A 281764-nucleotide genomic window follows, 5' to 3' on the forward strand; every position below is an offset into this window, starting at 1 on the left:
GCATGCTGTCTGCATGTAATAAGAACGTGTTTTATTGTCTGATAATCAGGAAGTACGTAAATTCAGCGCAGTGAATAATTAGGATGTTCGGATCCATAAGGTAAGTGAGGAATAACTTTGGACCACTGCAATCCAGTGAATACCATCTAGGTCTGTTTTTCAAGTTAGTAAAAACATGTACAGCACCTTTAAAGTCATGGTAAAGGCAATTAAAAAAATGCAACTATGAGAAAGGTGAGACAATGAGGGAACACCATTATAATCATTAAAGTTGACTTTGTGTAGACACTGAACTACACTTGAATTATGAGAGCATAAATTTTCTGCTCTGGAAATATAAAAGGACAAAATTTTAAATAGGTAAACACTAACCCAGGTACATTTTTAAAGAAGACATTTTGTGCCTTTGTCTGCTAAATAGTTCTTCGTGGTTTATAGATAATCTATAACCCACGTGGATCATAATGTTATATTTTGGACATTCTAAATTGCAAAATTTATCTAAAAAATGAAACAATCTAAAAGAAACAAGTCAGCTGATTTCCAAGTTGGGAACTAATTCCCGCCTGCCCTTTTAAAGTATGTCACAGCAAACATCATCACAATAAAGATCCATGCAGCAGGTGGCTCCTCATATGGATAACTACACGTCACGCTACCAAGTGCTGGACTTTTATCATTTGTGTCAAAGTGGCTACGTAATGCTGCCGAATCCTGTATGAATCACTGATTAAGAAAATAATATTTGAGAACAAATTTCAGACCTTCATGTTTCCAGGGCCAAAAACTCAGACCTGCTTCATTGTAAATAGAAAAGAACAAAGGAAAACCACTGGGGTTACTTCTAACTGTCTCAATTTGAAGGCCTGTTCTGGGATGATTTTTTTTACTCTCATGCACCAAAGACTCAGAAGGACAGCTATAAAGGCCAGTCAGGGTCAGGTGTTAACAGATTTCCATTCTCACCCCACAGCAAGAAGATCCTTACTTCAGTAGTTACATGCCACCGCTGTCCACACCCAACTTGCTCCTGATAGGCCTGATGAATCAATCACACAAGATAACCTCGGGGCTGTTCAATAAACAACATCATTATGAGCTTACAAACCAATTATATTAGTTTGAACAACGTCATTTCCCACACAGCCTCAGAATGTTGGCTGTATAGTATTTTTATGTTTATTTAGTGCAGCCCATAATCACTTCCTATTTGGAACTCAGTGGCTTGCAGGTTAGCTATGGTCCACACATGACAAAAACATTCATGGTCAGTGAAACACAAAATGTAGTCATATTAATAAAATTAGATCATGATAAAATCACTCAGAGCAGGCAGATTAAAGACAAAAGACAAAAAAATCACAAACTCACAACAATACAGAGACTAAAGCTATGGATGGAGGTCGTGTTCTTTAGTTCTGTGGTCACCAGATTCCAGGAATGTGCGCCACGGACTGAAAAGGCAGACTGTCTTACTAAATGGGATTCTGCTCGATTATTAAGAGTTTGTATTTAAATGTAACTGTATGAACTCTTTTAATGGGGGTGGAACAAGATAATGGAGGGTTTCATGGACGAGGATAATGTCTTAGTATATAATTAAGTTTTGCCAAATTATTGGCATTTTAATTTTACATTGATGATCCAAGTTGGATTTTTCAGAGTTTTTTCCATAGGCTGCACTGTGGTCTTGTATGATGTGAAATATTTATGATGTTGTGCTTAAATGGACATCCAAACATACTTTGTTTTGTGGCCCTTCATTAGACATTAAACTATGCAGCAGAAAGACCAGAAGAGTACTTCTGCAGTGAAAAGGTCATATACTTGTATTATTATACTACATTATATTAATGCAGGGTGAGCCTAAGACTGTCCTGTTGAAGATTACAGGGTTTGCTCAAATAAATTATCTTGAATATGTGTACATTATTTTTTTTTCAAAAATTATTATTTTGATTATTCAAACAGGTGCCATCTAAGTTTGATTATTTTCTTACTGGATAAAGATTGACGCCGCATTCCTAATGGTACAGATTGTAGTTGATCAGGTACCAGAATTGTAATTGCAAGAATTGCAAAACCATCTTGTTTTATTACTGAGCAATGAGTGACTCTTAGACTTCAGGAAGTAGTTTCCACAAAATCAGACAAATGACTGCAGCACAGTAATGATCGTGCCTCTGTTGTCAGTGCTGTCATTTCATATAAACATGGGCATGTGTGGACCTGAAGCAGTCTGTATTCAAATGAAGCACATGCTGCATCCGGCCTGTTAGAGCTGAGAATGGTTATGCATCATGGATAGGCTATACTGCTAACAACAATAGGGTGGAATTTAAAAAATCCTCCAAAATTCCTTATTTATTTTATAACATTTTTAAAGAGTGATGGAGCTTGGAGTCTTAGGGGGTACACGACTACAAAATAGTTGTGAACCACTGATATAAGGTACACTCTTCATTTGACACATCCCTGGGACCACCTGTCAAGACTGGGGGAACTGCATGTAAAGGCCCCACTCATGAATCAAACCAGAGAGTATAGCTATAGAGCCATTTTTATTTTACTCACACATCATGTGACAGTAGGACAATACATTGTTCAGACAATAGCGTAAATACAGTCTATGATCATTTCTATTTAAACATTCTTGTTCTCATGAGAGTCATGTTACAAACATGTTGTTATTTGTTACACAGTAATGTAGTGATTAAAGAAGGGATTTGGGTGTGTCACAAGTTCAACGACCACAGCCAAAGAAACCAGCTCAGTAACTCAGGATTTCATGACACAAGATTCTCCCCCAAGTACACTTCTGTAAATACCACTGGCAACTGTGACTCCAGCACCTCCCATGTGATCATGAAACAGTTTGATGCATATATACAGATATAGCAATACTAATCAGCTGTTTGACCTCATAATTTGCATGGTTCTTATGGTTAAAGTTAAATCAGAGTCGACTTTAATGAAACTCTAATGTTTTGAATAGGAAGTTGGACCTTTTTCTATTATTAACTAATTTTAGATGAATATTATGGTTTACAATGAACAGGGACAATGCCTCTGCATTGGTAGACTGGGGTGGTGGTCCCTCTGTTTAAGAAGAGGGACCAGAAAGCGTGCTCCAATTACAAGGCCTATGCCAGGGTTCTGGAGAGGAGAGTACCTTGGATTTAGCAGCAGTGTGGTTTTCACGCCTGTAGGAGAACACAGGACCAGCTCTATAATCTCCATCAGGTTTTCAAGGATTCAAGGGAGCTTGCCCAACAAGTCCACATGTACTTTATGGATCTAGTAAATGTGCTTGACTGTGTCCCTTGTGATGTCCTTTGGGGTCTGGGGCCCTTTGCTAATGCTAAGGGCTATATGGACAGAATTTGTAGGCACAGTCAGGGGCCGCAAAGTGTCCAATTTGGAGAGCACAGGATCTAATCTCTGCTGTTTGCAGATGATGTTATCCTGATGGCTTCATTGAACCAGGACCTTCGACACTGGGGTGCTGGAGTGGTTTGCAACCCAGTCTGATGCGGTTGGGACAAAAATCAGCACTTCCGAATTCAAGGTCATTGCTCTGGAATGGAAAAAGTTAGCCCTCTTTGGGTTATATGGACAGCCAGAACGGAGCTTTCTCACGCCCTACAATTCAACTAGGCAAGGCAAGGCAAGTTTATTTGTATAACATAATTCATACACAAGGTAATTCAAAGTGCTTTACAGAATTAAAAAAAAATAATTAATTAATTAAATAAAAAAATCACAATATAACAAATCGAAACATAAATAATCATCATAAGATTAACATTAAAGGAGAAAAGTGTAGAATAAAATCCTTTCAGTCATATGTGCAGCTAAAAAGAACTGTTTTGAGCCTGGATTTAAACATTGTCAAAGTAGAGGCCTGTCTCACATTTTCAGGAAGATTGTTTTAGGTTTTAGCTGCATAAAACTGAAATGCTGATTCCCTATGTTTATTCCTGACTCTGGGCACCAGCAGGAGGCCTTCTTGGTTCTAGTCAGGACCCGATGAGCAGCATTCTAGATGTACTGCAGCTTTGTTAAGGCTCATTTGGAGAAGCCAGTGAGCAGGCCGTTACAGTAGTCTAACCTACTGGAGACAAATGCCTAGATAAGTCTCTCCAAGTCTGGTTTTGACATTATACCTTTGATTTTTGCAATGTTTTTAGATGGTAATAAGCTGCAGATGTTATTGATTTGATGTGGCTGTTAAAGTTCAAGTCTGAGTCCATTATTATCTGTAGATTTCTAGCCTGATTTGAAGGCTTTAGAGAGAGAGACTGGAGGTGACTGCTAACACTTTTTCTATGTTTCTGTGAGTCAAAGATGATGACTTCAGTCTTGTCTGAATTTAGCTGGAGAAAGTTGTTTTGCATCCACACACTGATCTGTTGGATGCAGTGGCAGAGTGAATCCACTGGTCCAAATTCACCTGCTGCCGTGAGACATAGATCTGAGTGTCATCTGCATAGTTATGGTAGGACACATCATTGCTGCGTATTGACTGACCTAACAGCAGCATATAGCGATTGAACAACAGCAATTCCAGGATTGACCCCTGGGGCGCACCCCACAGGCCAGGGAAATTTTATCTGAGACACATTTTCCAATTTCAACAAAAAACTCCCTGTTTTCTAGATAGGACTTGAAACAGTTTAGTGCAGTGATCGACCATGTCAAAGACAGCACTCAGATCTAACAGGATCAAGACCGAGACTTTGCCTGCATCAGTGTTCAGGCGGATGTCATTCGTCACCTTGATAAGAGCAGTCTCAGTGCTGTGGTGGGGTCTAAAACCTGACTGGAAAACATCAAAGGTGTTCATTTGGAGAAATTTAATTGGCTGTTGGTAAACAACTTTTTCGAGGACTTTGCCTAAAAACAGCAGATTTTAGATTGGTCAGTAATTGTTCAGTATTGTGGCATCAAGACTGCTCTTCTTTAGGAGAGGCTTTTTAAACACAGTTTTCAAAGCGCTTGGGAATGTTCCATATTGTATCCATATACATGTTAACTTTGCGAGTGAGTGGTGACAGAAAACTGCTGAGCACAGACTTTAGAAGTTTAGTTTAAGTTGGGTAACACATTGAGGCAGCATGTAGATGAACTCAGACTGGTGACAATCTCTTGGCCAGTTTTGTCAGTTACAGATACAAAGTGAGTCAGCTCAGAGTGTCTAGGTGGATGCTGGGTTGTTATTTGCTTTGTCGAATTGATGACATTTTTAATGCCCTGAACCTTGTCATTAAAGAATACAACAAACTCATTGCACTTATATGTGGAAATGAGTTCTAACGGCATTGGAGCTGGGGGATTTGTTAATCTGTTTACTGTTGCAAACAGGATACAAGAGTTGTTACTGCAACTTCCAATAATGTCTGGAAAATTCCTCTCCCTTGTTCTACATAAACTGTGGTTGTACATGTGCATCTTTTCTCTGTAAATCTCATAATGAACCTGGAGCTTTGACTTGCACCATTCCCGCTCTGCCCTCCGGCACTCCCTTTTTTGTGCCCTGAGTTATCATTCCCCCCTCCCCGAACCGCCACCTTAACGTGGTGGAGGGGTTTGAGCACCCGAATGATCCTGGGAGCTATGTTGTCGGGGGCTTCATGCCCCTGGTAGGGTCACCCATGGCAAACAGGTCCTGGGAGAGGGGTCTGACTAAGAGCGGTTCAAAAGCCCATCATGAAGAGAAATCCAACAAGGCCAGTTACGTCGCCCGGACTGGCGTTACCGGGGCCCCACCCTGGAGCCAGGCCTGGGGTGGGTGCTCGGCAGCGAGCGCCTGGTGGCCAGGCCTTTCCCCACGGGGCCCGGTCGGGCCCAGCCCGAAGGAACGACGTGGGGCCGTCCTCCCGTGGACCCACCACCTGTGGGAGGAGCCATGCGGGGCGGGTGCAGAGAGATCCGGCGGCAGTCGAAGGCAGGGACCTCGATGACCGGATCTCCGGACATGGAGACCTCGCTGGGGGGGAAGGAGCCTGAGCATGTGCGGGAGGTTGAGCGTTACCGGCTAGATATAGTCGGCCTCACCTCCACGCACAGCTTGGGCTCTGGAACCCAACTTCTTGAGAGGGGTTGGACTCTCCATTTCTCTGGCGTTGCCCGCGGGGAGCGGCGGCGAGCTGGTGTGGGCTTGCTCATTGCCCCACAGCTCAGCCGCTGCATGTTGGGGTTCACTCCGGTGAACGAGAGGGTCGCGTCCCTGTGCCTTCGGGTCGGGGACAGGTTTCTCACTGTTGTGTCGGCCTACGGGCCAAACAGCAGTGCAGAGTACCCGGCCTTCTTGGAGTCCCTGGGAGGGGTACTAGACAGTGCACCAACCGCGGACTCCGTTGTTCTCCTGGGGGACTTCAACGCCCATGTGGGTAACGACAGTGACACTTGGAGGGGCGTGATTGGGAGGAACGGCCTCCCCGATCTGAACCCGAGCGGTGTTTTGTTATTGGACTTCTGTGCTAGTCACAGTTTGTCCATAACAAACACCATGTTCGAGCACAAGGGTGTCCATCGGTGCACGTGGCACCAGGACACTCTAGGTCGGAGGACGATGATCGACTTTGTTGTCGTGTCATCTGACCTCCGACCGCGTGTCTTGGACACTCGGGTGAAGAGAGGGGCTGAGCTGTCAACTGATCACCACCTGGTGGTGAGTTGGATCCACTGGCGGAGGAGGAAGCCGGACAGACCTGGCAGGCCCAAGCGCATTGTGAGGGTCTGCTGGGAACGTCTGGCGGAGCCCTCTGTCAGGGGGGTCTTCAACTCCCACCTCCGGGAGAGCTTCTCCCTGATCCCGGGGGAGGTTGGAGACATGGACTCCGAGTGGGCCATGTTCTCCACCTCTATTGTCGAAGCGGCTGCTCGTAGCTGTGGTCGTAAGGTCTGTGGTGCTTGTCGCGGCGGCAATCCCCGAACCCGGTGGTGGACACCGGAAGTAAGGGATGTCCCTCGTGGTGTCCTTTGGGAAGGTGCTCTGGGAGTATGGGGTCCGGGGCTCTTTGCTAAGGGCTGTCCGGTCCCTGTATGACCGGAGCAGGAGCTGTGTTCGCATTGCCGGCAGTAAGTCAGACCTGTTCCTGGTGCATGTTGGACTCCGCCAGGGCTGCCCTTTGTCACCGGTTCTGTTCATTATATTTATGGACAGAATTTCTAGGCGCAGCTAGGGGCCAGAGGGGTTCCTGGTTTGGGAACCACAGGATTTCATCTCTGCTGTTTGCAGATGATGTTGTCCTGATGGCTTCTTCAAGCCAGGACCTGCAGCAGGCACTGGGACGGTTTGCAGCTGAGTGTGAAGCGGCTGGGATGAGAATCAGCTCCTCCAAATCCGAGGCCATGGTTCTCGACCGGAAAAAGGTGGTTTGCTCTCTCCGGGTGGGTGGTGAGTCTCTGCCCCAAGTGGAGGAGTTCAAGTATCTCGGGGTCTTGTTCACGAGTGAGGGAAGGATGGAGCGGGAGATTGACAGGCGGATCGGTGCAGCGTCTGCAGTGATGCGGTCGCTGTATCGGTCCATTGTGGTAAAGAAGGAGCTGAGCCGGAAGGCGAAGCTCTCGATTTACCGGTCAATCTACGTTCCTACCCTCACCTATGGTCATGAGCTCTGGGTAATGACCGAAAGGACAATATCGCGGATACAAGTGGCCGAAATGGGCTTCCTCCACAGAGTGGCCGGGCGCACCCTTAGGGATAGGGTGAGGAGCTCGGTCACACGGGAGGAGCTCGGAGTAGAGCCGCTGCTCCTACACGTTGAGAGGAACCAGCTGAGGTGGCTCGGGCATCTGCTCAGGATGCCTCCTGGACGCCTCCCTAGGGAGGTGTTCTGGGCATGTCCCACCGGGAGGAGGCCCCGGGGAAGACCCAGGACATGCTGGAGGGACTATGTCTCTCGGCTGGCCTGGGAACGCCTTGGGGTCCCACCGGAGGAGCTGGAGGACGTGTCCGGGGTGAGGGAAGTCTGGGAGTCCCTGCTTAGACTGCTGCCCCCGCGACCCGGCCCCGGATAAGCGGAAGAAAATGGATGGATGGATGGAGTTATCATTCCTCCATAGCGCTTTCTGCTTATCTTTAACCATTTTAACCTTCATCGGGGCAATGGTGTCCAGAAACACTCGAAGTCAGAGTTCAACAAATCATCAACATTAGAACATCAGGCATTTCCAGAGTGTATCATTTCTATGAACAGTGCACCTGTGTTATCATTTATGTGTCTCTGTAATCGCCCGGATAGCAACTTTAGCGGTTAAAAGAGGAACAGAGCAGAGCTGAGCCATTTAGTCCAGTGCAGACCCAAGTGCGTTTTATTTCCACCACAACTATTTACAAAAAACAAGGAAAAAGTTTAAAAGAATCATCATTTGCAGTACCTGTTACATACAGCACCTTCTCACGTAGCCACTGAGATTTTTCCTTTTATAGAGCCTCTCCTTAATTGGGTGAGCCCATTCTGTATAACAGGTAATTCTTTTCTCAGATCCAGTTCTCTTGTTAAAATTCAGCTCCAATCTATCAATGTACGAATTTATTCAATTAAATTGTCAATTAAAATAGAGCTCCATTTAAATTCAATTATTTTAACAGTGGAAAATAATCACATTACCAACAAGCTAAAATATATAACACCCCTCCTTGTTAACCCCCAATGGTCTGCCCCGGAACCTTCTTAAGGTGCTTCGGCTCCCCGGGGACTCATTTGGCCGAAACACCTAAGGCAGACAACATGGGTAAGTTAAAAATTCTCACAATTCAATTACAATCAAGTCAGTGCAACACATTTATCAATAAAACATTTTAAACATTTGTGTATGTCCTTTTCTTCCTGTTAGCCTCCATGATAGTAATGGACTAGCTACATTACAGTCTCCTTCGAACAACTGCAGGACCAGCCGCTGGTTTGGGAATAACAGAAAGGTCAAAAAAGACACAGAAATGATCAGACAGAGCAACATCCACTACATTGACATTTGAAATATTTACTCCTTTTGTAATGAGCAGGTCCAGAGTGTGTCCTCTGTTGTGGGTGGGCTCGCTGACATGCTGAGTCAGAACAAGGTTTCAAGGACAGAACTGAGCTCTTTAGCATTTCTATCAAACACATTATCCACATGTACATTAAAATCACCTGTAATGACTAAACCATCAAAGTCAGTGCATACGAAAGCATTTCAGTAAAATCATTAATAAAACTCAGTGCTGGGGAGGTTTGTATATGACTAAGTAGAGTATGGAGGGTGATTGTGTTAGCTCCATTTTAAAGGAAACATACTCAAAAGATGAAAACACCCCAAATGACAACCTGTGAGTGACCAAATAATAATAATAATAATAATAATAATAATAATAATAATAATAATAATAATAATAATAATAATTATTATTATTATTATTATTATTATTATTATTATTATTATTATTATTATTATTATTATTATTATTATTAAATGTGCACACACCTCCACTCTTTTGATTCCACTAGAATTGCATTACCTGTGTTTTTGTTGAGCCATGTTTCAGTTAAGATAAAGTCAGGATTAAAAGAAGAAATAAAATCATTAATTAAAAATTACTTGTTACATAAAGATCTGACATTGAGCACAGCAAGTTTCAGATTAGTTTCAGTTGGGCTGGATGTTATCTTCTTACAGGGAATGTGAACTAAATGTCTCTGATTGGACAGTCTAACTGTCCTTCTGTTAATCAGTCTACATGGTGTAACTGCAGATATAGCTCCATCACAGGGTCTCAGTATGATATCATCTTTATCATGACTGTATGTCCTGGGACAGCGGAGACCCTGCATGTCCAAGCTCAATTACAGACCCCTCTGGATTCAAGCTGAATATAGAAGGGACTTGCTGGTTGGGCAACTCTTCAGGTGGGTGGGGAGTATCTTGGGGTCTTGTGCATGAGTGAGGAAAGGATGGAACATGAGGTTTACAGGTAGACTGGTGCAATGCCTGCAGTTCTTTCTCAGTATAATCAACAAAGCAAATGGAAACTCAAAACTGATATGGGATCAACAAAGAAAATAACAGGACAGTGCATAAAAGAGAATAAAAACATGGAAATTAAAATAAATGACCGTCTTACAATTGACCCCCCCTATTATAGCCGAAGCCTTTAATTCTTACTTTATTGAATCTGTAGCCAACATAGCTAAATGTTTTATGACTGCAAATCCAAAGACACACACAGTGGACTCCAACTCACCAGTTCTCTGTTTAAAACCCATCACAGAAAAAGATGTATCTCGGACTATCAATGCACTCAGACCATGCAGATGTAAAGACGTTTTTGGCATGAATGCAGTTATGCTCAAGGACATATCCTCACCCCTCACACAACCTGCCACCAAACTCATCAATCTATCCATCTCCCAGTGTAGTTTTCCTAGCTTGTGGAAATCCTCAGTTGTAATTCCCACATTCAAAAGTGGAGATCCGCAGTCCATGGCCAACTACAGGCCCATCAGTATTCTGCCAACAGTTTCAAAAATTGCGGGAAAACTAGTAGCAAATCAAATCACCACACATCTGAACACCACACAATATACTCTCCATTCCATGCAGTTTGGCTTCAGAACCAATCACTCGACCGAAACAGCAACTTGCTATTTTACTGAAACCATCAGAGCACTGCTAGATCGGGGTGGGGTAGTGGGGGCTGTATTTTTAGATCTTAAAAAGGCCTCTGACACTGTAAACCACGAGATATTGATGTCTAAACTCTGTACATTTAACTTCTCTCCAGATACACTGAAATGGATCTAATCTTACCTGGCCAACAGCTCTCAACATGTCCGCATTCAGTCTCAACAATCTTAAGCACTGACTTTGTCCACCAGTCTACCCCAAGGGTCCACATTAGCACCACTGTTATATTCACTATACATTAATGATCTTCCCTCCGTTTGCAATGATGTCCACATACTAATGTACGCTGATGACACAGTTATACACACATGGCAATAACATCTCCCAGGTCGCGGACAAACTCACTCCATGGCTCAAATCTCATCTTGGCTAAATCACTCCTGTCTTAAATTGAATACATCCAAAACAGTAGCAATGATTTTCAGTAAATCCAACAACACCAACAACACTTCCCATACAGTTCCAAACATCCTTGTCTCAGATTGTCCGACAATACAAATATCTCGGAATTCTAATAGACTCAAAATTATCATTCAAATCCCACATTAATAAAATAAGTAATCATATAAAATTCAGTATTCGCAACTTCAAACACATTCTGCATCAAATGTCCACCCAAGCAGCTAAAATGTTCATGCACTCGCTGATTCTCTCTCACATTACATACTGTTTACCCGTCTGGTCCCTGGCAAATACCACAACACTGAAACCTCTGCAATCACTCTACAAGCGAACTGCTAAAATTCTGGATAAAAACCAAACCATTTTCACCACTGTCCAATACTCCAAAAACACCATTTACTCAGCCTGGATAACATGATCAAATACTCTAATCTCTGCCTAATCTATAAAATCATTCACGGTCTATCATCTCCACCACTCAGTCAGTTTATCTCCATCAGAACCACCAGCTACAGTAGAAGTAGAGGAGCAGCACGAGGAGGCTGCATCATCCCCCTCAGGAAAAGTTCCTTTGGGCAAACAGCTTTTTCTGTTCGTGCTGCCTCAGACTGGAACCTCACACCCACAACCATCAGATCCGCTAACACTTACCACACCTTTAAAATACAGTTAAAACAATGGCTAATTGCAAGCCAGATCTGTGAACATTGACTTTATCCACTGTCGCTGCCCCCTGCTGGCCTCTTGCCCTGTATCTGTGTGCGATTGTCATGTGTGTATGTATGTGCTTTCTTTATGAGTGGTGGTGTGTAGTTGAATGATTGTTGTGAGTGTTGTAAGAGTGTGTCTGGGGTGAGGGAAGTTTGGGAGTCCCTGCTTAGACTGCTGCCCCCGCGACCCGGCTCCGGATAAGCGGAAGAAAATGGATGGATGGATGTATATATTTCTCACTGTTTTCTATGTATTTATTGTATTGTAATTTCTACTCTTGTTTTTAGGTGGACAGTATCTGCTGTCAAGGGACGACGGATGAAAAATATACTTTGGCTAATTCTGGCATATTTACAGAAATGTCGATTAATATGCACTGTCCCTGAAATAAATAAATAAATGATGCAGTGACTATATTGGACTGTTGTGGTGAAGAAGGACTCGAATCAAAAGCCAAAGCTGAGTCGGTTTACGGGTCAATCTTTGTTCCTACTCTCACCCAGGGCTGGCCCAGCTTATAAGCGGACTAAGCGGCCACTTAGGGCCCCGAGGCCACAAGAGCTTCCCCAATCTGGCAACCCCCATAATATACATTGCATGTAGTACGTGTGCAGTTGCGCTTCTGACGCATCTCTGCTGTAGCACAGTAAGCACACTCTATAATGCACACAGGATGTATTTGTATTGACAATATGGCAACCAATTGTATGATGCTGCACCTGATCTCGCGATGTTTGGCCATCTTCTCTGTTAGCGGACACGAGCAGTGCGGAATAAACAAATGCATAATGTAACAGTATTGTGCCCAACTGTTTGTGGTCATCTTCATTTTCTTCACATCATGTTGAAATGAATCTACCCGTTGAGTGCAGAGAAACGTAAAAGAAGGAAACAGATGAAGAGAAGAAACAGCAATCTCGAGGTAATGTTGAGTGAATCTTACAAAGAGGTTAGTGCAATTGTTATTGTGACAAGTTATGTTATTGTTGTCACTTTAATTCACAGTGTTGCTACCACACCCACCGCTATCTCGAGTATGTCAACATGTTATTAGCACTTAGCATAGTGTCGCAGCAGGTGTACTAGCAGGTGACAGGGCCCACGGCCCAGCCCAGGCCCTGCCCAGAGCAGGGTGCTATTGTGTTTGTGACCAACCGCACATCCTTCTTCCCTAGTAGTGAAAGTCATGTGTCATTATGAAACATAACATTTTCATGACCGTGTTATCTGCCTGTTAATTATATATGTGTTTGAATTATATATGTGTGTAGTATATTATTGTTAGCCAGTTAACGGGAAATCTATTGTTCTGCAGCTCTTAACATTAAATCAAGGCTAACGCCCGCGTTGCTATCAGTGCTGTCTTGCTGTCTCTGCGGTGTTTGGTTCTACATTGCTCAGCTGAATTATCGAGAGAGTCTGGGGCATTGATGGAGCTAACGGAAGGCCGGTCTTTCACATTTGTAGGAGAGCTGAGCAGTGCCACCATAATAAAGCCAAGTCCATGGTTAGTGACAGTCTTATTCAATGTACTCTTCCATTTATAAACTATATATAATTATTATATAACTATAATCCCTATCCCTGAACATTTCACATTTTACTTCAAAACTAATGCAGAGATTCATAGATATAATACTCGTCAAAATTGTAATTTACATGTTCCAAACTATGTCACATTAAGAGCTCAGTTTTGCCTATGATCCAGAGGCTATAAAGTGTGGAGCAAATTTTCACATCTGGTTTGCGATGCAGATCAGAAATGTAATTTAAAAAGAGCTTAAGGAAATGTTTGATATTTCTGAGTAATGTTTAATAACCTTTCAATTGTTGGATGTTTTATTGAAATTTAATCCATGTTTGAATTCACTTTTTAAGTTGCATAAATGCAATGTTTTGTCCAATGCAATGCACCAATGTTCAATTATATGTATTCATAAGGCATAGGCTTTAATATAAGCCCTTTTTATATGTTGTGTAGTCTAAACAACCAGTTTTTGTTAAAATATCAGTATCATAAATCATTGTATAGATTTTACAACCTGTAAGTATATTCTCACTTTAGCCAACAACCTATTTTGATACCGTTACTGTGTCTGACTTAAGATTCTATACATAAGTCTATACAAAAGCTGAGATCACATCTTTATGTATGGTGTGTTATTTATGTTGCCTGTAATCTGTAGAGGTCTGTAGAGTATGTGCAGTATCAAGATGCAATGTAGGATTTGTGCCATCAGTAGTTGAGCTCGGTTGGTGTTGCTGATGTGGTGAGGGCCCCTAAAGCAAATTCTGCTTAGGGCCCACGAAAGGCTAGGGCCGGTCCTGCTCTCACCTATGCTCATGAGCTCAACATGTAACTCTATGTATCTATGTCAGTTTACCCTGGGGATTATTGTAGTTTCTTATCAAATAGTACAACAACTTTGACTTGGACTATGAAAACAAATTCTTTGATAATAACACATTAGTCCTTCAATGCCTCAGAGATAAGTGAGAGCACTCAGATAATGACTGTAGAATGTGCTAAAGGTTTGATTTTAATTTCCTTAAATGACACATCAGTACACACACCCTGTGGTGTGGCTCTTTTGTCTGTCACACAGGAATTTCTCACAATATGCAAATGCACCATGTACCACACCTTTTCATATCTTTTTTTTTTTTTTTTTAGTCCTCCAGGGAAACATCTGAATGATCTGATTTGTGCTATTCTACAGATCTAACACACAATATGCAAATACAGTGTACCACACCTTTTATGTGTTTTTTTTACTCTTCCACAGAAACATATCTGAATGATTAGATGTGTGCTATTCTACAGAACCAACTACAACCATGCAGATAATCCAGTTTATGCCTCATATACCTTATGAGAAGCAGAGAGTTTAGAAATGAAAGAAACACATTCTAACGTTGTAAAGCATATTTTACAAATAAAATCCATTTTCAAGTTAACCTAACTGCACTTATAATTAGGAAAACACTATACACCACAGGAAAAAAAGAGAAAAAGATCAAACATAGCCTGTTAGAACCAGACTACTTACTGACTCATATGCAGAATACACAGAGCACTTCAGTCTGGAAAAAACAATTAAAAAAAGGGGGATGCATCGGATCAGAGGTTTTAAAAATGTTTAAAGAATAGTTAAGAATTCTGTAGAACCAATGAACATATGGGCCTAATTGTACATTTTATGCACTGTGGGCTAACAAAAAATAATTGAAACAAAACTAAATGTTTAATTAACATTTAATGCATTTTTCTTCGAAGGCTTGTCCTGTTAACAGTCTGTATGACCCACGCAAATTACAAGAAAACACAGTAGTGACCATAAATAAAAATGTCCTTGTTACTCCACCAGAGGGCAGTGTAGACAAGGGAATCTCACCCTGACGATCTCGAACCTCATGGATGCTTCAAATGTAGTGGTAAATATAATTATTCTTGTTTGACGGCCTACCAGATGAATGCATTTATAGCAGTTTATTCTGAAATTAAAGTAAAATTTGACTACTAAGCTTGGCTACTTTTTCTACTTTTTGGGTCAAACATGCCAACAGTTGCTATAACTGAAAAAAGTTGTCACTGGTCCATTACTATATTACATTTTTTAAGTATTACTATACTACGTACTATGGTAAATGCAAATGAATTTTATACATGATATATTGCCTGTAGCGTGCCTGTTTATCCTGAAATAAAAATATGAAATTACTGACTGATTCAGTAAAATAAATTAACATTAAAATAAATAAATAAATAATTCCCATGTATTTGAGCAAATGTTGTCTTGCCCCAGTACAGATATACTGTATAAGCAGTTTGCATCTAATAATAAATCATTTTATTGTCCAATCTCTCTAATTCTCTAATTTTGGCCTCAGTGTTTTTAAAAATCCAGTTTAGACAAAACCATTATTATATTTTTACTCCCAAATGTAATTCTTTGTTATTACGTGGCCTATTTATCAGACTAACTTGGTCGACTGCTCTCATTTCTATGAGTGCTCTCATTTCTCATTGTCTATCTAGCTGTAATAAAAAGAATTATACTATATAAGAATTATATTCTGTCAACTGGATAAAAAGTTATTTTTTATTTTATTTTATTTTTTATTTTTTTTGTCCAGGTAGCAGAACTGAATTTTTCTTTTACTATGGATTATATCTCGATGACTGAGGGATTACACAGACATTTGAATAACTGATTAACTTACACATGCTTATTATCTATTTCTACCTGCACATTTTGTCTGACAATGTTGACTTACCGCTCTTTCACCACCTTTTATTAGTTTATATAAGACAGCTGTCTTTTGGGGCTCTTTCTTCAAACAACACGTCCCCCCTCTCTCCCCTCTCTGTCCCCCCATTACTCACCCTACTCTCCACGCTGTGTTGCATAAGGGTCCACTGTTCCAAGGCCTCAGTGCTGTCAGTGATCACAGCCCAGATACTACACTGCTCCTACTACAGTATACTGGAGGAGCTCCCTCAGTACAGGCCGACACAGGGACAATTTCACTTCCCTATCTCCACCACTGCTTTCAAATCATCTGTCAAGAAGATTACTCCATTTATGACATATGTGTATTACACATTAGTCATTCATTAATCAGTGCTAGTCCAGCCTCTGTAGCTCGGTGAGTGAATTCTGGAGGTTCTGAGCAGTAGTAGAAGAAATACTCAATTTTGTTACTTACTAAAAGTAAAAGTACAGATACTGTGTTATCAAGCTATTTTTATTTGTATATTATGTCTGTGTAGACCCTCAGTCGTCCAGGTCTGATCCATAGCAAATAACGAAGTTAAATCTGTCAACTGAGCAAATGTTGTCGTAAATGTTATGCCCTTCGAGACAACTGTTGTTGTGATTTTGGGCGTTACAAAAATAAATGAATTGAATTGAACTGCATTCAGAGAATCTTCAGACAGTATGAGATTCCTGTCTTTTTCAAACCCACAAACACTTTAAGGCAAAAATTGGTTCACCCTAAGAACAAAACCCCGAGCCACAAAGTAATGTAGTCTACTCCATTCAGTGTAGTGAAGAGTGCAGTGAGCATTACATTGGAGAAACTACACAGCTGCTCCATAAGAGGATGTACCAACACCAGTGGAAGAGCTCCTCTGGACCCCAGTCCGCCGTGCAATTCCATCTCAAAGCCACTAATCTCTCCTTTGAAGATAGTGAAGTTCAGATCTTAGCCAGAGAAAAGAAATGGTTTGAGAGAGGAGTTAAAGAAGCTATTTTTGTTAGGAAAGAGAATCCTTCCTTAAACAGAAATGGGGGCCTGAGACATAATCTCTCCCCCATCTACAACTCCATCCTCAGACCCAGAACAATGAGAACAATAGCAGGGTTGTTAAGGGCTGAATAGGTTAGTCAATGGCTGTTTACAGTTTCAGTGTAGTTAGCCCCTCCCCTCAGATAGATTTAAAGGCAGTGGCCACCAGCATTCTGACCAGAACTGAAGAAGCGGCTTGGATGAGCAGCGAAACGTCTTCACTCCTACAAGATTTGTCCAGTTGACAGATTTAACTTCGTTGTTTGCTATTTGTATATTATGTTTGCTCAGATTATGAACGTGTTAAAAAATAAACTCTCAGCCTTTTCAGCAGGTCTCATACAATAATAAAAAATTTAAAAAAACTTTTACTTTTGAGTCCAATTAAAAATGTACTGGAGTAAGTACAGATACCATCTCTCAAATGTAGTGAAGTAAAATTAAAAAGCATTTAAATCTACTTAAATAAAGTGCAGATACCTAAAATTTGCACTTAAGTACAGTTCTTTACTACTTTTTCTTCATTAAGTTCCACCACTGGTTCTGAGCTTACACATGAGGCATACCCTGCCCACATACTGAGAATGAGAACACAATGTGTATGTGTCTCTTCAATCTGCACATTAAGGTGTTGGCAACGCACATTCAGTTGTGATTGTTAAACCTTTACAGTAACAGCACAGCCTGCAGTTCCTTTGAGGAATTTCTGGACTTTGTCCTTCCAGTTGGGTAATAAAGAGTCTGAAGCAGGTTTTACTTGAGTTCATTTTTTGCTATAATCCTAACTCTGAGAATGCCTATGTATCAAAATAATCAATTATCAGTAGGCAAAAAGTGAATTTAGGTCAAATCCAGGGCCATATCCCTGCCCCATCTGGTCTTGACCTCCAGCAAGAGTCTTCAGGACATTTGACTTATCCTCTGTCTCTTCTCAGACGGGTTAGGGTGCCAGGACTTTCCCCCGGGACACACATTTCCTCCTCCACATCTGGGCCTCAGCTTTACTCATCTCGCTCTTCCTTCTTTTCTCTCTCTCTCTCTGCCTTTCTTTTCTCTCTCTCTTCCTCCTTCTTTCTGACAATCCCCCGTCTCTCTCTGTATCTCTTTCTCCCTCTCTCTTCTCTCTCCTTTTTTTCCCTCTTTTTTTCCTCTCTTTCTGTCTCCCCATCTCTCTTCCTCTCTTTTCTACTTCTCTCCGCTGCCCTCTGTCTCCATCTCTCCATCTCTCTTCTCTCACCCTCTCTTCCTCCTGCTCTCTTATTCTCTGCCCCTCTCTTTTTCTCTTTCTTCTGCTGAGCTCCGCCCTCTTCACATCACTCCTGTCTCTGGTCCATATTTCACCTGTCTGCCTCTGATCTATATTTCACCTGTCTGTCTGTCTTTCCATTTTTGGGCAGACAGCCACAGCCCAGATGTGCAGCAGAGTCTGGGGAGGAGCAGGTGTCTGGAGGAGGCTGGGACTGCGCCATGGACCAATGCAGACATAAAACCTTATTATGCAATGGATTTATAATGGAAAATTGTACTCAAGTTGCTATGATAGTAACAGCACTGTGGCAAAATTGGTTGCTTCTGCACTGAAGAATGGGTCAAATGCAAAAAATCCCCTATAATATGTATTTTATGACAGGGTTTTCAAAAGTATTGAAAATTACATACTATCTGATGTCTATGTAGTGCCGATACTAAAACTAGTATCGACACTACTTATTTGAGCAAGTATCAAAACTAAAAAAGTCACAACACAAAAGAACCTTTTCTGAATATTTTTAGAAAGATCTAGAGCTGTATCAGAATCACTTAGACTAGTATATGCATGGGAATATCAAAGTCTTATGATTTAACCCTGGAGAACCCAAGAAGCCTTTTCTTCTTTGGAAAATTATGAACAATGCATTAAATTATGGCTATAAGTTCAATGAACACTGAAACATCCACTTTTTCAATTTTAACCCTTTATTGCCTAATTTAGGATCAGGGCCAAATTTATCCCTTAAAGAGTATAATTTATTCAAAAATAATATAAAACGTACTTCTAGACATTCTGCAAGCTGTTACTAAAAAAAATAAAAATAAAATACACAATTTTACCAACCGCTGGTTTGCTGAGATTTTGTTTGGGTAGTTTTCCAGCTCAACAAAACAGCATGAGGTCAGCCATCTCATCACTACCACTCTGGCTCATTTTAGTTCAATATTCTACTAGGTGTCTCTGTGCAGGGGCCAGAAGTAGCACTCTGGGCTTTTGAAATTAAATTTGGCTTTTTTTTCTCTCTCTCTCATTTTGGCTAGCAGCAATTAACTGCGGCCAAATTTGACCCTGTGGGTTCTCCAGGGTTTTAATGTTGAAAATGACATTCTATTATCTGAATAAATAGATTGTTTTATCATCGTGGTATCGGAATCAGTATTGAGTATCAAGTCTATTCCTTAGTATCATTCCTTAGTTTGAAAATTTAGTATCATGACAATAGTAATGTGGAGAAGCTGGCCCGATGTGGCTGAAGTAGGAAGCAGAAAAATTCCCAATTATTAAAATGTATTCAGCTCACCAAATTATAAAATAATACTTATTTACAAAAAATAACCATGCCCAACATAAACAAAATGCAACAGAAATCCGAGGAAAACACTCCACATATACCTGGCTACAATGGGGTCTCCCCGAAAGACTGGCTTGCCCTGCTTTTATACCCTCTCAACCCAGAAGCATCATCCCCCAAGTAAACACCCTTTACTTCTCAGGTACGGCAGGTACAACTTTTGCAGGATCTCATGCTATACTGCTTTACTGATTAGGGCCTAAATCCCTTCACCTCAAAAGTGTTTAAAAATAAAACTATAAACACGTAAACATTACAAAATACAAAAAGACATTGAAACAAAAAGAAAAAGAACTTAACTCAGTTTTCCCCTCCACATGGTCCACCACACAGCCACTCCCAAACCTTTAAATATGGCTGCCATAGGGCACGCCCCTCTGTGTCTGGACCATGTGGAGATTCAGGTCAGAGCAGATGGATGTATTAAACTGAACTGACAAAACATACCCAAATAAAAATATTTTTTAAAGTAACAGGTCTGTGTAGTGATGGGTATATGAGGCCTCCTAAAGCATTTTGGCACATTCCCCAAACTGTATTGATACTGTGCCGGCTCTATACTGACACCTGTTGGGTCTTAAGGCATAAGTCATTGCAGACAACTTAGTTGAGACTCGCAAGACACACTGATTCAATGACCTAGTCATACTTGTATACAGAATATGATTTAAGTTATTGTATTTCCTATGGTATTAATTTATATCTTATGTGAAAATTGAAGTGAAAGTGTTGTGAATGCTTTTTACCTATTTAAATCTCATTGACTCAGGGAGTTTTTGTATTCAAAAAAGTTGTTCCAATGTATTTGCATTCAGTCGATTGCGTTTTTGTTTTGTTTTTTTGACACATTTCCCTAGCTTTTGAAAATACACGCTCACAGGGCACAGATGAAGCTGGGGTACATAAAAATTGCAAAGAAGACTAGCTAGAGGCTTGATGTTCAAAAACAATAAAATAATAAAACATATTAATAATTCATTCTGAGTGTATTTGTCTATAATGTCTTAGCATTGAGGAGGTGCATTTAACCTGCATAAAATGAAATAAATAATTTATACTGAGAGTCACATTGCTGTTTTTTTTTTTTGTTTTTTTTTATTCTGATAGATCAATTGGAAAAAAGGAAAAACAGTTGTTATTTGTTGTTAGAAGATCAAAATGATCCCACTCAGCAGATTTTTTATTATTATTATTATTATTATTATTATTATTATTATTAATTTTTATCACTGGCTCCATTTTGTTGATGTAGAAGGGTAAAGTCTTTTTTCATCTTTGGAAGTGTAATTTTCTTCTTTTAACAGTGATTCATCTCGGTGACAGATGCGTTACCTTTTAAGCACAGTATGGGCGAAACAGCAGCAGTATCGGTCACGTGACTTTTTCTTATAGCGGCACACGCATTGATACGGGGCTTTGCTCTATAATCTTGACACATGTGCCATTGTCATGTGCCATTGCCATTGTTAAAAAAAAGTCTGGGTATGTTTTTGATTAGGAAACATTAGCGTAAAATAGCATAATGTGGGCCCTTTAAAAATAAATCCTGCACTGTACCTTCAACTGTCTTTGTACAACTTAGGCCAATACTTTCTTATTTGCTTTTATATAGCCACAGTGTTATAATGCTATTTTACTTCACTACAGAAAACCTAAAACACTCCGTAGGCTCTGTCTTCCAGCCTAGCAACTGGCTGAAGATGTGGACCTAGCTGGGTCAAATGATCCTAGAAGATCAATAAAGTCTAACAATGCAACAATTCTCTGCAGCCTAAATTAATAGAAATAATTATAGTAATAAAGTATAAAAATGAAATAGGCTACAAGATTAAACGTTTTTGTAATTCAAACCAGATATTAAACTCTCTTTTGCTTAACTCAATAACTGGTTGTGAGTGGGTCGGATGTGTTTTTGCAGTAAACTGCAGTTAATGATACCAAGCTTACTTATGCGGTACACATATGCGGTACACATATGTGGTACACATATGTGAATAGACCGTATTCCCTCTCCCCCTTCTCTCCTCAAATCATTAAACTACAAAATGTGTTCCATGCACTGCCCACATCTCTTCAAACATGCTTACAGCGACACTTAGACTCTTGGCATGCCTTTCCACACTTTATTTTGGTTCAAATCTTTATCATCAGAGTGAAGGGGCGTGTGGTCTTATCAAAGCCAAATCCCGGGTAGAGAGAAAGAAGTGAATAGGCCTGCTGTTATTAAAGTGAGTTGCATGGAATAAGTGTGGAAAGTCTACATAAAAGTAGCATTACCAAAAGTACTTGAATAGAACAAAAAAAAAAAAAAAACATTCAAAAGATTTTTAATTTGCAATTGTAATTTTGATGTGCTAATTTGCTGCTAATGTTATGCTTGGATGGTATTTCTTATTAACCTATGTATTCAAATGATAGGTTGAGTTAAACAGCCTATTAAATATGCTACGTTTCATCTTTCTTTATGTTGATCCAGAGTAGATTTTATTTACTTAAAGCAACACTATGTAACTTTCTGGGGTGGCAGGTCATCAGCATGATTCCGTGGAAATACAAAGTTAAAACCATTCTTCATATAATTCTCCATGGAGATAGATACTGTAAGTTTGGAAGATTATAACCAAACAAACAACATTTCCATGGAAAGGATGAGTCCTTCCTCTAGGCCAAGTAAGAGTCAGGTTTGTGGAAATGCAAGCAGGTGCAGACTAAGGATCATAAGCTGTATATGTAAATGGACATAGCTAACCTACCAGACACTGTGTTCCAAATAGGAAGTGAGCATCTGTATACTTCCAGCTCCATTGTCTCTGGCTACAGTTCACTTTGTATTGAAAAACTCACTTCTGTTTCAGGCACCTTCTTTCTTCTTCCTGCTCACGTTTGCAACAGATTTGACAGCGTTAGTAAGCGCCTGCACTTCTGGTTTAGCACAGAGTGGGCACAAAGGGGAAGAGTTGTTATCTTCAACAGCCTCGCTCCACATTGGCTCATTGGTTGCTATGATACTTCGAAGGTATTCCAAATATGGAACTTTGGCTTTGATAACTGCCAGCCTCCATGAGCTTTATTTGGCTGGGGCGAATGTTATGGATGACGTCACACTCACTCAGTTCACTTTTTATACAGTCAGTGGTAAGGGTGCATGTTTTTAGTATAATAAACTCAACCAAAAAGAAAAAAAAATAATAATAATTTTGTCAAATTATTGGCTAAAAAGTTATGTACTGTGGCTTTAAATATACTTTCAATTTCCACACAATATTTAGATGAAAAGAGATGTCATAATAGGCATTTGATGTTGTCACAGAACATCTTATATAGTTTTAATATTTGTCTTTGGCATGGTGACACTAAATGCCATCGGGGCAGGCACACACTTTACAAAGGTTAGTGTCCCCTTGCAACAGCTTGTCATTGTCACTAGACCATAAGATAAGATATAAAACAAAATACTTCGAAAAGCTAAATTATTCTTGACTTTAAAAAGATATTATCAGTTTCAAATCTTCATGGTGTAGAGTTATTCATTAACCTATGTGAATTACTTTATTGTGATACTAAATCCAACAATCCCACAACCACATTTCAAACTGAGCAACTAACTTGGGAAGTACCAAGGGGACTAAAGAAAACAGAGAGGGCAGAAGAGGGGCGGGGTCTGGACATACAGAGAGAACACCATTCCAAAATGTAGGACCTCTTTCACTAAACTGTCTTTCTATATTGTTGCTATCAGTTTGTCAGTTTGTGCCCATTAGTGAATACTGTATGTAGGAAAGAAAGAGTCTTTGTATATCTGAAATTGAGTGATTGTGTGTGTGAATAAATTCGTATGGTTGTGTATGTGTGTATGAACTGACTGTTTTAGAAATTACATATTTGAGGGGTGAGTATTAGATGTATGTACCATATTTTTGCAGGTCTTTCATCCACCTACACCAAACTGTTATTCTTACTTAACACAGCCTGTCCAGGGACTACAAGTGGAAATTTGTATTTTTGCTATAACCTGGCACCATACATGTTTCCTCTTTTTTAAGGTCAGTGTATTTTTGTGCACTGTCCCTGTCCAAATAAAAGCACACTATACTTCAAACTGGACCCCTGCAGCCAGGTGTATGTCATCAGAAACACTTGGCTGTAATCGGGCCAGTCCTGTGTGATCTCATTGTACTTGAAACTGCTGTGGCCACCAGAGGCAGCACACACTGAGTTTTGAGCTACAAATTTACCTCATTTGCACTAAAGTAGTCAAAATGAGGAATATTACACTAACACTATTAAAACCTATATACGCAGTTTAGTAGCAAAAAAAGATGATGTGGTATTTAGTTCCACTTTAAGCAGAGATTCCAATTCAGAGGCCATGGAGTACTGCGTATGAGAGCCAGATGTTTTCAGGTTGAGGTGAGGACAGAAGAGGTTTTAAATACAGGAAGTGACATCACTACAGTCACATGTGTGCTGCTGTGGGCGCGCTGTAAACAGGAAACAGATTAAAGCTTAAATGGACCACAACAATTCAGTTAATAATTGTGGCCGGCTCAGAGGCACCAGGGGAGAGGGGCTGTAGGGCTCTGAGCATGTAGTCTACCTGGAGTAATGACATTTTTCACTGTTAAATTCCAAATACACGCCAAGGAATTACAAATCACTCTTTCATGCTTTGTTTGTTTAAGTAACATTAATGTTGCAGTTGTACATATTAAAGGGCCCATATTACACTATTTTCTGATCTATGTTATAATGTTATTTCCTCATCACAAACAGACTTGTCCTCGTGTTTTGTTTCACTAGCAATGTCATGTGGTAATACAGAAAGTGCTCCACTGTGTTTTTAAACTCCATACACCTTTACTAGATTTAGATTTGGATAATTTCAGCTCTGGAATTGCCAATCTGTACTGAACTAAAGGTAAAAAGTAGATGTTAACTTGAAAACTACTGCTTAATGGCATCACAAGGTGGAACAGAGCATTTTGAGCTTTGGAGATGTAGACAGACCAATAATAAAGTGTTACTCAAACTTGTGAATGAAACAAAACACAACTCTGGGTATGTTTCTTATGAGGCAACAACATTATAACATGGCTAAAATCTCACAGGAGTCCATTTTTCATAGTATAGGACCTTTAACAAGAGTTAAATCAGCTGGTGAGTTTTTGAAGGATCAATTGTCTTCCCCCGCTAACTTTTCTGGTGTTTCTATGGAGATGTTATTTCTTTGCCTGAAATGAAATGTTCAGTATTATGGCATTAATATGTATATAACTTGCACCATTATATAACTTATATCATTATTACAGGTGTTACTGTAGGCAGGCTCGCCTGTCTACAGACCTGACCTGTAATCTGACCTGGTGACGGAACCTGCTCTTCGCCATTTATGTTGATAGATAAATTTTATGCTATTCTGAGGAAGAACATTCCAAGCAGGCTGTAATTTTAATTAATTTAAAAAATAATTTACTAAGGTTTTTGACACTCCTGTTTTGTTTATTGACTCACAAAGATGTTTGTGTAATTCCTCAGTTGTCCAGATATGATCAATAGCAAAAGAAAAATTCTGTCAATTGGACAAAAGTTTAAGAGCGAGGAATGTTCACCACTCATCCATTTCTTCAGTTCTGGTCAGATTGCTGCTGGACACTGCCTTACATCTGTCTGATGGGAGGAGCTAACTACACAGAAAATAAAACACCTCTTGTTTACAGTTTCTTTTTGTTAGCTAGGTCTGTTGAGTCACACTAAGTCTGAACTGTGCCTGAGTTATATTTCTGTGTTGGATTGCCACAGTAAGACGCCCTTCTTCTCACAACCAGCACACCACTGTTTTGGAAGTATTATCTTAATTTAAGTTTTCATTTTTTTATGTAAAACCAACTTTTTGTAAAACATTGCACATTTTATATATTTTTACTTCATTGACTTTATATCAAAACATTCATGAAAAAATTCTGCATTCATTTTTGCAATGTGGCACTGTAATAGTACTCCAACTTGATGTGGCCCAATGACTGAAAGAGCACAGCAACAGAAAAAGTTTATCTTTCAACTTTCAGGCTGGACTGTTCCCTGCATTTCCTCTTTGTTTTAGCCTTGACTCTGCCCTTCCCTCCTGATAGTACTCAGCCTTGAGCCAGTCTGTGTTTCTGTCTCACATGGGTCCTTACTTGTGAGTGCTGAAGGCTGCTCCATAGGTGTCCCTTTTGGCTCTAATGTATAGGCATCGCACACATAACTTACACACACACGAGAGGGACATGGTTTTGAGTTAAAAGTCAGAGCTTTGAACATTATTTAGGTTTACATTACATTTAGGTTTTTAAATGTCTATATGATATATAGTCATATTTCCAATTAACATTATTACTTCAGCTGCTGCAGTAGCTAGTATTACCACTATCTGAATCATGTAAATAAGCTACTTTTGCAAGACAGAACAAGAAACACTGCCCCCTTGTGGAGGTACTGATGCAATTGATCAAAAGTTCAGTTATTGTAGATATTGTCCACATTTAAAACTCAATATCTTTGAGTATATTTTCTTTTTGCATGTGAGATTTTGTGGAATAAATATCACAATACAACATAGTGTTTTGAGCTCTGAATATAAAGATTAGATTAGAAAATCCTCAAACATGCAAATGAAACATGCAAATGAAAACAAACTTTGAAAAGGGGACATTATAATATGACTATACATAACAAAATCAAAATAAAAAGTCAGGCAATAATCATACAGGACCTTTAAAGGAAACTGTGTATTCTATACAGAATTACAGCATCAATCAAAATTAAAGCCGCAAGCGGCATCGAACGGCCCTCACGGGCCGTGCTTCGCACTCGGCCGACCCCGCACTCCCTGTGGGTGGCGCTAACGTGCCACTTGTCCCTTTTATATTGCGGCTTTGGGCTGCACTTGTCACCAAACAAGTCAAAACGCATTGGAAGTGCTGATGCACAAAATGCAAAAAGCATATGGCAGACACCCCACCAAAAGTTACACAGTGCACCTTTAAAAGCACATAAAAGTCAATTTTACATGATAGGTGAAATATTTTGAATATTTTCTCCTTTTCTTCCTTATAGTTTATAGCAGTGTGGAGTGTGGTACAGATGGCCGATACATTACTGGATCAACCCAATCTGTGCTCCTCAGACTGACCCAGAATGATTTACTCACTGAGGTGTTCTACATCCCACACAGGGCTCTCATTACAGTGAAGGACACACACTGCTCCGAGCCTAATAATGTCCACACTCCTCCAGCGAAAGTCCAGACCACATGTGCTGGCCCTGAACGCCTCACAGGTGTGCTATAGCTGAAGACCACGTGCTGCATTCACAGGGCGTCAGACATAATCCAGTTAATGTGACAGATAGATCATAAGGGGTTTGTTCAGACAACTTGTCAGGTGTCACGCTGTCTCCATTTGTCCTGCACTTTCCGGAGTCATTAAATGTCTCGCAGCTGCAGCTTAGAAATGCGCAGCTCGGGACAGTGACAGCAAAGTAAACAGAAGCATACAATGAAGGGTTTGAAAGGGCAGCCATATATGGTGGAGAGGAGTAGGCTGCAGAGGACAGGGCAGTGTGCAGTGTGACACTTGATAGTCACTGGTGAGTGTGTGTGAGATTCCTCCTTCTTCAGTTAGTGATAAATAACTGCAAAAGTTAATCAATTACAAATGTTGTGACAAACCTAAAGCAGATTCATTCCTCTGTCGCGTTTTTATGTCATAATATAATGCAGCTCAACATGAAAGTAAGGATTCTGATTGGACCATGTAAATGATGAGTTGATTACAGAAAACATTTTCAAGTGGGACTAAACACCTAAACTCCATCCATAATCACATTTCAAACAGAGATGCTTAACCGGACAACACCTGTAGGACTAAAAAAAAAGAGAGGAGAGCTGTAAAGAACACTGCAATTCAAACTCCGCCCCTGCAGCCAGATGTTTTGTAATCAGAAACAGCTGGCTGTAATCAAGGCAGTTTTGCATGATGTCACCAACTACTGGAAATTGTAGAGGCCACTGAAGGCAACACACACCAAGATTTAGGTATTTTTGACCAGAAAGATGCAAATGTACCTAGTTTGCACTAAAATTACAAAGCAGACTTGAAGCAGTAGATAATGCAATAAAAAACAAAGTGGATTTGATGTTTAGTTCCACTTTTATGCAAATATTTATAAGAAAGAAATGCATTCTTCTCATTAAAGACTGTCAATCAGTTTCATAGCACTAATATAACAGCTCAATATTTATATATATATATATATATATATATATATATATATATATATATATATATATATATATATATATATATATATATATATATATATATATATATATATATATATATATATATATATATATATAGTGATGTGTGAGAATACAATGAAAAATAAAGTAATACTATATATATATATATATATATATATATATATATATATATATATATATATATATATATATATATATATATATATATATATATATATATATATATATATATATATATATATATATATCTCACACATCACCACTAGATGTTATCTACATTACTGCAGTCTGATAGTGTGGCAGTATTTTCAAATTTTCCTATAGAAGAGTGGTGGTCCTGGTTTAGTCCTGCTTCAGTCCTGGTTTAGTCCTGGTTTAGTCCTAATTTAGTCCTGGTTTTAGTGCTGGGTTGGTCCTGGTTCAGTCCTGGTTTAGTCCTGGTTTAGTCCTAGTTTAGTCCTGGTTCAGTCCTGGTTTAGTCCTGGTTCAGTCCTGGTTCAGTCCTGGTTTAGTCCTGGTTCAGTCCTGGTTTAGTCCTGGTTTAGTAATGGTTTAGTCCTGGGTTAGTCCTGGTTCAGTCCTAGTTTAGTCGTGGGTTAGTCCTGGTTCAGTCCTGGTTTAGTCCTGGTTCAGTCCTGGTTTAGTCCTGGTTTAGTCCTGCTTCAGTCCTGGTTTAGTCCAGGTTTAGTCCTGGTTCAGTCCTGGTTTAGTCGTGGGTTAGTCCGGGTTTAGTCCTGGTTTAGTCCTGGTTTAGTCCTGGTTTAGTCCTGGTTCAGTCCTGGTTTAGTCCTGGTATAGTCCTAATTTAGTCCTGGTTTTAGTCCTGGGTTGGTCCTGGTTTAGTCCTGGTTTAGTCCTGGTTTAGTCTTGGTTCAGTCCTGGTTTAGTCCTGGTTCAGTCCTGGTTCAGTCCTGGTTTAGTCCTGGTTCAGTCCTGGTTTAGTCCTGGTTTAGTCCTGGTTTAGTCCTGGGTTAGTCCTGGTTTAGTCCTGGTTCAGTCCTGGTTTAGTCGTGGGTTAGTCCTGGTTCAGTCCTGGTTTAGTCCTGGTTCAGTCCTGGTTTAGTCCTGGTTTAGTCCTGCTTCAGTCCTGGTTTAGTCCAGTTTTAGTCCTGGTTCAGTCCTGGTTTAGTCGTGGGTTAGTCCTGGTTTAGTCCTGGTTTAGTCCTGGTTCAGTCCTGGTTCAGTCCTGGTTTACTCCTGCTTCAGTCCTGGTTTAGTCCAGGTTTAGTCCTGGTTCAGTCCTGGTTTAGTCGTGGGTTAGTCCTGGTTTAGTCCTGGTTCAGTCCTGGTTCAGTCCTGGTTTAGTCCTGGTTTAGTCCTGGGTTAATCCTGGTTTAGACCTGGTTCAGTCCTGGTTTAGTCCTGGTTCAGTCCTGGTTCATTCCTGGTTTAGTCCTGGGTTAATCCTGGTTTAGTCCTAATTTAGTCCTGGTTTTAGTCCTGGGTTGGTCCTGGTTCAGTCCTGGTTTAGTCCTGGTTTAGTCCTAGTTTAGTCCTGGTTCAGTCCTGGTTTAGTCCTGGTTCAGTCCTGGTTCAGTCCTGGTTTAGTCCTGGTTCAGTCCTGGTTTAGTCCTGGTTTAGTAATGGTTTAGTCCTGGGTTAGTCCTGGTTTAGTCCTGGTTCAGTCCTGGTTTAGTCGTGGGTTAGTCCTGGTTTAGTCCTGGGTTAGTCCTGGTTTAGTCCTGGTTCAGTCCTGGTTTAGTCGTGGGTTAGTCCTGGTTCAGTCCTGGTTCAGTCCTGGTTCAGTCCTGGTTCAGTCCTGGTTTAGTCCTGGGTTTGTCCTGGTTTAGACCTAGTCTAGTCCTGGTTCAGTCCTGGTTCAGTCCTGGTTCAGTCCTGGTTTAGTCCTGGGTTTGTCCTGGTTTAGACCTGGTTCAGTCCTGGTTCAGTCCTGGTTTCGTCCTGGGTTAGTCCTGGTTTAGACCTAGTCTAGTCCTGGTTCAGTCCTGGTTGAACACTGGCCTTAATGTATGTATGGATGCTATAGCTAATAAAAGGGGCAGACTTCTGCACAGCACAACTTAAATCTCAAAACGTGTCTTCCATTTTACCACAGAATTCAGCTCAGGTAGCTCGTCCATGCTTGAACTGTGTGGGAGTGGATTTAAAGGTAAGAAGACTCCTGCTCCAGCTGTGCAGAGCCATGTGCAAAAGTCTGTTTTGAACATAAATTCAGTCTGTTCTTTTATTGTAGTCACGTGCAGAGTCTAGACCAGTTCAAAACAAGGCCCATGTTTGGTCCTTGGTGAAGTGGTGCCAGTCATCACCAAAAATTTCCACACTTTTGTCCTTGACTCTAAAATTGCTGTAAAAAAGATTCGTCCTACATGGTAACTGAAAGGCACATAGAGTTAAAGGGCCTCATTGAAACATCTTAGCTTCTATGTACATGTGCCACAGCTGATGACCTACAGTGAGGTCACATTATTGGATTGATTTCATTTCCAAACCACTAGAGTTCACTGGGGATGTATTTTCAGTGTATGGCTTTATAATAATACAATGCAATAACTGAAATGAAAGTCTTTGAGCTTTTTATAGTTTCATTTTTACATTTTACTGTGTCATTAGCTCACAGCTGGAGGTCAGAAAAGTATATGATGATGAAACATTAAGTGTCCCTTGGTGAAACTGCATCTGTCCAACTGGTCAAAGAGCGCTAAAATTCTAAAATTCTAACGTGTCCATTTTTAATCATTTGGGACTGTGGGATGTGAAATTTCATAAACTAAGCGTGTCCCCAGTTACTGATAACAATTTTCAAGCTAATTGTATAATGTCATCAGTCGTACAGTGGAACAAGGTGTAAACTACTGTATATAAGTAAAACATTTAGGTATCTTTACTTAAGTACATTTTAAAGTGTATACTTATTACTTTTACTTTACTACATTTGAGAGCAATATCTGTACTTTCTACTACACGACATTTTGTAGCGGACTGAAAAGTAAAAGTTTTTTATGATTAGGCAAACAAAAAACAGCTAGAACAAAAAAAACAATGATACATTTGCTTCTTTTGAACAAAATTCAGCACAAATCTTTGTCAAAATCACTACATCTGAAGCCATGTTAGAGCTGAAAATTTATATGAAATACGTTTTACTCTTTAATTTCATGTTCAAACAGTTGTACATGAGTAGAAAAGTGATACTTTTGAGTATTTTTTGCTCCATTATCTGTACTTTTACCTAAGTAATAAAATTGAGTACTTTTTCCACCACTGAATGTGATAAATGACTAGTCCCAGTGTAAAGAATGTGTTTTTGGCTGAGTTGTACCCTGTCATAGTATTTTGTGTACCTCTCTCCCTTCTCATCTGGCCCGTGCTCAGAGTGGATCAGCTGGGACGTCCCGGGCACTGTATCAACATCCCCACCCCCTTCTGCTCTGCGCTGACGGGACATGTGACGGGACATGTGACGGGACATGTGGGAGCTGTTAGGCCCCGCTGTCTTACCTGTTTGGTTTGGGAGCACTGTTGAACTCTGAGTGGAAAAGCAAATGGAGAGAGAAAGAGAGAGAAAGAAAGAGAGAGAGAAAGAAAGAAAGAGAGGAAAAGGGTGGAGAGAGAGGGGGAGAAAGAAAGAAAGAAAGAAAGAAAGAAAGAGAGAGAGAGAGAGAGAAAGAAATAAAGAGAGGGAGAAAGGGTGAGAAAGAAAGAGAGGGAAAAGAGAGAGGGAGAGAAAGAGATGGGACAGAGAAAGAAGAAAGAAAGAAAGAAAGAAAGAGAGGGAGAGAGAGAGAGAAAGAGAGAGCGAGAAAGAATGAAAGAAAGAGAGGGGTGAAAGAAAGAGGGTTAGAAGAGAGAGAGAGGGGGGGAGAGGGAGAGAGAGACAGGGAGAGACAATGAGAGAAGGGGACAGAGAGAGAAGAAAAAAGAAAGAAAGAGAGGGAGAGAAAGAAAGAGAGAGCGAGAGAGAATGAAAGAAAGAAAGGGGGTGAAAGAAAGAGAGGGAGAAGAGAGAGGGGGGAGAGAAAGAGAGAGGGGGACAGAAAGAGAAGAAAAAAGAAAGAAAGAAAGAAAAGGAGAGAGAGGGAGAGAGAAAGAAAGAGGGAGAGAGAGAGAAATAGAGAGGGAGAGAAAGAGAAAGAGATGGGGACAGAGAGAGAAGAAAGAAAGAAAGAAAGAAAGAGGGAGAGAGAGAGAGAAAGAAAGAAAGAAAGAAAGAGAGCGAGAAAGAATGAAAGAAAGAGAGGGGTGAAAAAAGAGAGGGAGGAGAGAGAGGGGGGGGAGATGGATAGAGAGACAGGGAGAGAGAAAGAGAGGGGGACAGAAAGAGAAGAAAAAAGAAAGAAAGAAAGAGAGAGAGAGAAAGAGAGGGAGAGAGAGAAAGAAAGAAAGAAAAAAGAAAGAAAGAGAAAGAATGAAAGAAAGAGAGGGGGTGAAAGAAAGAGAGGGAGAAGAGAGGGGGGGAAGAGAGAGGGGGAGAGAGAGAAGAAGAAAGAAAGACAGAAAGAAAGAAAGGGAGAGAGAGGGAGAAAGAGAGAAAGAAAGAAAGAAAGAAAGAGAAAGAAAGGGAGAGAGAGAGAAAGAGAAGGAGAGAAAGAGAGAGAGGGAGAGAGAAAGAAAGAAAGAAAGAAAGAAAGAAAGAAAGAAAGAAAGAAAGAAAGAAAGAAAGAAAGAGAAAGAAACAGACTGAGTCTTATCTATCAAAGATATATTTATTTTAACAGAAATACAAGCCATTAGCCAGGTCAAGAAGAGAGATAAAGAGGAGGAGCAGGGTTAGGTATGGGGAGGGAGAGGAGAGAGAGATTGTGTGAAAAGAAGGATGCAAAAAAAGCAACGAAATGAGAGAGAGCAGAGGCTGAGAGAGTGTGATAAAGAAGAGAGAGTGGAGACAGAGAGAGATAGAGTTTGAGTGAGGAATAGAAGAGAGAGGGAGTGAGAAATAAAAAGAAGGAGAGAGAGCAGGGTAGGGAAGAAAGGGAAAAGGAGCAAAGACAGAGAGAATGAGAAATAGAACAGAGAGAGGGTGAGAGAGAAAGGGAAAAAGAGAGTGCTTAGTGAGGAATAGAAGAGACAGGGTGAGAAAAAATCAAAGAGAGAGAGCAGAGATGGAGAGGGGGGATTGTGGAATAGATGAGCAGAGAGATAGAACAGAGAGAGGGGGCAAAAGAAAAGGAAAGAGAGAGTAGAGACAGAGAGAGGGAGTGAAAAAAGTAAAGGGGAGTGAGGAAGAGATGAGAGAGAAATGAGAGAGAGAGAGAAAGAGAGAGAGATACAGAGAGAGAGGTTAGAGAAGAGAAAGGGAGGGGGTTGGACAAGGTTATTGACGTACAGTTACCAGAATCGAAGGCAAGATTTTTTTAAATAAAAGGAAAGAGAGAGAGCAGAGAGATAGAACAGAGAGAGGGGGCAAAAGAAAAGGAAAGAGAGAGTAGAGACAGAGAGAGGGAGTGAAAAAAGTAAAGGGGAGTGAGGAAGAGATGAGAGAGAAATGAGAGAGAGAGATACAGAGAGAGAGGTGAGAGAAAAGAAAGGGAGGGGCTTGGACAAGGTTATTGACGTACAGTTACCAGAAATCGAAGGCGCGCCCATGTGCCCAGAAGTGTGTCTCTGTGCCTACATTTATCATGCACATGTTCTGAGGGAGGGCCAGGCTGGTCCTGTGTTTGTGTGGATCTGTGAGGTTCTGATGCCAAATGCCACAAAACCTCTCAGGATAATATTGACCTATGCCTAATATAACACAATTGTACAGGCCCATTTATGGAGACAATTATTCATTTGAAATACTTAAAACATAACCTTTTTGTTTTGCAGTGGATCAATGCAAACAGACAGCTACAAAATATGCCTTAACACTTGGTAACACTTAACACTTCATAAAGCCTGAACCTCATAATGAACAAATAGTTTGTTTTGTGATTGATGTTGTAATGTTATTTCCTCATCACAAACAGACCTGGAGCTCAGGAATTTCTTATCCCTACTGAACTAAAGAAAAAATGTTGCAGCTAACTTTAAAACTGCCACTTTATATCATCACACAGTGAAACAGAGGATTTTGAGGTTTGGATATGTAGAAAGACAAATAATAAAGAGTTAGTCAAACACAGAGAGAGAGAGAGTGGGGAGAGAAGAGAGGGAGGAAGAGGTAAGAGAGAAGAGAGGAGGAAGGCAAGGCAAGGCAAGTTTATTTGTATAGCACAATTCGTACACAAGGTAATTCAAAGTGCTTTACAGAATAAGAAAGACATTAAAATCACACAAATCAAACATAAATAATCACAAATAATCATCATAAAATCAACATTAAAAGAGAAGAGTGCAGAATAAAAACCTGTCAGTCATATGCACAGCTAAACAGAACTGGAAGACACGAGAGAGAAGAGAGCAAGGAAGATGCAAGAGAGAAGAGAGGAAGGAAGATGCGAGAAAGACGAGAGAGAAAAGAGGAGGAAGACATGAGAGAGAAGAGAGGGAGGAAGATGCAAGAGAGAAGAGAGGAGGAAGACGCAAGAGAGAAGAGAGGGAGGAAGATGTGTGTGTGTGAGAGAGAAGGCAAGGAGAAGAGAGGGAGGAAGACGCAAGAGAGAAGAGAGGAAGGAAGATGCGAGAGAAGAGAGAGAGGAGAGAGAGAGGAAACTGCGAGAGAGAGAGAGAGAGAGAGAAGATAGGGAGGAAGTTGTAAGAGAGAAGAGAGAGACGAGAGAGAAGAGAGGGAGGAAGATTTGTGTGTGTGTGTGTGTGTGCGTGTGGGTGGGTGTGTGTGTGTGTGTGTGTGAGAGAGAGAGAGAGGGAACAGAGAGAGGGAGGAAGACGAGAGAGAAGAAAGGGAGGAAGATGCAAGAAGAAGGAGAGAGGGAGGAAGATGCATGAGAGAAGAGAGAGAAAGATGTGTGTGTGGTGCGTGTGTGAGAGAGAGACAGAGAGAAAGAGGGAGGGAGAGAGAGAGAGGAGGGAAAACTTTATATGCATTTCCTTGTTGGACTGATAGAACATGTGTTTGAATGTTTGTAGATTGATATCACTTGCGATGACCCCAGTGAAGTCCATATATTGTCCCATCTGTGTGTTATTATGGTGTGTTCCATTGTGAGGAGGCTCCAGAGTGTATAGAGCAGTCTGCAGGGACAGTCCTGTGCTGCACACTGGTCTGCTTGTGTTGGCCTTGTGCCAGCTCCACACAAGCTCATGAAAACAAACTGCACCAGCCACACAGGGTTAGCACATTAACACTGTCATAAAATCTAACATAATGAAGTCAAAGTAAAAATAATATCTACAGACACTATACCTTTGGAATTTTAGTTGGAGTTTGAGTGGAATTTTGAGTTTGAAAATGACCTATTACATTGGTTGCCTGACTCTTTTTTTTTAATTAATATTATTTTATTGTTTTGATTTGTTGTTTTTACTTAAATCTTAATCTTTAATCTTAATCTTTTAATTCTATGGGGTATTCACTGCTAACATATTTAACTCACCATGATACCTTTTATTACAGGAAAACAAGGTATTAACAACATTATAACATTATATAAACATAAGATTCAAGATTAATTCATAAGATACATTTTTGATGCTCTGAGTCTCGCCTCCCTTTGCTCCTTACGCTATGTCACTCCCCCTTCAGAGCATTATCACAGCACAATAAGCATGCAATGAAAGTACTGCACATCACATTAGGTTTATCAAGTTCCTGTCTACAGGTTTTGAATCATGTTTTTGTATATTTATGGAAAATTGTCATGTGGGAGTATGGATGACGTAGGCTTGTGGATGGAGCATGGGTGACGTAGGCTTGTGGGCGGAGCCTTGTACAGAATGTTACAGCTAACAGTAAGTAGGGTACGAACAGGGCCCAGGAGAGATCGATAAATTACAAAAAAAATCCATGGATGACATCTAAAAGCTCTTCAGACATGTTTTTGATGAGGAAACAATGAAAATAGTGTTTCTGCTGGAGACACTTAAATCAAGTATATTTGTTTTATTTAATTGAAATTTTACAGAACACGTAATATCCTAAATTGACTTATTTGAGCTTTTAACCATGTTATGGCATTGTTCCCTGGAGTTGTTTTTTTTTTTTTGTTTTTTTTTTTTTTTGTTTTTTCTTTGCTTTAGTCATGATTGCTTGACGAATCCTTGTTTAATAAGTCTGCTCCCTCTAAGCACCATAAAACACACAATTTTGAAATTCCCAGTTTTGTGATGTAAGAGGTAAAAGTCCAGAGATCTCCTGTGCTGGTTTTATTAAGTCCATAACTTGCTTTTACTGCCAGTAGATGGCATATAATCCAGTTCTATTGTAAACTTCCTTCCTAAATTCTTATATTTCTAACTAACTGCTTTTCATAGAGTGAATATTAAGGTTCAGAGACATTGTCTGTATTTTTGTGATTTGTTAAATACAGTTAACTAATACCTTTATTTATTTATAATTTTGCAGAGACTGGGTTGACAGACCTAACCATAAACCCTAAACTTACCTGTTCCTAAATTTAACCGTGATCCTAACCCTAACCTTAACCTGATTGTGAAAAACCTCTATTAACAAAAATCAACATTTGTGAGTATAACCACTAACACAAATTGGCTGTTGTTTGGCAGAACTGTGTTTGGGGAAAAATGGTGCTACCCAGATTCATCAACAGAAAGTAAAAGAAGAGCTTTGTTACAATTTTAAATCTAAATTTGCTTTGTCTTGTCGAAAAGTCAGTTTGTTAGACTTGGGAGCTCAGGCGAATAAGGTTGCCATGGTTGCAATCCAATCTTTAGTACTGCCCTGGATGACAAGGGGTGTTTGTCAGAAGATATAGCCTTTAGTTTAAATTCGAAACCATGAAATGCCAATGACTTCCTGGTTAAATAAAGGTAAAATAAATGTTTAAAAAATTTTTTGGAGATTCCATGACAGTAGTTCAAAATTTTTAGTGGTCCAATCCCCGCTCAGCCCAGTGCATATACTATAGTTGAGTCCTTGGGCAAGACACTTTACCCAGGTCTCCTCCAGTGTCCTGACTGAAACAGGACGCTGGAGGTTGTGGTTGGAGTTTGTTTGCTTTTAGAACATGTGTACAGCTCCCAACCACAGCGGAGGAAATGAAGAGAGAGGAGGAGGGTTAAGAGGAAGAGGAGGAGTACAGGGGAGAGAGAAGAGTAAGGGAGAGAGGAAGAGGAGGAATACAGAGGAGAGAGGAGGAGAGTAAGGGAGAGGGGAAGAGTACAGGGGAGAGAGGAGGAGAGTAAGGGAGAGAGGAAGAGTACAGGGGAGAGAGGAGGAGAGTAAGGGAGAGGGGAAGAGGAGGAGTACAGGGGAGAGAGGAGGAGAGTAAGGGAGAGAGGAAGAGGAGGAGTACAGGGGAGAGAGGAGGAGAGTAAGGGAGCGAGGAAATGGAGGAGTACAGGGGAGAGAGGAGAGTAAAGGAGAGAGGAAAAGGAGTACAGGGAGAGAGGAAGAGTACAGGGGAGAGAGGAGGAGAGTAAGGGAGAGATGAAGAGGATGAGTACAGGGGAAAGAGGAGGAGAGTAAGGGAGAGAGAGAAAGAGGAGGAATACAGGGGAGAGAGGAGGAGAGTAAGGGAGAGTGGAAGAGTACAGAGGAGAGAGGAGGAGAGTAAGGGAGAGTGGAAGAGGAGGAGTACAGGTAAGAGAGGAAGAGGGGTGAGATGAAGAGGAGGAGAGGAGGGAAAGAGGCCCAATCCGAAATCCTTCCTTGTTCTCCCTTCTCCTTGCTTCTCCTTTGCCTTGACCTTTGGAAGAGGGTGAGAAGACGGGAGAGATGAAGAGAAGGGGAAAGAGGAAGAGGAGGAGGGGGAAGACGAATGGGAGGAGAGTATTCAGTTCAACAGTTGTTTTTATATATATATATATGTATGTATATATATATATATATATATATATATATATATATATATATATATATATATATATATATATATATATATATATATATATATATATATATATATATATATATATATATATATATATATATATATATATATATATATATATATATATATATATATATATATATATATATATATATATATATATATATATATATATATATATATATATATATATATATATATATATAGCACATTTAAATACAAATTAAGCTGTCCAAAGTGCTTTATACAAGTCAACAAAACAGATACACAGATAATATGACACACAGGCAGCTCCAAAGGGGTGAGTGGAACACAAAGGAACACAAAAAACTAAACATTTTTTTACTTACATATATTTATTTATCTTTTTACAATTTTATTTTATGTCATTATTATTACCTTTCTTGTATTTATTTATTTATTTTTCCCCAATTTCCATTCTCTTCTTTTTTCACTTTCAAATGACTAGTACTAGCACTCTCCTCTGCCCCCCTCCACAATGTAAATAGCTGTTACATCTACAATCCATGTTAGGTCTTGGTATGTATAGTGCTATTATATATATAGTATTTACTTTTATTTATTCATGTCAGATGTCCTTCTGTGAGCAACCCTCTAAATGTATATTAATTCAGTACTAGCTCAGAGAAAATTTGAGCAGCTGAACTACACCAGCAGAGCTCCATAGTAACGTCACGTCTCCACTTCTCCTCATGTTGGCTGCTCTTATAAAACCTCTGCTTTTCGCTGAATTGCAAATGATGTTTTGATTGTGGCACACGAGCGTTGAGTGTGTGTTTTCAGAGACATTTGAGGCTCTTGTGCCTTTCTCTGGCAGTAGCTGCAGTTTCCAACTCAAGTACTAAAGAAAAAGTGAAATGACGGCACTGAATAAAAAGTTTTACCTAGAGCACTCCACCGCAGAGAGGAAGAGGAGGAGAGGAGTGGAAAGAGGAAGAGGAAGAGAAGAGGGAGAGAGGAAGAAGAGGAGCAGAGTGAGGGAGGAAGAGGAGGAAAGGAGGGGAGAGAGCAAGAAGAGAAGAGAGGAGAGAGGAAGAGGAGGAGGGGAGAGAGGAAGAAGAGCAGAAGAGGGAGAAAGAAGGAGAGGAGGGGAGAGAGGAAGAGGAGAAGAGGGGAGAAAGGAAGAGGAGGAGGGGGGAGAGGAAGAGGAAGAGAAGAGGGATAGCGAGAAAGAGAAGAGAGGAAAGTGGAAGAGAAGAGGGGACAGAGGAAGAGGAGGAGAAGAGGGAGAGTAGAAAAAGAGGAGAGGAAGGGAGAGGAAGGGGAGGGGAGAAGGGGAGAGAAGAGGAAGAAGAGGAGAAGAGGAAGAAGAGGAGAAGAGGAAGAAGAGGAGGAGGACAGAGAGGAAGAGGAGGAGGGGAGTGGAGAGAGGAAGAGGAAGAGAAGAGGGAGAGAGGAAGAAGAGGAGCAGAGTGAGAGAGGAAGAGGAGGAAAGGAGGGGAGCGAGCAAGAAGAGAAGAGAGGAGAGAGGAAGAGGAGGAGGGGAGAGAGGAAGAGGAGGAAAGGAAGAAGAGGAGAAGAGGGGACAGAGGAAGAGGAGGGGAGAGAGGAAGAGGAGGAGAAGAGGGAGATTAGAAAAGGAGGAGAGGAGAGGAAAGAAGAAGATGAGAAGAGGGGAGAGGAAGAGGAGGAGAGAAGGGAAAAGAGGAGGGGAGAGAGGAAGAGGAAGAGAAAAGGAAGAAGAGGAGAAGAGTAAGAGAGAAGGACAGAGAGGAATAGTAGGAGAAGAGGGAGAGAGAAAGAGGAGGAGAGGAAGAAGAGGAGAAGAGGGGAAGAGGAGGGGAGAGAGGAACAGAAGGATAAGAGGGGGAGTAGAAGAGAGGAGGAGGAGGAGAAAGAAGAAGAAGAGAAGGGAGGAGAGGAAGAGGAGGAGAGAAGGGGAGAAAGGAAGAGGGGTAGAAACAGTGGCAGTCGTTGCAGTTTCCAGCTCAAGTAGTAAAGAAAAAAAGTGAAATTACAACACCATGATGAAAGTTGTATCTGGAGCACTTTTCCACCACAGAACGGCTCAGTCTAATGCTCTGCTCCGCTTTGGGTTTCCTCCTGATCATGAAGGAGCTCCCAGTCAAACTTCAGACCACAGTGCTCTGAAACATCAGCTGGAAACACTGACACAGCGTTTTATAGCAACACAAAAAGTTACAGTGTTTTGATTTGTTAAATTACATTTATTTCAACTGAGAATATCTGATCCTGTAGAAGTTTTGAATTGTTAACAAAATGTCTTCAAAAGAATTATGCTGATTGCAGTACTGGCTTTGATATAGTGCCTAGACATAGCTTGGCTTGCATTTCTTTTTCTTTTTTTCTTAAGCAGCCCTATTATGCAAAATTGACTTTTTAGAGCTTTTAACTTTTAGCTTTGTTGTTAAAAGTTAGTTGTTGTACCCGATTAAAAAATTGTTTCCCCTTCTCATTTACCCAGATTTTTGCAAATTTGACCAGTGCAGCGTCTGCAGTGATGTGATTGATGTATCGGTCTGTTGTCGTGAAGAAGGAGCTGAGTCGAAAGGCAAAGCTTTCGATTTACCGGTCAATCTACATTGCTACCCTCACCTATGGTCATGAGCTCTGGGTAATGACCGAAAGGACAAAATCGCAGATACAAGTGGGTGAAATGGGTTTCCTCCACAGGGTGGGTGGGTGTCCTTTAGAGATAGTGTGAGGAGCTCAGTCACATGGAAGGAGCTCGGAGTAGAGCCACTGCTCCTACACATCGAGAGGAGCCAGCTGAGGTGGCTTGGGCATCTGCTCAGGGAAGTCTGGGAGTCCCTGCTTAGACAGCTCTGGCGAGAAAATGAAGAAAATGGATGCATGGACAAAAATTTCTGCTACCCGCTGGTGTGACCTGCAGCTGTCCATCGGACGCCTCCATGACTCTTTGTTGTGATGACGTTTACATCAGCTCCCACTGGGCACTGCAGTTTGCTAATGCCGAAGTGAGCGGATTTATTTCTTTTATTAAGTTGTTTTAGCTGAAATTTGCTATTTAAAATGTGCAGTTCATAACATGATGATCCACAGGTGTCAAAAAAATAAAAAATAAAAAATAAAATAAATAAATAAATAAAATTAACAGTTTAAGTACATGTAAGATTTAGATTTTAAATTCCCTAAATGTGACCCCAGATATGAGCTGGATATCTTTAAATCAAATATAGCTTTTACTGATAACAATTGTAATGCGGATTTAATGTTGATTACAAAAAACGTTGGACATGATGGCCACGGTGTTTTTGTTATAATTAGATATTTTGTGAGTCTCTCATTTGGGTTGCCAGTTTCATTGCTGAAATCTAGTTCTCCAAAACTCTCCCTGATCTGAATCATACACCCCAGCACCTAGAGCCAGCCATTTATCAGTGCTAGCACATCATACTGTCCAAATACTGAGAATGAGAAAAACTTGCATGAGTCCTGTATGTGCAGGTTTAGGCACTGACACATTTAAAAACTTGAAAACAGAATCAATGTATTTAAAATTATTTGCAGGGGTCGAAATTTTTCCATATTCCCCTAATGTAGTACCAGCACCCTAATAATTCACCACTACTTGTTGGTTCACAGACGATAAAACACTTTAATGCAGACAAATTTCACTTAATTACATGAACAAAATGGGTACAGCTCCTTTAACACCTGGCTTTCAATAAACAATTTGTACAGTGACGACCACCTCAGTGCATCAGGTAACAACCCTCTTTGACAAAAAAAAAAAAGTTCCACAGAATCAAACAATCCGATTTGAGCCCTGTTCTTAATTAATGTAACCTCTAGACTTCCCCTGACCTCCTCTGCAGCCAGCTTTGGGGCCTCTATATAAAACACTATTTGTCCAGTGTCACTGTCAGACCCACCTGTAACAGGGAGCTAATGGTGAAGTGTTAAGAGTCATAGAGTGAGGGGAGAAAGGAGGAGGAGGGGAGGGAGAAAAAGAAGGTAATGGAGACAGGAAAAGGAGGAGAGAGGCAGATGTGAAGAGGGGAAAGAGGAGGAAATGGGGAGAAGAGAAAGAAGAGAAGAGAGATGAAGAGAATGAGAAGGAATAGATGAAGAAGAGGAGAAGAGAGGAGAGAGGAAGAGGAGAAGATGAGGAGACAGGAGGAGAGGGGAAAAGGAATATATGAATATGGTGAAAAATACATTAGTTAGGAGCCCCACACCAAAGACAAAAGGGGAATTTTTTATTTAGACCAAGTCAGTGAGTGAGTCAGGATTTGGACCACATAGAAATGTGATCATACAGTTTAATGGGGTAAGATAATTAATACCTCTGGGTTATATACAAAGAATTAACTGTTTAATATATGAATATTTTTAAAATAGAACTAGATGACAGATAGCTTCAGGTTGTGATGATAAAAAGTGCTGTTTAATGTTTAGGAACTTGGAAGTCCAACTCAACATATGTTCTTTGTATGACATCACTTTTTCCCCCTTATGGTTTTATTTTAAAAAGTTGCTTGTGTCTTAATCTGATAGAGGACACATACAAGTTTGTCTAATTCTCTGTATATGGACAGGCCATGCCTCAGGTGACAGATCAGAACCTCCAGAATTCACTTACTGAGCTGCAGAGGCCGCACTGATTCATGATTGGCTGCTGGTGCTGGGGGTTTTAGTTGTAATTTAGGATAAAATGTATATTTGAGTGGTGATGAACATCTTTACCTTGGATCAGTGAACACAGACAGAGATATGTAGATAGATATAGTGTTTTGTTTTTTAATTTTTGGACTTTTTGGACTACTTTTTATTTCACACATGACAGCCTGTCTGTCTTTTGTACACCACAGTTAAATATGGAGAGTTGGAGAATTTTAGACCTGCTTGCCTCAGTCTCTATGGGTAGGTACGTCACTATACATTTTCAACTCTGAAATATGTTAGTTAAGGCAATATATTAATTTGTTGGTTTTGTTAAAATAGATTAGCCTCATTTTCTTACTTAGGCATTTTTTCATTTTATTCCAGTGTGCAAACTGTCCAGAGAACTCTGGATACTCTATCTGCTCTACTTTATTATATTACTAAAGTGAAGAAACACAAATTCAGTAGGCCAATATACTAATGTAGACTGACTTGTGTGGTTTATATTTTAATTTTATTTTGTTAATTTAGGGCTAGCAAAAATGTGCTCCTCCTCCCCTCTCTCCCAGAGCCTGTGGGAGCAGGCTGTACACACAACTGACTCACAGACAGACACAGCCCACAAGAGGGAGAGAGACATGGAGAACAGGCAGGAACAAACATTTAAATTCTTTCCTTGTCAATATGAACTATCCCTCATTTGGCTTCATTAAATGGTATTTCAAAATCTAGTCCTAGCTTTTAGCACCTTATAGCTGTGAAAAGCTAACTTTCTGTTTGTGCTTATATATATGTATATATGTATATGTATGTATGAATGCACCACCACTTTCTGTGACAAAAAAAAACAACAAAACATTGTTTGGTTGTTTTGTTTTGTTTTTTGTTACAGAAAGTGGTGGTGCATTCAACTCCAAATGATTCAAAAGTTGTCATTTGAAAGGACTTTAAGCCATAAGATTAATACGGAAAGTCTGTGAAGCCAATTACTGACAAATAATAGTACGGGTTGCACATTTCTTTCAAAAACAGTTAAGCTCCCATAGAGTTCCATAGATCCGGCCCTCCATCCAAAATTATGAAATCATCAACTTCAAGAACCTATATGCAGGAATATTAAAGATATAAGTAAATGAGGTATTGTAGGACTTATACTGTGATCTCACTGTTGTTGACCTCATGCTATCATCAGCAACACTCTACACCCCTGTCCCGTCTGAGGATATAGTACATTTGAAGTGCTCCTCACTCGGGCCCCCTCTCACTGGCCTCTGTCCTATTTGTCTCAGAAGATAACCACAGCCATGTTCTCGCACTGCGGTCTCCTGGGAGCTTTAATCAAAAGCATGGACACGTTTTAGGCTCTAATGCCTCCCCTCTCCTCAGCCGTCCTGTCTCCACCCCCCGTCCCATTAGCCTGGTTCCATATGCTCTGTATCAGACTCTGAACTCACCCCGCCTGGTCTTGAGCCACAGTTCACACTTCATTACTGCAGCTTATTGATGCAAACCAGGCGGTAGACGTTAACAGGATGAATATCTTTCTTATACTTTATTATAATATAATTATATGGAATAATTCACTTGTCACTTTATCTGACCCTAAACGATCATTTTATGGACCTATTGTTTTTATAGTAATAATCATGACCAAGATCATCAAAAAGTAGATCAAATTGTAGATTTGCATATTACTTTTAACAGTTGCCTTAAAGGTACAGTATGTAACTTTGTAACTTTCTGGAAATGGTAGGTCACCTGCATGGTTCCGTGGAAATAGTTATGTTATGTTTTATGTTATTCATTTCATATTATGATTCTTGATAATGTTCCCTCCTGACAAAAAAAAATGCATCAGTTTGGCTAACTATGTGAAAGGTTAATGATTTGATTTCAACATGAGTGACATTTTATTCTTTGGTATGCCACTAGAGCCACTCTGACCAGATGAATGTGCTATACTAGTGTCAAATGGGCTGACGATTAATGGTTAGAAATTTTTACTTGCAAAAAAATAAATAAATAAATAAATAAAATCCTTATATCTAACTAAACCAGGTTGCAAAAAGTTATTACCTATTAGTATTGCACCACCAAATTAATAATAAACAATTGAAAAGATAATAACAAAAGAACAAAAGAATATAACTGGTAAGAACTATTACTTACATTTAATATGCAAAATGAGTATACAAATATACAAATGTACAATACCGGCTTTATAAAAAAAACAAAAAAACAACAACTCATGCTTTGTGATCTGAATATAAAAAAAAAATATATATATATAAAATATCATTCACTCAGACACATTCGGACACACATGAGGTAGTCAAAATCAGCTGTTGTCATCTAAGAATTGCTACTATAGAAATGTATGCAAAATGGCAATATAATGGTAACAGCATGATATGAATTCAGAAGGGGGTGTGGACTTCCCAGAATGCAGCAGGAGTGGACTAAAGTATCTCAGTAATGATGTATTTTTGTATAGAAGATGCTTGTAACCACAGTCAATAAGAGAGACCACGAAGAATGCAAACAGACCACACAGAAATCACAATGAGTGACCACAGCACTGGTTCTCAAAATGTTGGGTGGGTACCATCATTGGGTATTATGTATTATTATTCGTATCAATTTTATTCATATTTTGGCAGTCTTGATTTAGACCTGATGAAGTTCTTGGTTAGTCCTTAATGATGTGGATCACACCTTGTATAGTCCTAGTTTATACCTGTTTAATTACTAGATGTTATTATAATTATTAGATGTTATTGTATTAGAACTGTTTTAGTTCAGGTCTGGTTTAGCTTTAGATTGGTCCTAACTGGATTTTTCCTTGTTTTGTCCAGTTTTAGCCCAAAATCTATTCTGTTCCTAGATTATTACTGATCGTTTTCAATTATATTTAAAGACTCTGTACCCGATTCCATTATACTGTATTGTCATTTAATCAGAAAGTGTGTGCTAGCATGCTAGTTGTTAGCTTTACTGCAATGGCAAAACTGTGCACTGGCCTCCGAGAGTTGTGAAAAGCAACTAATTAGGATTAGGATGTTTCGTAATCCTTAAGGTAAGTGAGGAATATGTTTGGGCCGCTGCTAACTGTTTAAAATGAACCAGTTCTGTCACATTTTTAAGACCTTTAAAGTGAACCATGATAGAAAAAACATTGTTCAGTTTCAACCGTTAGCCCCTCCCACTTCATTCTCACTCAAATGTTGCACCTTGACAAAGAGAAACAACTGTCTGGGATAGTCCCAGGTAGTTACTTACACATGGTTCTCATCTAACAGCTCATTTAAGTGACTGAAGTAGGTAGTCACATTTTGTCGTTACTTGTTGTTAATACAGTGTACCCAATGATATATATCGCTAATAAATACGTGAATCAGTCTAGTTTAATTTGACAAATATCTGCTTTTATAGCAAAGAAGGCCTTAAAGTCATAAGTTGGAATTAGTCACTATTATTCACTCATTCCGTAATGCTGATGCTAGTCTTGGTTCTGTGACAGCCATATATTCTCTGACCTGGTCACTGCCGTACATGCTGTAATATAAGAAACACTAGACATGAACATACTGAGCGATTAGTCCACATATACTTGCATCCTGGTGGAGTGTGCACTGCTGAAATAGGAGCTATGCTAACACAGAGCCATGTGATGGGGTCTGGCACAGAGCTTGACAAAACAAACAAAAGTGCCTCTCACTCTCTGACTGACTGTTTCTAATAGAATTCAATAAAACCATTCGGAGAGAGTTATTGAAAGCAGTTAAGTTTCCAGAAACACAATAAACAGACTCTTGGACCGACTCTCTCTTTCCCTTTTCGAAAATAAAGCAAACTTAGTCCAATGTCTAATCACACTTTTGGCTGAAACCACACTCAACAATAGAATTAAATTACTGATCATTCTTGGAGAGGAAAATGAAATCTCTTTAAATTGAAGTCTAATGGGAGCTTGATAATTAGTCAGCATTACAGTGAGGTCAAACATATATTACATCATTAAAGGCCCTGTACCATGTATTTGAGCAAACTATGTCTTGCCCCAGTACATATATATTGTATAAGCAGGTTTTGAAGTCAAAATATCTTTGCTGTGTGCTGTCTGAATCTAATTATGAAGTCTTTTATTGTCCAATAATCAGGTGCATTGGCATACTAGTTGTTGTTAGCTTTACTGTGATGGCAAACTCCACTCTGGTCTCTAAAAGTTGTGAAAAGTGCTTATAAACTCATCACAGTGAATAGTTAAGATGCTCGGAATGCACAAGGTAAGCGAGAAATAAAATGAACTAGATCTGTTTTTGATGTTTTTAAGATGGTAAAAATCAGGTACAGCGCCTTTAACTTGGGCAACACAAGACTGAAATGAAGCTTAAATGGTCAGCTATAATCGTTACATATGTATACTTAGAAAAACAGTTCTATGAAGAAAATAGAGGTACTTCCTTTTTTGTTGCATAGAAATTGGAATCTGCTTAAAATTCACATGCCATAGAAAGTGTTTTAGACGAAGCCATTACAAAACTTTTAATTTCAAATCTCCAATCTTCAAACCACACACGGTATACACACATCCATACACACATACTACATTAATAGATTCCTCTTATATTCCAAAATATATTTTATAAACAAATATAAATCTATGCTCTTTTTCCCTCTGTAAAAAGTTTTATACAAGTGTACACACAATATAAAAAAAAAAAAAAAAAGTTTAGTATACTTTACATTCTGTCCCTCTGTGAGTTTGTGGCTGCAAAATATTGAATATAACATTCATGACTGTAACACGGTGGTGAACCAAAATACAAAATCAAAGAGGCCATGTCCACACCAATACATTCACTTAAAGCAATTCCTTATTTTTCGTAAATTAAAAAAGTTAATTATTTAAGTTCATTATTTATTTAATTAGTAGCACTGTCTTGTTAATAGATAATAACAGATGCTACATATGTTACTACTGCCTCATAGTGCCTTAAAAGTGCACTAAGTAACTTCTGGAGGAGGGTCTGCAACCTGTTAAACTTAAATATCTCCATGGAGACAAACAGGTGATATGACCACACAAAATCAGAGGTCAGATCTATGGAAAGGAGAGTAAGCGTAACCATTTTAATGCCATACGGTGAACCTTTCCAGTATGGCAAAACAATATAAGCTACATGGAGGCACGTACGTGGCAGGACCTCCACCAGAAAAGTGACATAGCTTATCTTTAAATGTGTTAATGCATTGCGTGAACATAGCCTTAGCTTCATAAGTCATGATAAAGACAACAATAAGCATTGTCCTTGTTGTTTTATGTACATGTACAAAACACACTTTATGGCCACATTATTATTTTGGTATTTACAGTATTCACAAGTATGTACATTTTTTGAGGAATAGTTCAACATTTTGGTGTTAAGCTTAAGTTAACTTGATCTTATAGGGAAGAGAAACGTTAAAATAGAGGGCCTACTTACAGTCAGTATTGGCATTTAATTTGCTATAACAGACTAGAGAGACAAAAAATCTTACATTTACTACCACCACCACAGCAAAGAAACACCATCTCTTGAAGCTGCTTTAAATGGTATTGTGTACTGTCGTTCCTCCAGTGACCACTGCAACTTTAAGTTCTAGGTGACATCACACAGGACTTCCCTGATTAAAACCAGGTATTTCTGATTACAAGCTAGCAACTTGATTTGAAATGTGGTTGTGGAAGGAGTTTAGATATTGAGTGCCCCTGTTTGTTCTTGGTCGCAGCTTGTTTGTGCTCCTGTCTCAGGTAGCGTATCTCCCCCAATAAGTCGAGCTCTCCCTGAGGCGGCTCACTACTCTACAAGTCCACCTCCAGCTTTGCCCCACAAACATCTTCACTAATTTATTTCATCTTTGTACACTTTTTCTTTTTCCCACTCTGTCGTGTTTTCATCAATTTGGCTTGGTTTGTTCTCTTTAATCACATTTAAGAAACCTTTATGGTTGGTTTTAGTGAAGCAATTTTTCTTACTGCATGTTACCACCGCAAGCGAAAGTTGTGCCACTTTAAGTACTTAAAAACTCAGTGTTTAAGGAAATTCAGAGCACTAACAAAGTTTGATACCATTTCAAAAAAAGATTTTACATATTTTTGGATCGAGCAAACCCCAACATGTTGAACTTTTCCTTTACCAACTATTAAAATTACAGAGACTACTAGAGCTATTAGCTACTAGACGCCACTGCTACCTCTATCTCAATATAACAATACCACAGTAACCTTTACAGCAATGTGGATCTAAAATACTTCATATATATATATATATATATATATATATATATATATATATATATATATATATATATATATATATATATATATATATATATATATATATATATATATATATATATATATACACATATTTTTTACTTTATAACAGCTAAATTCATGGCATTTCAGCATCTATTTCACATTTAGCATTCACATTTGGCATACATTCAGTTCCTACACTCTCCTCTTGTGTTAAGTTGTTAATAATGGTTGCATGTGTTGATGTAATGTATTTAGTACATGCCAAGACATTATTGTTTCTTTGGATCACCTCTGCCTGTTTAGAAGCTTGTATGTGTGTCCATGTAAGGGCAAAAAACAGCATTTGGATTTGAGGAGTGTAGATTCTTGTAGTTTTATGTCAGTCAGAAGAAATGTCGACTGTTCAGTCTCCTGCTGTGAAAATTACCCCAAGATTTGATGAGGTTTTGGTTTTAAATACTGTTTTAGACCTTATTTAGTCCTGGATTTGTACTGTTTTAGACCAGGTTGTACAATTTTAGGCCAGGTTTGGGTGGCACCAGGTTCAGTCCAAATCTTTAAAGGGATAATATAATACTTACATTTCCAATTCATTGTGAATAAATAATTTTAAATGACAAGAATTATAAATGAGTGACATGAGATGTCTTTTTACTGTTGGTGCAATATTATAAGTCAAATTATACAAAAATGGGGATGAACTCTGATTGGTCGCTTCCTAGAAACTCTCCTGCTGCCATTCAAGACCTGGTTTCTGTTTTAGTATTAGATAGTCTGCTTTAGTATTAGATAAGTCAAATTTTAGTACTAGCCATGTCCTAGTTAAGTTCTACTTAAATTCTGATTAAATCTTGGTCTCATCCAATATTGGTTATAAATTAGCATTTGCCTTAGTATAAAATTAATTTTGTCCTAGTTTAGTCCTACAACATTGGTCCAATAATGATGTACTGGTTGAGTCCTAGTCTTTTATAACCTGTATCTAGTCATTATTTTCATGAAGTCATTTGAAGACTTGTCATTTTTGTCTCCTGTTTTTGGTCTTGTGCGATCCCTTGGGTGCTGGGATATGGTGGATATGTGCTGGGATAGGGTGGTGATTGCTATGCGTTGCTGCTGCTTGAACACGGGGTGCTCTGGGTACTGCCGATGCTGGGGGCCGCGCTGCTGTTTTCTGAGACTGGAGGCTGGGGCTTCTGTACAGACTGTTGACCACCACTGCTCTCCCCTGGACAACAGAGACAACAGAATAGGCGTTATAATCACAGCTTCAAACGGTTTGGTTACCACTTTTTACTTGTTTAACAATTTATAGAATATTAAATTGTGAATTAGAAAGTTTTTGAATTGTTACATTTAGTTTTATCTATGTATACGCATCACATATTCAGGTTTATCTAAACAGACATTTTGTGCATGGGTTTTAAAAATAATTCTCTCAAGGAATGGGCACACTACTACTACCACTACTAATACTAATGCATTCGTCTTATATAGAGATTTTTAGACACTCAAAGTGCCTTATAATTTGATGCATAATTCATTCACTCCATACTAGATGGTGGTATGTAGTCACAGCTGCAGTGGGGTAGACTGACAGAAGGGGGGGGGGACTGCCAGTTTGCACCATCGGCCCCTCCAACTAGTATCAATCACTCATTCACACATCATATTTATGCTAGACAAGGTGGGTGAAGTGTCTTTTCTAATGACACAACAACAGTTTGCACTAGGTTAGAGCTACTGGCGCCGCACTCTGACACCTGGTATTCCCGGTGGTCTCCCATCCAAGTACTAATCAGGCCCAAGTCTGCTTAGCTTCCAGTGTTAGACAGGATTGAGCATTGACAAGGCAGTGTAGTAATATAGGTTTACTTTTCAGTTTCACATCAGCTAAACACAAGGCATCATCTGGGCTTGGCTTTGGAGGTGAAAACACTTACTTTCACATTTTAAAGGGGCACTGCACAACTTTTCTGGTAGAAAGTATATGCCATGTCACCATTAATTTTATGTGACTGTAACTGTACACCCACTGTTTATTTAGTCTTGAATGTTGTTGTGTTTGTGTCTTTTTATATATGTCAAGTAAAATTCTTGAAAAATAAAATAAAAAAGATGGTATATGCCATTTCCCGGGCTCCAAGGAGATGTTATTACTTGGTCTAGAACAGGGGTGGGCAAACTTTTCGACACACGGGCCACAATGGGATCTAAAATTTCACGTGCATTAGACATTTGGCCTGTAAGCCAGCTCACAGCAAGACTGCATTTTGTATCAAGGGCATTTTTGAGCAACAAAAACATGTTAAGTAAGTAAATTCTATATAGATCCATTTAATGTCATACTGTGGAACAATAAAGGCAAATAATAAAACATTTGTTTTAATCAGGTGGTGTACACTCCACTAGAAAAGTTACGCAGTGCACCTTTAAAGACATCAATCTGTTTAAATTGAGTAAGTCACTGTTTTGTTAACACAAAGATCTACAGCAGACCAACACCCCTGCTCTTTTGGAGGTTCACACATTGTCTCCAGCTGCAAGCATCTGTACATTTGACCTTATTGCCACGGTAACACAGCCGCGTCACCTCAAAGCGGAGACATGGGAACCCCTTTGTTTTGATAGAGTTCATTTGTGCCGTTATCTGTTTTCAATCATCTGGCTTTACACTCTGAGTTGGTCCGCTCTGACTTAGACTTCAACTCTGATGCGTTTATTGTTCTTGTGTCTAAATAAGCTTTTCATTTGAGAGGGACTTTAGGGGCCAAAGGAAAAGCACTGGTTTGTTTGCGAAAAAACATCTGCCACACAATAGAAGGAGCAACGCCAACAGCCTCTGGGGATGATTACAGTAGGCTATACTGCAACTGGGATATACAACAAGAAGTTATGTGTTAGCAATGCAAGTGGATTTTACAAAAATAAATGTGTATGCAAAAATGCTGCTCATAGTCTGACTAGGGCTGAGCATTGCAATCAAATTTTATTCTGATTAGAATTAGTAAAGAAAACTATTGCAAAAATTGTGTACTCAGAAACCAAATTTATTAACTTCTAATTAATATGAGCATTCATTCAGGCCAACAAACCTAGGAAAAGTACTACAGTTTTAAAATCTGTATCCCAAAACAAAGATCTCATCAGATCTCAGAAGCTAAGCAAGGTTGGGATTGGTTAGTACTTGGATGAGATACCGCTGGGAATACAGGTGCCACAGTGAGGCAGCAGTGGCTCTTGTGTCCTTAGACAAGACATTTCACCCACATTGCTTAGTATAAGGTGTGTGAGTGAGTGGTGGTTCGAGGAACAGATTGCACCATCTCTCTGAAGCAGCCTCCGGAAAAGTGCTATATATAACCAGTGCATTGCTATTACTTTTTTTACACTTTTGGTCGTATACAAGTTAATTGTGGTTTGAAATGTAAGGTGATATGTTAATGAATAAATAAATATACAAATGTTGAAGTTGTAACACTAAGGACAATGTAAGGAGATGAGGTTTAACAATAAGTTAAACTGTCTGCATATATATATATATATATATATATATATATATATATATATATATATATATATATATATATATATATATATATATATATATGCAGATTATTGTATTATTGTTCTTACTTTACACTTAAAAAAGACAGTGAGTGATAAAAGGTGTGTGTGTGTGTGTGTATATATATATATATATATATATATATATATATATATATATATATATATATATGTGTATATATATATATATATATGTATATATATATATATATATATATATACACACACATACACACATACATACATATATATATATATATATATATATATATATATATATATATACATATATATATATATATATATATATATATATATATATATATATATATATATATATATATATATATATACACACACACACACACCTTTTATCACTCACTGTCTTTTTTAAGTGTAAAGTAAGAACAATAATTCAACAAAGCCAATCTCAAATCAGCCCATATTACTCAGGCTTTGTTCAGACAGCTTTAATTTATTTGTTCTCTGATTAGTAAAATATTTGAGTCAAGCTTACAGTTGATCTTTTGGCAGGTGGTTCCAGCTCCCAACACAAGCCAAACAAATGTACCAAGATAATAATCCAAATGTCCAATAATATACTATGTGGCTGATTTATACATTATCCATACTCCCACTGGCCATATAAGGAAATAAACTCAGAAAAGACAGCCTGTCATGTTAAAGAAAGAGAAGCAATAATAGGTTGGTCCATTGTGTTACAGATCTTAAAGGAACTGTTTGTAGACTGTGCTCTTGCTGTTTTTTAAAAAGGTACTACAGTCACAACTGATCCTGAGTTGCCAGTGCCTAACGTGAAAGCTCAGAACCTCCAGAATTCACTCAGGCTGCACTAGCACTGATTAATGATTGTCTGCAACGGATGGGTTTATGTAATAAGGAGTCACATCAGAGGGAGTAACTTTAGTTTTAAACCAACTGATTTTCAGCATTGAAACTAGGAACCCAAATGAGAGACACATGTGAGGCTTATTTTGTTTTCTGATTGGAAAGTTGTCTTGACAAACCAAAACACCAAATTATTAAGTAAATACATGGGACATCATGCTCAGTGTTTTAGTAATGAAAAATACATTAGCATTAGAATTTTATCGGTAAATCTAAATTTGATTTGAACATTAAAATCAAAATTGTGCATACAGTTCTATTAACATTTTTTGGGGTTTTGTATTTAAGTGTAAGGCCACAGCAGTATATACTCAGCTGGTATGTCTTCAATAGAAGACAAGTTACATGTAGTTCTTATCATCGTAATCAAATAAAGTACAGCACTGATGATAACAGCAAGAAAGTATTTGTACTCATGATAGTAAAGTTGCACTATTTAACATTACTTGGTCTCCTTGTCTCCTTGGCGAAATATTACTTTGCCCAGAATGCTCCACAGTATGGCATTAAATGTATCTATCTTGGTTTGGTATTTCATTTCTTAAATGAAAACATGCATTCTCACTGTGAGCTGAGTCGCCTCTACACTGATCTGACAAGTAACTTGGCTTGGTAGTATATCACTATGGAGATTGATATGTTTAATGTGATAGTAGTAAATAGTATATATCTGTCACTATACCTCTAAAAATATCATTCAAAATACATTCAGAGTTTTAGGTATTTTGATGGTGTTTTACTTTCTGTTGCACTGGCCTAGGAAACACCTTCTTATAACAAAATGGGCTTCTAAAGCAAAGCCAACACTAATATTGTTTTAGAGATAAAGCCTCTCAATCTCACTGTGTATGCATGCCAAAAACTATATTCTCACTGTACTACTACTACTACAAATTACACTATTATTACCACCACTGCAACTACTACTACTACAATATCATCATCACTACTGCATTCAATACTACTTCTATTACTACCACCACGGTAACATCACCACCACCACTACTACTACTACTACTACTACTACTACTACTACTACTACTACTACTACTACTACTACTACTACTACTACTACTACTACTACTACTACTACTACTACTACTACTAGTATTACTACTTGTAATATCATCATCACTACTGCATTCAATACTACTTCTATTACTACCGCCACTGTAACATCATCACTACTACTACTACTACTACTACTACTACTACTACTACTACTACTACTACTACTACTACTACTACTACTACTACTACTACTACTACTACTACTACTACTACTACTACTACTACTACTACTACTACTACTACTACTACTATTCCCAATGACACTCTTTGTACTGCTACCACCAATACTATCACTAATACCACCAGGAAAAATACTACTTCTAATAATTCTATCCTGACCACAAACACTACAACCACAATCATCACTACATTAGAACAATACCTATACAATTTAACAATATAATCTGATTTCCAACTAAAAACAGCTTCTCTCCTTAATGTTGACAAGTTAGTAAATAGTCCATAAATCTAACTTCTTGCAGGTCACCTCTTCCTGTGAACCCCAACAAGGGATTTTCCATCTTCACATTGTATTGGGAATATGGACCGACTAACCCCCACCAGGCCTCCCAAATATTCAAAGACAGGAAGCACCGCGTATATGTTTACACTGAACGTGCAGCGGTGTTTTTACGGACTGTGTGCAGGATGTTTAGCGGGTTTCTGGCACTGAAATCGGATATGGTTGCGGTCTTATCGGTGTATTAAAAGGGCAGAGGTCATGGTGTAAGGGGAAGGGAGGTGAATAGAGGAGTTGGGACCAACCTGTGTGGGAGTAGATGAACCATAGAGCACCGGTCAAAAGAGCCCCGATCACAAACGCGGCGAAGGCAATGCCCACCACTGTTGGAGTGTCCAGCACATACACGGAATCTGGGAGAGAACAAATCATAAACATTTTATTTTAAAATGTTTAGTATAGGAATTTGGTAGATCTATCTTACACAAGCTAAACCTTGACTAGTTTATTTTTCCTTCCAATGTGATACGATATTACAAAAATAGTTATTCCATTTGCCAATGTATGCATTAAGAAGTCAAAACTATTTAAATCAAGGTAATTACACTTTATATAAGTAACCATCACTTTGTGAAATATTATGTTTTAGCAGTGAATAGTACATTGGTGTCAGCTGTACCTTTGAAATTAGCATGCATCTAACTGGCTCACAATTAAATGTTTACAGTTGCAATACACACTAGCCCCCTAATATTTTCGAACACTGTAATACTGTAAATTGAGAGACTTTCCAAAACAGACGAGAATAAATGTGTGGAGATTTACTCCCAGGTCAACAGTAGTTGATGCCAACTGTTAATTTGTCAAAAGTCAACTAAAATATTCTGTGTAGTGTTGATATATTTCCCATTTATAAGACGGACAGACTTATTAACAATTTAGTCTGAAATGAGTTAGAGTGTTCATGGACATACTTTCATTGTCTGAGTGTGGGGGGCTTGGCGTCCGAGAGGAAAGAACTGCAAAACAAAATGAGTACAAAAAAAGCATGTTATTCGTGGTACTGTGCATTATTTTTTAGTGTCTAAAAACATGAAAGACAGAACTAGTTTATTTTAAATGTTTTGCAGTGGTCCAAAGTTATTCCTCAGTCACCTTATGCATTCCGAGCATCCTAATTACTCACCACAAGTTTATAAGCACTTTTCACAACTTTCAAAAGCTAGAGGTGATTTTGCAGTCATGGTGATGCTAACAACAACTTGCATGCTAACAGTGCACGTCTTGATTCTCGGTCAATAAAAACATAACAATTAAGTGATGACAGCACAAAGCAGTCACATTTCAACCCTAAGGGCTGCTTTTACAATATATCAGTGCTGGGGCAAGACCAATTTTACGCAACTACAAGGAAAGAAATTTGGTGCAGCCACTTGGGTGGAGTGCCCGACATTATGTCCTTGCATTAAAGCCCACACAATGGCCGCTGTGAACTGAGTGAGCTGTGAGTTTGCTGGCAGCCGAAGCCCTCACAAACATGGCCCCGTGCTGATATTATACTGTGATGATAAGAGGGTCCTCAGGAATGCAGAGAAGTGAAAATATTCAAAAGGCAGCTGTAGGGGCAATGAACCCAGTGCCTTGGACCACATTTTGCATAGATATGTATGTAAGATTTTGATTTTATATTTCATAAACTTGACTTAAGCATGTTCTAATAAAATTTAGCGTTTACTGATAACAATTGTAATGTTAAATTTAATAACAAAAACATTGGACATTATGGCCAAGTTGTTTCTGTTATAATTTGGTATTATTATCCAATCAGAAAACACAGAATGAACCTCGCATGAGGCTCTCACTCAGGTTCAGTTGTGATTGTTGTAATTGTTGTACCTTTTTTAAACCAGTATAGAGGGCATGTTACATACAGTTCCTTTAAATATAGAATTTTTTTCAAAAACATAAACAAAAAGAAAAATGTACTTTTAAAATGTACTTTTTAAGATTTTCATAATCCTGGCAAAATCCTGGCTCACTGTTACTAGTAGGGGGGTCTCCTACCTGCTTGTTTCTACAGAGATGCTTATTTCTGTGCTTGCAATGTTTCACAATATGGCATAAACTAAACTCTGTTGCATTTATTCAATTGTATGCGTTTTGAGATGAGTGAGTTATTCCATGGAATGGAAATGAAACATTTCAGGCCGAGCATTAACATCTCCACAGAGACAAGTAGGTGACAGACCCTTCACCAGAAAGTAGAAAAAAATTATATTGAAAATCCACATTTTAACATATTGTTGGCTATATCTTGTAGTGTAGATGAGACCATCCTTTCTTGCAGACTTGATGCCTATAGTTACATTATTATTGCAATCTTCCAAGCATATCACAAGTTTTTCGCGCATCTCTATACAAAAGCATATTATCCAACAAAGCAAGAGAGATATGAACACAATAAATGGACTGTTCCATTATGTTTAGTAGCTTATCGTATCCAGTGCTATTGTCCCTTGTACGTGTTCAGCCATGCCTGTCTCGTGGGGCAGATAAGGCTGGCAGGACGTCCTCTAACCTCGCTCCGGCTCAAATGAACGTCCCCTCGGACGGCCTGTCATCGCCCATTATGTGCGCACCCAGGGGCCCAAAGGTGCTGCTCCCAGAATAGTCCTCATTGTAGCAGAGTCTTGGATAGGGACCAGGGACCAGAGCCCTCAGCCCTGGACAGTGCAGGCTTTGTGCGGTTTGGTAAGGGTTCATTATGAGCTAATTTGACTTTTGAACAGCATCCAGGGGGATAATAAATGGCTAAACATTAGTGGTCCGAGGCACTGGGTTCATCCTCACACAACACAACATATGAAAAGGGTTACTGTACTGTCTGAGCTATTTCGATATACAGATTTGACCAATATTGATCACTATTAAATGTTACAAGATATATGCAAGATCTTAATAGTATGTACTTCAAATAATGTACAATAAATCAATATGCACACCTATACAGTTAGGTCACAGAGTAAAATGTTTGCGATACCACCAAGAGAAAAGTAAGTGATGCCACCAGGACAACTTACAGGCCACATCTGTGGAGTGGCAAGCCTGCTTACAGTCGGAATGCATGTTTTACAAGGCTTCTTTGACAATAAAAGCACCTGTGATTATATAAAGGCAAGATTTGTTTGATGCCATACCAAACTTTTTGGGGATAGCAATATCATCCATGAAAACAAGCAGCCAGGAGACTCCCCAACTAGAAAAGTTACATAACGAAAATGTAATAAACTTAATTAAAGGTACAATATGAGACATAGAAAATGTGAATTTCACTTTTTTTCATGGAGCCTGGTGATATGGGTATAAATTCCAACATTTATATATTATTATAATTGCTGTATATTTGCCATAAACTGTACAGTCGTCTCTGACACATGTGTTATCTCTTAACCTAAAAGCTGTTTAAACAGAACACTTGTAATAACTGTAATCATCATTTGTTTATTTAAGGTCAAGGAGTACTTTTGTGTAATGACATATTTGTTTTACACTCTGGCCCTACCTATCTCCCTGTAGAATAAAAGATCTATCTATCTATATCTATCTATCTATCTATCTATCTATCTATCTATATATATATATATATATATATATACATATATATATATATATATATATATATATATATATATATATAGAGAGAGAGAGAGAGAGAGAGAGAGATGTATAAAGAGAGAGAGAGATGTATAAAGAGAGAGAGAGAGATGTATAAAGAGAGAGAGAGAGAGAGAGAGAGATGTATAAAGAGAGAGAGAGAGAGAGAGAGAGAGAGAGAGAGAGATGTATAAAGAGAGAGAGAGAGAGTCATAATCTAATCTATTTTTTGTAAAATGTACTCATCAAATTCAAACCAGACTTTGGCTCTGATCTTGATATTAACACACATAATTTAATCTAATTTCCATATTACACATTGTATGATGCTATTAAACATTTAAAAGACATGACTTTCATTGAGGTAACTGCTGGCAGATCTCCCAATATTAAAGTACTTGATAGCATTAGTAATATTTGTACCATGATAACCATTACCAGATGTATAAAGTGATAACTTTTTATAGTTTTAGTGAGGCAGTAACTCTTTTTGATCACCCAGGCTGTGAAGTTGTGATGTTTTTCCTTTCGCCCGGCTGGCCACAAGTGACCCTCTTTGATTTAGGATCAAGCTGAGCGCGGGCTGCTGTCCAGAGCTAGCTAGTGCCGTGCTCTTGAAAGGGGGCTTGTTTTGTTTGCCAGGGCGGTCCATGAGAGATGTATCAGTATTTGAAAACATGGGCTTTGAAATACAAGATTTTTTATGATGTTTATGCCACATATCTGTGTTTACCTAATCCAGGCCATGGAAAATGACTGCACTAAGTACCAAGGCCGTCACTATGGCTAGTTACATTGTTAGTTTTTTTGTACTGCCGTTACTCAAAGTAACGGCAGTACAAATATACGTACTCTACTGACTGAACCACAAATTAACCATTAATTAATTGTTACTATGGGCAGTTTAGTTTAGATGTTTAATATGTACATTTACATCAGTGAAATTGCATGAGTATGTTTAAACTATGTCAAATGTTTATTGTTTTGATAAAAGTGAGGTTCCACAAATTCTTTGTAACAGATTGACATGATGACCTGCTTGTATCCATGGAAAAGTTACATAGTGCACTTTTAAAATGAGTAGATTTTTAGTAACTGTGTATTTAAGGTACAGTATGTAACTTTTTGGGGGTGGTACGTCACTGGTGTGTTTTCATGGAGACAGAAGCAGAAGCAGGCTCTCCTTCGAATAAGAGTCAGGTTTGTGGAGCTGCAAGCCTGCTGACAGTAAGGACCAAGGTTTTTGTAAGTTTTTCAGTGCAATAAAAATATGTTTTAATTTTATTAATTTTATTGTTTTCTTTTTATCTAAAAAGTTACATACTATGGCTTTAATGAACATTATATTGCTGTTATAAATAGCTGGCCTATTAAAATTCTAATTTGTACAAGGTTAAATAGTTATAATTTTCAACAGCATACTTACAATGAAGGTTGAAATTGGATTACTCCTGTCTACATATATGTGTGTTTTCTCTGGCTTCAGACAACATGAATTTAAGAAAGAACTTGCATTGACCACAGCTGAGGTCATTGGTCCGAGGGGATCCTGTTGATTTACAAGTAAGTTTGGACTTTTGTGAAATCACCCCTTCTCGAATTAAGTCATAATTACTAATTTTCTACATCTCCGTGGTTACCTCAACCTCCTCTGACCGCTTGCACTGCTTCAGAGATAGAGCCAGTGATGGTAGAAAGGATATGATTTGGCGTCATTTCAAAAATAGACAGTTTTTTTTGCACGTATACTGTAAGTTCCTCCCCCTTTGGAGTGGAAAAGGAGGCCATGGAGAGCCCCTAAGTGAAAACAACTGGAACTGAAGAGGTTTTTCCACCGGCCTCTTCAAATTGGCCCTCAGCTTTAGTCAACCACAGCTAGTGAACTGTACATGCACATACATAATAAAGACTATTGTGAGCAGATGGTATAGGAAAATAAGGAGGGGGATGACAACTTGGAGCCAAGTTAAGTTATGAATTCAGCAAAACATGTTTTATTGTGGTGTTTTTGCTGCTGCTGTTTGGTGAAATATTAAAGGTACAGTATGTAACTTTCTGGAGTTGGCACATCATCTCTCATTCTCATTTATTTTATTTATACAGAGAGAGCCCAATTAGACTACCAGACTCTACTGTTAAAATACAATTCACAATAAACAAAAACAAAACATTAAAGTACTTAAACTATACTTCTGCAATTTCTGTATTGGACCAAGGATTGTTAGTTTTTCATTAATTTGTTTTCTTTTAGGTGGATGTCAGTCTGCAATTTCATTAAGTGTATTAATAAAAAAGTTGTATGTTATCACTGTAATACAGGTCAGAGATGAAGGCTTGCTCATTGAAATGTTTATATCATCTTCTCACCTTTACACATAGATTTCAAATACACCCAATTGGACAATGGTCGCTAAAATTCAGAGAGAACCCACCATTTGTCTTACAATTATGGGGTTTGTTTGTTAAGATTACATCTATGTGTGTGTCTTTATTTAAATTTCTAGGGTTAGGTCTAGTCAGAATAGAAGTTGTGAGATTGCATGAGACCTGCATTATTCCATGGAAATAGAAAGTTAAAACCATGCTTCTGAACTTTCTCAATGGATATATGTATGTTTTATACCATAGTGTGGAAGATTATAGTGAAAGGAACCTTTCCATGAAAACAAGAGTCAGGTTTGTGGAGATGCAAGCCCGCTCACAGTAAGGACACGCGTTTTTTTTTTCTTTCTTTTTTTTCTGTGCAATAAAAACAACCAAACTGAAAAAAATAATAAAAATAAATATGCCATATTCTATTTTTGACGAAAAAGGTGTGTACTGTGACTTTTAACTCCCACAACTCTTAATTTCTCCTGTGGCTCAATATACTTTCTCTAAACTATATTTAACACTTTTTTAACTGGACAATATGTATATTTTTTTTTATTATTCTGTATTCTGTTTCCATCTGGCCCAACAAAGGAAAGAACTTACAAGAGCTATAACTGCTGAGTTTCACTGAGTGGGTTACAGTTACAGCACTACTGGAAATGAGCATTTTTTGGTTTGAAAATGGACATTGTCACTAATATAAATGATTAGGTTTAAAATTTGCACTGACAATTAAAATTTTAATAATGAACCAAGGAGAAAATTTTGGATTCTAATGCTTAAACAACCATAAAAGAAACTGGATGTAACTCCTCCTCTCTCCGCCTCTCTGGTCTTTCCTCCTCTCTCCTAATAGTGTCATTTGGCAGAGGTTTGCAGTCAGCAACATACCCACATGCTAATTATACCGTACATTATTACCTAGACCAATAGCGTAATTCAACCAACACTGAGCTAACCATAATGGCACGCTCCCCATAGCTTTGAATGAGACCATTGCAGTGCATTCTCCTGCTGTTTTCTATCATAAATTCACAGTTACAGTATATGTGTCTTATTTGACAATGGGAATTACTGTGCTTTTTCCATATGTCTCTTAAAAGTTGGCTGCAGCATTAGCCAGCCACACGCTAACTTATTAAAAAAACTATTGTGTAGAGGCATAAATGTAAACAGACGTATAAGCACCAGCAATGCTAACCTATAGAGAGCAACTAATGAGAAACACATGTGGGAAAGATGTGTTGTTATTAGTGGTTTTGGTCTCATTCGCAGACTCCATCATAACTATCTTGAATTGTATGACTGTAATGTAGCATTTATATCAGTAGTTCTCAAACTTTCCACATCTAAGAAAAGATTTGGCTTTCCAAGTACTGCCAGATCTAAACCTGGTAGGGTTGTCAAAAGTATCAAAAATCAGATACTAACTGATATTAAAACTAGCACTGAAACTAAATACTCTCTTGAGCAAGTATCGAAAGAGTGTTTTTATTATCATTTTGGAATCAGAATCGGGATTGAGTCAAGTCTATTCCTTAGTATTGAAATCAAGGTTGAAATTTTGATACTGTAATAACACTAAAACCTGGTCTATAATGAGGAAATTGCAGCTGTAAACAAAGGCAAAACCAGGCATAAAATTGGTCTACATCATTACTATAGTACTTCATGCCAATAAATCACCCAGAGGACAAAAACGTGGATAAAAGTGACTAAATTAAGCCAATATAAGAACTGTGAAGGAGCTTGATTACCAGTGAGCTTGTCAGTGGTACCAAAATTTGGGAAATACCAATCTATATATCTAATAGATTTTTAAAATTAATGTATTTATTGTTAAGCAACTGATAATCCATGGCTCCTTGTTATTGCTGACCCCTTCAAATACTAATATACAAGAACCTAAATACAAGGCAGTAATGTTATACTTATCCATGTCATAGATACTTGCTGAAGCAAAAAAATTATAATTATGAGATTTCAAATGACTTGCTCATGAATTCACCCAAACCTGTGCAAATTGTTTATTCTTGTAACTGGGCCAGTTTGGATCAGGTTCAGAGATTGTGAAAAGAAAAAAAGAAATTTACTGAGTATACTGGGCAAATATATCCATATTGCAATACAAACTTATGATATATGCCTTATTACTTGGAATGCTAGTATAATGTGTAACTTGCCAGTGATATCGGGTTCAGTGGATCCGTCCAACACCACTAAAGGCTTGGTAGCAGTCTTGGTGTTCATCATCATCACCATGATCTTATCCACTGACAGAGAATCACAGGTTTCACCGGGCTGTAAGCACTGAGAGGGAGGAAGGAACAATTAAAGAAGATTCAAATCATTCAAGTCACCAAACTAACAAATAGGGAATTAGCTATGTAAAGCATTGTGCTGTATATGAGAAGCTACATTTTACTTTATTATTACTAAGAAAAAATACTTTACTTGCATATAGTTTACTATATGTAAAAGATATGTATTTGGATAATGTAGCAAAATGGATGTAAAAAAAAAATTAATTAAAAAAAAGAAAGATATTATATAATGTTTCAATCAATTTTGTTCCAATCTACAATAACACCATTTTTGTTTATAGACCCCAGGGGCATAAAACATAAACACTACTATTGAAATCTTTGTACTTGACAGCTTATGGCTCAATAACTTGGGGATTTGCATTGTCTGGCCTCCCCTATGGTGTGTTACATGGAGATTGTCTGCACAGGGTCTCTCTAACACCCCTGACACACTGTAATAAAAGTAGTGCTGTAAATTTCTGGGCTTCTCACCGCTGGCAACGATCCTGAAGATTTTTTAGAGCATAGCGACATCTCACAGTGCAGGAAAAGCAGAGATGCATTGAACTTTGAGTTGAAGTTGAAACTGAAGGTCTTCTTTTCGCTCTGGAGGTTCAGGTTGGGGTAGAATTTGACAGAGTCGTCCGTGGGGCAGACGGTTTCAATGAGGAGGTAGTCGGAGAAGCTGCGGGGGTTGGAGTTGGGGGAGATAAGGCATGAGATGATGGTGAAGCTCAGGTCCGGGTCAGAGGTGCTGGAGGTGATCTGATGAAGAACATGAAGGAGTGGGAAGAATTATCAGTCTCTGTGCAGATAATAGTTTTGGTGACATTTTTTTGTTTGAGTAAAGGTGAGGGGTCAATGCTAAACATTGCTGAGTTTGAGATGATATTATAGCTTACTAGGTTTGTCAAAAATATCAATAATCAGATACTCATTGTATGTATCGATATCAAAAACGTCCGATTCACAGGACTGAAATGAACCTTTCCAGAACAGAACTAGTATATGCCTATGGATTTTATGGAAGCATCCTAGGTGACTGAGAGATTACACAGATATAAGACCACACAGTAAGTAGTACAATTTAATGTTGAAAATTACATTATATATCAAGTATCAAGAATCAAGTCTATTCCTTAGTAATGAAATCTAATTTGAAATTTTGGTATTGTGATAAAACTATAGCCTACAGCGGCTACTGTTACATCCACAAACAAAATCTTATTACAATTATGAGATTTTTGGAGTTTTATGGTTATTAAAATGACAGCCAAATCTGATGCAGCTAAACAGATTTCTTTCTGATCATGGTCACTCAGGTCCATCATATCAGACTGATGCATTTTGCATGGTATTTGGATCATCTTAAAGGTCCAGAAATCAGATAATAATCACATTTTTGTGTGCATGTAAACAGCGTCATTATTTAACTGATAAAACGACAAGCCAGTTATTCTAATAGTGTTATAATACTGATTTTTGTTTGGATAAAAGGCGAAAAAGATTTGTAAACATTTATAGATTCAACCTGATAATGTAGCCACAATTTGTATCCAGACACACCACATTAACTGCATATTAAAACTGTGATGACTGAATGTTGTGACCTGAAACCAGTCATCAAAATATGTCTTATATTGTAATATGATATGATACGGCCCCTGCCTTCAAAGATACAAAAATTATTATTAGATCAGGAGATGTTTCTGTCACTTTTGAAAAACAAAATGATTTTGCACATAATAAGACCCATACAACTCCACAATACAGAAAATAAAAACATCCCAAAGAGGCACACAGTAACTGAAAAACCAGTGCATGATTTGTAGTTTTGTAGTAAAATGACATTTGACAAAATAATGAGGGGCTACAATGACTGCTTTCAGAGAGGGCTGCACAGAGTGACTAGAATTAAGTACTTTGGCTTCTAAATGCAATGTAGAAAAAAGAAAAAAGAAACAATGGAATTGTTTATGGAGGAGTTGTATTAATTTAAACCTGGTGGATCCAACATACTGTTTACATTTCTTTGAAAATGATGTTGCCAGTAAAGACAGATATTGGCCCTGCTCGAAAACCTAATGCCAGACTGTGAAAAGCATGTTTCCACTCTGAACCACAGAGCAGCCCCTCTAGTCATTATCCATCCTATTTTCCCCTTAGATTTTCAGCAGACCTGCTTCCTAATGATGACTCTATCTTAGACTAAACGGGTCATGCTATCTATTGAATAAAATATATTCAACCAATACTGACAATATTCTATACAAAACTGAATCATAAGACAAATAAATATATGTTTAATGTATTTGTAATAATCTTTAAAAAATTAACAAAAATATGGTACATGGACTACCAACATGTACAAACAGTTAAATACAGCAATGTTTTGTGCACCAAATTGTTTGTAAGTGGTTGTGATACTTCAAATGCCATCCACAAAGAAATAACAGTTTTAAACGTCACAAGATTTAATATAGACATGAGATGAACATTTGTATTGATTTGTGTAGCAACTGAACTGATAAATCAGTTTTGATATTGACACATGCAACATAAAATTCAATGCAATATTGCAATATTTTCCAGGATCCACTTAAACAAAAGGCCATTCTGCAGTGCTGGCTCCAGTTCAGACTCAGCTCTCAGCTCAGCGTGAGATCTGGACAGTAAAGTTTTTGTAACTCTCTGCTCTGTGTCCATACTGTCACTGAGGATAAAACAATTATTCAAAACACTTTTTTCTCCAAAGTTATCATGTAAATGTGACAGAATAAGTGAGAAGATATGCAGGCGGCTTTGGTAGAACTGTGGAGGTATGTGCGCAAACCAAGCCAAAACACCATCCATGTGATTATGAGAAGAATTAAAACTCCAGACTAAATAAACACAGCATATATACCCCATTCATCCAGTCTCAATATAAATATGCTGTAGGCTTATTTAGATTTAAGTATATTTCACAGGAGGTCACATACACAAAAATAATAACAGAAACATTATTTACTCAGGTTGTAGTTTTCTTTAGAATAACACACAATTTTGAGATTACAGAATATCATTATGGCTGAATAAATAGGCACTCATTTGGATTCTGAGGTATGTTATTCATGGATTTACACCCTACTATTTTTACGGTGTATATTGTTGTCAGCTACCAGGGCTGACTAGAGACATTCTATAAACTCAGACAAAATAACAAGGGAGAAAGTTTGGATGATCTATTAGCAGTGCACTGTGTAATCACTGCTTGCTTGTCTCCATGGAGATGTTATTGCTTGGCAATATAGAACAGACCTGAGCATTTTAAGCCAACCCCCTACTACTTATTATATTTAAATGATCATGTTGGTGCAACCCTCCACCACATACCTCGATTTGAATATGGCCATTTTGAAAAATAAATGCCATTCATTTAGAATGTTCCACAGTATGACAATAAACTTGTCTGACCCCTTTGAATTGCTATACATGCAGTCTTTGCTTGCAAGAACTAATACTACTTTCATTTGTTTTCTGTATTATATATTGGCACATAACTGTAAAGTTAATTAAGGCTAAGGCTAAGGCTAAGATTACTGTCCACGTAGAGAATTTTGTCCTCTGCACTTGACCAATCGTTCAATGCTTCAGTGTCAATTAATACTGTATTCCTCTGGTTGAGAGTACTGACCTCTGTAAATAAAGCTGCATTATAAATTCAAGATGACTGTACTTCCTACCTTTCCGCTTTCCCCTGTCATGACTGTCATTGTCAACCAATTACAGCCTGCTGCCTTTGACTCCCAATTGTCTAAACCCATTTTAGATCCATAGCTTGGCCTCTTAGTCTCCTCGTTTGACAACAGCAAAACGGTATAGTGTATTACCTGGACATAGACTTGCAGGTTTTGTGACACTGTGTAGAAGGACTGTCGTGAGGGGTCACTGAATGGTTGAGTGTTGTACAGTTCTATGCTGAAGGACACGTTGACTGGCTTAGGCCTCTGTAGTTCGGGCATTATCCTGGGTGGGATTTCTGAAGAGTCTGGCTTTGTTGAGTAGCTGCAGTTGAACTAGAATATAAGAATAATACAATGAGTAATATGGAGACAGTAACAGCACATAACTATGACAGCTGTGAAGACGTGTTTTGTGAGATATGTTTTTACTGTAATTGGTCAATGTTGTCTTAGTTCAGCAATTTTTTTTATTAGTGGAGTAATGATCTTTTTTTTGTGTGTGATTCTAATAATAATTATAAAAACAGACCCCCTTAATTGTGGTTTGAAACTGAAAGATTCTGGTTGGACAGGTTATGTAAGCAGTAAAAAAAAAAAAAAAAAGTCTTGATCTCATATGGAAAAAGGTACAATGCTAAAGCCACTACTATGCAATACTAGCACCAAGGGACTCTGGGAAATGTAGTTCTCTTCCAACTGCATACATATAAAACCTCTCTTCCTTTCTCTCCCCCTCTCTCACCATGATGACAGAAAGGGGATCTGTGCGGTCCGGGGCAGCCTCTCTGGGAAACAGACGGTCTTCAGAGTCCGGATCCTGATCGAACTCCAAGGGGCCACCGCTCCCATCTTTGGACTCAACATGACTAACAAAAACCTGAGGGGCAAAGAGAGGCAGAGACATTAGAAAATCCAAACTTGGGCAAAATGTTTCCTGGAATATAGAGGTTTTTCTGGTCTTTATAAAGCAATATCTAAGAGGTTGGTTAAAGTTCATGTTGTTGTAATACTGGTGGGGTAATACTTTTTATATTATCATAGTTACTTATATAGTAGTTTTAGTATATATAGTATAATTTATTGTAGTTTTATGTCAGTTAAGAGGAGGTTTGTGGCCAAAATTGGAGAAGAACAGTACAAAAATACAGGAAGAGGCAGTACATTCTAACGCGGAATACCTGTGTCATCAATACCAAAAATTCCATCCAAAATGCAAGGACAATTTATGTGGAAGGAAGGCCTTTTTTCTGGCAATTTAAACCTACATTTAACAAAATAAAGGTGTTGTCATTGGATCAGACATTGGGTTTCAAATATCAGTTCAACCAATATCCTGTTGGACATATAAATTGATATTGAAGACTATTTACAGGTCATACTTGCCCCAAAAAGTAATAATTTAATTTTTTTATTTTCTCTAACTCCTAGCTGTTCAAAACGTACTTATGGGAAAAATACCAACTACATAAGACATTTGGATAAGTTTTGTCTTATTTTACTATTGTTTACAGAAAAGAAATGCTATTTTCGGTCTTGGTACAGGTATCGGCTGATATCAGGTATTGGTAGATACTTTAACCCACACTATTGGAATTGACATTGTAACCGAAGAACTTAGATCAGCTGCCACGAATAATTTCAAAAATAAAGATTTTTTGGTAACATTTTAAGATATAATCATCAGAAATGCGAAGGTAACATGAATACAGCAAAGAGACTTATGGGTGTGTCTGAGTTCTCAACAGATCTAAGACAGGAAATAGTGCATGAACTAGATCTAAACCAGGACTTTCATTCATTGAAATTATGCAGTTGGATGCGTGGATGCGTTTGGAAGTGTCCAAAAATAATAACACATCAAATGTGTTTCTGATTTCAGACCAGACCATGGGAGAGCTTTTCTTCAACTATGAAGCAAGATATCAGGAATAGAAGGATAGATTGAAGTTAATAGAAAGTAATAATACATACGTTTTATATAGCACTTTCAGGCAAGTAATGTATGTTTTGTGGCTAACTTGCCCTTAACATGTGTCACCAATAAATTAGATTACACTGAGAGAATCCCATGACTTCACCACAGGGACTCACCAAGGGACAAAAAATCATGTTTTGAATTTCTCAACAGTGAGGCTGTATCAGTCTCTCAAAGTTTTCACTGGCTTTAAGAAAAATGACACAGCAGGCTTCATAACACCTCATATTTTACTGCATTATTGCTTAAAATCAAGTCTTAAACAATGCCAGGAACGATTACTTCACTATATTACTTTTCTGGTGGAGGGTTGCTCTCTTGCCTGTCTACTTGGAGCTGTTATTGCTTTGCCCGGAAAGTTACATTATCTAACATTAAATTTCTTCATGGAGACGAGTAAGGCCTACAGTCTACAGGTCAGATCTGTGGAGAGGACAACAATAAAAACAACTGATGATAGATAAGTTTAATAATACACTGAAACATTCCAAGTAGTAACATCTCTGTTTTGGACCCCTCAACAGAAAAGCTACCCTTAAAGAACACATATTATGCAAAATTCAGTTTTTATAAGCTGTAGTAATGTAATGGGAAGTCTGGGAGTCCCTGCTTAGACTGCTGCCCCCGCGACCCGGTCCCGGATAAGCGGAAGAAAATGGATGGATGGATGTTGTAATGCTGTCCCCTCCCCCCATCAAAACCATATCTGGAGTTGGATTTTTTGCCTAATTCATACTTTAATTAATCCATTAATGCAAAGTCATCTTCTCTGAGCCACAAAAAAAATAAAAGCTCAGTTCACAATTTGCCTGTTTTGTTGCATCACAGATAAAGATCTTTTCTGCTGTAGTTTTTAAGCTAATCAACCAACTCTGGGTTCATTCTGCGATCAAAATGTGTTCACCACGAACAAATGGAAACTGAGGTGAAGTGTAGAAAGTATATTTTCCAAATGCAGACATTATAAGTTGACAATGTGAAATACTAATCCCAAAGTGACCTAAAGCATGTTTAAAGGGAAATTAAAGCCAGAAGAATACATAATATTTTTTTCTTTAAAAGGTGATTAAAAAGGAAATAAACATTTTAGTGGATTCTGGTGTCCAAAGTTTGCACAACAGCTGACCTTGGACACAGGCCGAGCTCTGAACAGCAAAAGTGTTGTTTGAATGTGATTACAACAGAGGAAGTGATTCATCTGAGCCTGTCTGAACAAAGACACTCACAGAATTCCACAATAATGAGGCTAACTGGTAACTTGTCAATCCAATTTCAGCAGATAAGGCCATCAAAATCATCTTAGTGCTGAGGTTAACCACATGTAAGCGTTCAACAATGTAATTTTAGTGTAAATGTCTGTAATGGAAGTATCGGTAGAGCAAACATGTTCCTGAAAATCCAGTGTTTTGGTTGTGCGCTGGCATAGATTCAATGTTTATTTTTCTTCCCATCAGATTATTTTCCTTCAAATCAAATTACTTTACAACAGATTTGAAAGGTAGAGAAGGTACTTATTTTACCCATGCTTGCATTTAAATAAGCATCTTTGGGAAGTCCCTCAAACTTAAAGCCCTATTATCTAACATTTTAGCCAAAACTCCATGCAGAATGTTCAGAAGTATGGTTTTAACTTTTCATGGAATCATGTAGGTTAACATGCCAGCCCAAAAAAGTTACATAGTGTTGCTTTACCTAAGAGTTCTAAATAAATGCGAAAAGTTCTTAGTTCTTTGGTTATATTCTATCATGCATAAATTAAGTCGAGATGTTGGATTTTTCTATGCCAGCTACTTTAAGCCAGAAGTAGAGAAAAAGTTGATGAGATATTAATCAACATTTGCTTTAAAAGTACTAATTCTGTCATAGAATTTTGGTATATAAAAGATTAGACTTATAATTAGACTAAAATATAGTTTTAAAAAACAGCTGATTTTTTTAAATTTTTTATAATTTTGTATGAAGTTTATAATTTTTACTTCCTGGTTAAACACAGCAGAAATGGCATACATAGAAATAATTCCATAACTGTTACCTAGCAACCATGTTAACAAGGACCACAATAGGTGTGCTTAGACAAATTAAATGTAAATTAATCTTTAAATAGCCAGAAAATGCCTTCCTTGTGCTTAAATTGTTTGTTTGAATTTTCAGTGTTGATGGCATTGGTCTGTGTGTCTTAAAAACTCGGAGTTGGACGGCCTCAAAGAGATTCTGGCAAACCATCCGATGCTTCAAGAGGAGGAAGCAGTGCTTCACCAACACTGTTTATAGTGCGGGTGGAGAGCTGCTGACCTCACCTGGGGATGTTGTTGGGTGGTGGAAGGAATACTTTGAGGATCTCCACAATCCCACCGTCACATCTTCCGAGGAGGAAGCAGAGACTGGGGATCCGGAGGCGGACTCATCCATCCCCTGGCTGATGTCACTGAGGTGGCAAGCTCCTCGGTGACAAGGCTCGCCACAAGGAGCTTGCCACGAGATCCTTTTCGAGTTTCTCAAGTCTCTGGATGTTGTGGGGCTGTCTTGGCTGACATATCTCTGCAGCATCGCATGGTGGTTGAGGACAGTGCCTGTGGAGTGGCAGACAGGGGTGGTGGTCCCTCTGTTTAAGAAGGGGGGACGGAGGGTCACTCCTTAGCCTTCCCGGTAAGGTCTACTCCAGAATACTGGAGAAGAGAATCTGACCGATAGTTAAACATCGGATCAAAGAGGAGCAGCGTGATTTTCGTCCCAGTCATGGAACACTGGACCAGCTCTATACTCTCCATCGGGTCCTTGAGGGTTCATGGGAGTTTGCCCAACCAGTCCACACGTGTTTTGTGGATCTGAAGAAGGCATTCGACCATGTCCCTCATGGTGTCTTTTGGGTGGTTGTATGGGAGTATGGGGTCTGGGGCTCTTTGCTAAGGGCTGTCCGATCCATTTTTGACCGGAGCAGGAGCTGTGTTCATTGCCGGCAGTCAGACCTGTTCCCGGTGTATGTTGGACTCCGCCGGGGCTGCCCTTTGTCACCGGTTCTGTTCATTGTTTTTATGGACAGAATTTCTAGGCGCAGCCAGGGGCTGGAGGAGGTCCAGTTCAGGAACAACAGGATCTCATCTTTGCTGTTTGCAGATGATGTTGCCCTGATGGAGCCAGGACCTGCAGCAGTGTGAAGAGTCTGGAATGAGAAGCAGCTCCACCAAATTCAAAGCCATGGTTCTTGACCAGAAAAAGGTGGCTTGCCCTCTCAGAGGGCAAAGGGTGGGTGGTGAGTTCTTGCCTCAAGCGTGCATGTCCCACTGGGAGGAGGTCCCGGGGAAGACCCTGGAGGGACTACCGGTGGAACTGGAGGACATGTCTGGGGTGGGGGGAGTCTGGGAGTCCCTGCTTAAACTGCTGCCCTGGCGACCCAGCCACAGATAAGTGGAAGAAAATGGATGGATGAATGACATTGGTAGAGGTACATTTTACAACTCAGCGCCACTTCCTATATATACTTTTCTTATCAAGTTTTTTTTCTCACAAACTGCCTTATAACTGATGTAAAACTATGATAAATATTTCACACCAAACCAAGTAAAAATTAGAAAAAATTTAAAACATGTCATATGAACTTTAAACAGTAAGTCACTTAATGAGAAAACAAGCTGAAAACAAGTAAAGTTAGCTTTGCTAACCTATTAGCTTGTCAAATATACTAAAATCAGTTGCTATAATTACTAAAACAATACCAAACCATCTCTAATACATACAGAGTTGATGTGTAGTTTAGTGGAGCTGCCCTGTATGGGATAAACAGCGGTCAAGCACCCATCCAGAGGGGTCTCCAACCTATAGTGTGTTGCATTCACTGTCGCTTTGCATTCTGGGTCTTGAAGAGTGATGCTGGCGTTGGTAAATCCGTTTGCCTGAGAAGAGAGAAAATGTGTGGCTAAATAAAATAAAGATCAAACAGTGAATTTTATGAGGTCATTTGGAGAATTGTTAAAGGGCAGCGAGCTCTCTGGAATAAACAAGGCCCATAAGGTGGTCTAATCTCAGATCCAGGTTTTTCTAATTACAGCCAGTGCCAGTTTCCAGTCTGTGATGTGGGCTAATACATTCACACTCCAAATGTTGTGAAATGTTGTGAAATGTCTCCTTCTTTGACGTCAGCAAAGTTTTATTTATCAGTAAATAAGGCCAATGATTCAGCCAGTAGTCAACCTCCTGATAGAGAATGTTTTTTTTTATTTTATTTCATTGAAGCTCTGTTTGTAAATCCCTGTATACATACATACATAAACATATACATACATACATACTCAATAAACTTTATTTTTGACAGTGACACGCTACATTAAGAAGGTTTTTAAGTCTTATAAATAACGTTTAAAATGCAATGGATAAGTAAATGAAGCTTATAATAATTGTCAATTATCTAGCAAATAATCAATCAGTTGTTTAAATTGCAAAAGGCCCATAAATTTTTTTTTTTTTTACTCAATTTAACCAAGAGCCACATTCCCCCATTGATTGCATTGTATTTTGCCATGAAATATTCAAAAAGTAAATGCACACAGCTGATGATTTATATTAGTGACTGGAGTGACCAAGAACTATATCACCTAAGACCAAGAACTATATCACCTGAAACCAAGAACTATATCACCTGAGACCAAGAACTATATCACCTGAGACCAAGAACTATATCACCTGAAACCAAGAACTATATCACCTAAGACCAAGAACTATATCACCTGAAACCAAGAACTATATCACCTAAGACCAAGAACTATATCACCTGAGACCAAGAACTATATCACCTGAAACCAAGAACTATATCACCTGAAACCAAGAACTATATCACCTGAAACCAAGAACTATATCACCTGAGACCAAGAACTATATCACTTGAGACCAAGAACTATATCACTTGAGACCAAGAACAATATCACTTGAGACCAAGAACAATATCACCTGAAACCAAGAACTATATCACTTGAGACCAAGAACAATATCACCTGAAACCAAGAACTATATCACTTGAGACCAAGAACTATATCCCCTGAAACCAAGAAATATGTCACGATGTCAAAGGGAGCCAAGACCTGACCTCAGCTCCAGATCGTCCGCATATCCACAGTGGTACAGCTCTGCTTGGCTCAGTCTCTTTTTTACATTTTGCCACTCATTTCTACGTTGGATGTTTTTTGCTCCTCATCAGATCCTGCTCCCTGGACCCACTCAGCTTCTCTGTCTCCGACCCAGCTCTCCACGGCCGGTACGAACCTCACACCCTCCGGCCCAGCTCACGTCTACCGGTACAGCTCACCTCGTCTCTGACCCCGCTGCCCACAATCAACTCCTGGACTACTGCAAACAACCCTGCTCTCAACTATCTGATCAATCTACCTTCATTTGCACATTTAAAAACTGTAAAATAAACATCGCTAAACTGTTCCTCGAGTTCTGTCTCTTTGGTCCCCCTGTCATATATTAAAACATACATGTGTGTATGTGTGTGTGTATATATATATATATATATATATATATATATATATATATATGTGTGTGTGTGTGTGTGTGTGTATATGTATGTATATATATATATATATGTATGTATATATATATATATATATATATATATATTTATTTTTTTTATTTATTTATTTTTTTTCATCCCTGAATGTACAGTTGAAACCAGAACTTTATATATACTACATAAAAAGACACATACACTTTTGTATGTATTGTGGTTACCTTGAGGCTATCTTTATCTATGCTGACCACCATCCTGGACTCTTCACACTGCACTGTCATCCCCACATTGAGCACTCTCTGAACCTCCTCCGGACCCTCATTGTCCCAGGCCCCATCGTCCAAGGAGGGGGGCAGGCCTAGGTATGGCAGGTCATCTGAGGGACGGGGAGCAGGGGTGAAGGGGAAAGGCAGGCCAGAGAGACGAGGGGCAGTCCTGGGCTCATGGTGAGGCCTGGAATCATGGAGGACAGACAGGTCCGGAGAGAACATGCTGTCCAGAGGGTCTACTCTGTCTGAAATCACAGAGAGCGACAGAGAGGATTTGGAGATTAACTTTGGTAATTTTTATAACAGTTGTATTTTGTAACAGTTGAAAGAGCTGAAAATCTGCAAAAATATTAAAAAAAAAAGTAAATATATACTTGCATAAAAAATAAATATAAATAAAAAATTCTGCCCCAGCACAAGTACATTGTATAAGCAGCTCTTGAGTTCAAAATTTGTCTACTGCATGATGTGTGCATCTAATCAGAAAGCATTTATTGTTTGATAATCAGGAAGAGTGCATTAGCATGCTCGTTGTTAGATTTATCAGGTTTATAAACTGATGCGATGAATAATTAAAATGTTCAGAATGCATAAGGTAAGTGGGGAATAACACTGGACCACTGCAAACTGTTTAAAATGAACTAATTCTATTTTTCACCTTTTTAAGCTGTACCTGTTTTGTTTTTTTTAAGTAAAAAATGAGGTACGGTGCCTCAAGGGCTGTGGCTTGTCTGTTGGGTCAGCCTTCCTTCCTCGGGTCACTTGAGATAGTGTAAGGGTGTGTTCTCAGTTGTCTTGGTTTGAGCCCACTTTAGTCCTGATGCAGGCCTGGTTTGGTCCTGTCCTTATTGTCCAGATGTAGTTTCTGTTTTGAAGTGGCATGCACCCTAATGCAGACAAATAATACCCTAAAAAGATGCAGTTTAGATGATGTTGTGAACTTGTGTTTTCCCCGTCACAGTCCAGGTAACTGAATATAACTGAACATAAATCTATACAAATGCCACCTATATACTATAATTTACCAAGAATAACTGGACAGTGGCACACTGCCAACCGCAATGGAATAGTCTGTAAGAGATTTTAAATTTCATATATGGCCTGTGTTCAAATCAAATATTGCTCTTACATATACCAATTGTATTGCTGATTTATTGTTAATGAATAAAACATTGAACAAAAAAAGTTATTTATGCTACTTATTTATTTTTGGCTGGGGCTCTTAAGACAACTCCAATCAGAAACTACCTAAAACCCCCAACACCTGCAGCCAATCATCAATCAGTGATAGTGCAGCCTCTAGAGGTTTTGAGCTTTCACAGAAGTCATTGCCTGTCCTTATACTGAGAATGATAAAAACTAGTATGTTCTCCATGTGCAGGTTCAGTTGTGATTGTAATAGTTTTTAACACTGTAAACATGCAGTCTACAGTTTATTTAAGTTAGTTACAGCTTTTTAACATGTGCAGTTGTGGTGAGATACATGCAAAGCTAAGTAGATGGTCAGGTCTCAAACTGTCTATTCTTCCTCATGTTGAAACTCTCCTTGTAACAAGATGAATGATGGTGCTTAAAACCCTATTATGATGTTTTTAATTGTAGAGCACAGAATGCAGAAAACATATGCCTGGTGTCCACAGTTGCCGCGCCTGATTGGATTACCATGTTCGCGGAGTCTGAGGTTGAAGTGGTTGGCCACAGAAGTGCTGGTGTAGGAGGTGACCGGGCCATAGCCATGCTCCTCGGTCCATTGGATCAAGTTCTGAGAGCCCAAAGGTAAAGATTGCTTGGGTACTTTAGTCACCTGCATCAACTCTTTACCAGAACCAATGCTGATGGTGTCGGAGGCCTGCAGGAAGAAGATGATTCAATTCAATGTAACTTTATTTATCCCTGAAGAGAAATGTAAGCATATTGAACAGTTAAAATAGCAGCATAAGAATTCAACAAAATTATTTGTTCACTATTTCACTTCATCCCTGCAACTGAGGACCGTGTATATATATATATATATATATATATATATATATATATATATATATATATATATATATATATATATATATATATATATATATATATATATATATATATATATATATATATATATATATATATATATATATATATATATATATATATATATATATATATATATATATATATATATATATATATATATAGGACTGTATTCTAGTAAATAAACAGCTGCAACTTCAAAACAGTGTAACTCCATCGAGAAAAGTAACTATGTCTTATGAGTGAAATTAAGCTATTTCTAATATCACCATCAAGCACTGATTGTACTGGTCTGTGGCAAAATGTATTTAAACCGTTATTAATCTCATGAGTCTGCAGTTATAATCCAAGAGTAACAAAAGACTATCTAAAGTCTATGTGCTGTGTCTTATTCCATATTCATGTAGAGTCTTGTCGTTACTGTTTAAAGTGTGAATCACGTAACTGAGGTAATGGACATGTCATAGCTCGAGAAAAGGGTTAAGTTTCCCTCAAATATTCAGGTTTGACTGAACTCCATAGGCTCTGAAAAATCACAGTTCTCACACACAGTTCCCACACAGGCCCGAAGAGACTCTGCCCTTTGACTGAATGAGCCATCAGTCTTTACAAGGCTATCATATCATGCAAATACTTGACACTTTCCCAAATGTTCATTGCACAAGGCACGTATTCGGCTTGAAAGTTGTAAAGAGTGGTTACAGGTTTGATATGCTGGGAGTTTGATACTACACATTGTATAATTGATCGATTGACTGGCTTCTTTTTTATTGGCACCATTTTAAGGACTTCACCATATTTCATCTTGAATGGTTAACTGTTACAACATTATTAATTTTTCAGTCAGTCTGAAAGCCATGGATTCAATAAAATTATATGCAAAACTTTTTGATGAAGTTATATAAGAATTATGTCCAAAATATTGTTGCCAAAAGTATTGAAAATCAGATGCTAATCAATACTAAAACTAGTTATCAAAACATGATACTGAATTATGTATTGCAGGTGTTGCATTCACAGGACAGATCCAAACCCTTCCTGCTTTAGAAAGCTTTAGAATGATCTTGAGCTGTATCAGAACAAGTATAAGATCACACAGACTAGTATGTGCCCATGGACCACTATGGAACATACCTGGAGTGTTTACTGAGTGTTTTCATAGATATAAGACCAAATGGTAATATAAAAGTACAATGATTTAATGTTGAAAATCACATTCTATTGTCTAAAGAAAAAGTATTTTTAATTATAATTATGGAATTGGAATTGTATTGAGTCAGTACTCAAAATACTGTCATTTTACAGCTTTTTTCCTTTTAATTGACTAAATAGTCACTAATGTAGATATTTTGCTTATACAAAATCCTAATTAGAACCATTAAAAAAATCTATTGCATATAATGTACAAGTAAAGGATTGGTCCAGTTTGACTTATGTAATGAAAAACCCAGAAAAGTAGCCAGCCATGTTGACTTTGGCCGCATGTTGTACAACTGGTCTAGTAAGGGAAAAAAAATGGGCAGTGGAGCTGTAAATGTGTTTTTAAAAATGTAAACACAACCCGATCTGCTCTTAGTGTCACTTGGTGTGCTGTGCTGACATCAGTCTGAGGGGCAGCGACCAGCAGCTGCACAAACACTAGGGCTACAGAGGCTACAGGAGCAGTAAGGAGCACATACTTACATAATTGTAAGTGAAATCTGACTGCACACCACTATGAACACCTTTATATATTAGATCCCCATAAAATTCTGGCTCTTGTTAGGCTGCGTATTCTCTTTTTTTTTTTGGTGGCTCAGTGTCTGATCACATCTGTGGAGCAGACCCAATAAAATTTTGTCTTACTTAATCTGTTACACCTCATATCATCCCATCTCTCTACAATGCAAAGACCCCATTTCTAGACATACACAATTGCCCATCCTGCTCCTCTAAGTGATCTGTCTGTCTGTGGTTTGAATTCTCTGGTAAAAGTAATGGATCTTAATCTATAATAAAGTGAAATATGTCTCTTTCTCGGCTGATATCTTACCACCACTTGCAGTTTGCCGATGACTCTGTGGACCTCGATGACCCAGTTGACAGCTCTGGCACATTTGAGGATGAGGACCACATCACGGTGCAGAGGGGCGTCCTCCTCCAGAGGCTGAAGATCCACTATCACATCCACCTGGAACGCACTGCGGAGACACAAATACGTAGGTGCCAAACCACCAACATTCCTGAAATAGACTGTTGTCTAGTTTAATGAAGTTTAATGAAAACTGCATTATTCATTGGATCTTGTGAAAAAAAAGTACATTATAAATTATGATCGCCAGGCTCCTTTTTCGCCTGCTACATCTGTGACATTGGCTCTGTCCTTGGCCAAGTACAAACATTCTTACAACTATAATCAAGTATGCTATATAGCTAACAATATATAAAGATGATGTTTATAATGTATTAGTTTAAAGTGGAGCTAAAAACAAATCAATTTTCTCCCTACCAAACTGTGTGTATGGCATTTTAATAGCATTATCTATTGTTCCTAGTAATTTTTCTTTTTGTAACTTTAGTGCAAACTAGGTAAATTAGCAGCTTTCTAGTCAAAAACACCTACAACTTAGTGTGTGCTGCCTTCAGTGGCCTAAGCAATTTCCAGTAGGTGGTGACATCAAGCAAAACTGATTTTTATTACATCCAGATGTTTCTGATTAGAAACACCTGGCTGCAGAGGAGTTTGAAGTGTGGATACCTGTTAGACCATTCACATTGTTCCCCATGTGTCCACCCCCCCAAAGTTACTCCAAAACATTTACATTTTAAGATTTAATAACCACTTAAAACTACCAAAAATTGGATGTCACTATTGCAGCATAGTTACTGCATGTTCTTCAGAATCAGAAGTCTGGCCAACCAATTAAAAGTGGATACATTTCAAGGAAAAAGCAGACATGTGCAGACCAGACACTGCTCCAAAAGATTAGGCCCTTCTATCACATTGTCTTTGGGCTAAACATAATAAGCAGTGTACGCAGCCAAGCCAACCCTAAGATCCTGTTTTGAAATATTATTCTAAGAGGAACACCACAGAGCACACTGTCTCCATGGTAGGCCAACATAAACTGTATGGAGATAAGTGAGATCAGCGTAACCTCTATAGCAGCGTAACCTCAATCTGTGGACCCTTGCCGATTTAATATAATTACAGGCATGCCCATGCATTTGAGCAAAATTCGTCTTGCAGTCAAATTTTTGTACAGATACAATGTAAAGCATTTGCTTGCTGTCTGTCTGATGTTGTTAGCTTTAATGACACAACAAAACTCTGCTCTGAGTTGTGAAAATTGCTTATAAACTCATTGTGGTTTATAAGGGTGCTCGAAATCCATGAAGTGAATAAGGAATACTTTTGGACCACAACTCCAAAGTTTAATGCCACAAGTATGGCATTAAACTTATCTATTATTAAACACAGGTGAAGCCACATGGTCAAGTTAGAGTTCAGATCTGTGGAGAGGTGAAATATTTTTGACCCCCTAAAAAACTAAAAATTAAATAAATGTTAGATAGGTACATTCAGTGCTATACTCTGGAACATTTCAGTCAAAGCAATAATATCTCCATGAGACAAGGGGTCAGAACTAATCATTGGTTTGGTCTGTGTTATGCCTTTGTTTTAATCTATGATCCATATTCATTTCCCATTTTAGGTAATGTTTTCTACAAACTCTGAACATTTAAGCCTGTAATAAACCAGGACTCCATGACGCATGTTGTCTACCTTACAATAGTCTTTTATTAGTTGCCGTTAATTGTCCTCTGTTTTGGGCTGTCAGCAAATGGAAACCAGCACTTTTGCAATACAAATGCATTTATTGTATGAGATGTTAATTATTATGCACTCTCCCTTAAGTACATGTATTAAAGCAAAATGCAATAGTTCACGTTTTAGTTCTGACCTCGTCCTAATGTATCTCGTATTTTTAATTCGTACAAGTGTATCAAAATAAGACTGCTGTGCGCTGTCTGCATCTGCTTATAAAGCATTCTTTATTGTCGATGAACCAGGAAGTAAAGCTGGTACATAGTTAAAATTGTAGAATAGAATAGAATAGAATTACCACGAGGGCAAATCTATGATTGTTTTTTTTTTTGTTTTTTTTACATGTGAATGTTGGTTAAATCAACTATTTTGTTAAACCTAGAGAGGCGACTGCTGTTTGATCTTGTGCTATGCAAAAATAAATTTAATAGAACTGAAAAGATGTTGTGTCTCACCTGCTAGAGTTGGGGGCCTGCAGTTCGATGACGTGCACCTCTTTGTCATCAGGTCCAGAGAGAATGCAGCCTTTGGAGGGCTGGGGCTCTACGTACCCGCCCAAGTAATTCAGAGACAGAAACCGCGTATCGATCTTACACGTGTCGGAGAAGACTGGATCTGAGAGAAAAAGAGAATATTCTGTTGTTAAATTTGACCTAAATAAAAAGAGAGTTTACATTTCAACGATGCACAAATTTTGTATGAAACAGTTTAGACTTAAGTCTAAGGAATCAAGGCAAAAAAAAAATCTACAAAAGTTAGAAATAGAGATATACATATTCAACCAAATTCAACTTTAAAATGGTTTGTTGTTTATCCTCTTTTCTTAATTGATTTTATATACAGTATATATTTACAGTGTATGCTTTTGAATAATGTTCCCATACCTGACCCAATAGTGAGGGAAAGAGACGAAAGAAAGGGATAAGGAATGAGAGTAGGAAAGCTGTGAGAAAAAGAGAGGAGAAAGAAGAAGGGCAATGTTAAACATTAAAAGGGGTTAAGTTTTTATAACATGTTCACCCACACAGATACATTTTGGGCATGAGCTGTGCTTCCAGAAGGAAGAATACATGGTGAATACAATACATGCATACAGCTGAGTGTCTTCTACTAATAATAATAAAAAGGAAACAAGAATCGGTCTCGGAAAATCAGAACTGGAATGTTTTGCTGACATCTAATTATGTATTTTGTAGTAGAAAAAAAACCCCAAAACTTTAATTTTCCATAAAGACTGGTTCTGTTTCTCTTCTTAACACAGTTGCATGAAGCAATATTTTGAAAAACAACACATTTGAAGAATTATAAAATGTACGGTATCTACTAACAAAAACATGGGTTAACTAATCACAGAAACATATTTTTTTCACTGTTGTAAAATGTCTGACATTTATATTATATCCACTTTGCTTAGTTTGTAAAAATTGTAAAAAAATAAAAATAAAAATCACCTTGTGTTTACAATTATCAACAATCCTGAAAAAAATGTGTTATCATATTGCCACTGGAGAAGTCTGTCTTTAATTTGATTCCAAGTCTGGATATTTTTAATCGTTGCGCCTTTCTCACACAACCTGGCTTAAATTAAGACATGTTACATTCTGCAGTGCATAATAAAGACACATATGGCTATCTTTTAGTATAGTCCACAAATCAATGTTGAGCAAATGCAGAGGGAGTGAATGCATGAAGCAATAACTGTGTGAGCAAATGGTTCAGGGCAACAAGCTGTTTTGGAAAAGGGAGGTTGTTTTCAGGAGTTTAATTTGAGGATAGTAACAGTCTGAAATCTGTTCCCCCTACAGGTTGTACAGCCATAAGAAAGCTCCTTCAACTTCAACTGACCTTGTATGGTTACAATTTAAGCGGCACTATGTAATGTTTCTGGTAGAGCGTCTGCAATCTACTTGTCTCCATGGATATGTTAAAGTGACTGTACCTGTTTTTCCATGTATTTGAGCACTGTGTCCTGTCTGTATCTAAATATAAAACATTTTATTGTTTAAGAATCAGGAAGAGCAATTGTAGTGCATGTGTTATCATCATGGTGAAACTCTGCTCTGGCCTCTGGAAGTTGTGAAAAAGCTACACAGTGCACCTTTAAAACCATAAGCACCCATAAAAATGGGAAAAAGAATTAAAGATTTCTTGAATGCGTTATAATGTAAATGATATGGAGTAGCTGTAAACTCAGACTTGCGGGCAGATTTCCCATCAGTCTATCTCAGGGCAGATGTGGCCACAGCAGTAGCATACCACAACCAACTACGCCAGTGAGTGAATAATGCAAGATATTCATTTAAAACATATAATTGTATTGAAAAGTTTGAATTATTTTGTAAATATAGAAATGGAAAAACAGAAGCATCGGAAAAAGGGGTCAACGTTGGTCAATCCAAAATGGCATGTATTAGTTTTGTTTCACTTTGGTCCATAAGTCAGATAAACCAAAGGAGTTGAAGAAGCCTTTGATAGTCTCACAGGAGGTTGTAATTTATATTCGCACATGTCTGAGCTGTTTTCGAGGCTTTCTTCTGACTTGGTGCACCAAACGTCCTGCAGTACATCAGCTTCTAGACAGGGCATTGTGACTTTAAAGTTCAACAATGTACATTTGTCAGAGTCTGAGTCCTAACCTCACCCTTTTAGGATAGTAACATAGTGGCATTTTAAATATTATCATTATTAAAAATAAGCAAACCAGTATGAGTACCTTAGGAAGAGTACTCCCAAGACACAGCCAGCTCACAGATAAACTAATCACATACAAATGTATTTACATCAGGAAACGTCAGATTTATCCGTTTTATGGGAACAATACAGAAATACTTGAAAGTATACTAATTCCCTATCCAGTGTTTCCCAACCGAGGGGAGTGAAAGTAAATACTTCTTGGTTGGGTACAGAAAGTAATTTATTTACTCATTTTGTATATGTTTTAGTGTATGTGTTTTCACCTGCAGTGGGAATAGCCATAAATCCCATGAGACAATACAAGATACAATATTGGGTACATGAGAACAAAACAAGATAAGATTTAGACATAATTACCAGTGATGCAGGAAAATGGAATTTTCAACCAATACCGATATCTTCATTTCATTCATAACTGATTAAGTAAAACTGAACAGATTTTTGAAATGTAAAACATTTTTATTTGTTTTAGTTTATAGGCCTAAATTTGACTAAAGCAGACCATATAATACATAAAAAGCCTTAAAAAATATGAACTTTACAAATGTGAAGTAACAGTATTGGGTTGTGTATTGACATCATTAAATGGGTTGCTGTTGACAACAAAGATTTATTTATTTTTATTTTTTTTACACGTGCTTGTTATGAGAGCATGATGTTTTTATTAGCAGTTAAAATTAAGTGTGTGTGCATGGATGCTGACTTGTGTGTGTGGATGAATCATAATCTTAAGTTTTTGGTTATAAGGGTGTTGCTAAGGACTAGTAACACAAGAAATATAGTTTTTACTTTTTAACGGATATTTGTGGACACAAAAATGCCCTGACATCATATTAATAAGTGGTAATAAGGTCTAATTATGCAGAATCATACATTAAAGACAATGTACTTAAAATGTAAAAGACAATGTACTTATGGGGAGACAGGTCTGCCATCTGTCCAGGGACAACAGATGAAATTATTACTATTAATGTACACTGTCCCTGTCAAATAAACCAATAAATAAATAAATAAATAAATGAAAATGTGAAAAACAGAAATAGTTTCTTTTAGTTATTCCTCACTTATCTTATCCTTTCTGAGCATCCTAATTTGTGATCCCCACAACTTTATAAGCACACTTTACAACTTTCAGAGGCCAGAGCGGGATTTTATCATCATGGTAATTCAATTCAATTCAATTCATTTATTTTTGTAACGCCCAAAATCACAACAACAGTTGTCTCGAAGGGCGTAAATACTAACAACTAACCAGTTAACAGTCCACTGATTCTCTGACAATAAAACAGCAGACTTAGTTTGACCTCAAGAGCTGCTAATACAATATGTCTGTACTGTATATCTGTACTCAGGCAAGGAATTTTACTCAAATACATGGAAAATATCAGGTACAGGGTGTTTAATAAGGGTAGAATAAATACTAATTAAGATCAAATTAACTACTCACATGTATACAAATGCAGGCAAGTGAGATGTTAATAAGTGTACCCTAAAATGAAGTGTTTCCAAAAAATATATTAAAAAATGTATAGCAAGCAACTTCCATGGCTTGTTATGATGTTTTTAATGAGAATTCTTTACTGGCGGTTATAATAAAGTGTGCGTGTGCAAGGATACAAGCCGGTATGGGGACAGGCCTGTTATTTGTTGCTGTGCAGTGGTTGCTCTGAGGGCTGTGTCATTAGCGGCTGTGGCTTGGCCTGGGTCCATGTAGTGAGAGCAGAAGATTTCCTATACTAAAGCTTGATCGTGGTGGTAGTTGTAGTAGAGACATAATACCGAACTGCAGGGCTCTCCTCAGCTTATTAAAGTGCCACCGCAGTAGATCCGGAGAGGGAAGGTGCCAGCTCAGAGTTTACACACTGTCCTGGGAAGTGTTTACCAAATAAGGAAGCATCTGTCTTGCGTTTTCTCCAAGTGCCAAGATTAAACCAATGGAAATACAACATGCACTTAGCACTGATTATGTTGTTGCATTCAGGTACCAAGGACAGGATGCAACTGTATCCAAAGTGTTTTATATCTGGAGTTGTTGTAACAGCTCATATTATAGTGAGCTTTTTGATTTTGCAGCATCAGTCTTTCCAAAAAAAAAAAAAATATATATATATATATATGAATGTTAATCCACAGAAAAAAAAAAAAAAAAAAAAAAACTTTGTAAACCTATGTGACAAAACATGTACCACAACCACTTCAATTTCAGTATGGTAAGAAGGAAACATCGCTCACACTATTTTTTAACATCTAATAAGGCCTGCTTATCAAGCTATTTTTGAGCAATATAAACACCTAATAATAATTGTATAAATGCCATACTGTATAATATTCCTGGCACAGCAGTAATATCTCTAGAAGAATTACCATGTACACATTCAAAGGGCCTGTATTTTATAATTTTTTCATGTAATAAAACAAACAAGACAAATTTGTCTTGTCCCATTACAGATATATTGTAAAAGCAGATCTCAAAATGAGACCCCTTTGTGCTGTCTGCATGTCATTATAAAGAGTTTTTTATCATGCATTACTGCAACAGCAAAACTCTGCTCTGTCAAATTGCTCTTGTCACTGAGAATAATTTATTTGGATAACTGCAAACTGATTAAAATTAACTAGTTCTGTTTTTCACATTTCAAATCAGAGACAGTGCCTGAAAGCTATGTTATGTGTTAAAGAATAATTGACCCAGTGTTGTGTTTTGAGTGACTGGAACCGGCACCTTCTCCCACTTTGATGTAGATGTCCTGGGTCATGCGCAGCTCGGAGAAGGACGTGATGGCCTTGTACTTCCTTTGTGCCCAGTTGAGGAGATGCTCGTTCCCATGGGGCAAACTCTCCGTCAGGACGTGAGAGTGAGTGAGAGCAAGATCTGAGGATTGGAACTGGACCTGTGATTCTGCTGAAACCTGGAGGAGACAAAAAGATATACATGTGAGCAGGAAAGCAGGTCATTCCCCCCAGTCATATTAGTTTTGAGTAAATGTAGGCATTTCATTTTAAAATGCTGAGTAAAGTGAAATAGTGAAATCCACACTGGGACTGGGACAGCCCATGCCGATGTCTTATTGTGCTTAGTAGAATCAATTTGTTTCCATGGCTATGTAGGTTTTTGATTTATTGAGACCACTACTAAGCAGAGCACTTGCATACAAAACAGCATAATCTGCACATAAATATGTGAAGCGTTCTCTTAAATTGCAACCAATGGAATTAATAAATATAGTAAAAAGTAGCAGGCACAAAATTGAGCCTTGGGGCTCTTCTTTTCTTAAAGTTTAACCCCATTGGCTATTAGTCCCTGGGAACCAACTACATGTAGCACTGTTAAATTCAATATACTTCAGGAGCTTCAAGAGGATCTGATTGATTCAAATGGACTTCAAAATGGAGCATGTATTTAAATACATTGTAAGTTGATTTGCAGCTAACTTTTCTAAAACTTTAGCAAGACAAGGTCATTTAGATATTGGCTGGAAATTATTGCATTATATCCACCCAAGATAGATATGTTTTGTGGCATACTGTGGAAGATTATAGACAAATGAACAACATTTCAATGGACACAAGTAGGACAGGGCCTTCCTCCAGGACAAATATGAGTCAGGTCTGTGGAGAAGTAGTCCACTTACAGTAAGGACGCACATTTTTTTAATGTAATAAAACAATGATTGGCTTTCTTACTATGAGATTATTATCTTTTTAAGATAATTCCTAAATTTGTCTTTCCTAATAACAAAGTACAGAACACAATGGCCAACCCACCAGTGCATAGAAGCAGCAATAAAAGGGCTATGATGTAATAAATACATGTACATTTTAGTCTCTCCACAACAGTCTGCATAAGAAATAAGATTGGACATAAAACTGTTGAAACTCTCAGAATTGAAGAATGCTGACATGAACTGTTCCGTGTACCTCTATGCAAGATAACGTTCATGTCATATTCAGCAGAGCAAGATTGGATGGATAGAGAGCAAGTCAAGGCCAAAACCAGGTCTGACTCATTGGAAAAGGTCCCAGGAACAATTACAAAACCCAAAAAGATCAGGTCCAACCCCAGACCTGGTCCAAACTAAAAAAAAATAGGAAAATAGGTCTGCGTTATATGATACCCGGCACGTTGCAGTGGTCTTGGCCCATTCTGATTTCAAATCCTGCACAGCTTATGTACCAGATCAGAACAAGCACCAGAACCAAGCACAAAGACTTTAAAACATGTTGTGTTTTAGTTATGATATATTGCTGCATAATGCATTTATTGCCTGTCTATTTCCATACTTTACAAAGATCTGATAAAAAGACACTATTTCAAATGTACTGTAAATGTTTAGTAAATCTAGTTTCACCAGTGCTCATTAAAGGTGAATTTGGTAACTTTTCTGGTGGAGCGTCTTAAGAGAGTGTCTTAAGAGAGATTTTATTGTTGACTTGCCTGTACAGTATGTCGCTAAACATTTCTGTGGTCATATTGTGTTGCGGGTGCATTACAGGCCAGATCTAGGGAAAGGTTACCCAGGAACATCCCATGTAAAGGAATAACATCTCTATGGAGAAAAGGTGGTGGATTCTTACACTTGAAAACTTACAGAATTCACACAACCCACACAGTATTGAGGTTAAGGTATACTTTATTGTACCCATAGGGAAATGTGTCCTCTCCATTTGACGCAACTTTCAAAGCCGCTGCCAGGAGCAGATCTTGAGCTAGGCTTGGTCAGGACTACCCTAGTATTTTACCTATGGTGCATGTTTTTGGCTTGATGGGGGAAACCGGAGTGCATGGAGGAAACCAACCCAGAAACAAGGAGAAACATGCAAACTCCACAAATGCAACCTGGGAATCAAACCTGCATTTTCTTGCTGAGAAGCGTGACTGTTAGCCACTTAGCCACCCAGCTTATATTACAAAACTATAACTATATGTGCAAAGCTGTCAACATAGAATTCTTGTTCTTACAAATATGCAGCTTGGGAGAGGTGCTGATGTGGGCTGAAATGTGAACTGTAAAACAATATGCCTTTTTGCCACACCATAGCCATGGTAACTGCTGGTGATGAGTTTAGTTGTAAAAACATACATGTAAATCTATTATAAAGGCATAAATCCAGGTATCACACTTTTCTTAAGTCAGAAATCTCACATCAAAAACAACATAAACCAGAGGAAAGAGCCTGAAAATGTGTTGATTTGTGTTGATTTGTGTCAGAGGGAAATTGGCCTTGGCCTTAGTATGAGGGACCACCCCTTTGGCATAATAGCCTGGCTCATATGCTTCACTTCAGATAAACATTCACATGTGCTGAAAAAACGACTCAACACAACACGGTCTAGACGGCCTACTTCATTTTTATTTCCACGCAAGTTGTGTTTTTGAAATCCCAAGGTGTCTTATTTGCACAGAGCTAACAACACGCTCATAACATTAAGTCCAAAAATCTATTTGGATTGAAAGTGCATAAGACAGTTTTTTCTAATTATTACCTGGTTTTGGTGGTGCAGTACCTGTAGTCCATATTTATTATAGTTTAGTTAGTAGTATAGTTTGTGGGAAAAAGTTGAAAAGAAAAGTACAAAAAAACAAGAAGTAGCAGTTAGTTCTAAAGCAAAATATCTCTACCTATGTCATCAACACTGAAAATTCCATCCAATATGCTTAAATGGCCAGCCAGAACTATAAGCTTTGACACGTGTGGGTCTACTACCCTAACCTGTCTCCATTCTTTGAGTTGGGTGTGAATGGGTGGATTAACTAATTAGAGAAATCATGATGTTAGTTACTAGTCTAGCCTGTCATATGCACTTTCACATAAACACATCACAACACAAAGCTATTCTTCAAGATGCTGTTGAAGAATAGCTTTATTGATAACAGTTGTATTCCTATGGCCCATAAGAAGCTTTTAGACATAACTTTATTTAAATGCATCTCAGTATGTGTGTGACCCTTGGATGCTCCTCTCTGCGTTCCTGGCATTGTCACCAAAAGCAGTAAATTGAGTGACTGGGCTACATTCTATTATATACTTTTAGTCTGTTTGCAATAAAGAGATTGAACAGCGAGACTTTGGTAGCTATATCAACTTTGACAGCTACTATGGAAGCTCTTGTCTATTTATAAAATATGCTATATAAATAAATGTGGAATTTGATTTGGTGGTGACCAAGCATAGAGGCTTAGATTATATTATTAAAACTGTATCTTTATTGACAAAAAGCAACACATTTATAATTAAAGAATATAGAGACTGCAATACTGCAATACACAGCTAGACAGGGTTGGTTGGGGAGAGAAGCTAAGATACATTTTTTTTTGTTTCTGAATTAATAGAATAAATTGCATCAACTCAGATTGTTGAATTGTTCATTCTGCAGCCCTATACCTTTTATTTATTGTATCTATTGAAATGACCAGTTTTGTTTTGTTTGCGTAATAATGTTTTACCTAGACAAATGAAAATAACCACTACTGTAAAAGTGCAACCAAAGCATTTTCAGTTGGACCCTGCGTAACATGGGTCTCTCCTGGAGGGGTAGGTGCAGTTTTGGGGATGAGATCTTTGTCGAGCTCAGCACAGTTTATCAGTTTAATTGCGGGAATACGAAGGTAATTAGTCGCAGAGAATTACAGGGGGAAAGCCTGAAAGCCAAATTAGCTCCAGGCTTCTGCAGCTCTGAAAAACCTCAGGAATTTGAGGACCCACTGCGGGTTTTAACAAACTCTCTCTCGCGCTGCTCCAGAGAACAGAGACAGCGGCCCAACCAGTTAAAAATCCAGATGGTATTCTTTTTGTTTATTGACTTTGAATGTATTGGTTTATTTATTCAGTTTTGCATTCAGTTTTTGTTAGTGAAAGCTACAGTTCACAATGCTAACACTTACAATCACAACAAGTGACAAAACTAAATATATAAGGCAATTGCATAAAATGAAGTTAGTTAGTAATTTTGACATAACCACTAATGGCCTCTAAAATGCTGTTGATAACAATGATATAATTTCAGCATCAAATGTGTAAACATGCATACTAAAATGCATTGTACAATTTACCCTTTAGCAGTTTTAGTTAGTTCAAGTCCTAGAAGAAGAGAAGTTTAAATCGGTAAGCGTCTCAAATCACATGGCCTTAAAGTGTGGGGTGCCTCAGGGGTTTATCCTGGGACCTCTTCTGTTCAAATGCTGACATTCGGACAGTTAATACACAGCAATGTGTCCTAACATACAATCCTACTACATGAATATGGACCAGTAGATTCAATCTGTCACTGGTTGTAAATCTCTGTGCAACAATGGACTCAGACTTGAACTTTAACATCCACATCAAATCAATAACATCAGCAGCTTTTTACCATCTAAACAAATGCTAGAATCAAAGTTATAGGTCAGATAGCCAGTTGGATACTTCTTTACATGATGACATCTGTTTTCACTTGTTGTACAGTATGGTCAATTTCCAATAACCTTGTGACTAAGCAGTGCCTGTAAATCTGGGTGTATCAGAGTTAAGCTTAAAGTAGACAAGTGCAGCCAAGCAAAGCACACTGCATGAAACCCCCATACCACACCTCTGAGTGATTTGAGGTCATCTCTGCCAAAGTTGCCTTAAAAGACAGTTAACAACTACATATGCTTAATATTATGAAAAGTAAAAGGGGATTTTTCAGATGTGACAATTCAGAGTCAAGTTAGAAGTCAGGAAAAGCCTATGTTTTGGGAGCCTGTTAAATATAAAGACAAGATATACTGAACAATATTATGAAGATGTCAGGGAAAGGTTTACAGACGCTCTATGTAACTTTTCAGTATGGCATAAAAATCCTTGAATAACATGCATTATTACTGTGAATGGGATCGTCTATCCATAGATCTGACCTCTAGTTTTCTTGCATCACATGTTACACCAGTATTATTTTTGAGATATCTACCTAGCATTTTTGTGCTTTTATGGCTGAAAATCCTTGAAAAACTTGTATTCTAACTGAGAGTGGATTTGCCTCTCCACAGATCTAACCTGTAACTGCCTAATAGTATCAACTGCTTGTCTCCTTGCATATAGATGCATTTAATATTGCAGTGTGGAACATTTCAGGCAAAGAAATAGAAATAGCATCTCCGTGGAGACATGCATGCTGCCTGCATCTAATTATCAAGCATTATATTGTCAGATAATCAGGAAGCATGTGTTAGCATGCTAGTTCTTATTAACTTCTTCAACGAGAAAACTCAAAGCTTGTTTTGAAAAGCACTTATAAACTTATTGTGGTGAATAATTAAGATGCTCGAATGCGTAAGTGTTCCTCACTTATGCTTCACAGAGGACTCTATGGTACAACAAACATGCTGTCATTAACATCTGTAATCTGTACACATGGATTCCTTCACTATCTTTTGGCACTGGTGCACCAATGGCATCTGCACTGCCCTCACGTCTTCAATTAGGGTTTCCAACATTTTTCATCATGTAAAACTGCAGGGAGTTTTCTCAAAATGCTAATGTTTATTTTCCCTCTTTGGTGATTGATCAGAGCCACATGTTGTAGTTTAAAGCAGAAGATGTGCCAAATGTTTATCATAGGGCTGCAGTGTTGAGTGTGGGAAACACTTTGAAAAGTCAGTGTGAACCAGTTGCACCAAAGGAGGCAGAAGGAAGATATTGTGTTTGAGCTGATACCAAAATATAAAACGTTTGATACTGATGTATAGATTCTGGTGCAAAAATATTGATACTTACAAATTTAAAGTAATGCTGCTTTTTAAATAAAAATGTAAACACATTTTGAAATACACTGTAAATATACAAAAAAATATAAATCATCTATAGGACACGGCAGTGGACACATTCATATTGTAATACATAGTATTACTTGCTATTGGTATAAATCCAAAATCACTGATTAACACAATTTTTTTTAATTTTTTTTTCCTATTTTATACAAATAAATTAAGTAATGGGAAATTGTGATCATACTATTGCCTGTTCTAAGGGCTTGTGGTTTAGCTAACGTAGCTGAGGTGTCTGTGCCTATGGACACAGCTTGTAATGTCAAACCACCAACCATTGTGCAGGAGTACAACAGTGTCTATCTGAGTTTCAGTGTCTAGTGGAGACGGTAATCTTTCAATTGATGCCATAAAAACTACCAAAAAAAACAACAAAACTTTTAAATGTATTGTGGTCATAGTGTATGGCTAGAAACTGTTTCTTTTGTAGGTTTGTATGGCTTTAACAATTTTGCATTACCAAGCAAGCACACCTTTCAGCAGTGACACAACATTCTAGATCCCTATAGAATAAAACTGAGCTGGTGGGTCAGTGTAGGATCAGTATTCTATGGTGGAATTTGCTGCTTAACTGTCAGGTTTATATCTCTGGTAATATCTCTGTAATTACTTGGTTTATGTCTTCTCTGTCAGCATATGAACAAGAGGTGATTTTTTTTTTTTTCACAGTAACTTCAAATAAACATTTGTTGTCAGTTGAAATGGCTTAACCATAAGATTAATAAGGCAAGTTTATGGAGCTAACAAATAATGATATGGTTCAACATTTTTGAATATTTCTCATAGAGTTAGATTGGCTCCTGCTGTCAATCTGAATTTATGACATCAAATTTTAGAATGTGAACACAACCTATTAAAGTGCTGAGAAAAGACTGTGGGTGTGCAATAACGTAACAAAGATAGGAAGGTGATGAATGTTGTAGCAGAGGATTTGATGTCTCTTATTACAAGCTATGCAAGCCTAACAGTGATATGGCTGTGCTTCATTTTCAAGATGGCAAACTCTATACTCTATGCAAAAGAATACCAAATGTGTCTGCGCCACTCAGCTTCTCCACTACTCTGTCTCCAAATATAAACCAATAGAGGTTTCTATCAGCAATTACAGCAGAGCACATGTGCGGGGGCCATGCATTTCTGACACTGGCAATCAAAGAGAGGATTAGAGAAACCAGGCTTGGCAAACTAACAACAAGCAGCAAGGGCCAAACATCAGATTCTAGAAGTTGTTCCATAAGAAGCTGGAGAAAAAAAGACTTGGCTAGATCAAGATTTTCAAACCGAGTGCAAGAAAACACTCCAATCATCATTGGACAACACTATCACACCATCTTGAGGATTCATGTGTCAGGGTTCTAGGTCTGGTACTGATGGAAAATACTTCTCTCTCCCGCATTAAGAACACCAAACTCTCCAGCGTCTTCTTCCAACTCTCGTGTAATTTGTTCTACAGTAACTACTAAAACATGTATTGTACTTTTTGTTATTTTCTCTCCTGCGCAGTGGTTCAGCCTCTGCAATTAGAAATGCACTGATAATTTCAAGATTTATTATATTATCTAATTCTGACTGACAACCATTGCATCAGAAAATATGTTTTACAAATACAGTGTGTGTTGTGGCATTTTAAAAGCCAGCGAGATTCAGTGGCCAAAAGTGGAGTGCTCTCCATGTCTGAAGCCTTTCCAGGAATCCATATGTGAGCGAGGGACCAGGAAACAGGCACTGGCAGGGCTTAAGTTGATGCCAATTAGCTCAAGGAAAGTACTCGTCCGAGGTCTGGCCATCACCCAGCTGTGGAGCCCGATCACCAATGCTTTTGTCACAACCATTTGTTGTGTAATGTGTTCTAACATGATGGAAATTAGACATTGAAGTTCACAAGATAAATAAGCTTTTTATTATGTTATTTTAAGGCAGAGTACAAAATTGCTTCATTCAACACTTTATCCCCTGAACTGTTATGAATCTATTTCAAAACCAACCAATGGCATCTGCACTGCCCTCACGTCTTCAATTAGGGTTTCCAACATTTTTTTCATCATGTAAAACTGCAGGGAGTTTTCTCAAAATCAGCATACATCTTCAGCCTTGTTAGTATCACATTGGTAAAGCTGTGCTGTAGTCTATTCCAAGTGTTTTCTGTGCAGTTACCAATCAACATTAAACAACAGCATATTAAAAAAAACAAAAAAACAATGTAGGTAAAAAGTCTATATACATACTAGATTTGAGGCAAAAATCAGAGCATTTATGTGTAATCTACAGCAAATCTCCATGGAGAATGTTACAAAATATGGTTTTAACTTTCTGTTTCTATGGAATCATGCAGGTGATGTGTAGTTTAAAACATTACAGAAAGCTAGTGTCAGTCATATGATAGTGTATTCAACATTATGGTTATATAATAGTCGGTGTATAAAGTGCTTCTGGATTGTGGCCAGGTGTGTTCAGGTGGTAAATACCAACAGCTGCTGTCAATCAAACAGCAGACATGTAACACCTCATTGAGCTGAGCCCTGCAGTCAGTCAGTCAGACCTAATTCAAAACTGCACCGGTGTGCCAAGTACTTCACTGTAAAGGGAAAAAGAAGATGTCTTATTTCACCAGTAATGTAGTGAGCATGCAAGCTACAAATCCAAACATAATATGAAAGAGAAGTTGACGTATTTTCTATGTTTTTAGTGTTTTATTTTTATTTTATTTATCTTTATTTATACATGGAGAGGCCCAATGAGAGTACCAGACTCTCTTTTTCATGAGCACCCTGTTAAAATACATTACAATACAAACAAAAAACAACAAAACAAACTGCATAGGTCCACTTAAAACATTAAAAACAGGTGTAGGTGTAATTGTGTTTATCAGCAGATTATTAAAGTGCATTAATGGCACCAATGTATTCAGTTTTGTACATCCTTAAAATGTATTCCATTTGCAGGAAGGAAAATAACCAAAGTTCAACAAACAAGTAAGATAATCAGGCAGTCTATCAAGTAGTCCCTTATAAATAAATTAATGAATAAATTAAAATGTTGTCTTCTGACAGATAGCGATGGCCAACCTACATTTGCCTAGAGTGTACAGTGATGGGTTTTAAATTCATCACCTGTTATGAAACAAAGGGTTGAGTGAAAGAGTGTACCTAAAGGTTTCAAAGTAGAGCCTGAAGTCTTCATGTGTCTAGATTATGTCTCCATAATCTAGTATAGAAAAAAATCATATACTTATAATGTAAGATTTTTGAGGGAATTTTGGATTTAATTAAAATTTTGCTGTAGTTTTAAAATTGCCTGATCAGCAGAAGGAGCCGTTGCATACAAAACAGCATCATCTAAATATAAATGTATGAGGCTTTCTCTTAAATTGCAATGAGTGGAATTAATAAGCATAGTAAAAAGTAGCGGGCCCAAAGTTGAGGGGTGAGGGGCACTCCTTTAATTGCACAGCACTAGTAGTCTATACTGGGACTGAGAAGTAGGTCTAAACCAGACCTAAACCAGGACTAAAATGGGTATCTCAGCGTTAACAGCCTATAGTCAGCTGCTCTGTATCCTCAGTCTCTGACAGGAGCAGACAGTTACAGTGAGCCTGACCTGCTGCTTAAGAAAACATGGACAAACCACATGCACATGGTAATGCATCACTTCAATATGACATGAGAACATTCCCTTTGTGCAGGAAATGATGGTCTCTGCGTGCTATCACTGACCATAAACTTATAACAATGGCACCAGTGTGTAGTCTGACCTGCAAAATCAGTGAGCAGTAAATGTACAATATTGCTATATGTTTGCTTGGGTGTCTATAGTAAAACATATAAGAGGAATAAAAAGTGGTACTCAGTGCAGTTTAACTTCAACAAATGTGGTCATCGTCACAACTTTGGCTGGTCCTGAATGCTTTTATTTCCTCAATCAACCTAAAAAATGTACACTAGGCTAATCCTTCAGTTACGGAAGATAAAGGCAATGGTTTTCCTTTATCTTTATCTTCTATGGTCAGTGATAGCACGTAGAGATCATCCTTTTTTGTTAGTTAGATATTAGATATTAGTTAGATATTTCTAACAATAACCGTGAAGAACAACCCAATAAACTGCAGAGTTACTACTGGTAAAAACAAGGCAAGGCAAGTTTATTTGTATAGCACAATTCATACACAAGGTAATAACACTGATCATGTTACAGTGTTAGAATGCTTTTGAACGAGAGAATGCTTTGTGACTTGTGTTGGCCGATGGATGAAAATCCTAGTGTAACATGCTTCAAATGCACTCTAATATATTTAAACTGACAGTTTCAATGTCACTGACGTTAATGGATCATGATCGTTTTAACTTTGTCAGAAGAGCCTAAATGTGTTCTGCTACTAAATTATCTGTCTGTATAATAGCGCTTTTGTCTGAGCAAATGTGCAGGTTGGCTTAGAGATTGTAGAATTTATATTTACAACTGTCCATGTCACGCAACATTTTCCTGGTAGATGTTGTGTACTTAGAATAAGGAGAAAACACTGGGCCCATGTGGAAGTCATTTGAACAGCTCGTAGTACATTCTTGCTGAATGCTGTGGTGTTAACAGACAATTGAAAGCGATTACTTTTAGAAGTGTGCAGATCGAGAAAGGCCCGCAGAGTAAAGACAGCAGTGAAACAAGCTTTTCTTTGTAATAACGCAGGGCTAAACTGTGGCTATAGCTTATGGGAGTCCCTGGGCTACGATTTTCTCATGTGATACACTGCCCATGTCGGAAAGTATCCCCCAGACACGATACAGTATAGTGCAATATATTACACCTAAAGGCTGTTATGAAGGGGGGTTCAAATAGCTCATAGCCCAGTTGTGCAATCATATTTCAGTAGTGATGCACCAGAACTAGTATCGAATATCAACAACAATATTGAAAAATTAGCTGGATCAGGTATCAGTTCCATAATATCAGTCGAAATCCTGGTCGGGCCTTTAATTGGATGTAATAAGACTACTTACAGGCTGATTTTGGCGTTAAATGTCTCATAATATTTGAACTTTTATGCATACAAAGCTGTTTCATAGTGATTTACAGGATACATAACACAACTGGATCTTTTGTGTAATAAGTTAACCGTGTTTTAAAGAAATAAGTTCCATTTTTCATCCCTACACTGGTATCGGTTAATATCCGATATCGCCAGATAAGTATCGATTAAAAAAAAAAAAAAGTGGATCAGTGCATCCCAATATTTCAGTGCATCATATAGTACATGTAGTGAAGATGGATATGACATGGAAAATGTATTTGAATTAGGGGTGGGTGATATTAACAAACATTAATATCTCAATATTTATTTGGCATTATCTTGATAACAGTATTCAGATGATAATTTAACAGTGTATCAGGAATGTGCTAAAATGTGCCTGTAAATGTCATTTAAAATAAAGATGCAAAATTTAGAAATGTCTGTGAGAGCGGAGGTCGGGGTCTGGGGTTATAACAAACTAGGGACGATATTAAAATTTAGACGTACGATTGTGACCAAAATAATCATGATTAGCGATATTATAATGATAATTATTAACCTGTTAACGTTCCCCTACTTTATAACTCTACAGGTACATATACTTCTGCGTCCTCCGCACAAACAATCTACACATCAAATGAAAGCTACGGTGCTCGTCTTTTTGAATATGTAAACAATTTTTACCTGCAATCACCACAGTGCTGACAGGAAAGCCGTTTTTACAGAAAAAACAAAAATTTGGATTTGGACTTCACTTAACTTTGAGGACTCTTCACAGAAAGTTGGTCTCATTCGCTCTGTACAGGTCCAGAGAATATAATCCAGTCAAGAAATTATGTCCACAAATAAATTAAATCCTCCATGTCCAATCTGCTGCAGGAAAGTATTCCAAACGTGAAATCTGCTCCGTCACTTTTTTGCATTTCTTTAAGGTGGGGGTTGTGGGTTACTGGAGCCCCAGACAGCGAATCAATGCTACAGATGACTGATAGTTTATGCCCCACTCTCTCCCTTGTAGAATCAAACAATTACATTACACACATTTAGTGATGTTTTCCCCTTACAGCCAATGAGTAGCGGAACACAATGATGTATGGCATGCCCTGGTTTTCCATAAACAGATGGAGCTTGACAAGTGCGTAAAAAGAAAGCTGTGTCCCAATTTGTTAAATGCACCATTCAAAGTACCGTTCGAAGTACCATTTAAAGTACCCGGCCAAAAATGTGTACTCCTTAATGTAGTCTCCTTGTCAGAAGTGACACAAGTCTCCTTCGATGAACACTGCGAACGGTACATTTAAGGGCACTTTGGCGAATTGGGACACAGCTGAAGCCGAGTGGATGCAGAAATCTGCATTCTACACACTTTTTTTGCATTTTAAACATGACAAAATGGAAAAAAACAAGTGTGCTATCGAGGATACTATGGATGTTTAAACAAGTTATACTAGAGGCATCTCAGACCTGGAATGGTTCGTGGAAAAGAGTGAAGATTCCACAGTGGACTCAGGAGTAGAGGACTTATTTTTGATGGATTGGATGCTGTTCTCGATCGGTAAGCGTGGTTTATTCTGCTATTGACATAACTGTAGGTAAAATATCCATCCATCCATCCATTTTCTTCCGCTTATCCGGGGCCGGGTCGCGGTAGCAGTCTAAGCAGGGACTCCCAAACTTCCCTCACCCCAGACACATCCTCCAGCTCCTCCGGTGGGATCCCAAGGCGTTCCCAGGCCAGCCGAGAGACATAGTCCCTCCAGCGTGTCCTGGGTCTTCCCCGGGGCCTCTTGCCAGTGGGACACGCCCAGAACACCTCCATAGGGAGGCGTCCAGGAGGCATCCTGAGCAGATGCCCGAGCCACCTCAGCTGGCTCCTCTCAACATGTAGGAGCAGCGGCTCTACTCCGAGCTCCTCCCATGTGACTGAGCTCCTCACCCTATCCCTAAGGGTGCGCCCAGCCACTTTGCGGAGGAAACCCATTTCGGCCGCTTGTATCCGCGATCTTGTCCTTTCGGTCATTACCCAGAGCTCATGACCATAGGTGAGGGTGGGAACCCTCACCTATGGGCTCAGCTCCTTGGGCTCAGCTCCTTCTTTACCACAATGGATCGATACAGCGACCGCATCACTGCAGACGCTGCACCGATCCACCTGTCAATATCACGCTCCATCCTTCCCTCACTCGTGAACAAGACCCCGAGATACTTGAACTCCTCCACTTGGGGCAGAGACTCACCACCCACCCAGAGAGGGCAAGCCACCTTTTTCTGGTCGAGAACCATGGCCTCAGATTTAGAGGAGCTGATTCTCATCCCAGCCACTTCACACTCGGCTGCAAACCGCCCCAGTGCCTGCTGCAGGTCCTGGCTCGATGAAGCCATCAGGACAACATCATCCGCAAACAGCAGAGATGAAATCCTGTGGTTCCCGAACCAGACCCCCTCCGGCCCCTGGCTGCACCTAGAAATTCTGTCCATAAATATAATGAACAGAACTGGTGACAAAGGGCAGCCCTGGCGGAGTCCAACATGCACCGGGAATAGGTCTGACTTACTGCCGGCAATGCGAACACAGCTCCTGCTCCGGTCATACAGGGACCGGACAGCCCTTAGCAAAGGGCCCCGGACCCCATACTCCCGGAGCACCCCCCAAAGGACACCACGAGGGACACGGTCGAATGCCAACACATGTGGACTGGCTGGGCAAACTCCCATGAACCCTCGAGGACCTGATGGAGAGTATAAAGCTGGTCCAGTGTTCCACGACTGGGACGAAAACCACACTGCTCCTCCTGAATCCGAGGTTCGACTATCGGTCGGATTCTCCTCTCCAGTACCCTGGAGTAGACCTTACCGGGAAGGCTGAGGAGTGTGATTCTCCTGTAATTGGAACACACCCTCCGGTCCCCCTTCTTATACAGAGGGACCACCACCCCGGTCTGCCACTCCAGTGGTACTGTCCCCTAGGTAAAATATATCGTGTGTAATCATTAGTATTGCTTCAGTGCACATATTGCCATGCCATGGCAACCGTGCGCTCTGGCACATTTGTGTTTAGCTGTATGAATTAGACTTCATTTGTCTATCCTTTGAAAGGTGATATTTTATTCTGCAGTTAGCATTATTGTAGGTAAAAATATAAGATGTGCACACTTTAGCATCTCATCTGTGTGCATGGGTGAGGCGCACACTGGTACGTTCCAGTGGACAGGATCAGACTTTGTTTATTGTTGATATCTGGCAGAATATAGTTCAGACAGCAATAACTGTGCTGCCCAATAGGCACAGAAGCTAACAGGTGTCATTGCTATGACAGAGGTTGCAAAGAAAAAAGACTAGGAACAGTAGATTATACTATTAAAACACCATGTACACAATTTCATTACATAAAAAGTAGATATAGTGTTTAGTTCCACTTTAAGATGATTTGGCAGTGGGATTGATCCAAGAAAAGTTATTGTTATGGTTAGTACTCACTAAAGAATTCATCCATACACTTCCATTGAACCTTGGAGTAGCTTCAGACATAGTAACTCCCTCTTGAACTTCCACGAGACAGCGTAAGAAGTACATTTTTACATTTTCATTACGTTCCACAGCGGGACCACAGGTAGACTCTACAAAATATGGCTGTTCTCTGTAGGGGAACTGACTCACACTGCTTCCCCATATCATACCATTGTCTCATACACGTACCATGTCTTAAAGCAGACTTCATAAGCTACAATATCAAGGCAGTAATGAAAGAAAACTTATCTGCAGCAGGCTACATACAGTAAGAGAAGCACGCCCTTCCCGGGAACTCCCCATTGGACGATAAACAACTCAAAATAACTGAACTAATTGGGTATACAATTCCCAGCAAAAGTCAGCAGAAAATCCTGACTCTGCATTATTTTGAACTTTGCACTTTTACACTGCAAGTTTTAGGTTTCTCGTATACAGAACCGCCCTGGTTTCAACATCTGGCAGTTTATCAACAATGAGAATACAGCCAAGCACTGTAAAAAAAAAAAAAAAAAAAAAGGAAAATTAAAAAGAAATAAATGCATTTCCAATTTCTTAACATGAATTTTTGCTGATGTTAGATATATGCATATTTATTAGTTTTAAGGTATAGTTTATGTAATCTTGTTAGTCTGATTAATGATTTTCTTTTCTTTATATTTTCATGTCCAAATGTTGACAAACTTGCATTTCACTTGTTTTCAGTACTGTAATATGTAGTTGAAAGGCAGTGCATACAAACCCCTTAAAAGTAGTGGTAACTATAGTTATTTCAAATGTTTACATGCATGCTAAAATCTATTCATCATCTGATTTCTGGATTTATCAGATTAACGTCATGGAAACTGATATCTTATATCTGATGCATGCAATCTGATTTCATCTGGCAAGTTTTGCCATGATAAATTAAAAACATTGACAAGAATTAAAAACTAAATTTTAAAGATTTAAAGAGTTAGGTTAAAATTTGTTGCAAGTTGTTTTACAAATACAACAGATGCTCAAAAAAAAAAAAAATCTATTGACTAACTGATTCATATCACCAAATGATTTTGATGATTTCTTTGGTGCATATAAATGCACAACAAAAATCTGATCTAATTATTGGGTATTCTGATTACTTACCTGATTTTACTGGCAATATACTGGAAATGTGCACATTATTTTAGTATCTGAAAATTGCAGCTCAATTCGTTGTCACAATGTCAATATGGCCTGTAAAGCAGCCATGGGAAACTATCTGTACAAAACAGGCTTGTCAAACGTATCAAAAATCAGATACTAATTGATATTAAAACTAGTACTGAAACTAGTTACTCATTTGAGCAGGTATCAATACTAAAAAAAATGCATTCACAGGACAGAATTTAACGTTTACTGAGAATTATCCTGAGTTGTAACGGAACCAGTATAAGACCACATAGACTAGTATACACCCATGGACCACGGAAATTATTTAAATTAAATTAAATTTATTTTTGTAAAGCCTAAAATCACAACAGCAGTTGCCTCTTACTATTTTAAAGAACATACCTGGACATCGCAGCGTGCGGTGAGGGCAATCAAGGCAAGCAGTGCTTGTCCAATAAAATCTAAAATCATCATGTGTCAAATGTATAATTAAATAGTTTTGAAATGTATCCAAATAATCCTGCTTTCCCTTCACTTGAAACCATGCTTCAAACAGGCGTTTGAAGCATGGTTTTGTATAGTAGTGAACATAAAGTAGTAGTTAGTAATACAGGCAGTCATTTAATCAAACTGAGCTAGTTTCTGGATTAATTTGTGTGAAATTTAATATCCGGACGGAGCAGTGCAGTGACAGCAGCTTGAGAGGAGGCCATTTATGAAGTGACAGCATTAATGGAATAACGGGACTATTACACATGTGTGGAAAAAAAATCTGGCCTATGTGGACCTACTCCGCTTCAGAGAAATAGAAAAGGTAGGAAAGACGTGGTTTTGATCTGTGAGAGGTGAGAGCGCAGTTTAACACAGTGTTGTGTTTGTGGCACATGAGGCTGTATTATATACTGTACCTGTTTGACCAGTACATCTGTCATTTGTATCTCTTCATGAATGTACGTTATGTGTAGTACATTACATATGTGTAGAGCTGCCATATATCACTCATATGATTTTTAGATACATAATAACAGTACTGAAGGAGTGAACTATAGTAAATGTCAGTAAAAATACATTTGAAATGTAGTTACTAGTTTGTATAAAAAGTGGTGTTATTAATTTTACTAATTTTACGTACTAAACATGTACATCCAGTCTGCTTGCTTACGCATAAAAGTTACTGCACGCTACTGCTGGATGACTGAGGGATTACACAGATATAAGACAGCACTAGTACAAAATGAGCTGAAGGGTTAAAGCGGGGACAGGGTTTAGCCAGTGAGGAAATGAGTCCCTGGATTTAGGCTGCAGGATCTGGACTCACATGAAAGGTGTGTGTGGCGCCCGGAGCCAGGTTCTCAGTGCGGATCCTCCATGTGAGCGGCTGTGGAGAGTTCAGCACAAACACTAGGGCCTTCTGATGACGGAGCAGAGACTGGATGGGCTTCAGATGGAGCTGCACCTAAAAACAGACAGAGGGGGAAATAGTCAGCATGAAGATATAGAAGTATGTCACTCATTCATTCATTCATCATGCAACTGGAGATGTCAAATTGAGATGAGAAAGATGTCACATAATCATGTAAGTGTTAGTGTCAAGAGTATTCAAGAGGGGTTCTGTGGTTTTTGACATTTTTTTGACATTCGCTAATCCTGAATTTGAAGATTTTAAGATACTCAATTTCAATACTATTCATGGAGGTCAAATGGCCTATTTATGTGATTTTTTCAGTGATGCTGATTCAAATAAGCATCTTGTTTTTTATACTAATTTCAGTATTCCTTTGTACCTGGGTTATAATTTCATGACCACCCTCATCTTGACTGCTTAAACTGAATAAATTAAAGCACAAAGTGGTTTTGCATATTGAATATTTTTAATGTATGAACACACTTGTGTACTTGGTAAATTGTGCACATTTTGGTATAGTAAATGACATTTTAAATAGCAAATCATTTTTCTTGTGTTTGTATTTTCCAACTTTCTTGAAAATAGAGTCAACTGTCAGTTACTGAACAATACAAATCACTGTCCTGTAGCTGTAAAAATGTGCCTATTCAACAGTGCTGTTGTCCATGTACCTCCTCAGAGTAACTCCAGGGTGAAAAACTGCAGTGAAAAGTTGACACTGTCCCATTGGCTTTTATGTCTCTGTCTTAAATAAATACTCAAAACCCAATCCCCTTTGATGTACGCTCAGGGTTTCATTGCTTCTAGGCAAAAGTGCAGTATAGTAGGACAAAAGGACAAAAATGTAGTTTCACACATCAACCTAAGTTCAGCCAATGGAACATGACAGAAGCATAGTGCCTTCAATGTCTTCTCATAATCCAAGCTTGTATTGCCTCCTATAGGCAATACCTATGTAAAAACCTCCCAGTGTGCTATACTGACTATTCAAAAGAAAAAAAAGAGAAACACTATATGAGCCATTATTATTTGGCCTATACAAATGCCTTTAAGGTCGTATGCATTTTTTTTTCCACATGAGTTTCAGTAATTCCTTATGTAGTTCATAGCAACAACTGAGGGTTTACACAGACATATGTAGTTTGTAAAATGTTCTCCCCCAGCGAATTGTAATCCATGAAGCTTCTCCTTGTTTGTATAGTCCATATATATTTAGTTCTCTCCTGAAATGTTCCACAGTATGGTATCAAAGTTATTATTAGTATAATGCAATTGTTCAATAAAAGGGTTTTTATTGCTCAAAATTACTGCAGAGCCCAGTGGGACCGATTCCTCTCAGTCCCTGATATGTGCCCTTAAGTAGCATAACAACAAAGTGTTGCACTGCCAACCATGCTGTCGGCTATGGTTGTCAAAATATCAAAAATCCCATATTAATTGATACTAAAATGAGTACTGAAATTAAATACTGATTTGAACAAGTACTGATAATAAAAAGCATTCATATCACAAAACTTTTCAGAACCTTTCTTGAATAACTTTAGAATGACCTTGAGCTGTTTCAAAACAAGTGTAAGACCAGATGTAAAACACATGATAATATAAAATAAAGTAGTATGATTTAAGGTTGAAAATGACATCCTATTGTTTATTATAAAATTGTTTGTTTGTTTGTTTGTTTTTTAATTATCATTGTGATACCGGAATTGATATTGAGTTTATTTCTTAGTATCAAAATTTAATTTGAAATATTAGTATGGTGACAACACTACTATCGTCCCCTCCAGGGGATAGCTGCAGATCAGAATTTTCTTTTCATTTGAACCAAAATGGCTGCCTGATCATCATTAAGAAAATAAAATTGGAGAACAAAGTAAAGAGCAGTGGGCGTGTATCGATCACGGTAAAAAGGAGATCGAAGCAATGATTTATTGATTGCAGGAATATAAAGATTACTCAAACATGCATGAATGACAATAAATACAACTCTGAGAGGACAAATGACAGGGGAAAACCATTATAACATGGTTAAAATCTATAAAAAGTTGATTTTGCATAATAGGTCTCCTTTAAAGCCATGTGCATTTAGCAGATATCATGCCTTGACTTTGTTTACCTCCTTTCCTGATAACACCTCACAGATTGTTTTCCTTAAAAGGCACTTGCTCCGCTCTGAAACGTTGCTGCGGCCTCTCCAACTCAACAGTCGCACAGAGCACCCTTTGTTATCGTAAAAAAAAAAAAAAAAAAGAAGTAAAAATAGAGAAAAAACATATGCTAAAGTGGCGTGTCGCTGTTAGCATCTCCACGCCTTTGCTATTCAGACTGGCATTTCCACAGTCTGTTAGCTAGACGGCCACATAAACAAACTCGGCATGCTTGCTAGCCAGGTTACGGTGTTTTGGACCCCTTCTAGGACTAGACCAGGGGTAGTAAACATCGGATGGTTAACATATCTCAATATCCTGTGAGTCTTTGATGAGCGCTGTCTGTCTCATGTATTTGTATTCCCAGACTAATTTGGTTAGGCCCGACTAAGGCTTTAAAGGACTCATTCATTCCACAAGGATTCACATGTTTGATAATAGGCCCCTGGGGGAAAGCGATTATCTTCACAGCCCCTGCCAGTACTGACTCTATCCTTTGACAATAAATAAAGTGATGGTGTTTACGTCCAAAACAAGAGTAAAATAAACTGAAAATGAATGGTAAATTTACATAATCTTGGCTTGTTTTTTGTTTTTTTTAGAAAGTCTATTTAATAATTGAATTTCCACACAAACAAAATGTAATAATGCATTTCAAAATTATAGACAGCATATGCATTTTTATTAAGCTATCTTTAGTTAGTGCCATCACTCAAGCTTTCTTAGGCTTCTCCATCAGATCTTGGTCAGGTGTGGAGTGAATCAATAATGGAAGTGTCTTAAAGTGTCCAAAAAAGTGCTACATAAAACAAATTAAATAAATAAAAACAAAAACAAATTACAACAAATAAATAAATAATAAAATTGTGTACCAGATAGTCATAATAGCTTATCCTAATAGGTTTTATTCCAACGCTGCTCCCCCCTGTTATTTTCCACGTAGGTTACAGCAAAGTGTGATTTTTATCTGCTCACATCATTTTTTCCTTCAAAATATTCTTACCATGTTGCTACATATGGCCTTGCAACAAAAAAAGTATAACATATAGTGTTATGCGTAAGGTACATTTTAATGTAAGCTACTATACATTAAAAAGTTATTAGGGTAGAGAAAGAAGGAAGAAATGAGTGGATTATGAAATAAACAGTTGTTGAAATTTAAAATGGAAAAATCTTTGTCTTTTGAGAATAACAAGAGCTTAGATATGATCATACCTGGATAGACTTTCTGGATTGAGAGAGGAAAAGAAGAGAGGGAGGGGGGCAAAGTGGGGGAAAGAGTGAGGAATGTCAAAGCCAGACAAACACATTTCCAAAAGACGTGAGTCACCTGAATGCGGCACATATGCACGAACACACAGGGGAGATAGAAAAAGGTAGAAAAAGCCAAAAGAGAGGGTGAAAGGGGTGGTGGTGGGTTCGAAGTTGTGCAAATAAACAGGAAAAACTATAGCTGACTTAAGATGAGCTTACACTGTGCAATTCTGCATGATTTTAAGAAGTTCCAAACTGTTCCCAAACTCACTCTGTGCGATTGAATCTCATATGAAGCTCATGATGGGAGTGTGTGCACTGTACTGAGTAATGGTCCTATATGCTACCTGCTCAAACTGTTCAAGGGACATGAGCCAGGGAAGGGCTGTGAATCGGCTCATTTGCTTGTACAAACCCGTGTGCCAGCACTAAACCAATGAAATGTTATTTAACTCTTTATACACGCCTTACACTGCTTCTGACTGGTCTTTTTTCCCGTCGATCTGTATTTTAGCTAATCACCCTCAAACCCGAGCTTTGTCTTGCTTCTGTTTACTTATCAAAATAAGGAAAAAAAAACCTTTGCAGCTCCTCTATGCTCCGTGTCGAAACTCCGACAGTTTGGATTTGAGGGAGGTTTGGTGAAACTAAAAACGAATGGACAAAAATAATAAACATAATGATAATAACACTATGTAAGTTCTAAGTCCGAACCATGGTGCGGACTTTGAGGTGTGAATCAGCCTTAAAACAACATTGTATCTTTTGAATAGGAATGTTGCATCTTACCCATGAATATAGAGCTTGAGATGGAATGTCAAAAAACAGCCAAGATATTGGAGATATTGTTTTCAAGGTTCAGTTCAGCTGTGTCTGATCCCAAAGTCTACATCAGTGATAAATGTGTGCGTGGTCTAGCCTGTTGTTTAGTTTACTGTTAACTGTTTTTCTAATCCTGTTCACTTGATTTTCTTGCTTTAGATGTCAGTTACAAACTAAATAGCAGAGTTGTAGACTTTTAAATTGGTTATCAAACTGTCTAAGCTCTTTTTACAGCTCATTTTACATGTGTTTTGAGCTCTTAAAGGAGAAAACGTCATTACTCACATTGGCACTTAAATACCTAATAAAGTCCCAAAGGTTGCGACGTCATCTGCCTTTATAAGGTTTGAGACTTAGAAGTTGTTAGTTTATGAAAAGCATGAGATAGTTGTTAATACTAATTTAGTAGCCCATGCCCTTTCCCTCATAGTAGGAAAAGTGAAAATTTTATGCAAAAAATAAAAACAAACAACCAAATTGCTACTAACCCCCGCTATACAATATGCAATAGTTACAAACTATTACTAATCTAGATACAAACTTTTGCAATGCATTTGCACTGATAGTAGGGAGTTACCTTTTTACTTGTATTTCAGTAAATTAAGAAAAAATTTGGCAAAAAATTTTAAACAGCATTCACTGAGCAGTTAAAGGCGCAGATTTTTATAGTCTTAAAAAAACATCTGTGTAATCCTCAGTCGTCTGTCAACTGGACAAATCGTTGTAGGAGTGAAGACATTTTGCTGGTCATCCAAGCCGCTTCTTCAGTTCTGGTCAGATTACTGGTGGACACTGCCTTATATCTGTCTGAAGGGCTAACTACACTTAAACTGTAAACAGCTTTGTCTCCAATTTCAGCCTTAATGGCCTACATTCATCCTTCTACTGGCACGCTTTTAAAAAACGTGAAAAACACAATTAGTTCATTCTAAATGGTTTGCAGTGGTCCAAAGTTATTTCTCACTTAAGTTATGAATTCAGAGCATCTTAATTATTCACTGTGATGAGTTTATAAGTTCTCTTTAAAGCCTATTCTCTAAGCCACAGGAGCCAGTGTAGAGATCTGAGCACAAGACTTCTGTGCTCGTACTTCCTAGTTCTAGTCACTGAAGGACCCAAGACAAATTTTGCTCAATAAATCCGTATACAGGTCCTTTGACTCACATTTTAATTGTAATCCTGTTGTTTTCATCCATGCTGAGGTCCAATTATAATCTGTAGGAATAAGGTGTGTTCCTGTCCTTTCTGAAGTCTGTGATTATTTCCTGGGAGGTGCTGTTTGCTCATAGATTAGTCTGACTTTCTTCCTAATTAAAGGATGTTGTGGCTTTCACTGAAATCTTTGCAAATCAATGTGCACTTAAATAGTTCTGTCAATAGAGGAAACTCCCTTTTGGCTGACAGTGTTTTCTACCAATAGGATCATATTACAATGACTAAAGTATATTTGAGCCTAGTTTAGCTGAACCAAGAGGTCACTAAAATGTAACCATATGGAGGTCAAAACAATTCACTTCCAACTTGAATGTGCTCACTTTGTCCAATTGTGTTGTAACAGCTAGACATGCAGAACTCGGGGCAGATTTACAGTGAGTGAAAATATCAACAAAAGTCCATTAATCCAGCAAGGAGCACAGAGCGGGGTGCGCGCAGAGCCCAGGGGCGCGCCAAGGGGAGCAGGGATGCGAACAGGGAACCACCGGGATGGAGACAGGAGCCGAACCAGGACGGATCGGGGAGCGGGAGCCAGAACAGGAGACGTGGAGTAGGCGGGGTCCAGGACGAGACAAGGAGATGAAGGTAAGGAGTTTTGACGATACCCGAACAAGAGCAGGACCAGAGACCAGGAGCTGGGGAGGTCAGGAGAACCGAAACGTTGACACGCAGACGATCTGGCCATGAGCGTCTGGTCCGAGATGGTCCTGGAAACAGGGTGAAGACAAGCAGACGATCTGGCCCCGAATGTCTGGTTTCAGCTCCTTTTATCCACGGCAGGAGGTGGTGATTGCGCTGATGAGTTCCAGGTGCGCGCGGGAGGAGCCAAGAGCTCAGCCCAGATCCAGCAGGTGAGGGAGGTAAAGAGCAGGACAGGAGGAAAACTAGGAGCGGAATCCATGGATCGTGAAAGTACCCCCCCCCCCCCCCCAAGGGACACCTCCTGGTGGCCCACCAGACTGATCCGGGTGGGAGGAGGGGGACCGGACGGAGGGAAAATTCACTGATGCGGGCCGGCTTAATTTGAGGTATGAGGAAGACTGTCCAGTGGGGCAACAACGGTCCAGGCGAGGGGCAGAAGACACAACGAGGTCCCTGGACGGAAGATGGTGTCCAGCGGAGCTGCGACTGTCCTGACGAGGGGCAGAGGACACCAGGATGTCCCTGGACGGAGGACGGTGTCCAGCGGAGCTACAACGGTCCTGATGAGGGGCAGAGGACACGAGGAGGTCCCTGGATGGAAGACGGTGTCCAGCGGAGCTACAACGGTCCTGACGAGGGGCAGAGGACACGAGGAGGTCCCTGGACGGAAGACGGTGTCCAGCAGAGCTGCGACTGTCCTGACGAAGGGCAGAGGACACGAGGAGGTCCCTGGACGGAAGACGTGTCCAGCGGAGCTACAACGGTCCTGACGAAGGGCAGAGGACACGAGGAGGTCCCTGGACGGAAGACGGTGTCCAGCGGAGCTGCAACGGACCTGACGAGGAGAGAACAGGTTGGGAGTGGACCGGTTGGGATAGGACAGCAAACAGGGAGCAGGCCCGTGAGCTGGAGACAAACAGGTAAGCAGGGTAGGCACGTCGTGTTGTCCGATGGAAAACGGGTAGGGCACTGGTGAAACATGAACACGTTCTGAAACAAAAAGCCCCGACATAAGCCGGGCTGACCTGAATAGTGGTCGGGATCCTTGACTCCGGAGGGCGTGGCGGTGCCGCGGTCCCGATGGCGGAGCATCTGATCCGGTCCCGAGTCTGCTTGGTCCATTGTGCGGCTAGAGTAGGGTGGACCAAAGATGTGCAGAACTCGGGGCAGATTTACAGTGCTTTATTTACAGTGAGTGAAAATATCAACAAAAGTCCATTAATCCAACAAGGAGCACAGAGCGGGGTGCGCGCAGAGCCCAGGGGTGTGCCGAGGGGAGCAGAGGTGCAAACAGGGAACTGCCGGGACCGGGACGGAGACAGGAACAGGAACAGAGCCAGAGGGAGCCGAACCGGGACGGATCGGAGAACGAGAGCCAGAACAGGAGACGTGGAGTAGGCGGGGTCCAGGACGAGACAAGGAGATGAAGGTAATGAATTTTGACGATACCAGAGCAGGAGCACAGAGTGGGAGCGGGACCAGAGACCAGGAACTTGGGAGGTCAGGAGAACCGGAACGTTGACACGCGGATGGTCTGGCCCCGAGCGTCTGGCCCCGAGCGTCTGGTCCGAGACGGTCCTGGAAACAGGGTGAAGACGAGCAGACGATCTGGCCCCGAATGTCTGGTTTCAGCTCCTTTTATCCACGGCAGGAGGTGGTGATTGCGCTGATGATTTCCAGGTGCGCACGGGAGGAGCCAAAAGCTCAGCCCAGATCCGGCAGGTGAGGAAGGGAAAGAGCAGGACAGGAGGAAAACTAGGAGCGGAATCCATGGATCGTGACAAATTGTTAACTCCAATTCTAAACTCAATTTCTGTCCTGTGAAAGTGACTTTTTTAGTACTGATACCTGCTCATATAAGTTTCTAGTTTTGATACTAGTCTTATCGATTAGTATCTGATTTTTGATACTTTTGACAACCCTATAACCTATTTTCGTTTAGTTTTTGTTTAGATCTCATTTAGTCCTTTTTGTGTCCCGGTTTAGTCCATCTAAACCTTACCCTGTAAAATAGCCCTGATTTAGTCCTTCTTTATTCCAGATTATTTTAACTGTTGGTTTAGTCCTGACGGTACTGTAGTCACGGCTTAGCAGGTTTAGTTAATTTCCTCTGACTTAGCATTTCCTCTTAGGGTGCATTTATTCCCATCACAGAGCTGGCAACTATGTCTTCAAAACTTTCGCATCAGTGTGGCCTGTGTTATAACTTTAAATAATATAAATAATTTTTACTCATTATTCGGCCTAAATACTTGCATACCAATCTTTGTCACTCGATAATATAACAAAAATTGAATCACTTTTATTGATTGTCCATGATTTTCCATTTAATTTTATTCTGTCTTCCAAAACAAATAAAACATTAGGAATAATCAATGCCATATTTATCATTAAAAACAGTCAAATTTATCTCCCCAAAATCTAAACTCTGCTCCCAACCACATGCTTTCTCAGATAGAGGATTTGCTGATTATTTAAAATTACTGAATCTCCAGCTTGGTTAAAATGGCTGTAATCAAGGCAGTATTGCATGATGTCACCAACTACTGGAAATTGCAGAGGCCACTGAACGCAGCACACACTTAGATTTAAGCGTTTTTTACCAGAAAGCTGCAAATTTACCTGATTTGTACTAAAGCTGCCAAGAAATGACAAGGAACACTAGATAATGCTATGTTAACACAATATACACAGTTTAGTAGTGAAAAAGGTATATTTAGTATTTAGTTCCACAATACTTCCACAACACATATTGAATATAACAATGGCAAAACAACCGCAGAACTACCGTAAATTTCGGATTATAAGCCGCTACTTTTTTTCCACGCTTTGAACCCTGCGGCTTTTACAGCAGTGCGGCTTATATATGGAATTTTACTGGATAACGGACCCTGGGGGGCGCTCTCTAGCTGTAAACGTAAAAGTGAGACAGACGTGGGGAAAGATTCTGCTCTGAAGAATTCACTAGTTTTGATTTTGAACGATCATTTTGCGCATCATGAAATGGATATGATGCAGTTTTTAAGATAAAGAAACAGAAAGGAAACAGAGCAGGGGTCGGCCTTTAACACGCAAAGAGCCATTTGGACCCACTTTCCACATAAAATAAAACACTGGGAGCCGCAAATACTTTTTGACATCTAAAATGAAGATAACACTGTATAATAACAATAATGTAACGGAATAATGTAGGTTTTACTTTCACGGACAAGCCTTCTACACGTGGCAGATAAATATGGCAAAAACAACTTAAGTGCATTAAAAAAATACAACTCACCAAACCGCTGCATCATGCATCCCGCTGATTATGTGATTATGTCTACTCTACTCCGCAGTTTCTTTAAAAAAACAACAACAAAAAAACTCGTAGCGTATCGTTTAATCCCAGGTGCTTATTCTCCATGTGCCAAAGCAGTTTTGAAGGTTTCATTGCCTTATTTGCTTTTCCCGTATGTTACGCAGAGCGGACTCTGTGCGTGAGAGTCACCTGTAGCGACAAACCCAGATTTTAAGTAGGCATTGTCTGTTAAATTTATCTTTCTTTTTCTTGGAGGTCGTAGTCTCCTCTTCTGGCTCCTCAGTTGTCCTTTTCCCCTTTGTTAAAAAGATCTCCAAAGACTTTTGTTTTGGCTCATTTTCACTCGCTTGTGGCTCTACTTTTGTGCGTCGTGTCTGATGTGTTATACGTGATACGTCACCGCGGAGACAAGAGCAGATAATATACTTGCTACTACATCAAATAGATTTCTGTGGCGATTTCCAGCAGGATTTTCATGATACATCTACGGACGAGCTTATTAGTGTGTCATTAGGGACGGGCCAAAGTTGCTTCTGACCCCTGTGCGCACAACGTCTGAAAATCAGGGCTCTTTACGCAGGACTGTGAGCTGTGTCTGTGTTAGTTCCCAAGCCACGCAGAGCCGCAGTATGAGGCTGAAAGAGGCGCATACGGCTCCGGAGCCGCGAGTTGCCGACCCCTGAAATAGAGCCACTGCACGTAAGCTCGACATCAATGAATCCAACTTGGTCAATGTAAAAAGACGACAAAAGTTTTCAGAGGAAATAAAAGCAGATTTTCCGTGTTGGTGCAGCTTTATTTTCTAAACCTGCAGATGTGTTCATCCCGTGTTGTTGTCGTGTTGGTGCCAATTTTCAGGCACAGTTTAAAAAAAAGCGTGTCGGTGCACCGTCTTTCTGTGTAAATATCTCATGTTACAATATGAAAACCTGCGGCTTTTATTCAGGTGCGGCTTATATATGTACAAAATTGATTTTCTCTTCAAATTTAGCTGGTGCGGCTTATATCAAGGTGCGCTCTGTAGTCCGAAATTTACGGGTAACCACTTTTGCCACTGAACTATGTCTGGCATTAGCTGCAGTTGCTTCTCTACTTGTTGTTGCGCGCAATTTAAAGCATTGATTGTATTTTGTTTTCCTGCACCCAATGCTGACACATGCTACCGACTCTAATGGCATGTTTGGTGACAGACCTAGCTTATCCAGCTACAGCTGTCATCCCAAGAGTCGAATTAGATTTCGGTAACCTGATAGTCAAGTCAAAGCTCCATCATTGCTGCTGGTAAATTCTGGTACTGACTGGAATGAACACTGCAGCACCAAATCCCAGTGCCAACGACCTGCTAATCAATCAACACTGGTCTCTATAGAGATCCTGCTGTCACGCAATCCCTGCATGCACCACCAAACTCCATACTGACAGGTGAAGTGACGGACAACTCACACAGAAACAAAACACGCTGTCCATAATTAACAAACTTTATCAGAGTTTCAGAGATTGTGGGATATATACATTATCAGGGTCCTGAGAAAGCCAAAGCTTACAGACTACTGGAAGAAGTGCATCTCAGCATGTTAGCATAAACTAAATGAGTTTAACACCATACTGTGGAACATTTCAAGCAAAGCAATTACATCTCCATGACACATCCCCACCAGAACAGTTGCACATATTGCACCTTTATGTAATCGATGTAGTGCACAATACTTCTGTTTGATGCTTTGTTAGTACAGGTCTAAGTGATTGATCTCATTTAGACTGTGGTGTATGAGTAATTAAAGAACTCGATATTTCCTTCACAAATAAATTATTGTCACTTACATAACTACGCATCTTATAGACAAAGAGATCTGTGAGCTGTGCTGAGTCTGGGACCAGTTAAACACTATCAGATGAGAGCCTGTTTGTTGTCTGTCTGGATCTTGGCTGTTTCTGGATCACTGAGAGTGCACAGAGGCAGCAGGGGCTCAGGACACAGAAGGACTGGTCTCTTATCAGAACAGAGCTACAGGGATGCTACCTGGAGCCTGTTGTCTCTACGGTGATGGTAATCTGTCTGTGTGCATAACTCAGAGGCTGCGACATGAGAACAGAGATGAAGACACGTCAAAGAGAGGGGTGTGGGTACTTTAGTAATCTAAGGTGGATATGGCAGAAAGAAAGTATGCAGAGAAAGATTTACAAACTATTTACAAATAACATTAAACTGAACTAATTGAATAGAACAGTATTTTCAAGAAATAATAATCTTCGGTAAAGGTTTATTAAAAGGTATTATGTGTTTGCATCTTTTCTTATCATCAACTACTTGGCTCCAATCATTGGAAATTTCAGAAGAGGTGCATTATTTCATTTCACTCTGAAATGAATAGAACATATGAAAACAGTAGGACTTGCAATTGTTTTAGCTACTTGAGCAATACATGTTTTTTGGTACTTGAATGATTCTTTTTTCAGTATTTATTTGAAGAGAAATTATTTTATTAGTTTATTAGTTATTATCATTTGTGTGTTTGATACAGTACTGGTATCTTTTAATGGTATCCAAACCTTAATCTTGTGAGCATAGATTCACAAGAATCCATCTCAGGCAAGACCCTTTCACCTTGCTTAGTAGGAAAGTGGCAGGAGTGAGACAGACCAATAGGGCAGATTGACAGCCTCGCTTTCAATCTTATCGTTGTTGTTATTATTATTATTATTATTGCGGGAGAGACGTCTGTGCTTTTCTCTCATCTGGATCTAACCAAAGATTCTTTGGCTTGTTCAACTGTTGAACTGTTGTTCAACACATTGACCAGCTTTGAGTTTTCATTAGAACCTTCCGATTGCTTTCAGCAAGAGACATTCCAGGTAATAATCAATTAACAGTGTTAAACATTTCAATCTGGTGAAAAAATACAAATGGATAAGGACACCTGCCAATGGATAAGAACACCTGCGAATGTTTGTCATATTTAATAACAATATAACAAAAAGACCGGTATAGAACCTAGTTGCATCAATTTTCTAAATTGCATATGTGAATGAAACAACCCTCACACACCAAACTTCAGTCAAGTCTCCATCTGTTGGTGCTTTACAGATCTGCTCCAGCTGATCAAACACATCCAGAGCCTCCTCCAGATTCAAAGCCTATGTCCATTGTTTGCCTTTCATAAACTGATTAAAGAAAGCTTTTTTCTCACAGAAGATACCATGGCCCTCTTGTTTATTCTCAAGCCAAACTTGTATGTGGGGTGTCCTGTTTTCCATGTTTACTTTCACCCTGTCCCAAGCAGACACATGCATCCACATCACGAGTCGACAGCCAATGTCTACGATGCCTCCTGTGGCTTGTTAACATAGTGCATGTAATAGAAACATATGGTAAAATGTGCAAATCTGACCTACCTACACCATTGCAGTGTTTGAGAGAGGGGGCAACGCAAATGAACACTTAAACATGAGGTAATTGTTTTTGTAGAGCTTGAGTGGCAAAACAGCAACACCTCCGGGTCAGCAGTCTGCCCTTGCAAAGATGTTTGTAATCCCAAAAGACATGCAGCATGGAATAACATAGCGCAATAACAGCTCAATCTGGTAAACTGTGTTCATCAACAAACAGGATCTTTGTTTCCTCATCAAAAATGTGCAGTAGTTAACGTTTCTGAGAATTTGGAACACATTCTATTTCTAGCAGTAATATTAACTTTGGCTTTGTTGAAATCTTCATATAAGCCAATATTATATTTTCGTTCTACAGTGCATATCTATATCAGAGATTGGGACAGCTGAAGAAATAACATGTGCTTGGTTTTCCCAAGATTAAAGTCCCAATTTGTAGATGCAGGCAAAAAGAGTGTGAATCACTGGATACTGTTTGGAGGAAATTATGGTAACAAAATTGCAACCTATGCAACCTGAAAATTGCATCTATTCAAATTGCAATTTTGATTCGAGATCTTGTAGCCCTATTAAAAGTACCATAATATTTGTACCATAATATTTGTTAAAATGTATTATAGTTTCAAACTGACTTATCCAATATTTTCACAAAACAAAACATGACCAGATGTGTCCAGTCCACTAGCATGCCTGTCAAGTAACTGCTGTAGGGGTTCTCCCATGCAGCTGCACCCATGAGCCCTGTCGTCAGCGCTGGTGTTCCCTTTAATAACAACAAAGTCCTGGACTGCAACCTCAACCAGACCAGGACCAGACCCGGACCAGAGCTGGACCAGAGCCAGCTGTGTGCAAGCGTCATGAGCAGCTGTCCATGTCTCCCTGTGAGTAAGAGTCACTCGCCTCAGTAAAGACCCGTGGTAAATGGGTTCAATGGGCCGCTCAGGAAACCATTCATTGGTCTCACAGCCGCACTCGCAAATACACAAATACAGACACACTTCAAACTGGGACTTTCACTGATGGATGTGGAGCTGGAAAGCTGCAGCTGGAAAAGGGGGAGAAGGGCTGGGTGATTCAATGAGGACCAGGATAGTATAAAAGCAAGACAGATCCTAACTAAATCCAGCTAAGCAAATTATACCGAAATGAGGACTAATAATTCAAATATACTAATTGATACTAAAACTGATATGAAAACTAGTTACTCATTTGAGTATGTATAGATACTAAATTCACAGGACAGAAATTAACCTTTCCTGTATAGCCTTACAATGATCGTGAGCTATAAGCCCACATGGACCACTATGGAACACACCTGGACAACTGAAGGATTAGATAGCCATAACTTCACTTGACAATATAAAAGAAGGTACTATTATTTCAAGTTATATTGTCTAAAGAAAATTTGTTTATTATTATCATTGTTGTATCGGAATCAGTATTAAGCATCGAGTCTATTCCTTAGTATCGAAATCGAGTATCTTGACCACACTACTAACCAAACTGAATCAGGTCTAACCCAGAATTAAACCAGGACTTATAAATCCAAGAACTACCAGGACAGAGCACTAAACCATGTTATAACAGTTTTCCCTCATCATTAGCTTACTCTGAGTTTCAATCAGGCAATACGTGCATGTTTGAGTAATCCTATATTGTCCTGCATTTGAGAATAGAAGGTTCAGGAAATGCTATTTCACATACCCCCTATCTCTGCCTACTGATCAGTACTTATTTGGGGTTATTTGAAAAGATTAGACTCTGGGTCATACATATAGGGCACTTATACTAAATTTGTATGACAGCACTTATACTTAAAAGTATAAGTGCTGTCATACAAATATGACAGATAAACTGTCATATTTGTATGACAGTTTATCTATTGTTATTTATTGACTTTTATACTGACTTTGAGGCATTCTGCAAAACAGTATATTGTTCTAATGTATGCAAAAAATTAAATAAAATGACTCTTGAGGGTTCAAAAATGGTGCGATATAATTTTCTTATGCGATATAATTTTATATATATATATATATATATATATATATATATATATATATATATATATATATATATATATATATAAAGAAAATTATTGTAAATGAAGATAGTTTACTTGCTGCAGGGAAATATCACTATGAATAGGTGGGCCAGCAGAAGACAGACTTCTACAAGAAGTTGGTATATTTTTGGCATTTCATAGTAGACTAGACCATAGTCTACTTTGAAATTCCAAAAATATATCATATTTCCTTTTTGAGTATCTATTTACCTTATTGCCGTAGGCGCCACCATCATCATTCGGGTTGTATTATTTTGCATCTTGAAAGGCAAATAAGTTCTATACAGACTACAAGGCTGTTTTAAAGCCTCCCAGAAAATATGTACATTATTGCCTTGTTAGCGCACATGAATAGTGAACATTTTACACAAATCAACCTACTTTATATCATTGTTATTGTTTTCTTAAATTCTTCATCTAAATTATTTCCACTTAACTGGAAGTTCTACTATAACAAAAGTACAGTTTAGTAGCATTTAGAGCAAAAGTGGGTGGGACGGAATACTGTCAATAACATGGAAAGTCAGTTTGTGCTCCTGGCCCCTTTGCTAAAGCCAGCTGGAGGCCTTGGTTTGGTTACATCATATTCCTTCATAACTCTCCATGAGCCCATTACTCAGACAGTCCTGGATAGAGTGCTCCTTTACTGAGCAGATACTGTGTGTACTGAGGGCTAGACACCACTTCCTAACCCCAACAGTGAGGTGAAGGCAACTCTGTGAAATTTACATAATCCCACTAACCAGAAGTCCTATGTATCTAACTGGGGCAATGTTTTCCAAATGAAACATGGAAAAATACATAAAATAATATGTGGTGGAGAATTCAAATTGATGGCCTTTGGACTTACAGGACTGGAAAAGCCATAGATGTGATTGATCATGTGGCTAAACTGCCCTGCTGCTGGCCGATAGCCATCAGTGGTTAGAAATCTATAAAAATAAGTTACTTTCATGTTGACATATATTTTTTCCCTAGATTATTTAATTATAATTAAATAATTCCCCATCAATGAGAATCGTTGCCCCAAAAGTTATGTCTTGTTTTGTATTATTTATTTATTTTCATTGGTCAATACGAGATTGTTGACAAAGCCTCTCAATCCAAAGGTATAATCAGTATTGGATTGATAAGGAAGTGACTTTTTAAAATTTTGATTAAATTTGCAACATTATATGCCAAATGGAGGTCAAAATGAATGGAGGTACAAAGGGAGAAAAAGACAGTTTAACGACCCCTGGCAAAACAAAAAGATTCAGATTCAATTGTTAATTTTCTAAACAAGGCTTTTCAAATTACTCTTAGCATTTATCCCGTTATATGGCACAAGGACTATCCACTTTTTAGGGCTGGGCAATATGTTGATACTCAAAATATATCTATATAATTTTGCCCTATATATAAATTTGACCATATCGTAAATATCGATACGATCTAAGAGCCACTGGTCAGCCCATTTGTTTCCCCGGCTCTTCTGGCTCCTCTTCCTCTCACCCCGAGAACAGAGCCGCAGCCTGATGTTTGCCTGTGTCGCAGACTGCTCCATCTGCATGTCCTGTTCTCAGAGTCTCAAGTAAAGCGGTCCATTGTCCACCAGGAACCGCAGGAATAGCTATCCAGGACTTAAGCTTTATTTTGCTCACTCAAAAAGCTTGAGTTGCAGTACTCCATTAGCTTCTTTTAAACGCATTTTTCGCCGAGTCTGCTTCAGACAGCTTCATGTTTCATGCTATTGCAAAATGCACTCGGAAGCTGTCCCAAACTAATTCCACACTGTGTCCCCAAAATTATACTAATCGCCTGCCCTGCCTCTTGTGTTGTCCCAAAACACTGAGTTTGAACAATTTCAATGACACCTCAATCTGATGCCCTTTCGCGCCTCCTACACTCACCACCAAGGCCAAACCAAACAGTATAATCCTAAAGGGATGCTCTATTTTCTGCTCCAGGTGACTCAGGTAAACACAGTACCCATGATCTTCAGAAAGCTCTTATCTTAACATCAGCACCAACCACCCCACCAGAAAACTGAAGCCCGAGACAGCTAATCTGCAGACAGGTAGGTAGATACCAGTCAGATGTAGATGTCATTATGAGAAGAATACTAGTTTATTTTTAATATCATGATTAGCCATACTAAGCAATGATTAAACAAAGTCTCAACATACAACATACATGCTTTTCAAAATATATAGTAGACCTGGGCGATATGGGAAAAAAAAAATCTATTTGATACTGAAAACATAGACAGGCTGACCTCAGGCATAAAGCAGGGTGTCAGAATTTTATTTTAATTATTGTGCGTTACCGCCATCAGTAGAAACACCTTCACGTGTGCTACTGCTATAAATGTGGAATGTCCGTGTACAAAATTAGGTCTCAAGTTTCACTCATAAATGGTGAGAAAATAGTTGTTTACTTTCCGTAATGTGGACGATAAGGACACATGGGGAGACATGAAGAGATGCGCTGTGACCTTGACCTTTTATTTAAACAAGAGAGCGGCGGCTCCTTTTCAGTACCATGCACTCTTACTGCCACCCGGTCGGCTGTAGACCTGTAGATTAAAATGTGCATGCCTAATCGATCGACCAAACCATTCTTTTGAGTTGTTTAAAATGATCAAAATATGTAATATGTTAGTGACATATGACTAAGCAGGGCTCCGGACGGCAACCAAATGCTTGCATTTTGCCCCTGTTTTTGCCAGAATTTTTTTTTCTGTGCCCAAGTTTCCTTGTGTACTTATCTTGACAACAGTAATTTACATATAGATTAAATATAGATAATCAAAATCCATTATCAAATCAACCCTGACATTCTTTTTGGACAGAGGAGACGGCAGGCTCCTCACTTGACCCTTAGAGTGATGGTGAACCAGAAGAAAGGCAAATCAAAATAGAGATTGATTTTACAGATAGCAAAAGTGTACGCTTCACAGGGATATCCATAACAGTTCAACCAAAGGTCTCTACTGTTGATTTGAGCTATAGTATGTCTTAATCATGATATTCGATCTAATTTAAAAGGCGTCTAGTTTACAATTTTATCTATTTTTCCTTGAATCATAATAATTCAAAATTCAAATAAAAAGTTAAAATGAGAAAAAGATCCATCAAGATAAAAAATTATTCTAACAAATGCCCTGAAATTTTGAAGTGCAGTGTTTTTATTTAATTTATTTTAAAAGTTTTGGCGTGTGTAACCTGAAACTTATAATTGAAAGCATTACAAGGAAGTTATGGAAATATTATCATAAAATATAATAAGAAAACTTTCCAAATGTGGCAAAAATCTCTAATACATACCATTAATTTAACTGAAATATTTTTTGAAAAGTACCACCTCATTGTTAGCAAAGTGTTTTTGTGGGTCAGTTGCCAGGAGCGCCTTAGGAGACAAAAAGAAAACTGTTTTTGACTGACAGCTTCCTGAGATGTGCATAGCTTTAACTTCATCTACATTAGATGAAGTTAATAGTTTCTATTTTTTTATCTGTTTTAGCACAATTTTCTGAGGTATAAAATCATGCCTGTTGCAGATACTAATCGATACTAAAACTGTCTTGAGGTGTACCAGAACAAGTATAAGACCACATAGAGTGGTCTTATACTTGTAGTGTATGTCCATGGAGCACTATGGAACATACCTGGATGCACACGTTAATATAAAAGGAAGTACCTATTATTTAATGTTGACAATCACATTCTGTTGTCTAAAGGAAGAATGTATTTATTTTTTTATCATTGTGGTATCAGAATCGGTATTGAGTCTATTCCTTAGTATTAAAATAAAGTTGGATCTAACGTAACTTGACCTTAAGGTGCCATCTGCTTGACTCCACAGAGATATACAAGTTAAATACTATACTGTGGAACATTCCAAGCAAAGCAATAACATCTTCACGGCGACAAGAAGGTGGCGATCCCTCCACCAGCTTTAAAAACGTAGTACAAAATATGCTTGGAGAAGAAAGACATTACTTACAACTGAAGCATAACTCGGGACAGTAGGTTAATATTTATTTTGACTCAAACTTTGTTGATACACTAAACAACCAAATCTTGTGAAGCAGCTACATGCACTATGATTCCCATCCAGGATGTGCTTTGGATTAGAACAAATACCATCTCTCCAGCACCTAAAAAAATCTCTCTAAGCCTGTTTTTATTAAACATTACACAACTGGAATTACCAACAAATCCTGCGCCATATCTCCAACTAAATTAGTGGTGTAACCTGTCATATGCACTTTCATTTCAATGGATCTTTACTTTATGAAAATCTGACTAAAACAACAACCTAACTAACTTGGAGATGTTGTACAGTGTCTCCACGGAAACCGCCTTTGTTTACCTGCTGACTAAGCATTTATCAGTGTTTTTTGCTAGTCTCACTGCAGCATCAGCAGAGCAGAGTGATGACACGTCTGTGCACGCAGCTCTTCACACTGCAGTGACTGAGGGGCAGGTCATGGGACGGTGTAAAAATCCCCACACAGAGATTTTGGGGGCTGTGAATCATGTGAAAAGTATGGAGAAAGTGAGAGAGCGATAAGGGAGTGGTGCGGCATGACAGCTCGCAAATCAATACTAGTGCTGAGGGTACACTTTAGAGAGACAGGGAGATTTAGTTTGAGGAAAGATGGTAATAGAGCATGTGTGTAATAACCTAATCTCACAGAATTGACATGAGAAATAAAGCTTACATACTGTGGGAGAGTAATGGTGTCTATAGGTACTGTAAAAAGCTAGGTGTGTCGAAACTGAATGACATAGCACTTTCAACTATCTCCAGATTGTCTTACACATCAGGAATGAAGAGAAATTTGAACTGTGTTAAACTGCATGTTGTTTGAATATTTGTATAGTTTTAAAACCTGCTTCATTCGACCAAGGGACGATACTTTGCATACCAATAACAAGGCGTGCTTGTATTAATTAGACAACTTACCATCTAAATTCCAGCTGGTACCTTCTCCTTCCTTAAGTTGTCCTTGTAAAATTGATGTTTAATGTTGTAAAGTATATTATATCTCCTTTCTGAAAAGCCTATAGATGCTCCGGTGATGCCAAATAATATTAACTGTAACTAATTAGATCGATGTGTAGCATAATGCCAGCTGATTGCACATATAACAAACACTGAACAATGGCAATTGGTTTAAAGGTAATTTCTATGTGTAATCTGGGCTCCTGCACTCAGGTACTGTTACTGCTTTGGAGGCAAGTGAATAAAAGTATAAGACTGACCTGTGGTAGTGTCCCGTCCTGTCCCTCTGGTGTGTTTCCTCTGACGTTGACTACATGCACCTCCTGTGGTAGTCCACTGGTGCCTTTGCTCGCACATCCAGCCAGAACAGTGAAGGTTTTGGACAGGGCCTGCACCGGGTGTCCCTGCCCCACCGGGAGCAGCTCACACGGGCTACGGAACACAGGACCTACAAGGAAAAAAAACAACAACATTTTACTGTAAGGCACATTTGATTTTTTGTTTTGTTTATTTCGTTATGAGTCAAAGAACAGGCATTAACAATATTAGACAACTCTATAACACTAACACTTACTACAATCACCATGTGGTTCAGCCCTAAACCAACTCCATTTGTAGATAAATAAAAACCTGATGTACTTTATATTTCATACAACACACAACTTAACCACAAGTCACTTTGTTTTAAAGACTCCACCGCAGGTTACCAGAATCCTATGATGATCTCATAAAGTGTACATAAATCAAGTTGCCAATGTTTGACAAAGTAAGCAAACAGCCCCTTCCCCTCTCATAAGTCATGCACATTATGACGGATCATTCTACAGCGAGTATTTTTCTGCAGCGCTGGCCCTCTGTATTAACCTGTAGCCCTCTGCCAGCCAAACAGAGCTCTGATTTCAAACACATCACACGGAGAACGCCAACAGCAATCAGATGGAGCATTTGGAAACAATTAAAGCCTTAGTCAAAGACAGTTCCAGAACAACATTCGGTTCCATCCAAACGATCCCCAAACAGAGCGTCCCACAGCCGAGGGGTACAGCTGGGGGTAGAATACACTTCGGTGCACAAAGCTATTGTTTTTAATTTGTTTCATTTTACAATGAGCTGACACAGGATTTAGATAGAGCCAGGGATTGTGTATGGTAAATCTCACCCATTCATTTTTGTGGGAATTATGAGTGAGGTCTGCTGTTGCTTGTGTAACATCAATATACATGTTCTTTTGGAGGGTTTTGGTTTGTTTTGAAAATTATATATTTGACATTTTTTCTTTGTCTAAAACATTCAAAAGAAAAATTTGGAAATAAACTTGATTTTGTTGGTTAAGGGTTTGGCCGATCAATTGATTATAAATTAAAGGTGCATTGTGTAACCTTTCTGGGGTGCGGATGGCCACCTGCTGGTCTCCATGGAGATACTTTTGTTTTGACTAATTGGTACATAGTACACTATTAATTTTTACCTTTGGGAGTTGCTTCTCTACAGATATGACCAATAGTTTGGACTGGTGTCACTTGCTCTTTAAGCAATAAATAATACCATACTGTGGAACATTCTGGGCACTGTAATATGATCTCTAAGACACACAGATGGTGGACGTTCAATTATCTTTTTCTTTTTTTTTCATTAATTTATTGGCTCCCTTTGACTCTCCTCCCACAATGTTTTGGATCATACAATGTTGTTGCAGTGATGGAAAAAACAAAAATTCAAAAATGTGTTAACCAGTTTGGAAATGTTCACTTTGGAATAACTCCACACTGGTATTGTTGGTTTTGAGTGTCGATAGATGAGGGTTGTAAAAGTATAGAAAATCAGATACTCGATACTAAAACTAGTAACCAAAACTAGACACTCATTTGAGCTCTCATGTCTCTGTGTTTGTGGACAAGCCGGCATGCGTTACGTTAGCGTAGCGTATCTGATTAACTGTTAATATCTTATATAGCCCCCCCCCTCGAAACAGAGGCACCCCACATTTTGAGAAGCTCTTGGCTAACTCTATTAAACCCACCTCTATAATATTCTGAACAAGCAACAAAGCGTAAATATTGTCTAATAACTAAATTGTGATATACATTAATGTTATTTTGATAATACATGAGACATTAGAACTATACATAAAAAATACATCAGCTATTGTTTTAATGGAATTTAAAAAAGCCAGGGACAGTATATGGCAAAACTCATGCGTCACTTTAGTGGGAAAAACACAAGCCGCCTCTTTATTGTTACCATATTAGTCTTTTGGGGATGCTCGGCTTGCACATGTCTGGGCCTGGAGATGTGAAGTCACTGTGGGATGTTACAGCACGTCCCAGGAACATGCATATAAAACATGGCAACGGCTGATGAAAGCACACAGGCTAATGCTAAAAACCTGTGTAGCATCTGGGGTTCATCTCTCGCTCACCAAAAACAGCTCCTTTCATGTATAAAAGTACATGAAATATTTATAATACTACTAAAGTACAACTAAAAATCCACTATTCCCTGGTGGTAATTATATTGAGATCTCTGAGCAACAACTTGGAACCCATGGGACTTTAAGCTTCCTGGTTTACGCAACCTTTTGGAGGACCATATCAATCAATAGTTGTTATCCGACTATCCACAGACATGGCCTAACAGAAGAGGTTTTGTTACCAACATGACTACTTACTACAACTATTATTTCTGCTATAATGCTGATTTTATATAGTGCCTTTCCTTATCTGCTAATATAAGTCCGCACTAGGGCCGTAGTCAACTATAGAAATTATTGGTAGACTAAAGACATTTTCTGTCAATTGATTTTTGAGTTAAAAGGGGGCGTGGCAAACAATAGAGAAATAGATAATTTATTGTCATATCATGGATCCGAAATTAGTTTCACAATTAAACAGCAGCTTCGTCAGAGACACAATAGAAGGACATCACATATAGACATAAACACACAGAACAATTCAACAAAGACGACTTCTGCTCATCATGGTATCACAGATTTTATGGATTAAGCTCGTCCTTTAGCTTCAGGATAGACTGATGTATGAAGGACTGTCTGAGCCTGATCCTCTTTAAGTGTGGTACTTGGTACCTATGCCTGGATGGTAGCAGCATATATTGTGTGTTTAGAACATGGCTGGAGTCAGAGATGATGTTCTTGACCAGTCATGAGCTGTTATTATGGTAAAAGGCTTCAAACAGTCCGTTCAGGGGTTGGGCCGCAATATTCCAACATATTTGAATCAAACGTTTTAGTCCAGATTTTGCAGTGACTGAGAGCCAACTGTATCATACAGCACTACAGTACTGTAGCACACTGAGAATGACAGAGCTGAAGAGCAGAAGGAGCACCTGTTGAGTGGCCCCAAATGACCTGAGGCGACAGAGGAAATATATTCTCTGTCTAGTCTTTTTACAGATGAAGTCAATATCATGTTTTCAAGATAATGTTGAGCTCTCAAACTATTACATGTCTCTATGTATCTGACCCAAACTGCACTCACAAGACTACAACCGCACGGGAGTTCATGCAAAACAACTATTTATGCAGAAACAATGCGAGGAAATAATGTATTTCTATAAAGACAGATTCAATTTGTAAGTTTAATCTGCCTTTGTAAACAATAATACCAAATCTTCCGCTCCTGTGTGTTGTTGTCCCATATAAATCTGTATAATCTAAATATAGTAGATTTATTCAAATTTTGTTGAACTAAGATACCATGGACCGATTAATCTACAAAAAGACTACAGCCCTAGCTATCAGGCATCAAGCTAGTTTTAGCATGGTGGATAAAATTTAATAAAAAATACTGTTCATGATTGGGCAGTACAATTAATAAAATTTCAAATTTCATAATTTATTCCATATTCTATTGCCCATCTTCTGTTAGTACATTGGTACATGTGGTTTGGAGAAGAAATATTTGATTTGAGCCATATTTATGTGTTTACAAGAAGACAAAATATAAGGAAAAATTGTGATTGATCCATGTGAGAAAGCACTAGTTTGCAATCAACAAGTTTATGGATTTGCAAAACAGTCGTTCATTGCAGCACTACCAAATTTAGGGGGGAAATATCTGCCAGTAAAAACCTGCAGTGTCAGTGTACGTAGCCCCATCCTCCTCTTGTACTCCCTTCGCACTGCAGTCCAGCTCTCACTCATCAGTCCTCTGTCATAACCAGAGCAGAGAAACTCACTTTTTCCTTTTCACAACAAATTACACAATAAACAAAGGCAACACACAAATATACTGCCAAAAGAAAACTGGCAAACAAATCATTAGATTGCATAACAATACAAGCTAATGAGGTCTACACATGCTATTGGGTTATTAGAGTGGGTCTGCACAGTTTAGGAGTGTTAAGTTTGATTTACCTTTTTTCTAAGCAGATAATAACAAATAATAAAGGATCCTATTGCAATTGTACTAAGTAACATGGGGTAGACGATCACAGTTACAGCATCTGCTAACTCCATGGAGAATAAAACTGCTATCAACCTGAGGCCTTATTCCAAGACTTTCTGCGAGTAATGTGACACTGCGATAAGTGTTTGCCTTTCAGCCAGAAAGTTGTGGGCTATATGCCAAAAATGTATCACAATTTTCAGGTCACATTTTTATTTGATCATCATTCAAATGTACACTTATATCCATAGTCACAATAAAGTCAGCTGCTTCTTCTGAAAGTTGTATAGGAAAGTGTGTGTGCTCAAGCATAGAGTTGCATTTAAAACAACACTGTGTGACTTTTTGGAGGTGGCACATCACCTGAAGATAGATATATGTCCGTGAAACATATAAATATCTATCTTCCGTTATGATACATATGTTTTGTGCTATCCTGTGGAAGATTATATAAGGAACAACATTTCCATGGAAACAAGCAGGAGGAAGCATTGCTCCAGGCCAAATAAGAGTCAGGTTTGTGGAGATGCAAGCATACTCACATTAAAGATGATATTTTTCTACCTTTTTCAGTGCAAAATGTAGAAAATGAAAAACATGCTTATATTTTGGTATATTTTTCAACTTGCACAGTGGGACTTAACATAAAAGCACATGGCCACAGGGATGAGATCAAATTCGATTTTTATTGCCATATTGCCCAGCCCTATTCTAAAGCTTCATAATATATTGTAATGTGATAATGTCCAACCCCCATTCTACACTGAAGCAAAGTAGGCTCCTTTAAATCCCATGGTGCAGCAGGTTCAAAGGAGTAGGTTTGTGTGAGGGCTTTTAAAACTTCACTGATCCGAGCTGAGAACAATAGACAAAAGCCATCATCCATCATACAGTGTGTCAGGGTCAGATACAAGTCCTGTCACATGTGTTTTTCCCATCAGGCCTTGGGTCCAGTGGGCTCCCTATAAGTTCAAGGACAAAGAGGCCCTATAAGAAGGCTCAACTTATTCTGCATCTCTCTGGAAAAGCAGTATTATTAAGTGAGATTGTGAAGAAGTGAGAATCAGTGAGTGTTCTATGTTTCCACTATATGACCTAAAACATATTTGTTTAGTATTTATTTAATTAGAGGTATTTGTTGTATCATGTCTGTCCATTAATATGCTCTGTCCCAATCAAATAAATAAATAAAATATATAGCTAGAAAATCCCTAGAAAAATATGCATTCTTACTGTGAGTGGGGTCACCATTTCATAGATCTGATTTGTAACTGTAACTTGCTCTTGTCTTATTACCTGTTTGCCTCTATCCACATTAGGTAATATAAATGGTAATATAAAAGAAAGTACTACAATTTAATGCTGCAACATTCTATTATTAAAATAAAGAGATATTATTATGGTGTTGGAAATTGTATTGAGTATCAAGTCTATTCCTTAATATCGAAATCAGGAAATGTGAAGCATACCGGGCCAAGCAAGAATATTTCTATGGACACATGCAGGTAACGGACCCTCTAGCACAAAAGTTACACAGTGCACCTTTAAACGCAAAGAAAAAAAGTGTCATGGCCTTTGAGTATCGAGTATGGTCCATCACTCTTAAAACACCATGACATTGAGGAAAATTTAAGTGTATGTATATTATATTGGCTTGTGACATTTGTTTTAAGTTACAACACTGAACAATTTCTGCTTCCATGGAGTGACAAGCTTTCAAATTATGTTCATTCCTTCTCCAAACACTGGTCTCCTTCTGTGTGCAGTATTTCGCTATAATTACATTACTTCTAGGTCCACAATGTGAGCGATTACCATAGTGACTGACAGGTCCCTTGACCCACCCCTCCCTCCCTCTTCCACAAATCCAAAAGTTTATTTCTACAACTCTGCCTTTGCAGGGGATTAGTTCATGGTCCGGACATTGTACAAAGATGTTTTCAGCAAAAACGTATAAATCTATCTCTTTTGTTTCACTTCCTGTTTATATATATATATATATATATATATATATATATATATATATATATATATATATATATATATATATATATATATATATATATATATATATATATATATATATATATATATATATATATATATATATATATATATATATATATATATATATATATCACTCTGTTTATTTAAATTATTATTATTATTATTTGTGACATTAACAGTCAAAGGACTGTCATTGCTTGAAATATAGGCAAAACCCAGGGTATTTTAAACAACATTTTAACAGTAGACTCTTTGTTTAGAGTTGGCCTGTCAGGGAAAGAAAATGGTGATAAAATATATAGTGTTTTATGGCTCGGTTTGCCTCTTATTTTTGTAGACATGACATACGGTTCTGCTCATAAATCTATAACCGCTGTATGCAAATTATGTTTAAGAGCTGAATATTACGTTTCTATTTTGCCTGCAAGTTATAGGACAACGTTCAGACATGGTTCTCCATTTGAAAAGTACAGTGGCCCAAAAAAACAAGCTGGACGTTAAATACAGTCAGTATACAACAGGATACATTTAATTTCTTGTATTATAACAAAGAATAAGATGTATTTTTACATGACTGTACAATGAAAACAAATCAACACTCGTCTCACAGCAAGATGGTTCCAGGTTTGATTTCCGGGTCACCTGGGCCTCTGTGTGGAGTTTGCATTTTTCTCTCTCTGTCTGAATGGGTTTCCTCCAGGCACTTCAGTTTCCCCCATCAACATGAAGCATGCACAGTAGTTAAAATCCTGACCGAGACTCGCTCAAGGTTTGCTTTATCAGATCAGCTCTATTGCACTCACTGCTCCTGACAGGTTGCCCCAATTGCACTGAAAGAGGTGTAAAATACAGAGGACACATTTTCTACGAGAACAATAAAGTGTACCTTCATAGAGATGGGATTGTTTATTGTGATAAAAAAGGGTAAAAAATAATTGTTTGTGGGACATTCTATATAATCGTGATAATCGCCAACAAAAATGGGCCGACAGTAGCTCAGTCGGTAGTGTTTGCCCACTGATCCGAAGGTTGGCGGTTTGATTCCTGTTCTCAACATAACCCCCCCCCCCCCCCAGTGTCTGTGTACACTGGTGTGTAAATGGGTGAGTGGTTGTTTTCACTTATAATAAAATACAATACTAAAACTGTTGTTTAAATATGCTCTGAATATGAATAATTATAATTTTAATTATGAATAAATTCAATTTTTTAAACTGTCAGCAACTTATATAACAACAATAATAATTGTGATATAATCATTAATTGCAATTATTTTGGCCATGATAATCGTGACACCAAATTGTTGTCTCATGCCTACCTTACCACTGAACGAGCAGATATTTTAGTCCATACATGAATCTATATCTTTACCAATACCACCTATAATGAGTGCCTTGTAAGGCCAATGTTATAGGTGCTTGTCATCTTGTTTTTCTCTTTTTTTTTTTTTTTTTTTTTTACATTTTGAACATTAATAATACTACTTTCCTATTTCATGGTCTTAAAAACCTGCTTACGACTTTTGCCCACAGTGTATGTTCAAGTCATATACAATAGTAGTCTTTAAATAGAGACTGGGCCAGTCCTCGTTTGGTCCTATCTGCAGATAAGCTCTTGTTGTTTTGAAGAAGGGTCTTTGTTTTCCCTCCACATGATGGCACTGCGCCAGGGCCGGGCACAGGAAGTGATGTCAGAGCTTGTGCCAACCCGGGACACATGTGATATTCCCACAAAGACATTTCCGAAGATAAACAAACAAAGTCTCCCCCTTGAGAGAGAAAGAGAGAGAGGGGGAGAAAGAGAGAAAGAGAGAGGGAGAGAGGGAGAAAGTGCATACCCAACATACAATACTCTTTAAGTATTTAGTCAACAAGAGCTCAGAGCTTTTCCAAGGGGAACTGATTGGAGGATAGTCAACCCAAGATTTTTTTACATTACTAATAGCAATAGTGGTAGTAAAAGTAATAGCTGAAGAAGTGAGAGCAGTTGCTATACTAAACTAAGTGATAATCCACTCTTTAAACTTCAGACTTTAAGACACATTTAACACTTTTCAAATACCCTTTCACAAGATTAACTTCTGAACAACACATTTTTTTACAAAGCAGGCTATGTTCTATGAGCATCTATTTAAGAAGAAACCAGCAATGTTGTTAAACTCACTAGCTGATTTGCAGCTTTGTTTTTTTCTGCAGTAGTATGTCTTCAACTAGCTCTGATGGTTTAGTGGGTATGTCATTGGCACGCTGAAGACTGGGGTTGGAATCCTGTTCAGAGCATGCCTTGATGATGACTGATTTATTACCCAGCATGTTGTGCTCTTCAGAGCTGACACAAGAGAAACAGGGAAACCGACAGCACCAACAATCTCAGAGACTCCTTTATGTCAGGGGTTTAGTGGACGCAGTGGTGGTTCAAGTCTTGATACTGGCACTTTGAAATTGTCACTGTTTTTGCGGTACAATATGGAAGTATATACCAGCAGCCATGGGCAATTATATCTTGAATCTAGGCTATTGGCAAACTTGAGAAATTGAAGCCACAACGTTCTTTTCCAAGTCAGGGGCATTACTCTTTCCTTTTATAAGCCAAAAAACCCAACAAAAACACCAGTATATAACTGCAGAACACAAGGTAAGCACAGGGCCTCTCGGTTCAATAAGGCCCTCTACCTCAGCCCTGAATTTAAGTCTGTTCCCATCTATGCCACTAAGTCTACGTGAATCCTCCGTCTCCTGTCTCACCCCTGCAGGCCACGATTCCCATGGACTCTAGGAGGCGTAATATTGTACCCGCTCTTGTTTTGCTAGGGGGATTTTGGGCTGAGGAATTGCTAGCTCCTCTGTGTTGACACTAAAACTGCAGCGCACTCACCCCTGAACTCCGGTCCACTACTACAGGAAGTGAGCTAAGCCGTTGTTCATAAAGGGGAGGGAGAGTTCACTTTGAGAGGGATTTATCTGTGCGCACTGTACAAAAAAAAGGGTAAGAACTCAGAGGAGGAAGAGGGAGGGGGATTAGGGAAGTCGTAAACCACTCCATCAAAGTGTGAAATCTGGAGATCTAAGGCCTGTTTGAAAGTCAATATTAGAAAAACTAAAAAAAAAATATATAGCTTTTGGTGGGAGTGGTAAAAAGTGGAGGTAATGGATTGTAAAATGATTGAGGACTACAAAAATTATACAATAATACTTTTGCTTCAGTTAAGAATTTTTTTTGCTGTGATATACAATTGTTAAAGGTGCACTATGCAACTTTTTTCCTACTTGCTTGTTTTCATGTTATTACTTTAGCTGTACTCTTCTGCAATATGGCATTAAACACTGCTATTTCGCATTTATTCAATTACTGGTGTTTTGATTGCCTAAAAACACATTGAAAGACAGGCGTTCTTACTGTGAGGGTGGTCACCTCACCGCAGATCTGACCTGTAACTTGGCCTGGTGATGGTAAGTTTCTACCATACTGCGCAAAGTAATAATATCTCCATGGAGTCAAGCAGAAATGTTACATAGTCCACATTTAACATAAACAATAACTGAACAGAAAAATCTAGTAACTATTAGAGAAGTATTGGGGAACCTCTAGTATGCTGTGTCACATTTTTGAGTAGCTCCTAACATAAATCATGGGGCTGTGAGGAGATGGATGACACGGGTAATTCCCAGAGGGCCACAGGATCAGAGTGTGAAGTGATCCACTGGACATGTGCTGGATCTGAGTAAGCTAACTGTGCTACTCCTGCATGTCTTCACTGAGGGCTGCTGACATGTGCTGTCCCCATTCATAAAAGCAGAGAGCAAAAGAGTCATCAAAACTGCTGTCAGTTTGTGAGGCAAAAGATGGTACAACAGAACCATGGGGTGTTCATGATAAATCTTTTAATCTGTTTATCATTATTATGGGCATATTAATTGAGAAATCAAAGAACTTAGGTCCCATAAAGCATATATGGCTGTAGTCCTTTAGTTGTTTGGTTCATTAATCAGTCGACGGTGTCTTAGTTGCCCAAAATTTATATTAGTTGACTTATTTTATTTAGATTATAAGGATATATTTGGGATAGCATCAAAAAGGAGAACATATGGAGTAAGATAGCTGAATATTTTTATATTATATCAAATCAAATTATATTATATTTTTATAACGCTTCCTTGTACTTTTCTGTTTAAATTGTTGTTTTGAACTCTTGTGAAGTTGTTGAGTGCAGTTTGAGTTAGATACATCTGATCAGATCATAGATACTGAGAAGCTGAGAGTTTTTGCTACACTCCCTCAACTATTAATGTTTTTAGTCAACTACAACCCTAATGAAATGTCTAGTCAACAAAGTTAAGTATTAAGTGTGGAGAAGTGTGAATTCTTCCGGAGTGTTCCCCCACCAACCCAAAACTCTGCGGTGTCTGTGTGGGACTGGGTTCCTTGATGTATATAGACTAGTGCTCAAAAGAGGAGGAAAAGTGCTATCAATTTGTGCAAACGTTTCTGCAATAAGAGACTAGTACAATGAAAAACTTTAGTCATCTGTAGTTTCTGTTATTATGTTAATTATTCAGCCCTCTACACCTCAAATTTGAACACACTACAAAAAAGTACAAGAAATTACATTTGATAAATATCAAGCCCCCAAAAATATATTTCATCTCTTAACTACTGAACAATAAGTCAAAATTATTATGACAGATCTATACATAGCCTATACTTAAAAATGCATATTGTAAAGTATTAAATATGTCATTGTCAAAGGATGTATATTACATAAAATTGACTCTTGTGAGCTTTAAACCATGTTAGAGTGTTATTACCTCATCAAAAACATACCCGGAGTTGTTTTATTTCATTCTCACATGGTTGTGAAGCTCAAATGCCCTGTATTACCATGTGACCTCACAAGGTGTAACAGTCTTTCTGTTTGAGAGAAGAACTAAATATGCAGAGCTTGTGTGAATGAAACAAAACATAACACCAGGTATGCCTTTGATGAGGAAACAAGATTATGACATAGATCCAAAAATAGCATAACATGGGCCCTTTAAAGTTGGCCAACAAAACATGGTAATGATCCATATCGCTCATAACTACCGACCAATTTAAAACCCAACAAGGCCATCTGTATAACATCAGTGAGATAAATACCAAACCAAATGACTGTATTATTTTCTTGTCTCTTGTTTTCCCATCAGACAGCGTTCAATGTCAAAGTGAACAGAACTCCAGTGTCCTCCCAAACCCTCTGACTAATATCCCTCCTGCAGTTTTGAGCTCCTCTGTCTCATCCATCACAGCTGTCACTGTGCGTTCTCTAGCAGGACAGCGGGGGGTTAGCACATGTTTACTGACAGAAATGTGGACCATAGATGAACCATAGATGGACCATAGATGGAGATGGAGGGGGTCTTGGGGCATTAGAGATTTCTACAGTTTGTGTTGGGTGGCTGCCTGTTGGATTTTGTGTGTCTAACATTTGTGAAGATTTACGTAGACCACCAAATAATGACATAGGCAAATATGTAGTTTTGGTGAATGGTCACATGTATATATAAACACTTTTCCACCTTCAAGGTACTTAAAGCTCTTTACATCAGGGAACTACTTAAAGGTGGGTTAAGTGTCTTGCTCAAGAACACAACACATTTGTGGGAGCTGGAACCACACCGCTCAACCAATGATGTTTACATCAAGAGTGGGACTTGTACCGCCAACCTTCAGATCAGTGGACACACTGAGCTACTGTTCACCCATTTTAATAAAAATGTATTTTGTAGCAAATGAAAACTTATAATCAATTTCACCTTTTTGTCTTATTGGTTGGATCCAGTATAATTCCATAAAAACGTTAAAATAATGTTGCAGCTATAGAGTTGTCCAAAAATTCAATATCCATATACAAAACAATACTGAAACTATAACCCAAACTAAGATACTAATACACACCTGAATTTTCCTGAAGTATTAGTATTGATCTATTTAGAACTAGTACAAGACCACATGATAACGTTAAGGTAGGTAACTGTAATTATGTATTGAAAATGGCATTCTATTGTCTAAAAATATGTTTGTTTATTATTATAAATTTGCTATCAAATTTGATATCGGTTCTTATTCTTAGTATTGAAACTGAGTTTGAAACATTGCAACTGATACTACTTCCAAATTCTAATAATATGAAATAAATAATTTTGTGATGTTTATTTGTGCTGTGTTGTGGGTGTCCCGCGTCTGTATTGGAGGGTGAGTTGTTTTTAATCTCGCTGTGCATGTGTATGGTGTTGTACATGTGTATAGTGACAATAAAATGCATTCTATTCTATTCTATTCTATGTTCCCAACAGCAGAAAATGTTAAGACTTTTTCAATATGTTACAAACACACAGACAAATTATTTCTTTAAAAAGCTATACACAAAAACATATTACACCATGTACATCAAGAAGCATTTAGAAAGCTATGTGCTGAACAATAGCAGCTCTATATTAGCCAGAGGGCTGGGCTAAGTGTCATTGGAGTGCAAGGAGCCACAGAAGTGAGGGAGGCCAACATTCCTCTGGGCCTCTTCTGGAGCAGCTCAGGGCAGAGGCAGAGGGCGACCTGTCAGGAGTCATGTTGTCTCATGCGTTAACACAGACTGGTTAAGACACACTTAACAAATGCACAAGGCTCAATAGGCAATATACATGTCATACAAAGATACAAAGCTTGAGGTGGCTGGTTCTTATTCATTCATTATACATAGTCTACATTACTATTCAAGCATCTCAACACTCTGCCAGTATATTAAGGCCAGTCAATACCATAGCAATAATGCAAGCAAAATATGGGGTTAGTTTTGCAAGAATCCATGAGATGGATTCACAGCTGTGACCTTCAGCTGAATGTCTCCCCATTCTTCATTCTAATTCAAACTGTAGGCTGTAATCTTTCCATAGGTTAAACATGTTTTGATTTGATTCATAAACAAGTTATTAGACTACTATTTTTCCCACTCCTTCACATTTCAACTACATAAGTCAGGATCAAGTTAGAGAAACACATGATGAATTGTGCTTTTCTCAGATAGTTTACACAGTCAATTTAACCAATGTGTTCCACTTCAATGGATAAATGAAAGCAGCGGTGATATTAGCCACAAGATGTATACAGCTGTGACTATGCGTTTAGGGAAATAGCATGGTACTGGATAGGTGAATTAGTTTGAGTGCTCACCAGTAATAACTGAGATGATTCATCACAATCAAATCAAACTTGAAATTTGTCTTATTCTCCTAACCCTGTAGTTTAGAGCTGTACATGTTCAATACATGTGACTCTTGATTTGTTGAATTACAAATTTAATGGAAATTTGCAACGTGTTACAAAAAAAGTAATTAGATAGTTTTCACAAATTGTTCAGCCTCAGTATCCGAGCTTTTGCCAAAATCAACAGTTAACAATGTCAGTATCAGAACAACCCCATCATTATATTTTGAATTTTGTACAATACAGACATCAGAGAGGAACAAAAAATCAACTTTTATTTCACACAAACCCTGGCATTGAACCCACACTTTCTTATATAGGCTACAAAACAATCATATTGCATCTGAGATCTGCTTCAAATCTTTCTCACCCCTCATATGATGTCATCTCTTTTGTTATTTTCCAGTGTTTTGGTCCAAATTTGGGACACGATCTTTCAGCAAGGCTCCACTGTTGGAAATGGGCCATGGTAGAAGGTGAGGCCTCAGAGGGGACTGTCTGACGAAAGACACCACCTGGAAGCCTTCAGCCCCATCCCATATTAGGACAAGAGTCTGCCAAGAGGGAAAAAGCACAAAAGCTGGCCCCACGCTGCAGTTTAAGAAGGTCAACCAAACTTACAACTAAATAAAAGCAAAAAGTACATGAGTTCAAAGTTTATAAGGCTGTATTTTTTATAAGTACCACAACAGAGCAAGCTCATTCTTTGCCAATACCAACCATTTCTCATTGAAGCAAAATTCTACTTTAGTGGCACTACTTACTATACTGTACCACTACAACTACTACAGCAACTACTACCATAATTATCATAACTACCATAACTACTAAAACTACAACTACCACTACTACTATTGCCAAAACAACCACACCTACTAGGACTACAACTTCTACCACTAGTACTACTACTAATACAGCAACTACTATTACTAAATATGCCATAACTACTACAGCTACTACAACTCCCACTACCAAAACTACTACAAAGACAACTTACCACTATTACATCATAGACTAGTTAGATAGTTCTGAAAGCAGTGCAGTCCTGTTTTAGTCCTTTTAAACATGCTTTAGGCCAGATCCAAGTTTTGTCTTGGTTTAGGATTTATTTGTTCATCAGTCTACTACAGGTTTAGCCCTGAGGTAGTCCCAAATTTGGGGTTAACGGAGAAAAAAGGACAACTTGGGGAAAAAAAAAACAATTATCAATTTTATTCTAAGGTAGTCAGATGATTTTCTATGGCAAAGGAAAGGTAAAAAAAGTTTCAAGATTAAAGCCCTGGTCATGTGTAAACAGTTTAAAGGTCTATATTTTTCATTACCACAGGGTCAGCTCATTCTTTGGCTAGTATTACTATGACTTTCTTCAATGAAGTCACATACCAGACTCTTACTCTAAGTCTTGTGGCGTTTTGGAGGAGAAACACAATGGAAAACGCACAATCACTACAGCTGTGTTTCATTACTTGCCCTGACGGAAATTATTTACGCAACTGCTTACTGGAAATACGGAGAGAAAGAAGAGAATAGGAGAGAGGGAGGAGAGCAGACCAGATGAAGGGTAGGGGGGAGAGAGGGAGGGTTTTCTACTAGATTTACGTCAGAGCCCTTTGCAGAATGACGAGCCACAGCTGACCACAAACCAATCACTACAATCACTATACGATATGTCTTTCAGTTAGGGTTTTCTGTGCACAAATGTGGTCAATACAGGAACATGCAACTTCTTCAGTTAAAATGTATAGATTTAAATTCAAATTGCTGGGTTGTTCACTTAAAGCAGCGGGTGGAAGTATGCTCTTAAAATGGGACAGACCAGAGACATAAATCAGGAGTAGTGGGGCTACCATGGGACAATGAGAACTATTTGGTGGGTGCATTTAGATCACTAGAGTAATCATATAACCTAATGGTTACATCACATTTTTGGCATTTACTAGCATTTACTATCATTTATGATAATTACTATGTCAATTGGTCCTTTAGTAAATTATAGATGGGTCAGTATTTATTGTAGGTACTTTTTGTTTGTACTATTCTGTTATTTTTCTGTACTATAATAAGTATTGAGCTGTAAAGCGTTGAATTCATAACATGTATGACTCATTATATTAATTTACTGCAGCTTATGTTTTTAACAACAATGTACAATTACAAAGTTTTACTGGGATTTTACTGCTTTGTGTCTGTAACAAAAAGTAGCTTCAATATTATCATGTACCGCTTATATTTTCTTCATCAATATATCACACTTCAAAATCTGTTATCGTGACAGACCTAGTATGTACATGCACAAAAGAAATCATTCAAAAGAGATCAATCAGATCACTCACATCAGATTTAACTGTTTACATGATATTACAGTAATCTGATAACTCAAGAAATTAGATAATGATCCGGATGATAGGAGGATGTTGGTAATCTACATCTTAAGGCAACATAGAACACTAACTCCAACAAACATAAATGGCAATTTGTAACACAAACTAGGTTAAAAGAATGTGAGTTGCATGTTACAATGATATATGCAGCAGGCTTTATTGAATTCAGTTGCCACACATATGTGCTTTAGACTTAACCACTGAGCCACATGGCAGCGTTGTTTGCCAGGACTATAAAACATATGCTTCTTGTTTTCGTTCCTTTCTGTTCCATATGCTCTTCCACTTCTGAGGTTGCCACAGTAAATCATCCGCTTCCATACAGTGCAATATTGGCAAACTGACATCGTACTCAGGTTTTGAGCAGTGACACTTTAATTTAAACAGGCTTAGAACTGGTACAATGAGGAGCAGGATTAGTGTTATGCATTCAGCTAATTTCAACAGATAATTTTAAATGTGCATTATATAACTTTTTTGGTTGTTGGGGTCTGTCATCTTTTTGTCTCCGTAGAGATATTTATTTTCCTGCAACGTTCCACAGTATGAAATTGAACTTATATGTCTTGCATTTATTACAAGACATGCATTTTTGGGTTCTGCTCTCCATAGATCTGACCAGTATTTTGATCTGAAGAGCGGCTTATGCAATATATCCATTCTGGGACAAAAAAAAAAAAATGCTCAAGTACATGAAAAAATATTAAGTACAAGGCCTTTCATGGCATATTGTGGAAGTTTACACTCTAAGATCTCCATGGAGAAAAGCAGGTAGGTAGTTTCATCAGAAAAGTTAGTACATCTTTAACGTAATAATACAACTAATATAACAATCCTTACGTGTGTGTCAGGCCAGAGTTCTTGATATTTGTGATATTAACATTGGTGGTGGAAGATGGCTGGGCTGTAATTACAGACAGAGGGACTCCCGTTGCTATGTAAACACTGCTCTGTGGGCTTGTGAGCTGAACTGGCCCAGGCCGCTGCTCACATCTGGGGCTTGCGTGGGTTTGGCAGTACACCCGTGTATGGAGTGTGTCTGTCTCCTCCCTCCGGCCTCCAGTCTCGAGCCTCCTCTCCGCTCACGTTTCATTGTTGCACAAGACTCTGGGTCCTGGCTCGGCACTTGGCAGTTCACAGTGAGCTGGCCCAGAGGAGGTATATGGTACTAGAAAGAGGACTGACTGAAGTGCTGAAGTCGCCAGAGTATATAAGAGAAGAAAGTTATTGAGTTTTACATTGGCAAACAAAGAAAATCCATTAAAATAAAGTTTATGTAAACAAAAAATAAAACAAAAATCTTAAAAAAAAAAAAAAAAAAAAAAATCTAAACTAGGACTACTAAATACGGGTTTGTGATAGGAGTTAATCAGGCCTAAAATAGAACTAAACCAAGGCTAATCAGTTCACCTCATAAAGTTATAAATGTACTTGACTTGATCTGACCTAGGAATATGCGTATTGTAAAGATTTTATTACTTGAAAGGTATTTAATAATTTTGTATTAATGAACTTTTATATGTTGTAGGTGAAGGTACTGAAAAAAAATTACAATTTGAAATGTTTTTGTTTTTTTGTTGGTTTTTTTTTGTATTTTGTATAATGAATTTGTTTGTGGCTGGAATGTAAATGTAACTGTCACCTGACCCTAATGTGTAAACTGTCACCTGAGTCACAACTTGGGGTAGCTCAGTGACTGATGAGGGGAGGGGTTACACATTGCTTACACTGTATAAGATGTATAATCACATCTTAATCACAGCAAGAAGGTCCTGGGCTCAATTCCAAGACTGAGTGGGGGCCGGCTTCCTTGTGGAGTCAGTATGTTCTCCCTATGTCTATGTAAATTTCTTTGGGGTTCTCAAGTTTCCCCTAACACTCAAAACTTGACCCATCTGATTAATATGAGCGTCAAACTGTACCATCAGGAAAAAGTCCACAATGGAGTCGATAGTTGCACTCTTCACACTTTTCTGCCTAAATCGTACACACAAAGCTTTATTTTAAACTTTAATGTGAAGTGATAACTGGTAAAAAGGGCTGTGCATGAAGTTGTAGGAAACTTAACATAACATAATTTAGAAAAAATAATCAAAATCGGTAGAGCTTATCGGCCATCGCTTGCTATTGATTCAAAACAAAGAAAAAAACTATAATGGTCGATCTCTAGTCCATGAGCCAGCAGTATTGACCCACGCCACAGTTTGAGAACCACTGAGATGAGAGATAGAGAGACAAAAGCTTTTGGGGGAAAAACATTACAATTGCTTTTGGCCGTACAACGACTGGAGTCTGCCAAGAGGACACAAAAATGCAGACAGAGAAAGAGTTGTTTACTTTACAGTGAAAGTTCTGTCTTAAATAGAGCACATATAGACTTTAGCTTGAGGGCCACTTGGTTTTGAGTCAAAGTATTGTGTTTGGTTTAACACAGACAGACTATACAACGAGTAGCTGCAGACAGATTTATACCTAAGTAGATAAATTTATCACAGCTTGATTAAAGTTGAAATTAAAAGGAAAGTTGTATGCTGTAAAAATCTGATTAAAAATGAAAACAAAACTTATGGTAAAATGTGATATTTCTGCATTTTAGTTGGTAATTTTATAGTAATTTTACATTTGTCTGATACTATCTAATCAAATATATGTAAATACATGTTTTAACACATTTCTGTTGGGTTGACATAATAATATCGTTATGGGGAGTATCAATATTTTTACGATTGTGTTGCTCACTCCTACTGGGATTTTTCCTTGAGTCATCTCCCTCAGAACACTAGCCCCTACTGCTTCATGTCAAGAACTCCTCTTATGTTTTTCTAAGCCCATGCATCAGCACCAGACTCCTTCTCCTCTAGCTAAATGGCTTCAATCCACAGTTTACTAGCAACTACACTTTGAATATTGCCTTTAAAATAACTAAGATGTGTGAATAAAATAGAAATCTTTAAATAAATAATACACTTCTTAGATGCAATTTAAAGATGTACTATGTATGTTCCTTAGTGGAGGTTGTGCTATCTATAATTGCTTTGATTGAAATGTTCCATAGAAAGGCATTAAACATATTTATCTGCCATGAGAAAAGCAGTTGACATCACCAAACCAAGTTAAAGGTCATATCTGTGAAGAGGTGACTCCCTCATAGTAAGACAAGGTGTTTGACTATAACTGAAGAACAGCAAGATTAATAACTTTAATGTTACACTGTGGAACATTTTAGGTAAAGCAATAACATTTCCTTGGAGACAAGCAAGTGGCATATTACTCCAGAAAACATGTAAAATAATGACTTTATTTCCAGTAAACCACATGAAAATTATTGATCCAGAGTATGAATAGTGCTACTGTGTTTACCTCTGGCCTGGGCTGCGTGCCCCCTACAACCAGCATCCTGGTTTTAAAACGTATATCTGGCAACCCTCCTGAATGCTTTAAATGTCACAGCAAAACCAAAATTTGCTCCACAATTCTGTCAAAATCTGGCAACTGAAAAAAATACCTCAAAAATATAATATGGAAACATATAAACATGCACCAAGGAGAGTTGAGCTAAGTGTGGCTACAGAAGTTAAAATATGGATGTCAAGGTTCTTTGGTCTGGTCTTTTAAGAGTTATAGTATCACATTACAGCAAAGAGAAGGCTTGAACAGGCTAATCTAAACATTACGCAAGAGCTCTCCTTACACGTTCAGAGGTTTACACAGATGTATACATGATAGAAATAGAACATAGCTGGTCATGAGTTGAAATAACAGTAGATATGGACTTCTTTCTTCTGTGTTTTAAGAATACATATGAACAAGATAGGAGTGTAGGGATTCATCTAATGTAGTGATGTATTGACTCCCCTTCCTATAATCCAATTACACTGATAGGTGTTTGAGTAAGGGAAGCTTTTGAAGTATCAGTAATACATTTTGTTACTATACAATACAAGTCAAATTATTGGAAGCATTAACCACCACTAACCATGGCCTGCTCCGTAATACAAAACAAAATAATTTACTAACATAGCATTTATATATTATATATATATTATATATATATATATATATATATATATATATATATATTATATATATATATATATATATATATATATATATATATATATATATATATATATATATATATATATATATATATATATATATATATATATATATGTGGGGGGGGGTAAATTACAGCTAAATTTCTATGGCAGATTTTTGTTTTGCCTTTAATATGAACTTCCTTATAGACTCTTGTCCAGTTCAGTGTTTGTAAACAGAACATCTGCATTCTAAACACATACATGTTTGAGTAATCCTTTATTATTAGTCTGTCTACATCTCCAAAGCTCAAAATGCTCTGTTCTACCTGGTGATGTCATGTAGTGGTAGTTAACAGCTACCTTTTACCTTTGGTTCAGAAGAGATGGACAATTCCAGGGCTAAAAATCATCCAAATGATTCTTGTGAAAGTCCATACAAGTTTAAAACTCAATGGTGCACTTCCTGTATTACCTGATGACATCACAAGGTGGATCTAAGTGTTTTCAGTTTGCAAGAGGCCTAAATATGCAGGGTTGTGTGTGTTTAAAATTTACGTTTAAAGTAAAGTCCAGATACAACAATTTACTTAAGTATTTTACTAGTTTTACTTCCACATTTTACTAGTTTTACTTCCACCATTGTCCAGTGCACAATTCATATTGTACTTTTTATCTTCTTCTTTTTCTTCTATCTTTTTTAATTCTAACTACTTACGTGACTGTATTGTGGTACATGGTACATAACTAAAAAGCAATCAGTGTTTTCACAAATGATCCTGTTACTATAGCAAATTACACGTCCTGGCCTGTTTTAAAAGTGTATCAATACACGTCAGACTTCTGTCAACAAACTCCAGCCGTACGCAGCCTCTTTTTTACCAGACTCCAACTGCGGTTAACCAAGACCATTTAACCTCCTCTCCATCTCTCGTTGTGAGTTGCCGGCAGCGCATTATGGAGGAAAGGGTATTTGGCTGACCCTCTGTAAATATGTGTCCCTGGTGACGTGCTGTAACAATACATGGGGCCCAATGGGGACGAATTTAGAGGAAAAGTTTGGACGTGCCTACATTGTGTCCCAGATCCTGGCATTGTGGCAGGGGTGATGTTTATGCTACCCACTCCGCTCGCTGAATGTACACTGCTATTGTGTGAAGCCCGAAGCCAACTCTAAAATGTGGTTTAAGTCTCCGGAGAAAACGGCGGAACGTTTTGAAATAATGACTCGTGGCGGCGATGGGGCTGGAAGTTTTGAAAAACAGACCGGACTTTTCGGGAGCTATGGAGCAGGGTTCCAAAAGGGTAATTGCTGCTGCGCTACCACAAACGATCAGCAGGAGATGCAGGGGATTAAATATGGACTAGTTTCAAATCGATGTATGTACTGTATGAATTCATAATTATGAACCTATGCAATTTTTGTGATGGAGGCTCTGCTACCTACATTGCCTGACATGAAAATTTTAACAAATCTATCTCCATCAAGTCAAAATTTCAGGTCAGATCTGCATGTTTTCCAATATTTTTTTAGCATTAAAAATACCTGTAAGAGAATAAATGCAGATAATTAATGCTTTAATGCTATATAATGTGGAGCATACCTGGCAGGTGGAGGAGTTAGTGTCTTTATGTTTAAATCTTCATTAAATAATAAGCAATGTACTTTGTTCTAGTGGTAGTTTGGAAATGTATGCTTCTTCACGAATCCAAATTGTACATAACTCATATATATTTACATTATACTGCATCTTGTAGACTTTTAAAGACCTCATTTACACTCAGTGGTAGTAAAAACCCACTACACAATATATAACAATACCACAGACCCAAAAGTGGTCGAGTATTGCTCAAGGACATAATAACATTTTCAAATTACCTTCAGTCCTATTTGTAACCATGTAAAAATGTGAATGAGGCTTTTATCAACCTCTTAATACACAAAAACACCGGGCTCCATAAAACTGTAAATGTCCAAAGGTATCCTCAGTATTTGGTGGTGTACACAGCTTGCTCAGAACCCACCCTATTCAGATCATTGCACACAATTTGCAACCACAAGCTCTACAAAATATTCAGGATAACATTCCATTACAAAGACATGGGTTAAGCTATGTGCATTCCATCAGATAGATTAAAGGCCCTGTACTTGATTTTTTCCCATGTATTAGAGCAACATTTGTTGCCCCAGTACAGATATGTTATAAGCAGCTCTTGAGGTTGAATTAAGTTAGCTCTGTACAGTCTGTATCTAATTCTAAACTGTTTTATTGTCCTATGATCAGGTGCAGTGTTAGCATGCTAGTTGTTCTTAACATTACCTTGACGGCGAAAGCACTTATAAACTCATCACAGAGAATAATTAGCATAGTCAGAATGCTTAATGGCAGAGACAGGCCTCTACTCTGACAATGTCCAAATCTAGGCTCAAAATGGTTCTGTTGTGCATATGGACAAATGTTTTTTCATTTTGTTTTTTATTCTGCACTCTTCTCTTTATGTATTTTTTATGATTATTATTTATGTTTTGACTTGTTTGTATTATGATGTTAATGACTTTCTTATTCTGTAAACCACTTGGAATTACTTTGTGTATGAATTGCTATCTGCTATACAGATAAACTTGGCTTGCCTAAAAAAATTCACCTGCCTTCATTTACTAGTCAAAATTGGTCAAAATAAAAACTTCATAATGCCAAAACAAAGACCAACCAACAAGTCTAATATTGGAAAATGATGAATAAAATCTGCCTTTTTGTCCGTTAAGCTTTTCAAAAACAGTACATTTCTGTAAAATGTATGTAAATTGAGACCAATCGATAGGTTGACTAAAAAGGGTGTGTGGCAAAGCTCTCAAAAGCATTACTTATCACTATATTTCTGACCCAAACTGCAAGGCTACAACTGCAGGGGAGTTCAAGCATAAATAACTACTGATATAGAAAAAAAAAAACTACTAGGAAACTATGTATTTATATAAAGACAAATAAAACTTATGAATCATGAATTAAGCGTTTTTCTATATAAATATCAAAAAATACCAAATTTTCAGCTAACTCACTGACTGACTAACATCTCCTTTCTGCTGTTGTCCCATGTAAATCCTTATAATCTAAATAAAATGATCAGTCAACCGAATAATTGACTAAACGGCTAAAACCCTATTATTTTATATGTGTTGTATAGCCTCTTCTTCAGTTCCAATCTGACATAATGAAATTCCTGGTACTTTATTCTATTTTGTATAATTGAGTGATTAAACCTGTCAGTGTTTTTTAAGGCCTAATCTGTGCATCCTTGTTATAAAAAGGCACAGCCCAAGAAAGGCATGCTGGAGAAACTGTGGAAAACCCCTGGGCTTGGGTTAACTTGGTAACATATACACAAGGCGAAAGCTTAAAAAAAAGCTAAGCTGACAGTTACTAATACTTTACTCTTCATTACATTACATACATTACATAGATTAAGTTTGAATTTTTATATAGAATTTCCACACTTAATTTTACATGTCTTCTTATGGTATTGACATAGACATTTAAGGTGCTAATGTAAACAGAACTACCTAATTTTAAACGGTTTGCAACGGTCCAAGTTATACCTCACTTAGCTTATGCATACTGAGTAGTACATTACTACCTGTGATGAGTTAATAAGTGCTTTTCACAACTTTCAGAGGCTAGAGGGGAGTTTTGCTTTAATGATAAACCTAACAATAACTAGCATGCCAACTGTGCACTTCCTGATTCTTGGACAATAACAATTTCTAATTAGATTTCTCTTTTACTATGAATCGTACATGGATGAGGGAATGCACAGACATACCAACCAAGAGCCAATTCTCAGCCAGGCTGTTGAAGGTAACGTTACTTCCCCTTAGCAAAACTGTCAATCAAACCAGTTGCTAATGCTAGTGGAAGTGACCTCAGGGAAACGCGGCACCTGTTTGTTACCAATATTCATATCTTGATTTCTGGACAAAATAGCAAAATGTAAACACCAGGATCAAGTACACTGGGTTAATATGAAAATTTTAAGACCAAAATGACAAGTATGAGAGCAGCAGTTCCAATAGAAAGTGAATTGGAGCTGGAGTCGATGGAGTCGGAAGCACGTCCATGCTCACTTCTTATTTGGAATGCGGCTAATAAGCTAGCTATGTCTATTTATATATACAGTCTATGTTTTACATGGAAAGGTTTGCCACAGTGTTTTGCATGTATTTGATGTGTATGACTTACCTGCGGATGCTTGGTGCCATATTGTAAGAAGCAATATTAAACTTTTCAATCGTCTCCACATGATGAAGACTCCAGCTGTTTGGATAGCAGGACGGTCAGAGGAGAAACTTCTGTAAGGGACACTCTTCTCTCTTCACCTCAGGTCTTCAGAAGGCACCATTCAACCTGAAAACAATAGAGACAAAAGGTTAATGGATGGATGATATTGACCTGATAATGGAAATAACATCATATTTTGCATCAGAAATATTAAAAATTGGCATGTCTTCTAGGGGTTCAAGTATCACAAAAAGATTACACTGCAAGTTTCAGTTTTTTTACTCTGTATTGCAGTTTAGCTTTTTTAAATTATTTTTCTTAATATGCAAATTCTGAATTTGAATATATTGGCTCAATATTTGCACTTTTTAGCATCAATCTCCAGTTTAGACTTATATTTATATTATATTTATATACTTATATTTTCTTTGGACTGACCTCCTGATTAAATTAAAGCTTTATTTGAACAGTTCACAAAGTTACACTGCTCCCTTTCAAGTTTGAGTTAGTGAAATGGGGCTGTGGAAACCTGAAAATTATATATATATATATATATATATATATATATATATATATATATATATATATATATATATATATATATATATATATATATAGCTCCTACACGTTGAGAGGAACCAGCTGAGGTGGCTCGGGCATCTGCTCAGGATGCCTCCTGGACGCCTCCCTAGGGAGGTGTTCTGGGCATGTCCCACCGGGAGGAGGCCCCGGGGAAGACCCAGGACACGCTGGAGGGACTATGTCTCTCGGCTGGCCTGGGAACGCCTTGGGGTCCCACCGGAGGAGCTGGAGGACGTGTCCGCGGTGAGGGAAGTCTGGGAGTCCCTGCTTAGACTGCTGCCCCCGCGACCCGGCCCCGGATAAGCGGAAGAAAATGGATGGATGGATATATATATATATATATATATATATATATATATATATATATATATATATATATATATATATATATATATATATAATTTTTTTCCCCTTATTAAGCTATTGTTATGTAGAGCGGTCCAATGTATAGATGGCTATTAATTCTGTAGTCATTTCAAACCATATTTTGGTCTCTCTTTTTTAATTAAAAAAAAAAAAAATGTGGCCCCATCTCAGTGCAGTTCCACATACACTTATATAGTGCTTAATAGTGCATAAGCAATGATGAGATGAGACCAGTCAGGATAGGGGAATAACATGAACAGGTTAATTGGAGGTCATTTAATGCTCCAAAGGTGAATGGGTTAGTCCTGGATCCAGATCCCTCCACCGTGATTATTGGAACATTAACTCTGTGATCCATTGCAGATACAGAACTCATCTTGGGCTTAATTTGAAGCTGATGATTTTTTTATATTTATGTATGAGACTGTAATTCCATACCATCATAGTCAATTAGTTTTTGGAGAGGAATTAGTCTAATAATTTGAAACAGAAATGTGTAAACCTATGTAAGGTTACACTGTTGTATCCCTTGTCATGTCAGTATTCTTTTTTCCAAATTTCATTACTATGTGACACTATATGTGACTGTAGCACACATGTTTAATGGACTCTCAGTCCACAAAATTTCACAGAAGGTGGTTCCCTAAAAAGGGGTGTGGAGACCAAAAAGGTCCATACTGAAACAAAAGACCCCAAACTCTTAATGGCCCAAGATGTACACTAATAAAAAAATAATAGAAAGAAAAATGGAGCAAAATAATCACAGCAGAGGGGTCTGGCTCCCGGTATAGAGACAGAGAAAATGAGAAAGAGGAGGGTCTGACGGATCACTGCATCATGCCACAGGTTATTACCACACTTTAATAGAGAGAAGGGTTTAATTGGGCAGCTCCCCGGGAGTCTATGGTAAGAGGATTAGGACAAAACTAACCAGCATGACCTCCCCTCAGGATTTAACTATTGTAAACTAACCCAAAACAACGGCTGTGTGCAGTCAGACATGACCGAGAGTTGTGTCTGTTTGCATAATTCTATAGAACAGTGTGATATGGATATTTCTGGAGGTTAATCTGTAATACTTTGTGGTACAAATTAATACATATTGTGTATTAATCTCCAATCAGCAATCTCTCAAATAGCCCAAGTGATATTTTGGTCTGTTTTGATTTATTTTACTGTCATTTCACTGTTTGCGCAAATCCTAAACATCAACAAAGACCTGTAGGCATATACTAGCACATTTCCTTAATCCAAATATCAAGACATTTGTTTTTGTTAATATTGCTTGGACACTCAAACTTAAATGCTATTGCTGGGTTTCAGATGATATCCCAACATACTATAGGTCCGACAATATTTCATAGCGATGAAAATGTATTCAGTGGTCCCTCGCTATAACGCGGTTCACCTTTCGTGGTCTCGCTGTTTCACTGATTATTTTTGTGCAATTTTGCATGCTTTTTTACAACATATGAACGTGCATTGTGTTCTGCGTCCTGATTGGCTAAGGGACTGTAGACCACTGTCAATCAATCTCCTCCTTGCCATGTCTCTTGTACAATACAGAATGTGTTCAGCCAAATTTACATAAATGTTCGATCGACACTACAGCGCCAGGACAAAGAGGCACGGTCAGAGGAACTGTGAAATACGCATAAGCCACAGTTAATTAAACGAGAGAAATGTGACAAAATGTTAATGCCTGTCTGAGAAAAGTGTATAAAGTGTGTGGTGAGGGGTTTTACAGCCTTAAAATATCCATCCATCCAATCATTTTCTTCCACTTATCCGGGGATGGGTCGCAATCTAAGCAGGGACTCCCAGACACTTTCTCCAGCTCCTCCGGTGGGACCCCAAGGCGTTCCCAGGCCAGCCGAGAGACATAGTCCCTCCAGTGTGTCCTGGGTCTTCCCTGGGGACTCCTCCCGGTGGGACATGCCCGGGACACCTCCCTAGGGAGGCGTCCAGGAGGCATCCTGAACAGATGCCTCAGCCACCTCAGCTGGCTCCTCTCAATGTGTACTTCGAGCTCCTCCCATGTGACTGAGCTCCTCCCCCTATCCCTAAGGGAGCGCCCAGCTACCCTGCGGAGGACACCCATTTCGGCCGCTTGTATGCGCAATCAAGTTTTACACAGCACCCCTACTTCATTGGAATTGGGGTTGTATGTATGTAATTATCATGTATCTAAAGCAAAGTACCGGTAATGCACAGGGAAACTTTGATGAGTAGAAATCAGGACTGCATTAAAATTTAAGAAGCGTTTTGAAAATTATTAATAATGCAACTCCACCTCCATTGAAAAAAATATTAAATTCTGTTCTGAACAAACTATCCGATCCACTCGGTCCTCTGTGAACTGAAATTGCATACTTCCAAAAGCAGTCTCAACTGGACCTTGTAGGAGTGAAGATGTTTCACTGCTCCAGAACTGAGGAAGCATTTGGTCCAGTTAACAGATTTTATTTTATTTTCTTTGCTATGGATCAGACCTGGATGACTGAGGGATTATACAGATATAGTTCCAAAAAGATCCTCAGCCTTTGCTCAGGTGGTCTTTTCCTTTCAAACCATCGGACAGTGGAATCAGCTCCAGACAGGCTGAAATTGTCTGTAAATCTTGATAATTTTACTAGAAATTTGAAAGAGCACATTTTAGATAACCAAGTTTGTCAACATCATAGTTAATTTGAACTGTTCTGTATTCACTGTAAAAACTTGCACATAATGAATTTTTATATTTGTATGGACAGTAGGAAACATAATGTATTGAACATGGAGACATTTTATTGTATTTTCCTGCTACTGCTTGTGATGAACTAAGTTAGCCTTATGTAATTGTAATGAAAGTGTATTTTTAATGTGTGTACACCTGCCCAGGGACTGCCAATGGAAAGTAGCAGTAGCTAAGTCTGATATAAATCATCTTTTCTTTTGAAATATTAATTAATGTGTACATGGCCCCTGACAAATAAAGAATAAACAAACAAAGAATTGTATGCAAACACTACAGACCAAACTACTGTGCTGCTAAATGTCACCCAAACCCACAGAGCAGGGCAGGTGCAGTGACAGGAATGGTAACTCTAACTGTGCGTAGTGGTTTTCCTCAGAGACACAGAAGGCCTCGTAGTGTCGAGGTGCACGTCTCTGTCACAGACAAAGAGGCATTCACTGTCAGGCAGCTGTGTGGGTTTTTAGGACGCTCTTGACAAATATTACACTTCCAGCTTTAGTGAAGGAGAACCAGCGCCCTGTGTGATTTATGGGCCCCCTTGACCTTGCCCTGCTCAAAGACTAAAGGTAAACTGTGCCAGGATTCCTTCAATGGGCCAAATCAAAAGGAAGAGACTCGGAAGGGCAAAGAAGCTGTCTCGTACTTTGACGTTGAATTTCTGCCCTGCAACAAAGTTCAGACAGAGGTTAAACAAATAGGTTTGTCCCTTCCTAAAATACGTTAATGTTGTCAATGTAAAATCAAAGTAAGATTAATGGGTATATTTACATGGACAGTAAAAATCTGATGACAAGGATAATCCAATCACCCAACAATTCAATGTTGTTTTTTGGAGTGTTTACAGAGGGGGTATTTTATTCTATGGGGCATTAACTGCTAACACGTAACATATTTAGACCACCATGCTACCTTTTACCTTCTCTCCCACCATAAAGTAACTCCTCCCTTCAACGCTAATGAAACTACTGCACTTTGCATCAGGTTTGTCAAGTTGTTGTGTAGACTTTTGTATTATGCTTTTGGACACTTATGGAGAATTGTCATGTGGTTTCAAGGGTGACACAGAAAATTATAGCTAACTGTAGGGTTCAAATAGGACCCGAGAGAGATTGCTATTTACTGAAACATGGATGGATGACCTCTAAAACTTCTCCTAGCATGTTTTTGCATAATTTTGTATAATACTCTCTCTTTAAAGGGGCTATATTGCACTGTTTTCGATCTATGCTATAATGTTGTATCCTCATCATACTTTAAACCAACTTAATAAAAGAAAAAGTCTGCTGACTTCCATGCTAGAAAACTGCAGTGCTCAATAGGAGCTGACATCACAACAAAGAGCGTGGGGCTGTTGGCACCTTTCTTTTCATTTGTACCAAAATGACTACACTGCTGAATCCTATGCATACACTGATTAAGATGAAAATGGGGGTTGATCAGCAAAATGGCATCTGGAAGATATGCAATTAAAGATTCCTCAAACATGCACGAATCACTTCAAATACTTCGAGATGGTAAAGGAGAAGGAGAAACAACTATGGTTAAAAGGTCTGGAAAGTTGATGCATAATAGGTCATGCAACATGCAATAAATATGATAATCAAAAACACCTGATGACTTGTGTCAGTCAGTTTTTTTTCATCATTTTCCTTGTCAGAACCTGCACAAGTGTGAAAAATCTGATTACTCACATCAGACATAACTGTTTACAGAAATCAGACAATGATTAGATTCTTGGTGTGCATATAAACATTGCCACTACAAATCTGTGTTCACTAAGAGAGATTATTTGAATTTTCACCTAAAAATTTGATCTGATTGGATAGAAATAGACCTATAGAAAAAGTTCAGACCACAGCAGCACTAGTGAGTACAGGTGGCAGAATGTGGTTGTCTGAACTAGATGGAAGCATATTGCATCGCCCACTCTAAAACTATCACTATGCAACCTGAAAACAAACACGTCTGCTACAAAGGATTCAAGAAACCTCTGTCCCTCTGAACTGTAAGCCTTCCGAAAGTTTTCAGACTTTATTCAATATCCAAAACCTTATGCAACAAAGTTAACCAGAAAGGAAGCAAACGCTTATTTGAAACAGTTGTTATTGTTGACCATTTTGACAATGAGTGGCCCTATGGTTTTTAGCCTGTAATAACACTTTACTTCAATGTAAAGTGTTATTACTGGCTACAAACTTTTAGGGATGTCTTTGACTAAAGAAATTGTTGGTCTAAAGATATGCACTGTCAATTGATTAATCGACTAAAAGAAGATGTTGCAACGACTACTAAAACAATTACATATCTCTATGTATTGCAACAACTATTTATGCAGAAAAAAAAAACAACTAAACAATGTATTTACATAGAGATCGATTAAACTAAAGCTGACTCAGTCCCTCACTAACTTCTCCAGTCAGCTGTTGTCCCATATAAATCCTTATAATCTAAATGATTAGTCAACGAATACAAATTTTGGTGAACTAAGACACCATCCACTGAATCAACTACTCAAGTCCTACAGTCCTACAAATTTCTCATAAAAATATAGAATGATTCACATAAGCTATAGCAGATAGTAATTGGCCATAGAATCCTACTTTTAAGAAACATCAGATTTTTATTGAAGTGTTTTTGTGTGTTGGTAATGTTACACTTTCTAACCCTATATGTACCCTGAGTCTGATTTCTTCAAATTCTACAGCAGTTTAGCCTCTTGCTCCTATCTACCAGAACTGCCCTACACTAACAATAGAAAAAATATATATTTCTGTACCTAACAGCACCACATTTACACAACACAAAACGGTCCCTTTAATTAAAAATTGTTCCTTTCATTTTGTTTTGATTTTGTAGTTTCTGGTTTTGTTGCAGCAACAGTTCAATCACCTCATCTGACTCCCTCTAACCCTGGCCGTCTGCCTCCACATCAATCTGGAAAAAACATTAAAATCAGACTGGACCGCGGGACAGTGAACACACCATACATTAGAGGGGTCTAAGTTTGCAGTCTGTGGTCAGATCACTGTTAAAGGGTCGGCCCATATCTCATTCACGCTCACTCTGTTCCACTGCCTGGCCCAAGTGAAAAGTGCAAAAGGACTGATAGCAAAAACAGAGGAGGGGGGGTGTTAAAACAATGAGTATGCGTGAACAAAAAATACCATTGAATGTAGGCAGCAATGCCTCATCGTAATAATTGTCACTCCTCGACTACTAAAATAATGGTTAACTATTTTAATCATTGTTAATCGTTATCTGGACTATAAAACTATAATGTATCATTTCCACTGGTTCACTTTGAAGCAGACTTTGAAGCAGACCGCGGTGGCAAATGTCTCCCCTCTGTACAGTACCACCCCATTTGAAGGGTCTGAATTGGACCCTGGATGGTACTAGCTCCCAGCTTTAGCTAAGGTGTGGCTAGTCCACAAATGAGGTGATTGTACAAGAGAGAAAGCAGACTCAAAACGGCACCAAGCACTGACTTGATCTTTTGATAAATAAGATGGCTGCTGCTGTGTTTACTTCAGCTGATACTGTTTCTTAATCCAAAATCCAAAATGTCTCATCCACCAAACTTTTGGACAACATTGTCGATGATAATTTAAATGGGAAATAACATGTTGATTGGGTGACCACAAAAAATAATAATTCTCTTGGTTTTATAAGAAAAGTCAGTACATTTGTGGACTCAAAATCGTCAGTACATTTGTGGACTCAAAATCGTCAGTACATTTGTGGACTCAAAATCGTCAGTACATTTGTGGACTCAAAATCGTCAGTACATTTGTGGACTCAAAATCTATAATTACATTATACTATAGTTTAATTTACCCCTATCTGTCATATTGTAATATAGTATGGGCAAACATTTTCACTTATATTTTACCTAAATATAATTTTTAATGAACTATTACCTATTATACAATAGTGATATAATTCTCCCATTGTAGTGGTCGTGATATTGACATGATATAAAACTGTTAAAGAAAATTAGGGAGATATATTAAAAAATATATATCATATTGCAATTCTGGATATACAAAATGTTATCTATCTAATCTAACACACTGACTATTTTCAAAAGAGCTGAACAAAAAGAAAAAGAACAGGACATTTGCGCAATAGTAGATATGAATATGGGTTATCAGGATGTGCAGTGGCTGGGGAGTTTTTATGTGGCTGTGTGTGCACATGTACAGCATATAAGCAGTTACATCTGATGGGAGTAATCTGATTTCTTTTGGTAGGTTTTGACATTTAAAAAGGGCAAACTAATATGGCAAAGACAAAAACAAAAGAGAAAATTGTGTCTTCCAAATATAATAACAAAGAACGAAACATTATATTACGAACAAAATCTGTCATTTTCAAAGGTTAGACACAAAAATGAAAAATAAAAAACATTATATCTCAAGGAGGAGTGCAAGAAACAAAAATGTTCTAATCATTTTATATTTTATCACTTGTAGACTTACTGACAGTGAGAAGAAGAGACCCAAGAAGGAATAAAAGTACGCTGCTAAACATACTCATAGTAAATGTAGCTAAGTAAATGTAGCTGAGTACTACCCACTTCTGCCCAGTGTCTTCTTTCTCTTGTGTGGGCTGACACAACTGACAAACAACATAACAATTCGCCCACTCCAGATATGATTCATTGATTAGCTTTATAAGTCCAGTTTTACAGAGGAATTCACCTGTAGGGGATTTGACTCTGGGGACTTTGCACAAGAGAAAGACTAAAGATGTTACAAATGTGAGGAACATGACACCAGTTGTATTTTTCATTTTCTGCTATGTGATGATACCACTCCCAAATGGGTAGGAGCTAGATTCTTGATGGTATTTTAGTAAGAAACACATAAAAAGAAAGTTCATGTTCAACCTGATCTTTTATGTTATGTATTAAATTTACATTACTTGGTTTCTCATTATACATCCACAGAAAAGGGGCACAGCAATGCTCCAAAAGGGGTAGGCAGAAGCAAAAGTCATTTATAACTAATGACTATGGTCAAATAAACCACTATCTTTCCAGCCACTGTAAAAAATGTTAATGTTAATTGCATTGCCTTCCTGCCTCTCACACACTCATGTGGTGTGATGGTGTCTTTAATAGTAAAAACACAACTCTATTGAAGACTTCAAGAAGCTAATCTTTGTGCAGTTAATGGAGAATCGCATACAAATAAACTCTCATTAATCATAAAAGAAAAGCCCAAAAATATTGCACACACAGCTGTTAACAATATATTACCATTACTCATTACTACTTGGCAAATCTAATGAAATATGCATATAGGCCGAGAAATTAAGAAGCTGTTGTGTCAAGACGATATATTTTGCTAACATGCAACAAAATAATATAAATAGATAGCTCTGAGTGACTTGAAGGTGGAAAAGTACTATATAAAAAATGTGGCCATGTGATCAAATAACACGGAATAGACTTGAGGAAACAAAAATACATTTTATTATGGCCTATTAAAGGACATCGCAACTGCTAATCGGAATCACTACTATCAATACTGTTAGGCAACAAAGTAAAGCCATGTTAAGAGTTATGTACTCCATACAAATTGTACTGCAAATAGCTTATTCATTATGTTATTACATTGACAGTACATAAAGCATTTTCTTAAAGCATTTTTAGACCCATTTAATGACCAGGAGCAGGCTGATAGCAATTGTGAGACAGCAAATCTATCAACTACTTTGTACAGCTGTTAAGGAGCACACAGGTATAAGGAGGTATATTAATCATCTAATTACAGCTACAAGCATGTCTAGTTGTCTACAGACTGAAGTACAACCTGCAAAAAAGTGATGTTAATAAATTGAGAACAACTATAATTTAACTAATCATGTTCAATGCAAAAAAAAAAAGTAAAAGTAAGAAGTATTAGTAAGACTAGTGAACCATGCTCATTGCTTAACTAAGCCTTAAGAGAAACGCAGTTTACTTTGATGACAGCTACCATTTGTATGTGAACTATCTATTCCAAACGTATTTAGAGCAAACACACACAGCACAAATATTAAGATGAACGTGCTTTTGTAGTCTAGTGTTTCTCCTCTCTTGTTTTTATTGCTGGCTGTCAGACGGTGCAGTCACGTTTGATCCTTCCAAATCTGAAGCAGCCAGGGACCACGCCGTTTCTGCGACCTGAAACCCTCCAGTAGGCTGATTATTTCTTACACTTTGGTCAACTATGTCTAATTCCATATAATACCACTATATAGCGACGACAACAACAATGCACGAGCGCCTTTTACTCCATAACACGGATACACGGACAGATGTTGAGCTGCTGTTGTGCGCGAGGTTTCCAACTTGCATCGCAAAGAAAAACCGCTACTTTCCCTGATCATAGTGGTACGAAATGCAGCATAACATTAACAATAAACCCAATTATTTGTATTAAATGACAAGAAACCAGTATGGATTGAAGCTGTGTGTAGTTTTAGCGCATACGTACCACGCAAAAAGTCCAAGAAGTAAACTTGACAGGAGCTGCTTGCTGTGCTGAACGCGGATGTCAAAATATCCCACGGTTTCCGGCGGACATCCAAACTATTCCAGGTTAGAAAACAACACTGAAGACGGGTAAAAGAGGTACGGAGTGTATCTGTGAGTTTAATGTGTTTAATATGTGCCGTTTAGTTTTACACAGTGGATCATCTGGGGGCGGGTTTCAACTGGAGGAGGAGGAGGAGGAGGAGGAGGAGGAGGAGGAGGAGGCAGCTGATGACAAATCTCCAGGCTGCAGTTATGTGCACGGCAAAATTGCTGTGTAGAAATATAGAAAAGTCACTTGCAAGCCTAAAAACTACAATAGCGTACAGGTAATGATATCTATCAATTTGAATACTTTTCTTTTCAGGTAAAGTTTATTTAAAAATGCATAAACCACAGGTTGTAAAGGCCTACGAGGTCAAAATGAGGGCAAACTGTTTTAATCTCTTCCTCAAATGTACGCTGTGTAACCGTTTGAATTTAGTACTTGTTAATAGATTTAAATCCATATCCTACCAAATATGGAGGTCGTTTTGCTGTTGTGCTGCTTTATAAACCTGCAAATCTTTGTTTCTCCACTAGATGGCATTAAAGACAACAACTTGCCAAAGGGCAAAAATGTATGTTTTGTCTTGAGTTGTTTTGATTTTATTATATACTAAATAAAACGCAAATCACTTTTGCAATATGTCGTCTACCTTTACATGATTCACTGTACAAATTCAGTTTGACTGTCTATTGACCTGGCAATGGGGAAAATTCCTCAAAATGCTGCATATAACAGGAAGCTGAAACGATGAGTTTCGCCTGTTCAAAAGATACAGCCTAATAATATATATATATATATATATATATATATATATATATATATATATATATATATATATATATATATATATATATATATATATAACATTTTATTAATTTTTTTATCACTATGATAACAGTCCTGTTTATTAATCATTTTGAAACCCATGCATGCACTAGAAGCTGAAACCTATGAATTCAGACAGTCTTTAAAAAAAAAAAAAATTTGAAAGCTGCCTTTGGTCAAAACAATACACCTAGTTTAACTCTATCTCCAGTGGATGAATGTAAATGTTTACAATTTGTCATCTTGCCATCTACTGTGAACAGGCTCGCCTCTCCACAGATCTGACCTGAAACTTAGACTGATGGCATCATCTGCTTGTCTCTGGAGGTAAGTTTAACACCATACTGTGGAATATTTCAGACAGAGCAATAACATCTCCAAAAAGACAATCAGGTGGTGTACCCTTCACCAGAAAGGTTACATTGTGCATTGTGTTGAGAACTCTTTATCACCAAGAAAGAGCCTCCTGTACCACTTTTTCTTCAGATCCAGGGGTTGAATCTTCTTTGATAGCTGCATATTTTCCTCACAGTTTTCCTGAGAGCTGTTGACCCCTCAGCTCCTTCAGTTCTCATCTAGTCCAATACATGGGTCTTCTCCACCAGTCCAGAGTTCTCCACCTGCTTTCTCCTCAACTCCTCTTTCAAAACACACAGCTCCTCCTCCCAGACAGTGGACCTCTGGACTTCTTCAGTCTTCATTTGGTCCATCATTGCCTCCAGATCTGCAGCTGTGTCTTCCAGTGCACCTTCCTGCACCTTCTGCTCCACCTTCTCCATGGAGGCTTGTATCTGGAAGTCCATCTCCTCATTAACATTGTAGAGATCTTTGATGGATTTTTGGAGGGTAGTTTTCTCCTGCTCCCATTCCATGTTTTGACAGGCCACTTACTCTCTCAATTGAGCAACCTGCTGCATCAAGGCTTGCTCATCTTCATCCTTCAGTTTCATTTGAACTTCTAGATTCTCAGACATCTCCACCAAACCAAGTGTTTTTCATTTAATCTTTTGCAGTTTCTCCTGATGGAAGCATCTTAGGTCTTCCATCTCTTGCCGGAGTTGCTGCTTTTTGTGCTCAGATTTTTGCAGAGATACTTCTAGTTTAGTGATGATTTGAGTATTTTGAGAGAACTCATTCCTCTCATGGACAACCTGGTTGTACACCAATTTGGTCTTCTGGATGACCATGCTGAAGGCGTTTCTCTCTGCTGCTTGAACTTCTTTCACCTTCTCCAGATCTTTCACTAGAGCAGTCACCTTAAGTTTCAGAACATCTCGCTCCCCCTCCACAGATTCACGTAGCTGTATTTCAGCTGTGATCTTTCTTTTCAGTGCATTATTCTCAGTTTCCATCTGTTGGAGTTTCTCTTCACATTTAGTGAACTTGATGTTTGACTCAACTGAGGGCATTGAAAACCCTCTCTTTAGGCTGTACTCCTTGCTGTTCCAATTGTACTTGTCGTTTCTTTTGACAAATACATTAGTTTCCTTCATCAGATGAGTTTTTCCTGGTAGCTTCTGGCCTGTTGCTTCTGCTCTCTCTGTCTGTGGCAATTTCTCCTAAGTGTCTCTGTTAAATGACAGTTGGACTTAGTAGGTTGCATTCTAGAAAACGTGCATGCATACATGATGGTACAGTGACATGGTAAGTAATCACTGTACCATCACAATACACACTGAAAGCAGAAAACTTTAGGTGGTTGAAAAACCTCAAGAAAAAAACAGCTGTTCGAGAATATAGTTTTTTGTATTGTGATGACAGTATTAGTGGATTTGAAAGTAAGTAAGTACTTTTTTTAGACAATCTATCAAAACAGTTTGTCTAGACTTTTGGCATGTTTTAAAAATAAGTAAAATAATAATAAAATGCAAGTTTTAACAATCAAAAACTGAAACAGCTATACATTTTTACACCAACCCATGGATAATTTATTATAAATCAACCTCTAAAGCTCGTTTTAAATCATTCACTATCACCTAGACTTTTCCAAACTTATTTTCTGGTGAGACAGCATTTCTGAACACTTGACTGAGGGCTTTAGCCTTGGATCAGGAATGAATTAAATAGGGAATGCTCGATACTGCAAACTGGAGGAGCTTTTGATGATCATACTCTCCTAAGATTTGTCAGGGATTCTCAAACTTATTCTATCACTACATTCCAAGGTCCCAAAATTATCTTATTATATTATATGTTATTATATTAATGAATCCCGTTCTGACCAGGATGGAGCCTGCAGGAGTCTGCTACAGCGCAGTGAGGCAGGTCATGGTCCTGTTGTCAAAGACTGGTGGGAAAAGTCTTTCTTCCTGATGAACATTCTAAAGACCAAAGAGATGGTCATTGACTTCTGGAAAGGTACACACAATCAAGACTTAACCATTTTAAAAGGTCAGACTGTTGATACTTGAAGCCTTGGAACTATCATAGAGCCCAACACAGGGCTCAAGTGGTTCCAACAAACACAGAGGTAAAAGTGAAAGAATCCCTCTCTGCTTGTGGATGTCCAAAATGGGCCTTCAAAAGATCTAAGAGAGCTAAAAACAGAACAACGGGGAATCTGAACCTACACAGCAGTTGTGTCTAAAAATCTTCAGAGAATTTTCTGAGAATATGAAATTCCAGTCTATTTCAGACCTACAAACACTTTAAGGTAGAAACTGGTTCACCCAAGGAACAAAACCCATGCCACAAACAAAACAATGTGGTCTACTGCAGTTAGTGTTATATTGAAGAAACTTAACAGCCACTCCATAAGAGAATGTACCAACACCATCACGAGAGCTCCTCTGGACCCCAGTCTGCTGTACATCTCCATCTCAAAGCCACTAACCACTCTTTTGAAGATAGTGGTGTTCAGATCTTAGCCAAGGAAAAGAAATGGTGTGAGAGGGGAGTTAAAGAAGCAGTTTTTGTTAGGAAAGACAATACTTCTTTGAACAGGTATGGGGGCCTGAGACATAATCTATTTATAACTCCATTCCCAGACCTATATTTAAACAAGGAAAACAATAGGGCTAGCCAGTATGCTAATAGGTGTGAGGGAACCCATTATGGGCCTGAATGATTATGCCAAGTATGACTTAGGCACAGTTCACACTTAGTGTAGCTCATTAGACCTAGCCTACAAACAGAACCTGTAAAGCTCAGCTTTACAGCTCAGCTTTGTCCTTACTGTAGGAAGGTACAGAGGCTGGAAGAGGTCATTTTAAAAAACAACTCCCATCCTCTTGATAATGGTTCCAATTGCTCCCATCACAATGGAGGTTTAAAGAGCCTCTCAGTAAATCCAAGCACTACAATAGCACCTTTGTTCCAGCAGCCATAAAGGCCCTGAAAGTGATGTTATTAAATTTATCTTATTTATGCCTCTTTGCACATGTGCCGTATTTGTATGCTTGTTTTTAATGCATTGTGTCTTATGGGGTTTTATCTCTTTTAGCCTGCACTATGCACTGTTGTCACTTTTCCAGGTAAAGATGTGTATATGTGTCTCAATGAATCATCACTGCCAAACAAAGTTTACCTTGTGGTAAATAATTAGGATGCTCAGAATGCATAAGGTAAGTGAGGTAAATTCATTTTTTTTTTATGTTTTAACGTAATAGAAATCAGATACAGCCCTATTAATGTACATTATTAATTAAAATGGCAAACATATTATTCTGAAGTAGAATATCCAGGACAAGTATGCAGCATACAGGCTACAGCTAAAACACTTGGGCCCATGCTTGAGTCAGAGGGAGAGGTCCTTTCTCCTTTTATGAGCTCTCTGAACAGCTTCCTGTGATTGTCATTATTTATGTCCATTAAAAACTGTTGTGAACACCATTTCTCAAACTCTTTCACTTTCATCAACCAACCCATTTTTACAGTCCTGATGCCAATTAGGGTCAGTAATCGACTAAATGAATTTATTATCTATTTCTCTATTAGAAATATTTAACAAAAGTCTGCTCTGTGACTTTTGACAATGGTGCCATCTTGTGGACAAATCCCCCTCCGCGCGCTTTTAACTCACATTTCATAACCTATATGCAAATAACATGTGCCTGATATTATAGGCCTACTTTTTAATTGAAGAACTAACCTATTACTTGCTGCAGTGTGATTAAATAGGCTAATAGCCTAGTTGTAGAGCACGCATATTTCTGGAAAAGGGGAATTTTACTAGTAGCAACTACGGAAGGTAGAAGACCTACTGAACAGTAAAACGTGTACACATTTTAATAATAAAAGTATATTCAGTGCATGTATGCTGATTCCTTTATCTTATTTGTGTTGGATATTAAATCTCCCCTGTGCTCCGCCCTGATGAGCGCAGGGGGCTGGACATGGCGCAGGTGTGCGAGGCCTGGATCTGGAGCCTCAGCCTGGAGCAGCCAGTCCGAGACGGGCTGCCTCTGAGAATGGCTCCCTGCAGCACAAGTTTATTTACAAGGTTAATTAAAAACCTTGTAAATAAAACTGCCTACAAAACGACGGCTAGTGCTTCTTTGACAGGCTGATAATGTAACAAACTGTCATTTATGATGTTTTAAGCACAGGTTTGGAGGGATAGATGGATACTTTGACATGCTGCTGTAGAGAGTAGGGACACGTGCAGAGTGTTAGGGCCAATCACCTCTGGAGTGTGACAGGAGTATAGACAGGAGTATATATATATATAAAACCTGAGGCCTCACTGAACCAGACTGAACCAGAGGAGAGCACGGGCTAACTGAATCTCAGGTAATTTCACTCCCGTACATCTGTTAGATCTATGCTTAAACAAACGTGTTTATATATATATATAAGTTTACATATTTTACAGACAAAACTTTTTTTTGTACGAAAATCATGGGTAAAAGCACAAATTTGCAGTTTGACTAAACGCAAGTGAAGCTAGATCTCCAAAATGTTTATTTCACTGATAACAGAGCTGCACATGTTATGTCATAAGGTCATGTGTATTGTAATAGTTCGTGTTTGTTTGGTTTGTCTAATTTAGATTCTTTACTGACTCAAAGCCAAGACTCCACATTTTGAGGTTAGCATTAGCTTGGCTAGCATTAGCTCAACTAGCATTGTGGCGGCTAGTCCATAACAGCAACACGTGTATTTTACAAAATACAATTCTTATTATTTAAATATTACACTCCAACAAAATGAATTTGAAATGGTCAGGGTCAGTTCTTGATGTTGATAAACTCTTCTTCTCACCTGTGCACAGTCTGGTGAGTGTAGGTGTGTGTGTGTGTGTGGGGTGGGGGTGAGTGTGAGTGTGTGAGTATGAGTGGCTCTACGCTGTATTTGACTTTCTCTGAATCCCTAAACGAGCCCTGCATGTGGGGTCACTGTGCAAAATGGACACACTTTTGGTCTTTGTGTCAGTTTGATGTAAAGTTTACTAACATGAATTTGACAACAAAAATACAAATGCACAAACTGTCTATCATTCACTTTCTTAGGTTGGTTATTACTCTTTTATATGGTTGTAATCATAAGTCATTTATACAACGCATTTAACTGCATGTTCACAGTACAAGTGTACAAGGGCATAAATGATAGTGGAAGGTCCCCTACCTACTTGACTTCATGAAGATATTGCTTTGCCTTTAATGTTACACATTATAGCATTAAATGTATATCATTTATTCATTCAGTCAGATGTTTTGTGTGTCTGTATATACAGTACTGTACATGCATTATACTGTGAGCAAGGCCGTCTCTCCTCTGATCTGACGTGTAACTAGTCCTGGTGGTGCCTCTTCTTTGTCTCCACGGAGAAGGTTAGGTTAAATGCTATACTGTGGAACTACTGTGGAGACAAGCAGGTAGTGATCCCTCCAGAAAAGTGCCCTTTTATATTTACAATCTTTATGATTTCTGTATGCTTGGTTGTTGTGATATTTTTTTTTGTGCCAATCAGTCATTTCATAGGCTGTGTCTGTGTGAAGTTTTTAAAACCATGTGGCCTATATGTTTTCTAGAAAACAAGACTGAGGAAAAATACTTTGAACATTGGATATGTTGATGGTGGTCCTGATGCCTGTGCCATGTCGGATGTGAAGACCGGTCCAATTGTGATCAGAAACCCCACTCCTCCAGAGTTTGTAAATCCAAAGAAGCCTGGGCGGATGACTAACCAGCTGCAGTATTTGGAACGGGTTGTACTTAAAGCACTATGGAAACATCAGTTTTCATGGCCTTTTCGACAGCCAGTTGATGCTGTGGCACTACATATACCAGTGAGTACTTTTCTTACACGTTATACATTACGGACAGACTAGACCATCGAGTACCCTATCATATGATTTTAGAGCTGTTTGCACAGAAGTTATTTCAGTTGCAACTCTCCTGTTTTTTTTCCTCTATAGATTCATACATTTGCAGTGTTCAATCAATCAGATCACTTTACTTACTTTATTTCATGGGGTAATTTAAGTGTTTGTGAATACTGTTTAAATTACTTGCCTTAACTAAAACCTTATGTGTTTTTGTTTTGTAGGACTATTATAACATTATTACAAATCCAATGGACCTGGGCACCATCAAGAAGCGTCTCCAAAATAAGTACTATTGGAAAGCAGTCGAATGTTTACAAGACTTTAACACTATGTTTTCGAATTGCTACAAATACAATCGGGTAGGAGGCAAACCACACATAAAACATTTTTAAAAAGTGACCATCCACAATTTTCAACCTTTTCATTATATCAATTCATTGCAGTAAGTACATTTCTATGTTCTTGACATGTGGTGTATTCCTGTGTTTTTGTACAGCCAGGGGATGACATTGTTTTTATGGCACAAACCCTGGAGAAGCTCTTTTTACAAAAAATATCCAATATGCCTAAAAATGAGTGTGACATAAATGAATATATGGGAAAAGATGCTATCAAACTTAAAAGTTTATGTACGTGGAGCAGACTATGTACTATATTGTATAAAACATGACTGTAAATATGATGAAGTTCCTTGTTCTGTCCTAATTCTGAACCACTATGTCTTGTTAAGGTGATACAGGTGATGCAAAGCATAAACCTTCAGCGTCTGAAGTTGTGGTTCAACAGACAACAGTTGTCCCCCCTGAGGCACCTTATAATCATACTTCTGAAAAGATCTCCAAAATACACGAGGCCACTGTAAGTCCCAGTGTTAATTATACAGCCAGTATTTTGCAATTCAATGCTTTCTCTGTTTAATTCAGACAACTAAGCCCCTTAAGAGAAAGGCAGAAGCAGGAGTGCCACCAGTTCTACCCAAGGCTGAGGGATTTTCTCAAGGAGAACCCTCCACTATGGGTCTCCTGAGGAGAGGCAGCGGGCGATCCATCAAACCCCCCAATAAAGACCTCCCATCCTCCGATGTGAAAAAGGGCAGATTGACCGAGCAGCTCCGAGGCTGTAATGACATCCTGAAGGAGCTCTTCTCCAAGAGGCACTATGCTTATGCCTGGCCCTTCTACACCCCTGTGGACGCTGTGGCTTTGGGCCTTCATGACTACCACGAAGTCATTAAGCAGCCCATGGACCTGGGCACTGTACGGGTACGTATGGCAGAGTGTATGTTATGTAAAATAAAATAACATTTGGACATGGCCCTGTTTTGTTTCTTCAGAAAAAAATTGAGGAACGACAGTACACAAATGCCAAAGAGTTTGCTGCTGACATCAGACTAATGTTTTCCAACTGCTACAAATACAACCAGCCATCAGATGAGGTGGTATACATGGCGAGAAAGCTCCAGGTCGGCAATGTACCTATATTAATGTAATGTAATACTCATAAGTTCCAATAGACATCCTACTATTGTGTTGTGAACAGGATGTATTTGAAGCGAGATATTACAAAATCCCAATGGATTCTGAAAGTTCCCATGTTCCTTTTCGGTATTTGGAGAAAGAAACAGAAAACAGACTTGGATGTCATTCGACCTCAGAAAGCTCAGACAGTGAGAGCGCTTCAGAGACTGAAAACTCCACTGAGGATGTAGCTGCACAGCTGGCCAAACTGGAAGAGTGGGTGAGTATCCTGTGCAACACATCTCAGTTATATTAAATGCCATGTGTTAATTTAGGCTTTGATTTGGATTTTAGTTAAAAGAAATGGGCGAGCATCTGAGAAGAATGAAGTCAAAAAAGGACAAGTTAAAAAAGGACAAAAAATCTAAGATTATTTCTAAATTAAAGCATAAATCATCCAAATACAAGTCTCTGCTGGAACAAATGAAAAACAAGAAGGCCTTGTATGTTACTGATGCAGACATTTTTTTTTATATTATACTGCCAGATTTTGATGCCATTGTTTGCATGCACTGCAGAAAATACTTGAAATGTGAGGATGAATTATCAAGGCCAATGTCTTACCAAGAGAAGAATCAGCTGAAGCTTGATATCAAGTCTCTGCCCGGGGAGCGGCTGGGGAAGCTGGTGCATATCATCCACGACAGAGAGGCTTGTCTCAGAGACTCCACATTGGAGGAGATTGAGGTGGACTTTGATGGGCTCAAGAACTCCACTCTACTAGAGCTGCAGAAGTATGTCTCGTCATGTCTGAAGAAGGAAAAGAACAGTATGGTCACCAAGTATCACCAAGTTGTTTTCATGGGTTTATATTACATATTTCTTACTTGTACTATATTTTTTTCTGAAAGAAAAACAGCAATGTAAGCCACCAGAAAAAAGACAGACTGCTATTCTTAAAGATGTGTGGAAATCCCAGGTTGCCCATAAAGATCGCTTTGTAGTACAAAAAAAGCCACTGTGTATGTCTGCAATAAATGGTCAGGTCATGTACATTTTAATAACATTACTGAAATGCATCTTTTTGTTTTCAGCTCCCAAACATTTGCCCTCGCAGTTTCCCCGAGTGCCAGCCCTCAGTGCGAGCAGCAGTAGCTCCAGCAGTGAGTCTGACTCTGAAAGTGCCGACTCTGACTTAGGTTAGACACTAAAGGTTTTGACACTTTTCTTCAGATTCGGTCTGTTTTGTCTTTCACCCACATACAGTGTTCAGATATCCTGTCTTAACTTTTATTATCCACTGTTGTATTTTAAATTTTTATTTATTTAAATCAAACGGTATCACCAGCAAAGAGATGGAGCAAAGAAAGCTCGATAAAGGTATGTTTAGATTTTTTTTCACTATTTTCTTCGGAAGTAATATGCCATTAAAATCTAAATTCTTTCCCAGTCAACAGACCCCTGTGCTAGCGTTGGCAAACACATCTCGGGACCTAAAGACCTGGGCACCGGACAGGTCAGACCACACCCCTGCCCCTTTGTGCACTCTTCAGTCCCAGAGAGTAAAAACCTGCAACCTAAACAGCCACTGACTGACTTCAACAGTAATGAGCTGCTTCTGGCTCCCCCAGGTAACATTTCTGTCACACTCCTTTTGTCAATACATGGGGAACTATAAGTTTTATAAAATGCAGTTTTTGCCTCTGTTAAATTGCTCCGAGTGCTTTTGGCAGCAATTGCGTACTGCTGTGTCAATTATTTGCCCCACATTACTGTCCTTGTGTATAGGTGTATACATTTCTCATTTCTTCTAAACCCTGACAGATCAATACATATCGCTTCCTGTTTGACAGATTTATCAGCGCTTTTATCTCCAATGACTTCTCCAGGGATCATCCTGGATTGGGCTTCTACCAGATTTGAGGTATGTTTCTTTCCTATGTTCCTGTAATATGACATAGTAGATTTTCCTCAAAATGGCATTTTACAGTAGTAGCTGCAACATTGCTGTTACATCTTACCATCAGCCATTGTTGTCATGATTTGGACATTCAGAACACCCATTGTAGAAAAGAAATGGCCCAGTCTACAGTCCCATCCACATTCCGTATCATGGGTACTGTGCTACCAAGCACTGTTGTCTGTGCAATTTAACTCTTTCCCATATTCAAAGAGGCCTCTTTTGTAGGACGCTTGGATTAGGATCTAAGACACTTCTAAATTGTTTATGTAGTGCATGTTATATTTTGAAATTGTTTTGATAATTGTGTAAAAAATAACATACATTTTGTGGTTGTGTTTCAGCAAGAGCCTGTGCTGTCCCCTCTGAGCGATAGTCCAGTGCAGCTGAAGGATGAGAGTAGGTCCAGTAAGTAACTAAACAAATGTCTGCAAGATTTCACCTAGTTTGGCAAGCTTAGTCTGCATACTATATGGTATTAGATTTCAGACATTCTGAGGATTTCACTTGCACCAACACAAGTAAAACCTCAGAGGAAGACAAAGCCCAACTGATCAAAAAGGTTTGCACTACTCATTCCTCAAGACTATATCATATTTTTTACAGTACAGCTCTGACTTTGTGAGTATATCTTTGTAGGACATTGTTTTGAAAAATGCTGAGTCTTGGGCCAAAGTAGTGAGGGAGTCTGTTACTTCAGTCCCCATCAAGTCTTCCATGGAGAGTTTTCAGCAGTTCAGGAAGGCAGCGATGGAGAAGGAAGAACGAGAGAGAGAGCTAAAGAAAAGACATACTGAAAAACGCATAGAGAAAGAAGCAAATGAACATAACAGGTAAAACGATAAGCATACACAACACAAATGCAACTGGAGGAGTATTGTATTCAGTTTTCAACTTGAATGATGTAAAATTATACATATTTACCACAGGTACAACTAATCATTAGAGAAGTCTTATGTCTTATGCATTTGAGTTGAGGAAATGGGCCTGTGGTTATTCATTATTTATTCCCTTGTATGTCAGCATGTCTTCCATTAACTTCAACTGGGCAACAAAATTTATCTCAGTTATACATGTTTGTCTGAATACTATGCTTGATGAGGTAGTCTAAATAAAAAAAAATTGCTTTAGTTTGCCAGGGCTGTTAAAAACTGAAAAGTGCCAGTCTCCAGAAAAACCTGCCTCCCCCCCGAGGATTTGCATAGACCCGCTTTCTGAAATCCTAAAAGACGCTGAGATCCAGAAGCCAGTATCTCCTCAGGAACCCCAGGCTGTTCCTTCCCTCTCACCTGTGGACAAGGAACGAGAGATCGCCCGGAGGAGGGAGCAGGAGCGGCGCAGGCGAGAGGCGGTGAGTGCTTTTTGTAGGGTCAGAGGTGACATAATGTTTTAATATTTTAGTTCAGCTATAGAAATGTTTGTGTTGCTATTATTGCCACACGAAACAGCTGTTTTATAGTTATGATTCAATATGCTTGGTCAATATTTCCCATTGAACCTTTTTCTTGTTTTTACAGATGTGTGGCATTGATATGTCAATGCAGAGGGACATCATGACTAGCTTTGAGCTCAACTTGGACTAAACAAAAACATGGGGGGAAAACTTTGAAAATACTTGATGACCTTTGGATGCAATAAATTGTCGCTAAAATAGAATATCTATTGCAAAGTAGAAGAATATATATGTATTGTATTATATATTGTTGCCTTTCATTATAATTTACACAGTTTACACCCCCAAAATGGATTAATTTGATAAATCAAGGTGCACTTGCATGTTTGGTGTTGCACAATTGACCAAATCCTACTTTCATTTTATCAATGTGGACAGTAGTGTATACTCACCGTTTAACTTTCATGTTGTATATTTCCACATTGCAGTTAAATGAAATCTACAGAGTGAGCTTTTACCATGTTACACAATTCAATCACATTTGATTTGGGCACCTTTTGCTCATAAATATTTGTAATATATACTTTCATTGGTTAAACTACATGACACATCACTTTATTTTGCTAAACTTTCAGTACCTGCACTTTCAGACCATTCCACCTAGAGTTCCACACTTAAGATTTGGACAGCATAAGTATTATGTATGTTACAGTTTGTTATAATTTTCTACTTGAGTAATAAAGTTATTTTTCACTACTTCACCATATTTGTGATGATTCTATTTTTATTTTATTTTATATATAAATAACGTAGGTTAGCAGAACATTAAGAGCAAAGTCTAATTTACATTGTTTATTTAAACATTACCATTCAAGCAGTTATTGTAGTAACCTCTGGAGAGACGGAGCAATCCCTGTAGGTAAAATCTTGGGGACCACAATAACCATAATCTTGAAAAACGCAGATAATCGTCTCTACAGTAAAATGTTCTATAGAAGGTCACACCAAAAATCAAATCTGTTTAGAAAGTAAAAACGGTAGTGTTGGCAAAAATTATCATCAATAAAGAAAATTGCTATGACTCTAGCTGCATAGATTTTACGTAAACAACTACAAAGTAGCTAGTTATGTCATGAATTACTATGAATTCCAAACTGGTACCAATGCGTCCACCTCCCAGTCCCTTGTTCTCAAAACCTGAGCCTGCCCCTGTCCTGCCTGTGCCACTAGGACGAAAAGAGGGTGTGGCAGCCCCTCCAGCAATAAACTGCACTGATGTATGTTGATCCATGAGACATGGACGCACATTTAAATTTCCCTTCTCTTTAGGTTAAATTTAAACCATTTGGGTTACTTCCAGTAATATCACACCTTGGGACTATGAAATGTAAAGTTATTTAGAGCTGTATTAAATACCGTATTAAATGATGTCTCGTGATTACTGTGTCTGTTTATATGGATAGGCCTAGTGTTTGTTATTGTCTCTTGGCTCAATATAAAACCATTAGAGTAATAGACTTTTCCATTCTCCTCCGTGTTGCCATAACAGCGTGCAGAAGCCATCCCTCGTGGTTGCGTGGCTCTGTTTTTGCTCACTGGCTCTCTTCTTTACCTCATAGCGCCTCATAGCTGTTTGGAAATGGCTTCTAGTGTGTATCCCTTTTGCACTCACGACCTAACTCTCTCCCTCTTATCGTACTTAACGCCTTCCTTGTATAGTCAACAACCGCACACAGTCTCCTGTTAAAAAGGCTGTCACACGCACGCGTAAAGATCGGACGTGATGCGCTTCTCCTCGCTACCACCACCACCACAGTCCCATTCAACCTCCTCTTCATCACGTTGTCGGTCTGCCACTGCTGCCGTGGGATCCTCCCTTCACTCAGTCGTGCGTATGCGCCGGGCACGAAGCATTGGCCACAAAAGCGCTTGACACCCACCGGATCGATAGCTGCTCCCGTGTATAGCCCAAAACCGGATTCCTGCGGCAATGTAAAAAAATGGCTAGAGTCCTCCACAACTTGATCATATTTTTAATAAGACTCGCATTGCAGATCAAAGTTGTGGGCTACTGGTCCTTGATCTACGGCTATTGTGGAGTGTGCACCGCCGTAGCGCTGCTTAAACTTTGGTGGAGCATCGTTCTGCGGCCGACCACAGTTTTCCACTGGGCAGTGCGCGAAACTCCCCCGGCTTGTTTGAATGACACGTCCTTGGGCACGCATTGTTATGTTCGCATCAAGGTAAGTCAAGACATCAGCATACAGAACGCACTTGAACGTGAGCGAACGTGTCTAGTCGGCGAGGTGAGAAGAGCCTGTCTGCCCATTGTTCGGCTGCATACAGATCTTTTACAATGTTGTGGTGGCGTCGTAGTTAAATAGCCAAAATAATAGGCCTTGTTATTGGTTAGGTAGAATTCGCCTACGTGCTGTGTTTGTTGTCGAGACGTCAGGTGGTGCTGAAAGGATAGCGCTGCTGCAGACTGGAGACTACTGAAGCGTGCGTTATGGCATATCCAAGTTTATTCAAGACACGATCTCTTGAAATGCATACAATAACTTCAGTGCTTGACTGTTTGAAATGTGCTGTCCCTGAGAAAAAGTTCCAAGTAATTGTGTGATTAGATTGGCTGCTATGTCCAAAACAAGGAGGTAAATCGCCAAATAAAGGTACGGTAAAAGTACTGAAATATGCTACAGAATGCAATATGGCAGCAGTTAACATCTGAGTAAACAAAAATATCAAATGGAAGTCTAATTAAAAACTTGGCAACTTCCACATATGAAACAGACTCGGTACCTCAGCACAAATGGGATACCTCCCAGACATTTATAAGAGTAAGCAATATTTCTGACACTGTTTATTTGCACATTTTGCATGATAGGAGGGAAGGAAAGTACACTGGCCATAGAGATGGAGAATGAAAACAATACTGACACTCCTTATTCATTTGATATTGAACCTTGAGATTTTTATAGGTGATTGCAAACACAGGCCAGCCATATACAGTCGACTCTTTACATATAATCTGTGTTGTAGTGTTGTAAGTGTTTCTTGAGCAAGTTACCTAAAGGTCAGATATTTACATTCAACATACATGTGTGCAAATATTACATCTTATTCTATGAAAAATATGAAAATATGTATTATGTGTAATATGTTTCAAATTTAATTAGGAACACAAATCATAACTTTATCACAAGACTTTTACCCCTTTTACGTTTACCCCTTTAAAAACACACACTTTTATATTGCTGTCTTTGTGCATCACTTGAAAAAATGTTACTAAATATACTCCATAAAAAGTAGCACAGTTGAGATATAAATAGCTTGGTATTATTTACTCATCATGATCTGCATATTCTAGTGTACATGCTCAGTCATTCAGGCCATGCTCATCTTTTACGGATTAGCTTTGTTATGATAATCCTTTATTGGCACAAGCAGAGTCGGACTGTCCAGCATCACTATATTAAACTCCTATAAGCCAGTTTTCCACATGAGGAGACTTGAGCTACGCAGCCCATTTCCCCTGTAATGTTATTATGTCATGTTTATTTATATGGCCTATGTAATGACTGTGTAGATCTGTTCGGTGTGCTAAAATGACTGAACTAAGATCTTAGCATAATGTAAATAAATGGTTATTGCTCTGTCTTTTGTAGGAATCTGGACTTCGCTTCCACTATGTTGCGGCTGGCGAAAGAGGCAAGCCTCTCATGCTGTTCCTCCATGGCTTCCCTGAGTTCTGGTAGGTCAGAGAAGATATTAGGATGTAATAACTAGTTTAAGATGTTAAACTGAAAAGGACAAGGGAAATCAATACTAAATAAGATACCCATTTTGTAAGATGTCTGCTTCCAATAAACCTTAAAAGTGCACTAAGTAACTTTTCATGTGAATGGTCCACCACCTGCTCATCTGCATGAAAAAGTTATGTTCCACAGTGTAGCATTAAACTGTATGTCTCACATTTATTTAATTACAGGTGTTGTCATTGCTAAATAACCTTTAAAAGCATGTATTCTTATTGTCAACTCTCCACTGACCTGCCCTTTGCCTTTGCCTTGTGTGAGCTGGTTGTCCCCATGGAGGTAGATATACGATTGCTTTACTTTACAACATTCCAGGCTAACATCTCCATGAAGATGATGTCAGATGGTGAACCCTTTACCAGAAAAGTTACATAGTACCCTTTTAAAACATCGAATGAGTATTTCCACTTAGAGCTACAGACGCTCCTGGTTCCCCTTGGGCCCATAAAAATACACACACATTATATACCTTACAAATGGTTCATTATAGAAATATGGCCTCCCCACACTTTGTAGATGGAAGTATTTGAGTTCATTCCTGTGAAATAAATTAAACTAACCTATATGCATAAATGATAATCATCAGATTGGAAACTCGGTGTGAAAAAAACTGCCAATATATGTGATAAAAAAGATGTTGTGATTACTGAAGCTGGAGGCATGAAGCTAAAGTACATACTTGACCAGACCAGATGTTTAGAAGAAGTTTAGCACTATCATAACAGTGTATGTGCTCATAAATTCCATGTATGTGATCAGCTGTTTGTGGTAGGACACAGTCAGGCACCATGGGAATTCCCTGGTATGTTGACCTCATTGTAAAGCTCCTGCGTTCAGTTGGGTCAGTGGACTCTCAAGTTAAGGCTCTCATATAGAAAACAACAAGTCCCAGTGCTGCTTTATTAGAGACAAACATATTCTTGTGAATCGCTGTAATAAAGTCGCTAAAACCTACCTACTCATCGGACTCAGCCTTGTGACTTTTTCCTGTTATAAAAGCCAGATCCATGAACACTTTTTAACATTTGCTAGATGGATGGATGGAAAGAGGAATTAATGAATATATTGTGAGGAAAAAATTGTCAACTGAACCCCACAGTTTATTACAAATTATGTCAAAATCTCATCTTGTCTCGTTCTCCTGGACTCTGTCTCATCTTGTGGGATGTGTGTCTGCCTCCACCTCCATATCTAATAGATACATATATGTTTTAAATAGTTTATTGTTGTGGTGTCTGCCTTGATATCTCCTTACGTTATACCTACACAATGGACAAGCAGTTACCAGCCCTGCATTATTAGTTCCCAACATCGTTTTAATGGATTAATTACTTTAAGTCTATAAAACCTCACCACAAAACACTACTCTAGACTACTACTATTCTTTATGCCCACCAGCAGCAGTAGTTGTAAATGGTGTATTTAGCGGGCAGTCCCATGAAAGCGGTCCAAAACATTCCCTGTCCTCTCTGGCTGATGTGAAGTGAAAAGCTCTGCACACAATCGCTCCTGGATCGGGGCCAAAGGACTTGTCAGAGGCTGTAAGGCTGCCCATATCTCCACCATACTAGACTGGCCGCGGGATGGGCACAGGCCTAATTAACGGTGGGAGCTGTTTCTGCTTCACTAGACACATTCTTTACAGGAGTCATGGAGAGAAAACACTAGGAAAATGGGCTAAACATGTAGAGGTGGTTACATATTTGACATATCAACTTATCATCAACATAACATTTACTCTTTGAATACATACCATGCATTTTCCCTACTTGTTAGTATTGCTTAATTCCATAAAGAAAAAAAATGAAATTGCATAAAGGTAGTGTAAAAAAAACTTACATAATTTTGTGTTTCTATCGGTTTTTGCCACCTGCCGACACTGTGTAAAGCTAAAAAAAAATAATACAATGATTTGCAAATCCTTTTCAACCTTTATTGAACTGTATAAACTACAAAGACATGATATTTAATGTTCAAACTGATTATGATTATGCAAATATTCACTCATTTTCAATTTGATGTCTGCAACACGTTCCAATAAAGCTGAGACAGGGGCAACAAAAGAATGGGAAAGTTGAGGAATGCTTAAAATCCACCTGCTTGGAACATTCCACAAATGAACAGGTTAATTGGAAACAGGTGAGTGATTGGGTATAAAAGGACCATCCTCGAAGGGTTCAGTCATTCACAAGTAAGGATGGGGTGAGGTTCAGCACTTTGTGAACAACTGCATAAGCAAATAGTCCAACAGGCTTTGAATAACATTTCTCAATGTACAATTGCAAGGAATTTAGGGATTTCATCATCTGCAGTCTATAATATCATCAAAAGATTCAGAGAATCTGGAGAAATCTTTACACATAAGCAGCAAGACCGAAAACCAACATTGAATGCCCGTGACCTTCAAGCCCTCAGGCGGTACTGTATTAAAAACAGACATGAATGTATGAAGGATATTACCACATGGGCTCAGGAACACTTCAGGAAACCATTGTCAGTTAACACAGTTCGTCGCTACATCTCCAAGTACAAGTTAAAACTGTACCATGCAAATTGAAAGCCATATATCAACAACACCCAGAAACGCCGCCGGCTTCTCTGGCCCGAGCTCACCTGAGATGGACTGACACAAAGTGGAAAAGTGTGCTGCAGTTTGATGAGTCCACATATCAAATTGTTTTCGGAAATCATGGACGTCGTGTCTTGCGGGCCAAAGAGGAAAAGGACAATCCGGGTTGTTATCAGTGCAAAGTTCAAAAGCCAGCGTCTATGAGGGTCTGGGGGTGTGTTAGTGCGCATGGCATGGGTAACTTGCACATCTGTGAAGGCTCCATTAATGCTAAAAGGTACATGCAGGTTTTGAAGCAACATATGCTGCCATCCAAGCAACGTCTTTTTCAGGGACGTCCCTGCTTATTTCAGGAAGACAATGCCAAGCCACATTCTGCACGTGTTACAACAGCATGGCTTCATAGTAAAAGAGTGTGGGTAGTAGACTGGCCTGCCTGCAGTCCAGACCTGTCTCCCATTGAAAATGTGTGGTGCATTATGAAGCACAAAATACGACAACGGACTGCTGACAAACTGAAGTTGAACATTCAGCAAGAATGGGAAAGGATTCCTCTTGAAAAGCTTCAACAATTAGTGTCCTCAGTTCCCAAACGCTTATTGATTGTTGTTAAAAGGAAAGGTGATGTAACGCAGTGGTAAACATGCCCCTGTCCCAGCTTTATTGGAACGTGTTGCAGACATTCAATTGAAAAAGAGTGAATATTTGCATAAAAACAAAGTTTATCAGTTTGAACATTAAATATCATGTCTTTGTAGTTTATTCAGTTCAATATAGGTTAAAGGATTGGCAAATCATTATATTCTGTATTTTCTTTAAGTTTTATGCAGCATCCCAGCTTCATTGGAATTGGGGTTGTAGTTCCTAATGTAAACTCCCAAAGGTTACATTCATTACCTGCCAAAATATCAGTATTAAACCAGTTTTTAGGAAAATTCCAGCTTTCCCTCTCTTCCTGTTAAAGCCTGAAAAGCCATATAAAACCAGTTTGACAGAACCAATATAGCGCAAACTGCCTCAATATCTATGTGTAATTTGCACTGACTGACCTGCTATTGAGGAATTGTATAAGATTTAAATTCCTCAAATTTGTGTCGCCAGATACAAGGTTAACATGTTAAATTTAGCTTTTACGTATTGCAATTCCAATGCTGATTTATTCCTAATTACAACATTGAACATAATTTGTCATAATTTGGTGATTTTCAAGACCATTATCCAATCAGAAAGGAAAATGAGCTTCACATAAGTCTCTCATTTTGGTTGCCATTTTCAGTGTTGAAATACAGTTGGTATAAACCTAAAAGGACTCTCTCTCATCTGAATCCTCACTACCTAAACCCCAGCACCAGCAGCCAATCATTAATCAGTGCTAGTGAATTCAGGATGATCTGAGCTTTCACATGATGCATGGTCTGTCTATATTCACCTTATTCCAGACGTTGTTGTGGGCAGTGCCATCGGTAAATTCTATTATTTTGCATTGGACTGCCAATCTTGGCAGCAAATAAGTTCTATACAGACTAGAAATCCATTTTAAAACCTCCCAGACATTGGTGTTGTCTTTTTGTTTCACATAAACATTTGACACAAATCAACCAACTTCTTATCAGATTTTAGCAGCAAAACGTTTCCCAACTTCTCAATTGAAATGAATCAGATTCCCACTTGACTGAAAGTGCCAAAACAAAGAATGTGCTCTTTAGTAGAATTTAAGCCATAAGTGGACGGAGTGGAATAAGGTAAATGAGGACAAAAACTTGTATGTGTCTTCTTCTTCTAGGCACTGGCAAGGTTCAGTTGTGATTGGAATACCTTTTTAAAGTAGTAAGAGTGCAGGCTACATATAGGTCATTTGATTTAAGCAGCCAATATATCAAAAATTGTGTACAAATTTTAGTGTCTATCTGATAATATTATTATCCAAATTCATTCAATTTATCAAATTGAATGAATTTGGATGACAAATATATGCTTTTAGTTGATAGAGTAACCAAACATTGTAGCAGTTTAAGCCTTGACACTCACAACCAAACTATATAATTGCTACTATATGCCTGCTATAGAAATACAAATTGTTCTAACATTGCATTTATGTATGTGGGTATATTGTTATATATTGTTCCCTCCCTGAGTCATCACTATCCAAAGCTGTGGTCTTGCTGCTCACTGGAGGAGAAAGGAGATGATGAGGAGGAGATGGGTGAGGATGGGGGAGAGCGGGGGTGCACAGTGTGATAGAGGGATGCTTCACGAGACAAGATCTTCAATTAAGACTCGTCCTTACCACATGATCGGGGGCGGACTGAATCTCAGACAGTTTTATCATACCGAGATGACCTTCACACAGATGGAGAGGGTGGATTTGAATTTCTTGTCAAAAATGAAAGTCTTATTTGCTTCGTTGGTCTCCTAATGGAAGCCAAATTGTACCCAACCCACGTTCTGGCACTTTAGCACATCCAAAGAAATATATTGGTTAGAATGAAGGTTTTAGCATTTAGGAAAAAGAAGTAACTAAACTCCTGAACTACTGAAGGTTGAGTTATAATTACCCTAAGATTGATGATTCTCTATGTTCATATAATTTGCCGTAGGTCTACAAGTTAATGAATATATATTTGTCATTATGTAGCTTCTTTTGTAACCATTTTTATAGCAACAATTTGATTTAAAAATGAATGGTTTGGAAATGAGAACATCAGCTTTTATTTATTGTATTGGCACATTTGCTGATGGCTACATGCTAGAAATGTAAATATAGTTTACTAAATCTGATTCAGTGTTGCAAGAAGAACTAAAATTTAATACTAAAGTAAAAGCACAGGAGCAAATATATATATAATATAGAATTAAAAATCAAATGTCAGGTGTCAAATGTGGTGATCTTAATAAAGAATGGTCCATATTAGTCAACAGCGGTGACTGAATCAATTCTTCAGTGTTTTTAGATTTTTTTTTAATGTAGTCTATATTTAAGCCGGGACTTAAACTCAAAACCTTTCGGCAGAATGTCACCATAAACATGCTAACAAGTAACCCCTCAAACAATATGGAACGTACTGTTTACCAGTTCAAAAATGTAGGACAAGGTACCGAGATGTAGTGAAGTAAACGTAAAAAGTATCCATTGCAAGTACTGTACTGTTTAGTATCTGTGCTCCCAATGGGATATTTACAGTGTGCTACTACAAAATTTATATGAAACAACTTGGGAGTTATTGCAAGTTGCTAAATTAATGATTATCGTTTGTTTTTCTCTTTGCAGGTTCTCTTGGCGGTACCAGCTCAGAGAGTTTAAGAGTGAGTTTCGGGTGGTAGCCATCGACATGCGCGGCTACGGCGAGTCCGACTTACCGCTGTCTTCTGAAAGCTACAGATTTGAGCACTTGATCACTGACGTCAAGGATATAGTGGAGTACTTAGGTAAGGCTAATTTATCTGTAAAAGGATGACCATACTCGGTTTTATTGGGACCTCTAAGTTTCCAACATAATATATTTATAACAATGATGCTAACCCTTAAACAAACAATGCCATAATACAAATGCCATAATACAAATGTGTCTAAACTAAAATGACATTTGTCCAAAAATCTATATTATGGAATTGTTGTAAATACGTTTCTCTACTAATCCAAGTAGTTTCTTCACTTCTGGTAGGCATCTGTAAGACAGTGTTTCACAACCTTGGGCTATGAGGAGCCCTGGGAGTATGCAAGCTCTTACCAAGGGGTACCTGAAAGATATCAGATTTAAAAGAAAACACTGAATTAATTGTATTGTGGGATAATTTTGGATATCTATAACATTAAACTTCAAACATGAATGTGATTGTCAAAAAGGGTCAACAAAGGTAATATCTCTTAAGGATGCTGAACTCTTTCGATATAAGCCAACACATCATGTCCACCTTTTCCAGCTCATTCTTTGAGAGCATTCTCACAGATTTTCTCCTGCATCTGCTGGTACAACTCCATCTTTGTACTAAATAAAAGCAGGTTGCAGAATATCCTAAAGGTTTCTTCCAAAGCCATTGGACTCCATGTAAGATCTCTGTCCTCTTCTTTGCAACTAATTATGAGGAGACCCACCAAGTTCCTTTAGGACCCATGTTCCCAGAATTCATCTGGCTCCCGTCTGGACGTCATCTGCAGTGTCCAGGCTGCAGGTCGCAGAGGAGGAACAGCACCTTTGTCCTGAAGGTTTTTTTCTCATCTCAATTAACCTGCCCTGGCACAAGACCGCCTGATTCTTCCCCCTGATCCTGACCCATTCTTCTGTTCAATTCTACATCAAGACCAGTCAATGCATTTAAATTGTCCTTAGGAGATAAATACGGTTATTTATTTGATTAAAACAAGAAAATATAAATGTTATATGTGATTATATTTGTGAAGATATTTGAATAATAATAATAATAATAATAATAATAATAATAATAATAATAATAATAATAATAATAATAATAATAATAATAATAAAACAGTACACGATATACAGGGTATTTAGGATGAAAGCGGGGCATTCACTCTTAAAAACATATGTCCAGCTGGCAGAAATTTTTTTTGTGATGAAATATGCTTTCATATTCTCAATCTGAAGTTTCTTTTATTTCTTGTTGAGTTCATTTGTACCTAGATTTCTTAACCCTGTGTCCCTCCTTCATCTTGTCTACAGGGACAAAAAAAAACAATCAAACAAAAAACAAAAAAAACACGTTAAATGGACAGTGATTTGACAAGGCCCAAAATAAATTTGTTTACCAAACTCAAAGAGCCTTAGGCATGCTGTGCACCATGACACACCTCTGAGTCACTACTGTTGTGAGGTGTGGCCACACAACTAATGCTAAATGTGGCCAACAAAGTGAACTCTCCTCAGGCTGTGTGGATATTAGCAGGAGGTCCACGTAATTTCTATACTGTGATTTCTTTTTTCAAATGGATTTAGTTAACACTGGGTTTACATGGTCAAAAAAAAAAAAAAATCAGATTGAAGGTCCAGTATTATTAAAAATATTACTAAAATTGATTTGTGAGCTTCATGAATATTGTTACCTCCTCAAAAACATACACATACATAAACACATGTTTGAGGCTACACCCCTAAGCTCGCAATGCTCTTTTCCCCTTTGTTATATCATGAAGCGCTAGTTTTCAAGTTAACAGCGACCCTTTGTCTTTTGTTTAGTCAAGACTGGCAATTCCAGGGCTGAAATTATTCCAGTGATTTTGTTGAAGGTGTATGGAGTTGAAAAACACAGTGGAGAAGTTTCTGTATTACCACATGGCATCACAAGGTGAAACAGAATGTTTTGAGTTTCAGAGAAGAACTCAGCCTAAAGATACAAGGTTTGTATGTTAAACATGAGTGGATGAAACAAAACACAACTCCAGGTGTGGTTTTGATGAGGAAAAACATTGTAACATATATCAGAATAGAGTAAAATAGAATCTTTAATAGAAAAATTGGAAAACCCATAATTAGATCTGTTTTTTGCTCTCAGTGAATCAATAGATTTTTTAGTAAGTTGAATTTGGTGGACATAGTACAACTATTTTTAACATTTTTTAATGTCACAGTTTCTTTCCCAGAGGTCTATACTACAAGGTTAGTGCTCAGACTGTACGCCGCGGTACCGCTGGTGGCCGCGATTATTCTGTATAATTATAAGTAGTGAGAGGAGCTCAGACCACACGCCGTGCAATCAGTGGTGCTTGTAGAGGTGTCGCGGCGCTCCACATTATTGCTTTTAAAATGCTATATTTGCTGAAAACAATGTACTAACATGTTTCACGTTAATTTTTGACTCGCTGAGTCTCCCCACCCCTTGCTCCCTGTGCAAAGTTATTCCCCCTTCACAGCTCTATCTCAACACAATCACCATGCAATTGTTATGTGGGACCATGGATGATGTATAAGCTTGTGGGTGGAGCATTGCACAGAATAAGGAGTGTGTGAATATGACGTTGACCTCTAGAGTCTTTTCAGGCATGTTTCTGATGAGGGAACAACATTATAACAGGGTAGAAAGCTACAAAAAGTGCATAATGCCTCCTCTCTAACAATACATAGTATGGAATGGTCTAAAAATATTGTCTATAAAATATTGACCACACTTTTTGAAGTAAAGTAACAATACATCCATGTACTGTTTGTAATGCCTTGTGCCGCTGATACACTGATTTGTAAATAGCCTGTGAAATATTTATTGAAAAAGTGCTTTGTCAACTATCCATGCTTTTACTATTGAAGCTTCTGCATTGCTGAGACTGCTTTTAGTACTTGCCTCTATATAACATTGAAAGGTTCAGTTGAATACATCCAGATATCTAAACTCAATTACACCCTTATGCACTGAAAACAATGCATTCTGATTACTTATTAGAAAACATTTTACTCAATTAAGCTGCCTTTGTTATAGCAGCAAGTATGACAACAGTTTTGAAAGTTATATTGTGCGCATTGACAGCTCAATGGCACTAGTAGTCATTATTGGGAAGACTAAATGCGTGTACTAAAAATACGTACTCAGAACACATTTTAAATAACTGTATTTTGGTAAGGTACTCTTTCATTTGGTGGTATTCAGAATACAGCTTCCAAGAAATACATGGCAGTACTTGCAATTTTGACTTAAAACTGCACAATAAAAAACTGCTTGTGCTGCTTGTGTGCATTTTTTCCTTCTCTAATTAGTGATAAATAAATGTTTAACATGTGGTGCAACAAATATAAAGCTGTTTTAAATCTATGCCATGTTTTAAGACAATAATTTAATGCAACTTACTTTTTACTGCTTTAATGTACTTTTATTTCTGCAAGGCCGACTCTTTTTAAAGAGTACAGCACTATCAGCATAGTACGGCTTTTATACACCTATTGCTATAACATTGTTATAATTTGAACTACATAACTCTTATCCATAATCTGCACTTGGACTCTTAAACCCTCTTTTAAGACATGGTTCTTCCCTCTGCAGCTATTGAAGTGAAAAGTGATGGTGTCATCTCTGACGGAGGTGACTCTAATGTAATCCCTGCAGAAATATACAATATGTGTGAAAGCTGCAGGCTAATAGAGGGGTGCCATGTTAGATATATAGAGGTATACAGGGAGAGGTATAGGCGGATTAGAGCATGGACACGGAGGACTCAACCCTGCTCTTGCCTTTGAATTGAGGTCATGAAATCCTATAGTAAGAATGATCAGGTTGTGGAGGCATATTGATTGCACTGGAAAGAATGAATATACAATCCTTTTCCAGTTATTATTATTTTAGTACAAGAAATGTCGCTGCCTCGTATCATTGGATTTTGATTGCAATTAGATTTGAAATACTGTATATGTTTAAAGATTCTGTCCACATTGAAAACAACCTTGGGAGCACTAATATTTGAAAGAAAACTGAAATATGAACTGATAATACAGAAATCCCATGTATTTCAGGACATGTTTGTGGAGGTCAAAACTATAGGTGATTTGATTGTGGAAACGTGTGGCTGTATTGTGCAATAATTTCAAATATGTACACAACCTGATCCTTTATTTTAAACAAAATGCTGAAAAAGACAACTCTAATGAAACAAAAGTTCACATGGCAGTTTAGACTACTCATTTCACATAAACAAAACATAGCTAACATAATTATATTTAAGATTTTACTTCAAATCTTGTCTATTTTTATTTATTTATTTATTTTACTGAAATGTATAGTTTTACTTCTGAGGTGTACATGGGCAGCAGATATGGCATACGTCATTTCATAACCGCTATCTAGCAACCATAATGTAAACAAGGGCTAAAAGTTGTCTAAATTACACAGTGGCAATGATTAGACAAAAAATAATAATAATAATAAAATAAAAATGACAATGCCTTTATTTTGTTACATGAAGATTTAAACTGACATTTTGGATTTTTTTCCACAAACTGCCACTTGCCTGGTGTAAAACTATGATAGCTATTTAGCACAGATAGCTTACTATCTCACCAAACCAAGTAAGAATTACAAAAACCATGAAAACCTGTCATATGCTCTATAATGTAAAACAGAGTGGTAAAAACTACTCAATAACAGCAAGTTTCAAATGTATTAAATTAAATTGTGGGTTAATTTAATCGTGGTCACTCGTCGTGGAACACTGGACCAGCTTTATACTCTCCATCGGGTCCTCGAGGGTTCATGGGAGTATGCCCAACCAGTCCACATGTGTTTTGTGGATTTGGAGAAGGCATTCGACCGTGTCCCTCGTGGTGTCCTTTGGGGGGTGCTCCGGGAGTATGGGGTCCGGGGCCCTTTGCTAAGGGCTGTCCGGTCCCTGTATGACTGGAGCAGGAGCTGTGTTCGCATTGCTGGAAGTAAGTCAGACCTGTTCCCGGTGCATGTTGGACTCCGCCAGGGCTGCCCTTTGTCACCGGTTCTGTTCATTATATTTATGGACAGAATTTCTAGGCGCAGCCAGGGGCCGGAGGGGGTCTGGTTCGAGAACCACAGGATTTCATCTCTGCTGTTTGCGGATGATGTTGTCCTGATGGCTTCATCGAGCCAGGACCTGCAGCAGGCACTGGGGCGGTTTGCAGCCGAGTGTGAAGTGGCTGGAATGAGAATCAGCTCCTCCAAATCCGAGGCCATGGTTCTCGACCGGAAAAAGGTGGTTTGCCCTCTCCGGGTGGGTGGTGAGTATATCGGGGTCTTGTTCACGAGTGAAGGAAGAATGGAGCGTGAGATTGACAGGCGGATCAGTGCAGCGTCTGCAGTGATGCGATCGCTGTATCGGTCCATTGTGGTGAAGAAGGAGCTGAGCCCAAAGGCAAAGCTCTCGATTTACCGGTCAATCTACGTTCCTACCCTCACCTATGGTCATGAGCTCTGGGTAATGACCGAAAGGACAAGATCGGATACAAGCGGCCGAAATGGGTTTCCTCTGCAGAGTGACTGGGCGCACCCTTAGGGATAGGGTGAGAAGCTCAGTCACGCGGGAGGAGCTCGGAGTAGAGCCGCTGCTCCTACACGTTGAGAGGAGCCAGCTGAGGTGGCTCGGGCATCTGCTCAAGATGCCTCCTGGACGCCTCCCTAGGGAGGTGTTCTGGGCATGTCCCACTGGGAGGAGGCCCCGGGGAAGACCCAGGACACGCTGGAGGGACTATGTCTCTCGGCTGGCCTGGGAACACCTTGGGATCCCACCGGAGGAGCTGGAGGACGTGTCTGGGGTGAGGGAAGTTTGGGAGTCCCTGCTTAGACTGCTGCCCCCGCGACCCGGCTCCGGATAAGCGGAAGAAAATGGATGGATGGATGGTTCATTTAATATGAGATACATAAGAAATACTAAATGAAAAGCATTGAACATAAAACCATACGTGGCAGGGAATGATTAAAATGTATATTGTTGTATCTCAAAAGCCATTATGATTTATCAGTAGAAAGACCCATTAACACATGATGTACGTACAGCTCTGGGGATTCATAAAATATATTAACTTAATCCTGTTATTGATTTGAGGTCTTATTGCACAGCTCCATATCGATCTGTGGAGGCCTGGCATTGTTTAATATTTCACTGTGATTTATTGCAGCTCTTGTTCCGTTACTGTAACTCTCTGCGTTTGTGTCCAGGATATAACAGATGCTGCCTGGTGGGACATGACTGGGGAGGGACAGTGGCCTGGCTCTTTGCAATTTACTATCCAGAGATGGTCACTAAACTCATCGTCCTCAACTGCCCACACCCCTCAGTGTTCGCAGGTAAGTGTCAGAAGGGTTCAATTTCCAGACCAGTTGGGACTTATCTGTTTGGAGTTTGCATATTCTCCCTGTGTCTCGATAGGTGTGGATGTGGCTTATCCCGGGTCCCAGGTGAGGTGCTGTTATTGCTCACTGCTCAAGGGTATTTTTTGAAAGATGGGTCAAATGTAAATGACACATTTCCCTATTTGTGGGTTTGTTTGTGGGTTTCAGCTTCCTGTTGAACCTGACACTGACCTTTTGAGGACTTTTCACCATTCAAAAGACAATAATTTGTTATTAATTCTCAATTGCTATTAACATTGCCGGCAAGATGAATTATTGTGATATTTGTGAGTTCACAATCTCACAAGAATCAATCTGGCCCAGCTCCTGCTGTTGCAGTTGCCTGGTTAACCAGTGGTTCAGACCAATCACAGAACAGAATAAAAAAAAAACAAAGAAACAGGACAGGACAGGAAAAATGTGCTTTTCTCTCAACTGGATTTAACAAAAGTTTGATATCTCACCTTACACCGCTGTCGTGGCCCATCAGACTCATATATTAGTTGAAAGCAGTCACCATTCCAGATTCAAAGTAGTAGTGCTATGCATCAATTTGCCATTTGCCACGTTAAATTGCTATGCCAACGGTCCTAATAATTTTATTATTCTGAAACCCATGGATAGAGGCTGTAAAGCCGGTATTGACTAGAATGAAAAAAACATTTGAATAATATATGGCCGATCAGATAACTAGGATTAGATTAAAGACTGGAAAAGTTGCACTCTTATATATTTGTAACTGGTAGAAGCCACTAAAGTTGCAACATCTTAAATAAAACTGTTCTTGAGTAGAATATGGGCTTGTCTTTCCCGACTCCGAGATTTCAATTTTGGAGTGTCTTTTCCACAGCATGCTCATTAGTACAGCACTATTTGGCTCTTACCATAATTATTATCATTCATTAGCGAGTGTTATGGCTTCAATTTTTGCATCCATCTGGTAAATCCTCTCCAGCCTTAAGGGGCGAATGAAAGAAAGCTAATTACAGGCCGCTAATGTGCAGTCACAACAGCTGGTTCAACTAGTGCAAGCATAGAGATGCTGAGTTTTGTGTTCATTTACATTTTACAAGTTTAACCTATAATTTCTATGCAAATTAATGGTTGAAATGTATCCTCTGCATTTAACCATCTTTTGAATGGGCAGTGAGATCTTGAGTCAGAATCTTGGTCAGGAGTTACTAGCTGGTCGCACACTTCTTCAGTACTTTACAAAGATGTGTGTCTGGTCACCGGTGAATCTCTCAAGTTCAAATAGGCATGACTGACAAGGGGATTGGCTGATCAGGGAACTATATGGTCGATCTGTATCAAAACAAATATGGCTGAAAAAATATCACAAGGGACTGAAAAATGTTGCAGATTTCTACAGAATCAATGATCGAAGTACTAAACTGAGGTGAGAAAAATGCCCGAGCCACCTCAGCTGGCTCCTCTCAACGTGTAGGGGCAGCGGCTCTACTCCGATCTCCTCCCATGTGACTGAGCTCCTGACCATATAAGGGTGCGCCCAGACACCTTACGGAGGAAACCCATTTTGATCCGCGATCTTGTCCTTTCAATCATTACCCAGAGCTCATGACCATAGGTGAAGGTAGGAACGTAGATTGACCGGTAAATTGAGAGCTTTGCTTCCGGCTGAGCTCCTTCTTTACCACAACGGTGCGATACAGCGACCGCATCACTGCAGATGCTGCACCGATCTGCCTGTCAATCTCACGCTCCATCCTTCCCTCACTCATGAGCAAAACCCCGAGATACTTGAACTCCTCCACATGAAGCCATTAATACAACATCATCTGCAAACAGTAGAGATGAGATTGTGTGGTTCCCAAACCGGACCCCCTCCGGCCCCTGGCTGGGCCTAGAAATTCTGTCCATAAATATAATGAACAGAACCGGTGACAAAGGGCAGCCCTGGCGGAGTCCAACATGCACCGGGAACATGTCTGACTTACTGCCAGCAATGCGAACACAGCTCCTGCTCCAGTCATACAGGGACCAGACAGCCCTTAGCAAAGGGCTCCGGACCCCATACTCCCAGAGCACCCCCCAAAGGACGCCACGAAGGACACGGTCGAATGCCTTCTCCAGATCCACAAAACACATGTGGGCAAACTCCCATGAGCCCTCGAGGACCCGATGGAGAGTATAGAGCTGGTCCAGTGTTCAACGACCGGGATGCAAACCACACTGCTCCTCCTGGATCCGAGGTTCGTCTATCGGTCGGATTCTCCTCTCCAGTACCCTGGAGTAGACCTTACCGGAAAGGCTGAGGAGTGTGATTCACCTGTAATTGGAACACACCCTCCAGTCCCCCTTCTTATACAGAGGGATCACCACCCCGGTCTGCCAATCCAGTGGCACTGTCCCCGACTGCCACACGATGTTGCAGAGACATGTCAGCCAAGACAGTCCCACAACATCCAGAGACTTGAGGTACTTGGGACGGATCTCGTCCACCCCCGGAGCCTTGCCACCGAGGAGCTTGCCAACCACCTTGGTCGAGTCCGCCTCCGGGTCCCCAGTCTCTGCTTCCTCCTCGGAAGACGTAACAGTGGGATTGAGGAGATCCTCAAAATATTACTTCCATCGCTCGACAACATCCCCCCCAAAAAAAGTTATTTTATTCAAAATGATGGGTGACCAATGAGCTCCGTTGTATCACATTCATCACTGATATCAACAAATCTGATTGCGTGATCATTTATTTCTGGCTTGAGGTGCAACAGAGGGAATGGTGACCAGACTGATAGCCATCTGTATAAAAAAATAATATGTAATTCTCGACTTGCCAGACAAACTAGTTGGAGGATTAGCCAACTCTGCACACTTGTAAGGTACACTTTTTTACATAGCCATTATGACTGATAGATATTTATTTGTCATATAGAATGTTAAAAACATAGTTGATAACAGTGCAGTGACTGCTAGAAATCAGCTGTTGATGCTACATATATTAATCCTACATTAAATATAGTTGATATTAAAGTTAAATTCTTAATTGTGTATTGACCTTTTGTGCCCATGGTGTCTGTGTTTTTCAGATTACGCCCTGCGACACCCAAGCCAGCTGCTCAAATGTAGTCACTTCTTTTTCTTCCAGCTGCCACGATTCCCTGAGCTCATGCTTTCTATCAACGATTTCAAGGTCTGTCTCTCTCCTATCCTCTGTATGTTCCTATATGTTTCTGTTAGTATGGCTCAAGGTCAAGGACAACCCTGCTGTGTGTGTGTGCGCGCGTTTGTTTATGTTTACCAAGTCATGTGGGGACTTAAACCTCAGACCATCAGACCATCAATTATGGAGGTCCAAAATCTCTTATGGCTGCAACTAGCATTGGGCAATTGTAACCAAGATGTAATATAATCACAATGATTTAGCTTTTTTTTTTTTTTATTCAGATGACAGTGTTCATATATTACTGACAATTGACAATCCATCTGAAATGTGCTAAAAAGTGCCCGTAAATGTTTTAGTTTAAGTGTTGCACAAAACATTCATGATTGTAAACTTAACTACAATAGTACAGAGACCACTTTTTTTTTTTTTTTAAATCATATTCTAATTTTGTATATATCCAAATTTGCAGTTGCATTTTTGACATCTCCCACCTCCAGCTGTGACAAATTCTGATGTTATGGCAAATTTTTTTTTCTTAGATTGGTCAACTAGTCAATGTAATATTTCCAATTGTGCTGACGAAAATCACTTGCCTTATTGCCTTGTTGTTCGCAGATTAGAAGGTGGTGAAGAGAAGAAAGTGATTTGGGCAGGTTAAAAACAGATTTAAGACTTAGAATAATTAGTCATAACCTATGGAAGACACTGCTTGTTCTTCTACAATTTATTATACGCTTCATTTACTTATACCTCTTGCTGTCTCTGTGGTTTGGGGTGTGTTCCAGCAGTGTATGGCACAAGGCCGTCTGCTCCCTGGACATGTGCCAGTTAATGGAATTTATTTCAGATGGGAATTTAGAGTTACCTTATTTCATCTATATAGTGCCTTATAACAGCCAAAGTACCGTTAATTTGACTGCACTATCCAAAACCAGTAGTATAGGTCATTTGGCAGATCTGTATATTGGGTGTGGAGCGTTGTTTGTCATTGTAACTGACAAAAAAAACCTCACACACAAGCTACATTAACAGCCATTTGTGCTGATTTTGTTTCCATGTATCTGAGCAAAATGTGTCTTGCTCTTGTACAGACATACTGTATAAACAGCTCTTAAGGTCAAAATAAGTCTGCTGTGTGCTGTTTGCATCTAAAAGCATAATCAGGAAGGCTGTGTTAGCATGCTAGTTGTTGTTAGCTTTACTGCCACTGCAAAACTCCACTCTTTGACAGTAGTGAAAAGCACTTATAAACTCATTAGCTAAGTGAGGAATAACATTGGACTGTTTTTCACGCTGATAGTAAAAATAAATTATCACAACTGAGCTGTACTGAACAACATAACATTACAACATAACCAATTACATATTTTTTGTAATCCAGACTAAATTAACATTTTTTTAATTGTTATTAGTAAAAGCTATTATGGATTTGAACATGTTTACCTCATAGCGTGGCAATAGTAGCTCAGTTGACAAAGTGTTTGGTGGTTGGAATCTTTCTCTCAACATAAACATCATTGGTAGAGTCGTCAGATCCACTGACCCACAAGTTGGCAGTGCAATTCCAACTCCCACAAATGAATACTGTCGTTGTATTCTTGGCAAGACACTCAACCCACTGCAACCCAGTATCTGTGTACACTAGTGTATGAATGTGTGTGTGAATCCTTTATGTAAAAATGTGGAAAAGTGCTATATAAAAATGTGACCATTTACCACATTTGGGGACGCACAATTCTACATAACCTCCCTTACTGTACATAAGATAATATAAGATAACCTCAGATATTCCCTGTGTAGTATAAAAGAATATAAAAAGACTAATAAATAAAATAAAAACGTAGTAGCAACAAAAATATACCAATGACCAATTAAATAAACTATAAATTGTATGTGGTCTAATACAGTGTGTTTAACTAACAATAGCTGTCAGTTCCCATATGCTTCAATTTCTTATTCTTCCAAGCTATAACGCAGCATGTAGTGTCGCAGAGCCAGCAGTCTAAGTGAGTGCCAGGGTGTACAGCGAGGCCAATAAAAGCTGATCTAAGTGGCTTTCTCTGGACCGCACTGACCAAGCTTCACTGCTGCAGGGTTAGAATCATAGTGAACCTATCTCTAAGCCATTTCTCTGCAAGATATGTGTACCAGAAAGTTGTGCTTGAAATACTTGCATAGCTGGGTTACATAATATCACATTGTTCTAGGTCTGTAAGGTAGATGGGAAGGGGGTTATTTGGAAGGTTATGAATATACAGTAGACCTATGTCATTAAGCTGTTGTCTGTAATATTGATCAAGGTAAACATTTGTATATTATATTTGCAAGTTAAAAAGTACTGAAAATTCTCTAATCCAAATGAATTTTCTCCATCCATTGTCTTCCGGGGCCGGGTTGCGAGATCAGCCATCTAAGCAGGGACTCCCAGACTTACCTCACCCCAGACACTTTCTCCAGCTCCTACAGTGGGAACCCAAGGCTTTCCTAGGCCAGCCGAGAGACATAGTCCCTCTAGTGTGTCCTGGGTCTTCCCAGGGGCCTCCTCCTGGTGGGACATGCCCAGAAGATTTCCCTAGGGAGGCGCCCAGGAGGCATCCTGAACAGATGCCCGAGCCACCTCAGCTGGCTCTTCTTGACATGGAGGAGCAGCGGCTCTACTCCAAGCTCCTCCCATGTGACCAAGGTCCTCACCCTATCTCCAAGGATGCGCCCAGCCATACTGCTGAGGAAACCTGTTTCAGTTGCAATCTCATGCTTTTGTTACCCAAAGCTCATGACCATAAGTGAGGGTATGAATGTAGATTAACCAGTAAATAGAGAGCTTTCCTTTCAACTCAACTCCTTCATTACCCCAGTCCGATACAGCCACCACATTAATGCAGATGCTGCACCCACCTTAATGTGGTGGAGGGGCTTGAGCACCCAAATGATCCAGGGAGCTTTGTTGTCGGGAGCTTCATGTCCCTGGTAGGATCACCCATGGCAAACAGCTCTTGGGGGACGGGTTAGACTGAGAGTGGTTCAGAAACCTTTCATGATGAGGATTTAATCAAGGCCAGTTACTCTGCCTGGGCTGGTGTTACCAGGGCCCCATCCTGGAGCCAGGCCTGGGGTGGATACTCAACAGTGACAATCTGGTGACCGGCCTCAGCCTGAAGAAGTAACGTGGGGCCGCCCTCCCGTGGACCCACCACCTGCGGGAGGATCCGTGAGGGGCTTATGTGGAGATGTGGGTGGCAGTCAAAGGCGAGAGCGTTGGCTCTGGGAACATACATTTTCTCATATATATTCAATAGCTTATAGGGTACTATTACTAATACAACTATTTACATTAGTGCCCATTTTTTTTTAAAAAAGGCATTAACTTACCTTTTCTAGTGGAGGGTATGCCATCTACTTGCCTCCAGTGAAATCATTTGTTTTCCTGGAATGTTCCACATTATGGCATTAAACATGCCTATCTCTAATGGAGACATGCAGCTAATGCCACCCCACCAAGTTACATCACCAGAAAAGTTATATATTGCACCTATTTTAGTATTGAACTTTTAAGCCAGTGATTCTCAATTCTTTAATAGCTTATCTATAGCAAATCTAATAGCTTATCACAAAGTTTATCTTATGAATAAACCAGTATTAAGTCAGTTAGAAACATATGGGATAGCCTGTAAACTATTTTTCAATAAAGTTGACTGGTTCAGCATTGAATACAGACGTCTACATATGACTGTTTCCAGGTTTATACAGGACTAAATTAATCAAATGTACTCAATGTCTACTACTACTGTTGTGTTGTAGGCAGTGAAGGCTCTGTTCACAAGCCGCAGCACTGGCATTGGAAGGAAGGGGCGCTGGCTGACAGTGGAGGAGATGGAGGCCTATTTGTATGCTCTGTCCCAGCCTGGAGCTCTGACCGGAGCACTCAACTACTACAGGAATGTCTTCAAGTAAAAGACCCCCCCCCCCCCCCCCCCCCCAACCCCCCCCACCCTTTGCAGTTTGAAAATCTGATAGCAAAGCTTTTTCATATTTTACATAAATATTCAATTACTTACTAGTTACTTCTTCTCCATAGTAAACCAGACTAAGGTTTAAAGTCTAACCATTCTAACATGATAAAAATGCCATACATCAATGCTTCGCTATTCATTTTCATTACTGCCTATTAAGGTAATGCCTCATATTTCACTGTGACACAGATCCCATTTACAAGCAATATCTGGGCTTGTGTAGTTTTGACATGTGAGCCAAACATGCATGACTGAGTGTACCATCTGCCGCCCTCTGCAGCCACAGCATAGTGAGCCTAAGAGTGAGCTCGCTGTAGCTTTTTTACTTGCTCACATAAAACAAAGCTTCACTGACCCATGGCCAATTAGAGTCTCCACAAATGCACACTCCCAGACACAGGCAAGGACAAATAATAACAAGAAACTGGAGGCCATTTTGTGTTTTCACTGCATATTCTGTGGTCACGGATGCAGCATGTAAATGGATGTTTCACAGAGACAGTGCATTTCTATATGGACATATATAGGGGGTAATATTTAGAGATATGAGCCTGTCTATCAAAAGCCTGCCAGCCATAAAAACGTGTGTGAACAAATTAATGATAAATTGACTGCATTTATTGTGCATTTTTCAGTGCACATTTAAAGAATCCAACCAATATTGTCCAATAGTTGACCTGGTATTTCCAAATGGCAGTACAGGAACAGTTGGTGGTATACTGGCTCTCTCTAGTGGTCAAATTAAGTCTTTGAGATACACCAATATTGAGAAGCCACAGTGATTTTAATTATACATCTAATGGCCCTGTATGTCTAAACAGGATTGTCAAAATCAAAGTCAGATATTTTGTATGGAAATAAATATACAGTACAAATCTTATACACAATATACGCATCTTATCAACTGTTTTTATTATGCATTGAGCTGTCATATTTCATGTACGTTTTGTTCTTCTTTTTTTTTTTACATATAGAACAAAAAATAACAAAATAGAAGTGAGACATAACTTTAACAGTAATAACAGAACACATTAATAGAGTTGTAGACATGCGCAAACAAAAACTGTCCCAATGCTCAGTCAGTGTACCCTAATTTCAATGTTCATTCTTTATTTCAATATCCACAAGCATATTTTACATGCTAAAAACAAATAAAAAATACATCACTTTGCAGATGATGAGGTATATATATATATATATATATATATATATATATATATATATATATATATATATATATATATATATATATATATATATATATATATATATATATATGATTCACATTAACTTGTATTTTCATTCAATTTTATATCTTTTTTGTCAGCTCTCTTCCTCTGAGCCATAACCATGTCAGGTCCCCGGTCCTCCTGCTCTGGGGTGAGCGAGACGCCTTTCTGGAGCAGGACATGGCTGAGGCGTGCCGTGTTTACATCAGGAACCACTTCAGACTCAACATCATCTCCGGAGCAAGCCACTGGTTGCAGCAAGATCAGCCCGACATTGTCAACACGCTCATATGGACATTCTTGAAAGAGGGAGAGGGCCGCAAAAGCTACAGGAACTAATTATTTTTTTATTTTATTTTTTTTTTGTCTATTTCTCTCTCTCTCTCTTTCCTCACATTTACTACACTGGATGCCTGGAATGTGCCTGTGACTGTGATACCAAGCTTAGTGATAATGCAATTGTGGTGCAAGGGAGGAGCATCGGAAATTAAGGAGATGCATGCAGTTAGACACAGCATCAGCACAAAGAAATAATTTTACATACAATGTCCTCAAATTGGTTGCTTTATAGACTGTTGTTTTGTTTTCAGCAAGTAATTATCTGGGTTTTAATCTCTGAAAACACAATCTTCAACAAATGAAAACACAAACTTCAACAAATGTCCTCAAACTTGCTGACTTGTCTTCTTTCTGAGCAAGGGTCTCATTCTGTTGAGTTTTTTGACTGTTTTTTTTTTTTCTTGGCAAATCCAGAAAAATATCTCTTTGTATTATTTATACAGATGGATATCAAACTGGTCTCCATGCCTTCCGTCGCATCGTGAGCCAGAACCAAACATGATCGTGCAATCAGATTTGGGTTTTTTGATGCATGTCAAACATGCTTATTGGTCATTTACAAACAAAATCAAATTTCTCTCACCTCAGATTAATCAAGTTTAATGCTTCTCTCATTGGTTCTGTAGAAATCAGTGAGGGTTTTCAGGGTTTTCACTTGTGATGTAGTTTTTCTTTTTTCCTCATAAAGAGGAATTATTAAATATTTGTTTTGATATGGACGGACCCTGTTGGCTAGTACGTTTGTCAATCACACCCATCTGAACTTTGGGAGATTCACCAGTGACCAGACTCACATCAAGTATTATTGGAGTAATGTGTTATCTGGATTCCAGGGAAGCTCATTTCCATGTTAAGTTGTCTTTTTATAGATCGAAAACATAATGCAGATAATCATGTACGAAACATTTATTTACATACACATGCTTTCTAAATGCGGTCCCAGGACTAGGTTATTATCAATCACGTAACAATGAACAGGGAACTGAATACATATTGCTATGAGAGGAGAAGTTAGAGAGGTTTTTGGGTGCACAAGATTTTTGTTTATTTAGAGATTGCACAACCAAACTGGACCAATCAACTGTGAGAAAAGGCTACATTGCAACGTGGATATAAATTTCTCCTATCCTTTCTCGCTTGTAAATCTTTCCATAGTGACAAAAACATAGCTGTTTTGCCATGTAGACTACAGCTTGAAATGGTTAGTAGTTCAGCACCTATAATACTAGTTTTCATTTGACTAGTTCACAAAGGCCGCATCTTTTCAAGCCTTACAATGCACTCAAACCACTTACTTACATTTGAGCACATAATGATAGCCACCAGCTTAATTAAGAGTTTGTAATATAATACTACATATTACATATGTTCCTACTGTATCATCGTGGCATGCATTTTCTACATTTGCAGCTGAATGACCCTTCACAGCTACTGTTCTTGCATCCTTTTTAACATATGATTTAAAATTTTGGAGACAAGCACACTCACTGAACAGACAATGAACGATAACAGAAATGTTTTTGCACAAGGAGACAGATTATGCTTACTTCTTGCTTTTAAAAGGCATTTGCATTGATATTTTTGTGTTTTTGCAATCTTTAGCTATTTGTTTTTCACTTTTAATTTAAATGGTTTGATTTGCAATTACTAAAAACATCATGACGCATTTCTAACACAACATGGCAGATTATTTGTAGTAATAATATTTTTTGAATGCTGGAATAATTAAAGTACTGTGAAAGAGCATGGACTTTTAAATTTCAGGCATGGACTTTTAAATTTCAGGCTTCAGTTACATATGCCATTGACACAGAGCTCAAGAGGGAGATGACCAAACCAAATTAAATCAAACACAATACCGTGAATCAACATTATAACATAGTAAAATGCTCAAAAAACATTACTGTGCATAATATGATCTTAATGACATCCGCCTTAAAGTGTGTGGGAAACCTGTGGCTCGTACTTTTGTGGTGTGCCTTCTTGAACTTCATGTTGAGAGTGAATGGGCTTTGTCTGCTGTAGTTTTCACCATTTTGCTCCAGGCTCAATATTGGCACTGTTGTTTACCAGGTGATGTTGTCTGAAAAGGTATTTATGTTTTAAAATTTTTCTTTCTATGGTTCAAATGTACTCTGGATGTTGTTGTAGATTTTCCTCGGTGGGGAATCTGTGTTCACTGTGTTTAGAATATTTCTGGAAATTTAGGGAAATATCTTTCTAATTGTACATCTAGGACTAATCCAAGGAACAATAATCAATGACTTTATTATAATTATTCATTCTGTGTTTTAAAGGACAAACATTTGTACAGAATAGTTTGAGTTACTTTGACCACCTATGATTGGGGATCAAATTTGAAATTAGACCACTTGTCTATTTCTTATAAATGCCCAGTATAGTCTTAATAAGTTTTAGATTTGTCCTAGGTCTGATTTTTTACTTATCTGATGATTCAGTGTACAAGGACTGTTTTGTCTTTGTTTAGTAATACTCAACTTGGTTTATAAACTATGGTACTTGTAGTAAAATTGTCAAAATTTAAATTGGTTTTACATAATAGCTTTAATAATGAAAACTTGTTTTCTATTTTTACAGTGGACATCATGCTAAAGCAATTTTTTTCTCATTGTCTTCATGTGGTCCTGGATTTACAACTAAAAAGATTTTTTTTTTTTCTGAAGTCAGATACACAGTAAATCACATAGGGCGTTTATGTGTAGAGACATCAGTGCTGGACTTATGTAACTATTTTGTATCACTGCATTTTGGAAACTCAAGCCAGAACAATGCCATTTGATTTTATAAATAAAACAAAGTAAGTGTAATTTTCTTGTTCTAAAATAGACACAACTGACAGTGCTACATTTAAAGATGTATTATGTCTAGATTCTTGAAAGTCACCTCAAGCTTCTAAATACATCAAAGTGAGCAGAAATAGTGAGAGCTTGTAGTTATTTGTAGCATTTTTTTCATTCAACATAGAGGTATTTTTGGCAGTGTATTTTTATTTTGGAAGTGTCATCATCAGTATGACAGAGTATGATGAGTATGATGTATTTTCTATAGTGTAGAGTCAGTTAGCAATATAGATACGAGTTTGTGGTCAACTACCAGACTCCTCCTTGTAGTCTGTGGACCCATTCCAAAACAAAAAACTTTAAAGTTCAACATTTGTGATTTTGCAATGTTTCATCCAGAAATATGGGCCTCTGCTCTCTATTTGAAAGTATCATCTAATTCTAAAACATGAACAGACTGGATGAATGGAAAGACATTTTTTTCTTCTTTATTTTTGGTGAAAATACGTATTTGTATCAAATCATCCTTCACAAGCGTTGATGTCATCAGCTGATCGTGTCAATTTACTGTTGCATTTAATTGACATGGACATTCTTATCCTCCATCGTTCATTTGAATGAATTAAAGTTAAAATGCACTAGTTGTTTAAAGGTAGTTAACCACGCATCTGGTTTTATTAATGTTAATCGATTCTAATTTGCTTTGCACATGAAAGCCCAAGCAGCTGGATTCACACAAACATTTACCCAAAAAAAGTACCAACATTTCCGAGTCATACACCGATACTTAAACCTATCATGGGCGCTGCTCGGTGTCTGCGCATGCGTCATGATCTCCGGGCTTTGGAGGCTGAGCGAGGTGAAAGGCGTGAGGAGAGATGTCAACAACAGCGGGCACTGGGTCAGCACCTCTATAAAGGCTGCGGAATCATTTACAAAGATTTAGTGCATTCATCCGACACTTCAGATACAATGATCCTTAGTAACTTTAGCAAGTAAGGTCAAAATAGTAGATCTTAATGTTAGCAAAATGTAGCTAGTGGGCAGCAGGAGGATGCATGCTAGCTACTGTCAAAAACATGAAAGAGGTTGCGTTATATACTTGCTTGGATTAACGGGATCCAGACGAACCTTGCCTTTTTCCAATGGCCTGGTAGGTATGTGTGCAAGAATTAATATACATTAGATTTGAGTAGGTTTCCTCTGTGTAAAGTCCTTGCTAAATCTGACGATCGTGATGTCTTTAACGGCCAGGATCGTATTGCTTATTGTTTTATGTTTTTTTTTTTTCTGAAGCCGTACTTGTATAACTGTCTATCCTACTATCCAGTTTTATTTCAAATAATTTCAGAAATGTGATCTTTTTGGCCGATGTTTATCAGATAAGCACGTTTCAGTTTGTCATTGGCGTGTTGTAAAACAGCGACCCACCTGGGAAAAAGATGGAACAGGAGACCCGTGGAAAAGCGTTGATCAAATTTCTTATGTTGTTTTATATTTTATTCTCAGATTAGTCGAGGAGGATTATAACTATTGCTACTGTCACAAATTCCACTTTTCATTGAATCTCCATTTCAGCTTATTCTCCTGAAAGAGCGTTTGTGTCTAACTCGGGCTTAAGGCAAATTGAGTTTTGCAGCATGTGGTTTTTGAACAATAAAAGTATTATATTTACTTCTTCTGAGTTTACCACATGGATGTCAGATGTCAAATATGTCACTGACAATTACATGTTTAAACTGTGGCAATGGGTGGGATGTTTAAATTCAGCTTTTATGAGTAATACTAAGAAATAGGCTGCACTATGAGTGCATTTTTGTTGTTTGTCTGGAGTCTAGTTCTGGGCAATCATTGGAAGATATTAGTCAAATCAAGTAAGTTTTATTTGGTAGATAATAAATGGCTGCCTGCACAATTTTGGGAAAAATCAAACTGATTGCGATTAGATTTGTGATAGGTTATATGTTTATAAAGTATGATTGTGTGTATGTTGTAAACAATTCCCGGACTATGAACATTTGAGAGAATTGTGAAAATATGAACTGATTATGCACAGATTCATTCATTTTAAAACATGTTTGTAGAATTCTACAATAAGATTTATCTATAAAAAGACTGGATATTTTGTTCTTTGCGGAAGACATTCTGTTCTGTTATTATTATATAATTTTAGCCTTTGGATTGTGCCAACTCAAACTGCAATTTCGATTCAATCACGGAATATTATGCAGCCCCAGTGCTATAGCAGTTATGTTGGAGTTAATTAAAAAAAAATGCTTATTATGATGAGCTGATCTCTTTCTGCTCCTCCCCAACCCTTCACTAATATTATTTCTTCTTACTTGTGTTTATCTCAGAGATCATAAGAAGCCATGCTTACCACAGAGGCAGCGAGAGAGTTCCAGGCCAAAGAGCGAAGGTTCAAAGAGCAGCTGAGGAGAAGTCTCTCTTCAGCGCTGTCTGCTGATCTCCTGAGGTGAAATGTCTGACAGGAGCTCCCCAATGTACACGATAAGCACTAGTCAGGGAAATGCTGGACGTCAGTAGCCACAATCTTCTAGTTGTCATTGTACAAGCGTGTTATGGTGATGACTTGGGATTTTGAAATAATAAGCTAATATATACCAATATAAAGAAGTGAACTTACAGTTGAAGACAATTGTATTACTGGAACAAGGAAATACACATACACGATAATTACATATAAATAAAACTTTACTTTTAAAATTATTATTTTTATACACATTTCAGCATTTCTCGATAAATACTCCAGCACTCCAGTATTTTAGAGCTTTAAATCACTGTGCTGACTTGTGCTGAATGATTTGAGAAAAATATCTAATTACAATTTTTCTGACAAGCTTTGTGAATGTGATTAGATTTGCGATTTATGTTATAATAATAGGATCCTGTTCAAAGTTCATATTTAAAAATCCTCTTTAAAAAAGACAATTGACAAAAGACTGAAATATGAACTGACAAAATAAGAGTCACATTATCACACAGTATTTCAGAACATGTATGTACATATTTAAGCTAGTAGTTTTATTTAGAATAAGACAAGATATTTTGATGTTTCTGGAGGAAATTATAGTACATCAAAAATTACAGGCTTTGTAATTTGCTAATTATGTCCATTCAAATAGCAAGTTTGATACGATTTTGATATTGACTATGTTTTCTCATGTAAAAATAATATATTCTTGCTCATTCTTATCCTTTATTTTCATTTGGGTATATCTTCACCATATAGCTCAGATGTGGTATATGTACAATCAATGATGCCACTACTACTACTATTAACTACTAAGAAAATCTACATTATTACTCCAAAATGTGGACTGAAAGACAAACTCTAAGCAATTGTAATAAAATGACCAATCATAGACATGTTCATAAATGTGGCCAACATAGCTCTAAAAATGACTTGCACTAATTGGTGACCTTGTGGTTGCAGTTACTTTATTAAGCCACTAGTAGGCTCTATGAATTCCCAATGATGTTAAATAGCTTTGGTTCCAGAAAGAATGCTTACTTGTCTATTTCCCCTCATTTCCACTGCAGCTTCAGGGGATAACCTGTACTAGTTAGGACAATAAAAAAATCACATGATTCGTATCTATCCTCTCCAGCCGTAAAGAACAAAGTATCATGCAGTGGCCAATAGTGTTGAATATATGTATAATCTTCAATTTTTAAATATAAAACTATTAATAGCTTAACCTCCCAGCTCTTTGGCTCACATGGACAACGCAGTGTTTTGTTATTTCAAGTTACAAGACATCTTATCAGTTCAGGCGATCTAAAGTGTGTCCAAAGTTTAGACTTCATAGACAGTGTTCGAACTCCTCTTGCCCCAGTAGCTTGGTGCTGAGTGCTTTTGGGTCACCAGGATTATCCAGTGAGGCAGGAGCTAATGATAAGGAAGTAGGAAATAGGTCATGAGATCCAATCCATTTGGTACAGTAGATTTATCATGGTATGGTATGTGGGGTATGTGGTTCCTTGTAGGGTTGAACATTTTCTCTAACAAATATTGGGTTTGCTTTAGGGCTGCAGTTATTCGAAGTCAAATCCAAATCACAAGTTAAACGGACGCAATTATCAAATCGAAAACACTACATTACTGCATAATTACCTCCACAAACAACAAACTATTTTGCATTATTCTGCATAAAAACTGCTAACCCTGTTGTCTAGATATGGACAAACATGTTCTGAAGTGTATCTGTTTGTTGTTTCATACTTCAGCCACACTGTCAATTCTCCTGGATGTGTTTAAAATGTAAACTTGAAACAGAATCCTAATATTAAAGCATACACTGCAAATTTAATTGCTGGCTTGTCAGAAAAATTGCAATTCAATATTTTTCCCAGATCACACAATGCTATTTTTATTTCTTTACATATGAAATTTTAAAGAACAGTAATATTTGAGAGAAGAATGAAATATGAACTTAATACAAAAATGAAATAAATATCAGAACATGTTTCTTCATGTTTGAGATCTAAAATAACAGGTTAACAGTTTTAATGCATATAGGTCTCATAGATGCTTACTTTTTAATAATATGCACTTTTTCTTATTTTCATGTAGAACTTAGAATTTTTTTGTTGTATGCTTTATTTGCAATATAGATAATTTGGAAATAATGATATTACTATTCTTTACGGTTATTGTGTCAGTGAAAGTGCTCAATATTATCACAATGTAATATTTTTTTTTCGAACTATGTCACACTTCAACATTTGTTTTTTTTCTGTGACAGGCCTAATTAGTTTCAGATATGGATGTCACAATATCAAACAGTGAAGTCCTTAATTTTCTCTCATCTCTGTTGTCTAATGTTTTGTATGTGACAATCCAGCTTTCTTAGTGATAATGTGACAGCCAAAAAAGCACTCCAATTGTCATTTTTTGTCTATAGATTGAATAGAAATGACTTATTTTCCGGACTATATGCTGCTCTGGAGTATAAGGCACACCAGCAAAAAATGCGTAATATTGAAAAAAAACAAACAACAACATATAAGTCGCACTGGCCTATAAGTCACATTTTTTGTGGAAATTCTTGGTCTCAAGAACAGACATTTTATAATAAAATCAAATTATAATAATAACAATAAAATAGACAACAACAAGCTGAATAGTAGTACAGCATGCTGACACAACACATAGACAACAAACTGTCTGGTATGTTTACGTAGGACATTAACAGTTAATCAAATACGCTACGCTAACATAGCATATCATGTTTGTCCACAAACACAGGAGACATGAGAGTTCTTTTCACTGATGGTTACTGTGGTCTTACTTCTTCACACCGTAGAACTAGCAAACACATCAAATATAACATAAGCTCTGGCTCATATTACATATACACACAAAACTGCACATGAACGCATGGAAAATATACATACCACTTTGGCCTGCTAGTAAACAAACCAGTGAACCGAAAACTTTATATTTTACTTAAATAGTGCTCTGTCGGGTAAGACTTCACATTGGCTTAAAAGGCTGAACTGGAAAACCTGAAGTAGTTTCTGTGACCTTTAACTAGACTTATGATAAATTAAACATTTACAATATTGTTCCAAATGAAAAATTCTCACCTCTATGGTCTTATAAATTAAGAATAAATAAATTGGGGGAAATTAAATATGAATTCTATAAAAGAAAACAAGTAAATTTTCTTACAAGTATTACAAGCATTACAACAACATTACCATCTAGTGGTCAAACACGTGAACTGTAACATGTATAATCAACCGTTACATCACACATACGTAAACACATACATGAAGCATAGACAGCAAACTGAATTTGTGTCTGGTATGTTAATGTAAGATATTAACAGTTAATCAGATAACTGAAGCAAACTAACAAGTTTACTCTTGACCTCACTCCAAATCACTAAATCCACTGAATTCTTCATCCTCAGTGTGGTTTGTGAACAACTCTACCTGCTCTGGAAGTAGATGAAGCACCGCTCCGGTAGATGGCTGTCATACTGGTAAAAAAGTGATAGAGTGCCCTTGCGCATTTGTCAGTGTGACAATAGTGAAGATATGAAATTATATATTTTAATAATTTCACATATAAGTCACATTTGAGTATAAGTCGCACCCTGGCCAAACTATGAAAAAAGTGCGACTTATAGTCCGGAAAATACACTAATTCTGCTTAAAAACTTATCATTATTATTATTAATATTAGTATTATTTGGCTCTTACGATTATATTGTGATCTGTATAATCAATTACTGATTAACCTAATAATCTTGACATCCCTAGTTTTACATATACACTATATTATTGCTTACCTAAAACCATTGTGTTGTGTGTCCCTAGGCTGCTGCAGGAGGAGATGGAGGCTGATGTTATACTGTGCACAAATGCTGATTCTCTCAAGGCACACAGAGCGGTTATTTTGGCCCGGGTGCCCCGGCTCTTGAAGGGACAGTCCTACAAAGACCTTGCCACAGTCCACGTTCCGGGGATGGACCTCTCAGGGCTCAAAGAACTCATCAGGTTGACAGCTGTCTCTGGTCACAGGCAGAGCATGTCCTAAGTGTTTTAACAATGATTGTCTTGTGTACATCGTGACAGTGAATGTGTGTGTAGTTATACTGCTCTGCTTGGGACAAGAAATGTCAGAATGAATGTTTTTACTGCTTTTTATGAAAATTACGGCTGTCACAATATTAGTGCAATAACGCGTCATTTAATTAATCATGATTAATTAAAGGAGTGATTGATTTAAAGAACCCCGGCCCTGTCTACAAATTCTTTCTTTCTTTCTTTCTTTGCTCACTGCTTGAAAAATTGTCAGGGAGAAAATGAACATTATTGTATTTCCATTTTCAAAATAAAATATGATTACTTTATTGAATTCAATTCTCCCAATAATGACAAAAAAAAAGATTGCAACAGACTGGCCGTTGGCTGTTAATCAAACGAAAATTGAACAGTTAAATATATGCTAATCATATGTATTCCTCTCATATCTGTCACCACAGACTAGTTAAATAGTTAACAATACTTGCTTTTACAGTAATGGTGAAACTATGATGTGATTAAGGTTTAAATACAGTTCCTTTGACCAATGTCCTGATAGATGTAAAAAACAATGATTAAACACAACACATTTGATCTCTTTTGTAATAGCAGAATTGTCGTAATTAATGATGAACAGTTTGTCTAAATGAGCCCATATTCCTCACAGGCGTGTGTACACAGCAGAGCAGCGTATGCGCTCAGGGGAAATCCTCCCAGATGCGGAACGGGCTGCCCCAGCTGTTACAGACCTCCACTGTCCCTCTAACTCCGGTAATGACAAACTTTCATGTTTTTTTAAATGGTTTATTGCAAATGGAAAAATACTGGTTCAATAGCACAGCAATATTTTCTGAAAAGCACGAGTAAAATCAAATATGTTTGCACCAAAATCAAAATGGCACTGTAAACTACTGAGCAAATTATGCACCAGTTTTCAGGATTTGTAAATATACATAAAACACATCTCCAAAATAAACTAACACAAATGACGCAAATGGATGTAATCCTCTGTCCAGACCAGGGCCTGGAGCCAGCCTCAGGACTTGGGGCAGACTTGTTGGGTTTGTATCAGCGTGGAGAGCAGTGTGACATCACCATCCAGGTCTCTGAGCAGCTCTTCTCCTGCCACAGGTAATACACAAAATTAGTTTTAAAAAAAGTGTCTAAAAACTGGGGCCAAATAATTAAAAATCAGTGCTATGATTTCTATTTCCGAGAATCATTAACAAGTTGCCCATACAATATATACCTCGATACATAGGACACAGTACCATACATATCTTAATAGAGTACACTTTTGAGTTGATAAATTTCGATACGATATATATTTCAAATCATTTTGATACAGTTCAGTAAAAAATAAAGACTTTCAGCCCCTTACTTAATGATCAATGCCATTTTCACACAAAGAAACAAGAATACATTTTAAATTGTTGCATTGGTACTGTATCGTCAAATGCACTAAAACACTATGATATATATTAATATTCAGATATTTTTGCACACCCCTAACATTGGTTTGTATTACCCTTAAACTGGATGTTAACCTAACCAGCAGCAGTTTGTCAGACCCACGTTTCCATGGAGACCTCTCTTCAAATCCACAGAGGTCCACGATAGAGCAGAGCCTGTTTCTCAGTCTCTGCTGCAGTGATGTGTATGACAGCCTTTTAGAGGAGTCTGCTGCTGCTTTCAATTTAGAGTGCCTTTCCCATGAAATATTGACTCACAATAATCTAATATTAGATCAGGGCCGTAACAGCCATGTCTACATTTTATTTGTCAAGGTGGCACCTATGCACAGTGCACAGCATTTTATGCACTGTTCCTGTCTCATGCCTCTTCAATGATAAAGGTTGGCTAAAAATAGCACTATACCTGAGCAGGGCTATAAAAACTCAAAAGCAAAAACTAAAGATCATATCACTTGTTAGACTTGTGCTGCTGCATTTGTGAGTTTATGTAAAATAGAGCATCTGTATAGCACTTTTTGTAGCCATTTTAAACATTAAAATGAGGGGCTGCTTGATTTTTGAAGATGATAATTGGCAAATGTCACTTTGTGGAGCAACTTCATGAAAACATCTTTTAAAGTATTTAATTTTTTTGTTGGCAATGTTTAGTCAAAATCATGTTTCCCTTAAGAGCCGTTACATAGAGTTTATTATATAATATTATGTTATGCTCACATTGTGTCAGATGTATGTGCATAGTGAAATACATTTCTTAAATTTGCTAACATGATTTATTGTTCTATAATATTTAGTGTGGCTATGTACGTCAACAAACACCAAACCCAAACACCAAACCCAAACACCAAACCCAAACACCAAACCCAAACACCAAACCCAAAATGTTTAAAGTCATCTTTTTTGAATTTCACCTCCTTTTTTGCCATAATCTTTCTGATAATTTAAGTTAGTTGTTAGTTGTTAGTTGTTAGTTGTTAATTGTTAAAGGGGGAATTGTCCAGAAGACGTCAAACTCCTAAATCCATAACAGTTGTACATGATATATAATTATAGGCGTATATTTGTTCTTAAAAGTGCATTATGGACAAAGGATTAGGCCTGTCTGCTTATTATTATATTTAGGGATATACTGATCAAGATTTTTCATTTCCAATACCTATTTTATAACTCACTACTTTAGACAAAAACTGATCCAAGTATGTTATTTAGCTGTTATATATCCCCCAAGTAACTACAGAACAGTTTTGTGTAAATAAAAATACAACAAATTCAGAATTGTTGTTTTTTTTTTTTGCATGAACAACAACTAGTAAATAGTCTTATTACATCAATGTATATATCCAATCAGGATATTGGCTGAACCAATATTTGGAAGCTGATTTCCAATCTGGTAAATCTTTCTGTATCGTTGAGAATATCCAATATTCGTATCAGATTGGTGCATCCCTAAAAAAAACTCCTCTAAACTCTTTTTATATTACTGCATTATTTCCTCTCTGATCAATAAAAAAACAAAAAAAACAAATATAATATCCAGAAACCAGTTTGTCCTCTTTGTTGCTACAGCTCAGTCTAACATAAGCTCAAAACATGGGGAATAAAAAATTCAATCTCATTTTTAAATATTTGTTTTATGAGTCCTCGTTCATCTAGGAGTGGTCCAAGCCAAGGTTTTATCTTTCTAACTGTTTTTTGTTTTAGGGCAATTCTCTGTGCACGGTCTCAATACTTCCGGGCCATGCTGAGTGGGAGCTGGATGGAGAGTTCCCAGCACTGCATCACACTTCAGGGGTAAGTTTAGTAGTTAGTATTAAATGTACATAGCCATAGAAACAGTGCTGACTTTTGACTGGCCTGAGTGATATACTCTGAGATAGGGGAAACTGCATAAAAGAAGTCAGTTTATAAGTGAAATTATTTATATTTGTTTACTTTTAGACAATTTCCAACCAGCAATGATTAAATAAAAGAATTGATAGACTACCTCCGTTATTGTGGTTTATTATGAGATTAAAGGCTATTTTTTACTGTTTTGAAAAAATGAAAAACAGAGCTAGTTAATTTTAAATTATTTCAAGTTATTCCTTAAGTGCACATTTTCCAGCATCCTATTCCTAATTATTCATGATGATGACTTTATAAGCACTTTTCACAACTGTTAGAGGCCAGAGTGGAGTTTTGCCATCACTGTAAAGTTAACAACAACTAGCATGCTAACAGTGCACTTCCTTATTATCGGCCAATAAAACGCTTTACAATGAGATGCAGACATTTCGATCTCAACAGTTGCTTATACAATATATTTGCTCTGGGTAAAACAAATTTTGCTGAAATACATGGGGGAAAATTGGGTACATGCCCTTTAACGTGTATGCCCTTGTCTAAATGCATTCCTTAATTTTATATGTCTTCATGTCTTTCTAGTTTAGGGCCTGAAGAGATGGAAATACTGCTACAGTTTATGTACGGGGCTATTGTGGATCTACCGCCAGGAGCCAGTGCCAGGTAAAAGGAGCGTAAATCTAACTTAAAAAGTGTTCTAGTATCACAGTTCTGACCCTCTCTAATCTCCGTTCTCTGTCCACAGTCAGGTAGTACTAGCGGCAGACATGTTGGGACTGGACGGACTCAAAGATGTAGTGGAGATGGTTCTGATCAGGGATTACTGCCGCTTTTTTCCCAAGGTCAGACAAACCTAATGTATAGGTTTTTTCCCCTCCAAATATTAGAATTTTTTGTAATCTATAAATTATATTCTGTGGTGATACTAGTAGACAGAGTGGAATGTTTCACTGTATTTTTATCGGATGTTGTGAAGTTCTATTTACTTAATGTATTAGCGTGAAGGAGGTATACAATGTCATTTTATGTAAGAAATGTGTCCTGATTTTTCAAAAATAAATCACTTTAAAGAGGGGTTATTATGCCAAATTGACTTTTTCGACCTTTCTACCATTTTATAATGTTGTTCTCTCATTAAAAAAAACAAACCAAAAAAATATGCCTAGCTTCTAGGGAGGGAAGATTCAGAGCAAAATAATAATAAGTAAAATAATTTGTAAAATAATTAACCCTACACAATAATCGTGTCACTAGCTTGTCAGTAAATCCATGCGTACATCTCTATCTTAAGTTTGTTTTATTATTACAACCTGAATCCTGTCACTTTAGTTTAGTAAATTGCTGTGCAAACCTTGCTTCATGGTTACCAGACAAATTGTTACACATTGTTATTTTTATTCCATAATATTGTATTTCTTCACCATACAGCTAACATTTATCTTATGATCTCTATATTGTCTCTGTTGCAGCCGAGTGATGGGGTCCAGAAGGGTGTCCTTGAGTGCCTGTGCCTCACCCATGCCTTAGGCCTTCACAACCTCAACTTGCAGTGTAAGAGGTAAGAGCATACATATATAGAGAGCAACGGGATTGCTATAGAAGAAACAGAACTGCACCACATATATCACAAAATGACTGTTATTGCAATATCAGCTAATTCAGTATCACAAGAAGCTAATGTATTAAGGGTGCTGTAATGTGGAAAACACAGAACTAGTTAATTTTATGTTTCAAGTTCAATATATCTGTACTGGAACAAGACAAACTTTGCTCAAATGCATGGAAAAAAAAATCAGGTACAAGTTCTTTAGAATTCCGTTTGAATTATTATTACCCAAGTCTAAAATAAAAATTTTAAATGTTGTCACTAATAATCAAATAATAAAATGCAAGTGAAATATCAAAAATATCAGCTTATAGAATTACTATGAATCCAAATATGTTTTAAAGACCATAGGGTTAGCAGGTTTTATAAAAGCATCTCCCCATTATGTTGTACTGTATTGCAATAGCTGACCAAGTTGGTAATAAGTAGCGGAGTGTGTGTCTGTTCACCACTTACTTTATCAGTTGCACATTGAAGGCTATAATCCTATTCCTTTATTAAGTGGGAGAACATCACATTATGTTTGACTTTCCGCTTATCCATTTACTATTTCATTAGTCCTAAGCATATGCAGCAATCCCTAACAAGCTCATCAGAACTCCTATTAGGCCTTTTCTTCTCAAGGTTTATCTTCTTAGTGTTGTTGCCCATACATTTTTGATAACGCTTCTTAAATTTAACAGTACAATTGACATGATAATACTTGCTACAATCTGTTTCCTTAGTGTTGTGTTATAACACCTGTGCCAGTGGGGCTGTGAAAAGTGTTGGGACAAGAGGCAAAATATTCAAATAGTTCTATATTGACACAAGATGCATTTTTATTGATGTCTAAATCCAATGTTTTTTGTAGTAATATCCATCCATCCATTTTCTTCCACTTATTTGGGGCTGGGTTGCGGGGGGTAGCAGTCTAAGCAGGGACTCCCAGACTTCCCTCACCCCGGACACGTCCTCCAGCTCCTCCAGTGGAACCCCAAGGCGTTCCCAGACCAGCCGAGAGACATAGTCCCTCCAGTGTGTCCTGGGTCTTCCCCAGGGCCTCCTCCCGGTGGGACATGCCCAGAACACCTCCCTAGGGAGGCGTGCAGGAGGCATCCTGAACAGATGCCCGAGTCACCTCAGCTGGTTCCTCTCGACGTGTAAGAGCAGAGGCTATACTCCGAGCTCCTCACGTGTGACCGAGCTCCTCACCCTATTCCTAAGGGTGCGCCTGGCCACCCTATGGAGAAAACCCATTTCGGCTGCTTGTATCTCCGATCTTGTCCTTTCAGTCATTACTCAGAGCTTATGACCAGTGTCCTAATAATAATAATAATAATAATAATAATTGTAGTAATATCAGGATTTAAACTAGGAACCATCTATAATAAATCATTTTAAGATTTGTGATTCTTGGCACGAAAAGTTTGGTAACCACTCCCGCGTGTACTCAGCTGTCTCTGGCTTGTCTTTTAGTTTATGTATTATTCATATAAACACTGATTAATTTATTACAGTTATTCATTATTCATGTATTATTTTCCATTGTGTTCGATCTATTTAGCTTAGTCATTTCATGCCATGAATTTACGACATCTTTGCAAATTCAGGTCAGAAAAAATTGACATATTGAGTTAGACGTTTAGCTGACAGCTCCTGGCCCTGCTGTGCTGCTGTTGACAAAGATGTTTGAGATTCAAAGAGTTTAAAATAAGCTTTTCTATTTCCAGGTGGATCACAGAGCATTTTGTGAAGACATGGTCAGAGCGAAACTTCTCCCTGTTATCTCCCGAACTTCAGAGAGTCTGTTTTAATGCTCTAGCCGAAACTATGGTCAGTCTTTCCCACTATTCTCTCTTTTCTCTCTCTCTCTCTCTCTCTCTCTCTACTCTTTCTCCCTTTCTTCTCTCTTTTGCTCTCTATTCTTTTGCTCTCTCGCTCTATTTTCCTCCTCTCTTTGCTGCCTCCTCTCCCTCCTCTCTTTTGACTCTCTTTCTCTTTATCTCGCTGCTGTATTTCCTCTTCTTCCTCCTTGCAATTGCAGAAATATCCTCCACTCATCCTCAAGCAATTTGTCCACAGGAAGCAAATTTCAATGTGATCTAATTAAGGAACGCTTTATTCAATTCTCAGTTATTAAAGACAAGCTAATTTAGGATTATGAGCCAGCAGACAGATGGGGGGGGGGGGGGGCCTAATTGATAATGCAGTCTGTCTTTCTTCACATCCAAGTGGAGCGTCGTGTTCTCAAAGGTAGACACATAAACACTTGTACAGACTTGGCAAAACACTAGAGTACGTCTGCCAAGAAAACTATTTGGATTGTGCACCCGCTGATCATTATAAACAACCTAGTTTTAGAGCAAGCCTGCATTAAACGAAGGATTGAGATCTCTATTCACCATCTTATGTTGACAGTTTTTACCAAATGCATCATGATCAAATGTGTGTATCAATGTTATGGTTTTTGTGTGAGGTTAAATATTTGTAGTGGTATAGTTATTCATTTTAATATTTTCCAATTCAGCTCCATAGTACGTAGTTTTAAATATTAGATTTGCATATAGATTAAGCCAACAAGCAAATAAAGGAAAAGACATTTGCCCTATTTCACAAAGGAAGTTCAGTTAACTCCGTCTCGGGTAGATTAACCCTGAGTTAACTCTTAAACACAGAGTTTTCTGTTTCACTAAACACGTTTGGAGTAGAGCTTGAAAACTCTGCCTTAGGCAAGGCAAGACAAGTTTATTTGTATAGCACAATTCATACAAAGTAATTCAAAGTGCTTTACAGAATAAGAAAGACATTAAAATCACATTACAAACAAATCAAGGCATAAATAATAATTGTAAAATTAGCATTAAAAGAGAAGAGAGCTGAATAAAAAACATTCAGTCATATGCACAGCTAAACAAAACAGGTTCCAGGTTTTAGCTGCATAAAACTGAAACACTGATTCCCCATTAGTTCTGATTCTGGGCACCAGCAGGAGCCCAGTCCCTGAAGTCCTCAGAGTGCGAGATGGTTCATATGGCACTAAGGACATGGAGATGTACTTTGGCACTAGGCCATGGAGAGACTTGTAGCAGGGAGGTTTTCTCAAGCCCTTGAAGAAGAAAGATTTTGTGGTTTATTTGAGTTGGGAGAAGTGGAAAGTGAAGCTCATTTTTTGTTGTATTCTCCATTTTATGATGAATTTAGAAATCCTTTATTTGATGAAATGTTCACCCAATGCCTTGATATGTTCTGGTGTAATGACGACAACAAGATGAAATGGTTATTTAATTCTAATGTTTATATGTAAGCTTCATTTCTTTGTAAAGCCTAGAAGAAGCAGCAGATGAGTTTGTTTAAATGAGAGTATTGGTGTTTGTAACACACGCCTGACAACTGCCCTGTTGTATTTTGTTAATGGTGTCTTATAAGCCCATTAAAGGGCTCAGCAGACATAATAATAAAATCAATCAATCAATCAAATGTAACAAGCAGAGCTGTTTTAAAGTCTATACTCTGAGCCACAGGACACCAGTGCAGAGACCTGCACATAAGACTTATGGGCTCGAACGTACTGGTTCTAATCAGGACCCGAGCATCGGTGTTCTGGATGTACTGCAGATGTCTTACCACTCGTTTGGAGAGGCGAGTGAGCAGACTGTTACAGTAATCTACCTTACTGGAGACAAATGCATGGATAAGTAAACCTTGAGGTTAGCAGAAGACACAAGACTTTATCAGTGTGTCCCAGAAAAGAGGATTCACCATGGCAACTGTAAACCAGTGGAGGCTTCCATCTTAAAGGGAAGTCTTGTGACTGTGCATCAGGTTTAATTGAAAAGAAATGTGGAGAAGCATGTTGTTTAATCATTTTATCCTATTTTAGTATGAAGATTAAAATAATATTTCTCAAAAGGCCTACATAATTTTGCTGTGGCCTACTTGGATAAAAAAACATTAAGATTAAAAGGTCACTCTGTGAAACAGGAAAATGTTAACTCTGAAAAGAGAACAGCTCGAAGTCTGAGTTTGGCTTCAACCTGCTTCTTGAAACAGGGCATTATGAACCACATGGCTAATTCAGGAATCGCATGCATTTTAGAACTTGTTTGTTAAGGAGCAGCAAGAAGTTAAAACTTATTTAATCCTACCTACCTATTATTATATTCATAATTTTCAGAAAGCATTATTCTTGGTGTTCTATAATGTACATGCTCAGATTATGTACAAACTGCCACTATAATTTCAGTTCCCACATTGTTTTCACCCTCAGGCTGTCCAGAACGCGGTGACGTTGCTGTGCGCCACGGAGCAGCTGATCGGGAGTCTGCCTGAGGTGAAGTGGGCTCAGCAGGTCAAGAGTCTGGTTACAGAGCTCCAGGACCACAGCCTCAAATACATTGTCCAAAACCTTCCCAAAGTCATACGCACTCAAGCCTTCCAAGATCTACGCAGGGTATGGCTCTGCTCACTCAACTGCCTGGAGCTGTAGATAGACCCTAGATTTGCTGGGAGTTCAAGCTGCTGATACATACACTTAATTAACATTTGTATTTTAAACCAGTTTTGTAAAGAAAACTATATGATGAAACGAGCAATGACCTAGTGACCTGTGGTAATAAGTTTAAAACTAGATAGACTCAATACTCAATACTGATACCACAATGATAGTTAAAAACACTCTTTGTTTAGACAGTAGAAAGTCAACATTAAATAATAGTACTTTCTTTTATGTTACCTGTAACCTCATATCTGTGTAGCCCCTCAGTTATTCAGCCAGGTAGGTGGTCCAAACGAGTCTAGGTGGACTGTTCTGATACAGAGCAAGATCTCTCTAAAGCTATTTAGGAAAGATTCATTTATGTCCTGTTAATGTGACTTTTTAGTATTGATACCTGCTTAAATGACTAATTTTGATATTAGTTTTAGTATAGATTAGTATCAGATTTTTTGATACTTTTGACAACCCCAGTTTAAACAAAGCTCAAGCACTAAACATGAAATTAAAAAAAAAAAAAAAAAAAACATCAGCAAAATCTAAAAAGTAAGTAAAAAATATTTTTTAGACATGTGCAAAAACTATGACCACTTATTTTTAGCTCTATATTTAACAATCTTATCTGCAGTATGGATACTCTATAAAAAGACCATTTAATTTCTTTGTTCAATCCAATTGTAATTAGAGGAGCTCAGATTATGAAAAAAGTTGATTCTGTAGTTCTAAAAAAAAAAAAAAAAAGTGTGTACATGTGTACATAAATACAATGCATAGCTTGTGTGTGTTGTGTATGGGGCTGTGCGGTTGGCCCCAGAAAAGAGATTCTACCTGATATCAATATGTACATAATTATAACATTATGTTTGATTGGTGGAGATCTCATGTTATTTTTGTAGAGAGAAGAGTTCACTACAGAACCCATGTTGTTGAGGAAGCTCTGTTCAGCCATAAAAGAGGGCGTAACCGTGGAAAACAGCTGTGAGCTCTACACTGCAGTGCACTGGCTGTGTGGAGATGGCCTGAAGGAGTCTGGTCTGCTTCAGACTGGGCAGAGACAACAAGAGGTGAATCACAGCATGGGCTAAGTTTGGGTCTAAACCGTAGTTCTGTACTAGTCCTGGTTTATTTCCGGTTTGCTGCTTAGTCTTAGTGTTGTTCTAGTTTTAGTTAGTTAACAAGTAGTGAAGTCACCTGTGCATTGTTTGTGTCTGATGGCTGGTCCTAGTTTAGACCTGGATTGATTCTAGTTTAGTCCTGGTTTAGCTGAAGTTTATAGCAAGGTGCATTATGTAACTTTTCTGGTGGACTTGGGGGGGAAAAGTCAAAGGACGTATTGTTGCTATGCCTTGAATTTTCCACATTTTTTCCACATCCATTCTTACTGTCAGGCTCACCTCCACAGATCTGACCTATAACTTGACCTGATGATGCTACCTGCTTCTCTCAATGAAGACAGATATGTTTAATGCCATACTCTGATGCATTGTTGACATTTTGCTAGAAACCAATAGCTTTATAATATTTTAATACTGTTTTGTGTTATGTTTTGTGCATATTACATTTAATGAACGTATACTAAAAGAAAGCTGTTATCTGATAAAATGAAATTGATGAAATGAAATTTTAATAACTGTTGAGAATTGTTGGCCCTTGCTACATTTTTATTCTGTAGTTTTTTGTTAACTGGTGTGGATGTATATGTATGTTGCAGTGTGTGTGGGCTTAAATTTTACTATGATGGGAGCAGATTATGCCTGGGGAAAGTGACCTGGCTGCTTAAATCCTGTACAGTATGGCGCAATGGATTAGAGTGAGATAGTGGCATGTACCAGCTGTGAGTCTTCTTAATCTCAAGTATTTTAGTAGTGAGAGGTGGACTATTACTCCTCCTTAACCCCTCTTCAAATCCTACTTTATTTGTATGTAAAGACCAGAACATTGGCTTGGGTGAAATCAGTGATTTTTCTCCAGAGAGCCTGACTCTCTCTATGGTTTGACTAACACGGAAAGAGAGAGAGAAAGGGAGGGGTTTTTGTTGCCATGGTGAAAGGTTCCTGAGACAGCTGCTGATTCGTTAAGCTGTAGCGCACCCCTTTCCATTCTTCTTCTGCGCCCCCCCTCTCTCTCCCCCTGTCTATCTATTTCTCCTCTCCCTCTCTCTTTCACCATCTCTTCTCACTCTCTTTCCATCTATCCCTGCCTTGTTATCCCTCCATTTCTCCTCCCTCTCCCTCCCTCTCTCTGTCCCTCTCTCTCCCTCTCCCTCTCTCTCTCTCTGCTTGCCTTCCCCTCGTTCACTCTCCTCTGTGTTACCAAAAGCCATTCAAGCAGGAGATTTGCAGCCTGCACGATCGACTCTGGACCTTCCTCCTACAGACCTTTTACGCTGTTCGCCACACTCAAGGATGGGAGAGCCTATCACCCAAGCATAGAGAGAGGATTTTAGCAGGTGAGGAAATGAAAAATAAGCATCTCAAATACATCTGTCCACTCATGCTTCATCGGCTAGTACAAATGGTGCGTGGCTTGCATATTTCTTCCCTCCAAACCAGTGTGGCATTGCGATCGTAGCTATGCATTATCTGATATAAACAGAAATCTTCAGCGCTTGTATTTTTAAGTAAATTGCACTAAATACTTGATGCAATTTTAAGAAGTAATCTACTTATCCATTCATATGTTTTGCTGTATTTGAGTAGACATCTGTACAGATGTGGGGACACTCAGACATACCGATCGCACAGCCGCGCCATGCTTGTTTTTAAAGGGTGGGAGAGGAGCAGAAGCCGTGTCTTTGTGACTGCAGATGATTAATGTCCCTGATAAAAACAAATAGTCTGTTGTTTTCCTCCACTATAGACCTAACAATGTGTTGCAATCTACCACATGAATAATTTATAAGGATTCTATCAAGAACGCTGTGGCTTCACCTGGGCTTTGCTGTCTAGTACAAATTACATGCCTTTTATAAGATAAATTTACTTAATTTAATGTACTTTCAATGTTGCTTTGATTAGATTACATTATATAGTTTTTTTATTGTCTGTGATGTTTTAGATTGTTATAGTTATTTAAGAGACTAAAGACATTTCTCCTTTTACATTTGAACGATTATAGGCCTATTATTATTTGTAATGATCCCTTCCAGGCATAGAATTCAAGGCATTGATCTGGTATTAGTTTGTTTTTGAGAAAATACTACAGGCTTGGCTTCTGCACAAAAACATTTTAACGTTTTTAATAAATAAATAAAAGTGAGACAATTATTGTGAATGCATGTCTGGTAAATGCAATATTCATATTCCTATCCCAAGAATATACTAAAATAAATGCAATTCCTATATTTTATGAGTCCCTACTAAATGTTCCTATATAATATCTAATGCTGGTGATTTTGGCAGTGATGTTTATAAATAGGTGTGGAATGTGCTATTTTTGGCTTATGTCTTCTTTTTTAACTTGGTTGACAGATGCAATTGATAAAGGGGACAATAGAAGACTTGGGAAAAAGCCAGTATTTTCTAGCTCACAGGTATGTGCACTTCTGTTTATACACATACATACACACATTGTTGATCATAAATGCTTTCTTTACTAGATTTAGCCATTTTCATGTTAATTTTGTTTATTTATTTATTTATTTATTTTTGTTTTTGTTTTTTTCATTTTGCTATTATAAATGTCACAGGGTGGTCATAATAGTTCTTAATGTCAGGTTTAGTTATGCTGTAATAATTTCTGTTAACTAAAAGATATCTGAAATTATGTTTTGTCAAATTAGCACCGAATAATCAAACTTTGCCCTATCCATCTTCATTCTCTTATTTCTATAAATGGTACATGCTGTGTGTGTTGTTAAACTCACAGATAGTTTGCATAGTTTTATCAAATCCTTAGGAGCAATTATAGTGACCATCAGATGACATTTGTCCCTAAGCCCCATGCCTACAGTGTGATGCAATGTAATATATAGCATGAAAAGAACAGCAGGCCAGTGTAAACAGATGTGCAGCCCTCATGCATAAGCTAGAGTGAATCATGAGGGGATTTACACAAGGGTTCACAAGGTACATAAGAGAAGCAGAGATTGATTGGATGAATAAAAGGAGTAAAGAGTACACTTGAATGGATATTCAGAAAACAGGCCAGGTAAAGATGTTGTTTTATTGTGTGTGTGTGTGTGTGTGTGTGTGTGTGTGTGTGTGTGTATATATATATATATATATATATATATATATATATATATATATATATATATATATATATATATATATATATATATATGAGATAGAGATAGAGAAATAGATGGCGTGATAGAGACTAGACCAAGATCAACCCAATTCTAATAAATTGTATTTTGAAGCAGTTTGACTGTCAATAAATGTAGCAAAATACTACATACATTTATTGCAATCCAAAACATTGTAGAATATTGAATTGATTTGAATATCGCATCTTTTTTCCCATATATTGCAGCCCTAATCTGTTACCATCTGATCTACAATAGCCAAAATGTATTCAATAAATTACTAAAGATGTAGCAAAAAGTGATAAAACTAGACACCACTGAAGCTTAGTTGATGCAACAGAAGCATTATCAGATCTAGCCCAATGCAAAGTATAATTTATTTTGAGTGTCGTGAATAACGGAGTTAAACTATAACGGCGTTACTAACTGCGTTATTTTTTCACTAACGGAGTAATCTAACTAATTACTTTTCCCAGCGACCCAACGCCGTTACCGTTACTGACAATAAAATGTGGCGCGTTACTTTTAATTGAGTTCACTCTGCTTTTTATCAGTCTCTCAGTCAAGGAGCTGCAACACTGTTGTGTTTGTTTGGTGAAAGAGAAGGCTATGGGTGAGATAAAAGGCTTGTTTGAGATGAGCAAGGCGGGCGCTGATACGACACCATCGATCGGTGCGCGGTGCATGTGTCCAAGATGCCACCGACTTGCTCTGACATAACCTGTGCGCCGGTAACGGGAAGTTTTTGAGCAAGGCGAGCGCAGCAGCTCTCCACCGACTGCGGCTGCCTGCATGGACTACAAATGCTTAATGCATGATGGGAAATGATGTCCTGTCCACACGGCTGATTGGGTCCGACTTGTGTTTTGATCAGAAATGTGATTATGTTCTCTCCAAAGAGGAACAGGCTCTCAGATCAGACATTTGAAAGACTTCTGCTTCTAAGATACAACCACTGGTTCAGTCATTAGGATGGATAGATAAATAGATAGATAAATAAAGGAATAGATAAGTGTTAGTAGGGATTGTGTGAATCTTTTAATGAATGTTCAAGAGTTGGATAAAGTTCAGTTTATGTTGAAATAAGAGAGATTAATATTTCAATACTGGACAGAGAATTACAGTGTATGGCTAGAGAAGGCTTAAAGGTTTTGTATTATTTTATTACAGGTTTGCATTTGAATGCCTTAGTTTTGCAATACATTGCAATAAATTTTTTCAGTATTATACTGAAAGCACTTTATTGATATTGTTTACTTTAATGAAGAAAATACTTGAAGTTCAGTTGTCTGAAATTGTGTGACATGTTGATTTATTTGCACTTCAAATGACACACAAATGCAATGAGTTACTAACTCAGTTACTTTTTGGGAGAAGTAACTTGTAACTGTAACTAATTACATTTTTGAAGTAAGATGCCCAACACTGTTTTTTTTTACAGTACCTTTTATAACTTCGGTTTACAACTCCAGATAAATAAGAAGAAGATACATGCAAAAGATTGATAGATACATGCAAAAGATTGATACGTAGAGTTTAAATGTAGCCCAGTCATAGCTACTCACCTCTGCTTTAGATGACTCACACATTTATGACTAATACCTGTCTTTGTCCCCACAGCCCCGGGCAGTAAAATGCCCTGCTCCTGCTCCTGAGAGCCCTTTAATCAGTAGGACACAAAGTAAACAAGTGTCCACTATTGCCAAACCTCCCTCCTCCCAAAATTCCGCTATAGCCATGAAATCGGATGCACTTGGGACAGCTCCCAAAGCAGGTGACAGTCCGAAGACAAAAAGCGTGAAGAAGTCAGCTGACCACGGGGTGCCGTCAAAAACAAAAACAGGAGCTACACCTGTTGTTAATGGGACAAGTGTTCGGCGAGATGTGGTCAGTACCAGAAGCTATTGAATTTAGGATTTAAAATGTCATAATTGGTTCATATTGTGGAATGATAATATTGTGCACTCATCTTTTATATGGCATGACACATATTCTTCTATAATTAACCAACAGCAGAGCTGCATGATTTTGGATGAACATCTAATCGTGATATTTCAGACAAGCATTGTGATTAGATTTGTGATTTGTGTACACATGCAGAAAATCTAACAAACCAATACAAGAAACACATTGCAGAACATGTTTTTGCAAATCTGAACTACCTTGGCCAATATTATAATAATATTATGCTGATTTTTGTTGTAATACTGAGTTCTTGGATGTAGTCAAAATTAGAAATGATCAGATTCAGTATTTGTGCATTTAACTTTTGGATATTTCATGGCAAGTTACAATGTTATCAATACGAAAAAGCCACATTCACATTTTACAATCTGAAAAACCACCAGTACAGCGATTGGTGGAGTAAACATAGATTGAAAGCCATGCTACTTCAAGGCATCTGAAAAACAACTACAGTAGAAAAATAGCTATTATAGATTTTTTTTTTTTTCTATGATACTTAAAATTGACATTGTGACTTCCCCTAGGTGAGTGCGAATGGCCCAAGAAGTACAACAGTAGCCAAAGACCAAGAGAGGCGGCCAAATCCTGGTGCAAGACCAAAAACCTCTCTTCCAAACCCCACATCCCAGGGACCAGGGTCCAAGGTCCAAAAAGTCAAACCTGATGGCCCCACTGTTCAGGCCTCCTCCACATCGGGCAGTGCTTCACCTGAAAATGGTGCCAGCAGCCCCAAAAATGATGCCCAAACAGTGCCAGGTTTGCACAATTGAAATGATTCATATGATTATATCAGTTTTTGTATGTAAAAAGGTAGATTTTTGTAGTTGCCTGTTGTGAATGTGTATGGGTCAAATGCATAGAGATGCATAATACTTTTGAGAGCTTTTGCCACTCCCCCGTTTAGTTGACTAATCAATCACCAGGACATGTCTTTATTATCTTTTTTGCTGGGATATGCTCCTCTTGGTTGTGCCTAGAATAGAAAAGTATAAATACAGTATGTCACTTTAATTAGTCCTGGGTTGTTAAAATTGGGGCCTCAATTCTTGTGCTAATCCAGTTTTTGTGCTAGTTTAGATCTAGTTTAGTCATGTTTAAGTTTCAGATTACATTTTGAATTAAAATACTTTTAATTTGGCTACAAGTGGTCAGTCATATTAGCAAAAGACTCCCAATTAAAACACAGCATCACAGCAAGTATACAATAGTTAATTTATTTTATTTTAACATATGGTTTTACAATTCATTTGTTTATGTATTTTAATGCTGTGCCAAATTTACTGTTATCTACTCTATGTTTAAAACCCAATGTTCCAGCCAGACAGCTTTCTGTGTTATCACTTAGGACATGAGGCCACTGGCAGTTAATTAGCCTGATGAATGTTGAGCTTCTGTCAGGGGGGAATATTTGGGCAGACAGGGGCAGTGTGTGCATAATAATTTCGAGAAATAGAGAGCACAGAGTTGTCCTTGACAGCTGCTAGCACAAAGTGCAAACCAACAGTAGATGCACTGCAAAAGAAATATGTAAGCGTTAAATGACTTGAATGCAGATTTTTGAGTAGTTTGGAAGTTGGTTTAGATTTCGTGTAAAATATAGATAACGGTGTGTTCACATTTGCACACATATTAACTAAATCGGAAATGAACCGGAACTAAATCTGGACTAGTACAGAACCAAACCAAGTCTACACCAAGACTAATTAATTAATTGACTTTTGATTTCCAAGTATTTTTTTTCAAATGTACTTTTTCAAGCTTTCTACCATGTTACAATGTTATTCGATACTCATGTATGACAATTTTCCATAAATATACAAAAGTTATACAAAAATGTGACTTAGCGCAGGGAGCAAAGGGAGGGGAGACTCAGAGCATCAAAAACTAAAATGAAACTTATTCAACATGTTTTTTTTTTGTTTTTGGAAAATATAGCATTTTCAAAACAAAAAAGGCAACATGGTGATCAAGATATGTAGTATGTCAACAATTACTACTCCATAGAAGTGTAATACCCCCTCTTCAACTGAAGTAATATAACAGTGAAACAAGATGTTTCTTGGATCAATTGTCTAGCTTTACGGCTTTTTTAGAGAATGTCAGCAGCTGTGGTTTACTATTACACTGTGTATCAAATGACCCCAACGTGTTGTTAAACCCGCAGCAAATGATAGGCATAAAGTCGTTCTTGCCAGGCTATTGGTATTGAAAAACTGTCAACAACTTAATAACTCAACAATACCAATCTTAGTTAAAATAATTTTAGTCATGTGCATATTCATTTTGTTCAGTGTATTGGTTTGACAGATCACTATGAGCTTCTTCTGTAGGGAGAGACAATCTCACTTTTACCCAGTGGGCTCAGCTGTTTTATCCCACTGTTACAAAGACAGTTGTAGAGCGTTCCACAGCAGGAGTGCTCTGATCCCTGGCACAAAAGTAGCATATGCCATTCTGAACATGTCATCCACACAAATGATGACATTATATAGACCTCTTGAATATATTATGTTTCAGGTGCCAAACTGAAACAGCAGGTCAAAATCATGAACAAGTCTGCACCAACGAAAGCTCCTCAGAAGACACAGCCAGCCAAGACAAGCAGGTGAGAGAGGAGAAATCTGTTAATTATTTATGACATTTTGTTGTAGACTCTCAATGCTAGCGTTTGCACCAATCATAATTACTATCAGCATCTTTTAATTTGAAAGGTTTGCAATTATAAAATTACCATAATATACCAGTGTTTCCCATAAAATATAAAAGCCATCAACAGTTTCATAAAGTTAAACATACGAAAAAATGTATGAAAAGGAGCAGAAAGACGTGCAGTATTACACTTGAAATCACATATGAACTATTTCTAAACATACTCTGTATTTTTGTATTGTTGTTTAGTGTGGTTGTTTTTTGTTTTGTTTTTTTATACTTTGCTTTTTAACCCATTTTACAAAGGAGATCACCATAGTTTTCACTATTCATGGAAAACTCTAGAATACAGGAGACATAATTTGTGCCCCTTTTAGTTATTTCTGTATTCATTGTATTGTGTTTAATTAAAATGTAACCAATAGTTGGCATGGGTCAATTGAATATTTTGCATTTTCGACAGGACTATTTCTAAATGTAATCTTTAGCCTTGACAAGGAACATATAATTGCATTAAATTATCCTCCCTTATATTTAAAATTGTACACAATCCTTGGCATGTATGCTTTTTTCAGTGCAGATTTCAACTCACAGATCAATACAGCACTGTGCATTAATACTGTAAAATGGGTCACTATAAATAATATATTGTCATCTTCCTGCCAAAGAGATTTAAGTATTAGACAGGTTTTTATTGGGCCCAAAGTGTTGACAGTGTTAAAGAAAAATACCCTCTTTTTAGTGTCCATCACCCACTAAGAACACATAAATATTTCATAGTGTCCCTAAAATCAGCAATTCATATTAGCAGATTCTCATTTTTGGGTCAGTGCATCTGAGAGGCAAGCTTTTCAAGATGACTGCATACTTCTGCAAAGCAAACTTTTTGGAATAGAGGAGATGACTCAGGACAATATTGTTTTTACTCCTGCAGCTCCTTTAGGATACTGACATAAGTAGTGGCCTGCTACACTATTTGAAAACTATATTTAAATTCCCTCATTAATATCCTTTTTGGTATTGCATGTCATCTTTAACTTATTGTAATGTACCATTTTTCACTTGTAGCTCTTCAAGCAAGCCAAGTGTGAGAGAGACCAGTAAAGTCAAAACAGTTGGAGCAGAGAAAACAACCACTGCAGCAACGAAAGCAGATACCAAAGGAAGAGCATCAGACAATTATGGTTAGAGCATCATCATAATACTACAAATAACTTTTTACTATTGTACAGTGAGTTTGTATTGTGAATTTACAGATAGATCGTTTTTAGTTATGGTACTATGGTACAGTATTTTATTCTATTATTTACACAACAATGACAGCAACATAGTAAAACATTTCTGTAAACATGAATGCAAACGTTTTGTTTGATATTATTGGCTTTTACTCGATTAAATTTACCCACCCTTATTTTCTCCAAAAAAGTTATGTTATAAAATATTGTGTTGTCCCTTTAACGTGGATGAAAAAAATATAACTTCTGCTCTGTTTATTTTAGCCGCCAGAAATGGCATTTCTACAAAAAAGCCTGCATCTCCTAAAAAAGACAACAAACCATCTGTGGACAAAACGACTAGCGAAGCTCCAAAGAAGAAAACAACAAAACCTGCTTCAGCCACAGTACCCTCAGCTAAAGGCAGCGCTAAACCTAGTGTCAAGTCCACCTCAGTCAACGCTAAGCAGTCTCCAGCTACTACTGCCAAACCAGGACCAAAATCTAAGACTGCTACCGCTGACACAGGGTCACCAAAATCTGGTCCAAACACCAAAACAGCAACCACGGCTGGCAAGAAATTAGCAATAAAAGAGAATGAGACAGGAAATGTTAAAAATCAGGATGCTAAACTTGAAATAGCTATTGTTCGGACTGGTCATGCTGCAGAGGAGCCGCATAAAGAAACATACATTAAGGAACCTATGCAGACAGAAAGCAAAGGTGATGGCGTTTTGCGTCAATTAGATTTAAAAGAAAATTTGGAAAAAACTACAGCGGAAAAAGAAAATGTCCAGGCAGCTAAATGTGCTCCCCAAGTAAATCCAGCCAATGTAGAGATGCCTATACCTGCTATAGATGCTAAGCAAAAAACACAATCAAACTTTTCCAATCAAGTCAATGACACTAATTCACCTAAAGAGATAGACCGCCCCTTAACAGGCACACCTTGCAGTATCGGTAGCACTCCTTTGGAAGACTCCTGGAGCAGCATGCATCCTCAGTGCACACCCGAATCGGAAACAGGAAGCCAGGCAACCTCATCGGATGACATCAAACCCCGATCAGAGGACTATGATGCGGGTGGTTCACAAGACGATGATATTTCCAATGATAGGGGCGTGTCCAAGTGCGGTACAATGAGATGCCATGATTTCCTGGGCCGAAGCAGCAGTGATACAAGCACTCCAGAAGAGCTCAAAATGTACGAAAGTGGTTTGAGAGTCGAGGTCCGAATGCGAGGAAGAGATATGGAGACGACGAGCGATGAGGAGGCAATAAGACAAAGGCCGAGGTCTTGGTTGCATCGAGATGAGATTGCGGCGGCGGAGGAGGAGTATTCTGAAGTTGAAGCCACAGTAACGGTAAAAACTGTAATTTTGTATCCTTATCGAAAACACATTTGATATGCGTAATCCTGCATTTTAGTTCATCTCTTCATCCTGAGCTCAAAATGCTTGGTCCCTCAAAATAAGCTGTACAGAGTTTATTAAAAACCTGCATAAGTCTTGTTTATTTTTTATATGAGCAGTAGCTCAAGGGAGTGTATGCAAAACTGTATTTTTTTATGTATCTGTTCCCAGATGCAAGGTAAACATGTTCATGTCAGATTTGCTTTTATTGATAACAATTGAGATGTTGATTTATTCTTACAAAACCATTACCACTATTGTTTATTGTTGTCATTTGGTGTTTTAGGTTTCAAGTGACAATGGGAAAAACTTATTCGTATAACATATATGTACTCTATATGCCGGTTAAGGCACTGGCAATATTCATTTGTGGTTGTGGTACATTTTAAATGTTGTCAGCTAAGTAAAAAAAAGACTGCAGCTGTCCCCCAATAACAATAATGCATATGTCCACATGTGTTCAAACATTATGTTATCTAGATGTATACAGTGTTATTAGCTTAATTCATCCATCCCACATTTATGTCTGATATTGTTGTATTCTGATTATGTGTAGGTGAAAAGCGTTCCAGAACACCAGTTGTTTTCCTCTGAAGACGAGGAAGAGGAAGAAGAGGAGGAGGAAGAAACAGAGGATGAAAAATCTGAAGTTGAAGTTATCCCCAAAACAGAAACATCCCCGCATTTTCAAGGAATTGTGAACCTGGCTTTTGATGATGAAAGCATAGACCAGGAAAACCAGGAGCAGTACCAGACGTCAAATTTCCGTAGATCCGTACTGCTTTCTGTCGATGAATGTGAAGAACTGGGTGAAGAAGGAGGTGAAACTGCTCAGCAAAAGCCAGATGCTGCTATAACGCCATGTGATGTTTTTGAACCAGACAGTATAGTTAACGAGGAGGAGAAAGTCGGCCATCTTGGAATTTCACCAGAGCACAAAACTAGCGAGGATGACAAGTCTGTATTTCTAACTGAAATCCAGGAGCAGGTTAATACCCAAGAAGACATATCCCCCTGCCCTCCCCAGGACACACCCCAAGAGCGACCATGTCATCTTGATTTACGAAACACTGAACACTACAACAATGTGTCGTCACGTAAAAATCCAACAGGAAGCAAGAAAACCGAATTGCATCTAGACTTACATGAATCTCAACTGACCTCACAACAGGGTGCACAATCTCCAGCAGGTAATGTATAAATATCCATGGACCCCTCCCAAATTATCCCTAAATCCCATCTTCTTTTCCCATAAATTAAGGTTTGCAAAATTAAACCCTCTTTTGCACTAGCCTTACCTCTGTTCATAAACACCCCGTTTCAAAAAAAGATATTGAGTTAGTCATGTTTTCATGGCTTATTCACATCTCAAACATTAATTGTTTAGTGAGGGGTGCACAATATTTTTTTTATTTACAGTACAGCTATACTACTGTTACCACATTCAAAATTGGAATATATATATTTTTTTAATTCAGATATTTCTTTGAGCAAAAGTATATTGTGCAGCCCTAATAGTGATACTAGTACATTTGAATTTGCAACCCACATATCCTTATAGGAAGATGGAAATTAGACCCATCATTGCATTTCCACCACAGATCGCCATTTGGTGTAATCATTAACAAAAGGGAGTGTACCAAGACTTGTATAATTGTACTTGTTTAAAAATGCCTTGTGACAAGGCTCTGACATTACAACAAATGCACTTTTATGTACATAAAATACATTATTTTTGTTGTTTTATGCAGTGCAGTGCATTCTAATTTGATGTGATTAAAGAAGCTTGATTTTAGCAATTTAACATCAGTAGTTCATTATGAATTAATTTATCTGTCATTATTTTTGTTCAAGTTGTGCTTGGATTTGAATGTATTTTTTGTATAAATGTAAACCCATATATGTGACAGCCACTTGAAATAATTTAATTTAGTGTGCACATTTCTCAGGGGCAAAGTCATGTCTATACTTATAGCACTTGAACTGTACTTTTTAAATGAACTATTGATGTTAAAGTGCTTAAAACAAACGTCTTAGAAGCCTGTAAATAATGCAATTGGACCAAACAAGTTACAAACCTTACAAAATAATACAACTGCCACTGCTTTTGAAACCCTGTTAAACAGAATGAACCCTTTGCTTTGTTTTCTAAAGATTGCACCCATCCCCAGCTTCTGTTCTGTTGTTTCTTTTGCACCATGCATGCAGCCATTAAACTTTTTTTTACACCCTTTTATGTTCTTTGTGTTATTCATTGTGCCATATCCTGTAGTCTTTGCTAGAAAATAATGTTGTTCTTTTTCTTGTGTTAAGTTACGTAGAGTTTGAGTTGAGTAGAATTAGTATGTTATCTGTAGGCTCCTCTGTCTGTATAGTTTGTGAATTGTCTGTAGGTAGAAGTCATGTGTCTCTTTTTTCACTGAAAAATTAAGAAAAGAAAAAACAAACTTCTGCACCTATTACAATAGATTTAAGTCATATTTTATTGACATTTCATCTTTTCCATCCCCTAAACAAAAAAAAACAAAATACATGACATTGTAAACTATTTTTGTGCCATGTGAAGCACGATTGTTGCAAGTTTTGTGACAGTTAAGTCTTGATATTTTATTACTTGAAGATATGTTTTTTTATAAGAACTGCAAATTCATTGGTGCTGGAATTATGGTGCAAAATTTATTTTATTGGACAAAGAGATACTGAAAAATACTCCTTTTGTGAATTACCTTTAGAGCAACTGTCTACCTTTAATTCTGAATGGCTTAGCAGGGTTGTAATTGTACAATCACACAATGTACTTTTCTCATGACCTTGAATGTCAAGATATGGATTGTATAAGGCTGCAGTTGCATTAAGCGTACATTTGACTGTATTTTGGTTATTTATCTTGTTCAAATTCCTCCTAAATTGTCTGAAGTTATGGACTTGTGAAAAACAGCTTGTCACTCGCAGTATTGTCAATTATTTTTAGGAGACAGTGCTTGTCAAAGAATGGAGCAAATCTGCAAACATGACCGTCGTCCATCTGCCAAAGCGTTGTCTCCTATTTACGAGATGGATGTGGGGGAATCCTTTGAGAACTGCGTGCAAAAGCCTAACCAAGAAGATGAAGAAACCGAAATCAATAGCGAATTTGCAGAAAAAGACTGGAGCTTGCTTAGGCAGCTCTTGAACGAAAACGAGTCCAATCTTGGTGTAATAAACCCAGTGCCAGAGGAGCTTAATTTGGCACAGTATCTTATCAAACAAACCCTATCTCTATCTCGGGAGTGTGCAGACACTCAGGCTTTTCTTTCGCCAGAAAAGGAATCGTTTAAGCGGTGGGCGGAATTGATTTCGCCCCTGGAAGACTCATCTACCAGCATCACAGTGACAAGCTTCTCGCCCGAGGATGCAGCATCACCGCAAGGCGAGTGGACCATTGTGGAGCTGGAGACGCACCACTGAGAGAGAAGCACAGATAGGGTGACCACCTCAAAAAGGATTAATAAGTCAATTCTCTTTCAACTAAATAGAAACATGCCATGCCAAAATGCATATTGATATTAACTGGATCTGTGTGTTAAGTAAGGATGAGAATGAGAAGGTCCCTCACGATACCATACATGCTCACGATAAGATATGCGATAATTGATACATTGTACAAGATATTCTACAATATTCACTGTTTTAAAAGGAACAAATAGGCCTACATATTTACAACAGTATTTTAAACCATGACATGTACAGCCTGAAATACATTCATTTTGATAGCCCAAACAAATGACAACTGCATTAAATAGGCTACTGTAAGTAGACTACTTTAAAAAAAAAAAAAAAAAAAAAAAGTACTGCCACAACTTAGTTTTGTGTATGCAGGCTACCAAAAAATAGCACTAAATGGCAATTTACCAATACAGCATTTCATTGCACATTTACACAATTTTCTTCATAATAATCTCACTTTTATAGCATAGCCTACATTTTATCCACAGTTCGATAAAAATGAGGAACAAAATTGGTGTGATGATGATAACCATCCCTCTGGACTACAGTTAAACAGTGGTCACCCTACAGAAACCTACAGAAAGCTAGGAGAGCCTACACTGTCGACGCCTTTAATAATAATAAAAAAATTTGTCTTAATTTATTAATACGAGCTGCAGCCATTTTAACAGTAGAATTTGAACTATTTGGATTTAGATCTCAGTGGATATTTCTTGACACAAATAAGATGTAATGCATGCAGATATTTTTGTATGGTTTGAATGTTCAATAGATGTGGATTTTGCGTCTCTAGAAAAAAACAAAAGCTTAAGAACTGTTTTTTTTTTTTTTTTTTTTCTCATGGGCGTTCTCTAAGTCGATTGGAGTTTCTAAACACCTTCCTCTTGGCTTGTATTTACGTGATATTTAAAATAAAGTTCATGTTTCTGATAAAAATTTAGTTTGTCTATTGTTATTATTATTATAGATATATGCCCATTAGCTATTAAATGAGGCGTATTATGCATTGACTTTGATGATTAACTTTTAATCATTATCTTACCCAAAAGTCTATTCTGATGCATGTTTGAGTAATCCTGTATCCTGCATCCTTTGTTCAGGATGCAGGATTCAGTTTTTACCTACCACTTAGCCCCGATATTATTATTATTATTATTATCCCCGATCATTGTTCTATACTGTACACATCCATTAGGACCAAGGACGTGTAGATCCATGATACAGACTAGCAGAAGAATTTACTTTATTTACACTAATATATTTACTAGAAAAGAAAAATCAGCTTTTTTTTTTTAAACAGCGCCCTCTGGCGGATTACGTTGGCACATCCGCGCTTTAACATTCACGGTGCAGAATTTATCAGTTTTGCCTGTTATATTTTAGCTGCTAGTTTTTCGAAATTGTTTTATGAATAGTTAAAATGGCAGTGCCATATAATCAAGAAAATGTAATTCAATGGAAGACAACTATAATAGTCAGCAGTTCTCTTGAGGTAAACCTCAAAGTTGTTTTGGTTATAAAATTGGCATTTGCTAACAAGCTAGTGCATGCTAGTAACTCTAAGATGAGTAGCTCGTTAAGCGATTGTAAGATTTGAAAGCTACTCTTATTTTTTTTATTTGCTTTTTTTTTTGTTTTGTTTTTTACCAGAATCATGACACTGTCAAAATGCTCAAAGCTGAAGAACAGCGGCTCAGATTCACAGACAGTGTGGAGACTGGGGCCTTCATTTTCCCTCTCTCAGGTAAGTCTCATTTAAAAGAACTATGTAAAAGGTACTACAATCACTACAGTTTGGCTTATTAGTGCCTAAGCCTAAAGATTCAGATCAAGGAGTCATCTGTTTAAACCAACTGGATTTTAGCATGAAACTGGCAACTCAGATATGAGGCTCCTTCTGTTTCCTGATTAATCTTGAAAACAAAACAAACAACTTGGTCATCATGTTCAGTGTTTTTGCAATTAAGAATAAAGCAACTTTACAATTGTTACTTGTAAAAGACGTTGATTTGAACACATGGTTCCTTCAAGAAATACTATAAGCAGTGTTAAAATAAAAGTAGTCATTCATTGTTGAGCAAACAACACATTGGTTACTAAAATTTATAGTTAAAATGCTCTTTTAAATGAATGTCTCATTTGTTATCTTGAGGGAGAAATTAAATTCCACATTGTGGAATCCTTTTAGTTTAAATTGGTTGTGTTGTCACAAATAATAATGAGGTGGTCCAACATTTGTGGATTTTCAGCATGTAAATCCAGCTGTGTTAAGAATAAGAACAAAATTTGATTATTCTTGACACTCTTTGGATAATAACATGTAAATAAAAACATTTAATTCAGTTTGAGCTCATAGCCATTGTTGTCACAGGTACTGCTTTTCTGTTGGTTGACCCACAAGATCCACAGCATCAGGCGTCTGTTCTTGTTGAGAAGCTGAATACATTTGTTCAAGTCCATCGAAACTGCTTCATGCTCCTTCACGCCCCTTTCAACGGACCTAAAGAAATGGAGACACTCTCACTGGTTCAAAACAGGTACAAGACCAGTACCGGACAGGGGATTTTCTCCAAACACCAAGCAAAAAGAAGGACAAGAAATGCTAATATTCTAATATTGAATTAATTTCAATTCAACCTTAGTTTGTGTTTATATTACGACATTTGTGTGAAGACCCTAAACTTGCTTTCTTTTAATTGTCCTATGGTGTGTGTATATCTTAAAATAATATAGTAAAAACAGTGGTTCTCAAACTTAACAGTACCGCCTGAAATAATATTTGGCTTTTGACGTACAGCCAGATCTAAACCTGAACTTTATCAGACCTAAATCAGGATTAAACATGAGACTTAACTGTGCATAGGGTAGTTCTAAATAGGCCTAATGATTAATCCAAAGGAGGACACAAAAATTTATAGATTTGTCTTTAATTTAAACTAATAATTCAGCAAGGACCGCACAAGCTACCACCAGAGGTGACCTGCTAATCCCCCACAGACAGACCACCTTTGGTCAGAATGTATTATCTGTCCAAGGGGGAAACCTGTGGAATAGTCTCCCAGTAACCCTGAGAGAATATCCCACATACAGTTCTTTTAAAGCACAAATGAAAAACCAAACATGCACTCATTCATAGCAGCAATGTGATTTTAACTGTTCCATAGAGACATAATTGCATGTATGGGCAAAAATGAAGGGGGTGGGTTTAGAATGTAACTGTCTTGAATGGGCCAAACTGAATGAAATAATGGGGATTGTGTAATGAATGGAATGTGCAGTATTTCGTATGGTGCAATAATGGGAACTGTGCAATGAATGGGATGTTCAATGAATGGAATGTGCAATTGTGTGGAATGTGCAACTATGGGAACTGTGCAGTGAAATGTAATGTGCAATTTTAACTTGACCCTTTTGTGACCCCAGCCCCATGTTTACATTCATGTTGAACCATGTTTGTTCATTAACATGCATTGTCCCTGTCAAATAAATAAATAAATACAATAAATAAAGAATACTCAAACTGCAGAGGGCCTCATGTACCATCAGAGGCCGCCCATACCATAGTTTGAGAACCCCCCCCCCCTTCCTTCAAATTAAGCGATACTAAAGTCAAAGGAGAAAAATGGTGAAAGTTTAGTCAAGTTTTTACAAAATTTTCTATTTAGTCTGAAAATATTTTTATTTTTTTATTTTTTTAGGTTCTTTGGGAGCAACTTGCGGATCCTGCCCGTGAGAAACAATGCTGATATAGTCAAAGGAATGCTTAAAATTGCTAAGGTAGGTCCATTACAACACACAATTTACCTTTGTTAATTGAACTAAGAGAAGGCGCATTTTTAGGCAACAAGTAAACCTCACGTGGACAACATTCGAGACCGGCTGTCCCTGGCCCGTGCCCATATCATTGAGAACAGCTCTGTGTGGGAGATGCTCAGAGATATGTTATAAAACTCCAGTAATCTCCAGAATGTTGGTGTGTATTTTTGTGAGTTTATTGTAGAGCAAATAAACCCTTTTTTTTCTTTTAATAACAAAAAGTTTCTAAGTTTGTCAGTTTAGGTAGCAAATGGGGTAAGACGGTTAAAGTTACTAAAGCAGCAAAAGATTAGGTGAACAAAAATGTGGTAATACAAATAATACTTTATGCTTGTGGCATGGTCATAAACATACAGAAGTAACTATATTTAATCTGTAATGAATGCTCTTTTGATCAGAAGAGGCAATTTATGATACTTATTTTCCCAAATAAAATGATTCAAATAATGATCGCTTGTGCCACCATAGTTTCAGTATAAACTTGTGGAAAACATTGCTTTAGCCTTCCATTTTGCCCTTTGAAAATAAATAGTAGTCTTTTCTATATATAAAACTAAAACTATATACTATAAAACTAAAATAGTCAATAATCACCTTCCCCTTTTGACTTCCCACTTTTGCCCACTAGTTTCTTGGCCTTCTTGCTGGCTGTTTTTAAATTATAAAGGATTGGGATGACTAGTTTTAATCAACAAAATAATTGTAATAAACATGCTTTAATGTCAACATTTAGGTTTTGTTTTTATGGTGGAGGGTTTATCAAATAATTTATTTAATTACAGGTGTTTTTTAAACATTAATTTAAAAACGTGCATTCATAGTATGACAGTGGCTGTCTCTCCACAAATCTGACCTATAACATGCCTCATGGTGTCACATGCTTGTCTCCATGGAAATAGATCAATTTAATGCCAAACTGTGAAACATTCCAGGCGTAACAGTAACATCTCCATGAGGACAAGCAGGTGACAGACCTTCCTTGAGAAACACAGTGCATCTTTAAGTTTTTATTCTTTCCTCTGTAATCTCCTCAATGCGGAAAATTAGGCTCTCCATCAGATCAAAGGTTACCATGGCACTCTGTAAAACCTGAAACATACAAAAAAAACAACCTGATGGCATTTTATTTGTCGTGATTTAGATTATGTGTCACTTTCTTGAAAAGACAGAAATGTATATTCACTGCATCTATACCTAACATTATAAACATGAACTAATCACGTTTATGCTTCTTTACCTGGTACTGGACCTCTGGAGACAGACTGGATACTTTCTCCTGTTTCAATTTGATTTTCTGAAGTAATACTTTGTCTCCAACTGCATCTCTGACCTCTGGAGTGGGCAACAATAAAAAGAGAGCTTTTAATATTATTAATAATGTACACCCAGTTTTAGCCAGAGAAAAATACTGGCATAATGTAACACACAATTACACATGTTGTAGATTTGTTTTTTTTCTACAGAGGAAATCACTTTTTTATTTATGCATTTATTTTATTTTCTTCAAAATAATCATGGCTGAGGTTAAAAATAATTGCCTGTTTCCATTTTGTAGTATATATTTCAATGAGTATTTCCATTTAGTAGTAATCCTTTAGAATAAAATAGGTTATAAGTTTATACATATTTAATACATGTATAGTAAACTTATTGTCCAGCTTATTTTATACTATGGAAGAAGAGTCAAAATAGTCTTGTCTTTTAATAGGAAACTTTTTTGTGATTTGTTCATCTCTCTTGTCTAAAGAAGTGACAAAGGATTTTGTATTTAGTTCCACACTATTTAAACAGTCAAGCAAATTGAACAAATTATAGTCCTACCTTGAGCCTTTAGCTTGCGGTCCTCCTGCAGTGATTTGAGTTGAGAGGAGTAGTAAGCTCTGGATAAGGTGAGACAAACTCGGAGCATTTTAACATACTCATTTCTAAATCTGCATAGCTCTGTCCATACTGCAGTCTGAAAAATACAGTATGGTAAGGGCTTTTGAACATCTATTTTAACTAGATAAGCATTGTATACATGAGATAGTACTTACATGGATTGTTAACTCTTTGCCTCGAAGCAGAAGATAACGCAGAAGATTGAGGCTCTCCATGATTCTGAGAATACCAGGAAAATCAGATTGATTATTTATTCACAACAAACTGACATACAAGGACTAAGCAAGCCCAAGTCAATTTTATTGCCCCATGCAAAGATTGATGGGTATATTGTTTAAAGGTTTACAGTGTAACTTTTCTGGTTGAAGGTCCGCCACCTGCTTGTCTCCATAGAGGTGTTATTGCTTTGCCTGAAATGTTACACAGTTTGCATTAAACCCATCTATTTCCATGAAGAAGAGCAGTAGCTGCCAGTAGGTCAAGTTACAGGTCATATCTGTGGAGAGGAGAGACTGCTCACTGCTAGAATGAATGTTTCAAGGTATTTTTGAGCAATAAAAAGACCCATAATAAAATTAATACAGGAGAGATAGGTTTAATGCCATGCTGTGGAACATTCCAGTAACATACAAGCAGATAGCGGACCATACAACACAAAAAGTTACATAGTGTGTGCCATTAAATACACAAATTAAAGAGAGGGTATGACACTTCTCCACACTGTATCCTATTTTTTATATTTATGGAAAATGGCTATGTGGGAGCATGGGTGACATGGGCTTGTGGGCTTAGTCTTCGACAGGATCGTCCTGCTACTTGGCCATCCAGAACCTCATGCTTTGACAAAACTTTACAAAGACGAATGGATCTGGAGCCGTATCCTGTGTACCGAGTTCAGAGGGCTTGATTGACAGGTATATTAACCAATTAGAAAGACATATGGTCCATTTGTGTTCAAAACAAAATGATTGCTTACGCGTAAAAAAGGAAAAAAAAAACATAAAAGACCGAGAAGCAGCTCAGATTTTTGCAGAATCAACAATCAAAGCACCATACTCTTATTTATCAAGTAAAATAAGCTATATATTGTTCTGAATGTTTGAGAGGTGACTGCATTTGAGAAACACGTGGTACAATTTAGCGACTGCGGTTGGACGGAGGATATCCACCCTCTATTGTCTGTTTCTAGATCCTTCTAGATTCGATCAGAATGTAGAAGGGACTTGCTGGTCAGGCAAATCATCCTGCTAATTCAAATTATGCCTGGAAGAAATTGGAAGATTACCCAAACATGCATGAACAATGTTATAATATGGCAGAAAGCTCCAAAAAACTGACTGGGTGTAGTACACCCTCTTTATTCTGCAACATGAGGCCTAGCTTTAGTAGATACCAGTGCATTGGTATTGGTCTCTCTTTTTACACACACTCAACAATAATACTTCTAAATACCAACTATCTAAATATCAAAACGGCAATTTTGAAACAAACAATATTTTAAAGCCTGTTTTTGTCCTTATAATTTTGTGACTATTTCTATAATGTATTCAATCAGTAATCTTCTTTCTTATACCACTCACTTGTCCATGTTGTTTAACAAATCTGTTTCTGAACCATGAGGGAAACACAGCACTAGCTCCAACAGCAGTGAAAGCTCAGGTCCCAGAAACCATTTGTTTTTGTTTCCATACTGCAGAACCAAAACACAGCATTTAATCCAAATATTTCAGACTTGTACATTAGGAAATCAAAAATACATAAATCTGATTTTATGAAATTTTCTTTACCTTTAAGCAGAATTCCACCTCATTCCTGATGTTTTTCACTATGAAGCCCTCTATGCCTGAGTGGTTGCTGGTTTTCAACATGCATCTATAATAGAAATATATCAGTGGTTCTCAAGCTGGGGTACGCAGGCTCCTTAACATGGTACATGAACTTTTACTCAGTTCAATTTAATACACATTTTTGTCCAGTTTTGGCTTAGCCATCTTTTAGACCTGGAATAGTCCTGTTTTAAACCTGGTTTAGATCTGGTACTCTGAAACCACTGGTCTACAATTTTACCAGAATAAAAATAGATAATGAATGAGACTTCTCTTACCTGAAGAACTTATGCCTGGCTTCAGCGTCTAATTTGTCAATGAACATCTGTAAAATTTGGAACCCAGATTCTTTCTAGAAAAATGAAAATCACACATTTACTTAAATCATTTATTTTGGATTTAGTTGACTGTAGTTTTTTGTTATTCTTCTCTTACCAAATGTTTAATTGGGCACTCTCGAAGAATATAACAAAGTTTCTAAATGTAAAAAAAGAAATAGTGGAAAAGACATTGGCAAATCCATCAAAAGTAGTGTTTTTTATTATTATTTAATTACACTGAACATACCTGTGAAACACTGCAGAAAGTGCTGAGTTCTAGTAGTTTCACAGACAGACTGCGATTCTCAATAGTCTCTAAACTGATTTTGTACAGGGCCTGAAACAAATGACAAAGATAAGCTATATATATATATATATATATATATATATATATATATATATATATATAAAAAATAAAAATGACAACAAAACATATATAATAATAATGCCTTACACTTGTAACAGGCGTTAAAGTGCTACATTATAGTCATTATTCATTCACTTCCACACTTGGTGATGGCAAGCTATTGTAGCCACAGCTACCCTGGGGCAGACTGACGGAAGCGAGGCTGCCAATCTGCGCCATCAGCCTCTCCGACCATCAGTGGCCCCAGCCACTGTCGCTAAATGAATATACATCTCTGGGGCCAAAATTGTGAACTACATTATGTTAATCTCATCCTGTCTCATTTTTGTGGACCCAATCTCGTGTCTTGTCTAGTCCTGTGATAATAATTACCATATCGAGTTATAGTTCAGTATATGAAAGCGGAAACCATATATTTTTGGGATCAGTATTTATCGTGTATAACATCTATGACTCATTACATATGCAAACTAAGTACTAAATTGTGACTGTTGTTTTTTTTTGCATTCTGCTATTTATTGCAGCTCTTTTTTTTTTTTACAATGTTGTACATTTAGAATATTTTTTGTTTTTAAATCTGCTCTTTGATTATCATGTCAGTGGCATAAATTAGTTTCAATATTATCATTTGTGGTCTATATTTACTTCTGCAATATATCAAACTACAAAATTTGTTATTGTGACAGTCCTAGTTTTGTTTCATCTTGTGGTAACTGTCTCATCCCATCTTTAAATTGAGTCTATGGAAAACAAGTTTAACAAGTCTGGTTAGCAATATTTTCTTACCAGTCCTTTGAGTAAGTGGGATTCTTTTTTGCTGAAATGTAATAAAAACATGCATTATTGTACTTTATTGTTGCTTTTATAAGGATAGTAAGCACAATGTAAAACCTTAAATTACCTATTGAGCATTTGGTCAATGTACTGCATGTTGCACTGTAGAATAAATACAGGGCTGCAAGTAAATAAATGAAATACCCCAATGTTAGTTAGGTGAATATAATATTATAATTCATATAATAATATAAATAATTTGTTTTGTTTCTAATAGGGAAGTGATTCTGATAGGTCTGATCTTTCACCTAAATACTGCTGGAAAGCTGTCTGTTGTGATCTGTTGGACAAAGAGCAGGTAGGCCACACATGCTCTGGACTCTACAGACTGATCATTGTCTGAGATGTGTTTCCTCAAAGAGTTAAAAAATAAAATGTCTGGAAGCGGCCCCTGGACTTCACAAAGTGTCATCTGTAGAAAGGTGTCAAAGTTAGAGCCAATAACAGATCAGACAAACCCATGACTTAAGATGTGTTTGTACCATTATATCATTAGCAAACATCCAAAGTGGAGATGTGCTGTTCCTGCACAAATGAGCTTCAAGTAATGGCTCCCGCAGGCTCCTCATGCAGCTGTAAACGACAATATTAGAAAGGTTTAAATGTTTCAATATATATCATAATAAGGCCTATTGTAACTATTAAAAAGTGGTGCAACAGCAGCACAATGGGTTACTTCACCCTGATTGTATTAATAGAGAAGGTAATAAAACCTTAAAGCATTTTTTTGCTTTATTTGAATAAGATATGGATTATCTACTGTTATTCGAGTCTGAGCCTTACATTACATGTATATTTGGTGCTATTCTTCCTTTTCATTCCATGTGTGATACATAAGCATGAACTTAAACAAGATGTGTAAGCAGTAGCATTTTACACAATAATTTGCTCAGTTTATTCCTCCAAAGTCTGACTTCTGCTCCAAATCACATGCTGCATCTTGAATAAAACAACAAGTTTTGATCAAAATAGTATTAATTTTATGGCTCTGCATTTAAGGTTAATGTTAGTGTACATTTTACATTAACCTTAAATGTAGGCCACTGCAGCTCAGCGCTAGGGAACCCATCTCCATAATCTTGTTGCTAGTATTGGTCTTGACTGCCTTAGCTGAAGGATTTGACATAGATAGCAGTTCTCATTCATAATTCAGAATCAGAATCAGAATCCTTTTATTGCCATCGTTTGTGAACACAGTTTACAAACTAGGAACTTACTTTGGTGATAAAGTGCAACAGAAAACACACTGAATAAATACAAATACAAATAAGGGCACGCACAAAGTTAAGAAAGATATGCTTAAAAAAATCAAATAAAATACTTAGAGGTAGAAAATATATACAACAGCAGCAATTCTCCTTTTCTATTAGAAGATACACAAATTTTACCCTTCTCAAGGCCCCCAGTCACTTTTCAATCTGCAAATGAAATGGGCAATCAGAGTGAAATGTCTTACCCAGGGAAAAAATAGCATGTCTCTCATTGCACTCCCAATAAAACAAATTTATACATTTTTATATAATCAAACCGAACTTACAACTTGAGTAATTCCACTCTGAGCTCCTCGTCTTCTTTGGCCGTGACCCATTTGCTGCTGTTTAGTTTCACTTTCTCCACAAAGGGTCTGATAAACGCGGTTAGAGCGAAGAGGCAGCGTCCCAGGCCGTACAGGTCCTCCTGCTCTGAAGTGTAGGGCACAGGCAGACGGGACAGCTGGGAATGCAGGGAGGACAGGGACTGCCCCACACAAACTGCCTGATCTGCATTCAGTCTGAGTACAACTGGCGGAATAATGAAAAGAATAGGGTAAAATGGTTAGAGTGAAGTAATAAGCAATGAACACCAGGGGGAGCCAAATAACAGCATAAGAATGTAGACGTGACAATCGTAATTAGAAAATCTGTTACAGCCTAAAATGTCAAAAGCGAAAAGTGCTTTAGTAATTTGGAAAAATATTTAAGCAATGTGTTCCACCCCATATTAGCAAAGAAAATGTTAGGGATTGGCTCGACAAACTTGCCATAAAAACCTTAAAGCTTAAAGTCGTTTCAACTGACAACAATGTCTTTGGTGTTGAATAATGGTAGCACTTTCTGATGTTATTGTGAAAAAAAGCATTTCCGTGTTCTAGTTTGTGCCAGCTTTTGTTTCATGTGGATAGGCCCAGTAATTACCGAGGTATTAACCATAAACCAGTTCAATAATCTGCAGTCTGAACGCAGCCAATTACTATATATGTAATATTTTTAGTTAAATGTATTTTAAGTGAAATCAGATGTCAGTGGTTTACCATTAGACCATGACAACAACACCCCTATCTGCATCAGCAATAAATGCCTTGCCCATGCTACTATACACATCCTTGGCATGCATTTCCACACTGTAGCTGGTCAAAGTTACATGTAATTAAAGACGTGAAGAAACAGTTCAAAATGATTTTTGTACATTAATATAACTATTATTCACCTGTTTGCAGATGTGGAGTAAGAATGACGGTGGTTTCAGAAATGACCCCTGGATTAGTGTCTTTAATCAGCTCCAACAGACTGCGGAATGCCCTCTTTGAACAGCAGGTCTGAAACAGCACAAGTTTGCTTTGTAACGTGTAAGTGAATTGTATATAAGATATGTGTGACACGATGCTCAGCTGGTACATACCTCGGTCAGATAGGCGAATGCAGTTTGACAATGGTTGTAGTTTTTTTCTTTGTTGAGTATTTGACAGAGCAGAGGGGACAAAAGAGTGCAGCCCATAGACTTCACAATCCCCTGAAAGCACAAATACTGGTTTAACCATAATACTTACAGTTAAGCCACTGCAGTTCAAATTTCTAATCATCAGCTTGGTTGTTTTTAATCAAGAGGTCAAAACTCAATTCTCTGTCAGTAAAAGCGTATGGTTTGGAGGAAGAAATTAGACTTTTTGTGTTAAATGGCAATGATAAAAAGTCTGTATTGTTTATGTTGAGGAAATTATTATTTAAAGCTATTTTATTTGTTATATATATATATATATATATATATATATATATATATATATATATATATATATATATATATATATAAAGCAACATACATTTAAAACAAAAACTTCACCTGGTTTTAGCTAAAAACATTATCTTGGTTATTTATGTTATTGATAAGACTGCTTTACTATTGGCCATTTTTGTTTAGGTCATATTATGTTGGCGTGAGTGAAAAGAAGAATGCGTGTAAAGTTATGACTTCTTTTAGATTTTATTTTACATAATCTTAATAAGAGATAACATATATTTGCACTTTAGTGGTTTGGCTATCTTCTTTCAATCTTGAAAAGAAGCTGATATTTTTTTTGTTTCAGCCAACCAGCTGCCTAAATAATACACATAAAGCTTTAATTGAACACTTTATTACAAAGAGAACCCTGCATAAGATGTGACTACACAGTTCTCTTATTCAGTTTGTAGTAAAACCGGGCTATGGGTGAGTTTGTAGTAAATTCAAATTATGTAATTTTGAGAAAATGACCTGCAGTACATATCAGCAAAAAAATTGGCCATCGATTGCTCTGGATTCTAAACAGTCAGTATCTGTAATGAAAAAAAAAAAACATATTGATTGTTATCTAATCTTAACTGGGCTGGGCTCAAATGTAAAACGGGGAAGGACAACAATTTATTATCACTATAATGCACTTACATTACATATTTATAGCTATTGTTACCGTATTAATTTAGTATTTAAACCCTTGAGATGATTTCTTTGCCCTCTGTAAGTTCACTGTCCACACACTGGTTTGGATTCTGGGATGTCCAAGGGCACTTAGAGGAGCCTTTAAGCGGAGGAGGGACCTCAGTGGAGTGACGCATCTGACTGATATCTGGTTGTTTTTCCCTACACCTCAGGGTCAGGGGTGAGCGTGTTAGTGTAGGGGCCTAATGCTGTGTGCTTCACTGGAGATGTGGACCCTCAAGGCTACCGTAGTTTGGTTTGACAGATTCACACTTTCTCTGCTGTTTATCTAAAAATAGCACATGTATGTACTGTAGGGAAAGCATAAACATTTCCCTGTAATCAATGTTTGCATTTGTCAAACATTTTAAAAATTTGATAAAAACACAGAGGATTGAGAATTAATCATTGTTAAGTTTGTATCGTGTTTGAAATGTTTTGTATGATATTCATGAGTGAGATCCTGAAATATGTTTAACTTTTCTAGTGGAGGGATAGCCTCCTGCTTTTTTAAAATATAAATGTTATTGCAGCTTTGCCTAGAATGTTCTATGTTATACAGACAAGCAGGCAGCACCACCAGGCCAAGTTACAGATCAGATCTATGGAGAGGCAACCTCGCTGACAGTAAGAATGCATGTTTTTAATAACCGAAATATCGCATCGTCAAAAGTTTCACAATAATATCATGGGCTGTCACAATATATTGAAAACAATATATTCCTTAAATGCTTCGTTTTGTTGCAGCAGCTAAAAAACAGAAGAAACTATGTAGACCATGATCCTTTGCTCCATTTCAACGCAGGTGACATGAAGAAATGACTGTTAATAAGCATTTAGTTCTTTGGATTATGACAGTAATGATTCTTACCAAAGTCTTTTTAAAACAAGTAGCAATTCTACAATTCAGTTAACTTGTCCAAAATATCTCAATAAATATCACACGGTGAGCTCCATATCGTGATAATATCTTACTGTAAGATATGGATATTTTAGCAATCTGTATACTCAGTGTAGTGTAAAATACCTTATTGTTGTCATCCTGAATAAATTTAAGAAGCTGTGCAGTTTCACCCTGAGAGATACAGGCCGATCCAATTCTCTGGAACTGTTTGTAGTCCTCTGGCTTCAGGTCGTCATCAGGAGTGGTTCTCTATAAACAATAATTAAACAGGAAATGACTTAAAATAGTATTTAATTACTTTAAATATTCACAATATATATTTGGAAAAAAACAAGCATTTCGAAAGTATTAATTATATTGATAGATGAGCTAATGTGTAAAATATCCCCCATTTAACGCTTTTAATACTTACCATTTCTCAATCAAAACCTATATTGCCATGATTTAATTACAGACATGTAATCTACAAGTGCAATAGTACAATACAAGTACAATATTAACAGCTGCACAAGGCTGAGTCACTTTGTTAAATTGCTAACATTGTAGTAATGATTTTGAATGGCTCAGGTTGTGTGCTAGCATATGTCTGTCATGATCTGTATTATACATATGGAGACTTCTGTTGACTTACCCATCGCTGGATCATGTCATTCACCTGCGCTTCATTCATCCTAATACTATATTTATCTTCTACCTAAGACCAGACAATAAACAGGGAATCTGCTGTGTATCGCTGTCAAAACCAGTGTCTGTCCAAAGACAAGTGACCGAGGCGAGATTGGGTCTAGTGAGCTTCTGTGGTTAAACCTCTTAAGGCCCTTTGTGCAGCGTGTGTAATAGGATTAAACCAGAGCCCGTCTATGGCAATAGCAGACCATCCAGAAGGAGCTACTTTCAATAACTGAGACTGAGAGTCGAAAAAGGGATACATTTTCAGATGTTTTTTTTTTTTTTTTTTGTATTGCCTTATTTTTATATTTAACTGATCTGTTGTAACTATTTATCATCTCCCCAAGACAAGGCGAGGCAAGGCACATTCACAGTATTTGTGTAGCACAATTCATACACAAAGTAATTCTTTGTGTGGTTTCACTTGTGTCAAAAAGAGATTTTTGGTGAAAATGTAATCAAAAATATCATATCCTAATAACATGCATGTGTGTTTATCTTATGCGAGTCACCTTCTGAGATGAGTTTTCTAAAATATATTTGTCATTTGAGTACACTCAGTCATAGTTAATTAAAAATGCTTTTGCCGATAGTTTCACGTCCTTGTAATTACACTGATGCATGGAGCCTGTTGTATAGCATAGGATTAAACATGTTTTCTCAGTAATAACCTAATGATAGTATATTGCTCCTATGTCTTTCAGCACAATTGCTTCAAAAGGACAGGATCATCTTTTGGCCCCCAGCGTTTGCACAGAACATAATAGAACAACAATCAGTGACAGTGGCCTCGGGGGAAGCTGCACCTACATTCAGATTTAAAACAAATGGTCAGAGGTAGCTGGAAAAAAATAAAATAAAATACTTGGACCTGTACCTGATTTTTTTCTATATATTTAAATAAAATTAGTCTTGCCCCAGTCCATTGTTTGCTGTCTGCATCTAATTATAACATTTTAAAATAGGTTTTTGTCACTTGCTCACTTAATTAATAGTGATTAGGGAAGAATGCTGATTCTTAAAAATATGCCAGATTTGGTTTGATAATGATCAGCAAAGTCTTAAAATAATGTAAGTATTTTGTATTTTTGAAGTGACCAAACAAACTATTGAAAATAAAAAAAATTTAAAGAACCAACTAATGAAAAAAATTATCCATAAAAGTTAAAAGTTAAAAAAGAGTTCCTCTGAAGAAAATAATAATTTCTGGTAAGGTACAGGAAATACATACTTTAAATGTTCTCAGACTGTCAGTACATGGCCTTTGTCACATTTAGATTTACTCAAAATACAAACAAAATGTCACTTCAAAAAACATGAGTATAAACAAGATGTAAGTAAGAAGACATTTACTAGTTCATAACAAAGTTACTTAACTAAATAAATGCAACTCTACCACCCTTGTTTGTGAATAGTGAAGAACAGAGCTTATTTGAACTGTAGGATTTGGACTGCGTGTGCTGTGGTTTGCCTGGACTATTGAAGTGTGGTGAAAAGTCATAACAAAAGCCTCAAAGATAAATACAGCACACACAGTCATCCCAGATTTAGTCAGGTCTAATGAGAGACTGATGACGGCTTGTATGTGCTGTGGTGTCTGTACAACATGGTTCACTAATATATTATAGTCAAAATGTATCCTGCAAAACGTATTGAGTATACTGTTCCTTTAATACCAATGAAAATTGGAGGGTTAAGTAATGTTGAATTAGGGCTGGGTGATTAGGCAATGGTTCTCCTCATACTGATCAAGCTTAATTTTCAATTCCGTCCAATCTTGTCTGTTATCTAGTGTTATTTTCTTTTTAAAAACAAAATAAAATGGCTTTCAGTACTGATTTTATGAACATAAACAAGACAGACTTTTAATCAGTTATATTTAACAAAGAAAAAACGTCACTGACAAAGTTCTGTTGTGTCCTTGGAAGGGCTGATAGTACATATTGGCAGTCTCACTTCCGTCAGACTACCTCAGGACAACTGTGGCTACAACAGTATCTTACCTCCTGATTGTTCAATGAATGAATAATGACTACAGTTAGCGTGTTGTGAGGATTTGTCCACCCTGTGGAGCACATGACTTGTGAGGCATTATTATTACCCTGCCCTATTTTGAATCTTTTATATTTATAAAAAAAAAAAAAAAATTTACTAGATTTACTTGCAGATGCTGTATTCAATCTTCATTATTCTTAGATCCCTCCCAATCATGTATTAATGCCTATCTTAGGCTTCTTTAGGCAAACTGAAACTGCATTAGAATGAACAAAAGTCTCTACTTACGAGTATCTACAACCTGTGTATTGTTTATACTACTGCATAAAGCTTTCAGTTCACAACCAATCCCTGTATCATATATCCATTTATATTTTATTGAGGAGATCCACAAACACAGTGGCGTAACCTGTTTTGTGGGTGAAGCTGAACGACTATATAATAACTAAATGAAACTTTATTTCATAACACAATTTTAGCTATTTAAGCAAAACAGTTTTCAAAGAGGTTAGGTTTTAGTTGAGAAAAAGACGTCAAAATACACTGTGTGTCTGTTTTCATGTGTGCGTTTAAGTCTGTGCAGTATTCATGGGGCGGGCTCAGATACAAACAGCCAGGTCCTGTGAGAGCCCATAAAACCTCTCTATTTTCCCTCTCCATTCTGGATTTCCTTGGTGACCTCTTAGAGAGCAAGAGGGTCTAAGTGAACTATTTATCCAGTCAGTCTCCCCTGGGGCACTTCCAGCTCCAGCCCAGTCTGCCCAAAACCCCCCCAGGCTCAGGCTACGTTTGCCGGGACCAACTGCCATGTTAAGGGCTATTTTCGCGGGTCCCTATGCTCCAGCTCTCACTCCTAATGCCACCTGCCACATGAACTTGATTTCAAGTTCTTTAATACAGGTCAGATTTACTTAAGTGAATGTGCTTTACTGACTAAGAACTAAATTATGATTTTAAACACAATTTGAATATTTATTTGTTTTTATATTATATACCGGTATATTTTATACTGTAGATCATTTTGAAATGTTATTAGTGCTGCACAATTTTGGATAAATTATCACATTGGGATTTTTCTAATTGCGATGAGATTTACGATATATGTTTAAAAAGTAGGACTTGGTTCAGAGTGCACAGTGTAAACTCCAGGAGTGTGAACTGAATACAAGAATCGCATGCATTTCAGTACATTTTGTAGTGGTCTAAACAACAGGTACTACAGGTTTCTATCAAAATAAAAATTGTTTGCAGAGGATACTTTATAAATGCAGCCTTTGCAGTTTGATCTTTGCAGCAACTCAAACTGCGATTTTGATTCAATTGTTATATATTGTGTTTAGCCCTATTGCTAATATAAATATCAAACTGAAACTTTGTAGAGACCACAATTTTATCAGTTCAATGTTAGCATTATTTTGCCAGTTTCTGCCCCAAATGAATATATTAAAGTTGTTCATACTTCCATAGAACACCACTGGATTAGCCCTAGTGCATCCTATAGAGCCCACATACCATAAGTGTGGTGCAGAACAAGCTATAGCCTTGCACTCTATTGATTTACATGTGGTTGTTATCTTAGTCACCAACACACTGTATGTTTGTTATTGGCTGTTCCGACCACCACTGCGACTTTGCACTTGTTGTCTTGTTGTGTGGCATTTGTTGGGGAAACACCTCGAGGAGCCCCCCACATCCCGCTAATGGTCCCCGTCAAATATCATCAGGGGCAAACGGGCTACCCCAGTGCATGCCGAGCTAATGGAGAGTCAGGTCTCAGGAGGGGCAAGGCTCTGACCTAAGCGCCTTTTGTAAAAGCTTTAGTCGTGTCTTAAACAATCAGAGGAGGAGGGGAGAACTCAAGTTAACATTTCTGACTGAGGAAATGTAGGCGATAGTCAATTAATAATGATCCAGGTTTATTAACTACTTAATTAATACCTTAACCCCAAATCCTAACCTCTTGATTAAGTAACTGTACTGATTAAAATGGGGATAAGTGGAGCAGAAGAGGAATTATTGTGTTTGTCTTAATATGTAAGGTTTAGGTACACTTTCCTATGAACTATGCAGGAGCAGTGGGTGCCACAGTGCGACATATAGCGCTTTGGAAGTGATTTTCAAGCAGTGGTTTTTAGACTTACATTTACACAGACTTTAATTAAACTAGTCCAGAATCTACCTCAATCAGCTCATGTGACTACAAATAGCTTAATCATCAACACCAAACTATTTTTTTTGTTTTTTTATTAAGGCATTACTAAAGAAAATCTGTGGCATGGTGATTTAGTAGAGGATACAATGACCACCCTTTATTTACAGAACGCCTTATATGCAACTTTCAACATGCCTCAGTTGGTGGGTGTCAGACAACAGTTATCCTTGGTCTAGTCACTAGCTAGGAAAATAACAATAAATCCATATGCTTTTTGCTCCTACTCTGTTCTGCTATTTTGTAAACCAGGTTTTTGACGACAAGTTTAGTCCAATGTCCGATCAATAGATTTTCACAACGCACCCACAGACATAGAAATTGCTGCTTGTCCTCTGCAGGAGTGGGAGACTTACACCCTCCTGATCAATACTGCCCCCCTTCATCACACTCTCTCTTGCACTAACAGGGCAAGCTTTGGGTAGAAGGTCCCAGAGGAGGAGAGAGAGGACGTGTTACGTGCAAAGCTCCTGTCAGATCCACTCTGCCACCCGCACCTCTGCCCAGTGTTTAAAGATGCTGACACACTCGGAGTTTAGGACCATGCAGTGTCTTGTTGGACGTGATGGAAGCTTTTAGTCCTTTTTTTTTTTTCATTTCCATATCCATTTAAAGTGCTCATTGGAGTGTTAGGACATTTTGGCTGCCACTTATGCATCTCCTAGCACACCACACCCGGATAGATTTGGGGACAGGCTTATTTCTTGATTATGAAATTATTCTTTATTGTTACTAATTAATATGCACTTGGAAGCTGCAAAAGGTTTTGCACGAAAATACAGGTCTGATTATAAGTTTATTTGTACTTATATGGGCATATTATGGAATAGTTTTTTTATAGAATAGGAATGCAAAGAAAATGGTTCTGAAATGTCTTTAAAATGTGGTTGAAAAGAAAAAAAATATTTAAACACCTCAAATAATAAGGTTAAAAATGTAGTTACATTTTAATTCATTATAATTCTTTCTTTGTTTTGTTTACTACCGTATTTTTCTTACTATATGTCGCTCCGGAGTATAAGTTGCACCAGTGAAAAAATGTGAAATAATGAAGAAAAAAACATATGTAAGTCACACTGGACTATAAGTCGCATTTTTGGGGGCATTTGTTTTCCAAAATCTGAGACCAAGAACAGACATTTTATCTTTAAAAGCAAGTTATAATAATAACAATGAAATAAATAACAACAGGCTGAACAGCAGCACAGCACGTTAACATAGGCAACGAACTGTCCTGTATGTTTATGTAAGATATTAACACTTAATCAGATATGTTACGCTTAAGTAACATATGCCGGCTTATCCACAAACATGAGAGACACGAGAGTTCTTTTCACTGATGTTTACTGTGGTCTTACTTCCTCATTACAGTTCACACCGTAGAACTAGCAAACACGTCAAATATAACATAAGCTCTGGCTCATATTACATATACACACAAAACTGCACATGAAAGCACGGAAAATATACATACCACTTTGGCCTGCTAGTAAACAAACCAGTGAACTGAAAACTTTTCAATATTTTACTTTCTTAAATAGTGCTCTGTCGGGTAAGGCTTCATATTAGCATAAAAGGCTGAACCGGAAAAGAGGAAGTAGTTTTCGTGACCTTTAACTAGGCTTATGATAAATTTATGATAAAATGAAAAATGATCACCTTTATGGTCTTATAAATGAAGGGGAATAAATAATGGGAAATTAAATATGAAATGCAGAAAAGAAAACAAGTCAAGTAAATTTTCTTACAGGTATTACAAACACAACACATCTAGTGGTCAAACAAGTAAACTGTAACATGTATAATCAACCGTTACCTAACATATGTAAACAAGTACATGAAGCATAGACAGCAAACTGAATTTGTGTCTGGTATGTTAATGTAAGATTTTAACAGTTAATCAGATAACTAAAGCATAAAAAACAAGCGAATAAGTTTACTCTTAATCTCACTCCAAATCACTAAATCCATTGAATTCTTCATCCTCAGTGTCGCTTCTGAACAATTCGGCCTGCTCAGGAAGTAGATGGCTGAGGGTTTAATGAGTTCCACACAGCAACGGACTCTCAGGAGAGGATAGATGGAGAGCCCTGAGATGTGCATGTTGACAGCTTTTATAGGGTCTCCCAATGTGTGTATGGGCATGAGGAGTGTTCATAAGGCCCACGCTGGTCTGCACAACGTCTTCATGAGCTGCTTTGCATTCCATAGGTCTTCACCCCAATGGTGGGGACGTGTCCTTACCTTACCTTAGTGTTTGTAAATCAAGATACCAGTTTGATGTAGTGCTAGACTGCTAGGAAATACTTTACAATAATAAGACGAAATGAACTGGCATTACCTAGAAGGTAAATAGTACCATCTACTGGTATGAAAGTAGTTTAGCCACAGATCAAATTAAACCTGGCCCACATACCGAATCGTTAAACTGCAATATCCCACTTTATGTACAACTAATAACTGTTCTCTGTTTTATAGACTGTGAATGTAAAAATGATATTGGTTACCTCTGTCTCGCTTATTATGTTTTAACAACCAGGAAGTATGAGCACATAAGTCCTGTGCTCAGGTCTCTGCACTGGCTTCCTGTAGCTCAAAGAATAGACTTTAAAGCAGCTCTGCTTGTGTATAAGTCTCTCCATGGCCTAAGTCCAAAGTATATCTCCGACATGTTAGTGCCATATGAACCATCTCGCAATTTGAGGACTTCAGGGATCGGCCTCCTGCTGGTGCCCAGAGTCAGGACTAAACATGGGGAATCAGCGTTTAAATTTTATGCAGCTAAAACTTGGAACAGTCTTCCTGAAGATGTGAGACAGGCCTCTACTTTGACAATGTTTAAATCCAGACTCAAAACAGTTCTGTTTAGCTGTGCATATGACTGACAGGTTTTTATTCTGCACTCTTCTCTTTTAATGTTGATTTTATGATGATTATTTGTGATTATTTATGTTTGATTTGTGTGATTTTAATGTCTTTCTTATTCTGTAAAGCACTTTGAATTACCTTGTGTACGAATTGTGCTATACAAATAAACTTGCCTTGCCTTGCCTTGCCTTAACAAGGCATATTTTGTTAAAATTATGTAGTAGCTACAATTGGGAAAAAAAATCACCTCGAACGTTATATTTGCCTATTGATATTCAAAAGGAAAGATTAATTCCTTACTCCATTCATTCTAAAGAGAAATAAACAGCTGTGACGATGACACCTTGACTCTTCTTCTATTAAATAATAAATAATTAGAAATAACCTAAGTAACATATGTAATGTAAGCACAAAGACAGTGGTGGAAGTGCAGTCCGTGGTGTAGGCCTGTTCCATTTCAGCAAGATGGCAGCTACACTGAGAAGTACCCATTTTCTGCCAGTTATTTCGAACGGTGCTTCGAAGAGTACTTCGCACGATGCACTTGGCAAATTGAGACACGGCACTAGAGTTCCCTTGTGCAGTGGTCAGTGGCCGTGTCCCAATTCGCCAAATGCACCACTCAAAGTACCCTTCAATGTATGTTCGAAGTGTTGTTTGAAATACCCTTCGATGTATCATTTGAAGTATCGTTCGAAGTACTCTTCGAATTTGGCACCGGTGAATAAGTGCCCCCCCCTTAGGATAAATTCTGCCATCTACTCGTCACTCCCTAAAGACAAAAGAATATTCTTAATTAAGGATGAATATTAAACATTACGATAGCTACACTAATATACAAGTGTAAGGGATAATTCCGCTCACTGTTTGGTCAGTTACACAGCGATTACTGTAAACCCAAATGAACAGAACTTCACTGAGGTCGAGTCGCCTCATACAGACACATATCTCAAATTTTCAGTTACAGTTTCATGTCGCACTGTTGTAGGTGACTTAAATCAGTGCTTACATTTAAATGTGTATTGCGTAGCGTACTCCATTTTTGTCTTTTTTGCGTAAGCGCGTTGCATGGTGGGATATAGCAGTGCATAAAGTGTGCTCGGATGCACGCTTCGGCTACAGTCAATCTCTATGGAAACGCAGGGCACATTTTCAACCACATTCGTCGGGTGCGTGAAATTGGACAGCACTTGTCGCACCGGAAGTTACATAAGCCCTTAAATGCACCATCCGAACTGCGAATTTAAGGGCATTTTGGCGAATTAGGACATGACCAGTGTGACAGTAACAAAGATGTGAAATTATATATTTTAATAATTTCACAAATAAGTTGCATCTGAATGTAAGTCACACCCTCCGCGAAACTATGAAAAAAAGTGACACTTGTAGTCTGGAAAATGCGGCACGGTTAAATATTTTAACATTTGAGGCAGTAGTTCAAATTGATTTATTCGAAATTATAAAAAGTCAAAATAATTTTGAAACAACTGTATTTTCATATGTTTTATTTTTTATGTTTACAACCTAGAGATGGAAGGGACCTAACCCCAGTCGCGCAAGATTACTGGTACCAAACTACCAGGTAATTAGCTAGATGTCCCAAGTTTACAAGCCAAAACTGAGATTCTTAAAGAAGATGTATTGTGCTTGTGTCTGCTATACAGCTATAATAAATGACACCCGTGGATCATTATATTGTAATTTGCATGTTTTAAATCGCAATATAACAAACAACTTAACAAAAGAAACAAGTCTGACTTCCAGGTTACAAAACTGTGGTGGCCAATGGGAGCTGACATTGCTGTAAACGTCATCAGAGCAAAGATATTTGTGTAACCCCTCAGTTGTACAGGTCTGATAAAAAATATAAAACGTTTTATCCAGCTGGCAGATTTTATATTTTTCTTTTGCTATCACAACAAAAAGTCGCCACTTCTGGTGGATAGCTGCAGAACACACTAGCAAGCAGCAGATTTTTTTTCATTTGTACCAAAATGATTACGTAATGCTACTGAATCCTGCACCGTCACCAATTAAGAAAGTAAAACTGGTGAATGAAGTACAGAGCAGTGGGCATATGCTGGTGGCAGTGAAACTCAACTCAATTTTGGATGAATAAGTCGTGATGGAAACAACTATGACATGATTAAAAGCTCTAAAAAGTTTATCTAGCATAATAGGTCCTAATAACTGCATATTATATCTAAAATAATGTTTAAATGATTAAGGTAAAAACTGAAAGGATTGAACAGTAAGCCAGACTTCACTCGGGCACCTAAACCTGCTTGTAACTAAAGTCTTACCTTACCACTTTTTAAAACATTTGACTACTCCTTATTATCTTTTGTGCACAGGTGAAAACTCAGGATTCGGGTTGTATATTTTGTGTGCAGATAGTTGAGCGCACAGATAAAGGAGAGTAGGAGACAGATCAGATTCTGCGTAGGGTCATTAAAGTTTCAAAGGATGCCAGAGGGAGAATAGGAGAATTGCGCTGCTGCTGGGATACATTTCCTTTAACTGTGGCCTCAAAATTGGCTCCATCCCTTTAACAGACCCCTTTGTCCAGTCTCTCATATGTAATAGGCAACATCACATACTGCTTAGTGATAATTTAGCATCAATGATCATTTTCACCATATCTATGCTCGTAAATAGCTCTGGGTCGACTAAAGCATAAGTCAATTTTTTACTTTGTTTAAAATATTTACCAAGGTTGAAAAAACTAATTTTAAATGAAATTGAACATGCATATATGAATGATAAGTGTCAATACTACTTTTCTCTTGAAGGTATGTTTTAATCAATGGATTGGTCTGAAATCTGACATTTTGGCCTACACAAGTGAATGAATAAGTTTCAAGGTGTTTCACAGGGTAACAAACTAGCTACACAATAAGGACAATATAAACTTTTGTTGTCAGTGGTGACTTTCAATAGATCAGTCATTAGTTGCAACAACTTACTGTGAATGACCTCTCTCCCCTCTCTCTCCCCTTTGCCTCCTCTTTCTCTATCTCCTATTGCTTCTGTTTCTGCTATCCTCTTCTCTCTTTCCCTCTCACCCCTGGCCCTCCCTTTACTTCTGTTTCTCCTTCTTTCTCTCCACTGCTTTCTCTCTCTCACTCTCTTTCTCTCCGCTTACATCTCTCTTCCCTTATGTCTCCTCTCCTCCCTCCCCTTACTTTTCTCTCTCCTCACTCTCTCCAGCCCTAACCTTCTCTCCCCTCTTTCTCCCTCTTACTTTTCTTCTCTCTCTCTCTCTGTCCTCTGCCTCCTTTTCTCTTCTCCCTCTCTCTCCTATCTCTCTCCCCTAACGTCTGTCTTGCCTTTCCCTTCCCCTCCTTTCTTTCCCCTTACCTCTCATGTCTTTTTCTCTCTTCCCTCCTCTTACTTTTCTCTCTCCCCTCTCTTTCCTCTCTCCCTCTTTTCCTGATCTTGCCGCAGTCTGACACATGAACCGCAGACCCCTGGATGGACATTAGTGCAGGCTTCAGCAAACCTAACATGTCTCCCTCGCAGCTCCACACCGCTCAAATCATTCATTAAATCAGAACACAAAAAGTAACTTTACTTGAATGCCTCAACATAAATATTTGATTGAGGCTGGGAATAAATCTTTGTCATTTCGAGCTCTGTGCTGCCTGTGTGGTACAGGACTGCAGACTTACTGGTAGAAAACAGCCATGTGCGTGCCTTGGTCATTTGTGAAATGGATCTTATGAATTTTTTAGAAAGATTCATAGCTGCAATCAGGCCTTGTCAAAGTCTGAGTGTATCAGAGCAACATCATGTGCTGCTGTGTATAATGTAGAGTTCTCAATCCTCCTCACACCTTCACATGGAGAACACAATCTGGGATTAAATCTTAAAGACTTCACTCTTTCTGCACAATCACTCTCTAATTTACAACTGTTTTATTTAAGGCTACATTAGTTTAACTGGTGCTGAGATGCTCCCTATCTAAACCCAAAGGTTGGCAGTTTGCTACTACCACCATTATGCATTGTGCTGTGCCTTGGGCAAAACACTTCTCTTACTTTACTTTCTTAAAGTTACTGTGTGACTCAAATCAATGAATTCTGCCCCAGGCTGCCAACATATAAGAGATGAATAAAAAGACACATGGAACTGTTCACTCAGTTAACAGTACAGAATAGCAGTTTTATTGGACCAACTGATCCTTGTCTGCTCTATAGAATATGTAATTGTCCGTCCCCATGAGTATGAGTACTCTTCACTCACCTTGAACACTTTGATCTTTATTTTGGCTTGCCACAGTTAGATTAGTTAGTAGTGGTTTGGCTAATGTGCACAAATGTCTCTAATGTTTAACATTAGAGATAAAAAGATACAACTTATAAACATGGTCAACATGTGATTCTTGAATTAGATTACATAATATGTTGAACATGTTTAAATGTGCACTCTGGACTGAATATTGATGTTAATTTTAACATAAATTGTCATTGTCATGATTGTAGTGTTAGATGAGTTAATTTTAAACTCATTTTAAACTATTTAGGAAAGGTGAAATTATGTTGTTTTTTTCAAGAATCCATACTTGCTAAACTTAATATATTTAGCATCTGGGTATCAAAACCCTAGCACAAAGTGTACATTTTCACCTCTGTGTGAACTTGCTTTCTTCTACCTTGCTTTATATAGGCATGAAACATCCATCACTAGATGCAGAGTGAAGTCACAGCTTTACATTGTATCCATTATCTCGTCACACGTGTCAGCCATGTGAAACCTTTAAATATGGAGTAAAAAAGCTGCAGTTTCTTGTGCTTGTCACTTGTATTAAGCAGATTTCTTTTCTCTGTTTCAGCCCTAGAACAGAAGTGGGTACTTTTAATGTCAGTCCAAGGATGTGAGCGGGATGAGACATGACTCCTGATAAATGATGAAACCAGGCCACTGCAATGGGACCAGGAGCATCGCAGAGGGATTTAAAGCTCTCTCATGTACAGTTACAGGTACAGCTGAATAGAAAACCAAGGGCCAGACCTTCGGGATTGTCATGAGGTTAAAATGCGTATGACAGGTTTGACTACTCATCTTACTAAAACATAGTTAACATCAACATCATCATTACAAAAAAAATGCCTAATTCTCTCTAGTTTTGTCCTTTTTGTGAAGTTTATAATTTTACTTCCTGGTTGAACACAGGCAGCAGATATGACATATGTAGAGGTGTGTTACCTAGCAATAACATTAACAAGAGCCAAAATGTGTCTAAATTGCATGATAGTTTTGTTTTGACAAATTAAAGTAAAACAACACCTTTAATTTGTTAAATGAAGGTTTAAACTGTCAGAAAAATGCCTTCCTTCTGTGTAAATTGTCCCTGCATTTTGGATGGACTTGATGACAGTTGATGACGTGCAGTAGATAGAGGGATTCTATTTTTGAACTCACTGCTACTTCCTATGTCAGGTTTATCAAACTCAAATTCACAGAGGGACAAAATTTAAAACTGGGATGCGGGCCAAACTAAATATTTATTGAACAATTTTAACAACATCTGCATGTTTTTCTGAAGGGGTGGATTAAATTTGAGTGAAGCGACAGGTAGCAGACGCTAATGAGTGTCAACAGAAGTGGTAGGGGCCAGTGCCAATGTATTTGCAAAGCATTCTGGGATTCGTAGTATCAGTGTTGTATGCACTACACTGGTGTGGTGGCTGGTGGGCCAGCTCTAATACGTATTTGATATGATCTCGCAAAATTTGGCCATCGATATAATTATATTTGGCCCACAATTTTACAATTACAATTTTTGGTTTTCTAAATTTCTTCACAAACTGTTAGTTAACTTATGTAAAATTCTGATGAATATTTCCTTGAACAAGCCATGTTTAAGCTTAGGGTTTCTTTTTTCATCTCTCCTTGGTGAAATTCATCTGGAAGCAAGGTCACTGCTTCAGCAAAAGCTCTTTAACATTTTAATGGGTTACATAAATTAGCTACCTCAACCACTATCATTTAGATGGTTTAGGGGTAAGCCGAGACACAAAACCCACAAGAGCTAAACAAGACCACATGAGATTTTGACTTAATTAAGCGTATAATCATTTACTACAGGCTACATACCGTACCTTAAAAAATGACATATCTGGTTACAAAAAGGTGAGAGATACATCAAGTATTCATCTGTTAGAAATTAACTGGAAATCATCCAACTGATTTTTAAATATTATTGCCCTCAATGAGTGATTACATTGTAGAGAAGTTTGTTATTTTGTAGTAGGATGGTATTTCAGATGAGTGGTGTTAAAAACCTGCACTCCTGGACATACTGAAGTTCCCCTGCACAGTGATATGCAATGCTAAATGACGCAGATAAACATGTCTTAAATGTAGCCTGGCTCTCCTGTGTGGAACCCCTCCTCTCTCCCCCTTCTGGACCCATGCTGTTCAGGGCAGGCCCACATCAGAAGACAGCGCTCTAATGGAAAGCTTTCAGTGTGGTCAGTGCAAAGATGTGTGACCGTAACCACACAAGTCTCTGTAGGGCTCTACACAGCAATCTGCTACAATCTGCTACACTGCTTTCATCTATGGTTATGGCTGAGGAGCTTGGTTAACTCTGCAGTCTCTGTAGTCAACTTGGAATGTGGGAAATGTATGTAAAGATCTCCGGCTAAATGATTGAGCTTTTAACCATTAAATACACCGGTGATATATTACCATGTAATGTATTCATATAATGTTAGGCAATTATGTATAGTATAGTATAGTATATAGTACGCTAATATGACGTATAAAGTCCATAACATGATAATAATCTCTCTAGACCAACTGAGGGCCCCCGAGAAGCATCTTGCAAAGGACCCTCAGAAAACCAAACAACTAAAACATTTTCCCACTCCAGCATCCAGTGTTTGCATTTTTCAGACGACCATATTGTCATGACTGCTGTCAAAGGCCAATAAGTCATAGTTAATTGCCCATAAGGGTGTAGATTATCATACATCTATTAGTCAAGATAAACCTCTGTGATGTATTGACAAAGCCATAATAAAACATAAATATTGTGATATATCATCATTTACTAAAGTATTTCCACATGATACTACAAAAAGTGTCAACACATCTACACTACAGGGTTTGTAGTGTAGATGTGTATTTTGAACTATTTTTCAATGTTTGTTTGTCCCGTAAACAGAATTATTCTAGCCTGGCTCATTCCAGATTGATATGTGTAAGAGTTCTACACATTAATCATGCTGGGATGGCTCTCACTGAAAGCAACTGGGACCTACCAGGAATACTCCAATCTGATTGGTTGAAGCGTCAGGAGCATGCCAAGATGGATTCTTGAGACTTTGTGAACTCAAAAATATCACAAGAATACTTTTTGCTGTGCATATTTAGAATTATTTACGATATTCAGAAATTTGTCAGAGCCAGAAATCAAAGTCACAGCTTGCAGCACAGAGGTGAGAATATGTGGTGCAGTCCAGACTACCATGTATCATAGCTAATCCATTTATGGATATTTGGCTGCTGACAACAAACGTGGGATTTCCTCTAAAGAGTTTGAGTTATGACCCCGACCTCTATTGTAATATTCAGCATTCCTAGAAGGCACAATGAATATGCTTCACATCCACATAACTGCTACACTTGCACTGCTTTTCCACTAACTGCTGCATAGTAAAGGGCTCTTCATGCTCAGTTTAAATGCTAAGTTTAAATAGCCATCTCTGTCCACATGTAGGCTGTCAGCTACTTGTCTCTTGTTATTATTTTGCACTCTTTGAGCCTCAGCCTTTTCTTTCTGGGTGTCATGAATAATTTGTGTCCACGCCTTGTTGCTCCATGACAGCTGTGCAGTTGGTTTGCAGTCTGTTTTTCAGATCAGGTGAATAATGGATAAGGCCGTGCAACAAAAGAGCGGTGTCCTATATGAGCTGCACTTGTTGGGGAGGGGGACAGGGCAGTTTCGGTCACCAGCTAACTTCAGCTCAACTTGGTCAAATCACAAACAAGACTTCATTTTATGCAACGTAGGTACATAGTTTACTTAGCTCATTGCAGCCAGCTTAAACAAAGAGCTTGGCAATCAAAAAGCAATGGTTTGATTCAAAGTTGCTTCTGTTGTTTTTATGTTTTGGGAGCAAAACTGGATGACTTACTCAGACATCGGAAGGTTCACTGGCCTACAGCCAATCTGCTCCATGGGCCCTTCTGACCAACACCAATACTCACACAGCACATTCATACTTCGCAAGGTGGGTGAAGTCTCTTGTCTAATGACACAACAACAGTATGCACTAAAGCAGTGAGCTAGTTCTTAACCACAGGACTGGGTACCAAATTAGGGCCACACAATCACTGTGGCACCTCGTCTTCCATCCAAGTACTTACCAGGCCCAACCCTGCTTAGTTTTTGAGAGCAGACAAAACTCGGCGTTGAAAAAGTGGTAAAGTTTACTTCAATACTTCTTATTTTTCTGGAACTGGAAGTGGAAAAGCAGTTACCTGGAACCTCTTTCCCCCCTTTGCCTGTATGTGAGGTGAGGAGAGTGTTGAGATGGTTGAAAAGGTTTGAACTAGTTTGACTAGTTTGAGGAGTGTATGAAAAAGATGCAAAATTTAAAAAGGCAACTATCGTGATATACAATATAAATTCCTTGTAATCCATTTTTTTCCCACTGTAATACTATACTAATACCATGCAGTCTCCTATGGCTCCTTTATAGTTACAATTTTTTTTATATATATATATTGAGTCATTATCGCCTTTTTTATGACTCAATTTTATTTCAATCCTTATCTTAATATAATATAAAAGTCCATAATTTTGTATGACCATGGGAACGTTGTAATCAGTGCTTTTTCCACTGAGGTTGCCTGTATGAATCTTTGCTTTGAATCATCGCTCTAACTTATCTGTGAATGTAACTGGTCCAACCTGTGTCAGAGCTGCTGATGCGGGCAGGACTTTATTATGACATTATACACACAAAGGCAACTCAGCCTTTGGGGGAATAATAACATTTCTTTTGGTTTTTAAATCTTTTCACGGTAGGTCAGAAGACAGTTTATTTCCAGTGCCAAAGTCATGGCAAACAGTGGTGGTTGTGTAAAGCAGGGCATCTTATTGGCATTTAGTGTAGTTTGCCAACAACAGCAACTCCCAAAGTACTGACAAAGCTTTTGAAACAGTAGGGCTGCAACTAGTAGTCGATAAGAAGTGATTTTTAATGTACTTTTGTTTATTTTAATTTATTTATTTATAGATTTATTTAATTAGTTACAAATTTGTATTGTTTTAATACATGTTAACCAGATAAAAGTGGAAATGTGCCTTCTAAATCGAATATAATTACAAAGAAAGTATACTATTCATTAAAATCTTTTTATGACCATTTTGGTTGAATAGTGCTACTGTTTTTGTGATAAAATGTCTTTTGGCATATGTTTTCCTGTGTTTTGTAGTCCAGATAAGAATACATGATTATTAAAATAGTCAACAATTATTACAGTAGTCCAGTGTTTCTCAAACTATGGTATGCAAGTTCCTTCTGGTGGTTTTCAGATAGCTCTTCAGTTTATGCGTTTACCAGATTTAGAGTAAATTTGATCCACTTTTTGGTCCTCCTTTGGGTAATTTCTGTGGCAATGATGTCATCTAATATTATATCTTTAGCGTTAGATTAGTCCTAGTGCTTTTGTAGACCTTGTTTACTTGAATTAGAATAGGAAGTACTTGGAACACCAAATCTTTTCTTGGTAGCATTTCATGTAAAATGAACCTTTGCAGGAGTTAGTCACCATTATTACTATTAATCATTGCAATCCAGCCCACATATATGTAACACTGAAATTGTACTAACTCAAAGTGTCACAGTGCTTTAGAAAACAAAATCACAAATACATAACTCCAAAGTCTACATCTCTTTTATTATTCATGCTTCATTTACCGTCAATTATGAATTATTCCAATCCTCAAATTTTTATTGCAGTGCTCTATCTGTCAGGGGAAATTAGCCAACCCAGCCCCCTTATGTAGTGTATACAGTCAATGTGTGTACCCTTCGTAACCCTGGTGCACTGGTTGGCTCTGATTTTGGCTCTCTCAAATCGATGGGCTGCTCGTATTCATATTTGATAGCACCTCAGGGCAGTGGTAAGGCTAGGGGAAATCAGGGCAGGCTAATGGTTCACTTTAGACTTAAGGTTCAGAAAACTATGAGATTGCAGATGGGGCTCAAAGCACTTCAAGGCTTGGAGAGATTTGTTGGTTATTATTTTAAGCAATCAACTTGAAAGTGTATTCAAAAAGTTGATTCAAAACCAAATATTAAAGAGCCACTATGTAACTTTCTACCACCTGCTTTCCATGGTGAGTACGTGAGTACGCTTGGACTATTCCACAGTATGGCATTACATGATTATTTGATTTATTCATTTACATGTGTTGCTTGTTATTATTATTATTATAATAATCTAAAATACAATGCAAAAACATCCATCCTTGCTGTGAGGGGGTGGGTCACGACTCCTCAGATCTCACCTGTAACCTGGCCTGGTTCCTGCTTGTCTCCATGGAAATAGTTCATTTTAATGCCCTATTTTAGGCAAGCATATAGCATACCCTCCACTAGTAAAGTTACATAGGTGATGGAGTGGTTGTCTTATAGCTGAAAAGCTGGTGGTACAATTCTAGTTCTGGTTAGAGCCATTGAGTGTTTGGGCAACACACTTCACTCACCTGCATGTACCAAGTATGGATGTGGTTTGTCAGAGTGTGATTGCCGCATATTAGCAGCCAAGTCTTTGTCAGTCAGATTTAGGGCACCAAAACGTGCAATATAAAACTATGCATTACCTTAGATATTACACAGACTGTTTAGCCATACCCCTATACAATCGGCTTCTACTTAATTGGTTTCTTTTCCTATAAAAAGTCATTGGTACATTAAGCCATTTAGAGGCACCACCAATGTCAAAAACATAACCAGTGGTGTTAAATTGTACCTTATTGAACCCATCCCTAGCACATTCACACAATACAAAGTGTAGTGTTGAGTTTGTTTTTATTCCAGCAGAATACATGAGTGCGTACTGTTTCTTCTTCTCTGCTGCGCCTTAGTCCCAGATGTTCAAATATTCAGTATCTTGGCCCTAACGTGGCTGTAAGATTTTTCAAAGAGAAGTGAGGTGGAAAAAATCCTGGTGAGTCAGTGATTTCAATCATTGTTCACAGAAAAATAAAACGGATTGTTATTCTATCAGCAAAATGTTAGAAACGTTTGTCATGCATATGGGAAAATACGTTAATATGTTTGAACATGAATCTAATCAGTGCATTACTCTAAATAAATAAAATATACCTCTAAATTAGAAATGTTCTTTTAAAATTATATTATAAGAGCTATTTTTATAGGCCAATTAATTGTTTCTTAATATGATTGTTTTCAAATTTGTTATTTCTTATATTTTGAATCTTAGAAATTTCCAGCGTCTCTTTCACCCAAATTTCCACAAATCAGTACTGTGCAAACCACTAGTTGTTATCTAACCCTCTGCAAATATTATGCAAATCAGTAGTTCTGCATGTTATTTGCGCGTATACAGTTTAGCTTAACATTTGACACATTTTGATCACTGGCTATCAAATGCTGTTATGCTTTCTCAGCAATCCCAGTAACTATGTTTATTTGTCCCCAAACTTTAAAACGACAACCCCCGGAACCCCCATATCTCCGTCCCCTGCAACCCGGCTCTCTTCAGTTCCCAGCTGCTCTGTGCGGTTCTCTGTCTTCCTTTTGCCGTTTAACAGCAACAGCCACGAGGGAGAAAAGACATTTGGTTAACGGTCCTGTTTTGGGTCCAAACACAGAGCGCACAGTGGGCAAAACAAACATGCGCCTGTGGGCATTCCCAATCACGGCCTGTCTCCACCTCTGCTTTCCTTTGGCTGCAGTTCAATGGAGACCAGCTACAACGTAAACACGGACTGATCCGAGCTCATTTGTTTAGTATTTTTGGTTAAATACGAGGAAGATCAACAAAGAAGAAATGGCCGGCTTTTTCTGAAGATATTATGAGTAATGCGCCATTTCTTCCATTCAGATGGAAATAGGCCTACAAAGAAGTAAATACATAAAAATGTAGCGTATAGCCGAATTAAAATAAATATGAGTCTACTATAATTTACTGTGTTTTACGTTGGAGTCAGAAGTTAATTATTGTGATTAGGCCCAGAAGCCTGCGCGGAAGATGCTGCGCTTTTATTCAAATGATTCGATTTTTTTAGATGTTTTGTTTAGGGTGGATTACAATGTGCTCTGCGTAAAATACGATGAGGAATGCAACTTGGGAAAGCGTTATATTTATTTTGTAAACAAGACAAGAAGTTCACTCTGGCTTGTGCAAAATTAAAGCTTGGATAAGACGCACGTCTTTAGTGCGCGTAACCAAATCCCCCCTCAAATAGCCTTTTTCATTTATTTTTCAAAGCATAGCTTTATCTTCATTAAACGCCACCGCAACCATTTGGACACTCTGTGGCGTTTTACTAGTGTTACATGAATCCAAGATTTATAAATAAATACAAATAATAAAGACATAGTATTATATAATTTATCATAATTTAACGGATAAAGTCTTCATTTGTACCAATTCCTTCCGTAGGACATTTGTGCTACGTAGGACAAGAAGGCCAAACAGCTATTTATTTGAGTCCGTGTTGCGTCTCCTTGTGTCGCCGCAGGTCCACTTTTCTCTGAAAACCCTTCCCACAGAGGTCGCATCCAAACGGCTTGTATCCCGTGTGCTTCCGACTGTGCGTAATCAGGTTAGAGCTCTGGCTGAAAGCTTTACCGCAAACCTGACATTTGTGCGGCTTCTCACCTACACAGATAGCAGGAAGATAATTGGTTAGTGAGTCATTTGAATCCAAATATCAGCAAGATTTATTTCAATGTTTAATTTTGTGCTGTTTCCTATAGACCAATAAACCAGTGAATTACGCACCACTGGCTTTTTTACGCATAACTTAGTGTCGCCATGGCGCTCACCTGTGTGGATAAACGTGTGCTTCTTCATGTCGGACTTCTGGTGGAACCTTTTTCCGCAGTACTGGCAGGGGTACGGCCGCGTGTCTGAGTGGATTAGCAGGTGCGTGGACAGCGTGGACGAGCGCTTAAAACTCTTCCCGCAGATTTTACAGTCGAAGCTTCTCTCCTTTGACACAACGACACGGACTTAAAGCTTACGGAAACCCCCATAGAAAGGGCTATCTTAACGAGTAAATGTGCATTATTTACCTGTGAGTGCACGGCTTTGTGTTGCTCCAGACTGACCGCGTGTCCGAAAGTTTTACCGCAGATTTCACACGCGAAAGGTCTGGTTCCGCTGTGGGATCTGCGCACGTGCACCTCCAAACCGTGTGGCGTGGAGAAGACCTAGACAATAAAAAACGTACACTATAAGTCAACTGTATTTATGTCAAAAGGAGGGGAGTGAAGGCACGGGCAATGATTTAGGTTTATGCTACCCATATTTTGAGTGGGTCTACTGCAAGTGTTTGAAACCAATAGGTAATAATAATATATATAATATAATATGCTTTGTAATTTAGATTTTCTTTTTTCGATTTTGTGGAATGATAAACATTTGTGGTGGTTGTTTGGTCCTTTGCGCCTGGCTTACCTTGGTGCACTTGACGCACTTGTATGTCCCGTTGTGGATGAGACTGGAGCAGAGTAGATCTGTCTGGGCTTTGGCCTCGTGACTCTTGATGTCCGGATAGAGCAGAGATGAGGCGTGTCTTCGGTACTCGCCATAACTGCAGTCTTCTGGATACATAACGGGGCTGCGGTCACCGTAAAAGGCCACAGCAGAGCCGGGGCTCCGGTCCAGATTTACACGGTGTGGAGTGAGGCTCTGCGGCTGGAGAAGCGGCCTCGCACCCGGGGGGCTGTCCCACGCGTACGGCCGGAATGGCACGGTAAAGTGCTGGCTGTCTTCCACCAGAGGAGACAAGGACTTATCCGATGCTAAAAAGCACATGAGCGTTCATTTGTTAGACTGGTCAAAGGGGCATTTTGAATTTAAATTGTCATTAAAATTGTCTCCTCAGCTCGAACCAAACTAAGGATCTCAGTAAAAGTTCTTAAAGTAATAATATGTTTCATTAAAATGATACAAAAATAGAGATAAAAAATAGTCATGTCGTGATTGAAATGTCTGTGCCCTAAAGGCATAGGCTATCGTAAAAGAACAATTCAGGATTCATTTGGGATTTGTCAAGCTTTCTTTACCTCAGTTAACATGTATCTTGTCCTACAATTAGGCTATGCAAAGAATTCACTTCTGGGCAACATTTAGACTCTATAGCCAAACCAAACTAAACAGACCTTTATTTTGTCGTGCTAGGCCTATTGGTCTAAGATGAAATGGTTCAGTTTAGATTTCTGAACGCTGTCATTATTTTTTTATGCTGTGTACTCGTGCGTGCTCCTACCTGGTGAAGCGGATGGAGAGGGCGGCCTCCAGTAGTCCTCGTAGTCCGGTGACCGCTCGCACCCGCTGTCGGCGCAGCTGAGGGAAGACTTGGGAGAAAACTGAACCGTATCCAGCATCTGGGAGTCCGGAGACAGGCCGCAACGATCCACAGAGAGGTCCAGGGACTCGTCCAGATCCTCGGACACCCTGTCCGCATCTGAAGGAGAATTTAGTTCAGTTTTAGAATTGTATTAAGTTTAAATAACCTAAAACTCGATTCAAACCGTATAGGCTTGTTATATCACTAAAATATCTGGTTTAACTGGTCATTTTTTTCATTGGTCTTTCCCTTTAGAATGGGAGATTCATGACTAAACAAAATATTATGTTAACAGTTGTCATTAATCTTTATCTTTTAGAGGTGGTTGCTGCACTAGTCCAATGGAAATGTAGCTTATTTTAATTTGAAGTCAAAAATAGTACTACATTAAACTGAAGGGCCGGCTTTGAAAGGCTTCTACTAAAGACAATTCCATGGCATCAAACCAAAAAACAACTGAAAAAATACATATATATTTTTAGTCAACAAAGTTGACTGTGAATGCGTTAAAGCTCGTTTTACGCATGGGAAGATCGATACTTCAAATTATATGCCGTGTTGCATCAAACAAAATAGTGGTCCATTTATGATAAACATTGTTCTTATTAGTAAGTAAGTAAATAAACAGTTTCACACCTGAGCAGATCTGCGCCAGTATTGAATCCAGTTTACTGTAGTCATCCTCCAAACTCCGGGGCTGGTGATAGCTGTGTGCCTTTTTGCTCTTCACCAAAAACGACCGTGGCATTTTTGCTTCTGTATGTGCTTAAATCCGTTATAATCCAGTCCAAATTGTTGCAGTAATTTTAGTAAACTTTGTTAGCTCCACGGGACCAGGTGCTGTGAGCTCTGAGCCACTGCTGCCTCTGAACTCATCTGACACGTCGTGCGCTTAAAAGGCGACCGGACCTGACAGCTGAGCATGCGCAGTGGTCGGGTACCGTCTGCCAGGTGTTGCGGAGACAGGTGTCAGTACGCGATGACGTACAGGTGCATGGCTACGGTAACAGGAGAGTGACTGCAACACGGGAAGCATTTAATTTGCAGGCGCTGAAGCAATTGCGTAAGATATACAGATTGTGATTTTGCGTAATTGGGGTAGACTATAATATTAGCCTTTTTAAACAACGTGAATAAAGACGCGAGTGTAGAACGAGACTGTAAATAAGTAGCCTATGGGTAAATGTTTGGGTTCTTCTTCACTTCTTTTTACATTGTAATCCCTGTATTTCCCAAGGCAGTGTTAAATGAAATTATTGACAGTAAAATATAATGCCTTGTTTGTTGTCGGTGTTCTTTTACGTTTGTAGTTCACACATTCTTATTCATTATTATTGATACATGATGCATCCATTATGATACAAACAATAAAAAAATAAAATAAAATAATCAAAACACTAGCATATTTGTCCAAGTTATAAGCCTCTAAGCAGCATCATAATACAAAATGTCAGTCGTCTTAAATTACAAGCAACTAAAATAGATCAGAAATATATATCTTGTCTTCTACAATGAGTTTGTGGCAATAGACGAATAGAGTACATCACAGAATCAAGCTATAGAGTAACTGCACAGTTGTACTCATATATCATCACGTCAATGTACACATGCAAAGTAGCGTGGGACTCGGAATACACACTTCTGAAATATAAATAGAGAGATATCATTCAGAATTTTCCAGGAAATATGCTAATGATTTATGCCAGCTAGATCCATAGGTGAAATCTATGCCACACTTAATTGATTTTTCCCGTGTTCACTGCAAAGTCTCTGGTGCAACTCGTGCCTCCTTTTATCTGTGGTTTACTAATCGAATAGAGACGCAACATAAAGGAAGCGAGGTCTGCACCACAGGACGCACTACTGCTCACGCGACCTCTGCATATGCCCTGTACTCTAGGTCTACTTCAGGAGGCACGTGTGCCAATCATTAATCTGTGCGTAACAGTTAATAGGTTAATAGGCCTACAAAATGCCCTTTAATAGGAGTTCCAGACAACAGATCTAGCCAATGCTCTTACACGAAGTTGGACATTTTAAAGCGTTATAAACATGTATTAACTATGACTGCCCCTGCGGCTCGACTGATTACACCAACATGTCACAGATTAAAATGGGGTTTTTGTAAGGGTGAACTGACCGTGGCCGAATTAATTTATGGAATAACTTATTTTATAAAGTAAAATAGAAATGGGAGTGAAATGTCGGAAGAAATGAAACTCAAAAGAGTTCAAATGTATTTATTTATCTTTATACAGGAAAAGCTCAATGAGGGCACTTACTCTTTCATAGGCACCCAGTTCAAAAAACAAAATGACACAAATAAGTATATATATTTTATATGATAATTTATTACAATAAAAACTAAAAATGTAAAACAAGCCCATAGGAAATAAAAGCTATATTAAAATTGGACAAAACCTTAACTAAAATAGGCCAAGACGATTAAAAATGAATTCTAAAAAAATCCTCTTTGGGTCTCAGAGCAGAACGCAGCAAATGAGGAACGAAACAAAGTAAAAAAAAAACAAAAAAACGCCAAGTGCGCGGCAAAAGCTCCACACTCTGCCGCTGTTCTGTTTGCAGTACTGGGAATGGTGCTCCTCAGGTGCGCCTCTTGCACTTCTCGTCCAAAACGTGCGCCACCCCAGCTCACTTGCCAAGGTGCAAATAGGCCAGCCTACTTGTGAGTGACACTAGCAACGTGTACTTAATACTTACGCAGGGACCCTGCCCTGCCTTCGTCTGCGTTCCGCGTCGTATCGTTCCGTGTCGTTGTGCTCTCTCTGGATCCAGTCTGCGTCTCGTTTCTCCTGCTGCCTTCCTCCCCGCTGCACCGACATGCTCCCGTCTGCGTCCTATGGTGGTTCCTCCTCTCCTTGCCCTTACCTACTGTCCAGCCGCTCCCTTGTTCTTCTGCGGCCCACACGCCGTTTGTAATCCACGGCTAACGGCTCGCGCCTTGGTCCGCTCCGGGCCCACACGCCCCCATATTCTTCCTCCAGTTCTTCACCCCCTCGTGCCGGTATTTTCCGCATTTAGATCTTTCTATTTTGCGCCTAGAGCAGGTGCACTGGTTATTCACCAACAGGGATTGGCTAAAAAGTGATGTGGGTCGTCCTGGTAACAGGGGAGGAGCTTCATATCCATAAAATACAAACGTTAGTCGGATAAAAATAAAAATAAATGCAAATATGAAAATGAATAGTGTAAAACGCCATCTTCCAACGACTGGCATCTGCATTTCTCTTGGTTGTCTCTTAATTTGTTAAGTGGCACCTAATTTTCACACATCATCGCTTGGTCTTCTTTAAATTGTAACTGTCCAAAACAAAAAGAGCATAATTTGTCTAAAAGTACACTCAGTTTGAAAAATGTAAGAAATAGTTTTGTTTCTGGTAATATGATTAGCCACGATCCAAATCTAGCTTAATTGCTGCTAATTTCATTATGATTATGCACCCACACTGTGCATTAAAATAACCACGTGATAATCAAACATAACACTGAAATAGCGTGCTGAATGTTTAATAATTTCGCCACTGATGAGAAAACTCGTGGATGTGGAAACGCGACTTCCGAGTTTTACGCACAAACCCTTGCACCTGTTGTGGCACTTGTGAGCACTCACTCTAAACCCGGAGTAGAGTCACAGTAGTAGCTTTATTGAGCCTCTTTATTGGGCCTCATTAGTCTCGCTCGGCTGCTGCTGCTCGCCCTGTTATTACGCGACAGATCGTGTGCGTGCGCCTGCACCGCCTCATGTTACGACGGACGGAGGAAGACGCCCCCCACACAACTGTGCCGTTTTGTTTTTACCTACCTTTGTGGTGTGTGTTTTGCCACATTAAGACCTGAATAAAGGATCAACACACGGCCTGGTCGTTTAATCAAGCTAGTGACACCGGGCACAGTTGGTAATAGGCCCAAATTAGAGGGTGAAATTGTTAATCATTTAAGAGAATTGTTTTTTTATACTCATGGATTAAATCTAGCACCAGACTAAAGGCAGGAAATCAAAGCGCAGCGTGTCAGATTAGCAGAGACCGTGGTATCCGGAGAAGCGTGATAAACGTTAAGATATGATAAAAGTATTGAGGCAGCAGGTGCTATCTGACTGGACGGGAGTGATAGGAAGCTGCGCAACTACGATCCACTGACAACGTAATGGTATACTGTGGTTTCAGACAGGAAATCTGTAAAACCTATATCAGTATCCAATTTTAAAATAACACATTTTAAAGGTATAGTAGTCTATAAAGGTGTCTGAAATTAGCATGTCACCTGCACGATTCCATGGAAATACAAAGGTAAAAGCATACTTTAGAACACTGTCTATAATCTACCACAAAATGACACAAAACGTATCTATCTCTATGGACTAAGGATTTTCATGGAGACAAACAAATAATCAGGTCAAATAAGAGTCATTTTTGTAGAGATGCAAGTCTGCTCAAGGTAAGGACACATGTTTTATATGTTTTTCAGTGCAATAATAGCATCAAAAATGAATGGTAAATGGTCACATTTTTCTATAGCGCTTTTCTACCTTCAAGGCACTCAAAGCGCTTTACAACAAGGAACCACTCACCCATTCACACACACATTCACACACCAGTGTACGCAGACACTGAGGGCAAGGTAGGTTAAGTGTCTTGCCCAAGGACACAATGACAGCATTCATCTGTGTGAGTTAGAATCGCACCGCCAACCTATGGATCAGTGGATCTGACCGCACAACCAATGATGTTTATGTCGAGAGCAGGATTTGAAGTAAAATGAAGAAAAAATGCAAAACATTTCATTGTAATCATTTTTTTAGCTAAAAAGTTACATTAACTCATAGTTCAGTTATCTGATCCCTGTTGTAATGTAGGTGATTTCAGGCTATTACTAAGTACTGTAAATTATATGATCCATTGTTATTAATACATCATATATCCACATACAAACACTTCTCTAATATGGCTTCAGAGGTGGGTAGAGTAGCCAAAAATTTTACTCAACTGTAAGAGGAACGTTCATTCAAAATAATATTACTTCAGTAGGAGTACAAAGTAGTGGTCCAAGAAATCAAGTAAGAGAAAAATTTGGTAAAATGACTACTCAAGGAAGGGTAACTTAAAGGGTAAATATTGGGACTTAACATCTGATTTATAATTTGAAGATAGTGTAATTTTAAGAACAAAACATTAAATAATGTACAAAGTCAAGTATTTTTTAAAACTTGGGCTTTGTAAAATATGAGTTTCCTGTGTTTATTTTAGTTGAAAATAATATAATATATAATAATAATAATACTTGTTATTATTATTATTATTATTATTATTATTATTATTGAATTTAAAACAGCAATGAAAAATCAAGGGGCCGCTAAGTTTGGATTTAATGCACAGATTGATGTCACTGAGCCGCCAGTTTATCTACAAAAACCTGAAGTGAAACACTTTTTTAAAATGTGGTTTTGTTCTTGAAATGATCAGCTCTGAAACCACAAAAGAAAATTACTTCCTGGATGCACTCAATCTAAGTGTGAATCTTCAGAAGCACTTTGCGTCATCCAGATACACAACAACATGTTTGAGTTTAGGAAAACATTTCTTTATTGTGACAACTCTGCATCCCACACAGCAACAACAAGGTATAGTTTTAGTGTCCAGTCTCCATTGTGTTGCTATGTTAGTTCTCAAAGCAATGTAGACTCCAAAAGTGCCATTTCCTTGTATTTTTGCATCTAAAAATACAGGATATCTTTTTGTTCATGGTGAGAAATCAATCTCGCTTGCTGCTTCAGTATTTCCACTTTCAAGGCCAAGAAAAATTGGTAAATTCAAATTCTCAACAGGCATAAAATGAAGTGAATCAGGTCCGGAAAGCATTGCACAGACTTTAATGCTTATTTTGGTTGCTCAAAAAAGTCTCCAATTTAGTTTTATCTTGATTTCCCTCATCTTTTCCTGTGTAAAACCAAGAAGTAGAATAGATTTATCAAACTGGTGTTTTTTTTTTTTTTACTTCTACGAAACAGCAACAGTCATTCAAATCTATCCCCTTATTCATTTTTAATTCTCCAAATGCATCGTTTTTGGACTTTTCCCTTTTTTGTACAATCAAAAACAGATATGCAATAGTTACACATTTCAAGTTCAAAGGAGTTGAAAAAACATAATACACATGTACATATCTACAAATATGCAGATGCCACACTGAGCCAGTTAAGGCAAGTGACTTAAGGCAGATAGTAGTAGTAGTAGTAATATTAATAATAATATAATAGCATTTTCCGGCTGGTGCAAGCAGGTTTGATACCAGGCTCGGTCAAAACAACAGATATAGTTGATATTTACACACGCAGAGCCACTGCATGACGCTTTGTAGTAACGGCGATGTGAATCTCGGCTATAAAAGTTTTTAAAACATATAAAAACATGACAAAGAGTGTTGTGAAAAATGTCTTATTGCACAGTCTCTTGCTTAGAAATCCACTTATTGTTTTCAGAAACTACAAACTGGAGGTAAACAATGACAATCTATGGAGCAGTGGTTCTCAAATTGGGGTGTAGGTACGACAGGTGGAGCTCAAGAGCAGTTGTTGTTACTTGTTCAGTTGGGGTTTTAATTCAGTTGTGGTTTAAAATAGATTTTGTCCTGTTTTATTCTACTGTAATAACTTAAGACCTGCTTTAGTCCTGGTTTAATTCTGGTTCAATCCTGGTTTGTACTTTTCAAGAGAGGTTTTGTTCTACTGCAGTGCTGAAGACCTGGTTTAGTCCTGGTTTGAATTGGTCTCAGTCCTGGTTGGGCCCTGTTCATACCAGTTTTTTTAGTATTTATTTAGTATTTAGTATTTTTTAAGACCTAGTTCACTTAAGACCAATGCTAGTCTTGTTTCTGGTTCAGTCCTTGTTTGTACTTCAAGACTGTCCCTGAATCCTGTTCATAACAATTCTGATTTAGTCCTGTAGTCCTGGTTTTACCCTGGTTTCTACTATTAAACCTAAGCCCTGGTCAAGTCCTAGTATAGTCTTCTTTGGGCCTGGCTTGGACATAGTTTAGTCTTAATTTTGACTGGGTTTAATATTGTCTTCAAACTTACAGGACATATTTAAATCCTAACTTAGTCCTGTTTTAGTCCCAATTGATTCTAGCACTGTAATTTTTTTGTGATTTTATGAACGTTTAAGAACCACATTGAATGAATAATGCTGCTGGCCCCACCCCTTTTCTACAGATCCCACATCCTGATTGGTTGTCACACTGTAGTGGACTTATGATTGGCTGTTGAAGGAACAGTGAGTCTCAGTTCTTCTCCATCCTCCTCCTCCTCCTCCTCCTCCTCGCTGTCTGTGTCCGGGATGTTAGGTCTAAGGCGGATTCGGGTTGGACCGGACATGCCCCTCTGGTTCGAACTCGAGACTTCTTGGAGACTGGGATCCCGGGATCTGTCGTCGTCTGAAAAGTGGTAAGACTCGAGGTTCCCACTTCCGAAGTGGTTGACCAAGTGGATGCCATCAAATGTGGACTGGTTGGACATGCCCCTTTGGCCTTTGAGACAGCAGATCTGAAAGAAGGCAGCAAAAAACATGATTTTGTCTGTGTGATTTAATTTTATTTTATTTTTAAGTGACACGTGAACCTAGTCAAATAAAAAAAAATTACATGCACATTTTTGATACATTAATGGACAGGAATGGAGTCTTTCTGGTGGTCATGCAGTGATTTTGTAAAAAAACAACGAGACAAACAAAAAGGGACAATCTCAAATGTATACAATAAGCAAGCAGATCCACGGTAGACCTAGTAATAAAACTAACACCATTAACATCATTGACTCCATGACCCTTGTGCACATTTTTAGCATTGTTCAGGCTATACATCAATATGACAGCATCATAGCATTATGATGCCAAGGTAAATGGGTAATTTGCATTGACACTGAAGGATGCCAGTTTAAGAATAGCTATAGCAATAAGCATAGCAAAGAAAATAGCAATTGACCTACAATGTATTCATTTATCCATAATTTTTATTCCCATTAAAAGCGCTGTACCTGACTCTTAAAAATATGAAGATAGAAGTAGTTGATTTTAACCGGTTTGCAGTGGTCCAAAGTTATTCCTAACTTAGCATATACATTCCGAGCATCCTAATGCTATTCACTGCATAAGTTTATAAGCACTTGTGGAGTTTTGCTGAGTTTTTCTATTATATGCAGAGAGTGAACAGTGGACTTATTTTGATGTCAAAAGCTATTGATGCAGTATGTCTGAACTTGGGCAAGACAAATTTATCAAATACATTGAAAAAAAAGAACTGGTACATGATAGCCTTTAATTTGATGGGCTACCAGCTACTTTGGGTACTTTTTTGGGTATCTTTGGGAAGCATGCAGACAGGAATGTCTAGCCATTGTCAAAATCATTTAAATTGATGAATGGAGAGACTGGGGATAACCAAGAGTGGGTTTGGACTGAAATAACACGGACAGAGGTTTGTTAACATACCTTGTACAGCCTACCACCACAGTCAGACATGTAGGAGGAACAAGATGCACCTCTTTAAATAGTTCTGTCCAGCAGCCTACGTTTACCTGAAGTCATAATCTTACTGCCAACCCAAAGGAAATATTGAAATAAGTCAGAGGAGGGGGTGGGGGGGGTGGGGGGGGGGGTGAAACTATCTTGTAAAGCATGCAGTCAAAATGGGATGGTTCATTCATTTCTTTGAAGTCTCGGTGTTTGTTTGTCAAAATTATGTAAAAAAAAAAAAAAAAAAAAAAGTAAGCTAAGATATAAGTAAAGTGGTAAAATCACAATTAAATAAAATAATATTCATTTTAAATAAGAGTGTATTTTTCCAAATTCATCAACAATTTTATATGGTTTATATTGTGAGGGGGAAAAAAAAGAAAACATTTTAAATAAAAGAAAATATTTTCAAATGTTTCTAATCATCAAAATCACCAAGTGACATTTCCCAGTATGGTTTATATCGGATTATATGAAAAAGGAGAAAAAGAAAAAAAAAAAAGACTTATTGACATTAATTTAGGCTACAGTCGGACCACATACAAATATTTAAAAGACTTGATCAAGTAACCTTTACGTTTCGTTGGGACAGTTTTAACTGCTAGATAGAACTTACGTTATCAAAACGCATTCTTCATTTGTTCTTTTAAAACATCACTATGCAACTTTATGGTGGAGGGTCTGCTTCCTGCTTGTGTCCAAGTTTTTCAAGGTATTTTGAGCAATAAAAACATCTGTAATTTAATAAATGCGCAATAGACAAGTGCCATAATGCCATACAGTGGAACATTCTTGGCAAAGTAAAATCATTAGCAGGAGACAGGTTGTGGGCCTCCCTCCAGAAAAGTTATAGAGTGCCCCTTTAAACATACTATAGCATATTGCATGTAGTATAAATATAGTATAATGGCTTTCATCCCTTGATCTGTACAAATAGGGCTTTTTGTTGTCACTTAGTAAGTTGCAGCAGTGTTGTGCAGTGCTGCTCTACACAGGAAGTCTCTGGGTGGAGTTTACACTGATCTGCTCAAACTCTGATCAACAAGTCCAAATCTGCTGAGGGGAAACTGATATGGTGTAATTTTATGAGTTTGTTCTACTCTTTAGAGGCTCCTCATCTTAGAAGTACTCAAAACTATGGGCCCAAGCGCCTTTCATAACAGATATTATAACAGTCAAAAAAGAGCAATAATAGTTTAATTATCTTGTACAGTCTGAGTTGTACATAAACACATTTGACATGGGCTCACCTCTTGTCTGAGCTCCATGATCTGGTCCTGCAAGTCCCTGATGTACTGGCTGGAGTCTGTGTGGTTCAGCTGGCCCTGTACCTTCCCCTCCTCCTTCTGTGGGGCATAAAAATGTTATTTCAGATATGCACAGCCTACTAACCTATTAACACACTGGGCTTTTCAGTAGCACATAAACTTAAATATTCAGCTTTACAAATCAAAAAGAGCAATTTCTGGTTCATTTTTTCATCAAATAGTATAGATTTAACATAAGCAATACAGTTTAGTCAGTTACCTTCTATATAATATAATAAAAACATCTGATTCTAACAAGAACTATTACAAATCAAAAAGTGTTGATTAATTGCTAAGCCCTATTGTGAGGGTATGTAAACCACTTACCAAAATAAAAGTACATTTATGGTAGATCAAATACATCTACTCAATCCTTTGGGACACAGAAACGTGTGTGCTGCAACTGTTTCACTACTGTTTATAATAAAAGCACAAACAATTTCAAATTCTAAAACCAAAAACCCATTTCCAATATCAAAAGTCAAATGTGCAGCTCCTGAGTTCAGACATATTAGCTGATATTACAGGCAACGGAGCTGAAATCTGAAAATAGATACACACCACACGCTTGCACAAAGAAAGAGGTGAGACTGAGGTCTCAAACACTGCTATTGTGAGGAGCCAGTTCTGCTAATGCTATTTTTGAGTTTAGACACTCAGCTCTGGGGCAGTTTGGGGCAGTTAGGAGCTTCCTGGAAATGAAACTGCAGCTGTCAGATTGTGTCAAAAAACATTTTATATCCCAAGAGGCAAACGGACGAGGAACAGTTTAAAAAATAATAGTAATAAATATTTACCACTGAATTTGTACATTTGGTTTGAAGCTAACATGGCTGTTTTTAAATAAATATATTTGTCTAAAAAAATGAACGACATTAAGAATGAGCCACTCCTCCTGCTCACCACTTCATAATAGACTCCCTTAAAGAACATACATGTTTTGTACATATACTCTTATATGCTCTATAAGGTGGTCGCTAAACAAAGCATAAGAATGAGTGAAAACAGCATATGAGGGATGTATATTTTGTGATTTCGATGAAAAAACTCCAGCATCATAGCTGAAGCTTTATGGGTTCAAATGTTATCGTTACCCTTATGACCATGTCACTAGATGAAGTTGAGGACGAGAAGTTATTTAGCACCAAACCCAAATCCTACACCAACTGATTGGTCCAAACTACTTAGACTAGCATAAGTGTAAATCTGTGATAGTGGAGCTCTGAGCCTGTGAGTGTGCAGGAAGTGGTTTCTCGCCTGTGAAACAAACAGCAGAGCCATGGCAACAGCACAGACTGGCACGTGCGTCTAACATCACCCAGACAACAACATCTAGTCAATATTCACTAATTCATAAAACCACTGCATTTTAAAGTAGATCTTGAGTGATTTATTTATCAGTAAAACTAGGTGAATATCATTCATAAATATTCCAAACAGTAAAACACAGGAGTTGTGTGCTGAGTTGTGAGGTGCCTTAAATATACTAAAACACTTTTATAAATCTCCTTGAATCACTCCTAGACAATTTCACAAGTTAGTTTGGTCTCTGAGTTAGAAAGTCTCCCAAAACACAGCATAACTGCCTATCAACACAATTTTACCAAGGAGAAGCCCTGTACCCCTGGTCTACCTATACGCCACTAGCAAAACCTCTCTCACCTTTGGCACGGTCCACAAGCCACAGAGATCAAAGTGTTGTTTTTTCTTTTTTTTGCATTTTCTTGCAATTGAAGAAGTTTTCAGCCACAACTGGGGCAGGTAAACCAAACCACAAACCATCAACCAGTCGAGCCACACTGATTTTACCTCAGAGACTGTGCAAAACAGCTCAGCGATAAAAAATGGGTGTCAAACTCGCACCTTTTCTTTTAAAAAACTCCCTTTCTAGTGAGGGACCTGTGCTAAGAGTTGGATATGCAGATTGTAGAAGTATGGGCGTTAGTGTTAAGAGCTGAGTGCACTAGAACGCAAACCTCAGACCACATGTGTGAGGAGCTGGGGGCAGGGGACATGGTTAAAAATACATACAGCTTCCTTCAAACCTGTTCAGAAATATGTTTTTAAAAACAAAAAAGCCCACTCACCAGCGCCCTTAACTGTGAATATCACAATAGTGCACAATAGTGCACTGACAGAGTACTACTAAAATTGAGGGGAAAAGTAACTAACGTTCACGTGCAAACTATATTTGAGAGTAATTTCAAAATTTAAATGTATTACATATTTATTTATCTTTATTTATACAGGGGGACCCAATGAGAGCACTTGGACTCTCTTTTTCATGGGTGCCCTATTTAAAATACAACACAAACCGAAAAAACTATCAAAACAAATAAGACTGTAAAAACCATCAACAACAAGTGCAGGTGTGTGTGTAAAAGTTTGTTATCAGATTATTAAATTGCAATTGTCACCAACGTGTCCAGTTTTGCTTCTCCTTGGAGCATATTCCATTTTTGTGAAGCAAAACAGCTAAAAGCCCTCTTTCCCATGTCAGTTCTGGTGTGACTCGTCCTTAGCCTTATGCAGTCATGTGATCTGGTGTTAAATGTTATAATTAACAAGCAGGTGAGGTATTCTGGCAGTTTTTGAAGTAATCCCTTATAGATAAACTTAATGCAGTGCTGTTCTCTTCTAACAGACAGTGATGGCCAACCCACTTTTTCATTGAGCGTACAGTGATGAGTTACAAATCCATCACCTGTAACAAAGCGAAGGGTCGAGTGAAATAGTGGATCCAATGGTTTCAAAGCAGAGGCTGAAGTCTGCATATACACCACATCCCCATAATCCAATACGGACAGGAAGGTTGCTTGCACTATTTCTTTTCTGTATCTTATTGGGATACAATATTTGTTTCTGTAATAAAATGATAATTTAGATTTTAAACTATTACATAATTCTGAGATATGTTTTTTAAAGGACACGTTTTCATCAAGCCAAAATCCAAGATATTTATAAGTGTCGACTCTTTCAATGGATGTACCATTTAGCGTGTAAAGGTTTGTAGCTTGCATGTTACTGAAATGTTTTTTAGAAAAAATCATATACTTAGTTTTACTTGCATTCAAAAACAGCTTAAGATTGATGAGGGAGTTTTGGATTTCATTAAAATCTTGCTGCAGTTTTAAAAGTGCTTGATCAGCAGGAGCAGTTGCATACAAAACAGCATCATCTGCATATAAATGTATGTGGCTTTCTTTTAAATTGTGACCAATAAAATTAATAAAAAATAGTAAAAAAGTAGGGGGCCCAAAATTGAGCCTTGGGCACTACTTTACTTAAAGTTAAAAAATCTGATTTAAAACCATCGGCTACTACTGCCTGGGTTCTGTTTGAAAGATAATTTTGGAACCAGTTACATGTAGCATTGTCAAATCCAATCTGCTTCAGACGGTTCAGGAGGACTCCATGATCCACTGAATTGAAAGCTTTAGTTAAATCAATAAACAGAGCTACACAATCTTGTTTATCATCAAGGGCTGAGAAAATGTCATTTAAAACTTTTGTGGTTGCTGTGACAGTACTATGCCCTTTTCTGAAACCTGACTGATAAGACTTCAAAATGGAGAAATTACTTAAATAACCTGTAACTTGATTTGAAACTAACTTTTCTAAAACTTTTGCAAGACAAGGTCATTTAGATATTGGCCGGAAAGTATTTACATTTTTAGTTGTCCCACCTTTATGTAAAGGCAAAACATGTGCTGTTTTCCATAATTCCAGTATAATTGCCATTTGAATTGACAAATTAAAAATATGTAAAAAAGGTTGAATTAAATATGGGGCAGCTAATAAAATAAATTTTGGATCGAGATCGTCAGCTCCTGTGGACTTCTTTGGGTATATGGAGCGGAGAGCATTTAAGACCTCCATGTAACTGAAAGGTCTTAAAGAAAAAATGTGGTCCGAAGTTCAGATTCAACATAATCAGAAGGAGCATCATTGTTCAACATATCACATGCAGAGATAAAATGTGTATTGAAAGCATCACATATTTCCTCTTTAGAATTTATAATACCGGGATCTAATAAAATATCATGTTAGGTTCAGAGAGGGATCTGATTCTCCTCCAGAACTTGGTTGGATTTCCGTGGCTCTCTATCAGTGCAGGCATGAAGTAGGATGTTTTTGCCTTCCTAATTGCTGATAGACATTTATTTTTTTTCTGACGAAAACATGCCCAATCCAACTAGTTGTGTGAGCGGTTTTCCAAGCAGCATTTCTTTCTCTAATTAATTGTGCAGTTTCTGAATTGAAGCAGCGATTATTACAATTTTTCATTCTAATTTTTCTTTTAGGCACATGCCGGTCTACAATTTCATTAAATGTATCAATAAAAACACTCAAGGCACCCATATCAGGGTCAAGGAATGCTGATGTTAACCCGATCTCACTGTAATATAGGTCAGAGATGAAGGCCTGCTTATTGAAATGTTTATATGATCTTCTGACCTTTACACATGGATATGTCTTTTTCATTTTTGTATTTCGGATACATCCAATTGGACAATGGTCACTAAAATCAAGTGTAAAAAACACCATTTGCCTCATAATTATGGGGTTTGTTTGTTAAGATTACATCAATGAGTGTGCCTTTATTCAAATTTGTAGGGTCAGGTCTAGTTGGATTAGAAATTAATTGTGTAAGATTTAGGCCATTGCATAGGTCTTTCAAAGTTTCGGACTCTTTCTCCACCCAGTTAATATTTATATCACCCATTATCAGGGCCTCATAATTTTCCAGTTTAGAAAGCATCTTGAATAGATCATTAAGAGCATTTATAGGGGCTGAAGGGGCACGATAAATACCAGCAATAGCCAATTTTTTATCAGGATCATTTGCGTAACTAACAGACACAGACAGATACTCAAAACATTTAGGCTTTGTACAGGAGAATAGAAGATCCACAGACAGGTGATCTTTGACATAAATGGCAACGCCACCTCCTTTAGATTGCCTGTCACAGCGAAAAACTTCATAGTTTTCAATATTGATTTCCTCATCACTTATTTTATTTGATAACCAAATTTCAGAAAATATAAATATATCTGGATCTGTTTGATCTGCCCAGACTTTAATGTAATCTAATTTAGACATAATACTACGCACATTCATGTGAATAATTCCCAGTCCCTTCCTTGTTTTGAAGTTTTGCATATCAAATATGCCTATCTTATTAGGGATAATAGCTTTATTTGTGTTTGATTGAGATTGATTTGACGCCTGAGAATTAGGTTTGTTATTATTAGTAATATTGATATCAACCAAGTTACACGACCTCCGATAATTTCTTTCATTTCTACGAGATATTCTACGTGAAATATGCACATTAATCTGTTTTAATGCAGAATCTAAACCGGGGGGCGCTGGTTTTGTCAAAGAGTCACCTGAGACGCTCTTTACCCTATGCGCAAGTAGTCATTCAGTAGGTCTGATAGGTGCAGACTCCAGCGTTAGTTTGATATTGTCACTCAGCAGTTTTTTCCCAATTCTATTTAAATGAATTCCATCACGGGCAAAGAGATTATTCCTCTTCCAAAATCCACAAAAATTATCCACAAAAGGAATTCCAAGAGCACAGCAATAACCCTTCAGCCAGACGTGAAGTTGGCGGATCCGACTAAACTTCATGTCACCAAAACTAGGAGATGGAATTGGACCGGATATTACGCATTGTTTTCCCGACTTCAGCACCGTGTCTATAAGCGATTTGAAATAATTTTCCAACACCTCAGACTGTTGTAATTTAATGTCATTGGAGCCAATGTGCACTATCACTGTGGATGTGTCCGCACCACTGGACAGTGTGTCTGTGAGTATGGTGTTTATATGTGATACCTGAGCTCCAGGGTGGCACTCGGTTTCAGCTCGTGGGATGGCAACATCACGGACCATAGACGAACCAATGAGGAGCTGTGGGCAGGTCTTATCTCGTGAAGGACGCCGCTCCCTTGCCAACCGAGCCCGAGCTGATTGATGATTTTGTCTTAATGTTGTGGGAGCCGCTGTGACGTCCCACGAGGATCTAAGAGTAGCTGGCAGCTCTTGACTGTGACTTGATAAACATGGAAACTCATCCAGGTCAAGAATATTAAATCTGTTTGATAGCTCCAAAGGCTGCTTCTGGTTTGTATTTGCATACAGAGTGAAAACTTTTGTTTACTATTCTTAACAAGAGACCAGCTGTGTGAGGGAGTAGAAGAACTTGGACCTTTTAGCTCAGCTGCACCAAGACAGCCGCAGATGTCATGCCGAACACTGACAGAGGTTGGCTCCCTGCACCCCTCATCAGCAGGAGCGGAGTTTACACTGGGAACAGCTACGGTCGCATCGAGTTCATTTATGGGGACGGAGATGGACTTGGATTTTCCCCCTGTCACCACCGAGTCAAGGAGTTGATCACGAGAATGACTCTGTGTTTGAGTCAGTAAGGAGATTCAGTTCTCTAACTCGGTCATCCTCGCTTCCAAATGTAGACAGCGGTCACAATGTGTCAAGCTGGCGAGTGACGCCATACTGTAAAGGAAGTTAAAACTCAAGCAGTAAAAAGATCAGATGAAAAAACATAACCATTTCATGGATGTGATCAGATCCGTATTAAAAACGTTTTCCAAAACTTACACACAAGGGCCCCAAAAAGGAGCCCACTGCGTTGAGATGACTTGAAACAGAGTGACAGCGGATCGACACGCTCCACCCTCGCCAACCCTCGCGGGTTAAAAACGTCAAATCTGGGTATCCAGTGGTAAGAATAATTAATCCAGATTTTAAAAAAACAGAGTTAAGAACCGCAACAATCTTTGTTGGATTTTAAAGTGTCTTTAAAATCAAGATAATAAACTTTGTCGGGAGCTCGATCTCCCTGGCAGCAAAAGACGCCAACAGATGAGGTATTTATGAGGTTTTTTGTTTTTTTTTAGACTACATTATTTTTGCCAGCTGTACAGAAGTTATTTTATGTAAGCTTATAGACAAAGATGATAAATCCAACTTCAACTAGTACACAAAATGAACAGATTTGAAACACACAAGAATATGTGACAATGCAATAACAACAACTTGAAGCATTCTAATGTTGTTCACTAAAGGCTCAAATTTGTTTCTATGTTAAGAGCTCTTCACCTGAGTGAGTGGTCCCACCGTAAATAAAGTGTGTAATCTGTCATCTCCACACTCTCCTGAAAGAACAACCTGTATTTGTTGTAGTCACCCTTGTTGTGTGTGACGTTACATTTGTTTACATATAAATATGGTTTTCTGAGCTCACTGGTTCAGTCCAGCTCATACCCTAAGTTTAGTGATGCGTTTACTCTGTTCAGGTCAATATTGGTTTGTACCAGATTTTGACATTTAAAGTCTTGATGTTGTACATGGACAACTTCAGCGTGAGAGCTTTTTGATCAGATTTGATCCACTAAAGGAAACCAGCATGTAACTAGAGTGATCTTGCATGTTTGATATATTATATGCATCAAGGACATGCATCTCTTAGTCTCATTGCATGTTTATCTACTAGAACCCGACAGAGAAAATATAATGTGGGTCGATGCAAACATTGATAGTAAGGGTTTTTACCAGTAACTGATATATCAGCCAATATGAAACAAATGTTCAATCTTAGTACATATCAGATTTAAATATTCAAAAGGCACAAAATGTATCACCATTTTAAAAGGTTAAGGATTAACTTTTTTAAGATCAAAGACATGAACCAAGACAAGCATGTTTAGATCAATTCAAACAGAAAGATACATATAGAACATTGGACTGTGCAGTGTTTTAATTAATCATGTTGGCCATATGTACAATTTATATAATGTAGACCTTTAAGTGGACCAAAAAATGTTGTTGCATCCACTGGTTCAGTTTTGTAAGGTATATGAAAAAAAAAATGAACTGGAAATAAAAATCTAAACTGTTCGTACCTGTATTTCGAGCTCGGAGATCTGCTGCTGGAGCTCAGCCATAGCAGCGATGTTGTCAGCCTCTCTGAGCCGGACAGCCATCACCTCCTCCTTACTCTGAAAAAATTGTACAAAACAAATACAAATCAGCCAGAAAAATGAATAGTTTATTTCTTTTGGCTGTCAGAATTTTACAGCATGATGT

The 281764-nt window shown here is 38.1% G+C and overlaps 8 protein-coding genes across 10 annotated transcripts in view; 4 read left to right on the forward strand and 4 right to left on the reverse strand.

Moving 5' to 3' along the window:
- Window positions 1–61152: 61152 nt before the first annotated feature.
- Window positions 61153–157435, reverse strand: tgfbr3 (transforming growth factor, beta receptor III). Its single transcript, XM_055221480.1, has 14 exons — window positions 157245–157435; window positions 147036–147200; window positions 122994–123181; window positions 102825–102962; window positions 85806–85992; window positions 80845–81004; window positions 78614–78761; window positions 76225–76411; window positions 74515–74807; window positions 72525–72680; window positions 67558–67692; window positions 66963–67148; window positions 63583–63855; window positions 61153–63094 (listed from the first exon to the last, which is right to left on the reverse strand). The coding sequence occupies exons 2-14, from the start codon at window positions 147094–147096 to the stop codon at window positions 62918–62920; spliced, it is 2289 nt and encodes a 762-aa protein (XP_055077455.1). The 5' UTR covers window positions 147097–147200; window positions 157245–157435; the 3' UTR covers window positions 61153–62917.
- Window positions 132819–227901, forward strand: btbd8 (BTB domain containing 8). Its single transcript, XM_033965052.2, has 22 exons — window positions 132819–132828; window positions 198043–198070; window positions 199275–199393; window positions 203269–203448; window positions 204143–204246; window positions 204492–204606; window positions 206649–206738; window positions 207372–207452; window positions 207535–207631; window positions 208259–208347; window positions 210108–210210; window positions 212645–212827; window positions 213766–213933; window positions 215189–215318; window positions 216340–216401; window positions 218739–219005; window positions 219608–219839; window positions 221601–221688; window positions 222801–222916; window positions 223232–224310; window positions 224915–225548; window positions 227330–227901. The coding sequence occupies exons 3-22, from the start codon at window positions 199290–199292 to the stop codon at window positions 227803–227805; spliced, it is 4398 nt and encodes a 1465-aa protein (XP_033820943.1). The 5' UTR covers window positions 132819–132828; window positions 198043–198070; window positions 199275–199289; the 3' UTR covers window positions 227806–227901.
- Window positions 162473–169995, forward strand: brdt (bromodomain, testis-specific). The gene is made up of 20 exons (XM_055221477.1): window positions 162473–162887; window positions 164129–164386; window positions 164647–164784; window positions 164922–165054; window positions 165156–165283; window positions 165349–165687; window positions 165759–165887; window positions 165965–166162; window positions 166237–166385; window positions 166461–166711; window positions 166794–166904; window positions 166977–167081; window positions 167231–167262; window positions 167333–167513; window positions 167736–167806; window positions 168187–168250; window positions 168325–168404; window positions 168482–168675; window positions 168974–169193; window positions 169360–169995. Exons 2-20 carry the CDS (start codon window positions 164195–164197, stop codon window positions 169423–169425), a joined length of 2781 nt encoding a protein of 926 aa, XP_055077452.1. The 5' UTR covers window positions 162473–162887; window positions 164129–164194; the 3' UTR covers window positions 169426–169995.
- On the forward strand, window positions 171080–196942 carry ephx4 (epoxide hydrolase 4). Its single transcript, XM_033965419.2, has 7 exons — window positions 171080–171478; window positions 172904–172989; window positions 178891–179048; window positions 185241–185369; window positions 188462–188565; window positions 192337–192485; window positions 193876–196942. The coding sequence occupies exons 1-7, from the start codon at window positions 171236–171238 to the stop codon at window positions 194114–194116; spliced, it is 1110 nt and encodes a 369-aa protein (XP_033821310.1). The 5' UTR covers window positions 171080–171235; the 3' UTR covers window positions 194117–196942.
- Window positions 227902–229264: 1363 nt separating the features above from the next.
- Window positions 229265–231792, forward strand: LOC117394114 (protein SPO16 homolog). Its single transcript, XM_033992141.1, has 5 exons — window positions 229265–229336; window positions 229495–229588; window positions 230216–230381; window positions 231543–231621; window positions 231685–231792. The coding sequence occupies exons 1-5, from the start codon at window positions 229265–229267 to the stop codon at window positions 231790–231792; spliced, it is 519 nt and encodes a 172-aa protein (XP_033848032.1).
- A 705-nt stretch (window positions 231793–232497) lies between these two features.
- On the reverse strand, window positions 232498–242173 carry LOC117370144 (glomulin-like). Its single transcript, XM_033965515.2, has 18 exons — window positions 242135–242173; window positions 241627–241752; window positions 239547–239657; window positions 239355–239463; window positions 238426–238669; window positions 237371–237461; window positions 237137–237300; window positions 236956–237009; window positions 236841–236871; window positions 235935–236024; window positions 235803–235844; window positions 235646–235719; window positions 235329–235413; window positions 235122–235231; window positions 233697–233760; window positions 233482–233617; window positions 232898–232992; window positions 232498–232749 (listed from the first exon to the last, which is right to left on the reverse strand). The coding sequence occupies exons 1-18, from the start codon at window positions 242171–242173 to the stop codon at window positions 232660–232662; spliced, it is 1755 nt and encodes a 584-aa protein (XP_033821406.1). The 3' UTR covers window positions 232498–232659.
- Window positions 242174–261580: 19407 nt separating this feature from the next.
- gfi1ab (growth factor independent 1A transcription repressor b) lies at window positions 261581–264681 on the reverse strand. Its single transcript, XM_033992176.2, has 6 exons — window positions 264450–264681; window positions 263733–263930; window positions 262919–263265; window positions 262534–262671; window positions 262285–262450; window positions 261581–262117 (listed from the first exon to the last, which is right to left on the reverse strand). The coding sequence occupies exons 1-6, from the start codon at window positions 264559–264561 to the stop codon at window positions 261939–261941; spliced, it is 1140 nt and encodes a 379-aa protein (XP_033848067.1). The 5' UTR covers window positions 264562–264681; the 3' UTR covers window positions 261581–261938.
- Window positions 264682–269392: 4711 nt separating this feature from the next.
- evi5b (ecotropic viral integration site 5b) overlaps window positions 269393–281764 on the reverse strand; it is a 45081-nt gene continuing 32709 nt past the window's right edge. For all 3 annotated transcript variants that reach the window (XM_033992175.2, XM_055221479.1, XM_055221478.1), the window contains 3 exons: window positions 281581–281676; window positions 273592–273687; window positions 269393–271374 (listed from right to left, as the gene is read on the reverse strand). In XM_033992175.2, the coding sequence (XP_033848066.1) occupies window positions 271066–271374; window positions 273592–273687; window positions 281581–281676 (501 nt within the window). In that variant the 3' untranslated portion in view covers window positions 269393–271065. The remainder of the gene's footprint in view (window positions 271375–273591; window positions 273688–281580; window positions 281677–281764) is intronic.

This window comes from Periophthalmus magnuspinnatus, chromosome 4 (assembly GCF_009829125.3).
Source record: "Periophthalmus magnuspinnatus isolate fPerMag1 chromosome 4, fPerMag1.2.pri, whole genome shotgun sequence".
NCBI lineage: Eukaryota > Metazoa > Chordata > Actinopteri > Gobiiformes > Gobiidae > Periophthalmus > Periophthalmus magnuspinnatus.

Bases quoted from the DNA above. Each gene is read 5' to 3' on its own strand.
- gfi1ab (XM_033992176.2), bottom strand. From the start codon at position 264,561: ATGCCACGGTCGTTTTTGGTGAAGAGCAAAAAGGCACACAGCTATCAC. The intron at 263,266-263,732 runs GTAGGAGCACGC...TGTGCTTTTTAG, and splicing joins CTCTCCATCCGCTTCACCAG to CATCGGATAAGTCCTTGTCT. The intron at 262,118-262,284 runs GTGAGCGCCATG...CTATCTGTGTAG, and splicing joins GCACACGTTTATCCACACAG to GTGAGAAGCCGCACAAATGT.
- ephx4 (XM_033965419.2), top strand. From the start codon at position 171,236: ATGGCTAGAGTCCTCCACAACTTGATCATATTTTTAATAAGACTCGCA. The intron at 172,990-178,890 runs GTAGGTCAGAGA...TTCTCTTTGCAG, and splicing joins CATGGCTTCCCTGAGTTCTG to GTTCTCTTGGCGGTACCAGC. The intron at 192,486-193,875 runs GTAAAAGACCCC...CTTTTTTGTCAG, and splicing joins TACTACAGGAATGTCTTCAA to CTCTCTTCCTCTGAGCCATA.
- LOC117394114 (XM_033992141.1), top strand. From the start codon at position 229,265: ATGGCAGTGCCATATAATCAAGAAAATGTAATTCAATGGAAGACAACT. The intron at 230,382-231,542 runs GTACAAGACCAG...TTATTTTTTTAG, and splicing joins CTCTCACTGGTTCAAAACAG to GTTCTTTGGGAGCAACTTGC. The intron at 231,622-231,684 runs GTAGGTCCATTA...GCGCATTTTTAG, and splicing joins GAATGCTTAAAATTGCTAAG to GCAACAAGTAAACCTCACGT.
- btbd8 (XM_033965052.2), top strand. From the start codon at position 199,290: ATGCTTACCACAGAGGCAGCGAGAGAGTTCCAGGCCAAAGAGCGAAGG. The intron at 210,211-212,644 runs GTCAGTCTTTCC...TTTCACCCTCAG, and splicing joins ATGCTCTAGCCGAAACTATG to GCTGTCCAGAACGCGGTGAC. The intron at 222,917-223,231 runs GTTAGAGCATCA...TGTTTATTTTAG, and splicing joins AAGAGCATCAGACAATTATG to CCGCCAGAAATGGCATTTCT.
- LOC117370144 (XM_033965515.2), bottom strand. From the start codon at position 242,173: ATGAATGAAGCGCAGGTGAATGACATGATCCAGCGATGG. The intron at 239,464-239,546 runs GTATGTACCAGC...GTGCTGTTTCAG, and splicing joins CATTCGCCTATCTGACCGAG to ACCTGCTGTTCAAAGAGGGC. The intron at 235,414-235,645 runs GTAAGAGAAGTC...TTTCTATTATAG, and splicing joins GCCAGGCATAAGTTCTTCAG to ATGCATGTTGAAAACCAGCA.
- tgfbr3 (XM_055221480.1), bottom strand. From the start codon at position 147,096: ATGTGGAGACGATTGAAAAGTTTAATATTGCTTCTTACAATATGGCAC. The intron at 76,412-78,613 runs GTAAGATATCAG...TTCTTCCTGCAG, and splicing joins TCGGCAAACTGCAAGTGGTG to GCCTCCGACACCATCAGCAT. The intron at 72,681-74,514 runs GTAACCACAATA...CTCTCTTCTCAG, and splicing joins TAGATAAAGATAGCCTCAAG to GCAAACGGATTTACCAACGC.
- brdt (XM_055221477.1), top strand. From the start codon at position 164,195: ATGTCGGATGTGAAGACCGGTCCAATTGTGATCAGAAACCCCACTCCT. The intron at 164,785-164,921 runs GTAGGAGGCAAA...GTTTTTGTACAG, and splicing joins ATTGCTACAAATACAATCGG to CCAGGGGATGACATTGTTTT. The intron at 166,712-166,793 runs GTATGGTCACCA...TTTTTCTGAAAG, and splicing joins TCTGAAGAAGGAAAAGAACA to AAAAACAGCAATGTAAGCCA.